The 288,358-nt window shown below is 38.8% G+C and overlaps 8 protein-coding genes, 1 long non-coding RNA gene and 1 pseudogene across 31 annotated transcripts; 5 read left to right on the forward strand and 5 right to left on the reverse strand.

Annotated features, from left to right (window-relative positions):
• Positions 1 to 612: 612 nt before the first annotated feature.
• Positions 613 to 9,188, forward strand: Ccdc110 (coiled-coil domain containing 110). 7 transcript variants are annotated; one of them, XM_090354101.1, is made up of 9 exons: positions 678 to 702; positions 857 to 892; positions 1,185 to 1,289; positions 2,451 to 2,506; positions 3,172 to 3,237; positions 5,550 to 5,660; positions 5,754 to 5,813; positions 6,560 to 8,666; positions 9,094 to 9,188. In XM_090354101.1, the coding sequence occupies exons 1-9, from the start codon at positions 693 to 695 to the stop codon at positions 9,141 to 9,143; spliced, it is 2,601 nt and encodes an 866-aa protein (XP_090210227.1). In that variant the 5' UTR covers positions 678 to 692; the 3' UTR covers positions 9,144 to 9,188. The 7 variants fall into 7 exon arrangements, with proteins under 7 accessions (XP_090210231.1, XP_090210229.1, XP_090210232.1 ...); XM_090354105.1 differs by lacking the exon at positions 857 to 892 and having other exon boundaries at positions 613 to 702; positions 1,233 to 1,289; XM_090354103.1 differs by lacking the exon at positions 857 to 892 and having other exon boundaries at positions 619 to 702.
• Positions 9,189 to 12,504: 3,316 nt separating this feature from the next.
• Cfap96 (cilia and flagella associated protein 96) lies at positions 12,505 to 27,687 on the reverse strand. 3 transcript variants are annotated; one of them, XM_090354110.1, is made up of 8 exons: positions 27,440 to 27,680; positions 24,151 to 24,326; positions 22,016 to 22,235; positions 17,398 to 17,535; positions 17,224 to 17,299; positions 15,693 to 15,872; positions 14,892 to 15,061; positions 12,508 to 12,690 (listed from the first exon to the last, which is right to left on the reverse strand). In XM_090354110.1, exons 2-8 carry the CDS (start codon positions 24,248 to 24,250, stop codon positions 12,642 to 12,644), a joined length of 933 nt encoding a protein of 310 aa, XP_090210236.1. In that variant the 5' UTR covers positions 24,251 to 24,326; positions 27,440 to 27,680; the 3' UTR covers positions 12,508 to 12,641. The 3 variants fall into 3 exon arrangements, with proteins under 3 accessions (XP_090210238.1, XP_090210236.1, XP_090210237.1); XM_090354111.1 differs by lacking the exon at positions 27,440 to 27,680 and adding an exon at positions 27,393 to 27,412; XM_090354112.1 differs by lacking the exon at positions 15,693 to 15,872 and having other exon boundaries at positions 12,505 to 12,690; positions 27,440 to 27,687.
• A 693-nt stretch (positions 27,688 to 28,380) lies between these two features.
• Ufsp2 (UFM1 specific peptidase 2) lies at positions 28,381 to 43,373 on the forward strand. Its single transcript, XM_090353698.1, has 13 exons — positions 28,381 to 28,431; positions 29,038 to 29,116; positions 30,610 to 30,793; positions 30,869 to 30,935; positions 31,856 to 32,013; positions 32,391 to 32,583; positions 33,854 to 34,000; positions 36,037 to 36,201; positions 36,536 to 36,660; positions 38,864 to 38,940; positions 39,966 to 40,090; positions 42,267 to 42,376; positions 43,169 to 43,373. The coding sequence occupies exons 1-12, from the start codon at positions 28,381 to 28,383 to the stop codon at positions 42,351 to 42,353; spliced, it is 1,458 nt and encodes a 485-aa protein (XP_090209824.1). The 3' UTR covers positions 42,354 to 42,376; positions 43,169 to 43,373.
• On the reverse strand, positions 38,907 to 46,926 carry Ankrd37 (ankyrin repeat domain 37). 6 transcript variants are annotated; one of them, XM_090354122.1, is made up of 4 exons: positions 46,223 to 46,926; positions 45,946 to 46,098; positions 44,159 to 44,250; positions 38,907 to 38,996 (listed from the first exon to the last, which is right to left on the reverse strand). In XM_090354122.1, the coding sequence occupies exons 1-3, from the start codon at positions 46,633 to 46,635 to the stop codon at positions 44,190 to 44,192; spliced, it is 627 nt and encodes a 208-aa protein (XP_090210248.1). In that variant the 5' UTR covers positions 46,636 to 46,926; the 3' UTR covers positions 38,907 to 38,996; positions 44,159 to 44,189. The 6 variants fall into 6 exon arrangements, with proteins under 6 accessions (XP_090210248.1, XP_090210246.1, XP_090210249.1 ...); XM_090354120.1 differs by lacking the exons at positions 38,907 to 38,996; positions 44,159 to 44,250 and adding exons at positions 42,365 to 42,699; positions 43,137 to 43,340 and having other exon boundaries at positions 46,223 to 46,917; XM_090354124.1 differs by lacking the exon at positions 38,907 to 38,996 and adding an exon at positions 43,133 to 43,340 and having other exon boundaries at positions 46,223 to 46,336.
• On the forward strand, positions 46,045 to 63,417 carry Lrp2bp (LRP2 binding protein). 6 transcript variants are annotated; one of them, XM_090354114.1, is made up of 11 exons: positions 46,045 to 46,311; positions 49,204 to 49,320; positions 52,755 to 52,825; positions 54,570 to 54,696; positions 55,443 to 55,555; positions 56,874 to 56,987; positions 59,442 to 59,584; positions 59,664 to 59,769; positions 60,260 to 60,483; positions 61,405 to 61,579; positions 63,091 to 63,417. In XM_090354114.1, the coding sequence occupies exons 3-11, from the start codon at positions 52,796 to 52,798 to the stop codon at positions 63,154 to 63,156; spliced, it is 1,098 nt and encodes a 365-aa protein (XP_090210240.1). In that variant the 5' UTR covers positions 46,045 to 46,311; positions 49,204 to 49,320; positions 52,755 to 52,795; the 3' UTR covers positions 63,157 to 63,417. The 6 variants fall into 6 exon arrangements, with proteins under 6 accessions (XP_090210240.1, XP_090210243.1, XP_090210239.1 ...); XM_090354113.1 differs by lacking the exon at positions 46,045 to 46,311 and adding an exon at positions 47,216 to 47,387; XM_090354115.1 differs by lacking the exon at positions 46,045 to 46,311 and adding an exon at positions 53,284 to 53,418 and having other exon boundaries at positions 49,304 to 49,320.
• Positions 63,418 to 66,873: 3,456 nt separating this feature from the next.
• On the reverse strand, positions 66,874 to 178,781 carry Snx25 (sorting nexin 25). Of its 2 annotated transcripts, XM_090354126.1 has the most exons (19): positions 178,519 to 178,779; positions 144,921 to 145,005; positions 142,058 to 142,274; positions 134,555 to 134,727; positions 134,251 to 134,437; positions 108,874 to 108,944; positions 99,160 to 99,341; positions 95,821 to 95,952; positions 93,773 to 94,045; positions 90,630 to 90,794; positions 86,229 to 86,360; positions 83,440 to 83,580; positions 79,724 to 79,837; positions 78,674 to 78,838; positions 76,740 to 76,857; positions 72,170 to 72,236; positions 68,961 to 69,142; positions 68,366 to 68,466; positions 66,874 to 67,461 (listed from the first exon to the last, which is right to left on the reverse strand). In XM_090354126.1, exons 2-19 carry the CDS (start codon positions 144,940 to 144,942, stop codon positions 67,381 to 67,383), a joined length of 2,523 nt encoding a protein of 840 aa, XP_090210252.1. In that variant the 5' UTR covers positions 144,943 to 145,005; positions 178,519 to 178,779; the 3' UTR covers positions 66,874 to 67,380. The 2 variants fall into 2 exon arrangements, with proteins under 2 accessions (XP_090210252.1, XP_090210253.1); XM_090354127.1 differs by lacking the exon at positions 79,724 to 79,837 and having other exon boundaries at positions 178,519 to 178,781.
• On the forward strand, positions 151,360 to 156,614 carry LOC150049260 (uncharacterized; annotated as a pseudogene).
• A 14,786-nt stretch (positions 178,782 to 193,567) lies between the features above and the next one.
• Cfap97 (cilia and flagella associated protein 97) lies at positions 193,568 to 222,775 on the forward strand. Of its 4 annotated transcripts, none has more exons than XM_090354128.1 (5): positions 193,568 to 193,641; positions 202,700 to 203,733; positions 211,057 to 211,322; positions 219,535 to 219,685; positions 221,428 to 222,775. In XM_090354128.1, the coding sequence occupies exons 2-5, from the start codon at positions 202,716 to 202,718 to the stop codon at positions 221,553 to 221,555; spliced, it is 1,563 nt and encodes a 520-aa protein (XP_090210254.1). In that variant the 5' UTR covers positions 193,568 to 193,641; positions 202,700 to 202,715; the 3' UTR covers positions 221,556 to 222,775. The 4 variants fall into 4 exon arrangements, with proteins under 4 accessions (XP_090210254.1, XP_090210257.1, XP_090210255.1 ...); XM_090354131.1 differs by lacking the exon at positions 193,568 to 193,641 and adding an exon at positions 193,657 to 193,758; XM_090354129.1 differs by lacking the exons at positions 193,568 to 193,641; positions 221,428 to 222,775 and adding exons at positions 193,680 to 193,758; positions 217,160 to 217,287 and having other exon boundaries at positions 219,535 to 219,622.
• Positions 204,671 to 208,733, reverse strand: LOC150049262 (uncharacterized). Its single transcript, XR_016539039.1, has 3 exons — positions 208,590 to 208,733; positions 208,219 to 208,272; positions 204,671 to 204,754 (listed from the first exon to the last, which is right to left on the reverse strand). It is a non-coding gene; the product is annotated as an uncharacterized LOC150049262 (long non-coding RNA).
• An 8,647-nt stretch (positions 222,776 to 231,422) lies between the features above and the next one.
• Slc25a4 (solute carrier family 25 member 4) lies at positions 231,423 to 236,252 on the reverse strand. The gene is made up of 4 exons (XM_090354133.1): positions 236,002 to 236,252; positions 234,031 to 234,517; positions 233,385 to 233,525; positions 231,423 to 231,953 (listed from the first exon to the last, which is right to left on the reverse strand). The coding sequence occupies exons 1-4, from the start codon at positions 236,110 to 236,112 to the stop codon at positions 231,796 to 231,798; spliced, it is 897 nt and encodes a 298-aa protein (XP_090210259.1). The 5' UTR covers positions 236,113 to 236,252; the 3' UTR covers positions 231,423 to 231,795.
• Between the last annotated feature and the right edge of the window lie 52,106 nt (positions 236,253 to 288,358).

The raw sequence follows: 288,358 nt of genomic DNA on the forward strand, positions 1-288,358 counted from the left end.
AAATGGTTTGTGAGAAATGTTAGAGATTACCATAGAAATAATATCTGCTCTTCAAACTCTTCTGACTGGGACAAAAATTAAAAGGAAGCAGGCCACCTGGTCAGTAAGCAAGTCCTCATCTCCACAATGCTATCTTTTGCAATGTGTTTGCTCAAGTACATCAAAAATTAGCAGGTTTCACAAATGGAGTCCAGGACCTCTCCCACATGTGTAATGTGTGTATTTTATAACACCTCCAGTACATAAAAAGAACACACACTTTCTCTCTCTCTCTCCAAGTGTTTGTTCTCAAACCTCTCCAGATCTCAGCCCACCTTGGGTCCAACAGGTGTTGACTGAAATTAGAGCATGATGAGAGCGAATTCTGATGGGCAGGGAGGATGCGGATGTGGTCCCTGGAGTTGTTGTGTTTTTGGGGGGGGGGCGGGGGCGGGTACCTCGAAGGGTAGGCTCACCTTGCAGTCTGGCCTGGTCTTGCAGAACTTGAAGCCTGCCCCAGGACCCCCGGACAAGCACAACCCGGTCTCCCTCTTCCCCCCCCCCACCCCCTCCCCGGCTTTCAGGTACAGGGGAGGGGGCGGGGCACAGCTGCCCAGCCGCCCGGTTGCTAGGCAACGGGATGCCCCTGGGGAGGGAGGGGGCGCGGAGTGCGTGCGGCCGGGCGGTTGGCAGGAAGACCTTGAGCAGCAGAAATGAGCCCTGGTAGGAAGCGGTCGAGGGGGTGGGGGGGGCTGTCCTTGGAGGGGGAAGCCGTGTGGAGGTTGGAGGCGCGAAGCGCGGAGCCTTTCGCTCCCGGCACACTCCGGGAGTTTCTAAGGTCGGCCTGGAATGAGGACGTCTTATCTTTCTGAGACAGAGCCTGGCTACGTTGTCCGGGCTGGCCTCGAACTCGGTACGTAGCCCAGATTGGCCTTGAGCTCCCCAGTCCTGTGCCGGGATTCGGTGCGCCACCGCGCGGGCCCCGCCGGCCGCACCTTCCCCAGCAGGGCACCGGCGGGGCTCAGTCCCCGGAGGAACGCGCCGCCCCCCGGCCCTCCGCCCACCGCCACCGCAGCGCGGCCCCAGCGCGCCCCCCGGCGGCCACGAAGAGCACGGACGGTCGGAATCACCGCCTCTGGCCTCTGTGGCTCCCTGACTGCTCCCCCCCTGGACAGAACTGAAAGCCCTGCTGGGTTCTGTTACAGAAAGGCATCCCGAAGAAGAGGATGACGTCGATTCCTTTCTCCTTTCAGCGTCCAGGGTCCTAAATTGCTCCGAGGGAGTACAGGAACGTGGGGGCGGCGAACCAGGTAAACATCTCCCAGGCCAAAGCTCCAATGAGAGTGATGTCTCTGCCTTGTCCTGACTGCAGGGAATGGATCCCAGGCCTACATCCCTGGCTGAGCTGGCGCAATGAATTAACAACAGCTAACGACACACTTTGTGCCAGAATACTAAGGACATAAATGTTTGGACTCAGGCCTCACATAAGTCCTATGAACTAGATACTGTCATTACCACCACTTGACAAATGAAGAAACAGTCCCAGAGAGGCTCACCAACACCCCCAAAAAACACAGGTATCAAAGAACAGAACCAGCATTCAACAGAGTATAGGAATCTCCCACCACCCTAGAAACTGCTGTTTTGCCAGGTGCCAAATAAGAATTGCTGAGTGGCTCACTCCTATAATCCTGAGCTGCTCAGGATGCTGAGACCCGAGGATCATAGAACCCAAACTGAGTAATAAAGTACATGAGACTCTTGTCTCCCATTAACCAAGGGCAAATAAGCCAGAAGTGGAGTTGTAGACCAGCGGGTACAATTCTATCCTTAAGCACAGTGATAGCACCCAGGCCCTGAGTTCAAGCCCCAGAATCTATACCAAAAAAGTAAAATAAAAGGGAAAGATGAAAATTGCAGGAATAATATCTTAGTATTTAAAGAGCTTTGTGGGTATCATGGTCACAAAACAATGTAAACATGAGAAAACATTGTGGAAGTAAGCAAACAGCAAGTAGCATGAAAAACTTTGAGCTTATGTAGAAGGAAATATAATCCTAGATTTCTCCTCCTTTCTTCACAATGACTAAAACACTGAGTACAAATGAAACGTGTGTGTTAAATCCATTCGAGCCACTTAAACCTTTTTAGGATATGCTCTGTTTTTACAAAAAGCCATGTCATTAGCATCTCAGAAACAGAGCTACTTGTCTTCTTATTTTTAAGTATTTTTCTGTTGCCACCTAGTGGTTTATTGTAAGAATGAGAACACTGTTGTAATCTCAAGTAGATATTTTCTTAAAGTGAGAATTATTTCTTAAATTTATTTTGAGAGTAGCCCAGTGCAAATATTAAATGTGCTGATTGCTCCTTCTACCCAACAAAGTTTGGAGCCTGTTTTTTTTAAGTAGCTGTTAAATATAAACTTTTAAGAATTAAATGACCTAATTTTTCTATTTACTTTTTAGACTATGGCTGTATATCAGAATCAGAAAGTCAAATCCAACCACAATCAGCCCTGAAAGTGAGTGTACATAATTTTATTATCTTCAAAATCCTATGTAAAGGCTGATCTTGTTCAGAACAAATACTTCTTTAATGCATATAGTTTCTTCCACTTTAAGCTTCAGAAAAAATCATGCAAGTGCATTGAAGAGCCAGGGACTAAGCAACTGGGTGATGTGACTTCCACGTGACCTTCCTGGTATCTAGCAACTTTTAGGAATAGAGAAAAAAAAATATATATATATATATTCAGCTACCTTTTTGCCAGAGCCAGCCGGCAGCGAATTGGGATTCCTGACTTTGGGGGTGAAGACTGGGAAAAGAAATAGATAAGAAAAAGATGGGGTTGGGAGGACTACAGCCCAAGTCAGCAGCCCAAAACTCCAGCTTAAGGCAAGCTTAAGACTATAGCCTAAGGCCGTGAGCTTAAGAGTATAGCACCGTTTATTTCAAGTTCCAACCTTAAGTACTTTGCTTAAAACAGGGAAACTGCCAGGGGTCACATTCGTACAAAACAGCAATCAAGTCTCAAATAGGTTAAATGAGAAGCAATTAACACAGCCCAAAATCATGATAACAGCTTGCTTCCTTGTGTACTCAATTGTGCAGGTCCAAGGTCACTGACCCCATACCCAGTCCCCAACAGCTTTTAAAATCTAATACATTTCTGTAATGTCATTTTAGGTTCTTCAGCATCAGCTGGAATCATTCCAGGCTTTGCGAATGCAGACTTTGCAAAACGTTACCATGGTACAACTTTTATAATATATCTATCTAGCTATCTGACTTATCTGTTTATCTATATGTGAAATAGCCTAAGAGCATTCCATTTTCTAAACTTAAGGGATCACTTTTCAGGTAGAATTTTAAAAGGTGACAATTTATTTCAGGCTCAGATATTTTTCTTGGGTAAAGTATATTCTTCTCTCTGTTATACTTATTTCAATATGAGACCGAAAGGAAAAGCATTTACTGAATTTTAAGTGCAATTTTGAAGTGCTGCCTGCATACCATTTACATATAGAAGCTTTCATAAGATTTAAAATATAACTCAACAGAGGTAGACAAACTGCCATTCAATTCCAGTTGGGGAAAAAAATCACAAGACTCATCTAAAAACAAGTAAGGCCTGGAAGTTTATGACTAGTCCCTGCAACTCAATACTGGAGGTAGAGGACTGGGAGCATGGCCTAGTGGTGGGGTTCTTGTCTAGCACTCAGGAAGCCCTGGGTTTGATTCCTCAGTACTACAGAAAAAGCTGGAAATGGTGCTGTGGCTCAAGTGGTAGAGCTCTAGCCTTGAGAAAGCCCAAGGACAGGACTCAGGCCCTGACTTCAAGCCCCATGACTGGCAAAAGAAAAAAGAATTAGAGGTAAAAGGATCTTAGGAAAGAAGGCAAGGAAAGACAAGCAGTCTGGGAAAGACGTTCGATTACTTAAAGTCACTGAAAATCCTTGAAATCACCTACTTGGTATAACCAAGAATCCTGTTACCAGAAAAAAAAAGGCTCATTCCTTATTTCAATTATGCTTTCTTAGGATGGCATATCCTCAGAATCTATTTGTTGTTGAGAGGACTGAGAGGAGCTCTAGGCATTACTTCTAGGGTCAATTGAAATACAGAGGAGAGAATACGATTTTCTTTTCAGAGTTTATACTAAGATTCTTGGTCTGATTTTGATTGATCCAGATTGGATCACACTCATTACTTGAATGGTCACTCTCCCAGGAGGTGATTCTTTGATAAATCAAGTCACATGTCCATCGTGTAATCTTGATGCTAGAAGAAAAATATCCCATATCATCCATGACAATAGATTTCATAAGAAAGAAGCACTGTAAATAGAACAGGGTACTGATATTTGGGTCATAATGCAATATATGCTAACAATGCAATGTCAGTGTGGGCTCAATATGCTTTAGAAGGAACATGGAACAAGAGAAAGCTTTTGAGCAAGTGATAGAAATGATTCTATTCTGCTAACATAAAACAATATTTCAGACCTAAAAATAATTGAAATATAGTTCATAAATTCTACTGTTTTACAAGGTTGCCCTGATGATTTTACAGCCATAAAATCATAATTTTCTGAAAGATACCGTCAATAAGTAAATAATTGGCCTTCCCTATTATGGAAATTGATTTTTTGACATTTTTCAATTGGTTATTCTTTTTTTCATATATTCTTATTGTAATTATTAGAAGGATTACATTATATTCACCAGATAGAAGGTGCATTACTTCACAAACATTGATATTGTTTCTCATGCCTTGGTCCCCATTTCCCTCCCTCACTCTGCCCCTCATCTTGTTTTCCCCCCTTCCCATCCTATGTCAAATAACAAAATAAGCATATATATAATATATCAGATAACAAGGTGAAATACTGTAACAATATGAGATAACAATGAGAGATAACAGTACAATTAAGGACAACCATCACTCATATATGGCTTTTATTTCTATATCCTGGAGGTCCTTTCATTTAGCATCATCCTATATGGCCTTATGTTTTTGCTCTATTGTAAATCTCTGCTAGGAGAGGCCAAGGTTTCTACTGGTTATGACAAATGAGGGAAACCACTGAGCCTATGTTCCTTTGAGTCTGGCTTTCTTCACTTAATATGATTTTTTTCTAAGTCTTTCCATTTCCTTACAAATGGGGCAATGTCATTCTTTCTGACAGCAGCATAAAATTCCATTGTGTATAAATACCATATCTTGTTGATCAACTGAGGGGCATCTGGGTTGGTTCCATATGGTAAATAGTGCTGCAAAGAACATCATTGTGCTAGTGGATTTAGTATGTCCTTGTTTCTGGATGGTTGGGTAAATGCCAAATCGTGGAATTGCTGGGTCATAGGGAGTTCTATGTTTAATCTTTTGAGGAACTGCCATACTGCTTTCCATAGTGGTTGAATGAGTTTGTACTCCCACCAACAGTTTAGTAGTGATGGGAATTGATTTTATGTGCAGGAAATATGGCATTATACTGTTTATCATTCCTATCCATTTATAAGGTATACAATCAAGTTTCAACATTCTCACCTTATCTTTTAAAGGTACAGTCTGAAATCAGTGAAATATTGAACAAAAGCATTATTGAAGTAGAAAACCCACAGTTCAGCTCAGAAAAAGCTCTAGAAGTGAGCACATTTACTGAAAAGGATTTGGTATGTTGTTTTCTGCAAGTCACCCCCTATATTTGGGTACTTCAAAAGTATTACTACCAGTCTATCTTCACCCTTATCTCTCTCCCCTTACAGGACAAATGGGCTGTCAAAGAGGAAAACAAGAAAATTCCTGTACTGAAAACCTCAAAAGATGTGCGTTTACTCTGTAGTTTGACAGTTTTCTCTTTCTTTTAAGAGAGTCTCTGAGTGGCATCTATCTTAGTCCAGATACATGAAATGTTTCCAAGTACATTCTATGGAAATATGCATACCTAACTGTCCACTTAGATTGATGTAGACGTAGAAGGAATTCCCCAGAGTAGCTCCAAATCACAGTGGCCACCACTGCCCACACTGATTTGAAATCACAGTTGCAGAGCCATCACAGTCCCAGAACCAGAAATGCCAGCAACCATTGACAAATAACCCAGAAGTGAAGGTATTTTCTTCCTTTCAATTTCACGTAGATACCACCCCATGTGATCCTCTCCATCATCTATGCCAGTCTGTTGAAAGATGCTAATCTTTTCTCGTTCTGAAACGAAGGGATTGGCCCCTGTTTCTTCACCCATAAAGAAATAAGTATGGTTTTAATGAGCAAATTGTGAACATCAGAATTACAAATCTTGAAACAATGGTTGTTCTTTCCCATTTAAGGATAACACCTGGGAACCAAGAAAGACAGAAACAGAGATAGAAACAGAGACAGAAACAGAGACAAAGAGACAGAGGGACAGAGCCAGAGCCAGAGAGGGACTTAAACCACATTAGTTAGTTTTCTTTGCAATAAAAATGGATAAAATGCTTAATTCCATTTATAAATAAAACAAAATCTTGTCTTAATTTTTTGATCATGTGACCAATGACAGGACATTTCTATATGTCTTTTATAATGCTAGCCTCTAGAGAAGCAAGAAAAAAACCTTTCTTTGGAGAAAATTCATCATTTTGAGAATTCCAAACCTCTTCATTCAATGGAAGGAAAATTTATTGGCAATAATGTTAATGGTTTCTCTGAAAGTGTAACGATGCCATTCCAGACACATTTCAAGGACATATTAACGCCTGAGAACTTGAGAACATCAACAGATAATTCAGCTTCAAGTATAGCTATGAGCTCTTCAGAAAATTCCAATACATTGAGAAATTATAAGGTATATAGTTTTCTACCAACTGTACCTCAAAATATGATGTCACAGTCTGTCACAGACCTTCAAAAATCCACAGTTGCTAAACAATTTCTGAAGCATGGATTCTGTGAGAATTTAGATGATATTTGCTTCTCCATTAAACATATGAAGGAAGAGCTTCAGAAGTCACAGGAGAGGGAACTAGCACTGACAAAAGAACTTAAAAACTTAAAAACAGACGCAAATTTGTACAATAATGGAAAATTCAACCTATCCCCCATTCAGAAGGAACAAATGAACTTTGTTAAGGAAGGAAACATAGATGCTAACTTAAATGAAGATCTCAAATCAAAAAGAATTTCAGAATTAGAGGCATTAGTCAATAAATTACTCCCACTCAGAGACACAGTGTCAAAATTCCACGTGAGCTTTTGCAGGAAATGTAGAAAGCTATCTAAGTGTGAAATGCATTGGGGAAGAAGGAATGATAAAAATAATAAAGACATTCCTCTCACCAGCAAGAATATCACAGACTTAAAATTCCGTACGAGAGTTCCAAAACATACAATGTCATTCCTTGACCAAAGGAAACATGAAGTAAAAGACATAGACAGACAGCCATTTGTAGTAAACCCAGGACCCATAACATTTGAAGATGAGAAGACCTACAGTGTCAATTCTGTTGCCGAGTGTGTTGCCAAAATTCAATACTTACAGAATTACCTAAAAGACTCCATGTATACACAGAGAAAAATCACAGAACTGGAGAATGAAAATAGAACCCTTAAGACCAAAATGAAACCTCTTATCTATACCACACAATCACTGATACAGAAAATTGAAAAGTATGAAAAGCAACTCACCAGTCTGATTGAGGAAAAGAATATTATTCACTCCCAGTTACTTAAAGAAGAAGAAGAAAGCAAAGAATGTCTGAAAGAATTTAAGACACTAATTAGTAACTATAATGTTCTCCAAAACCAAAATAAAATTCTTGAGGAAAAAAATTGCCAACTGTCTTTGGAGAAGCAGCAAATGTTAGAAGCATTGGAACAACTCAAAAGTAAAGATCACAAAACTCAGAATGACATAGCCCTCATCCATAATGAGAACAATCGAATGAGCATCGAAATAGAAGCAATGAAAACCAGCATTCTACTGGTTCAAGATGAAAAAAATGTGCTGGAGAAAAATGCTTACCATCTGCTGAAGGACAAAACCTCACTTGAGAACGAACTGAAAGAAAACCAGCTTGAGATGATTCAGCTAAAGGAGAAAGAAAAACTTGCCAAAACAGAGCAAGAGACACTTCTTCAAATGCTAGAATCACTGAAGCATGAAAGGCTGAGTCTCGAGACAGCCCTAGAGGATTCCACCACAGCGAGGCAAAAGATGGAACAAGAAATTGAGAATATTCAAGTCTATCAGTCCACAGCAGAAGAAAATTTCCTGAAAGAAATAAAAAATGCAAAAGCAGAAGCAAGTATTTACAAAAACAACTTGTCTGAAATGAGCCAAGAGTGTGAAATGCTATCCAAAATGGTAAGGGAAATTAAGACAGACAATCAAATTCTGAAAGAAGAACTAAAGAAACATACTCATGAAAACACAAAATTTGAACACAGCATCAGCCGACTGACTGAAGATAAACTGTTTTTAGAAAACTATGTAAGAAGCATAGAAAACGAAAGGGACACCTTGGAATTTGAGATGCGGAACCTTCAGCGAGAATATTTGTGTTTAAGTGATAAAGTGTGTAGTCAGAATAGTGACCAATCAAAACCAACTTATGCTTTGAGAAGAGAGAAATTCCAGTTAGACTACCATGAAGATACTGCGAGAAGCAGGAGCAGACCTTTAGCTCCAGATTTCAAAGGTACGTATGCTGTGATCCACTACTAGAAATGCAATCAGGATTGCTCAAGCTTATTAGTCACTGACTAGAGTACAGAAATGAGAACACTTGAAGATGACTATAATTTACTTTCTTAAGTTTTGCATTTATTTATTGTGTTTTTGAGAATGAGAATTTTTTGAGAATTCAGTTTTGAGAGGATGTCTCACTATGTATGTCAAACTGTCTTCAAACTCAGAGTTCTGCCTCCAGAGTAGCAATTGCTCAAATTTACTTGATAATAGAATTTAAGGCTTTTGGTTCTTTGGGTGACATCTCTACTGTACTTTAGCATTTACGTATTTTGAATGCGAATGATGCTTTTTTGGCAGAAAACAAGTAATTTTACATTTATTCTGTAATATATTGAGCATTCCCACCTTAAACATATTTCTTTTCTCTTTTTCAGGAATTCCAAGTAAGCTATATCAATTGTTTCCATCCAAGATATGTAAATAAAAATTTTAATTAAAAAAATCCTTGTTTCAGAAATTTCCAAGTACTTTCCCTCTCCACACAAAATAATCTTAATTTTATATATGTTTATAATAACCTTGTAACTGACATGTATATATATGTGTGTGTATGTTTATATTATTAGACTATCAAGAAGTATGGAGAATCTGATCATTTGTCCATCTAATAAGCTTAGAATGGTATCATCATAACACAGTTTCATGGTGTCTAGTAAAAAAAAATGGAAGTCTTGGGTCAGCAACAAAAGAGAATTTGCTACTCACAATGGTACAGTAGCTACAGCATTGGTATTTCTGCAGAAGTTCTCAAGCCTAATTTCCTGTAGCAACTTAATGAGGACCACACAGTGGGATGTGTAGAATACCCTTAAGTTTACAGAAGCCAAGTCTTCTATAGGGTGCAGTAAACATTCCTATTATTATCTCTGGATGGAAACATTATTGCTGACTGTAAGATGTCTGCCCTGCCTCTTCCCTCTAGCTTCCAAGACTGTAAGCAAAGTTACTGTTTGCTTCAGGTGGCAATAATATTATCTAGAACTGTTGGTCACATAATTCCTCATTAAATCTTGCCAAATGCCTTTTCTACACTTAAGATTATCATGATTTGGGGGTCGGGGGCTTGGCTCAGCGGAAAAGCCCTTGCCTGGCAAGCGCAAGGCCCTGGGTTTGGTCCCAGGCTCTGGACAAAAAAAAAAAAGCTATAAAAGTTATCATTTGTTTTTCTTTTTTGATCCTTTAGTATGGTAAATAGCACTAATTTTGAAGCATCATACCAATCTTGCATTCCTGGAATTAACCCCAACAAATCATATTGTATTGTCTTTTATTTCTTTATTTTTTTGTCAGTCCTGGACCTTGAACTCAGGGCCTGGGTGCTGTCCTTGGGTTTTCTCATGGATAGAGATTTATCACTTGAGCCACAGCACCATTTCTGGCTTTTTTTCTACATATGCAGTACCAAGGAATAGAACCTAGGTCTTCTTGCATGCTAGGCAAGCACTCAACCACTAAGCTAAACTCCCAGCCCCAATGTATTATCTTTTAGTATATTTTGCCCAATTCAGCTTAAGTTTAAAGCTTTAAAATTCTCTTTATCTATATTTACTAAGATAGGTAGATAGATAGATAGATAGATAGATAGATAGATAGATAGTAACATTAATTTGGAAGCATCGTAGCAACCTTGCATTCCTGGAATTAACCCCACCAAATCATATTGTATTATTCTTTCAATATATTCTGCCCAATTCAGCTTAAGTTTAAAGCTTTAAAGTTTTCTGCATCTATATTTACTAAGATAGGCAGATAGATAGATAGATAGATAGATAGATAGATAGATAGATAGATAGATAGGAATTTATTTTTTAAAGTTTACATCTGGTCTGGTTTTAGTATTAGGAAAATCCTGGCCTTACAAAAATGTGTTAGGAAGTATTCCCACTTCTATTTTCTGAAAAAGTAGTATAAGGTCAATATTGACATTATTCCTACAAAATCTATAATAGACACCACCAGAAAGACTGGTGTTTCAAACCTTCTGAGATTTTAAATTTGCAAAATATCCTTCATTAATAGATGTAGAACTATTCAAATATTTCTTTAGTCAGTTTTGGTCAATTGTATGTTCTGAGGGATATGAACTTTTCACACAAATTTACAAATTTATTGTCATAAACGTGTAATATTATATTTTAATGTTCATCGGTCCTGTGAAAATGTACTATATTGCTGATGCTGGTTTCGGGTCTTCTGTTGTGTCTTTATCAACCTAGCTAGAGTTTATTAATTTCATTGTTCTTGTGTAAAAACAGCTTCTTGTTTCAGGTTTTCTCTATTGATTTGCTTTAGTTCATTGATTTTTTTTCTATTTTAATCATTAATCATTTCTTAGCTTTGTTTAGGGCTTAATTTGTCACTTTTCCACTTTTTTGAATAAGGATCCTTATTTTTCTCTACTACCTATGTTTAAAGCTGTAATTTTCCTTTCAAGTACTATATAAATATATCATCTAGTTTAATATGTTTTCATATTCATTTAGTTCAAAATACCCCACATTTCTCTTGTTATTCTTCATTAGATGGAAAATTGAACTGAATTGCTTGATTTCCCAGTATTGGAGATTTTCAGATACATTTCTATCTTTAATTTTTCTAACTTAAAATTCTGTTATGATCAGAGAACGTATCTGTATAATTTGCCTTTCAGTGAGACTTGTTTAATTGCCCAGGATATGTTCTATCTTCATTAGTACTTAATGTGAACATGGAAATAATATTCTGCTATTGTTGCATGGAATGGTTTATAAATATCAACTCAGCAATTTGAGTGCTGAAAAATATCTGTATTTTTTTTTTGTCAGTCCTAGGCTTGAGCTCAGAGCCTGAGTACTGTCCTTGGGTTTTCTCAAGGCTAGAGTTCTACTACTTGAGCCACAGCACCATTTCTGGGTTTTTACTATGCATATCGTACTGAGGAATCGAACCCGGGTCTTCGTACATGCTAAGCAAGCACTCTACCACTAGGCCAAACTCCCAGTCCAATCTATATTTTTATTCATCTTTCTTTCTACCAGTTCTGAAAATTACTGAGAGAGAAAAAGATTTCTTCATTCTACCTGTGTTAGTTTGGGGTGTTTAAAGCTCATTAATGCAGATTTCAGCACATGTATGTCCTATTGGCAAGCTGAGCCCTTTATTATTATGAAGTGACTGTCCCTAGTGATGTCTCATATTCTGAAGTAACATTCTGATATAGAAACCATAGTTGTTTTTAGATCTGCATAGCAAATTTGCATCCTTTTGTTTTGTATTGATGCCTTAGTAGGGCTGAGGAGGGATAGAAGCTCCAGGAGAGGCAGCTCTAGGGAGCTAGAGACAGATACAAAAGGATGCCAAACACAAAGTCATTTATCTTCTCATGCCAGATGCCATGCCAATAAGTTCATTCTCACTCCCCTCAACTCATAATATGTTGCTTTGTATAACTTACAAATATAAGACCTAGTACCTTGTAATTTGGAACCATGTATACCCATGTATGATACAACATAAATAGGTATAATATTTGTATTGCTGCTGAGTGTTTTGATAGGTTATGTCATTTGACTATCACTACAGTTTATTTTAAATGTTTCCCAAAAAAAAGCAAGTTAAGATTTTGCTGTGCACTTTTCACCCTCCAATCCTTACCACTGCCCCTCCCCTCCCTCCTCCCACTTCTTAACACTAAAAGTAAACTCTTTCGAGTGGTAGACTACATTTTAATGCTTAGTAACTAGATAGTATATTACACTTAAAAATACAGATCTAACGTAGGTCAGACATCCCACCTTAAATTATTAGTATATATTATTTATTAAGTGAGAGTGTTGAAATCAAGGACAATATTAGAGTTGCAGGTTGAAATTCCTTCAAAATACTTGAGCTATCTATTCCACATATAAGGGAATATATCTATTCCACTCATAAGGAGTCACGGTTAATAGGACTGTAGCGAAGCAGTCTTGTAGTTACTTGTATTCAGTGTCCTAGAATTAGAAAATAACATATATTTAATTTTATAGTTGCACTTTATAGGCAAAAATTCTGTGTCCTGTCATAATTTGTAAACATTCGCATAATTTTCTAATGGTGATTATCCATAAAATGATTCATTCCTCTCATAGTTTTTGGTATCTTATCTAGCACCTTGACACTTTATACACTCTAGGCATATATAGTCTACCACTGAGCTACACACATCTTCGGCCCACAAGCAATGTTCCCGTCAACTTAAACCTTGATTACAGTCAGATATCATTGAGCATTAATGGCTCGTGCCTGAAGTGGTGCTGTAGCTCATGTGATAGAGCACTAGCCTTGAGCAAAAAGAGCTCAGTGAGAATGTCGAAGCCCAGAACCAGCAAAAATAAATAAGTAAAGAAAGTCAGATATATTTAGAAATAGATAAAATTTAAAAGGACAATTGTTACAGGAAATTCTTTTGTGCATATGTCTATCCTGGAGCTTGAACTCAGGGCCTGGGCACTGTCACTGAGTTTTTAGCTCAAGGCTAGTGCTCTACCACTTGAGCCACAGCTCCACTTCTGGATTTTTTGGTACTTAATTGGAGATAAGACTTTCATGGACTTTTTTGCCTGGGCTGGCTTCAAACCACATTCCTCCGATCTCAGCCTCCTGTGAAAATGTTTAACTATTGCCCCAAAAGTTAGTAGTTTGTAAAATTAAAGTCAAATAATCTAAAAATTGATCCCAGCTATACAGTTCTAAGCCAGCCCAGACAGAAAAGTCTGAAAAGATTCCATTTCCAAAATAATTAAACTAATAATCTAAACTGGTGGTATGGCTGAAGTGGTAAGGACAAGCTAAGCAAGCAAGCCAGGCAAGTTTGAAAGTCTGATTTCAGGCTCTGGCACTAGGAAAAAAGGAAATAAAGGCAAGAGAGTAAAATGTAAATGAACAAATGTTAGCAACGTAGCAGATTGGATAAAAAAATCAATATATTTTATATATCTCATGTGCTGAAGCAAAGTATATTCAAATAAGACAGGGACTGTCTGCACATGGTAGTCTATGCCTGTAATCCCAGATACTTGGGAGGTGGAGATAGGCAGGTCATGGTCCAAGACCAGGCTAGGACTAGGGCTCAGGTCTAAAAACAAAATAAAGGAAAAAGGGGATAATTTAAGTGATAGAGAATTTGTTTAACAAGTACAAGATTCAGAGTTCAAACCCCAGTAAAACTAAAAGGGAAAAAGAAAAAGATAAGTGAACAAATAAGAGATGAATGGACTGGGAATGTGGCTTAGTGCTTGCCTAGCATGCACGAAGCCCTGGGTTTGCTTCCTTAGTACCATATAAACTGAAAAACCCAAAAGTAGTGCTATGGCTCAAGTGGGAGATTGCTAGCCTTGAGCAGAGAGGTCAAGAGATAGAGCCTAGGTCCTGAGTTCAAGCCCCAGAACTGGAAAGAGAGAGGGAGTGATGTGGGGGGAAGGAAATGGAGTAATAGGTTACAAAACTATACAAGGGACTTCAATTTTATATATCACATATTAAAACTAAATATATTTAAAACCTAGTACCACCAGTGGCTCACACCTGTAGTCGTAGCTACTCAGGAGGCTGAGATCTGAGGATTACAGTTCATTCAGGGCAGCAAAGTTCATGAGATCCTTGTCTCCAATTAATCATAGAAAAAGCCAGAAGTGGAGCTGTGGCTCAAGTGTTAGAGAGCAAAAGGAGCTAAGGGATATTGCCCAAGCCCAGAGTTTAAGCCTCAGTGACTAGCAAAAAATATGTGTGTGTGTGTGTGTATGTATATATGTATGTGCATATGTATGAGTGGATGTGTGTAGATTTGTATACATTATTTGTAAATACATGTATATATTATAGATATCTATGAGTTTCATTTTTTAAAAGCTGATGTTTGCACTGAAAGTTATTTCAAAGTAAGGATAGAACTCTCCGATGCCAGAGGCTTCCTAACAAGTGCTAAGAAATTTCCTTTGAGAAATAGCTGATGTTCTAATATCTATAGCTGATGGAATTCAAATCATGCTTCATAACATAGTGCCTTCCACAGGGAAGACAGGTAGATAGAAGGTGTTGATATATCTAATCATGGTCAAATGTACAATCTTTTAAAAGTATGCATTGATAAAAGATTATTTTGAAGAAGTACAAAAGATAGACATTGTAAAAGCCAAGTAAAAGCTCTTCCTACCTTTTGACATTCAAAGCCACTATACTTTCAACTGGTCTGCTTTTTGGTCCATTTGGTGGATGGAAAACCTTGTCACTTTTTCCAGTAATCTCCTTTTTGAATTTAACCACTGTTGGCTCAACAGAATGTGCTGGATATGCATCAAATGTTCCAGCCTTCATTCCACCAGGCTACAAAGAAAAATGAAACAATTTCACTAGATTTCATGAAATGCTTCTACAAATTTAGGCCCTGAAGAACTTCATACTTTGGGAGTCTAAAGAGTTGGTTTCACATTCTTTAAAAAGCTATCTACACTAGGGCTGTGAAAGGTGGAAAGAATGCTGAAGGGGTGACATTTATCAAGATGCATTGCAGTCATAAACTGACATGTTGAATTGAAACTCCTCTACTGGTGATACTGATCAAGATGTACTGCATTTATAAACTGATTTGTTGAAGGTGCCCCTTTGCACAACTACTTGAAGGCAAGGGTGGCTCATGCCTGTAATCCTAGTGACTCAGAAGGCTAATATCTGAGGATCGCAGCTCATAGCCAGCCAGGGAAGGAAAAGCCTATGAAACTTTTACCTCCAATACACTACCAAAAAAGCCAGAAGTGGACCTGTGGCTTAAGTGGCAGAGTACTAAGTCCAGAGCCAAAAAGAAAAAAGCTCAGAGACAGTGGCCAGGTCTTGAAATCCAACCCCAGGAAACCCAAAAAGTAAACATAATAATAATACAAAAAGAGAAACTTTTGTACAACTACTGAAAAGGAATTTTTTTAATGAATTGGCTTACTTAAAGTGAATTTAGACTTACTTTTTTTCCAGGAGAAGAGGGTTTAAAAGCTCCTGAAAGTAATTCTTTTTTCACTTCTTTTTTAATTGGAGGCAAAGTTTTCTCAAAGAAGTAAGGATTAACATCAAAATAGTCCCTTGGGTAAAGATTTAACCTGAATGGAGTCCCTTTCATTAAACGGTGGTGTTCTTCTCTGTATTTCTATAAATTAAGTGGTTTGACATTACATAGCATAAGTTATATAAACTGGAAACAATTTAGAAGAAACTTCTTTTACATTTCAATATAAACATGTAGATTTTATAATACATACTGCTGAACACATTTTTAAAAACATTCCTGTCCTAAACTTTGCTTTATAAATGAAAAATATGCTGACCTCTGAATAAGTATATGTCTATTTGTTTGGCATATACATTTATTTGATAGAATGTATTGCCTGAACAAAGTTTTAATGTCTAGGCAATATTAGTTCTATTTAAGCAAGGATTGGTCTCTCGTGTCCTGTTCAAATCTAGTTCCTTCTTGCCTTTTAAGGATTTCTCAGAGAATGTTAGAAAGTTAGTTATCCTTTATAGTGTCACATCTTCTATAATTGTAAATGAGACTATTACTCTCCTTAATGTGTTGTGAAGAATAAAATTATGGATATAAAGCACCTGGTACATAGTAGATTGTGTCATTTTATTACAAGAACTTAATTTTTACCTTGTAACAAGAAGATAGATAGAATATCTATCTACCTAGTACTCAAGCTAAACAGACTTCTTTGCCCTTATGTTACACTTGTTTTGCAGGACAGTACTAAGTATAAAAACTGCTGGTTGTTCATAAATTAGCAAAATAATGTATGTGAAAACAAATTATTTTCAAAATTCATTATAAAATATATTTCTTTTTTGCTGGAATTTCATTATTCAACAGTGAATTTAAATGAAATCTCAAATAGTTACCGGAGAGATGATTTTTGCTAGTAGAAACATGGCCAAAGGTCTTGCAGAAATTTTATTCTTTAATCCTTTTAAATTTCTGATGCCAAGAGTGTGCCCTAGTGGTAGAGTGCTTGCCTAATATGCATGAAGTCTTTGGTGTGATTCCTCGGTACCATATTCACAGAAAAATCCAGAAATGGTTCTGTGGCTCAAATGGTAGAGTGCTAGCCTCGGAAAAACCCAAGGACAGAGCCCAGGCCCTGAGTCCAAGCCCCAGGACTAGCAAAAAAAAAAACAAAAATCCTTGTTCTTCTGTGTCCCCTTCCTTTCTCCATTCTGTAAGATCTTCACCAAGTTAACAGAAGACTCACAGTCACAGCTAGTTTAGAGAGATGCAAGACAGATATGAATAACTACAGTAGGAGCTACAGAATCATCCTGGAAAGGATGAGGATTTAGAGCAAAACCAGAAATTTCATATCAGGAAGGTTAAACTTATCACCAATTTATAAGCATCCATCTATAATTGCCTCAGTGATACAAAGAGAGGGAAAAAATATTCTGATCACAAGTGAACCTGCAAAGTCAACGAAGGGTTGAAAAGTCAGAGGTCATTTTACCTTATAACTTGCTTTCCACTCATCATAGAAATCGGCAGAGTGTGATAATTGCTTGCCTATGGTCACATTTGCATAGCTAAAGAAGGAAAAATAAATAATGGTGAGTTACAGAGGGTTCAGAAATCAATATTTTCTTTCAGAACAAATGATATAAAGCTATGCAGAGTATCTTACCCATATCCAGTTCCTTTCTTCCCCGGGCTTGTGTATAAATTCTTTCCAGGAGGTTCATACTTATCCTTAGGCTTTACCTGAGCACTGAAGAATGGGACAGGACCTCCTATTGTTCCATAGTAACTTCCCAATCCACTCCTTCGGGACAGTTGGGTTTGGTTTGTAAAAAGAAAGAGGTTAAAATGTCAAATTTCACTTGAGACACTTCACCGCAAATATTCCAAATACAGAAAGAAGGGGGGAAAGATATAAAGGAATTGCCTGCTTGACTCTACTAAGAAAAATATCTTTTTCTGTGCATTTTAATCTATTCTAATTTTTCAAAAGCACATTTTTTGTATGCCAGTTCTGGGGCTTGAACTCAGGGCTTGGGCACTGCCCCTCAGAGTCTTTGTGCTCCAGATTTCCTGCTTTGTCTGGGTGGTTTACTGGAAGTAAGAGTTTCACAAGTTGGACTAGCTTCCAAGCACAGTCCTCAGATCTCAGCATCCTGAGTCGCCAGTGCCCAGCTAAACTCATACATTTTGAGATATGCTTTTAATTTTTTAATGTCTGTTTCAAATTTTCCACATAAAACTTCATAATGTGGGAAATCAGGGTGACTCCAGTTTGTATAGTGGCCTGTAAACAATAAACAGAATTTGTATGCTTTTGGATGACTCAAGCATTTTAAGGCAAGCTGGTTAATAAATGATTTATTCTGAACATCCATTCAATGAAAACTATAAAAACTATTATTTCAAACTATTACTTTTGGAAAGAAAAATACTTAATTCCATCAACAATCATGCTAATTTCCAAGTTGCCACTTAAGTTTTTACATTAATGCAATAGTCTACACAAACAGAACACCAGATATTTATGTTAAAAATTTTTTAAACTTAGGCTGGGAGTTTGGCCTAGTGGTAGAGTGCTTGACTAGGATGCACAAAGACACAGGTTCAATTCTTCGTACCACATACATAGAAGGGGAAAAAAGGCCAGAGTGGTGCTGTAGTTCAAGTGGTAGAGCTCTAGCCTTGAGAAAGCACAAGAACAGTGCTCAGGCCCTGGGTTCAAAGCCCAGGACTGGCAAAAAAAAATTTTAGACTGAACCTTGTTCCAGTAGTTCACACCTATAATCCTTGCTGAGATCAGGAGGATCATGGTTCAAGGCCAGCCTGGGTACAAAGTTCACAAGACCCCATTCTCAATAAGTAATGGAGTACAGTGGGTGTATTTATCATCTGGCCATAAAGGAGAATGAAATCAGATTGTAGCTCAGGTCAACACGGTGAAAAATGTTTGGGAGACTCCATCTCAGTTGAAGCTATGCAGGGTCACGTGTACCTGTCAACCCAGCTCCTATAGGAAGTCTGAAATAGGAGGATCACTGTCCAATTAATTATGTACTTTGACAAAAAGCCAAACAGCAAGTACAAAAAAGAGCTGGAGGCATCCTCAGTAGTAGAGGTCCCGGGTTCAAACCCCAGTAACAAAAATACCAAATTTGGTAAAATATTAACATTAACTGCCTATTTTATTAACTCCTACTTATGATCATCTGTCATAACATGTTAAAATGCATTGAAGAATAATATTAAGTAATGATATCGCAGTGAATTCTGGATTAGCATTAGTTAACTAAAATGTGATTAAAGCACTCGCTGAACCGTCATAGCATTGAGAATTCATTCAATGCCTGTGATTGGAGCCAGGTAGATAATGGGATCAGTACACACTGTATGAAGGTGTTGAAATACCACACTAAAACCCATTAATATATACAATGAATATATCATAATTAAAATATTTTAGGGAGATTTTTGGTCTGTACTGAGGCTTGAACTCAGGGCTTCATGGACTTGCTCAGCTTTTCTACTCAAAGCTGGTGCTTTACCACTTGGGTCACACCTCCACTTCAGCTTAACTGATTCATTGGAGATAATAGGCTAAAGGACTTTTCTGCTGCAGTTGACTTTGAATCATAATTCCAAGATCTCAGCCATCTAAGTAGCTAGGATGGTAAGTGTGAACCACTGGGATCTGGAAAAAGGCAATATTGATACTTGATTTAAAAATATATAATCTGTCAGTAAGAAGTATATATTAATAAAATAATTATGAAGAAGAAAATATCCTAGGATCCAGAATTTGATGTTGAATAAGTGTCTATATCAGGACTGCTTATTTAAATCACCAATCTCTCTTTTGGGGAATACTTTCTATATCCCACCAAATTACAAGGTTTTTTTTATTTATATCTATGAACTATTCAAAGAAAGGAAAGCTAATCTAGTTATAAAATTGTTATTGCCTGATGAATAATATAGGCACATTATAAGCTAGTGTATCAATGTGTCAATTCACAGTTACTATGATGAAAGTTTATCACAGGTTAGGAGAAGACTAAAAAACAAGAAAATATAATTTAAAAAGGTAATTTAAAAGGTAAAACATAGTACATGAAAAAGTAATGACAAAAAATACAGTTCAACATTAATACCTGGAAAAATAAAGAAGTTCAAGAAATAATAATAATATTTAAAATATTAACATTTAGTGAGTATTTAGTGTTGAAAAATAAAATATAAAGTCCCCAGGAGGACTAAAATGGAGAATAAAAATCCTAATAAAGATCATAAATTTTGCTGAGAAGACAATATTGCCTGTTACAAGTAAATCTGTACCATAGAAATGTCGCCAGTGGCTTTCTTTTGCATTGCTAACTCAGAATGCTGAGAGGTCTAGAGAATCACAGTTTGAGGCCAACCTAGACAGAAAAGTTTTCTAGATTCCAAAATAAACAGCAAAAATAGAGCTGGAGGAAGTTTCAAGTGGTTGAATGCCAGCCTATCAAGAGCAATGCCTTGACTTCAAGCCCCAGTATATGAAAAAGAAAAAAAAATGTATTTGCATTGAAGAAAATATAGCAAATAAGTATCAAATAAGACTTCGATCTATCCTATCATAAATTCTAAATCGAGAGAGTCAATAGTAAGAATGAATGATATTCTAAATCTTAACTCTATAACATAAATAATATAGGCTACCTGGTCTTATTCAGTAAGCCACTTATTTAAATGGTAACTGTCAAACTATTATTAAATCTCTCGTGTGTATCTTTCACAGTGATTTTATTTTTTATCAGCACACATTAAATTATATAAGAGCATTTCTTTTAGGATATTTCCACAAATGTAAAACAATGTATCATAATTGATCTCCCCCTCGCCCTTCTTTAAACAATTTCAATAGATTTTATCATTCCATTTTCATACATACAAATAGAACCTCCATTAACTATAGTCATCCTCACTCACTCTACTCACTGATTTTAAAATACTGTATTTTTTTTCTTTCAGAAGTTCCTCATTTTTATTATTTTTTCATATATTTTTATTGTAATTAATAGAAGGGTTACATGATATTTGCCAGATAGATGGTGCATTAATTCCCATACATTGATACCCTTTCACATGTCTTGGTACCCATTTCCCTCCCCCCACCGTCACCCCTCATCTTGTTTTCCCCCCTTCCCTATAAAATTTCAAATAACCAAATACAAATATATCCGATATATCAGGTAACAAAGTGAGATACTGTAACAATATGAGATAACCAAGGGACAGCAAAAGAGATGAGAGATAACATAGTACCTTAAGAACAATAATCATTCATTATATGGCTTATGTTTCTATATACTAGAGATTCTTTCATTTAGCGTCCTACTATATGGCCTTTTGTATCAAGGTTTTGCTCTATTGCATATCTCTGCTAGAAGAGCCCAAGGTTTCTACTGATTATGACAAATGAGGGAAACCATTGAGCCTAAGTTCCTTTGAGTCTGGCTTACTTCACTTAATATGATCTTTTCTAAGTCTTTCCATTTCTTAACAAATGGGGCGATGTCATTCTTTCTGACAGCAGCATAGAATTCCATTGTGTACAAATACCACATCTTGTTGATCCACTCAACTGAGGGACATCTAGGTTGGTTCCATATCTTTGCTATGGTAAATAGTGCTGCAATGAACATTCTTGTGCTGGTGGATTTAGTATGTCCTTGTTTCTGGATAATTGGGTAAATGCCAAGTAGTGGAATTGCTGGGTCATAGGGGAGTTCTATGTTTAGTCTTTTGAGGAGCTGCCATACTGCTTTCCATAGTGGTTGAACGAGTTTGCACTCTCACCAACAGTGTAAAATACTGTATTTTTTTATAAACTAGTCTTTTTTATCAAAAAAAGGTTTCTCCTAATTTTTCCTAATTTCATTTTTAAAATGTCTATCTATAAAATAATTGAGTACAAAAGTAATGTAGAGTGTAGATCTGATAAACCAAGATAATTTTCCCCTAACTTGTCTCTTGCAAAGTTCCTGAACAAATTTATTTTCATCATTTAGTTGGTTTTATCGTACACTCTTGTAGTTATAAAGATAATTAAAAATCATTATCATATTGAGAATATATTTCCAGTTACCTACCAACTTCAATTGCCCAATACATAAACTAGCCTAAGAATCACAGTAAATATAGACTATCATTTGTAAGTCCTACAGAAAATTATATGTATTTCCAGCTAGATAAAGAAAGGTCCAGAAAGTACATTGAAGATACTTCCCCCCCAAAACACTTACGGCTTCTTCCCTCCACTACTGGGGATGAAAGCTTTGGTTATATTCTTTTTGGCTTGTTCCATCATATTCTGTCTCCTCACTTGATTCATATTTATATAGCCTTCGCCTTCAAAAATCCTTGTAAACTGAGGATCAAAATAACCTGCCTGAAGACCTGACATTAATTTTGATCCCCCGGGCAGCATCTGTCTATTTTTGGTTGCATCCTCATTAAATGCTCCTTTAAAAATAAAGAAAAATATTATAATGTTGAGATCAGTAGTAATTAATGGCATGAAAATCTTTTATAACAGGAAAATTTCCAAATGTGACTGAAGACAGTTATGAGTTTGAGCTCTAAAACACTGTGTCAACATGACCACTGAAATTTGTGTTAAATGAAATATTGCCAACCCAGGTGCTGGTGGCTCATGCCTGTAATCTTAGCTTCTCAGCTGAGATGTGAGAATGGTGGCTCAGCCATACAGGAAAATCCATAAGACTCTCATCTCCAATTAGCTACTAAAAAGTTGGATATGGAGCTGTGACTCAAGTGGTAGAGTGCTAGTCTTGAGTAAAAAAAGCTTAGGGACAATGCCCAGGTACTGAGTTCAAGCCATAGCACCAGGAAAGAAGGAAGACAGAAAGGAAAAGGAAGGAAGGGAGGGAAGGTAGAAGGAAGGGAGGCAAGCAGGCAGGTAGCCAGGCAGGCATTAAGACCTGAGAGATTTTATCTGAACATGAAGGGTGAAGTCTGAATTCTAGAGTTAAAAGAAAACTTAAGGATCACCTAACCCAATGTTTCTCCAGCAAACCAACTGGGAAACAGTGATCAGTAAGAATACATGGACAGGCTGAAGAGAATAGTGTTGCCTCCAAATTGGAGCAATTCCACTCCTAAGGATATGCTCAGAACACACAAGTGGCTGTCCACCAAAGACATGAACAAGAATGGGTCATAGATTTGTATTTATTTATTTTTATTTTTTGTTGATCATGGGGCTTGAACTTGGGGCCCCAAGTTGCTGAGCTCTTTTACTCAAGACTAGCACTCTACCACTTTGAGCCACAGCACCACTTCTGGTTTTTCTGGTGGTTAACTGGAGAAAAGAGTCTCATAGACTTTCCTGCTCAGGCTGGCTTTGAACCACTGTCCTCAGATGTCAGCCTGTATTACAGGCATGAGTCACCAGGACTTCACTTGGTTTATAAATTTTTAATAACATTTATTAGTTGTACAAGTCAAGAGGGCACTTGTGTGCTTAATTATCAAAAACAAGACAGACACAGCCCAATGCCCATCAACAGAATAAACTTTTAAATTGTTGTTTGTATAAAAAAACTACTAGTATCCCAGTAATTTGGCTTAAAAGCAATCTGTAAATATTTAGAACATTTATGGTTTGAATCTAGGACAGCTTAATTTGGGAAATTTTAAAATATGAAAACAGTTTTGAAGTGTATACAACCCATAATTCAAGTGGTTCATACAATGTGAATCTGAATAGCTGATTAACTATTAATTTTTTGAAAAAGTGATATATTTAATATTCAACTCAAATTCAATAGTACAAATATATTAACAATGCCTTCTTTTAGCACTTGGTCATCCCATTCCTTTCTGTAGGCAAAGTAAATACTGTATAGGCTTTTTTTCATTTTTTAATACTTACCTTAAGTTGTTTGCATAACAGGGCATTTTTTTTCTGCCACACAACAGTCTCTAGATGTCAAAACATTTCACTGATACACACCAACTATTTTTTAAGCGTTTTAATTCTGACTTTTCTAAGAATTCCCTCAACTATTCATTTAGCATTTCACTTTTCAGGAAAGCGGTGGTAGACTGCCATTCAGGGTACAAGTAGAAATATTGTTTGCATAGTAAGGTGTCCCATCCCATGTAAAAGCAAAATATTCTGGGAGACACTTACCAGAAACCTTTGGGGAAAGAAGTGAAGCTAACTTTGAGGATAATAAAGAAAAGGAATTGATACAGCCGGAGCTTCCTACTCTTAGAAGCTCTTAACTGTATTGCCATGTTCAGATCTCACTACTTTAATACACTGACCACAACATTTACCCTACATGTAAAGTTCAATTGTTCTACAGAAAAAATTCACTATGTTTAGCCACAGGCTACTAATTATACTTACGATTATATGGTGATATATACTTATCACCCACAGAGATGTATTCCATCTCGCTGAAGAGGCCAACCCGCTCCATGTCTGTCTTCCCTCCTTCTACAGGCATGATTGCTTTTTATAGTGGCAACTTCTAAAACTTCCTTAAAGCTACTGGTTCTCATAAAGCCAACTCTTGCTTTACACTAAAAAATAAAAGAAGAGACTTTAGCCAAAGAGTCATTACTGTATATATATTTCAACGCAATTTATTTTCAGCCTAAGACTGCTAACATTCACAGTAAAACAATAGGAGTGGTATTGAACAAGATGCAATGTACTCATAAACTGACATTTTGAATTAAAATCCCCATGTACAACTATGTAATAATAATAACAATGATCCCAGGCTACTGAGGAATCTACTTGGTGGTGTGGCGAATAACACTCATAATCAAAATTATCCCCAGGAAGAATCCCTTTGCCTCTATGTGAAATGCACACAAATCACCAAGGAATATGTATGAGAGCATCCGCTGTATATTTGTTGGAAATGAAATTACTAGATGAGCACAGGTGGCTCATGCCTGTAATCCTAGCTACTCAGGATGTTGAGACCTAAGGACAGTGGTTCAAAGCCAGCCCAGACACAAAAAGCCATGAGACTCATCTCCAATTAACCACCAGAAAACTGGAAGTGGCACTGTGGCTCAAAGTGGTAGAGCAATAGCCATGAGCTGAAGAGGTTAGGGACAGTAGCCATACCCAGAATTCAAGCCCTACAACCAACAAAAAAAGGAAGGGAGGAAGGAGGAGAGGAAGGAGAGAAGGAAGGAAACGAGGAAGGAGGGAAGGAAGGAAGGAAGGAAGGAAGGAAGGAAGGAAGGAAGGAAGGAAGGAAGGAAGGAAGGAAGGAAGGAAGGGTGAAAGAAAATTATAGCCAGTTGGTATAGGAGAAACATGGATAAATGATATCCTTCATGTGAGAAGTTCAATATAGATTTAAAAACCAAAATTATAGGTATAGCCTGAATGAATTGTAGGCATAGTCTGAATGAATTTGACATTCTGAATTGTCTATAATATTGAAACTTGTAACAGCTTTTCAAAATGCAAAGCACAAATACTGCTTTGCAGTATGTGGAAGATTTTTTTTCAAATTTAAATGAATATAAGAAATGAGTCACTGGAGAAATTAGTTCATTAATGGGATGGGGGAGGGAGAAGATAATGGTTTGGGCAAAATAAAAACACAAACAACTAAACAGGCAACACTCTATAATGAATGAATTTGGAATATTTGTAATGATCAGACCACAGCGAGATTTCTTTTTAAATGATTTCACAAACAAAAGGTAAAATATCATATTAAACATGCAAGTATTACTTTCAAAATTAGTGTTTTTAGGGCCAGGATCATGGCCTAGTGGTAGGGTGCTTGCATAGTATACACAAAGCCCAGCTTTGATTCATCAGTACTACATACACAGAAAAGGCCAAAAGTGGTGCTGTGGCTCTGGTGGTAGATCACTAGCCTTGAGAAAGCACAGTGACAGGCCCTGAGTTTAAGACCAAGAACTGGCAAATAAATAAAAAGGAAGGAAGGATGGAAATGTTTTAATTATATACATTCCTTAAAGGAGGCTCAGTGAGCTACTAATATCTTTGTATCAATGCTTCATTTTTTAAAGCACAACCTACACTGTGGACCCAGCATGCATTAGTGCATATGGAGTCCATGCTAGGACTAATGCTAAACACGACCCACTAGATACCTAGTTTGCTACTAATACCCTGGTGCTATTATCCTCATTTTTCAGAATAAGAGGCTGAAGCACAAAGAGGCCAGTAATTACCAGTGATAGTTTAAGTTTACAGGGAGACATGAGCACAGATGACAGTACAGTTCATTCTCAGAAAGTGGCCCTGGGACACAGATCAAATCACCAGGCCAGACTCCTGCTCTACCTCTTTCCTGATTATAGTCCAAAATAAGAACCTGAGTTCAGAACAAGCTGTTCCAATATCCCGTGGCATGCTCACTCACGTCTTTGCAACTAGGGTTCATCTGTGTGAATCATTGCTAATGTGTTACATCAAAAGGGCAAATGTAGCTTCAGTTTAAATGTAAAGGTTAAGGAAAAGAAATATTCTACCCATCTGACTTCTTCCTCTGATCAAGTACACTTGGAAACTAAACATCAGTGGTATTTGGTGAGAGATGGTTTCATTTCTCCACCCACAGCCCATGAAAAGCTTTTCTGTGCTGCTACAAGTGTTCAAGCACACAAGGCCCACCGTCAACATCATATATCACCAAATAGAATTCATCATACACTTCCCCCTTCCAGGGTTATTTTTTAAGATAGGGTCTAGCTTTCAAATAAAAATCATCCTATCATGGGCTACAAAATGCCTGGGATGCAGCAATCTGACTGGGCTTCTAGTTCTAATTCTCAGGTTGGGCTCTCAGCCACAGTACTATTGCACTTTTTCTGTTATCCAGATCCTTCTTTGTGCCCTCTCTGTCCCTCCTTCCCAGTTAACAGCGATGTTTCATTCAGACTGTTTAACTTGTTCACCACCTTTTTTATGCCATCACAGCATCATGATCTTCTGCTCTCAAGCTTTCATCATGTCTTTTCTAATGGGCCATCATTTTACAATCCTAATGTAAAAACTTTGTTTTGGTCTATTACACTAGTAGTAGATTAGAAGGCAGGAAAATAAGTATAATACAAATGGAGTTCTTTCCTTACTAAAATGTGGGTTCCGCAAAAGCAGAAACAATGGTAGGAATTTGGTTCTTCTTCACTACTTTTCCAGGAACTTTCTTATGCTGCCTGGTTTGGACTTGAACTACCGGTTCCAGCTGAGACTACATGTGCTGGATACTCCACAATCACACAATTAAGTCAGCCACGGAGGAAGACAGGCAGAAAAGTTCTTGCCTTGGACATGTCCTCCTATTTAATAATTCTAAAATTTTTATTGAGCAGATTCAAGCATTCATTCATGCACTCATTTGACAGATACTTTGCAAACCTTCCTTTGAGTCGGGTACACAAGTAGAAGTCAGAAAATTCAGATTTTAAGACATATATATAGAGAGAGAGCTCCCCCCCCCACTACAATCTAGTAGACAAGTATCACATGAATGGGGAATGACAGATTTCCTACAAAGAGGTATGGATAAAGTGTCTAGGGGGGGATGGTGAAGAAGACTCAGCTGGGGCTGAGGTGGTGAGGAAATTATGTCCCCTTAGGATCACCTCTTGCAAGAGCACTAGATCCGACAACCCAGATCAGATGATCCCACCTTTAGATCGGGTTAACTCCGCGGTAGGAGCCGCGAGGGCCCGTAGGTGCTCAAACTTAAGCACGAGCACCCAGGGGAATGACTACCCAGTCCTTTCCAGGCGTTCTGCCTTGCACTAGCGTTTGTTGTGCGGCGTTGCTATGGATACGGGAGACTCCATTCCAAGTTCTCTGCGGGGGGCGGACGAGAAAAAGCCAGAACGCGCATCAAAAAGGCAGAGTGATTTGCCATAAACAGTCCTTAGGATATAAAAACTCAATTTGGCGGAAGGATGTCTCCCCGCTCCCGCTCCTCCAGCCATCGGCGAGGAGACACATAATGGTATGCTCCATGACGTACTGCTGCTCAGCATGCTGGGAGTTGTAGTCTAGAGGTCCAAGCCCGGCCCCGTAGTCGGCGATGACGTAACTTCCTGTCCAGCTCACTGACCCTGTAGACTGACGTTTCCGGGCTCTAGTCACAACCACGTCGCAGACATGGTAAGTTCCTCGACTCGTCCGCGACCCCTTCGGACTAGTAACGGATTCGGGCCTTTGGAAGGAGACGGCCTGGCCCAGGCTTGCGATGGCAGCTCGCGCGCCGTGTGGTCTGGGCAGCCCTCTTCTCGGCCTCCCCGCCGCAATCGCAGCTGCGGGGCAAACAGCTCCTCCTCCCAGAGGCCGGTGTTGGAGGCTGCGTCCCACCAGCTTCCTAACTCCTGCTTGGACCCTTTCTTCTGAGCCCCCGAGACACACAAGCGCCGACCGTGCGTCCACTGGGACAGAGTCATCAAGTCCGTAAGGGACTCGTCCGTCCCCGGCCCCTCGCCCCGCACCCGCCCTTCCTCCACGAATGCCCATCTCGGCAAATGGCAGCACAGCCCCCTCCCGCTGGGCCTGCCGGCTGCACAGCTGGGAATCACCCAGGACACCTCCCTTTTCTGAGCTCCCGAATTTCGTCTCATGACTTCTAAATGTCTGTCTGTTGACCTTCCGGGTCCTTGTCACGATCAGGTCTAACCACCTGGAATTCTCCTGAGTGGATTGAAGCAGGCCCTCGCCGCTCTGTCCTTGTCTGGAATGGGCCTCCCCATCTCCAGTCCCCTCCCTTCCTTCCTTTGGCAGTGTTAAGGCAAGGTCATCCCGAAGTAGTTGTGCGAAGATATTTCGCCATTCGTCTTATCAGTGTCTAAATACATTCGATCACTGTTATCCCTTCCATCTTGGTCCAGTTTCACACAGAGAAATAGATGAGCGATTAAATTACACAAAAATCTTACAGTAGCACAATTAAAATATATTAAAATTAATATATATATAACCATTTTTAATCTTTGAAAGTTTTTCTTAAAGGAAATCTCAACCCACACAAGATATCCTTTCCCTCTTTTCTGTCCTCCTCCCTACCCACAATAGAACATATCATTTATCATTATAGCATCCATGCTGGAACTCAGTATATGGACCCAAGTGAAGAATTGCTGATCATTTTTATTTTGCAACTCATTAAATAATTTGAAGATTCAAGTGTAATGCCTTACGTTAAATTCTAGTAGATTCTAACATATTATGATGCATTTGTTTTACTCTACAAGGAAGTTTTGGGTTTTTCTGTTGTAGGTGATTTTAGAAACAACTGATATACTCTTCAGAATAAGAGGAGGACTTGATCTGGCTTTTCAGCTGGCAACTGCTGATGGTAGGTCTTCCAAGAAATTCCCCCCCTTTATTACAGAACTAATGATGAGATACCCTGACCACCTTTCCATTTTGCGAATGAAATGAGTGACATTCCTATCACTCATAAGACCATATATTTGGAAAGTAGATTAAATGAAATTTAAACTTAGTAGATTAAACAAAATTTAATCTCATTTGCCAATGAAATGAGTGCTGTTCTTATCACTCATAAGCTTATGTATTTGGAAAGTAGATCAAATAAAATTCAAATTTACCTTTACCAGCCTAAGGAAATACCTCAGTGCAAATCAGAAAAAGATGTCCCCAACCTAAGGAAACTTTAAAACCTTCTCAAATAAATTGTTACGGTAAACATAAAACAATGTAACTGATACATGTAGGCTTGTACATTGCAGACTTGCAACTGAACACAATAACCTATGTTTCTATAGCCCATTCCTTTTTTTTGTGTGTGCCAGTCCTGGGCTTGAGCTCAGGGCCTGAGCATTGTCCTTGGACTTTCTCAAGGCTAGAGCTCTACCACTTGAGCTTTAGCACCACTTCTGGCTTTTTTCTATGTACGTGGTACGGAGGAATCAAACCCGGGCCTCCGTGCATGCTAGGCAAGCACTCTACCACTAGACACCTCCCGGCCACTAGCCCATTCTTTTATATACGGTATTAGATTGAGAAAATACAAGAAATTTGTGAGGGAAACAACAACAGGATTTTTATAAAGCAAATACAAAGATGTCTTCCTGCTTCTAACTTGGGCTGCTTCTACAGACTGAATATCAGAGGAGGAATATGATGAGCTGTGTTTGGGATTTGTTTTTTTGGAGATGCCAATTGAACCACCAATGAAAGTTTCCAACAAGCATTTGGTGGAGTCTAAAGCTTGGTGGAGAGCGGTCAGAGTGGGAACTAGATAATTTGACATCTCTGAATGATAATAGCTCACACATGAAATCATTCATGAAAAGTATGATCCTCTCCGTGTCAACGTTGCAGGGAGGCTCTGTGAGATGAGTTCAAAGTGAAAAGGGAATGAGGAGTGACTACTGATAGAGCAGGGTTTCTTTGATGGAAGTGTTCTGGAATTACACAGTGATGCTTGTAAAACATGAGGAGCATATCAAAAGCCACTGAATGGTATAGCTGAAAAGAATGGATCATATGGTCTCCATTTTTTTTTTTTTTGCCAGTCCTGGGGCTTGACCTCAGGGCCTGAGCACTGTCCTTGGACTTTCTCAAGGCTAGAGTTCTATCACTTGAGCCATAGCACCATTTCTATCTTTTTCTATGTATGTAGTACTAAGGAATGGAACCGGGTCTTTCTGCATGGTAGGCAAGCACTCTGCCACTAACTAGGCCAAATACCCAGCCCTTGTCTCCATTTTTTAAGTTGTTTTAATTATTGAAAATGCAAATAAGTGTTAGAGAATCACCCTTACTACTTCTGTGTGTATTTGGATTTATTTTTTAATGTCTCTTTTTATCCTTTTGATGTAGAAATTTTTATCAGAAAGGTACTCAAACATGCACTGAGTGAGCTGTCAGCGAAGCTTTCATCAAATGCCCTTGTATTTAGAATTTGCCACAGTCCAGTGTACATATGGCCTAACAGTGACGCAAACACCATTCCGGGAGAGTTGGTGGATAGCTCTGCTTGTAAGAACATAATGCACTTTATCCAGTGAGTATACTCATGACTTCTAGAAATGATTTCCAAACATTATTTCATAATTATAAACGTCTGTTAAAACTTTAGACTTGAGCAGGAAGAAGATACAAAACGAAAATTCATGAGAAAGAAAGACAAAAAGCTACCAAACACGGTAAGCAATTCACCTGCCTTCCCTAGTGGTTACAATATTAAATCCTCCCATTTGGAGCTGAGTGAGAGCTTAGCAATGATTTCATCTAATCCTTATATTTGTACAAATCAGATTATTGAAGTCAAAGTGGTTATATATCTGTTTCACATATCTAAACTTTTATCTTAGAAGAAAAACCTTTGAATGTTTTATTTACTCACATAAAACAGACTTGAGCACATTTACAAATTATTTTAAAGTAAATATGAAAGACCCATTTTTTTTTTTTTTTGGCCAGTCCTGGGCTTGAGCTCAGGGCCTGAGCACTGTCCTTGGACTTTCTCAAGGCTAGAGCTCTACCACTTGAGCCTCAGCACCACTTCCGGCTTTTTTCTACATATGTGGTACCAAGGAATTGAACCCAGGTCTTTGTGCATGTTTAGGCAAGCACTTTACCACTAGGCTAAACTCCCGGCCACCACAGACTATTTTTAAGGAGAGAGGAACTTCTTTTAGGAGCTGGAGTTCAGTGGTGGTAGGGCACTTCCCTAGCATGCTGAAGGCCCTGGGTTGTAATTGCTTTTAAACAATTTCACATAACTTTATGTCCTTTAAAAAGTCCTTTCACTCTTAGTTGGGCGCAGTGGCTCACGCCTGTAATCCTAGCTACTCAGGAAGCTGGATCTGAGGATCAAGGTTCAAAGCCAGCCTGGGCACAAAATGACCTGAGACTCTTATCTCCAATTAACCTCTAGAAAATGGGAAGTGGGGCCTGGCTCAAGGGTAGGTCAATAGCCTTGAGCTGAAGAGCTCAGGGACAGCGCCCAGGCCTAGTTCAAGCCCCATGACCCACAAAAAAAAAAGGAAAAAAAAAATTCCTTTCACTCTTAACTTTAGTGTTTCATGCTCCTCAAGCTGATTGTTACTGTTTATCTGTATAGCAACAAATAGTAAATATAGATCTTATGCTGGAAATGTCAACCTCTCTGGCAGCTGTAACCCCCATTATCGAAAGGGAAAGCAGAGGACACCACTATGTGAATATGACCTTACCAGTTGATGCAGTTGTTTCTGTTGCTCCAGAAGAAACATGGGGAAAGTAAGTATCTTTATCATTTACCATCATATTAAAATATAGATTTGTCCCCAAAGTAATCAGAACCCATTTCTGCAATGCTACTTAAGCATATCCAGGGTGGTGGTTGTTTTTACTTGTATTTGCTCCTCAATTGATATCAACCAGAGCCATTTAGCCAGGAAATGCTTATTTGGAGGAAGTAGTAGAATATTCAAAGACCTGGGTTTCCCTTTATCCACTCATACGAAATATGCATAATTTAGACTTAACTTTATGTGGTCCAATCAAATGTAACTTTCATTCTGTTTTGTTTTCCACTATATTAAGGATATACTAACTGTGCAGTTAGTTACACAGCCTGTATGATGTGTTGATGTGTGTTAATGTTTCCCCCACAGAGTTCGTAAGCTTCTAGTGGATGCAATTCATAATCAGCTAACTGATATAGAAAAGTGCATTTTGAGATATATGAAAGGAACGTCCATCGTGATCCCCGAACCACTGCACTTTTCATTACCAGGGGAGAAAGGCCTTGTAACAATCTCATACCCATCAGGAATTCCAGATGGTCAGCTGCAGGCCTATAGAAAGGTAAAAACCAGTTCATTTATGCTTAGAATACAGTAATGAACATCGTGTATTTTGTAAGTAATTTCATGTGTTCAGTAAATAGAAATTATATTGTGATTTATATGTGATTTGTGAAGAAGATAAGATTAAGAAAGGAATATATGCTAATTGTTATGATTTTTGTAATATTCTCTATAAATAAGGTTATTTGATGGTTATGAAAAGAATTCTGGAGGAAACAAGTCACCATCTAATGAAAGTTATTGGCAAAAAGACTGGTGATAGTGTGTGTGTGTGTGTGTGTGTGTGTGTGTGTGTGTGTGTGTGTTTGTGTGTCTTTGTAGGATACCTCTTTGATCTGAGGCCTGATACTTATTACCATGTAGTATCTTCCTCACCTTTGTCCCAAAGAAGAGGTTTGATACTGTAACATTCTAAATCTCTGGTGAACTGATTCTCCAAGGCAGCATCATGTAAACTGATCTATTCAAATCACTAGTATATAGGAGATTGCTAAACTTTTCAAACTATTACACATGTTATGTAGAGGAGAAAATACCATTTTTGTGTGTGTGCCAGAACCAGGACTTGAACTAAGGGCTTGAGTGTTTCCTTTAGCTTTATCTCTCAAGGTTGCTTCCCTACCACTTGAGCCACAGCTCCACTTCTAGATTTTTGCCTTTTAATTGGAGTTAAGGGTCTCTTAGGCTTTCCTGCTGGCATTGAACAGAGATCCTCAGATCTCAGCCTCCTGAGTAACTAGGATTGCAAGTGTTAGCCTGGTAAACTTCTACTGGTGTTATAGTTTTTTTGTATATGTTGAAATCTTCAAAAAAGTCTTGAAAGGAGAAAATAAAATGCTGATCTTTTTGTTTGCCTCCTATGCCTTTCCTTCAATGATAATAAACCAACAGTGTGGCCAATTAGTATATTTTATCCTTTCCACAATTCTGATATTAAAATATGAGAAAATTTTTCATTATAATTTCACATTTATTTTTAAAGCCAGTCTTTAGCCTATATTTATTTTAATAGAGGTTATAATGAATAAAACATCCCAGTTTTCTTGCCCTAGCAAGTTATTTTTGTGTTCTCTTGTTTATAAAAATAAACAAAAAGAAATTTTATTAGATTCTAATTAATACTTACCTTAATGAATTTAATCATGTGTTTAAAAACTTATAATCAGTATCTTTCATTTTTCTGTTTTATAACTTGTTCAGTTTGAATTTATTCATTAACTAGGAATCTAGATAATTAACTTTTTATCTACTGCTTTCATTTCATTTAGGAGTTACATGATCTCTTCAGTCTGCCTCATGACAGACCTTATTTCAAAAGGTCTAATGCTTATCATTTTCCAGATGAACCATACAAAGATGGTTACATTAGAAATCCACATACTTATCTTAATCCACCTAACATAGACACTGGTATGGTAAGTTAACCAATTGTTTATGAAAATCAATTGATCATTAAAAGTATTCATTTTTGTGTTGTTATTGTTATTAGAGAATTTTCATATATCTCTAAAAAATAACTCATCCCCTATCTCTCGTAACAGCCATAGTTTCAGGTAGCAGTAATTCACAATGATCTAAGAAGTTTAGGAGTAGAGTATACCAGATTTCTTTTCCTGCTATTTCATTCTGTAATTTAATGAGTCTTTCTCATTTTTTTCATTAAGCCTGAGAAATCATCCTAATTAAGGATGAATGTACTCAAACCACACTTTAGGACAAGTCTAAATAAGGTGCTAGACTTAAGTTTCTGTATACCGCATACATGGTTGCAAGGGACTGAGATGCTCATTAGAGTTAACTCAGATACTAGTGGATTGGATTTAATCAAAGAACAAAACTTCCTTACCAATCAGCAGGAAAATTCTTTATGGTTTTGAGTAGATTGTGACATAAGTGTTTTCTCTATCAAATAATATTTAGAATTCATTCATGGTATTATATCATATGTTCCTTTCTGTTCTGAATAGTTCCTTACTAACCAAGATGCCCATAAGTTTCTAAGTAAACGCAGAATGGTTTGTTGGGTTTTTTTTTTGTGTGTGTGTGTGGCAGGGGGAGGGGGGCAGGGGGTGCTGGTCTTAGGGCTTGAACTCAGGGCCTGAGTGCTCTCTGTGAGCTTTTTTTGTGCTTCAGGCTAGTGTTCTACCACTTGAGCCATAAGTCTATATCCAGCTTTTTGTGGTTAATTGGGGATAAGCATCTCCGGGACATTTCTGCCCTGGCTGGCTTCTAACTACCATCCTCAGACCTGAGACTCCTCCCTAGCTAGTATTACAGGCATGAGCCACAGGCACCCAGCTAGTTTTAGGCAGTGAGATGCATTCCTTAAATGTGTTACAAAAATGCAAAAGCCTTTATATACTTTTAGCAGTTATTGGCTGAAGCATATAGCATATATAAACATGCATCACATAGCATAGCAAAAAAAACAAGTACCAAGGAGCTTCTACCTATTTCAGAACTAAAACATTACCATGTGTGGGCTCCTGTCTTAACCTACCCCACTGGCATTTTTTAAGAACTCATTCCCTAACTCTTCTGTATTACTTTTTAAAAATACAAATCAAAATTTTTGAAAAAGACTTGTGAATATTAGCATTATACTACAAGTAAGAATTACATGGTTATGTGCTTTCAGTATTTTGATCATTAAGTAATATCCCTGATCTCTAATCCATGGCAGGTTTATACAAGTATTCTTCCTGGGTCTCATTATATGGATTTTTATTTGTTTATACATTCCTTTATTGCCTCCTTTGCTCATTAAGTCATCACTTATTCAATGACATTTATATCAACCATGTGCCCAGCCCAGAAAATGCAATATGTCATGTTCTCAGTAGCTCACATATTGGTATAGGCAGATATTTTAATAAGTTAGGCACAAAATAGTGACAAATGCTTTGAATATATTATATATCAACGTAAATATATGTGTCTATTTATAGATGTATATAGTAAAAGGTGAAAGATTTATATGATCTGAAGAGAAACCAGAGTATTATAGATGGATATAGTATTACATACAGGAATTTATTTCTTTATTTACTTGTTTATGTACTAAGTTGGTCAGGAAAAGACTTCTTCCATGTGAGATGATACTTTTGTGAAGGAAGACTACAAACTAAAATTATTTGGGAAAAATATGCTTAAACTAGGACAACTATAAGGCTTTGATGCCTGATTTTCCATGGCATATTTGAAAAAAAAGCAATTTAAGAGATGAAGAAAACTATAGAAGTTGGAAACAAAGTGAGGAGGCAGGCTTTCAAGATCTGTTGATGACTATGGAGCTTTAGGAAAAACCCCAAGAAGACACAAAGTTAAACCATAGTTCTGTGAAGTCCTTTATGAGGATCTAAAGCTCTCAGAACAGTGCACGGGACTCAGGCATATATGCAGGCATTGCACTTTTAGGCTAGGGCTTGACCATATTTCCTCTTTCATATAGATTTATGTGGTCCAGGGCATATATGGTTACCATCATTATATGCAAGATCGGCTGGATGACAATGGCTGGGGCTGTGCCTACCGATCGCTGCAGACAATCTGCTCTTGGTTCAAACATCAAGGATACACGGAGAGGGCCATCCCAACACACAGAGAGATTCAGCAGGTATTAAGCACGCCATTTGAAATTACAGCAATTGTACCTTAGCTCTTACTAGACCATTAAAAATCATTACCTACTGGTTGAGATGTATTTTTGTTTTGGGAAAAAGATTCTTGTACTTATTTTATAGTCTGAATAAGGAATAGAGAGGGTTACAGTTAGATTTGTCAGGTAATGGGTACATTACTTCTCGAACCTTGATACTCCTCATGTTTTTGTCTCCCTTTCCCTCCCTCCACTCCCTCTTAATTAGATTCTTGTACTAGAAATATACCCTCAAGATATTTTTATTTGTTGTCTTATGGGATTTTTTTAAAATTATTTTTAATACAAAAAGGCTCTAGTTGACGCTGGTGACAAACCAGCAACCTTTGTGGGATCACGGCAGTGGATTGGATCCATTGAGGTACAGCTGGTACTGAACCAACTGATTGGTGTAACGTCAAAAATACTGTTTGTCAGGTAAGGAAGCTTTATCAAATTAGATAAATCCTCTCAAGGTGACAGGCTGCCATTTTATTAAACTAATAGAAAAAAATGGTAACTTTTCCTCTTATTTTCTTTCTTTCTCTTCCTCTTTATTATCCCATTGCTTTTTCATTTTAATTCCAAATTTATTTATTTACTTACTTAATTTATTTTGCCAGTCCTAGGCTTGTACTCAGGGCCTGAGCACTGTCCTTGGACTCTCTCAAGGCCAGAGTTCTACCACTTGAGCCTCAGCACAGCTTCCGGCTTTTTTCTATATATGTGGTACTGAGAAATCAAACCTGGGTCTTCCTGCATGCTAGGCAAGCACTCTATCACTAGGCCAAACTCCCGTCCCCTATATTTTTTTTTATTTATTTTTTTTTTTTTTGCCAGTCCTAGCCTTGAGCTCAGGGCCTAAGCATTGTCCTTGGACTTTCTCAAGGCTAGAGTTCTAGCACTTGAGCATCAGCACCACTTCTGGCTTTTTTTTCTATGTATGTGGTGCGGAGGAATCCAACTCAGGTCTTCATGCATGCACTCTACCACTAGGCCAAACTTCCGGCCCCAGCAGCCCCTGTTTTTTATCATTTATATATTACTAGTTAAGAAGAGTTTTGAGTTTATGAATCAACTGTGATATGTCTACTTGACATACATAGAAGCCGGAAATGGTGCTGTGGCTCAAGTGGTTGAGCTCTAGCATTGAGAAAGCCCCAGGACAGCATTCAGGCCCTGAGTTCAAGCACCGGGACTGGGAGAAAAAAAAGTGCAAGTTTAGATACATTAAAACTTTATTTGCATTGTTACCTGCTAAGCCAAGAGCTGAAATTCAGTACCACCTAGCACCTCCAAAAAGAAAAAAAAAAAAAGAAAAAAACATGGAGCTAATCCCCAGATTAAGATTGTTCAGTTTGCTCTTTTTTTAATTTCATAATGGTGTGTAAATGATCCAGGTTCAGTAGCAAACACACTTGTAATTTTGAGTTTGAACCCTTCCTGGCTAGTGCTATGGAGTATCACACTTTACGATGCCGAGCGTGGCCGCAGACCCAGCTCCCAGATCGCCATCCAGTCACAGATGAAGCACCTTGAGCTGCGTTGCTAGGCTATGATGCTCATTAGCTAGATATACTAACAGATCCATCCACCTCTGTCTCTGATCCATCTTTGTCTTAGAAAAAAAAAATTAAATAGTATATCAAAATACTTCCTAAAATAGTGTGTTGTAATTGAAAACATTTTTCTGTTTTCATATTGGCCTCATAGGCATGTATATTGCCCTAGAATATATTCTATCATGTATATAGGGCAGGTATTGCTGAGCATAATTTATTTTTGATTTGTTTTGTGTGTTTTTTGCTCAAAGCTACTGTTCTACCACTAGTTCCATAGCTCTTACTTCTAGCTTTTTTTGGTTACTTGGAGGTAAGAATCTCATGACTTTTCAGTTGGGGCTAGCTTTGAACTATGATACTTAGATCTCATCCTCCTGAATAGCTAGGATTATAGACATGAGCAACCAATGTCCAGCTTATTGGTTCTAAGTGAAAGATGAAGAAAATACAAACTCTGAAGTCTCACAGCAAGATGACCAAAACTCACACTTGGATCTGGTGAATAGCTCAGTATAGCTCAAGTTGGTAGAATGTTGTCCAAGAAGCTAAGGCTTAAAACTCGTTTTGCTGATAGTTAAATCTACCCATAAGAGCCCCTACACATCAAGGTTTGACCAGCTTCAGTTTATGTTAAAATTCCAGAACTTTCATCCAGTTACATAAGCAGAACATCAAGGTCTTTCAGCTGACAGTTAATGGTCTCCACCGATGGTTCATGTCTGGAACCCAGGAAGCTGAAAGTCGAGCATTACAGTTCAAAGAAGCCTTCTTGGGGCAGGAAAGCCCAGAAAAACTCTCCTATTTCCAGTAAACTACTAAAGAGCCTGAAGTGGAGCTGTGGTTCAAATGGTACAGTGAGGGAAAAAAACACCCAGACACTGAATTCACGCCCCAGGACCATCTATTAATTAATTAATTGATTGATTGATTGATTAATTCATGCATGCTAAGTGAATTCCTATCATTTAGGTTTTATTTAAACAGTTATTTTTCAGTAACCCTAAAGAAAAAAGGGGGAAGTCATTACTTGATCTTAGTGTAGGCAGTAGTTGAACTGACGGAAGATGGTCTCTTTGTAGCCAAGGTTCAGAAATGGCTTCTCAAGGACGGGAACTGGCCAGTCACTTCAAGAGTGAAGGCACTCCAGTGATGATTGGTGAGCTCTCTGGGGGACTTGGGTTCTTTTGGCAGTAGAGCAAAGAATAAAACATACTGAAATAAAGTGTTAATGTTATATAAAATAAATCATTTTCAACATTTAAAATTTTTAACTTTTATACCATACATATTGATCTTTGGAAATTTTTGTTGAAATGTTATAAAAATTAATAATAATGAAGCCTAGAATAGCCATAAATAAAGGCTGAGAAGAGAAATAATGACTGTTTAAACATATGAATAATCAAGAGCAATGAAAATGAAACTGACAGTCATCTGACACCACATTATAAGTCATGGCTCTGTTACAATTTGGCTGGCTGTATGATTGTGTGACTTATCTATAAAATAACATTGGATTTGCTGATCTAGAGATAGATGATTCTATAAAGAATAAGATTTGTTCCGTGATGACAAATGGCAAACTAAGACTAACGTGGGAAAGTAGACCAGTGTCAGCCACACATCACAAAGAATTTGAGTTAATGATAGATGACTGGCGAGACTCAGCAGATGCAGCATCACCATCTACTGTGAGGGGTTCCACAGCCAGTGACAGCCACTATGTTTGGAGGAGGTTGGACCCCCCAAGACCCATTCTAGGTATACCTGAAGTAATCTGATGGGATAAATCATTATTATTTTTTTTTTTTGCCAGTCCTGGGTTTACACGCAGGGCCTGTGCTCAGTCCTTCTCAAGGCTAGAACTCCACCACTTGAGCTCACTGCACCATTCCTGGCATTTTTCTATGTATGTGGTTCCAAGGAATAGAACCCTGGTCTTTGTGCATGCTAGGCAAGCACTCTACCACTAGGCAAACTCGGCCCCAGGATTGCCTTTTTATATGTTAAAGATTCTTACCTGTTCACAGTATTTGTCATGGTGGTCTTTTATAGCATAGGGCAGTCAACGTTATTTCTGTTTCAAGTCAGTTAATTGGACAAATGATCAGGTTTTCAAAGTAGAATTGAATAGACAGTTGGGACTCATTTATGCCTCTTATATCTCCTGTTTCTTCTTAGGAGGTGGAGTGTTGGCTCACACTATACTAGGTGTTGCATGGAATGAAATTACAGGGCAGATAAAATTCCTGATTCTAGATCCCCATTATACAGGTGCTGAAGATCTGCAGGTTATTTTGGAAAAGGTATGTATCCATTAAACACAAATTTAGACATAGGTTAAGAACCTAGAAGTGAAGGGTAGCACCTTGGCTGTTAACTCAAAAGCATTAAACCATGGGCAGATCACACTCTAGAAAGGTATTCTAAGGCCAAGAACCTCAAGTAGGGAGGACAAGAACATCTAAGCTGCAAAAGACAAAATTCAAGTTAAATGCAAACTTTCTGAGTTATTAACCTTGATGAAACACAAAGTCCATGATATATCCCTTTGAAGTATTCTGTATAACTTTGCATCGACAGATGTACTGAAGTTTACAATGTCTTCCAATACAATAAACTTCATTAAAAAAAAAAAGTGAGCAGCCATGCACCAGTGGCTCACACCTATATTCCTAGCTACTCAGGAAACTGAGATCTAAGAATTACTGTTCAAAGCCAGCCTGGGCAGGAAACATGCATGAGACTCTTATTTCCAATTAACCACAAAAAGCTGGAAATAGAGCTATGACTCAAGTGGTAAGAGTGTTAGCCTTGAGCAAAAGAGATCGGGGCAGTGCCCAGGCCCTAAGTGCAAGCCCCAGGATTGGCAAATTAATTAAGCCAAAGAATACTTGACCTAGTGTGTATAATGCCCTGGGTTCTATATCACAGGCAGAAAAGGAAAAGGGGAGGGAAGAAGAGAAGGAAGAGGAGGAAGGGAAGAGAAAGGAGAAAAAGAGAGAAAAATCTTGTTACCACATAGCCTCAAAAGTACTATGGAACAAGGGATTGTTGTCCTTAATGTACTATGTTATCTCTTTTGCTGTCCCCTGGTTATCTCATATTGTTATAGTATTTCACCTGGTTATCTATTATATATATATGCATATTTGGTTATTTGAAGTTGGATAGGGAAGGGAGGAAAACAAAATGAGGGGCGGGGGTGGGGGGAGGGAAATGGGGATCAAGACATGAGAAAGGGTATCAATGTATGTGAAGTAACGCACGTTCTATCTGGTAAATGTAAGGTAACCCTTATATTAATTACAATAAAGAAATATATGGAAAAAAAAGTACTATGGATGTAAAGGTAGAATAAAAAGGCTAAACCAAAGTTGGCACTGATGGCTCACGCCTATAATTCTATCTACTTAGAGGCTGAGAGCTGGGGATCATGGATCAAAGCCACTCCAGGGCAGAAAAGTAGTCTTATCTTCAGTTAACCACCAGAAAACCAGAAGTGGCACTATGGCTCCAGGTGCTAGAATGCTAGCTTTGAGCAGAATCACTCAGGGAACAGCACCTAGGCTTAGAGTCCAGGCCCCACACTGACAAAAGAAAAGACTAAACAAAAGATATTGTAAGCCTTTTTCATACTTATTCTAGGTAGATAGATTTAAAGAGCCCAGATTAATATTTTGATAAAAATGTAATAGGTTTGTAGTGTATAGAAACAATTCAACAATTATTTATACTTTATGGTGCTTACCTGGACAAAGGGCTAATAGCCTTTGTTTGCTTTGATCTTTCCATGTTATCTTTACAATCAAAAAGAAAAGAGCATCTCCAGTGAGCCAGCCGTCCTCATGCTGCTAGTCCAGTCATCCTGAGGCACTCAAGCCCTACTGCAATGCCCAGCAGTTTCCGAGTCAGCTAAGATTCACAGTACTTGTCACAGCATGGTAACAGCAAGCCTCCCAAGTGTGTCTCAGAGCAGCTTCTTTGAATATTACATAGCATGATATAGAACAGTCCTCTGCTTTTTCTTAATCAGAAGTATAATAAGCTTCCATATTCATAACAAGACTGTGCTATAAAACAATCTTCAATCTTCTCTACTGGAGATGTATAATGGGAAGAATTGTTTGTAGCATGAGGAAAATGATAAAACACTAACTCATGGAGCAAGCTAGGCTTTCTCACTAACACAGTTCCTTAAGTCTAAGATGCACTCAAGAATTCATGTTTGTACTCTTGGGTACCACTAAGATAACAGTCTAAATCAGGGCATTACATTGCATCAGTCATCTAAGCTGTGAAACTACATGGTAGAGGAATGATGAGTGGTATCTGGATTTGGTTATTACAAAGACTACTGTAGAAATGAAAGTTTATAAATCCAGGAGTTCTATAATGTTACTGATATGGCTTCATTTTACAATTTCCATCCTGTAGTCTTCTAATGTTGTAAACATTTCCCTTCTCTTCTCCCAAATCCAGGGCTGGTGTGGATGGAAAGGCCCAGACTTTTGGAACAAGGATGCTTACTACAATTTATGTCTACCTCAGCGGCCAAAAGTTATATAAGTATTCCCAGATTCAAAAATTAAGTAAGTTGCTGTGATAAATTTGTTAATAAAAATGTTTAATTTCAAATTAAATCCTGGGTGTAGTTTGATGGTGCCCCCCAAAAAGTAGTAAATAACTGCATGGACACTTTTATCCCTTACACATTTTAATAACTTGAAAGTCAGAGTATATACAACCAAAACATTATAGGCATGTAAACACATGTATTTCTTAAATGTTTTCTTCACTTGGAAGCAAGTTTTCTTCCTTCTCAGAAGGAGTTAGACACATACGATAAGCCAAAGGCCATTGCTTGCAGAGCAATGAATCACTTCTTCTAACTTCTTCAGAATCCACAGAATATCTGTTTTCAAAATATGTTACCATTAAAAACTTCAAAATAGAAAGTTTTTTATCCTAAACTTCTACCATGAAGGACAAATTTTGGTCTTAGAATCTAGCAGTAGTAACCATAACCAATAATAAGATGTTAATGAGAACAAAAAGATATATCCTAATGACAGACATAGAGTATCATGGTCTGAGGCTAGCCCCAAGTAAAGAAGGGAAAATGGAAGGAAAAGGAAAGGGAAGATAAGGTACAGAAAAGGAAAGACCAGACCCTAAAGTAGGGGTGTAGAGCAACTGCCTAGCAAGTGTGAAGTCTTAAGTTCATGCCCAGTACCAGTACTGCCAAAAGAAATACTAGAAATGACAGTGTTGGCATTTACATTAAATACTAATTCTATGCTAGAAGAGACATTCTTCAGGGGGAAAGAAGCAGACAGCTATCTTACTTACCAACACTTCTGTTTCGCATTTGTGTTTTCTAGACTTCCTAAACATCGTTTCTGTAGGAGTGCTGGAGCACAGTAATCTCCATTGGACTGTTCATTTGATTTTACTGTCTGTATACATTTAATCATTGTAAGAAACTTGGCACATTCTGGAAATCCACATGACCAAGCAAGATCTTCTGCTGTTTGCCCATTCTTATTACATAAACTGAAATTAGACAAATAATGAGTTTAATACAAATTGACAATTGTCCGGCCTTTAAAAATAGGTTACTCTAAAAAGCTAACAATTCTGGCTCATCTCAGTTTGGGTGCAGGTTAGCAGCACATATACAAACAAACAAATAAATAAAGGCCAGAAGGGAGAAGAGAGAAAAGGGGAACTGAAGAGAGGAAGGAGGATAAGGTACAAGAAGAGCATGAAAGAGGTAAAGGGAATTTTTTTTTTTTTTTTTTTTTTGCCAGTCCTGGGGCTTCAACTCAGGGCCTGAGCACTGTCCTTGGGCTTTCCTCAAGGTTAGCACTCTATCACTTGAGCCATAGCACCACTTCAGGTTTTTTCTATGTATGTGGTACCAAGGAATTGAACCTGGATCTTGGTGCATGCTAAGCAAGTACTCTACCACTAGGCCAAAGTCCTAGCCCCAGGGGAAATATTTCTGCACACATTATTATCATTGATGTAGAGTAAGCATTCCATACTTTTACTGTTTAATGAGTACCAAGTATTTAGTGTTTGGTGTGAATGAGTCACCACCAAACATCATTGATGAAAACTATACAGTCTTCCAAACTGAAGTAGAATACCGCCATGCTGAACAGAATTGCAGCTCTGATTGCTCAGGATCCATTGTCCACTTACTCAAATTGAGACTAAGAAATCACTTGACAGCTTAAATAAACATCTCAGTGCTAACGTAAGTTTCCAATTAGACAATCATAATTTTGTAAACAATCTACATATTGATTCCACAAGTTTGATTAATCCAGCAAAACAAAATTTGAAAGCATTGATCTGATACTCACTCAATTTGGGCATGACTGGCAACAAGCAGGCTTAGACACTCCATGCTTCCAGCTTTTGCTGCCTTGTGAAGAGGTGCTTCTCCCCAAACATCCTTTAAAATAAGACAGCATATTTTGGAGTCTCTTGCTTAACATGTCCTTGTGGAAGCTGGTGGGGGAACATCTAATAGCTATTTGAGGAAAGCAGTTCAAAACATTGTATGGCCTAAAATTTTCAATTCAATCTTATTTTTGATCACGCTCCCTTCCAATAGCACAGTTTTCCGGATGTAGCTATATCCCTATATATTCGTATTTTAAGTAAAGGCAAGCACAAATAGCATTTTTTTTTTTTTTTTGCCAGTCCTGGGCTTGAGCTCAGGGCCTGAGCACTGTCCTTGGACTTTCTCAAGGCTAAAGCTCTACTACTTGAGCCTCAGTACCACTTCTGGCTTTTTTTCTATGTATGTAGTACTGAGGAATTGAACCCGGGTCTTCGTGCATGCTAGGCAAGCACTCTACCACTAGGCCAAACTCCCAGCCAAAAGCCCTGAGAGTTGTTTTGTTTTGTTTTGCCAGTCCTGGGCTTGAGCTCAGGGCCTGAGCACTGTCCTTGGACTTTCTCAAGGCTAGAGCTCTACCTCTTGAGCCTCAGCACCACTTCTAGCTTTTTTCTATGTATGTGGTACCGAGGAATTGAACCCTGGTCTTCATGCATGCTAGGCAAGCACTTAACCACTAGGCCAAACTTCCGGCCCAGCATTTTTAAATTAAAAGTTTCACCGTACTTCTAATATTCAGTGAAAAATGCAAATCACCATAAGGAAATTCTGTAACAAACTGCATGACTGGCAGTATTATTTCAACTATTATGCTGAGACATAGTAATGTAACTACTATTTCTTTTTAAATAACTCAGTCAACTAGGGTAGCCTATTCCTGAAATCCCAGCCATCAGGAGTTTAAGGCCAGCCTGTGCTACCAAGAAGACCTATCAAAAATTTAAGAGGAAAAAAAAAAGGAGGGTAATGGGTACCAAGACATGTGAAAGGGTATCAATGTATGTGAATTAATGCACCTTCTATCTGGCAAATATCATGTAACCCTCTTATTAATTAACAATAAATATATATATATATATATATATAGAGAGAGAGAGAGAGAGAGAGAGAGAGAGAGAGAGAGAGAGAGAGAGAGAGAGAGAGAGAGAGAGAGAGAGAGAGAGAGAAGAAAACCACCAAAAACCTGCTGACCCATGCTGGTCCAGTAGCCACTTACAACTAAGGAGCATGTGTAGAGTGGCTGAGTAAAATACAGGGGGCTGAGAATGTGCGTTATAATAATAGAGTGCTTGCCTAGTATGCATGAAGAACTGGGTTGGATCCTCCATACCACATAAACAGAGAAGGCCGGAAGTGGTACTGTGGCTTAAGTGGTACAGGGCTAGCCTTGAGCAAAAGCAGCTCAGGGATAGTGCCCAAGCTCTGAACTCAAGCCCCAGAATTGCAAGGGGGGGAAATAAATAAATAAAATACATACTGGATTGTGAAAATGCAGTATGAAATGAAAAGGTAAAATACGTGTCAGTAAGTATACTGATTAAATCCTGGATAAATCAGTGTCATGTCGTGTCTTAAGGATATGGATACTAAACACGTCCCGGTTACTTCTGTTACTTCTGTGATTTGCGCGAGGTTCCTATTGGTGGTCACCCCCGCGGTTGCCCCGGTGAATATTCTGGCAACTTAGAAAATGGTCTCTGTGGAGGGGAGGGTTTTGCACACAGCAACAATCAGTTACCTAGTTACCTGTTGGTTGAGGTCAGCACCCGACTGCAGCTGCCGGAGAAGGAAGTAAGCCAGCCCGCCTCCTGCGGCCCAGTGGACTGGCGACTGCCCGTAGGGGTCCGGGGGTGCGTTGACGGAAGCCCCGGACTCCAGCAAATGCTGAAGGCCCTCCACCTGCGGAGACGAGAACAGACTCGGCGCCTCGCTCCACCGCCCGCGTGGTCGAGAACCTCCCCGCTGCTAAAGCCCCTTCCCGCTAACCAGGCGGCCTGCCAGGCGAGCCGGAGCCGGGGCTCACCTCCGGCTTGCAGTCCAGCAACGGCATCTCCCGCCTGGAGCCAAAGACGCGACTGTAGTGCGGCGGGAGCGCTCGCCGCCGCCCGGCAGGTAAGAGCCAGCGAGCCGGCCTGGGGTCCGCTCGGGCCGCGCCCTGGCGGCCGAACCCATCTCCAGCCGCCGGAACTCCCCTGCACACACGCAAACACTCCTGCGTGCACAAGCGAACGCCTCTCCCCCCACCCCACGCCCACCCGTGACTGGCAGGGAGGGAGGCGGGGCTGGTAGGACGAACCCGCCAGCCGGTTGGGCCGTGCTTGCAGCCACCGGGAACGCCCACTCCGGGGCGGGTCGTAGGGGAGGGCTAGGGAGCTCCGGCACGCGTGCGCGTTGGAGGCGGCCGTCGCCGTGGATTAAGAGTTCGGCGCCCGCCATGAGACGCGTTGTGTTAGACACGTAGGGCTCTCAGCTGCCGAGCCCTTGAATCCCCTAGAGAAGCCGGAGTCCCGGCCGAAGGTTTTGGGTTCTGCGAATATGCACGTATCCAGGAAAAGCGGGAACCACAAGTAGCTCCAGGCCAGGCCAGGCCAGGCCAGACACCGCCTCCGGAAGCAGTGCTCCAGCTCCGCGGGAATGACACTTCTGCCTCTCGTTCAAAGTCCCTCTGACTCCTGTTCGGGCGCTCTAGATTGTGCATCACAATCGGGGGATTGCAAGAACTGTTCCCCGCCGCCCCCCCCCGAGGTGAGCTGGGTTACCCAGCCAGCCCCGAACGTTTAAGGGGCCCACTGTGAACCCTGAGCGCTGTGGCCTGCGGAAACGCTGATCCTGCAAGGCCTTGCTAGAGCCATAACAAACGAAGAGGACCCCAAGCCTGCCCTTGTCCCGTCTGGGGGCAGTTCATGAGGCAATGAGCAGACAGGAACTTGGGGAATGCAGGTCAGGAATATAGCCATCTCCTGATTCATTCCCTTTTGCAGTCTTGAGAAACAGACTGGCTTCCGAATGTAGCATCTGGCGTCATAGTCCATGACTCACCCTAAATCCACTTCCAGATCGACCTAGCTAAAAGCCAAAGGCTCCAGCCACTGCTTTTCCTCTAAAATCTTAGTAACTTCCTTCTATCTAGATCGGAAAAGCAGTGTGTTATCATACTTGGGGAAGACAAGCGCAGATGTCTTTTAAATGTAAGTGGTCATTTTGGATTCAGATCATTTTCAATAAAAAAAAATATTCCTTATACATATGCAGTGACCCAAAGGAATAAGGTTTATAAACATTTGTACATAGAACTTATGTTCTGAGTGTTTAATATTTAAGCTGTTCGCAATTCCTTTTGATGATAAAGGATGGTACTGTAGAAGAGATGTCAGATGCAGCAGACCTACAGGTCCGTGGTTACCAGTTTATTTAGTTTCTAAAGGCACATGAAATTAAGCTTAGGTTTGCATAGATACCCAGTTTTAGAATTTCCTGATAAAAGATTCAAGAATTTCTTCGAATTTTTAAGACATGTTTGTTTAGTTCATATAGTAGGATGTGAGGTGTGGTTGAAAATCCTTTCCCCATAAAACAGGTGCATGGAGTCTGGTTGTTTCCCAGGAAAAGGGACATTCTGAAAAATCATTCCAGTTTCATTTCTTTTGATTGCTCAATACTTTCTTTACCTTGCGCATTGCTCACTTTTATTCAGAAAAAAAAAATAGTTTCTGTCTCAGTGGGGTTTACCCTTAGGAATGCTCTACATAAGCCTTTAGCAAACTGAATGAAGCAATCTGGCACAGAAACACACAGAGCAAATGCATCATGAGACACTATCAAGACACTGGGATTTTTACTGGATATGTAATAGGTATGGTGGGTTTTCAATGAGGAAGAAGGCAGTCTAAGACATATAATTTAACAGATACTTTTCTGAGCATTGCTATCTCTATGTATTTTATTTGTTGGCAGAGATGTGTTTAGAAGAATGCCATTTAGAATTGTTTTTCAAATATGTGTGATGACCACTAACTGACCTATTGAATGAGACATGTGTGGGCATATGAGTTGGCTAATTGATCCAAAGAGGGCATGGCATTTCTAAGAAGTGTAAAGTATCTTCCAACGTAAGGAAAAGTATATACAACTCAGTCTAGCGATGATCATGACATATACACAGTGAAATAAGGAGAAGATGTCTAAGTGACAAATTATTCAACAACCGCTAATATATATTCTAGGTTATATTGTAATAAGTCAGCATCAATTGGGTACTTACTATGTTGTAAAATTAACACCAGTAACTATAATTATCTTGTCTATTTTATAGAAAAAAATGAGGCTCAGAGAGGGTCAGTAACTTGTCTAGAATCATGTAATTCCTAGGAAGTACAACTGAAAATTTAACTCAAGCTGTTTGACTTTAGAGAATGCATTCTTTTTGTTCCTACACATTTTAAAGAATTTTTGGAAGATAAAAGGGGGAATTGTCTAGGAAAGGATTGGTGAGAGAAGGGTGAAGGGAAACGAAGAGTATACTAAAGAGTAACAAAGTTGAACAGACACACATACACACACACGCACACATGCGCACATGCAATTATGTATAATTAAGACCATTAAATACTGTTTGAAAAACAGGGGAGGAAGGATGAGAGGAATAAGAATAATGAATTTATTCAAAGTACACTGTGTCCTTGCATGAAAATATATGAAATCCCCCTCCTATTATAAATGTATATTGACTTAAAAAATAAAAACAAAAAATTTTGGTCTTTGGTAATTTCAAATTACCATTGTTTTCTTGAAAAAAGGATAATCTATAAGAAATAGTATAATCTACAGGAAAACAACTTTTGCATTTAATAAAATAGTGATTAATATTAATTTGTTCCAAGAATTGAATATTCCACTGTTCTGAGCCTACTGCCTGTATTCAAAGAACACCCTTGAACATATGATTATGCAGTAGAACTAAAGAGTATCAAAATGGAATCAATGGCTAATTTTCTTTGTTTCTAGTGTGTTTCTTCATGCCAGAAAGCATACTGAAAAATGTTTCTTAAATGTACAAAATTGAAAAGAGAAGAAATTGGAAACAATCTCACTTTTCATTGCTATATCACGTCTAATTAAATGGTATGTATAAAATCCTAAAACATTTTAGTTCTAAATCAAGTAAAAGAATATAGAGTAGCCTTAAAAATCTTAATTGTTGGCTTGATTTCACCCGTAAAACAATCTCAGCTCTCTTGAGAAACATGCAAAAGAGCAAATACATTCACATAATATTCATCAAACATTTAGAAGGATAACTTTCTTTGTACCACCCATGTGCCAGAACAGGTCAAGGCAGACCAGAGTTGTACTGAAACCTCAAAGCAACCCAGTTAATGATATTGTGATGATAATTCTCTACCTCAAACACCTAAGGTGACCTATCACTCAAGAAAACTTTACAAAGATAGAAAGATGAGTATAGACACATCTGGAAGTTCAACAGATAACCTTTGATTCTATTTTTTTTTTTTTTTTGCCGGTCCTGGGCTTGAGCTCAGGGTCTGAGCCCTTCCTTGGACTTTCTCAAGGCTAGAGCTCTACCACTTGAGCCACTTCCAGCTTTTTTCTATACATGTGGTACCGAGGAATTGAACCCGGGTCTTTGTGCATGCTAGGCAAGCACTCTACCACTAGGCCAAACTCCTGGCCTCAATTCTAACTAGTTTTTAAACATTCAGAAACTAAAATAACTTGAACTAATTAATTGAATTATGACCATCATAGATCATCATTATAATATTGATTAGAAACACTCAATGATTATACACAAGAATTTTCCACAAAGAAATGCTTCTTCGGTCTTAATACACAATTTCTTCCAGCATTGGTTACTCAAATTTCTTGGGAAAGTTGACAAATTGCATAATTTTCTTCTCCTCCTCCTCCTCTTCCTCCTCCTCCTCCTCCTTCTCCTCCTCCTCCTTCTCTGAGCTCTTCATCTCAAGACTACCACCCTACCCCTGAGCCATAGCCCCAATTCTCTTTCTCTCGTGATTAATTGGAGATAAGTCCAGGCTGGCTTTGAACGATTGCAGTTTGAAGCTAGTCCAGACCAGAAAGTCTGTGAGACTCCTATGTCCAATAAACTACTCAGAAAAAGCTGGATGTGGCCTGTGAATCAAGTGGTAGAGTGCTAACCTTGATCACAGACAGGCTCAAGGACAATGCCCAGGCCCTGAGTTCAAGCCACATGACCAACAAAAATAATAATAATAATAACTTAAAAGAATTTTCATTTAGGGCCAGGAGTTTGGCCTAGTGATAGAGTGCTTGCCTAGCATGCACGAAGGCCCGGGTTCAATTCCTCGGTACCACATACACAGAAAAAAAAAAAAAAAGCCAGAAGTTGTGCTGTGGCTCAAGTGGTAGAGCTCTAGCCTTGAGAAAGTCCAAGGATAGTGCTCAGGCCCTGAGCTCAAGCCCAGGACTGGCAAAAAAAAAAAAAAAATTCATTTATTTTACTACCTGATCTTTGGAAATAAGCTGTCACAATGTGTATAACTACAATAGAACCAGCTCTTCTGTACAACCAACTTTAAAAGTGATAATCACTAAATAATAGATTCCTTTACCTTGAGTGTTGAGTGAAATCCCCATAGGAATGGACCCAGTAACCTAAACGGGCCAACAGAGATTTCCATACGTTAAGACCAGGACCAACAAGAATATGAATCCTGTGCAATAGGCATGAAGACTTTGAACATTATCAATGCCTCCCCCTTTCACTTTGGCTTGTTTTATTTGCTCACAAAATTCAACATAAATTGAAAACAAATTTAGTAGGCTCTTTCATTGAGTGCTTACCACACACAGCTTATTTTGTTATGAAAAACATGTAGCCAGGTGCCAGTGGCTCATGCCCATAATCCTAGCTACTCAGGGGGCTGAGAATTGAAGTTCAAAGCCAGCCTGAGCAGGAAAATCTGTGAGACTCGTATCTCTAATAAACTACTCAGAAAAATCCAGAAGTGGAGCTGTGGCTCAAGCCTTGAGCTAAAGCAGCTCAGAAATAGTGCCTAGGCCCAGAGTTCAAGCAAATAAATAAAAATTAAATTAAAAAAAAAGCCAAAATAATGCACCTTCTATCTGGTGAATATAATGTAACCTTTCTATTACAATAAAAAATACATGAAAAAAAAGCAAAAGTCAGTGTATCTTCCCATATACTCTCCTTTTCTCATTGGAGAGAGTAAATGTGAATTTGTCCCACCCCAAAGAAACAGCATGGGAACAACTATATTTGTTTTAATAAACAAATGGAACTAATTGGAAAGGGGGAACAATCAAAACTCACTTCCTGTTTTAATATATTTTGAGACATCAGTAGTAATTTTTTTCTATTTTTCATATGTAAACAGTATGTTCCCATTGACTTATGAACACTACTTGCTCATTTCATGGATACTGGCACAAGTCCCTTGAATCACTGCCAGAAACAAATGACTTTCTCATAGAAAAAGCAGCAGCCAAAGTGTCAGCATGATATTTGAGCCAATTGTGCCCCAGGTCCCACACAAGTGATTCAGAGTCTATGATGGAGGCAGTGGTCTCCATTGTGAGAGAGGAGCGGTGAGCCTGGAGATTCACTGCTTTCTTAGAAAAGCAAGGCTGCTCTTTGTGTGGATGTATTTGTTACCTTATCCTTCAAGGCTACTTGCTGCAGACAGAATTGAGAATGGCCCATGGGAAGAGCAACCAACCAGCGCCTTGCATTCTCCATATCCAGCAAGCATATTTAGGGATACTGAGGACAGGTCACCTCTTCAAAAGACTCCCTGTGTGTGTGTGTGTGTGTGTGTGTGTGTGTGTGTGTGTGTGTGTGTGTGTGTCTGTGTCTGTGTGTCTGTGTGTGTAAGTAGTCCTTCTGCAAGAGAATGGGGAAAGGAACTCGTTTGATTGGTACAAAGCTAAAGAAATTAATCAAGCTATGACTTGGTCTTAATTAGTAGTCCCAAAATGTGAAGATAGGGCACTAACTAATAAAGACAAGAAGAAAAGAAAAAACATAAACAGGACATCTGTATCTGCCCCCATCTACCCTGTATTTCAAAATCACATTACGATTTCAGGCCTGTAGTTTCTATTATTCATTGTTCTAAACTCATAGAATATGCAAAAATACGTGCCAAACACCAGATGAAGGTTATCTGTCTAATCCCAAGATTTGGCAGAAATAAAGGCAGAAACTTGCTCATCAATTTTTTTTAAATTCTCATTTCCTCACCCTAAAAAGTATGATTTCAGGTTCTTCACACTGGAGTCCTCCATGTTTAGAAATGCATGTTAGCTTTGCCTCCTATGGGGAAATAAGTACAAAAGTGGGAGGCCTTCCACTTGACGCATTTGCTAGCCCTGATGTCAAGTGAGGTTTGTGTAACTTCCTCACAGTGGATGCCTCAGTTTCCTCCTATGTTAAGTGGGCTCATCATAATAGTCCCTATCTCATGAAGTTTTATAGGAATGCTTGTAAAGCAGACATCTCATGGAAGCTCAATAAATCTTTTATTTTGCAGAGTCTCACCAATACTGCTTTTAAGCTGTAGCAGCAAACACCATGGACAGTCTTCCCATCACAGAAAACATTGTGAGCTCAACACATTATTATGATTTATTTCATTATTGGTTCCCTTCTTTATATGTCAAGGTTTATTTTCTTCAGCTTGTTGAACACAGATTAATGCAACGGTTGTTTGCTGTGAAAAATAAACACGGAGTAATATCTGAGTAATATCTAACACTGAAATACCTGCATCATTGCATTTGAATTGTTTTTCTCCTAAATACCTTATGTAGATTTCTTCATTCTAAAGCTCCTTAGGAATTTCATATTTATTGATGGTTATTATGATTTGGGAAATCATATAATCAAATAACTATATATCTAGGAAGGTATATATGTTTTTTAATCCTTTAGTTCAAACTACCTATAAAATTCCAAATTATAGACAAAAAAAAATTGAGATTATGTTTCAACAGTACTGGGACAGGCACCCTATTGCTGAACCATACTTCCAGCCCTCTTTTTCACTGGTTATTTTTTAGGTAGGGTCTCCCATCCTGACCAGCCACAGCTCTACTTCTGGCTTTTTGGTGCTTAATTGGAGATAAGAATCTCAAGGAGTTTCCTGCTCTGGCAGGCTTCAGTCTGGATCCTTAGATCTCAGCCTCCTGAGATAGGTAAGATTAGGACTCAGCTCCTGGGGAGCTAAGATTACAAGTCTGAGCTACTGGCACCTGTCTCTTCCAGACTTGGGAAGATAGTTTAGGAAATTTCCATTTTGCTAACATTTTGAATGATCTCTCCTTTCTACATTTCATCTCATTTAATAGAGCAGTTAAAATCGTACCCACTAGTTATCTAAATGCAGCTTTCCAATCACATGAAGGAAGGGGCTCTTGAACTATTCCCTTGACCACCAATCAGGAACCTTGATTGGAATGTGGCTCTTTATTGGTGAAAATAAGTTATAACAATAGAATGTCAAGGAGTAAACAACAACAAAACGCATAGCAACAACAGAGTTTGCTCTCTCACTACTCTCAGCCTAGGCCAACCTAGACTCCTCATCCCAAATGAGGCGGCCTCTACATTGTTATTACGGCTCTGATTTACCATTCAGCTGTGACCTGTCTTATAACATGGCAATCCATTGCACACGGAAAGATAAAACTGAGCAACACAAATAAAAAAGTATTTTCCCAGGTAAAAAAAGACATAGGGTTTCATTTGAAGTGGATTCCTTGATGTGCTTTAGTTACAAAGCAATAGGAAGACACCAGTGCCCCAGAACTATGTAAATGAAGTGAGTCACCAAGTCTCATGGAAAGGTAGCAATTGTTATAAGTAACCTGACTCTCCAGTGTGTGACAGAGCCAACTAGGACTTGCTAATGTGTGTCTTCATTATCCCCCATGCAAAAAGGCAGGAGGCTGATGATGAGATATGGCCTACCTAGGAATGTTTATATCTCTGAGCTGGAGCTTTGGTGTCCTGCTGAGAGGTGATGAGGGGGAGGGTGCTTTTTCCAATGGGTACCAACTAGGAATGGAATCTTTCTTTGCAACTTTTTAAATTGTTTTGTTAGTCCTGGGTCTTGAACTCTGAGCCTGGGCACTGTCGGTGGGCTTTCTCAAGGCTAGCTCGCTATCTGTTGAGCCTCCACACCACTTCCAGCTTTTTCTGTGTATGTGGTACCGAGGAATCGAACCTAGGGCTTTGTGCATGCTAGGCAAGCACTCTACCACTAGGCCATGCTCCCGGCCCTCTCTTTGTGACTTCTAAGGAGAAACAAATGTCTACCATTTTACTTTTTTATTTTTGTTTACAGAATACACCTTGTGAAAACAAGATGGACTTGACCAGTGAAAAGTTACCTACGCATCCCTTTTACACCTCTATAGCTCAGTATGCTGCTAAGCACCAAAAATTCTTCCAATGGAAAAGCGATAAGCCCGGTACTTAATCTTCTCTTGGACAATATTTTTAATCTTCTGTTGGATATTTAATCTTCCCTTAGGCACTGTTTATATGGAAGTTTCATCATTTATGCTAGAAAAGAAAAACAAGAAATATGGATCTTTTTGATTTTAAGGAGATAGTTGCTTTTATAGTTCTTTCTAGCTTTCCTGCAAGAATCTGTGAAATTGCTACTTTAAGACCAAATTGTCAGTGGAGAAGTTTCTCAATTTGGTCTTGGTCTAATATTACTCTCGGGATGTTAAGGGCATGCTTCTAGAAAAGAGAGGCCACTTCTTACTTTTTGTCCAAGAGAGAATATCATGTTTTACTTTACTGTACTTGAAATGAAGGTATTATTAAACAGACATAAAGAAATCAGAATGATCAGCTTATTTGATTAGAGTACTTCTAATTAAGCCGTGGGTTAAGAATTTAACTCACCCACAGATCAGCTTCACCAAAAGAAAAACTAATGCCAGCACATTGTTAGCTCTCCTATCTGGCAATGAATAGAGTTTTCAAGTCAACCAATGAATATTTGACTGTAAATTTAGTTTTAGGTTCTGTGATAACGCTTTAAAGCTTTTATTTAGGTCATCTTTTCCCTTGAGCTAAAGAGGCCAGTTTTAGGAATAAAAATTAGGGAATAAACTAATATTAGAGATGGGAGATGAATTCTAATTACTTCAAGGAAGACTATTCACATGGAATCGTTAATGGAATTTTTACCTTTTCAAATCAGATCATTATACCCATGCTATTTTGGTGGATAAGGCATTGCAGCTCTTGAAAGAAAGAATTAAAAGAGGGGATAGCCTGGCATCTTTCCTAAGAGGTCAACTATATTTTGAAGAGGTATCTTTTTTAATTCTCTATAATTCTATTGTTAGTGCTACATTATTGGGACATAGCTCAGGGATAGAGCCCTTGCCTAACATTAGCAAGGTCCTGGGTTCAAAATCCAAAAACATACCTCAGTAATATCAGATAATCACATCAAAATTTCAAATAGAGTTCCTTACATCATTACACCATGGAAATTCTTTGAAATCAATTACATTATAGCTATAGCTTTAAGTATGATACATTGTTAACCATCTAATGGAGATATCTGAATTTTCTTCATTAAGAGCATTCTCATTTAAGGGAGTCATTTTTGTATTAAAATCAGATTCAAAGAACAAATTAAAAATGTAGTTTTTATAATTTCTCATCATAATATTACCTATAAAATATTTTCATATAATAACATTTCAAGGCCCTACCTTTTATCTAGTGCTAAAAAGTAGTTTTATGTGTTCCTATAAAGTGTGAAGAGCAATTTCCCTTTTTTTACCTCCTTGCCCCCCAGTACTAGGGCTTGAATGCAGGGCCTAGGCACTGACCCTTAGTTTTCTTTGTTCAAGTATACCACTCTGTCACTTGAAGCACAGATCCACTTCTGCCATTTTGGTGCTTAGAGAGAAGAGTCACACAGATTTTTCTGCCCAGGCTGGCTTTAAACCAGCCCTAGGACTCAGCCCTAGGACTATGAGTGTGAGCCACCTGTACTTGGCTAAGGTTATTTCCTTTTTTATCCACTTCATATTGAAATATCCTAGGAAGTAGACCTCAGAAAAGCTATGCAAGATATCAGCTGGACTTCAGTAATATAGCTCAGATTATCCACTAAATTTGAGAGAAGGTTTGAGAGGAGACTGTGACAAACTCTCATGATTAATAGTTAGGCAATTGTTCATTCCTATCCCATTTTCTCACTAATCTTTGATGATGGCACCTTCAGTTATTCTGGAAACAGATATTTAGTCATGCTTTAGCATGAACTTATCCCTCTAAGATGGCAGAACACAATATAAGAGCATGATTTCTCACCTTTGGCTGTTGGGTCCAGAATGGTTAACTTTTTTTTTTTTTGCCATCCTTAGGGCTTGAACCCAGGGCCTGACCACCGCCTTTGGGTTTTCTCAAGGCTAGAGTTCTACCACTTGAGCCACAGCACCACTTTGGGCCATGTGGTACCAGGGAATCAAACCTGGGTCTTCTTGCATGCTAGGCAAGCACTCTACCACTAAGCCAAATTCCCGGCCCCTGTTAACTTGTTAACTATACTTGGTGCTTCAGTTTGGAATAACTTTTGGATGCTTATCAATGACATGCTTCTTGGGGCTTGCAGGGATGGTATCAAGAAGCATTAGAACAGTTTGAAGAAATTGCGGATAAAGATCATCAAGCAACTTACCAACTAGGAGTGATGCATTATGATGGGCTGGGGACCCCCACAAATGCTGTAAGTTACTGTTTGACTCACAGTGCCTGAGATTTCATTGTCAATGGGTTATTTGGTACGATAAAATTATGTTTTAAACCAGAAGCCTGTGGCTCACTCCTGTAATCCTAGCTACTCAGAAGACTGAGATCTAAGGATTGCCGTCAGAAGCCAGCTCTGGCAGAAAAGTCCATGATATTGTCATCTGCCAGGAAGCACCAAAAAAAGAAAACAGAAGAGCCAGAAGTGAAGCTGTGGCTCAAGTGGTAGAAGGCTAACCTTGAGCACAAACGCTCAGTGATGGCATCTAGGCTCTGAGTTCAAGCCCCTGGACTGGCACCAAACACAACAAAATTATGTTTTAATAATATATCTTATTTTATATTTTAGTATCTAAATATATAACATCATAAAGTATGTTAGTATCATCAATTTAGACATGAAACAAAATTGATTCCTTCTAGCCCCTTACTTTTTCTTCCTTTTCCATCACCAACTCTATCCCTAACCTTGTAGCTTATTTCCAAAATCCTTCCAGATGCTGACACGACTGAATTCAACAATAAAAGATAATGAGCCTGTTTGTACTTGAATTTTTGTGCTTACTTTGAATGACTCATCCCCAATGCAAAAAAAATATTTTTCCATCAATTCTTTTATACTAACAATAAAGTATGATTGTTCTAAGAAATTCTAGTTACATTTCTGTTTACATGTTGAAATGATATATTGAAAAAAATATCCATTACAGTCTCTTGTTAATAGGATATCATTTGGGGCAGTTGGCCTCTTCTGGAAAATGTTAACTCTCCCACTGAGTTCACTTTATTAAGGGACAGGACAGGAAAGAGCTCATCCTTTACTGAACATAGTTCTCATAATTAACAATAGAATCTTTGACATGTTAAAATATTTCACTAAAGTATTTTATTTCTTCTAAATTTAATGATCTCAAAAGTTGAATTTTTTAAGGTTTATTATGAAAAATTTTATTCTCTCAGCAAATAATAAATTTATGATAAAATATGGATAGAATAGATATAACAACATATTTTGGGTATTTAATATTCAATTAAATTTTTCTTAAGACTAATTTTTTGAACATCTATATCATTGCTCATTCTTATTTTGAAAGATTTTATTAACACTGATTTTTACATCATATTTCAAATATCATGCTTAACTAACAAGAATTCAAGAAGAGAATCTCTATATGCAATCATTGGCACATAGATTTTATAACATAATTAAAATTAAGCTGAGAGTTTGTATGTCATAGATATATCAATGTAATATATGATATAACATTATGTCTATAAAGTATATATCCCATCAAAGATTATTTTTGTGGGTCAGCCTGGGCACTGTCCCTCAGCTCTTTAGCTCAAGGCTACCACCCTACCCTTGATCCAGTACCCACTTCCCATTTTCTAGAGGTTAATTGGAGATAAGAGTCTCAGGTGTTTTTGTGCCCGGGCTGGCTTTGAACCTTGATCCTCAGATCTCGGCATCCTGAGTAGTTGGGATTACAGGCTTGAGCCACCATGCCTGGACCATCATAGATTTTTTTTATTAAAGAATTTATTAACATTGATTTTTACGTCATATTTCAAATGACAAGTTTAACAAACAAGTGTTCAAATTTTTATACACCATATAAGTATAAAGATATCAGTAGCTTTAGATTTTTTTGAGATACCAGGTTAGAAATAAATGCTGAAGAAAAATCAGATAATCTTGGCTGACAAATTGTCAATTTGCTATGAATTATTATGAGTCTGAGTCACTTTTAATTTTAATCATCTCTAATTCCCCATGGAAATTGTTCCTTTCTTTGTCAACATGTCTTGGATGCTTTATTTTTAAAGAACTAGTTACAAAGCTATATAAACATGGATATAGAGTAGAAAATCTCTCCAAATTCTATTACCATATACAAATATTAACATATCAATGATTAAATCAGATATTAGTCAGTAAGAACATTCAACATCAGTAGGCTAAAAGTTTACTTACCAATCATTTCTGTCTAATAAGAGGATTTTCCTCCATGAAAGATTATTTCTGGCTTTACAATCTTCTATGACTCTTCCCAAATTTTCTGAGTACTACTTCTACCCCAATTTGGATGTTAATACACTAACTTATGCTTCCCTATATATAGCTGCAATGATATTATTCAACTCAGCTTTGTTGCTTGAGATGGATTCTCAATAACATTTCTACTTGGGCTAGCCTAGAACCACAATCTTCCTAATAGCTATCTACCTTCCAAGTAGCTGGGACTACGGGCATTTGCCGCCATGTCTAGCCTCAAGATGCATTCTTATTCGTTCTGTCTTTAACTCCAGCCCCTGAAAATATAGAACAATTATCTCTTCAGCATAGATTTATATTACATATCATGTCAAACTTCAGTTAAAGTAAATCTAAAAACTAGGGGATTATTTTGTTTGTTCTTTTCCTTTGTGGAAGGAAAAAGGAGTGGAGTATATGAAGAAAATTCTTGATTCTCCATGTCCCAAAACAGGACACTTAAAATTTGCTGCTGCTTACAACCTTGGAAGAGCTTACTATGAAGGAAGAGGTGTTAAAAGATCAGAGGAAGAGGCCGAAAGGTAATCTTTCCTGAAAACAAAATTTTTGTTGTCATGAAATGTTAAAGCAAAGAATAAGTTGCCTTGCTTTCTCTTTTAGAATGTGGCTTTTTGCTGCAGACAATGGAAATCCAAAAGCTAGTGTAAAGGCTCAAAGTACCCTAGGACTATATTATTCAACAAAAGAACCTAAAGAATTAGAGAAGGTAACATTTCCCTTTCTTCTTGTCCTGATTTAGTCCTTACCTTCACTGAAGAAAAGTATGGATGTGAGAATAGAGAGTGCTATAAAAAGGTACTATGAAAGCTAAAAGAAGAGGGAAGTCCTCTTAGACTTGAGGAATGATGCTAATAAGTGAGGCATACCAAGAGTTCAAATTAAAGGGGGGTTGATCCGGAAAGGAAAGAGAAACAGGCATTTGGGGGGGATGGGTATTAGTGAGAGGTAATCAGGCTAAGGAGGGTAGAAGAGGATGAATGTAGTTGAAATAGTTTGTTGGCATGTATGAAAACAGAACTATGAAACCAGCATAGATTGTGTTAGGAATGAAGGGAGTAAGGGAGAATGGTGTGTGTGGGGGGCGGGGAGGGTGTGTTTAGTTGAAATGCATTATGTACATGTGTGAAAATGTTAGTGACCTCATATAACATATGCATGCTAATAAAATCATTTAAAATAACTGATTTTTCTCTTAGGCATTTTATTGGCATTCAGAAGCATGTGGCAATGGAAATCTGGAATCCCAGGGTGCACTTGGTCTCATGTACTTTTATGGGCAAGGCATCTGCCAGAACACGGAAGCAGCCCTGCACTGCTTACGAGAAGCAGCAGAGCGCGGGAATGTCTATGCCCAAGGGATTTTGGTGGAGTATTATTATAAGATGAAGTTTTTCACAAAGTGTGTTACATTTTCCAAAAGGTGACTGCCGTAGCCCATCTTATAGTGTTAAAATAGTAATATATATAGCTAGTAGCTGTCATATTAGATAGCATAGTTCTATACCATTAATGAAGGATTTCAGTGCCTTCGCTGAAACAAATATCTGAATTGTTTTTAAACATCAACTGCTTCATTTGTAAGAAAATACTTCACAGAAGGAATATAACAATGATGTGTATAAAGTGCTTAACAGAAAATGTGTGTGTGTGGTACTGAAGTTTGATCTCAGGGCTTAGCAGGTGCTCTGCTGCTTGAGCCATATCTACAGCCCTTTTTGCTCTGATTACTTTTGAAGTAAGTTCTCATTTTTGCCAGGGCTGGCATGCAGTCTTTCTAGTCATGATTTCTACTGTAGTGGGGATGACAGTTGCCTGCCACCACGCCCAGCCTTCTCTGTTGAGATGGGGGCTTGAGAAAATTTTACCCAGCAGTCTGGAACCATGATCCTTCTGAACTATGCCTCCTGAAATGACAGACTAGTTAGTGAGAGTCAGGTCATTTCTGATTTGTCTGTCTGGGTATGCTTCAAACCAAGATCTTCAAATGTCAGCCTCTTGCTCTAATTGCTTATTTCTAGAGCACTTGTGCTCATTTCTTAGGGTTTTCTGGTCTCTATGGCTAGCATCCAGATTTAAAACTACAATACGCTATTCAAAAATATGAAAAAAATTTCCCCATTCAACTTATTCACAGCATGATATGTAAGCTTAAAATAAGAAGGTTTAAAGAGGAAAAGTCTGTTTTCTAGTGGTTGTTAGGACTGTGAGTATACTCATAGGAAAGCTGTATTTCCTGCACAGCAGACAGCTTAGTTCTCAGAAGGGCAGAGGACACATTTTGAGTACATGTGGACAGGTGAATACATAAAGCATAACTGCCATGCTTATCTTGTCCTGTCAGGATTGCCGACTACGATGAGGTTCTTGACGTCCCCATGATAGTCAAGGTCACGGACTGTCTCCCTGAGTTTATCCACAGAGGCATGGCCCTCGCATCCTTCTATTACGCTCGGTGTCTTCAGCTTGGCTTGGGCATCTTGAAAGATGAAGCGACCGCGAAACACTACTATTCCAAAGTAAGATCTAGAACCACATACGAATTCCTCAATAGGAAGGCTGGGTTTTTCATTGAGATTTAATTTCATGGATTATTGTCTAAGGGAATCATTATGCAGATACCCTTGTTTATAAAGATGTTTTAAGACTTATACATGGTTTTCATAAAGCCTGATAGTAAAGGGACAAAAATGAAAACAAAACCCCAAACACATCAAACCAAAAATCCTGTGTCTGATTTAGATCCAGGATATTTAGGAGTGCAACTTAGCATTATGCCATTCACTTTTGTAAGATGGGCTGGGACTGTGGCTTAGTAGAACAGTGCTTGCCTACCATGCTGGAAGCCCTGGATTCGATTCCTCAATACCACAGAAAGAGAAAAACCCAGAAGTGGCTCTGTGACTCAAGTGGTAGAGCACTAGCCTTGAGCAAAAGAAACTCAGGGACAGTGCCCAAGCCCTGAGTTCAAGCCCCAGGACTGGCAAAAAAAAAAAAAGAGTAATTTTCATAAGGCACTTTGTGTAGAGCACATATTGTTGAGCTTGAGCAGAGGAAGTCTTAGTCTGAAATCCAACATCATTGTGGTGGTTCCTGCACTTGTCTGTGCTGAAGGCTTTATTCCAGGAGTTGTGAAGAGCTGGGGACCAGCAGAAAGTGGGGAGCAAGCTTTCTGATAACGTGCAGGCAAGTTTGGGAATTAAAAGTATCAAAATATATTACCAAAGAAATATAAAAACACAGTACACAAACAAGACTGACTTGTGGAATATTTACCATTACCCTATTCTTCTAAGAACAAACCATAAATGCTTAAAAAGTTATCTTTGTAAATGTGTAGAAAGTCTAAATGGGAGGCTGGGAGTGTAGCCTAGTGGTAGAGTGCCTGCCTAGCATGCATGAAGCTCTGGTTTTGATTCCTCAGTACCACATAAGCAGAAAAAGCCAGAAGTGGTGCTGTGGCTCAACTGGTAGAGTGCTAGTCTTGAGAAAGCTCAAGGACAGTGCCCAGGTCCTAGGTTTCAAGCCCCAGGACTGTCAAAAGAGAGAGGGGGGAGGGAGGGAGGGAGGAAAGGAGAGTGAGAGTCTAATTGGTAACATGGTAAAAGTTTTCAAACCAAGTCAAGTTCAACCAGCCCAACCTTGAGGCAAGATGTAAACACTATTTTATTTTAGTACTCTTCAAAATAAAATGCACTTATCAAGCTTGAATTTCCATTCTTGTCCTTGATCAAGTTTTATCTTTTCAAATGATATTTTGACTATAACCTGCTTCACATAGGTAATTTGAAATTTCATATATTGAGTAGGGAACAGAATAGAAAATAAGCAATGACTTGTGGGGAGGGATATAGCTCAGAGGTGTTTGCCAAGCATGAAGGTACTAGTGTCAATTCTTGGCATCATACCACCCGCCACTATTTTACTGTACTGTTCTTAAAACAACTTAAAAAAAGCAAAATTAAAAAGAAATAAGAAGACACAAGTTAGAATACACCTAAATAATTCTCTTCTCTCTTTGCTTTTAAAGGCTTGTCATCTGAATCCTGCATTGGCAGATAAACTTCATGCTTTACTTATTTGTCAAAGAATTTAGACTACAATGAATTTCAACTCAGATCACCATTCTAACACATATAGTGTGTGCATTTTTATAGCAGCTATGTTTTTTTCTGCATCCCAAGTTATACTGTTTTGGATATTTGACAGATGGTATGTTAACTTCATTCTTGAATTTGTACACTATCATTTTTGCAACCTGAAACAGCCACAGAATCATGTTTCTGGACGAGTCCTGAGTGGCCTAGATAATACTGAATTTGAAACCATTCCATAAAGTATCTTTTTGCTTTCTTAAGTACAGAGTATCTAGACTGACTCAGCGTGGTTTCAATTTAATAAGTTCTAAAACGGAAACACTGAAAACTTGAAGTTTATCATTTAAAAGTTGAATTATTTACATTTTCTCTGGTACTTATTTGAATGTCCATTGTTTTTTTTTAGTCACTTTTTATTAAACAAAATAAGGGCTAAAGAAATGTACAGAATTAGGCTTTCAAACAATATGATAAATGTACATATTATTTCTATAACTTGTTATTGTTAGAAGCTAATTGATGATTAACTTTAATAACTGTTTAAGAGCCAGGGGCCAGTGGCTCACATCTGTAACCCTAGATACTGAGGATGCTGAGATCTACGATCACATTTTGAAGCCAGTAGGGGCAGAAAAGTCCTTGAGACTCTTATATCCAATAAACTACTCAGAAAAAGTCAGATGTGGGCAGTGTTGCATAGTGGTAGAGAGCTTGGACTTTCTCAAGGCTAGTGCTCTACCACTTGAACCACAGCACTATTTCCAGCTTTTTCTATGAATGTGGTCCTGAGGAATTGAACCTGGATCTTCTGCCTGCTAGGCAAGCACTCTACCACTACACCAAACTCCTGGCCCTAATGGTCGTTTTTTAAACTGCCATTAAAATACATGTTTCAGGGCTGACAATGTAGAAAAAACGAACACAAGGTATACATCAGAGACAATCCTAAATATTAGGGATCTGACATGTCTCATATATGGTACTATGCCACCCCTAATTGTAAACCCAATGTGGAACTTGAGATTTCAGTTCACTGTACTTACCAAAGGTGATGATCTGGGGAACTATATCTTACCCAGTAAGGGCCATCTGTTTTTAACTCATGTGACCTGAGGCATCCAGATTATTTTTAAAACTTCTCTAATATTCATTATTGTTACTAACACATAAAAATGAGAACTTATCATTAAGAAATAGTGAGGAGTCAGAATATTTTCTCTCCTGTATAGTATAAATTTAACAGCAAGAATTTAAGTGATAGCACAGTATTATGTAGAAGACAGACATTTCCAGTAACTGTTATGTAAGTACTTTAGGCTTGGCACCTTGACATTTCTTAGCTACTATATCTGTCTGTCTGTCTGTCTGTCTGTCTGTCTGTCTATCTATCTATCTATCTATCTCTATAGATATAGGATTAAAAAGTTATAACTAGAAGAATCTCAAAAATAAAATTTGGTGTTCTAGTTTTTAATACTAATTCAGAATTTATCAAAAACTTATCAGGTACGAGCTACAATAAGGTACCCTATATCACCTGAATAACTAGTAATCTCTTTTATATAATCAAACAATTTTTACGTGAGTTCTTTGGTTTTCACTACTTTTGGGGGCTAGAGAAGTTAAGTATATCACTGCTCAGGAAATGGCAAAGCCCCAACAAATTGCTCATGACCCCATTGTCAGAAACAAAACATCTGTATTCCAGGCTTCACCAATGAATGCCCTTCAAGGTAAGACTTAATGACATAAACAAGTCCACGAAGTCTCTGAAGTAACATCTCTCCTCTTTCTGATCTTCCTCAAGGTTCAGGTCACATCTTACTTCCCCTAACACTTCATTCATTTTAGCACTAATTTGGCTCTCTTCATGAATGAAAAAGCGTGTATTCCACTTATGTATATGTATGTGTCTGTGGACTGTGTTTTTTACCAAGAACCCAATATTTTGATGAAATGAGTTCTGTGAATCTACCATATTTCAATTAATACATTTGTATATACTTTGCATACTACCCAATGTATTTACTTAGGAGTCTATAAGCTAATTCTAGCTTCCACATATAAGGAAAAACATGCATCCTTTGTGTCTTTGAGCCTGACTTAACACTTTTTTTTGGGGGGGGGACAGTCGTGGGCTTTAGCTCAGGGCCTGAGCACTGTCCTTGGACTTTCTCAAGGCTAGAACTCTACCACGACTTGAGCCTCAGCACCATTTCTGGCTTTTTTCTATGTATGTGGTACCAAGGAATTGAACCCGGGTCTTCATGCATGCTAGGCAAGCACTCTTAACACTAGGCCAAACTCCCAGCCCCTTCTCTTAACATTTTTCCAGCTCTTTCCATTTCTTTCCATATAGTACATTATTCTTATTAAAATGCTATTGTGTTTGTATCCGCGTTTTCTTGATCTACTTGTCCATTGAGAAGCATCTGGGCTCAACCCATATCTTAATGTTATGGTAAGTAGTGCTGTAATGAACATGGTTGTGCTGGTGCCTTTACTGTTATCCTGTATCCTGCTTTGTAAATTTTTTTTTTTTTTTGCCAGTCTTGGGGTTTGAACTCCAAGCCTGGGTGCTGTCTTTGGGCTTTCTCAAGGTTAGCACTCTACTACTTGAGCCACAGCACTATTTCTGGCCTTATCTGTGTATGTGGTATCAAGGAATAGAACCCAGGGCTTCATATATGCTAGGCAAGTACTCTATCCCTAGGACATACTCCTAGCCACTGGTTTGTAATTTTTAAGATAAATTCCTAGGAGTGGAACTGGTGGAGCATAAAGTAGTTCTACATTTAATTTTTTTTTTTTTTGTCAGTCCTAGGGCTTGAACTCTGGATCTAGGCAATGTCCCTGACCTCTTCCACTCAAGGCTACCACTCTCCCACATTGAGCCACTGTGCCACTTCTGGTTTTCTGGTGGCTAACTGTAAATAAGTCTTACAGGCTTTCCTATGCCTGGGCTGGCTTTGAACTGCAATCCTCAGATCTCAGTCTCCTGAATAGCTAGGATTATCGGCATGAGCCACCAGTGGCTGGCTATATTTGAGGAACCTCCATATTGCTCTCCAGAATGGTTGAATAGATTTCCATCCCCATCAGCAGCGTAATAGGGTTCCATTTTGGCTGCATCCTCACCAGAATCTGTTATTTTCTTGTGGAATTTCAATGTTGTTTTGATTTGCTTTGTATTTATGGTTAGAGCAGAAAATCAAATCAAGTACTTGAAAGGGATGGGGTGGGAAATGGATGGATGAATTATAAAGAAGAGAATGCAGTAAAAAAAAAAAAAAAAAAACCATTGTGGCCAGGAGTTTGGCCTAGTGGTTAAAGTGCTTGCCTAGCATGCATGAAGACCCGGTTCGATTCCTCGGTACCACACACATAGAAAAAAGCCGGAAGTGGTGCTGAGGCTCAAGTGGTAGAGCTCTATCTAGCCTTGAGAAAGTCCAAGGACAGTACTCAGACCCTGAGCTCAAGCCCAGGACTGGCAAAAAAAAAACAAACAAAAAACATTGTTAAGATGAGTGAGGTGAGGGATCTAGGGGAGGGATGAGTATGAATGTTGAAAAAGTGACACTGATCAAGATGCATTCATAAACTGCTTGGTTAAATGGCAATACCTCTATACAATTACCTACAGATACATTTTGAATTGCTTCAACTTTCTTTTTTGAGATATAAATGTCTTTAACATCATTGAGCACCATAATTCATTTTTATATTTTATTGCTTCAAATGCTTCAAACTATGGGAAATCTTTGGTAAAAATAAAGACAATAAAATTTTCACAGTAACTTTACACAAAGCATTGCACAACAGTGTTTCTCATACACGTGAAATAACACAGGAATGTTTAGAATCCTCAGTGAGGAAATCAACTGTACAATATTCATTTTAAAACAAAACTGATTTCCATAAATATTTAAAATATGTCCTAGGTTCTTATTACCTATTAACATTTGTATTTTAACCAGCATGTTGAACTGTATTTTTAGTATTTACGTAAAATCAATAAACAGAATTTTGTTGTTGTGGCCTACTACAGTATCTAGTCTCCATCTCCCTCAATTCTGCTTGTTGTACATAAAACTAGAGGGAGGAACTAAAATAAAAATAAAAAAAATGCTATGGTTCTCAGTCAGGCCCTCTGTGGAAAAGAGGAAAATGTTTCATGTCTATTATTACACAGACATTTCTCTGGGTGGCAGATTTGTGCAGTCTCAGACTTGACTAGCCTTGAATTGATCTAAGTGAGTTCTTAGCTCAGGACACAGTTCAGTTAGCAGCAGCTCCATCAGCACCTGCATCAAGAAAGAAGAAGAGAGAGAAGGATGAGGGTTCTTCCCAAGAGTTTACTCAAAGGTCCCCTATGTCTAAGATCAAAGTCCAATTTTAGTCATGAAGCTTTTCTTGGTACATAGGGACTTTTAGATAAAAGTGATGCTATGTAAACTCTATTTCATGGCCTATTAATCATTATCATGTTGTCCATACTATTAATACTGGTAATTCTAATCAGAAAAATGACTGAGAGGAAGTAAAGGTGTAGCTCAAGTGAGTATGAGATGCTGAGTTTAAACCCCAGTACCAGCACAGCAAACAGTGCACGTTGCTAAGCAAACCAAGCAATCATTGGAAATCTGTATCAGAATAGAGAGGCAGGGAAAATGTGAGGATGACCAGGCCATGAGCGGTGTGGTACTTTGGTTCTTTCTAAATAAAACTGAGGCGAGGAAAATACATAAGAATATAGTGGGGACAAAAACATGAAAAAGGGGTATCAATGTGCCAGAAGCAATGCACTCATTACCTGACAAAAGTAACTGTAACCCCTCTATATAAACCCTGACAATAAAAATAAAAAGAATATAGGGCTAGGGACCTGGTGGCTCACGACTGTAATCCTAGCTACTGAGGAGGCTGAGACCTGAGGATCATCATGGTTCAAAGCCAGCCAGGGCAGAAAAGTCCATGTGACTCCAACAAAAACTTTTCACAAAAAACTGGAAGTGATCCTGTGGCTCAAGTGATAGAGTGCTAGCCTTGAGCACAAAGAAGTTCAGGGACAATGCTCAGGCCATGATTTCAAGCCCCAGAACCAGCAAAAAAAAAAAAAAACGAATATAAAGGATTAATCTTTACCTATATTTGGACAGAAACATAAAATCCAAGAAACAATTATCTGAGAGGGTTTAATTTACTCACATATAATAGATGCTTGTTGGCTCTTCTTTCTTGAAGTGCCTTGAATATTTTTATTATACCATGGCGGGCATTCTGCTGTCCAACAAGGCTCTGAAGTGTATCTGCAAAATGAACACTTTTGTTTTATGATGTGTTGCTGGAGAGCAAATTGTATCACTAAGCCACATACCCATTTCTGGTAACCAAGGTTGCGTCTGAAGTGGATACTGAAAAAGTATGCAATGTGTATTGAGTGGGGGATGTCTTGGAATACATACATAGTTCATAAATGCACTAGTGAGTGCTAAGGTAGTAAAGTGAGTGGTCAGTTCTTTCAAATGTTTAAAATGTCCATTTAGAAATTTTCAACATAAGGTCTTATAAAAAAAATCTAGTACATTGCTATTACTAGTTAACAAAACGTATACATTTTTATTTCTAAAATTTTGCATTACATATCTTAAGCACATTTATTAGCACATTTCTGTAGTTAAACATTCTTAGTAAAAGATAGCTTTTTAAAATTGTAATGTTTGAAAGACAGAAATGAAAATATGTTCAAAGGACTGCAATTTCCTTCGTATCGTTGTGCCCTCTGGTAGAAAGCCAGCCTCACCTGGGATGTTTTCAAGTAGCTTTTGCTGCGCCTTCTGCTTTGTTTCCTGACTACCGGTGTCACTTCTACTTGCAGATGGTGGTGCCAATTTCCCATCTGGCCAAAAAGCATCCCGGAAAACACCGATATAGTAAACCAACATTTGCTCACTGAAAATCCAGTTCACTGTGTCCCGGATTTGTCTTGTAAGAAAGAGGAAAAAGTTTACTTAGATGAGGTTTTTCAAAAAATGTGTACTCTGGGCCGGGAGTTTGGCCTAGTGGTAGAGTGCTTTCCTAGCATGCACAAAGACCCAGGTTCGATTCCTCGGTACCACATACATAGAAAAAAAAGCTGGAAGTGGTGCTGAGGCTCAGTGGTAGAGATCTAACCTTGAGAAAGTCCAAGGATAGCGCTAAGGCCTTGAGCTCAAGCCCAGGACTGGCAAAAAAAAAAAAAAAAATGCGTACTCTGTTCTGAAAAGGTATTCAGGGTTAGATGAAAATGCAACCTTATCTAAATGTTTGAGAAATAAAACTCAAAATGAAAATTTCAAACTCTCGATATGAAAGTTTTTCTCATTTTGGTCATATGAGATGATTGTTCATTTGGGGGACTCATGGTTTTTTGGCACCAACCTCTCCAAATGTTTGCCCTGAACTCCCAATCTCTATGATGAGAAGCAAGAGACTTATTTAAGCTTGTAACTGCCCTAATTTATTCATGAAGCACTATAACTTGAAATATAAATCCATTTCTTCCTTTTGGGAGTTTGAACTCAGGTGTTTTCCAGGCAAGCAATCTATCCTTTGGGTCACACTTCCAGCCATTTTTTACACTGATTATTTTTGAACAGGGTCTTACCACTTCGTGTGTGAGTGCATATCTTGACCATAATCTACCTATTTTAGGGTTCCTATCATAGCTGGAATGACAGGAGTGTGTGACTACATCTAGCTTCTCCTGTTAAGATGGAGTCTTGCAAACTTTTTTGTGCCTTGACTGGCTCGGAATCACCATTCTCTGATCTGAGCCTCCCATGTAGCTAAGACAAGAGAATGTGTACTCCTATGCCTAGTTATGGCTTGAGAAGGAGTCTTGTGAATTTTTATAGTGGAGTACCAGCTAGACAATTTGAAATATTTATGGGAATGAAAAGGACAAATATTTGATTTGCAGTTATGCACGAATGGTTATCTAGCTACTGAAGTCTTTCATGCAATCCGATTAGTTGGTCAAATATTAACCAATTCCACAACCAAGAGACAGTAAACACAAATCAAAAAGCTTAGGAGGAAGCCTCTCTGCTCAAAGGGGGAAAAGAAACATTTTGGACTGCTAGTGCCAGAAAGACATAAAGCTTCAAATTTGATTTATGATATTAAATCAAACACTTTTAAGAATCTGACTTCCCAACCAAACTTTTGAAAAGCATAACATAAGAGTTTCAGCAATGGTTCTCTGAAACTGGTATTTCAAGCCCAGTATTTTCCAGTCACTTTTGAATGAGTAAACTCTGCCGAGTCAAGCTATAATGTTAATTCTGTTCTAATACTAAGTTTCCAATGATACTTCTTTATTTGCTTAGAATTGTACCATTAAATTCAAATTTAGACCAAATAAAGCCATTCTATTTAATGGAATTTTTTTTTTTTTTTTTTTTTTTTTTTTTTTTTGGCGGGGCAGGGGGTGAACTTGGCCTGGGCACTGTTCTTGAGCTCTTCAGCTCAAGGTTACCACCCTATCTCTGAGCCACAGCCTCACTTCTGTTCTCGAGAGATTAATTAGAGATAAAGAGTCCCAGGTCCTTTTATGCCCGGACTGGCATTGAACCTTGATCTTCAGATCTCAGCTTCCCGAGTAGCTAAGATTACAGATGTGAGCCGCCATGCCCAGCCTTCTGTGCTTTTTTTTTTTTGTGCCAGTCCTGTGGCTTGAACTCAGAATCTGGGCACACTGTCTTTGGGCACATTTTTCTCAAGGCTAGTGCTCTGCCAACTGAGCCACAGCACTACTTCTGGCTTTTTCTGTGTATGTGGTACCAAGGAATTTAATTCAGGGCTTCATGCATGCTAGGTGAGCACTCTACCAGAAGGCTATGCTCCCAGCCTCTGTGCTTTTTTATATAAATTTTATTGATTCTACCTGGGGTATTTTACTGTCTCTGGCTGTTTTGCCTACATAGCGTTGATTGATAGCTGACAACTATCAAGCTGTGCTGTCAAAAGGATTTTTGAATTTAAGAGAACACTTGCTTATTTTTAAAGAAAAATCTGTATCATGCCAACATCATGGTTCTCTTTATAGTCTTTGCTTTGGTGAATCTGGCATTCTAAAAAGAAGTGAAGGAACAAAATTTCACTATGATTGAAGATTAGGTAACTATGACCAAAAGTTATTATCTAAATAGATTCTATTAGCCATGCTTTGAAGCAAATCTGGTACGTGAGACTTTTGTTTAGACCAAAGGCCTAGAACATATTGTTGTATGTCATCATCTGCTAAAGGCAAAAATAGCAAAATATCGGGTGCTCCAAAACTCTCCACCTGATAATGATCCCACTGAAATAAAAAGACTAACAATTCTCTAAAAGCTGCCTTATCTCCATTTCCATGAAGATAACTGCAAAGTGTATTGATTACTCATAAACAAGATCTGATTATTTTACAATTAGGAGCCAATATTATAAAAAGGAGTAAGAAATGTATACATGATTTTCTGAAATTGACAAGAAAAACCAATAAGTAATACTGACAAAAATAAGGCCCTTTTGGAAATTTTCTTACTAAGGCCCATCGTTACTGAAAAAGTTTTCCTAAGATGGAAATAAATTAAACACTATTTTTATGGCTAAAACAAAATACCAAATCAACTGAACAAGCCTCTGATAGACTATTTTTATTATAATTTTATTATTATTAAGGCATTGTACAGAGGGGTTACTATTTCACAATTCAGATAGAGTATACATTTTCCTTTTGGACAATGTCATTCCTGTCTTCACTTTCCCCCACTCTCCTTTTCCCGTTCTTGTCCATAAGTTCTATACAGAACTTTTTCTTTTCAGTCTTAGAAATTTGGTTATGACCACCAAGAAAATTTATTTGTAAATCCATATAAAAGTAATATTTCATATATAATTTATTATTTTTATATGGTAAATAATAGAATCATTGCAAATTATTCCTAAAGTATTTTAGTTATCATACATTAATTTTGTATAACTCACTTGTTGATGGTTCTCCCAAAAGTGACCTGAACAAGAGCAATTAATGTTCTTCTCACCCACTTAAACACTGAAATGTAAATCAGAGGAAAAAGTTTATCACAGAATAGCACAATTATGAAAATTTTATAGCTGTACAAAACATAAATCTTACATAAACCTTAACTGAGTGAGTCTTAACATCAAAGTTTGTTTTTTGCAGAATCCAAGTTTTAGCAGACAGACTTCTGCTCAGAAAAATTTCTCAGACCAAGTTTTCATTTTATTACTAAGCGACTGAGGTGATGAAATCTAAGAGGGCACTCCCCCCCCCTCAACTTTTGGCACCTACAAAGAAGCTGAGCTAGCATATGGAAATAACACTTCACTGCCTACCTCCCCAGGCTACTGACAACATGCCTGTTCCCCACTAGCAGACAGTAGATTCTAAATTTAGATTTCTGTCTGGCTTGCTGAACCCAATTTTCCAAAACACAGTTCTGAATGAGGAACATCTGTAGTCAAATGCTGACAAATATTGTCAAATATTATAAAAATGACAAGTCTAACTGTTCTTATTTGAATAAACTCTTGTAGAACATTATGTACTTTTATGTTTTATGTATTTGGAGCAAGAAAAAGAAAATTGCAAAGAGCTAGAATCATGAATAGAATCTGAATTCCACAATCTCCAGCACCACTTTTTGTAACAGGCAGTCAGGCATTTGTCAGAACCTCAGTTTTTTCATCTGGAAAAGGATGAGATTAACATAGGCTTTATGTTTTCTCCCTGAGGGTTTTCTGTATGAGAAGGGCTCTACAGATCCCAACTTTTATTTTTACAAGGAGATATACTTTGTAGGTACATAATATGAACATAAATAAACCACAACAGGAAAAAAAGCTGTGATTACATAAAATTTCATCTCTAGCTCCTGAAATGCTCAGGTAGTAACATATGAGGAAAAAAAATTTAGACTTCGTTATTTTATAATAGAGACAAGAATTCAAGCCTCAAGCACCTAGAAAGAAAACCTAAAAGCAGCAAATTCACAAAGATCTTTTCATTAGACCACTCATAGAAGTAAAGGTCAACAACCTGACTGTACCTCTCTGTATTTCATCCTTATAACAATTTTAAAAAAGAAAAAAGATCAACAACAAACACACCTAGTACTAGACAAAAATATTCCAAATCCAATTCTAATTAAAATAATTATTAAGTGGTTGTACAAGAGTTGCTTTTAAACAAAGCAGTTTATAAATACAATATACCTTGATCAGTGGATCTCAATGCCCAATTAAGCTACTATTACTCCTTCAAGTTAACAATCAAGCCTTACAATCAGATCCATGACTCAAGACTGTCTTGAATTCTTAGATGGAATTTGCTGCATGTTATCAAGTATGTAGATGTGTTTATTTTAGGTCCTCTTTTAGGCTAGATGAGCATATCTCTTAGGATAACTTTTCTGCCTTTTCTGGGACAAGAAAGGTAGTTCCTACACAGAGGGCCAAGGACAAAAGCAACTTCTAGGAGATATGCCTGACAGCTTGGTGGGCGCAAAGCAAAGCAAAATAAAACATTGCTTCTGGGTTTTTTGTTTTTGTTTTGCCAGAACTGGGGCTTGAACTCAGTGTCTGGGCATTCAAGGAAACCTGGGCTTTCTCAAGGCTAACACTCTACCACTTGAGCCATAGCACCACTTTTCTGTGTATATGGTACTGAGGAATCAAATCTGGGTCTTTGTCCAGGGCAGGCAGGCACTCTACCACTAGGTCACACTCCCGGACCCTCCTGAGTCATTTTTATACACTGAACTTGAGCAGGGACCTCGACTCATTTTGTTATAAATACTCACTTATCACTGACATCCACATGCTCTAATTTTTCCAGCCCTTCAGGACCCTTCCCCCACAAAATAGACCCATTCCTCCTTTCTCATTTGTGTGGAGCAACAGAGGCAGCTGTAGCAGCACAAGGATTTTGCTGATGGCAAATATATCACATCTTATTATAAAGGATGTTCTATTTATTCCCTTTTGAAATGTCACTGGAGAACCAAACATGCTTCTGAGCAGGCATGGAAGACATGCGCACTGTGAGGACATCATTTTGAGCTCTATTCTGGTTGCTGTCTGGCTTTGGCATGTCTATAAGGTCTCTTAATGTCCTTGTATTTATGGAAAAGGGCACACCAGCCAAAGCTAGAATAGTGCATCATTTTAAATAGCACACAGGACATTGGGAGAAGTATGATGTCAGGGACCAGTTTTCTTTGAAGAAGAGATAAACCTTGGATGGAAATGTTCTCTCTCATGTTAAATTAAGTTAATCATCAGTATATAGCTTTCAAATATGGAAATGCCACAGATTTTTCAAATGAAAAAGCTTTTATATTTGTATGATATTTAATCTCATGGATATTTCTTGTTTTTGTTTTTTGTCGGTCGTGGGGCTTGAACTCTGGACCTAGGCCCTGTCTCTGAGCTTTTAAGCACTCTTCCCCTTGAGCCACAATGCCACTTCCCACATGGATTTCTAAAATAACTATTTCCCACTCCTAAAGCTTATCTTAGTTCTAACTTTCATTATTGAAGTTATGCTAAAATGAACTTATACACACACACACACACACAGACACACACACATACATATCTGGGGGGAGGGGGCTGTCTTCGGTGTAGGATGTAATACCATTGATGGTTTAATGTGAATACATTTTTGGATTCTTTCAATACTAATCAATATACATGTTTATCTCCCTACAGAGTATTATTTAAGACATACGTATCTGCAATGATGATGACTGAAATTTTCTTAGCTTTGGCCTAGAAGAAAAGGTTCAATGAACCAAGTTCACTAATTCCTGCACTTAAAATTCTCTTGTCTGTTAAGTCATCAGTGTAGCTATCTCAGCATTTTACTGAGCACCTTCTCAGGATTAGGTACACTGTAAAAGACTGCTGAGGATTAAAATATATAGAAGAGGGCCGGGAGTTTGGCCTAGTGGTTAAAGTGCTTGCCTAGCATGCATGAAGACCCGGGTTCGATTCCTCAGTACCACAAACATAGAAAAAAAAGCCGGAAGTGGTGCTGAGGCTCAAGTGGTAGAGCTCTAGCTTTGAGAAAAGTCCAAGGACAGTGCTCAGGCCCTGAGCTCAAGCCCAGGACTGGCAAAAACAACAGCAACAAAAAAAATAAAATATATAGAAGATATGTTTAAGAATATAATAGCACTTTTTCTTCTTTTAGTAATTTTTCATATGTCTAAGTGACATGTTAGGGAATATAAATGTGAAGGATAGTCACACTTATCTAAGTGTGATAATATAAGACCACTCTTTGCCTATCACATTTCCCCTCAAGATAAGAGAATAACTGACTGAATGGAGGAAGCCCAGAATAATCATGAGTTAACATTTTATTATTGGGTGACACTAGTATGTCTCATACACTCTATCTCTTTGCTTACTCTTCTAAGTGGCTCGAAGGCATTAGGCACCTGCCATGTCTCCAGCTAGTACTGAATCTCTAGGTATGAGCAGAAGGCAGGTATCCTAAGTGTGAGTGTGGCAGAGCTGTGAACAGGTAAGCAGAGAGTAGTGAGTTCCATTCAGGACTCAAGACTAAGGCATGTAGCTTATCTTTTACCAAAACACTATTCTGGGGTCAGGCACTCACATAGCTCTTAAGAAAACAGATCCCCAGATTGCAAATGTTCTTTTAGTATCTTTAGGGCAGGATTTCTTAGTCCTGGCATTGTGACTGTGGCTAGTAACTTGTAGATGCTACAGTGAGCACTGTAGGAGGTTTCTCAGTATTATCTTCTCCCAAGATGTCAGCTGTGATCCCAGCCCTAGACCGTGACAATCAAATATCTCCAGGAATCACCAAGTGTCACACACTTCCCTCTACCGAGAATCACAGCACTGGAGGAAGGAGACTGGAGGAGGAAGGGACCAGAGGCTTTCCTGCCATTCCTGGCCATCACGCTATCCTAACACCAAAACTATACCTTTAAACAAGAAGAGGAAGACTCTTCATCTGCTAGAAAATATTTCTGTATGCCTTCTGATGATAAAGCAAGCAACAATGTTGGATGACATGAAAGAAGTAAACTGTAGGGGCCGGGAGTTTGGCCTGGTGGTTAAAGTGTTTGCCTAGCATGCATGAAGACCCGGGTTCAATTCCTCGGTACCACATACATAGAAAAAAGCCGGAAGTGGTGCTGAGGCTCAAGTGGTAGAGCTCTAGCCTTGAGAAAGTCCAAGGACAGTGCTCAGGCCCTGAGCTCAAGCCCAGGACTGGCAAAAAAAAAAAAAAAAAAAAGTAAACTGTATTTTATCCTTTTGTATTGAGAGGACCTACAGGGACAAAGCAGGGAGTATGGAATTGTTATCTATCTTAAGGCAGTGTCTTCAACACTAACAAAGAATACCTTCATCATCTGGTTTTTCTTCAAACTATTTATTAGATGAATGAATGTATGAACATAAATACATATATGATTCATTATAGGAATAAAGCAACATTAACTGAGCCTAACTTAATCAGGCAATATTATTAAACAGTAACAAAAATAAAGCTTACTTCCTCTAAGTTCAAAAATCTCCCCAATCAACATGAAACATGGTTCAGCCAAGGAATCTTTCTTCCCATCCACATCATCACCATAGTCTGAGAGGTCACTGTCTTCTTCTATCTCTTCCTGGGGATACAGCAAGTAACAGGATGCAGGTCACTTATGCATGGAAATCGTAGTTGTTTTCTGTCTTCAAATACAAATTCTGAACTATCTGCTCTTATTTTAGCCTTACACAGTTCCTCAAACTTTATGCAGAGATCCATCCTTTTTCAAAATGTGGAAGACAAAATGTTTTTTCTGAAGAACATGTTTGATTCTTAAAGTCTTATTCAAGGTTTAAGAAAACAAACTAATTTGGAAGTGGTGCTGTGGCTCAAGGGTAGGGTGGTAGCCTTGAGCTAAAGAGCTCAGGGACAGAGCTCATGCTCAGAGTTAAGCCACATGACCGACCAAAAAGAAAAAGAAAGTAAACAAGCTAATTAAACAACAACAATTTTCTATCCCTGGAATAAAATCGAATTAACAGATAGTAGATAGTAGGATAGTAGGATAATTTTCTAAAAATTATAGCAAAGTATTAAGTTTCAAAAAGGCTATTAACATAAATGGTTTTGAATTAATTACTTTTTTCTAAATATGTATATTCTAAAGTAGTAGTTATTTTTAAAGCTTTCCTCAAGAGTTTATTATGTTAGTCTCATTTCCTGATCTACACATCAGCAAGTTTCAGTTCTAAAATTATTACAGGCCACATACCAAGTTAGTTACAAACTTTTAGCACCCACCAATGACATACAGATAGACAGACGGACAGACAGACAGACAGACCGACAGACAGACAGGCAGAGATATACACACACACCCACACACAGCTATTTCTACAGAACAAGATGAAGTGTGGTCATGAAGACCTAAACATCATGCCATAGAAGACCTTAGGATGTTCAGTCATATCTGCATAGAGGTAAAAGTGGAAGTCATGGGATCAGACAGTGAGCTATGACAGGCCTCTCGGGTTGACATAGGGTTATAAGAATAAAGGACTGAGAATTCTCAACCTCATGGAAGTCTAATAATATCAAATACTTCTAAGAATCACTTCAGGGTGACTGAGTCTCATGAATGTCACAAGTGGTTTAAGCACATAAGGGAGGCAATGGGGGGAAGCTACAGAGCCTCGATGGATGGAGAGGAGCTGGGTGGAAGAAGTTGAGTTATGTACAGAGATGATCAGAGGTGTGGGCATGTTCTAGGGTGCACATATTTCTCCTGGCAAACAACATAGTAAAGCAATATTTTCCTTTCAGTGTTCAGTCCCTCTCTGCAAGCTCCTTATGCCAACCCTGGTAAAGAAGTAGAGCCAACTGGCAAAAGACTAAGGAAAAGGCAAATTTTGGACAGGTTTGTGTAAATTTCTAAAGAATCAAACAGGAACTTCAGTAGTTTACATATGGATCAAGACCCCAGGTCAGAAAATGAGACTGAAAATGAATGCAGCCATATTCCTTTACTCATGTATAATGTTATTAGATCATCTTGCTTTAAAATAACCCATGTTCTCCATTTCTAAAAATGAAATTGAAACTTCCAAGCCTGGCATAAAGCCTTGCCTTATGTTCTGGGAAAACAATACGGAAACCTGCTAGTTGTCTATAGTCCAATGACCACTATACTATCTCACAAACAGAACCTTCTCTCCTGAAATTTCAACTCCTCCACAATGATGGTTCTGTATCTACTCTTTCCAGCTAACTTACAGGGGGTAACAAGCCAATATTACAAACTATGACAGCAAAACATGAAAGAAAACGGATATATTTGCTTTCCATTAGTAGCCAGATTTCAAATATGTTACTTAAAACAGACTTTAAAAAGAGATCTGCATGAACAGGATATAAAAGTATTTAAAAAAAAAACACAAAACCTTTTGGCCACTCACCTCCTGATGGGAGAAGAAGTCACGAGGAAGTTTTTCAAAAAATGAGGATAATGAGAAGGAGTTTTTTTTCCCCTGCACATCAATAACCTTGAGGTAGTCAGGAGAAGGGCTCAAAAAGGCATAAAGTGCTTCACTCTGACAGAGTCTTTCATCTGAAAGTAGATTCTGTAGAAAAAGAGGATTGATGGATTGATTACGTCTACATAGGAAATTCTGTGGTCCTGGGAGCCAATACAAGCATGGCCAACGAAAGTGGTCGTGTTATGGGCTTACTCTCATCATCCATTCTGAACCTTTTCCTTTTCTCTCTGCAATAAGCTATATATGATCTATTTTCAGTAATCTTAGTGGTGCATATGCTCCTGTCTGGGGTAAGGTAAGTCACTCTTTGCTAGTCAGTCTGTTTGTGGGAGATCCCATGCAGAGAACAGAGCTCCCTCCATTCTATTCTGCTTGGAGCCACAAACAGTTCTTACCTTGCTTCTCACTCACAGATATAAGGAGCTATTACCTTTGAAAGGCAACTTTTCTCATTTGTGTTAGAACAACTTAGGACTTTGGAAAATAATCCATAGATATCACTCAAGATTCTTATACTTGTGTTCAGATTTTGTATGCCTGATGAGAAAAGAACCTAGAGTTATTACATGCTATAGCTGCCTACTAGGCAATTGTTTCATTCCACTGTATCCCACCACTTCCCAAACAGCGTTCATATAGGTCTTCATTGACCTATGAACTAGAAATTTCCTTGAGATTTGTACATCTATCTATCTGGCCCAGGAAAAAAGAAACCAGAAAATAAATCATGTTTATGCATAACTGTAAAATGCTGTGTGTACTTTGATAAGACAAAGAATTCATGAGTGAACAGACCAGTGGAAACTATCACCCACTGGTGGGTGTTCAGTAAGATGCACAGCAGTTAGTTACCTTTGGTGGTGGTGCAGGAAATGATGAGGAGAAAACTAGTCAGCTCTTAGGATGGGTTTGTATAATCCCAAATAGCAAACTATTTCCTCTTATAGCCAAAACATTTCAATTGCTTACCTGTAAAAACTTATTTAATTGATTCTTTGACTTTTCCAGAAACTTGTGATCTACAGATTTGAAAGGCAGCTTGCTAAGAGAAGGCAACTGGACTTTTTTTAAAGAAGGGACACACTGAGAGGGAAAAAATTAAAATTAAATGTTAGAGCTTTAAAATTACATTTCAGTTTTAAAAACACTTTACAGTAATAATCAGAACTAATATCTTCCTTTTGAATTTGTTCCTCTGCTATTTAAGACTTTTGATTTTTTTTCTGCCTTTTTTGAGACAGTTTAGCTATGTAGTACAAGCTGGAATCAAACTTATGATCCTCCTGTCTCAGCCTTCTGAGCACAGGGAATACAGAAGTGGATCTCCAGATCCATCTAAAATCTATCCATCTGAATCAAGAAGATATGGTACTTATACACAATGGAATTCTATAATACCATCAGAACGAATGACATTACCCATTTGTAAGGAAATGGAAAGACTGGGAAAAAATCATATTAAGTGAAGTAAGCCAGACCCAAAGGAACATAGGCTCAATGGTTTCCCTCATTTGTAATAATTAGTACACATCTAGGACTCTCCTAGCAGAGGATTACAATAGCTCAAAACCTAGGTGCATAAGGTCATATAGGATGAAACTAAATGAAATGAGCTCTAGGATATGGAAACAAAAGGTTTATCTTATGTGATTGTTGTTCTTAATGTACTGTTATTTCTCTTCGCTCTTTTTGCCATTATGGTTAATCTCATATTGTTACTGTATCTGATTTTGTTACCTGGTATATTGTATATACGTTTATTTATTTGAAATAGGGAAGGGAAGGGGGAAAACAAGATGATTGGGAGGGAATTAGGGGAGGGGAATGGGGACAAAAACATGAGAAAGGGTATCAATGTATGAGAAGCAATGCACCTACTACCTGATGAATATAACTGTAACCTCTATACATTTATCCCGACAATAAAAAAAAATCTATCCACTTGAATCAAGCTAAATTAAAGCTCCTCTACAGACCTACAAATTCCTGGAAATTGAGAAATCATGAAGCCAGGATGACAATGCTATCTGCATAAGTCCCGCTCACAAAAGTTTTCTTTTAGAAGTATATTTTGCTGGATATTAGTGGCTCACACCTGTAATCATACCTATTCAAGAAGCTGAAATCTGAGGATCATAGGTCAAATCCATCCCCAGTAGTAGTGTCTATGAAACTATCCCCAACTAACCTGAAAAATATTAAACTGGAGGCATGGTTGAAGTAGCAGAGTACCAGCCATGCACAGAAAATCAAACAAGAGGTTGAGACTCCTACTTCCAGCCCCAGTACCATCAAAATAAATAAATACAAGTTGCATTTCTAATGTTATAAATAGCTATCAGCACTAAAAGAAACAAATGAAAGAAAACCTGGTCTTCAGCTTTATTACTGTTTTAAATTTAAAAATTAACATAAATAATGTATAAGTGATAGAAAGTAATTATTACCAATATTATTCTTTGTAGACAAAAATCTATCAGACTCTGTGCTAGAAATGTGGTATGTGCTATTTTATCCTTGGGACAATCATATGAAATTTTAGAGAAATGAAATAGGCAGTGACATTTAGAAGGCAAGATTAAAATCTCTAGTGATCCAAAAGCTGCTTCCTATTACAATTGTCAACAGGAGATGTTCTCACAACAGGAAGACAGATGTAATCAAAAATAGCAAAGGTTGGAAGAGCCCAGCTAGTAGGCCACAGAGAGGACAAATGCTAAGGCAAAAGAATAGACACAAAATAACAAAAGGTTTATTTCTTCTAATGTTTCAGGGTAATTATTTATATTCTAAGCATATTTCATTTTTCAATTTTTTTATTTCCAAATCATGCCCAAATTATTTTCTCCTGCCATATTTATTAGAAACAACACTAAACTTTAGTGGTTTGTCAAGCAATAAACAGTTTTCTGTTTTGTCAATTTTACTTTACAACTTGGGGAATACTTTATATTCTTTTTCTTTCTTTCTTTCTTTCTTTCTTTTTATTTTTTTTGGTTATGGGGCTTGAACTCTGGGCCTGGGTACTGTCCCTGAGCTCTTCAGCTCAAGGCTACCACCCTAACCCTAGAGTCACAATGTCACTTCTGGTTTTTTAGTGATTAATTGGAAATAAGAGTCTCAAGGTCTTTAGTGCCTGGGCTGGCTCTGAATCACAATCCTCAGATCTCAGCCTCCTAAGTGGTTGGGATTACAGGCGTGAGCCACTGTGCCCGGCAGGAATACTTTATTTATTTATTTTTGGAGAAAAGGAGGGAATTCTTTATTCTTACATTGAGATAAATATTTTGTTTTCTATGGAATGACCATAGGGTGAGAAACACTAGTATGTATGGCATTCACTTTTGGCTACCATGCTTTTAAATGTAGTTATAGTGTTTAGAACTCAGTAAAAAAAATATATGTATATAGAGGAATATAAGGTGAACCAAAGTAGCACTGGTACTTAGTAGAACTAAGCTGAAAACTATATATCTTGGGGTGAACATGGGAAAGAAAAGCTGGGAGAGAACAAGGGAAGGGGTAACATTGTTCAAAAAGGATTCTGAGGGTTGACCATAGGACTCTGGGTTATTTTGAGCATGAAGAAAATGGACATAATGAAGGTAGAAGTGATTGAAAGGCTTTTTATTACAGGACTAAAGGGTAATTATGTTCAACAGAAGGAGAGTTAGGTAAGATGTAGTTTCTTCAGGAAATGTGAAAGTAGGATAACTCAGACTATACTCCTGATTAGGCCACTGTATACATATCCTATGAGTCAATTAAGTTCTGGAATTAGTTTCCTTCGCCTACCAAATTAAAAAAAAGTAACCTAGATTAGTGGCTTTCAAACATAGCAGGGGATTCAAGCTGTATTACAACCTATGGGAGTATGTATTATGTGTGTGAGTATGTATATGTGTTTGTAGGTTATTTTGTACTGGTTAGTTTCAAGATAGCATTGTGCTCTTGCTCTATACTCAGACATGTCTGGACTTCAATCCTCCCTCCTATTTGTGCTTTCCCATGTTGCTAGGGATGACAAGCTTGTACCTCTGCACCCAACCATTGTTTGAGGTAAGAGTCTGAAGAAGGTTTTTTTGTCATTATTGTTTTGAGGGATTTTTTTGAGGGGGGGTGGGTGATGGGCCTGAGGCGGGCCTTGAACTATCATTTCTAACTCCCAAGTGGCTAGGTAATAAGCTTGAGCTGCTCCATCTGGCTGTGTGCCAATCATTTTTCTAAATTCCTTGCATACATTTATTCTCTTAATAAGAATTGGTCTCTCATCTCTAGGCTTCTGTGGTAATTTATAATGAAAATCAGACAACAGACCTGAAGACTTTATTTCAGGCTGAAATGTCACCATATCAGTATCAGCAACAAGGAAAAAGATTAATCAGTACCCCTATACATAAAGCCTGCAACAGACCAGGAAACCATAGCTCACTCCTGTAATCCCAGCCACCCAGAAGGCTGAGATTTCATGATACTGGCTCAGCCTAGGCAGAAAAAGTCTATGAGACTCTTAATTTCCAACTAACCACCAAAAAGCCAGAAATAAAGCAAAAAGCTATAGTCAGATCATGAGTTCTGGCTCTAATACCTGCATACAAAAATGAGAATAAATCCTGCTACAGTCTCTGGAATCTCTTGGTGCTCAGCAATTGTAGGCTCTTGTGTTCACAAGCATTCGTACGTACCTCACTAAGTTTACGGTGTAAATTCTGAAACTCACTGAGCCTTCTTGGGACAGTCCAATTCTTAGTTTCAACTCCTCCAACTTCTTGAAGACTCACTGTGACAAAGTAACAAGGCATCTGCTCACCATTCTCTTCTGTAACCTTGAGAAAAAAAAAAACAACAAAAGATAAGGTGAATGGATATGGAAGGAAGATTTGAAAGTCCCCAAGGTTTCCCTTTTCTTGGTGTGACAATGAATACATGAGACTTAACCTTCTATCTGAAGGCTTCCTGAGCTTTACTTCAGAATTCAAAAACCATGAGTTCTCTTTTTTGAAACAGGATCTTGCTACATAGCTTATGGTATCCTAACTTGTAAATCTCCTAAATGCAGGAAGTACTGGCATGTTACCACCACACCCAGCCTCCAAGATTCCTTATGAAATTTTATACTGAGAAACATAATTTGTTTACCTCTCAACTTAGACATTACACACACATACACACACACACACACACAGAACTATACTATTATTCTAAATTTCAATAGGTAACAAAAATAAAACAAAAAAATGCACTAAGTCTGAGCCTAAATTTATATCATAAAACTAGAGAGCAGTCCACAAGAAAGACAAAGCAAAGCTATGTAAGAAGGAGCTGAACTCTGTGAGGGAAGAATACTCTCCCTCTGCATGGATAGAGAAATAGAATCATAGATAGGGTAACAGACTTTTCTGGAACCACATATGCAATATGAGGTTCAGCGAGCATGAGATGTCAGGAGTCCAGCTCAAAATAAACAAAAACTTCCACATATTTCCTATTTGGAGTACTTTGTAAGTACGGGAGGTCAGCTGACCTCTCTCACCCCTCCCTATTTCCTTTAGATTTTTAGAAAACTTTTGAGTAAAAAACTGATTCTCAGGGCAAAGTTCTTTGTAGGGGATTCTCCTGCTTCCCTCCTATCTTCCATGTGTGCCTTTGGAAGATGATTTCAACACACTGTGAAATGTCACAGGAAGCTTTAAGTAAAACTGAGAGGCTCCTCCCACAGTTTTCCTCTATGACCTTCTGACATTATATATCTCTGAGCTTATCATATACCTAGATTTCTACCCAAATAGTAGTTACACCCACAGTCATCAATGATTATATTTTCTATATATTCTATATTCTATATGATACGAAAAGAGCTTTTTCTAGTCCATTATTCCCTATTTTTCCTCAAAAAAATGTGTACAATACTGCAGCATAGCTTAATGGGAGTGCTAACATGTGTCAATAAGCACTTTTTAAGTGTTCACATACTATGAGTCTGTCCATGGTAATTCCTGGAGGGTATATTCTGTTTTGCAATCTATCTAGCCATGAAATTAAGATTATATTTTTTTTTTTGCCAGTCCTAGGGCTTGAACTTTGGGCCTGAGCACTGTTCTTGGACTTTCTCAAGGGCAGAGTTCTACTACTTGAGAGACAGCACCACTTCTGGCTTTTTCTATGTATGTGGTACCAAGGAATTGAACCTGGGTCTTAGTGCATGCTAGGCAAGCACTCTACCACTAGGCCAAACTCCCAGCCCTAGATGATAAATTTTAAAAAGAGTGTCAAGCCACTGAGAAAATGGCAGAGACACATAACAATAAGCCTTTTCAAATGGTGATGAAACAAATTACTAACACCATCTTTCTCAGGGTACTGTTATGTGAGCATAAAGTAACAGACATGACTTTCATCTCTTGCATGGCACTTCACTGATGGTAGGTGGGAAGGGAGGAGTTAGAAGCAGCAACAGTGTAAAATCAATGCTTAGAAGCATCTTTACTCCAAACTGAAATATTGTATAGACAAAAAGGGATGAAGCACAGTCTGCACAGTGTTATCCCACAGTCCTTGAAGAACATCCAGACAATTGAAAGGAAAAATATTCATTATTAAAGATGGTAAAGCCTCTGAGATTTAAGCAACTGAAGTCACATCAGTGGAATAGAACAGATGAACTTAAACTTTTAATTTTCTGTTTTCACATTTTAAAAATATTTCCATCGGGGGGGAGGGAAATGGGTACCAAGACATGTGAAAGGGTATCAATGTATGTGAATTAATGCACCTTCTATCTGGCAAATATCATGTAACCCTTTTACTAATTACAATAAAAAAAATGCAAAAAAACCCAAAAAACAAAAAAAATATTTCCATCATCAATAGAAAAATAAATACATAGGTATCTCAAGGACTTAAAATGTCCCCCTGGCAATGTTGTTGACAATTTTCCAGCAAAGAGGACAATTTTCTGTCTGATGTGGATGAGATCAATCCAAGCCAAGCAGCCTGCGATATGTCGCAATCATGGACAAACCAGAGATGAACACAGAGGGAGGAAGGCAATGGGCAGATGTGGTCTATAAGAATGTGGACAAAATCTTGTCCTATGAAGTTAAACTTCCAAGTACAGGAGGCTCATGACTATAATCCTACCTACTCATAACGCTGAGATCTGAGGATCACAGTTCAAAACCTGCCTAAGTTAGGAAAGTCAAAGAAACTCTTACGTCCAGTTAACTAAGAAAAGCCAGAAGTGGTACAGAGTTATCCTTGGAGTACAAAAGCTCAGGGATAACACTCAGGCTCTGAGTTCAAGTCCCAGGACCAGCACAAATGAAAAGAAGGGAAAGAGAAGAAGAACGAACGAGAAAGAAGCAAAAAGAAAGCATGAGAGAGAGAAAGAAAAAGTGTGAGGGAACAAAAGAAAGAGAGAGAAAGAGAGCAAAAGAACACTGGTAGAGTAAGTGGGAAAAGCAACAAAGCCTACCTCTCCACTGGTAACGGAGGCTTTCCACATGCCGAGGTTCTCACACCACCAGTCTGTTCTTGCCATGTGCAGCTGAAGGTCTGTGCGTTCCTTCTCTATTAAAAGTATTTCATCCTTCAACTTGGAAACAATCTGCCACAAGAAAAACATCTTGGTATTTATGGAAACATTTTAAAAGCTAGAAACTTGGCATATACAAGCCAGTTGTTTCTATAAGCTGACAATGAACAATAAAAAATGATATTTTAAAAAATTCCATTTATAGTAGCACCAAAAAGAATAAAACATGTAACTAAGGAAGTGAAAGTTTCCTACAAAGGAAACTACAAAACATTGATAAAAGAAATTAAAAAGAACAAATCTTTACATGTCTTACATGAAGACATGAAAGGTTGAATGAGCATTCTACTGTACGTGGTGAGGGAAGAATACTATCATCCGTCTGCGTAGATGGAGAAATATTTTTAAGGTATCAGTACTAACCGCAGCAACCGACTTATCCAATGTAAATACTACCATAATTTTAATGCCATATTTAATAGAAATAAAAACATCCATTCTAAACTTTATATAGAATCTAAGGGATGGGTCCTGGAGTTTGGCCTAGTGGTAACAGTGCTTGCCTAATATGCATGGTACCACATACATAGAAAAAAAGCTAGAAGTGGTATTGTGGCTCAAGTGGTAGAGCTCTAACCTTGAGAAAGCCCAAGGACAGTGTTCAAACTTGAATTCAAGCCCCTGGACTGGAAAAAAAAATCTCAAGGGACACAAAATGGTCCCTCCAAAATTTGGAGGACTCAAACTTCCTGATTGTAAAAATTAACAGAAAGCTTCATTCTTCATGAGACTAAATGAAATGAACTCTAGGATATGGAAACAAGAGGTTTATCTTGTGTGATTTCTGTTCTTTATGTACTGTGTTATTTCTCTTCTCTTTTTGCCCTTATGATTAATCTCATGTTGTTACTGTATCTGACTTGTTTCATGGTATATTGTATATACATTTATTTGAAATAGGGAAGGGAAGGGGGGGACAGAATGATTGGAAGAGGGAGGGTGAGGCAAACGGGGACAAAAACATGAGAAGGATATATCAATGTGTGAGAAGTAATGCACCCACTACCTGATGAATGTAATTGTAACCCCCCTAAACATTATCCCTACAATAAAATAAAAAAATAAATAAAAAGAAAGCTTCCTTCCTCAAAGCAGTGGAATGCTTGCATAAAGCCCAAGGATGGGCTGAGGAGGATGGCACATGCCTGCAATCCCAACTACTAGAGACATGATTAATGAGCACCCAAAATCATGCCAATCCTCACTATTATGCGAGAAATTAGTGGGAAAAATAGAGCCACAATGAGTTATTGCTTTATAGTTTTTAGAAGAGGAAGAAGAAGAGGAAAATGAGAAGGAAGGAAGAAGCAAGTGAGGAAGGGACATGACTTAAACGTTGTGGAAAATAGTAAAGTAGTTCCTCAAAAATTGAAAGCAGATTACTATATGACCCAGCAATTCTACCTCTAAGCATACTCACAAAAGAATCGAAAACAGGACCTCTAAAAGTCACCTACACTTACACCTTCACAACACTATTATTCACTACAGCCAACTGGTGAAAGCAGACTGAATATCTATTGATGGAAGAATGGTTAACACAATAAAATGTAATTAAATTTGAACATGTACTATCATGAAGAAAAACACAGTAGACACTGTGCAAAGTAAAACAAGCCAGCATAAAGAACAAATACTGTATGATTCCACCCAAATGAAGTACTTAGTATAGTTAAATTCATGGAGATAGAAAGCAGAATGGTAGTTGCCAGGGGCTGTAGGGAGACATGAGGAGTCATTGTTTAATGAGTAAGTTTAGTTTGGCATAATGAAAAATGCTTCAAGATGGTTGATAATTGATGCAAAACAATTTTGATGAACTCTATACATAAAATAAATTTAGAATGTAAAATTTAAAAACAAATATGTATGTTTTAAAATGCTATGCCTGTCATCTTTTTGTATTTCACATCTCTTTTTATGAGCCCCAAAGGGCTTTGTCCCTAAACTCTTCAGAACACACAGCCTACCTGTCTCCTTCCTCAGAAGACACACAGGAAGTATCTCTTGACTATACGGTCATCCTGCATTTGATCACCAATGCCTATTTTATTTTCATGCATGTTTTAAGTCCATAGCCATGTCTGCTCCTTCAAAGCAGGTGTCAGATTGTTTCACTAATTTTCCACAGCATCGTGTATTTACTCTTGTTTTCTTTTATTAGATCCTTTGACTAATGATTTACTTCCAATAATACTGTAGAATGGATAGTCTGCTTCAGATCTCTCCAAAGAAATAAGATAAATCCTGACAGATTTCAAGCAAGCAAACTACAAGACTATCTACATACCCAGTAGCTGGTGCCAAGCTCTAAGCATATTCCTGGCTTGCTTCACTGGGGAAAACAATTCCCCCCACCAAAAAAAAAAAAACTTGCACCAGTACTGGATATATGCAAAACTGTTCTGACTCACAACTACATATTTAATACAAAAAAAGCCATTCTAATAAAAGTTTCTTTGAGGTATGTAATTAACTGCTAGGTCATCAAAACCTTTACAAACACCTTAATTTTCTATTTACATCTCATATTTGTCAACATGAATGAAAAAAGCACAATTTCTCCTTCTGGAGCCCCATGAACCCTACACAACAGAAGACAATTTGATTTATCAGGAAATGTAGACTGCTTTTGGTGGGATCAGAGATTAGTGTTCAAATTGAGCCATCATATTAATGATTCTTTCCAAGTCTCCTGAAAATTCTTTCATGTAATTATAGCTCAGAATGTTTATTGCATGTTTTAAAATTTCTTTTAAGATTGAAGAGTGTCTTTCAACCAAATATATAATAATGAGCCAAACACGCTAATTCAATGAACATTCTCTAGCTCATCTTTCATGCTAATTTTGATTTACAATGAGTCCATAACAAACAAGACAACTGTTCTTGAGGACCCTGCCACATTGAAGATACTGATTATTTACCAGTCCAGTTAATTCTGTTATCTCATTGATGTTATTTTTACCAGGAATGCTGAAGGCCTCTCAAAGTTATATGTGCACAAAACCTATTTCTTATGACAAGCCAAGAAACCTAGCATTTCTCTTCAGAGTACTATTAGGATTATGAAGGTAACTTGCACATTGAACTTTCTTTTTCCTCACAATTTTGTCAACAGATGACTATTGACAAATATTCCTGTACAAGACTTCCCTTTTTTTTTCATAAAGAAAACCCACTGTTTAAAGCAATGTGGTAGATGGCCTACTCATCATGCAAGGACACTAGAGTCTACCCCGTGTAATAAAAAAAAAATAAGAAAAACAGAAAAACAACACAATGGTTTAGCTAGATAGTAACTGGCTTACATATGAAAGGCTCTGCTGACTAGATATCATTAATAGATTCAGATACTACACCTGTTCCCCTACATTTTATCTCAGGAATATTCTTTTATTATAAAAACATTCAAATGTTCAGGGGAGTAGTACTTAAGTACTAAAAAGTACTAAGGAAAAAACCCAAAGTGGTTCACTAAAATTTTTTAATTCAAAGTTGCCTGTCAGCTAAGTGGAAGTGTCAGAGGAGACCATCCAGCAGAGCACAGAGCTTTACTATCAACTACATTAGAGAGACTTCCTCATCAGACTTCAGCGGTATAAAGACAATACAAGAAGCTTAGTTTTCAAAAGGTTAATTATGGCTGGACTCATGGCTCAGGTGGCAGACCTTGCAATCATGAGTTCCTAAGTTGAAACCCTAGTACAGAAAAGGAATAGGAAGAAAAAAAGAAAACTGCCACTTAGTAAGTACTGTTAGTTTTTTTTAGCAAAACAACTATTTGAGTAGTTCTATACAGTTCTTTAACTTGTATTTGTGACAGGTGAAATTTAAAAAAAACAAAAAAGCGCCATCATCTCCCATGAAAAAGAAAAAACTTAGGGGAGCTGTGCTTCAAGTAGCAGAGAGCTATAAAGCCTTAGCCCTGAGTTGTAAATCCAGGACTTGCACTAAAATAAACAAACACCTAACCCCATTTCCTAAAAGCACTGTAGTCAGGCTACTTTGAAAGAATAATCAGTCAAAGCTGATGGTGAGAAAGAATTCCAAAACACGAAAGATTAAAAGAAAATACTTTCCTAATTTCATCTCAGAAGCAAAGAACAAAACAATAACAACAGCCATCACCACCACCACAACAAAAAAAACATAGAACTTGCTCTTTGTTAAAATTATTTTTAAAGAAACCAGAACCTTTCAATATAAAGTGAAAAGCACTATCTATGAAAGCAGACAAGTGAAAATATTCAGAGATAGCCTTGAAAGCACGATAGTTACCTTCTTGTCAGGTTTTGGTGCATTCTGAATAGAACTGAGAGCTTGCCTTTTGTATTCGAGTTTCTCATTTAGCTCTCTGAGTTTGCTTACAGTAAAGCTGACTTGTTCATTAATTCCACTGGTGCCTTCATCCACAGCATCCTCCCCAACCTCACCTCCTGGGACCTGGGGGAAAATAGTATACCATCATATGATGAGAGAAAATTCAGTGATCATTGTTTATTTTAGAGATCTTGTATCATTACAAAACACTGTTCCAGAGTGCTAGAATGGTTAGAGTGCTTTTTTGTTTTGTTATGTTTTTGTCAAAGAAAAAAAAAAGGTCAAAGTGTTTGGAAACAAAGTAACAGATATGGAGAGCTGTAGTAAAGGAAATACAGTCAGGTGCTGGTGGCTCAAGTCTATAATCCTAGATACTCAGGAGGCTGAGATCTGAGGATCATGGTCCAAAGCCAACCCTGGCACAAAAAAAAAAGTCAGTTGGACTTTTTGAGTTTAAAAAAAAAAAGGTTGGGCATAGTTGCTCATGCCTGTAATCCTAGTGAGATCTGAGGATCGCAGTTCAAAGCCATCCCAGGCACTAAAGTTTGTGAGACTCTTATCTCCAATTAAACACTAGAAAACTGGAAGCAGTGTTGTGGCTCCAGGGGTAGGGTGCTAGCCTTGAGCTGAAGAGCTCAGGGACAGCACCCAGAGTTCAAGCCTCACGACTTAAGGAGAGTGGGGAGAGAGGACAAAAGAAAGGAAAAAAAAAAAAAGAAAAGGAATATATAATAATCTAAAGAAACTGGGAGAATTATATTCCTTTATTTCCCAAGCAGTATATCCAAGGGAATCCACACCAAATAAGAGAAGGCCCCTAAATTAACTGTGCAATTCAATCTGAATATTGTGTGCTTTTTGACAAAGATCTAATTTACCTGGTCTCTTATCGATACTGTAAGAAAGTACTATAAAGTAAAAGTTTCAAATTTCCACTAGTATTTTCAGGATGTACTTGGTTCAGTTCTTTTCTTGGAGATGTATATTACAAGTCAAAATTATTTTACAAGTAAAGATTATTTTACAAGTAAAAGCACTTGTATTTAAAAGTGGCTTAGAAAGAACTATGAAATCTGGGACACTCTGAATAGCATATTGATTAGTGTCAGAAATAGCCAACAGCATCCAGGGCACTGAAACAAACTAAGAACTATTATTTCTGGTTTGCTCACTACCAGCTTCTAGATTTTTTTTCCTAATTTTTATTAATTACAACAAACTAAAGTCATTTTAAAGGAAAAGTACACACACACACACACAAAAGAAAAAGTACAGATAGTTCTAGAAAAACAACTGACTTAAATTGTTTTTATTCTTGCTATCCATAAATGTATACATTTATTATAATCATATAACTTGTAGTTATTTGAATATTCTTTAAAAAATATGCTGTTGCAGGCTTAAAAACTTGTTATAGTTATTTGGCCTTCTACTGCATTGTTGAGGTTTTTCCTGCTGTTGTACCTCCTATGGGTTGATTTGTTTTTTTGCTCAGCTATACTAAAATAAACTACAACAAAAATGCATTTTCTACATTTTAATTATTTTCTTATGATACATATCTAGGATGTTCCCATTTCTAGGGATTACTGGAATACAGAATGCTAATAGCTTCCAAAAGTTCAGATGTACATATTGGCCTTCTCTGAATCTTAGGAATATGGACATTTTTTTCCATTTGTTTACTATTACCCTGCTATATGAACTGTCAGTTCAAATGCTTATGTAATTGACTTATCAGATATTGGCAATTTCATTGATTTAAATAACCTTATTTAGATATTTGCTATATTATAATCATTTTAATTCTTTTTTTTTTTTTTTTTTTTTTGCCAGTCCTGGGCTTGAGCTCAGGGCCTGAGCACTGTCCTTGGACTTTCTCAAGGCTAGAGCTCTACCACTTGAGCTTCAGCACCACTTCCGGCTTTTTTCCATGTATGTGGTACCGAGGAATCGAACCTGGGTCTTCATGCATGCTAGGCAAGCACTTTAACCACTAGGCCAAACTCCCGGCCCCTCATTTTAATTCTTGAAGTAGAAACACAACACAGTTAAACTGGTGAGCTACCAGAAATAAAGTGTAGAAAGCAGTGAGTTTGGGAGCCAGGAGTTTGGCCTAGTGGTAGAGTGCTCGCCTAGCATGCATGAAGACCTGGGTTGGATCCCTTGGTACCACATACATAGAAAAAGCTGGAAGTGGTGCTGTGGCACAAGTGGTAGAGCTCTAGCCTTGGGAAAAGCTCAAGGACAGTGCCCAGGCCCTGAGTTCAAGCCCCATAACGAACAAAATAAAAAAGCAGTGAATTTTGACCTATCAGTTCAGTGCTTTTATATGAAAAACAAAACAAAATAGACAACAAAACCAAAAGAAAATGAAGTCTATGTGAACATTCTGGAATTTAACCAAAGTTCAAAGACCTCAAACAACTTGTGACACTATCAAAAAACATTCGATTACTAAGGACTGGGGATACATTTAACTGGGCAGGAAAAGAAAATTCAAGTACACTACAATTGTTCTATGTATCAGTGTTAAAGCTTATATAAGTCATTATACAAACAAATGAAAAAATATCACCTGGAGCTATCCAAAATGATGAAGTATATGATAATAAAGTTAGACTAAAGGTATGGCTTTGCAAGTTTATTTTAAAGGATTATACTTTCATCTGGTTTTTCTTAAACTCCAAAATATTTCCCATATTTCTTATCATATTATTATCCTTTCTTCACCTTTTTCTCATCCTTTCTCTATTCAATGGCAGGACACTACCCTTCTGATTCTCTAAATACCTCACACACATATTTTTCTGCCCCCATGTAGGAGTCAAACTGGGGGTGTGCTCAAGGCACTTAGAGATCTCTGACTCAACAGAGCAGGAACAGCAAGTGAGAAAGCACAGAAGGAGGAGAAAGAACTATTCAAGACCACAAATACTATTCAAAACCACAAGCAACATCATGATTTAAGTCAATGTTTATTCTGCCTAAAGTCTTCTATATTAAAAGATTACGATAACCACCAAATTTGGCTCATCTAATTGTAAAGTCCATCTGATTTAAAAAAAAAAAAAAGGAGCAGAAAATCCTGTGTGACTTACCATTTCATCCTTGTTGGAAATCAACTGGGAGGCATGTTTCTCTTCCTCTTTCATCATCAGTTTCTCATACAGGTCACTGACAATAAAGGAAGGGTAGTACCTGTCCTTTAGGATTTCGTATACATCTCCCTGGATTTTGTAGAATACCTCAATCCCCTTATTTCCTATAAGACATTGCTGGATTTCTTTGTAAAGGGATTTTTCCACTGAAATTTCTTTGCTTTCCACAAAGAAATTCTGATAAATTTCACCAACTAATTGTGGTATTTCATTCTGAAAAGACAGAAAGACAAAAAAAGACAAAGAATATCATTTCCCAGAAAAATTCTTTTCCACTAAATTGTATGCATGTTAAAGATGAAAGAAAGGTGTTTGGGATATACCCTGATCTTGTAGGGCTTAGGCTTCTGAAAAAACAAGGTCCTTAAAATGAATGCTTTAATTAATGAATCAATTTATTTATTTATTTTTTTGTGGATCATGGTGCTGGAACTCCACCTGGCGCTGTCCTTGAGCTCTTTAGCTCAAGGCTACCACCCTACCGTTGAGCCAAGCCCCACTTCCTGCTTTTTAGAGGTTAATGGGAGATAAAAGGTCCTTTTTGTGCCCAGGCTGGCTTTGAACCTTGATCCTCAGATCTCAGCCTCCTGAGTTGCTAGGATTGCAGGCATGAACCACCACACCCTGCTAAAATGAACACTTTATAGCTAAAATGAACACTTTATATCGAACAATTTCTTTTAAATGCCAAAGGGGAAAAAAGCACAAATAATTATGAGAATAATTCTCTTTTAATTTCAATGACTTTTTCCTCCATAATGTCCCTCCCAGAGAGATACATTTTCTCAAATAAATTCTATGTGATTTTTATCTAATATAAATCATTGAAGTACTCATTCCACAAATATAATTTTCCATCTCAGAAGTTGTACAATTTAAGAAGATAAATATTCTTCAAAATCATTATTTCACGATAATTGTATTGTCATCACTAATATTGGGCAGCTTAGTCTTAAGCAGTATACCTGGGCTATCACCAGCCTACTTCATAAACACACATAATTTAACAAAATCATTGCAGTTTCTCTATGAGTGGTATATAAAATTCCCGACAGTAGCAATAAACAGAGAAAACATGAATGACTAGTCAAGGTACTAATGTGCTTATGTCATTTAAAGTGTCTACTGTATTCAGTTATTTAGAAAAATCCCAGATCATTCTTCATAATATTCTTTTGAGAGCACTCCGAAGTCACCTGGAGTCCAGCCTGGTGATTAATAGCTTTGGCAAATACCATACAAAGTCTGCATAAATTGAGATAATTTGAGGCTAGTAATTGAGCAATGAAAGGCATTCTTATGAAGATTTAAAAATGCTACAAGACTGGATATAGTCCCTTAACCAATGCAGTCTATGATTTATATTGTTTTAAATTTACATTGTCATAATAGCACTCATTTGAGCAACATGATGTACAAAACATCCCTTTTACTTTGTGTATAAATACCACATCTTGTTGATAAACTCATCAACTGAGGGGCATCTGGGTTGGTTCCATATCTTTGCTATGGTAAATAGTGCTGCAATGAACATCGTTGTGCTAGTGGCTTTAGTATATCCTTGTTTCTGGATGTTTGGGTAAATGCCAAGTAGTGGAATTTCTGGGTCATAGGGGAGCTCTATGTTTAGTCTTTTGAGGAACTGCCATACTGCTTTCCATAGTGGTTGAAAGAGTTTACACTCCCACCAATAGTGTAGCAGTGATCCTTTCTGGCCACATCCCCTCCAGTATTTGTTGTTATTGGATTTCTTGATAATGGCCATTCTAACTGGAGTGAGGTGAAATCTCAAAGTTATTTTGATTTACATTTCTTTTATGGCCAGAGATGTCAAGCATTTCTTAATATGCTTATAGGACATTAAATGAATATTTAAAATGTATGCTTTTAATGTATGCTTACCTCATGCCGATCTTACATGCAGGTTTTCATCACCTAGGCTTAATATTAAGCTAATGGTTAATAGCCCTTAAGCCTATTTACCTTACCTTGTTAGCACTCTTTAAATGTTCCACAGACTCCCAAAAACCAATCAGAGCTCTCTTGTCCATTCTTTCCATGTATATTCGAAAGTGCTCTCTGTAGAAAGGACTTGCCAAAATATCTTCAAATTGAACAATCTATAAGGGAAATTAAAGAGCACATTTTTTGTTTTTAAATCAAAATTTAAATAGCATTTTGCTTTTACTTCCAATTAATTAACTTCTCTATTCAGGGAAAAACACAAGTTTACAGTCTTAGCCAATGTAATAGAGTATCCTAGTAAATTGAAAGATTTCTTTTATCACCTTCTTAAATCTTAAATGGAATAAAGCTTACTGAATATTAAAATGCACATATTCAAAATATACCAATTTTATATTAATCAGCCACTCATTTAACAAATTTGCCATCTATGTGATATTAAATGCAATAATTGGTAATGACAGATAAAAATCTTTTCCCGCATAGGCTCAATGGTTTCCCTCATCTGTAATAATTAGTACACATCTATAACTCTCTGAGCAGAGGATTACAATAGTTCAAACCCTAGATATATAAGGCTTTATAAGATGAGGCCAAATTAATGGACCTCCAGGTCATGGAAATAAGAGCTTAATTATAAGTGACTGTTATTCTTTATGTATTATGTTTTTCTCTTTTCTCTTTTGTTGCCCTTTGGTTAATCTCATATTGTTACAGTATCTTACTTTGTTACCTAGTATATTATATAGATGTTTACTTGTTTATTTGAAATAGGAGGGGAAAAATGAAGGGAGGGGGTAAGGGGAGGGTAATGGGGACAAAAACATAAGAAGGGATATCAATGTGTGAGAAGTAATGCACCCTCTATCTGGTGAACATAATTGAAACCCGTCTATACATTGAAATAAAAAATAATTTAAAAAATTAAAAAAAATCTTTTCCCTATAGCATGGACATGGTATAGGAAAAGAAGTACTTATCAATATTTTTTAATTGAAGAGAAATAGTTCTACATCTTCCTTACTTTTTATAATGCCATAGTCATTAAAAAGTTTTTAAGCCAGGTGTAGTGTGGCTCATGCCTATAATCCTAGCTACTCAGGAGGCTAAGATCTGAGGATCTCGGTTCAAAGCCAGCCTGAACAGGAAAGTTCATGAAACTCTTATGTCCAATTGCTGACAGAAAAAGCCAGAAGTGTCACTGTGGGTCAAGTGGTAGAGTGCTAAAGGAACCTGCAAATAGCACCTAGGCCCAGAGTTCAAGCTCTAGTATGGGCAAAAAAACAAACAAACAAACACGAAGTCTTTCACAAGCATTTTAATTGTCCCTAATACTCCATTGTATGAATATACAAAATCAATTCTAATATACTTTTGTTTATTATTTAATGTTCGTAGCAAAAAAGCCACCTTTCTGAAGACATAGTAGAAACTTAAAGTCATCTGTTTTCTTAGAGTGCAACAGTCCATGTTCAAGATTGTTTCTACTATGTCTTCAGAAAGGTGGCTTTTTTGTTGTTGTTCTTAATGTACTATATTATCTTTCATCTCTTTTGCCATCCCTTGGTTATCTCATATTGTTACAATATTTCACCTTGTTATCTGATATATTTTATATGTGCTTATTTGGTTATTTGAAATTGGATAGGGTAGGGGGGAAATCAAGATAAGCGGGGGCAGGGTGGGAGGGAAATGGGGACCATGTCATGAGAAAGAGTACCAATGTTTGTGAAGTTATGCACCTTTTATCTGGTGAATATAATGTAACCCTTCTATTAATCACAATAAAAAGAAAACAGATGACTCTCGTAATGATTTATGACTCAACTAGAAGAAACACCTCGAATTAATTTAAAAGGAACTTAAGATCTAACTGCTTTTCTGAATTAGTAATAAATGGTAGCTAATAAAGGGGACTCCAATTAAATAAAATTTAATTTTGATATTCTTAAAATTAAATATTATGGCAGTATTTCTAAAATCACATCATGTGATCAATGTACATTCAACTTTTCTATTACTGATAATGATCCATTTTATGTAATGAAAGGAAAAGGCATTCTCTTGCAAGCTCCTTCAAGGAAATAGCTATCCATTGCTACAGATCACCAATAATTAGTTTCCAGAAATATTCAGACTACTAGTATCTAGTTGTTTACTTTGAAATTGCAGTATCTGTCTTTATAGAAAACTAGTCAATGAAGCATTTTGAAGCCTAGATCTGCCATGTTCTAAGAAGTTCAACTGAACTTGGACTAGGAAATATGAGCCAGAAATATGTCCAACAAAAAAAAAAGCCAGGAACTCTTTCTTCACTCAGGTAAAGAATCCTGGGCTACAGTCCAATGTTCCTGAAGAGGCTTTCTTGGAGACTGAGCCAGGAATAAGTAGAAAGACAAAAGCTCATCCATCAGTGGAGCACAAAGGCAGGGTAAAGTCACAGAATTCAAACCTGAACTCAAACCAAGAGAGAAAAAGGAAAACACTGTGAGACTAAAACTCAGAATAGGTAAATATTAGAGTTTTATATCCAGGGTAAAATTATCCTGATATTGGCTTCTTTATGGTCAACTGACACCTCACAAAAGTGGATTTTGGCATTTGCATTGAAGTCCTGGGTGGCACAGGCAAGTTTATTAGAAATACTGTGATTGTTTCTTTTAATCCTAGCATGCTCTGGGTGTTGGAAAACAAACTTGGCCCTTTAGAGTTAGGAGAAGTGCCAAAGTAGGAGTAGACCCCCCTACACCATTCTCAGGCTCTTGTGATTTCAGTCCAAAAATCACCATCGTTACCTGAGTGAGAAAAGTCTCAGATTTGTGAAGCAACCTATTTCCAGGATTTTATGTAGTTCAGCTTCATCCTCTTTATGTAGTTTTACACTACATAAAGTTATTTAAAGTCACTACTTTATTATGGACATAATTAGGATATCAAATAAGAAAAATAACTTTAAGATGTCTTCTATTTCATGAATAATTATTTCTACCCAAATGATAATGTAATTTCATTGGGGACTTTCAAATATAAACATGGTCATCTCTGACCAGAGGAGGGCAAATGGGAGTTGGAAAAACATTCGAGTATTTAGACATACAGACACAGACACATAGATAGACACACACACACCCACATACGTGTGCGCGCACCCACACATCTCCCACCTATCTTATCTATTACAATTCACAGATGTCAAGGACACAGAGTAACATAGCTCTTTGACTTATAAAACTAAATATGTAATTCCGTAGATATAAATTATGTATTGTAAGTTAAATATAAACAGATTAAATGACTTAAATATGTGCTTAAATTGTATTTCTGTAGAATTGCTATAGTCAAAAGAAATTACAAAGCTGTACCTTCTGGCTTTGAGGCCCTTCCCCATCGTCAAAGGCCCCATCATCCTGCTGGTCATAGGAGGGACCTCCCAGGAGTCTTATTCTCTTCTCACACTGCTTCTTGGCCACAGTCAGCTGGTTGATGTATCTTTTCATATTCCTGGCCCTCAGGAGATCAGCTTTCATTGCAGCAGATTCCTTACCTTGAATAGGAGTAATGTAAGTACCCAGTCAGAGGACAAAGTATAAAAGAGGGAACACAGTAGCTCTCAACTAGATTAGTATCTGATGTAGTATATTTTGAATGACTGGATTCTGAACAAATTATAGAATTCATAATAAATACATGTATAGCTTCAAAAATAATATCAATAACTTCTAAGTATAATTTCTAAGTATATCACTGATAAAGTTTATTGAAATATAAAATATTTTTATTAAAACTCATATAATAATCATATAAATATAAATAATATAGGTATAGATTCCTTTTAAAACTTAGCTCTCACAGGCAAAAGATTCCTGAACAGAATCTCAGGGTCACAACAGATTGGAGAGAGACTCCATAAATGGGATTACCTAAAAATAAAAAGTTTCTGTACAGATAAAAACATAGTCGCAAAAGTAGAGAGACAGCCAACCAACTGGGAAAAGATATTCACCAATAACACATCTGACAAATGCTTAATATCTAGTATCTACAGGGAACTCAAGAAACTAATCCACCCAAACCCAACAAACCATTCACTAAATGGGCAAGGGAACTAAAGACAGACTTATCAGAAGAAGAGATTAAAATGGCAGAAAAGCATATGAGAAAATGTTCATCATCCATGGGCATAAAGGAAATTCAAATAAAAACAACCCTAAGATACCACCTTACCCCAACAAGAATGGCCAAGATTTTGAACTCAGACAATGACAGTTGCTGGCAGGGTTGTGGAGAAAAAGGAACCCTACTACACTACTGGTGGGAATGTAAACGAGTTCAGCCACTCTGGAAAGCAGTGTGGAGGTTTCTTAAAGAACTGAAAATAGACCTTCCCTATGATCCTGCCATACCACCTCTGGGCATCTACCCTGAACATCATAACCCAAGATATGATAAGGACACCTGCTCAGCTATGTTCATCTCTGCACTACTCACAATAGCCAGGTAATGGAAATAATCCAGATGCCCTATTGCAGATGAATGGATACAGAAAATGTGGTATATATACAATGGAATTCTATATAGCCAACAGACAAGATAAAATAATGGCATTCGCAGGAAAGTGGATGAATCTAGAGCAAATCATGTTGAGTGGGACAAGTCAAGACCAGAGGAACAAAAGGCGCATGGTATCTTTAATACGTAGCTATTAAATCCAGCGAGGACTCAATATTTGCATACCCAATGCTATGGACATGGTAATGGAAACATAAACATAACTATATAGACATAAAAACCTATGACTCTATAAACATGTTTTATTTCATAAGTTAATATGTTTTTATGATATACACCCATAGCCTAATTTGGATTAAGTTCTAAAAACTAAGTCCCGCAGATCGGGAGTTTGGCCTAGTGGTAGAGTGCTTGCCTAGCATGCACAAAGACCCGGGTTCGATTCCTCGGTACCACATACATAGAAAAAAGCTGGAAATGGTTTTGAGGCTCAAGTGGTAGAGCTCTAGCCTTGAGAAAACCCAAGGACAGTGATCAGGCCCCTGAGCTCAAGCCCAGGACTGGCAAAAAAAAAAAAAAAACCACAAAAAACAAAAAACAAAGTCCCAGTGATTGTATATAGAGATTCCCTTCTTGAACGCTTGTTTGTTAAACTTGTCATTTGAAATATGATGTAAAAATCAATGCTAATAAATTCTTTAATTAAAAAAAAGGAACTCCAGGGTATAGAAAAAAAAAAGCTCTCCACACCAACATTCAGATTCATCCAACTAGCAAATACAGGTATAGTTGGCCTATTCTGAACTCTACATAGGATTTTACAGCATGAATACACATAAATTCATTATGCATTTAGTGGGGGAAAAACCTATTCACATGACTTTCACGTACATACACATTTTTCTTTAAAAATTTGTATTATTATAAAGGCGATATACAGAGGGGTTACATTAGTTAAAGAGTACATTTCTTTTTGTTTGTTTGTTTGTTTTTGCCAGTCGTGGGCTTGTGCTCAGGGCCTGAGCACTGTCCTTGGACTTTCTCAAGGCCAGAGCTCTACCACTTGAGCCTTAGCACTACTTCCGGCTTTTTTCCATGTATGTGGTACCGGGGAATCGAACCTGGGTCTTTGTGCATATGCCAGGCAAGCACTTTACCACTAGGCCAAACTCCCAGCCAAGAGTACATTTCTTTTTTTTTTTTTTTTTTGCCAGTCCTGGGCTTAAGCTCAGGGCCTGAGCACTGTCTTTGGATTTTTCTCAAGGCTAGAGCTCTACCACCTGAGCCTCAGCACCACTTCCGGCTTTTTTTTTCTATGTATGTGGTACCAAGGAATCGAACCTGGGTCTTCGTGCATGCTAGGCAAGCACTCTACCACTAGGCCAAACTCCTGGCCCCCAAGAGTACATTTCTTTTTGGACAATGTCACACCTTTCTTCACTCCCAGTTCTTCCTTCCTGTCCCCACCCACAAGTTGTATAGTTTACTTTCAACATAGTTCTAGTATCACTGCTGTATTTTCTCACCCTTTGTCTCTCTATTTGATGTCTTTGTATGGATGTGCAGATATGAAATTTTTTTTCCAGTCATGGGGCTTGAACTTAGGGTCTGAGCACTGTCCTTAACTTTTCTCAAGGCCAGAGCTCTACCACTTGAGCCACAGCACCACTTCCAGTTTTTTTTATGTAGATGGTATTGAGGAATCAAACCTGGGTCTTCATGCATGCTAGGCAAGCACTGTACCACTAGGCCACAGTCCCGGCCCCAGGTAGGAAAATGTTTTATAACCACGTATTTATTGAGCACTCATTTTCTGTCAAGCACAAAGTATTTTATTTGGAGAAAATTTTCCAAACACATGACCATGTGAACATTTTTATACTCCTAGGAGAGTCAAGAGACCTGAGCTCAAGCTTTGATTATTTACAGGTAAATCTACTATGGCACTAGCCCACCAGAACAGATGCTAGGAATGAACACTCACCACCATCATCGGGTACATACTATATGAAGAAATATCACTAAATATTGACTTCTAATGTTCATAAATATCTGTAGATGACATAGCTCACAAAGATCAGAATCCCACTCCAACTTGTTAGTAGTTGTTTTAGTATGCTTTTATTTATTTTTTTTTAATTGGTTGTGAGGCTTGAACTCCGAGCCTGGGTGCTGTCACTGAGCTCTTTGTTCAAGGCTAGTAGTCTACCATTTTGAGTCACAGTGCCACTTCCAGTTTTTGAGTGGTTGATTGGAAATAAGAGTCTCACAAGGACTTTTCTGTCCAGGCTGGCTTTGAACCACGATCCTCAGATCTCAGGCTCCTGAGTAGGTAGGATTACAGGCATGAGCCACTAGCACTTGGCTACTATACTTTTCTTAAATAGTTCGTTCATACTTGCCACTGAATTCTCTTTCATTTTCATGATCTGAATGTAGTATTTTATTTTTATATTTTATTAATATACACGAGGATTTCATGTATCATTTCTGTATGTTTACAAGTTGTTCAATCTGTTTCTTGTCACTTTCCCTTTCTTCCTAAAACAATTTCAACACATTTCATTGTCCTATTTTCATAAATGCAAGCAATCTAAGGTATTTGAATTGCATCCTCTTTCATTCTCCTTGTTAGCCAACCCACTCCCACTAGTGAGTACACCTAACAGTGTCTGTTTTTCTTCCATTACTTTCTCCAACTCCTTAGTGGCTACTGAGAAGCTAGGATTTCAGGTGTGAGCCACAGGCGCCTGGTTAACATCTTCTTGATTTTTAAGTCTTGTCAAGCCTTGCTCATTCTGATGAAGGTTTTTCTTAATGAAAACCTAAGTTAGAATCTTATATCAGTTTAATGGAAACCACACATTTCCTTAATAACCCACATTGTGTGTGTGTGCGCGCACATGCTGGTATTGGGACTTGAACCTAATATGTTAAGCTCTGACTCAGCCTCTTCTCTCACAGCTGGAACTCTATCACTTGAGCTATACTCTCATTTCCAGCTTTGTTGTTGTTTCTGTTGTTGTTAACTAGAAATAAGATATCTGCCTAGGCTGGCTTTGAACTAAGATCCTTAGATCTCAGACTCTTGAGTAGCTAGGATTACAGGCATGAGTCACAGGCATCCAGCTTCACATTAGACTTTTAATTGTTCATTCTGTCTTTGATTTTATTTCTTGCTAGAATCTAAAAAATTCTTGAGATTAAAACAAGTGGTCTTTGAGTCTCAAAGGTCAAGTTAAAAACTTGCACACAGCATCATGTTTACCTGTCAGAAAAGCATTTATCACACAGGGATCACAGGTTAATACAAAATACTGTTCAATGTGGTATGCCAAATATAATGGGATGTTTTCCAATATTCACTGAAATGGTTTTTTTTTTATCTAACTTCGTTAATAGTTTCTGAACTTACCCTATGCTTGACTGGCCAAGAACTCACTAAATATTTATCTCAACAGGAAAAAAATATTATGTTGGAGTCCCTTTGTGAAAGGATAAAGGTAACTAGTTTGCCCCCAAATGAGTTCATTGCAAAGAAAGCTATTTTGTATGTAAGAAACGCATGCTTAGAATGGCCAATTTTTCAGAAAAATGTTCACTTTCAAAATGTGTATCTTTAAACTCTAAAACAAAAATTTTTTGGCCAGTTCTGGGACTTGGACTTAGGGCCTGGGCATTGTCCCAGAGCTTCATTTTACTCAAGGTGAGCACTCTAGGCCACAGTGCCACTTCTTGCCTTTTCTGTTTATGTGGTACTGAGGAATTAAACCTAGGGCTTCATGCATGCTAGGCAAGCACTGTACTACTAAGCCACATTCCCAGCCCTAAACTCTGAAATTCTAGTGTAACATTAAAATACACTAAACTTCAGAACCAAAAAAATGAGTTTTAGAAGTGAACTTAATGTTAGTTTGGAGTTAAAACATGCTAATGATAAGAAAGAGACACAGGAGGAAACTGACATTCATTACCAACTACCACATTCATTTTCCTCTGAAGAAAGCTTAAAAGCTTTTCTATAGAACAAAAACAAGAAGCAAGTTCCAAAGAGATGGAAGAATGAGAGAATAAAGCTTCCCCTAAAACACAGCTGCAAGTCTGAGACCATTTTTCTACTTTGCTTGAATGTAGCCTTCTCACGTGAATGCAGTTCCGTGTGTTAAAGGGCAATACAATATCACAAGCTTGATGCTAACAAATGCAATAGCTGCTTGTTACAGACAATTCTGTTTATTTTTGCCTTGGAAAATGAAAACCATGTTCAGAATTAAATGAGGAACACAGAACTAACTCTTGCATCTATGCTTCTGGCATGCAAAAATCCCTGTAAATCCATCAATGCAGATGAATACATTTCTTTTGGCCTTAAATCCCATTCACTGAAGAAATATTTATGTCAAGAAAAGTATAAGCAAGTGAGTGTGCAACAGCATGCTGTGACCAAACTCAAGCAAGACTCATTGTTATTTTTCTGCAGTCTTAAGGAGTAAACGCTGCCATTGTTAAAAGTGGGTTAATCACACAACACTTAATCGAGTTTAAAGCAAAAGCCAAGACAACCAGCAGTGGCCAGCAAAACACAGGACTACAGTGGCTCCTTTAAGATGTGCCAGGATGAATGTCCAAATGATACAATATTCTTTCTCTTAGTCTAGATTCTGCTGAGATTGCAACAAAAGAGAATGCTGAAAACATTTCAATTAAGACATTCAGGTGAACCTTTCTGGCTATAATGACATTACAATAAATTTCTAAGGACACGTCATAGAATGGATTTTCCTATAAATTTCCTTCCCAATGTAAATTCTTCCTTAAGGCAGTGAGGAGCCTTGAATAAAACACCTGAGATCAACTGTTAGGTGCTTTATTTCATGAGGTACCAGAGTGCGATGTAGCTTACAGTGCAGACTGGTGACTCCAGAAAGAGCACAAGAGTATCCGCCACTGTGGATCTGAGGTATAAAAATCATGGACAGCAGACTTTTCTCTGGTAGCATGATACCATATTCCAAGGCATTTACCAACAACAGCATTTTCAGCAGATGGCTTGAGGAGTTGTAGGGGGCTGTGCTGTGTATAATAAGTAGCATCCCTGGCTCTACCACTAGATGCCAGTAGCATCCCTGCTCCCAGAGATGACAACCAAAAATGTCTGCAGACACTGTCAAGTGAGGAGCAAATCTGGCCATATCCCACTTCTAGTGAGAAGTAAGATGAAGAGGCAACTCTGTGACTATGGAGAGGGCAAGGCTGTATAACTTCCCTTTCCCTGACTCTTCCTCAGAGGTCCTCATTCTCTCCCCAGGATCCACAGGTCTTCTCATGGTGCAGATCACCAAGGTAGGGAAGGGGGACTTCTTCACTACTAAAACATGCTTTATGGCCTCCATTTCTCAACCAACATGCATAGTTACACAATATGTAACTGTTCTTACACACTGAAATAGACATTTCACCAAATCCTCTTGATGGGAGGGTTCCAGAAAGAGCTTATCTATTTACTTAAAAATTAGTTAAGGTTTAAAATGAGTTAAGGGTGCTTTAGTAGGTAAGATGAAGCTGGAAACTTCAGCTACTTACCTGAAAACCACCTCAAAACGGACCAGAAATTCAAAACTATTTACCTTGCTTTTCAACTTGAGTCTGGCTCCCCCTTTTTCTTTTCTTTTTGAAAGAACAAATGGAACCACCACATCACATTTCATAATCTAAAGTGTCACTCCACTTCAGTGGAAAGCATACTTAAAAAATAAGCAGAAACCATCACAGGAGTAGCCAATGGGCCACACACTTGCTAATGAGAAGACAGACTTTACTTAGCTTTGTCGGTGCGCCTACGCAGCCTGCCTTTTACTAAGACATATACTACTAAAGGAAAACAATGGTGGCAGGAGGAAATCCAGTATTCTCCTTAAAGTATCTATCAAATTGTTGGAATTGAAGCATATGTCTTGCAGTAAAAATGAGAATAAAGAGAGAAACACCACTTGCCATCCTATAGGATTCTATCAGGTCAGATGTCTTAGCTCAAACATCTACAAAGCCTTCCTTTCTCATTAAGAGTAGAAAGCCAAGTCCCTACAATACAGTCAGGCTGGGTGTCCTGGGACCTCTCTGAACCACTTGAGCTTTCTCACACAGCCTGCAAGTTAAAGCTCAGGCGTTTATACTTGCCCTTCCTTCCCCAGTCTGCTCAAGACCAAGCTCAATGCTGGGCAAGAGTCATCTTTGGATTCTGAGTCATATCTAAAATCTTTCCTATCATACCATTTGAATGCAAAATCAGTCTGGGCTCTAACTGAACTGGCATTCCTACAACCACATTCATCTCCCAAATACACATTTTATTTCTCTCTGAGGCACATATCATCATCCAAAGTAACAGTTTTGTTTACTTCTATATCATTATCAACTAATAAACAGGTATTGAATGAAAGTTTCAATCCTAGGCAAAAAAGAAGAATGAATGTTAATTCATAGCCTGTACCTTTAGTTCCTTTTTAGAATTCTTTTAAATTATATTTTTATTATCAGTAAGTAGTTGTATAGAGAGGTTTCATTTCAAGATGTAAGTTTATGAGTATATTATATCCTGACCTATGTTCTGATCAAAGGGATGCTTTTCATAATTCTTCTCTGTCTCTCCAATCCAACCATCATCTCAAATTTCCTAGTTCCATTTTCTTATATATGCATTGAATATTATGACTGCATTCACCCAGCTTTTCTTTCTCCATTTGTCCACCTTCTTCTCCTTGACACCCTTCCCAACACCACAAACTCTATCTTTTAGTATTCATTTCTTTTTTTTTTTTTTTTTGCCAGTCCTGGGCTTGAGCTCAGGGCCTGAGCACTGTCCTTGGACTTTCTCAAGGCTAGAGCTCTACCACTTGAGCCTCAGCACCACTTCCGGCTTTTTTCTATGTATGTGGTACCAAGGAATCGAACCCGGGTCTTCATGCATGCTAGGCAAGCACTTTAACCACTAGGCCAAACTCCCGGCCCATTAGTATTCATTTCTTAAGGTATAGTTAGTTGTTCAAAAGAGTTATACACTGAACTCTTCAATGTATACCATACCTTAGTTAATATATATGAGCATATGTGCTTATGACCCTTAAGTTCCACAAGACAAAACATGTGTCCTTTGTCTCTCTGAATCTGACTTACTTAACATTTTCTCAAAGTCTATCCATTTCCCTACAAATGGAATAATATAATTTTTCCTGGCAGAGAAATAAAATTTGTGTGTGTGTATGTGACATTTTCTGTATCCATCTGTTCAGTGAATGGCATCTGGTCACTTCCTTTTTAATAGTTTCTACCTTATTTAGTGCCTCAGGGTGACAAATCCTGAAAAATTTCTTTCATCTTTTGTGCTAACTAGAAACTTGGGGAAGAGAATAGATCTTAGAAGTTTTTGGATCACCTACTCTTAATTTAGCACTCTGCTCCCTGATAAGGATATGAATGGATGTGTAGATTTTTGTGAAAGTATCATGTACAGGGTTAAACAGCAAAACAAGATTTGCTCTGTATGTTCTCCAAGTCCAACTAAAAGGACTGAAAGCCATCATCACACCTATAAATTCCTCAGAATCCTGCCTCAGTAAAGTCTCACTTCATTTGAAAAGAAACAAACAAGGAAAAAGTAAATCCACAACCCAAGAGTAGGAAAGAAAGAAAAAGCTATTAACAATATTTCATGGGAAAGATAAAATGAATATCAAACAACACCTTACTGGAGTTGCTTAATTATCAATGTAACACTTTAAGATTTTAAAATTAATAAATATCAAGTTACAATTTCAGTATGAGGAAAATTCTGCAGCTGTTTCATTTAAAATCAGATGAGAAATACTTCACAGCCAAGAACTCCAACCTTTTAAAATCAATGACTTACACATAAAAATGTCTGTAAGAAAATTTAAAAATACAAGTCAGCTCATGCCTGTAAACCTAGCTACTCAGGAGGCTGATATCTGAGGATCAAGGTTCAAAGCCAGCCCGGGCACAAAAGGACCTGAGACTCTTAGCTCCAATTAAACCTTTAGAAAACAGAAAGTGGGACTGAAGAGCTCAGGGATAGCACCCAGGCTGAGTTCAAGCCCCAGGATCCACAAAAAAAAAAAATTAAAAAATATAAACTGAGATTTTCGTTAGAATAAAATATCATTTTTTAATTGTGTGTGTGTGTGGGGGGGGGTCTGTGTGTCTGTGCATGCATACACACTAATTGTGCAGTTCCTGGGGCTTGAACTCAAGAGTCTCAATGCCCTCCCTCAACTTTTTCCCCCAAGGCTAGCATGCTATCACTGAGCTGAAGCTTGGGTTAAATGGAGATAAGAGAGTCTCATGAATTTTTCCTGTGCTGGCTGGCTTCAAAATGCAATCCTTAGTTCTCAGTCTCCTGAGTAGCTAGGATTACCAGGCGTGAGGTGCTCAAGTCCAGCTCATACCATTTTAATCTTGAAATAGAAATCAGAAGAAGATTCATTATTTGCCAAAGATCTGATAGGAGAAAGAAGACTGAACAGACCCAAGACCTTTCAATTGATACTTACCCTTGTGTCTTTTCAGTTGGGGAAAGCTGCTAATTGTAGTTGCTTGAATTATTTCTACTACAATTTGATACCTGGTATTAAAGAAAGTGAGAGAGATTAGTAAAAAAAAAAATAATATCATTTTCAGAGACATCTCTACACTGTATTTATCCTAAGCAAATATAATACAGGAGCTTGAATGCGGCCTCATCTCATCAAAATTATGCACACGGCCAGGTGTAGTGGTGCATACCTGTAATCCCAAGATTTTTAAGGCGGAGGCAGAAGGATTGTGAATTTGAGACCTGCCTGAAGTACAAAGATAATAAGATCCTATCTCAAAAAAATTCCAAATCTGTAGTTCCTTAGTCACACTACCTACATGAGATTTTTGGACCATACCAGACAGTAAGATAAGAACATTTCTGTGTGCGGACAGTTCAACCAGTTCCTAAATATTTTTCAAAACTATACCCTCTCCTCTTGCCCCACTACCCCTGCCTCAATATATTCCCTTAGTATTTCTCACTTATAAGACCAAGCCAAACCAAAAGAGAATGTCTGCATAGACGCTCTGACATCAATTTTTTTCTAAAGCTCTCTCAATAATTCTAATGTGCCATGAGAGCTGAGCTATTAGATTAGATCACCAAGTATATGTGTGAGTGACTGAAAGACTTGTGTCAGGAAAAATAAACAAAATTTTAAGTACTCAATTAAAAAAATACTACATCCTGGAATTGTAGCTCGGTTAAGTCTATGCAACGGGGCTTTATAAAGCCAGTTCCTAAGGGCTAGACAATGGTTATTAGGTATTTCCTTAACCAAAGTGATCTGCCCTGAGTGTTTCTTAATCCTTAATTTTAGTGACTAAAATCTGCCAGCAATGAAGTCATTTACCATTAACTCTTACTATGACTGTAATATTCTAAGGTTCAATGCTATATTTTCTGGCTTTTAAAACACAAAATAACATATGCTCTTTTTGCTTTTCAACTAAAATCCACAGGAGAAAGACAGACTTCTCAAAGTCAGAGCTCTTTGTAGACTCCTCCCAGATTCAGATCTTTTGTTCTTCATAGGTATGTGTAATATAAATATCAATGTCTGCCTCACACCAAGGAGCGTGGCTGGGCTGCCACCAGAAGATTATGGCAGACACCATTTGCCTGTCCAACATCCATCCATGTTTCCTCCCTCTTATACCTTAAAGGAATTAGAGTTTTATCAGGGAAAACAATACATCCAGTCCCAAATGCTAACCTTCTTCCTAGTGTTAAGGGATGGCTATCTGATACACATCTAGCAGAGGAAATAAAATCAGAAATGCCAGGGCAGCAGATGACATTTAAAAAAAGCACTTGTAACCTCCCTTCCTTACCCTTTGCTTTATGTCTTATGTGAAACAAAGATACACAGGACAAAGTTACAGTGGCTACTTTCATTCTTCAAGAGCTATGAGAGAGACTAAGAGGAGGTATTAAGGTACCTTCATTCTTCCATATAATGGGAAAGCACATAAACAATTTACATATGAATTTTCCTGCAAGTTACTAAGAGGACAAGGAAATAGCTTATAAGAAGCAGGGTGCAGTGGCTCATGCCTGTAATCCTAACTACTCAGGAGGCTGAGATCTGAGGATCACAGTTCAAAGCCAGTCGGAGCACTAAAAAGTCCCTAATACTCTTATCTCCAATTAATCACCAGACAACAGGAAGTGGTGCTGTGGCTCAAGGAATAGGTGGTAGCCTTGAGCTGAAGAGCTCTGGGACAATGCCTAGGTCCAGAGTTCAAGTCCCAGGACTGACCCCTCCCCCCCAAAAAAAGCAGCATATACAAACCTTAATTTAACCTTGGGGACTGATTTTTTTCAACCAACTACAAAGCATGTCTTATAATAGCACCTTATACTACCATCTAGATGTTCTGCAAGTAGATTCCATGACTACCAATAGCAATTCCAACCTTGAAATTTTCAACTTTGAAAATTTAGCATAAGTAAGCAATGTTACTGATGCAAAACAACCAAAATATCATATATGTATCAGTGGCAGAAATTTTTATAAAGCAAAGTATGAAAATAATGTAAAAGTCAGAAATATTTCCACTGGACATATGTTAGTATTTCCCTATGCTCTGGACATACAGGCATAAACAACAACCAATACGGTCCTGCTTTTAGGAAGCTCTGGGGAAAGAGCTTAAAGGTACTCAGCCTTGTAATTACTTGAAAACCCAAGTTTATAAAACATGGGTTTTTTTTTAAATGCAAAATGGCATTTGTAAGCATATAAACCAGGACTATAAGGCAAAATGGTGATGAAATGAAAGAGAGTCAGTTGTGTTAAAATGACAGAATTGTGAATCAGAGAGTCAGTTGTGCTAAAATGACAGAATTATGAATCATTATTTTAACTTTCCCCAAACAACTCTCCCTCTGCCTTCTTCTCTCCTTCTCTCTGTCATCTTCCCTTGATATCCATATCTTAGCTACCCAAACTACTTTCTTTCCTGCATGGAAAGCTTTCCCGATCTCTCCATTTCTACACAGGTATCATCCACCTTCTCAAAATCTTATTATCTTAGCCATGTACTCTTCTAGTAAGTATCAGTCTCAAAATCCTATTCGTTCATCAATTTTTTTCATTTTTAAACAAGTTCCTTTCTTAGTCTCCCCTCTAGCACCCATCTATTTTGTGTCTTGTGAGTCACTGAAATGACTGAAGTCTAGCAGTCTCCCAGGTGTCATCTTACTGTTTTTCATAGAAACTAGCTTGAACACCTATCACAGCACCTTCCTTCAAGACCATTTTCACCCTATCTTCAAAGGAGTAACTTCCAATTCCAGTAGGCCAATTCTTTCCACATGCAAATTGACTTTGCCTTACGATCCAACTTAATTTTCCCTTAGAGGTTCTGCATGGACTTAACCACATCAGTTTCTCTATAGTGCTCTCAAAATTGGTCTCTAGGCTGTTGCTCATGTTCTGCTTCTTTAGGAAAGGTAAAGATCCTCTACATACTATTTCTCTCCAGTCTTCCCCAGTATGAGTAATTCATATTAAATCTGTTTTCCCTGAAATGATAAATTATTTGTTCTGATTCATTTGCTATTTTATCTTTGTTTAAAAGAGCCACATTTCCACAAAAATTATTAAAATATCTGTCCAGATTGTAGGCTGCCATCAGAAAGAATGACTTTGTAAGGAAATAGAAAGACTTGGAAAAAATCATATTAAGTGAAGAAGGCCAGACCCAAAGGAACATAGGCTCAATGGTTTCCCTCACATGTAATAATCAGTACACATCCAGGACTACCCTAACAGAGGATTACAATAGTGTAAAGCTTAAATACATGGGTCATATAGGATGAGGCTAAATGAAAGGGTCTCCAAGATACGGAAACAAGAACTTTATCTTGTGTGATAGTTGTTCTTAATGTACTGTTATTCCTCTTCTTTTCTGTTGCCCTTTGGTTAATCTCATATTGTTATTATATCTGACTTTGTTATCTGACATATTGTATATACATTTATTTATTTGACATAGGAAAGGGAAGGAGGGAAAACGAGATGATTGGGAGGGGGTTGGGGAGGGAAATGGGGACAAAAACATGAGAAGTGGAGCGGAAGATAGCGCCAAGACAATAGGGACACTGCCTAGCTCTCTCTCACAAAAAGAGAGAACCAGGGAGTCCCACAAGTCAAATACCTTAAAAAATCCACAACAACAAACTCAAGAAGCAATGGAGAAGAACTCAAACCGGAAAAGAAATCTGGATAAAGCTCATATCCAACTTTTTCAAAGAATTCGGAAGGCGAGGACCCCTCCCCCACCCCTCACCGCAGGCTCCAAGCCGCAAAAGGCAGCAGCTGAGGGCGGCAGGCCGGGCAGCCCAGCCCGCAGAAACCAGCATTGGACGGGGCCAGTGAGTGGCAGAAGGAGCAGAATCCGGACACGGAACCAGAACAGCAAGCAGCGGAACCCAGACGCGGACCACAGGTGGCAGCAGAGATCCGAGGGGAGTGAAGGATTCTCCAACACCCTGCAGCACCCACAGACAAACGCAGAGGCGTGAGTAGCGCAGCGGGTCCCCAAACCCATCAGGAAAGCAGAGGTGGTGCTAAGAAATAGAACTTAACTCAGACTCCTACACCCCGCCCGAGAAAGACCAGCAGGAGCAGGGGGGCAAGGAATTTAGAATCCTGTCCCTTCCCTCAACAGCCCCCTCCCCCAGGCCAATGACTGGCAACTGACAGGCAGGCAGCATTAAGACCCAGCACCCCACCAAGGGAGGTGGAGGTGTCCCAGCCCCCACCTGCCCACCAGGTTCCTCTCCCAGGCCTCTGACTGGAGACTGACAGGCAGGCGGACACGAAGACCCAGCACCTCACCAGGGGAGGTGGAGGTGTCCCAGCTCCCACCTTCCCACCAGGTTCCTTTCCCAGGCCACTGGGTCTGGAGAGTGGGGGGCGCTGAGACCCTGCCTTACAGCAGCGGGTGGGGTGTGCAGGAAAATAGGAGCCAGCATCTGTCCCCCTCAAATCTTGAGCCGGGCATCCTCCAGCTGGGAATCCTGAGCAAGACAGTCACAGACTCTCTGACAAAGCAGCAGGGAACTGAAGGGCCTACCAGCAACCATGCTCACCTTCTGAGAATCAGAAAGGTGCAGCTCCTCTCTTGGAGCCCATGTCCTCAGCTGGGCCTCGCCCCTGGAACAGAGCGGACACCTGCTGATCCTGCTGAGAGCCCCTGAAAACTCCCAAACCCCAGACCCTTGGCCAGGGCCCGCCCCTGGAAGCACCACAGGAAAACCAACCATCAGCCCAGCACGTTGAGACTGAAGCTCACAGATCCATCCCACGGCCCACTGTGAGGCCACTGATTGGGCTGAGAGCTAGTCATACAGCAGCACACAGCCTCTGGGAACAGGCTGAACACCTGCAAAAACTGCAAACTCTGACCTAGTCAGCAGAGGAATCAATTTGGCCGAGAACCACAGGTATTCGCATATTACCAGAACCACCAGTCCCAATCCAAGTAAAGACCGCTACCTACTGACCACAGAGCAACCTACAACAACAGTTCTCGATGCCGAGGAGAGCTCAAAGACGAATTACGACATACATAAATAATCAAAGTCCCACACAAAGCCCAAAAGGTAACAAGAGCGAAGGGGCGAGAAGATGTCACCATCCCAAGAAATGACACCTGAAGAGACACGAAACATGACCCTATTCAAGGAGATGATTGTGAACATGACTAAAGAGATTAAAACAGAATTCCAAAAACAATTCCAGGAACATAAGCAGGAAATCACTAAAGAGCTTCTCGATTCAAAAGAGAAATGGAAGAAAAGATTAATACCGTCAGAGCAGACATGAGCAGCTCAGTGTCCACACTTGAAGCAAAAATGGAGGCATTAAGCAGCAGATTGACAGAGATGGAGAATAGAACATCAGAAACAGAAGATAAAACACAAGAGCTGGAACAGAGAATCACCACCTTGGAAAAATCAGTTAGAATCTACCAGAGAGAGCTCCAGGAACTGGCAGATGCAGCAAGGAAGTCTAATCTTGGTATAATAGGGATTGAGGAGGGGGCCGAATTTCAGGACAAAGGTATGCAACCCTTATTCACCAAAATCATAGCAGAGAACTTCCCCAACTTCAAAAGGGAAAATACTCACATTATTGAAGGTTTCAGGACCCCAAACAGGCAAGATCCTAGAAGGAACTCATCTAGACATATCATAGTAAAGACACTAGACCCGAATACGAAGGAATTGATCTTAAATGCTACAAAAACAAAGAAGGAGCTACGTTATAATAGGAAGAAAATTCGAATTACAGCAGATCTCTCCATGCAAACCCTAAATGCAATAAAAGCTTGGAAAAAATCATTGATGTCCTGAAGACCAACAACTGCCAACCCAGACTGATATATCCAGCAAAACTAGCATTTACATTTGAGGGAGAAACAAGAATATTTCACTCCAAAGAGAGGCTTTATGAATACGTGCACACTAAACCAGCGTTACAAAGAATACTAATTAATCGAGAACAAATTGTGGAACATCAAGAACCCCCATCAAGAAGCAAACATCTATAATTCACTAAACACAAAAGGGGAAAAAAGAGAAAGAAACTTAGAAGTAAAAACAAATAACAACAATGGACACTGACCACTTCTCCATAATCTCCCCAAATGTGAACGGGCTGAACAATCCAATCAAAAGACACAGAGCAGCAGACTGGATTAAGAAACACCACCCATCCATATGTTGCCTCCAAGAGACCCACCTCACTGCCAAAGACAGAAACAAATTCCAAGTGAAAGGCTGGAAACGAATTTTCCACTCCAATGCACTATGCAAAAAAGCAGGAGTAGCAATCTTAATCTCCGATAAAATTAACTTCTCAGTAAAATCAGTACACAAAGATAGAGACGGCCATTATATATTAGTAAAGGGTACAATCCATGCCCATAATATTATAGTTATAAACATCTACTCCCCCAACATGGGAGCACCCAAATTCGTCAAACAGACTCTTTTAGAACTACAGAACAAGATAGACTCAAACACAATCATTGTCGGTGACCTCAATACTCCACTCTCAACAAATGACAGGTCAACTCAACAAAAGTTAAGCAAAGACACCATCGACTTAAATGACACCATAGCCCAGCTGGGCTTAACAGATATACACAGAGTCTTCCACCCAACGGCGAAACTTTTTACATTTTTCTGAGCAGCACATGGAACACACTCCAAAATACAAGAAGTCTGATATAATCCCATGCATCCTATCAGACCACAGTGGAGTCAGACTAATTCTGAACAATGCAGTCAAAGTAAAAAAACATTCAATCACATGGAAACTGAACAACGCACTTCTGAATAACCCCTGGGTAACAGATCAGATCAGAAATGAAATTAAAAACTTCCTTGAATGTAATGACAATCAAGAAACATCACAAAGAAACTTATGGGACACAGCAAAGGCAGTTCTAAGAGGCAAGTTTATTGCACTACGAGCGCATATTAAAAAGACAGAAGAAGAGCACGTAAATAACCTTAAAAAAAACTGAAACACCTAGAGGAGCAAGAAAAAGTTAATTCTAAAACAGCTGGAAGGAAAGAAATAACAAAAATAAAATCAGAAATTTCAGAGATTGAAATAAGATCTACTGTACACAAAATTGATAAATCAAAAAGCTGGTTCTTTGAAAGAGTCAACAAAATTGACAGACCCTTGGCAAGATTAATCAAAAAAAGGAAAGGGGAGACTCAAATAAACAAGATTAGAGACCCCACGGGAACAATCACAACTGATTCCCAAGAAATCCAGTCCATAATGAATAGGTACTACCAGGGCCTATATTCAAAGAAACAAGAAAATCTAGTAGAAATGGATGATTTCTTAAATAAATATAGGCTACCCACACTGAACAACGATGAGGTAAACAAATTGAACAGACCAATTTCTTACAACGAAATTGTGGAAGCAATCAGGGAAATGCCAACCAGAAAAGCCCAGGTCCAGATGGGTTCACTGTGGAATTCTACAAGATGTTGAAAGATGAAATAACACCTATACTCTTGAAACTCTTCCGAGAAATAGAAACAGAAGGAGCAATACCAAACTCATTTTATGAAACTAATATTACTCTCATCCCCAAACCAGGGAAAGACCTATCTCTCTAATGAACACAGATGCAAAACTCCTCAATAAAATATTAGCCAACAGAATCCAGAAACAAATTAAAAAATCATACACTATGATCAAGTGGGCTTCATCCCACAAATGCAAGGCTGGTTTAACATTCGCAAATCAATCAATGTAATACATCATATCAATAGAGCTAAAGATAAGAATCATATGGTAATTTCTCTGGACACGGAGAAGGCATTTGACAAAATACAACATCCATTCATGTTGAAAGCACTAGAAAAAATAGGAATAAGAGGTACACTCCTCAAAATAGTGAAAGCCATATATGAAAAACCTACCGCCAGTATTATACTAAATGGTGAAAGATTGGAACCATTCACCTTAAAATCAGGAACTAGACAGGGATGCCCACTCTCTCCACTTCTCTTCAATATAGTGCTGGAACCCTTAGCCAGAGCAATAAGACAAGAAAAGGACATCAAAGGGATCCACATAGGGAAAGAAGAAATTAAACTATCCTTATTCACAGACGACATGATCCTCTACTTGAGTGACCCAACAAACTCCCATGCTCATGGCTAGGGAGAATCAACATAGTGAAAATGGCAATACTGCCAAAACTGATATACAAATTCAATGCAATCCCCATCAAAATCCCAAAGACATTCTTTATGGAAATTGAAGATATAATCCAAAGATTGATATGGAACAAGAAAAGACCTAGAATAGCCAAAACAATTCTAGGCAAAAAGAGCAATGCCGGTGGTATTACAATACCAGACTTCAAACTCTACTATAGAGCCATAGTAACAAAAACTGCTTGGTACTGGCACAAAAACAGACCAGAAAATCAGTGGAACAGAATAGAAGACCCAGAAATAGAACCACATACCTATAGGCAACTTGTATTTGACAAATGATCCAAAGATATACAATGGAACAAACACAGTCTATTCAATTATTGGTGCTGGCAAAACTGGGCAGCCACATGCAGAAAACTAAAAATTGACCCTAGCCTTTCGCCATGCACAAGCATTAATTCAAAGTGGATCAAAGACCTCAACATCAGACCGGAAACCGTGAAATTGCTACATGATAATGTAGGAGAGACAGTGGAACTCATAGGCACAGACAACAGATTCCTGAACAGAATCCCAGCGTCACAACAGATTGGAGAGAGACTCGATAAATGGGACTACCTAAAAATAAAAATTTCTGTACAGATAAAAACATAGTTGCAAAAGTAGAGAGACAGTCAACCAACTGGGAAAAGATATTCACCAACAATACATCTGACAAATGCTTAATATCCAGTATCTACAGGGAACTCAAGAAACTAATCCCCCGAAAACCCAATAAACCATTCACTAAATGGGCAAGGGAACTAAAGAGAGACCTATCAGAAGAAGAGATTAAAATGGCAGAAAAACATATGAGAAAATGTTCATCATCCATGGGCATAAAGGAAATGCAAATAAAAACAACCATAAGATACCACCTTACCCCAACAAGAATGGCCAAGATTTTGAACTCAGACAATGACAGTTGCTGGAGGGGTTGTAGAGAAAAAGGAACCCTACTGCAGTGCTGGTGGGATTGTAAACTAGTTCAGCTACCCTGGAAATCAGTGTGGAGGTTCCTTAAAGAACTGAAAATAGACCTTCCCTATGATCCCGCCATACCACTTCTGGGCATCTATCCTGAACAGCATGACCAGGATATTATAAAGACACCTGCTCAGCTATGTTCATCTCTGCACTATTCACAATAGCCAGGCGATGGAAACAATCCAGATGCCCTACTGCAGATGAATGGATACAGAAAATGTGGTATATATACACAATGGAATTCTACATAGCCAACAGACAAGATAAAATAATGGCATTCGCAGGGAAGTGGATGAATCTATGCTGAGTGAGACAAGTCAAGACCAGAGGAACCAAAGGCACATGGTATCCTTAATATGTGTCTATTAAATCCAAAGAGTACAAGAGCGAGGACTCAATAACTGCATACCCAAAGCTATGGACACGGTAATGGAAATACAAACATAACTATATAGACATAAAAACCTATGACTCTATAGACATAATGTTTATTTCATAAATTGACATGTTTCTATGACATACAAACCGTTAGCCTAATTTTGATTAAGTTCTAAATAGTAAGTCCCAGAGATTGTAATTAGAGATTCCCTCATTGAACACTTGTTTGTTAAACTTGTCATTTAAAATATGATGTAAACATAAGCCATATAATGAATGATTGTTGCTCTTAAGGTACTATGTTATCTCTCATCACTTTTGCTGTCCCTTGGTTATCTCATATTGTTACACTATCTCACTTTGTAACCTGATATATCGGATATATTTGTATTTGGTTATCTGAAACTGGATAGGGAATGGGGGAAAACAAGATGAGGGGTGGGGGTGGGGGGGAGGGAAATGGGGACCAAGACATGTGAAAGGGTATCAATGTATGGGAATTAATGCACCATCTATCTGGCAAATATCATGTAACCCTTCTATTAATTACAATAAAAATATATGAAAAAAAACATGAGAAGTATGAATGTGTGAGAAGTAATGTACCTACTATCTGGTAAATATAACTGTAATATAATTGTATAACTGTAAATATAATTGTAATACATTATAATAATAGATACATAAAAAAATACATGTCCAGTTATTTCAGAGCCTAGTATGGTCTAAAATAGTACCAGAAAAAATGGTGGCTTAGTCTATAATAAAAACATAGGTTTTTTTTTCCTGTCCATCTAGAAGATGAACCTCTTACCAACATCTTGTGAGTCTTGTTTTCTGTTCCAGTACCAGTGGGAAACTAAACATATGGTAGGCAAAATATTAATGAACTAAATAAACAATACTTAATATCTCTAATACCTAATAGGTACACATAATGTTCTGAACAATTTGCTCTTTTGATGTTCTTAGTGATTCATGTTTTAGAACAAATGAGTCACCAACAGAATTGAAAAAATATACACTGCCTGAATAAAGAGTTAACTTTTACCTTTTTTTCCTTAGCAAATCCATAAAATTATGTAATTCCAGTTAACATTTGTACATTTTACTAAGTGTCATGTTGCTTTTGGATGTTTTAATTTACCTGATCTCATTTAATCCTCATAATTGGTGCTACAATTATCTCCCTATCACAGAGGAGGAAATTAGAATTCAGGAGGATTAAGAAATGCATGTGGGGGCCAGGAGTTTGGCCTAGTGGTTAAAGTGCTTGCCTAGCATGCACGAAGACCCGGGTTCGATTCCTTGGTACCACATACATAGACAAAAGCCGGAAATGGTGCTGAGGCTCAAGTGGTAGAGTGCTAGCCTTGAGAAAGTCCAAGGACAGGGCTCAGGCCCTGAGCTCAAGCCCAGGACTGGCAAAAAAAAAAAAAGAAATACATGTGATATTCTATTGTTTTGAAGTACTAAAGCCAGAATTGCAACTGAAGTTGCTTGCCTACAGCTTATGCTATTAACTAATTTTCTACTCTAAAATTTAATATAGGTCAATACTTTATCCTGCCAAAAGCTTTTCAAGGTATATACTCATGGTTAAATACAGATAATGTTTCCAAACCCACTGCCCTGTATCACTTTCAGCAACTCTGCTTCTAGAGCTTGTGGTACATGTCCATATTTCTAGCTAATGAGAAGGCTATAAAGATTGAGATTGAGGTTCTGATTAACGTAAAGAGACAAGTCCTCAAGACTCTTCAGTTAATCAGTTAGTCTTTTCAATTAATCAATTAATCTTCAATTAACCTGTAAAAATCTAGAACGGGAAGTTTGGTTCAAATGGCAGAGATCCTGAATGCTACAGGAAAGCTCAAAGCTTCAAGCTCAAGCCCAATATCAGCATTGAACAAACAAAAAAAACCCCAAACCTCCAACACATTCTAGGACTTGGCTGACTCCCCAACTCTGGTCTCTTTTTTTTCATATATTTTATTGTAATTAATAGAAGGGTTACATTATATTCACCAGATAGAAGGTGCATTACTTCACAAACATTGATACCTTTCTCATGTTTTGATCTCCATTTCGCCGGTCTCTTGTTTTTTACTCTCTTGCACACAATCATTATCACTGCCTTATCTGTTAAAATCCCATTTGTCCCTTTTTTAGATATATCATTACTTTTTGTTGTTTCAGAGGTGATATACACATTTCTTTCCTTTTGCTTAGTTATCATCTGCTCCCTCATTCTCTCTCATTCCCTCCCTCCCATCTCTGCCCACGAGTTGCTTGGTTCACTTTCATCAAAGTCCAATGTGGCCAACCGGCCCTGCTGCTGCACAATTCACCCCCTTTCTATTAATTCTGTGCCCTCCCCCACCTTTCCTCACATGTGTACGTGTATACACCACATATGATGTAAATACAGAGCCATCTAAAAACAATAGGACAAATTAAGAAAAAGTCCTTTGTTTCTCTGGATTTCATTCAGTATGTATATTATTTTATATGTATATTATTTTATATATACACGAAGAGGTGCTTGGGTATTACTATTTGGTGCTTTTCTCTGTCTATCCTCTTATGGTCTCACTGCATAAAATCCTGTCATACTTTGTCATATCCCATTGCATCTTAAATCTAACATCCGCTGATCAAGGAGAACATGTGCCATTTGTCTCTTTGATCTTGGCTGGCCTCATTCAACATGATTTGTTCTGGTTTCATCCATTTTCCTGTGAATGCCATTATTTTATTGTTTCAATTGGCTGTATAAGATTCTATTGTATATAGGTACCATTTTTTTTATCCATTCATTAACTGTGAGACATCTGGGTTGTTTCCACATCTTGGCTATTGTGAACAGTGCAGCAATGAACATGGATATACAGGTGTTCTTGTCGTATGGTGATTCATGATGCTCAGGGTTGATGCCTAGGAATGATATGACTGGGTTGTAGGGAATGTCTATGTTTAGTTTTCTGAAAACCTGGAGTGATTGTATTAGTTTACCCATTATTGGTGTCATTCATTTTTTTTTCTTTTTTCATATATTTTTATTGTAATTGATAGAAGGGTTACATTATATTCTCCAGATAGAAGGTGCATTACTTCACATGCATTGATACCCTTTCTCATGTCTTGGTCCCCATTTCCCTCCCCCCCACCTCCACCCTCATCTTGTTTTCCCCCTTTCCTATCCAATTTCAAATAACCAAATACGCACATATCCAACATATCAGATAACAAAGTGGGATACTGTAACAATATGAGATAACCAAGAGACAGCAAAAGAGATGAGAGATAACATAGTACATTAAGGACAACAATTGCTCGTTATATGGCTTTTGTTTCTATATCCTGGAGGTCCTTTCATTTAGCGTCATACTGTATGGCCTTATGTATCTAGGTTTTGCTCTATTGCAAATCTCTGCTATGAGAGCCCAAGGTTTCTACTGATTATGACAAATGAGGGAAACCATTGAGCCTATGTTCCTTTGAGTCTGGCTTACTTGGTGTCATTCATTTTTTAAACCCTCAACTTATGGCCATTCCTTTCTGAAGCTTTCTTAGGATCTTCTCTCCCATAACAAAATATTTGCTCTACCTGCTTCTGAGTTCTTCACACTCCACTTTGGTCTTAATGCCTTGCTTAAAGCTTAGCTATTTATATCCACATGAATCTCCTATGCTGGATTATATACAGCATAATCTGAAGAGGATAGAATCTAAGGACCCAGAACCAACATCTTTTACTTACACTATTGTACCGCACTTAAAGATGATTATCAAATTTTTTTAAAAAGGAAAAGAAGTTTATTAAGGTGACAGTTCTAGAGGTTCAAAAACCGTGGCAATAGCACCTGCTTGGCTCTGATAAGGGGGTCATTGCAAATGGCATCAAAATGGCTATAGCTCCTATAATATTGACAGGTGGCACCTGTGGAAGGATTAAGGAAAGGTATCAGTTTCCTGTAGAACCATCCTTTCTTTTGGGGGGGGAGAGGGAGGAGGACATGGGGCTTGAACTCTGCCTGGGCACTGTCCTTGAGCTCTTTAGCTCAAGGCTACCACCCTACTCTTGAGCTAAGCTCCACTTCCCGATGATTATCAAATTTTGTTGAAATGACTTTCACTTGATATGTGTGGAAAAGTTGCTTAACAAAATCATACATAATGGGGCCGGGAGTTTGGCCTAGTGGTAGAGTGCTTGCCTAGCATGCACAAAGACATGGGTTCAATTCCTCGGTACCATATACATAGAAAAAAAAAAAGCTGGAAGTGGTGCTGAGGCTCGAGTGGTAGAGCTCTAGCCTTGAGAAAGTCCAAGGACAGTGCTCAGGCCCTGAGCCCAAGCCCAGGACTGGCAAAAAAAATAAAATATAATAATTAAAAAACAAAACAAAACAAAACAAAATCATACATAACTTGCATCCAAAAGCTGGATAATGCTCTCAGCATTCTTAAGGCTTTCTTTCTTCCAGAGAAGAATATGGCCTTACCAACAATAAATATGGTTGAAGAATTATGAAAACATACTTGTAATATCCCCTCGATCAAAGTACATACACTGTTACTGTGTGTTTTCCAAAATGACAATGTAAAGGCAAGTATTAGGAAATTGCCATAACCCACATGTAACACCAGTTACTTAAGAGGCAAAGGCAGGATCACAGTCCAAGTTGGAAATAGTTGAGATTACAAGTACAATCGTCATGCCCTGCTTATTTATTGAAACAGGGTATTACCAACTTTTCGCCTAGGCTGGCTCCAAGCCATAATCCTCCCAAATCTCAGCCTCTCGGTGGCTGGGATTGCTAGTGTGAACCACCATACTTGGATTAAACCCTAAAAAAGATTTAAAGCATGTCTTAAGAGTTGTCATAAGCTAGGGAAAATGTTTTAATTAAAGTGACTTCATTTTGGATATTTGAAATTTGATAGGGAAGGGGGGAAAACCAAGATGGGTGGGGGGTGTGGGGGGGGAGGGAAACGGGTACCAAGACATGTGAAAGGGTATCAATGTATGTGAATTAATGCACCTTCTACCTGGCAAATATCATGTAACCCTTTTACTAATTACAATAAAAAAAAATCCTAATAAAAAAATAAAAAAAAATAAAGTGACTTCATTAAGGATGTTTACAGCCAGCTGAGCCAATGATATTTCTCATATCCATGGTACTCAAAGGGTCTGCTATGTAACGAAAAACCCACACCACAGTACTTCACTCTCATCCAGATGAGCCTATGTTCAAAACCTATCCCTAACATAGAGTGTGCCAACCTAAGAAAATGACTAAAGTTTTCTAAATGTCAACAGTTCTTATATGCAAACACAGTAATGATAGCAGTATTTTCCCTCACAGAGTTGACATGCAGATTTACATAATACTTTAAAAATATTTAGCCCAAAGATTTACAGAGTCTTCTCTGAAGAAGAAATAAGAATAACCTATAGATACATGATGAAATGCTCAACATCTCTGGCCATAAAAGAAATGCAAATCAAAACAACTCTAAAATTCCACCTCACTCCAGTTAGAATGGCCAGGATCAAGAAATCTAATAACAACAGATGCTGGAGGGGATGAGACCAGGAGGGATCACTACTACACTGTTGGTGGAAGGGCAAACTCGTTCAATTACTATGGGAAGTAGTATAGCAGTTCCTCAAAAGACTAAACATAGAACTCCCCTATGACCCAGAAATTCCACTATTTGGCATTTACTCAATCGTCCAGGACATACTAAATCCACTAGCACAATGTGTTCATTGCAGCACTATTTACCATAGCAAAGATGCCCTTCAGTTGATGAGTGGATCAACAAGATGTAGTATTTATACACAATGGAATTCTATGCTGCTGTCAGAAAGAATGACATCGCCCCATTTGTAAGGAAATGGAAAGACTTAGAAAAGATCATATTAAGTGAAGTAAGCCAGACTCAAAGAAACATAGGCTCAATGATTTCCCTCAGTTGTCATAACCAGTAGAAACCTTGGGCTCTCCTAGCAGAGATTTACAATAGAACAAAACATAGACTCATAAGGCCATATAGAATGAAGCTAAATGCAAGGACATCCAGGATATAGAAACAAAAGCCATACAATGAGTGACTGTTGTCCTTAATGTACTATGTTATCTCTCATCTCTTTTGCTGTCCCTTGGTTATCTCATATTGTTACAGTATTTCACCTTGTTATTTGATATATTGTATATATGCATATTTGATTATTTGAAGTCAGATAGGGAAGGGAGGAAAACAAGATGAGAGGCTGGGGTGGGGGGAGGGAAATGAGGACCAAGACACGAGCAAGGGTATCAATGTATGTGAAGTAATAAACCATCTATCTGGCAAATATAATGTAACCTTTCTATTAATTACAATAAAAAATATGAAAAAGATATTTGGCCCAGTACTTATACCCACTGTGAAAGCTTAATAAACACTAGTATTATTCTTCTTTACCACGATTGTTGATTTTTTAGATATTATTTCAAGAAATGGTCCATTTGTGTTTGTAAAACAATTACAAATATTGTTAGACCAGTCATACTTTGTCCTGATACCTAAGCCTGCCAGGCTTCTGTAGTTTGACAAGCCAGGTTTACCAGGTTTACAACCCTTGCAATGGACCAGAGGATGCACTCAGAACTACAGGATCCCTCACACAAAGGAAAATATAAAGTAACTTTGGGATGTACAGAATAGTGAAATTTGTATAGAATGCAAATAGATCAGTGATTTTGGTGGGGACAGTATTGAATTTTGAACTCAGGACCTTGCCATAAGCCATGCCTTCAGGACCTCCTCTTTTTGTGTTTCAGCAGTTTTTCAGATAAAGTGTTGAGTTTTCACCTGAAGCTGGCCTCAAATGTTAATCCTCTTAACTATGCCTCCTACATAATGGGGGCTATGGGGATGAACCTTATGTGTTGAGATGGGAGTCTCACTTTTTTTTTGAAATCCTTCAACTATGACATTCCTGCTTTCCAGCTCCTGAGAAGCTGGAGTTATATGAGTGCACCAATACATCAGCTACAAAGCAGCATTTTGATAGGCTCAGGGCAGAGCTGTGCAAAAGCTCTGCAAAAGGCTGTGCAACTTGGGTTAGAGGATTATGAGCCACAACCCCCAAACTGCTCATCTGTAGCTTTGCACTGGGTTTATAAATTAAAACTGCTTCTTGATGTGTCAAAGTGATTCAGCTTCCCCAAGAAAAACTAGAATATGTCACTGACCGATATAATTCCAAAGAGCTAATGTTGGATAGCCTAACATTTTAAAGAACTAAGTGTCCTGGTGATCAAGGAAACTCAAATGGAATTCTATGACATTTTATAGCCACAGTGTACATGTGGGAGGAGACAGTGTTTCCTGAAAACTTTATAGCTGGTGTTAGCGTCTGTTATTCCAGCCTGATAAATAGATGAGCAGACTTTATTTTCCCAGGCTGAGCCAATCTTTATTTCTTCAATCCTTCCTTTAAAGTAGCATATGTTCACTGAAGAAAATGAAAAATATACAAAGTACACTGTTCCAAGGTGAACTACGGTTATTAACATTGGGTACAATATCATCTTTCCCTTTTTTCTTTGTGACCATCTTCTACTTTATAATTTACAGTTAATATCACTAGAAGATTCTAATGCTGAGTGAATAACAATATTTATAAATTCACCTTATAAATTTACCAGTCCTTTTAGGCAAACTTTATTGCTCAAAGAAGCATTTTGGTTATTTTTAGTTTGTCTGCATTTATAGTAAAACTGTGAGAAATATTCCTGGAGGAAAAAAAATTTCTCCCTAAATTAGGATTTCCTTAGTAATAATGCATAAACAAGAATGTACATTTCACAGTAGAAATAAGAGTTATAGAAAGGTAGAAATTTATACACCTATGATTAGAACCTGCTATTATCTAGTTCCCATATCCTTGTCCACATTAGGTGTCATTAAATGTTTAATTTCCTCACTGTTATAAATATAATGCATGTTTTGCTTCCTATTTTTGTGTGCTATTGAGAATAATAAAAAGGTTCCAAACTATCTTTTTATGAGGTATGTTCAATGGTGTTACTTAGGGAGGGTCAGGAGCACAAATGATAAGTATTTGAAGTTAGGATTGGAGAAATGAGAGGCTCTATTTTCTGTCTGTGGTGTGTAAAAGGCAGTGGATTTCACGGAAATGCAGAACTGCCTTTCCTTCTAAATGGACTCGTGTGTGTCATCTGATATGTTCATCTTCCACTCCTGTGCCCTCTGCTGCCTCTCACCAACCAACAGAGGGAAGTGCCTGCTGAAGTCCATATCCTTCCATTTCTTGGAAAATACCAACAACAAAAAAACCTTTTAGTATTTTTTCATGAGTAGACTCACATTTTACTGCAGTTTTCTAAAAGTAAATGTGTATTATTCATTCCTTTCACGAAATTTGCCAGGATTCTTTTATACATCTCCTTGTCCCCCACACTGATTTTTCCTGGGCAGTTTATGTGTGCTCAGAGTTCTGACATGATGCATTAGTTTATCTTGAAGTATACTCAATTTCTTCTTTTGCAACTTGATTTTATTATTCATGACTCATACTATTTTCAGAGTATATTCAAAACACTCAATAATCAAATAATTTAAGTTCTCCACCAAAACTGTATAATTATGAGATTTAAAAATACATTAAAATATTGCTTAAAATATTATCTTCATGTACACATGCACCTAAACCAATTTGGAGGTTTAAAATTCCCTTTGTAGGGAGTTTGGCATAGTGGTAGAGTGCTTGCCTAGCATGCATGAAGACCTGGGTTCGATTCCTCAGTACCACATATACAGAAAAGCTGGAAGTGGTGCTGTGGCTCAAGTGGTAGAGCTCTAGCCTTGTTAAAGCCCAAGGACAGTGCCCAAGCCCTGAGTTCAAGCCCCAGGATTGGCAAAAAAAAAATATTCCTTTTATAAAGAGAAGTATCTAGCAAATTCCTTCAGTAACCTGCTCCATCCTATGATCTGGATATAAAATGATTCCCAAGGTTCCTGTGTTAAAAGTCTTAGACACCAGCTGGTAGGACTCTTAACAGATGTTAGATCATTTTTAATGGGTTTACTCATTGATGAGTTCATGTTGAGTGGATATTCAAAAGGTTGGCTACTTGGTAGGATTATGCCTTTGAAGTATGCATCATTTCCCTGCCTCTTTCTTGTTTCTTTCTGCTTCCAGTCTGCTATTAGGTGAGGAGCTTTACTGCACCACAAATACAAAGATATTCTTTCCCATGCACAGGCCCAGAAGCAATGGTGCCAACTAATCATAGGCCAAACCTCTGAAATTGTGAGCCAAATAAATTCTTCCTCCTTCCCATTTGTGTTGTGTCTTCACAAATTTTTTTACAATGATCAAAAACTGACTAAATCAACTAATTAAAAATTCCCCAATGACATGACTTTTGGCATAACACCTTTGTACAACTACTTGATAATTTTTCAAATTTCCTCACTGTGAAGGTCAGAGAGGCATTTTTTTTAAAGTAAATAATTTTCATTAGATATGTCTTACAAATAAGCTGAAGAACTGTACAATAATAGGCATAACAATATTTTCTGGGTCATGATAGGTTCTGCTCATTTACAAAAGGTTCTGTAAGGGCAGAATCTTTCATTTTCTCCTTTACTCTATACTTTGACTCCACTTTATCTTCAAAATAAAGGAATACTCAGTCCTTCATCTAGAATGATTATGTTCAGTTTCACTGATAACTGTTCATTCTGAACTCTAGTTTGCCTTCCTGGACTGTGGTGTCTTCTTCTACCACATGAGCAGTGGATGACAGTAGATCTGTCTAGCTGCACTTTAAAGTCTGCACCAGGCTGGCATTCACATGCTTGGCTCCTGTGCTGTCAGCAACATTGATCACTGTTCCTACCAGAAACCACACAAGAGTCAAACTACTATATCAGTCTAACCACTAGATCTTGACTTCCACATCTTGAATGCTAGAAAAGAAAAGAAAGTACCTGTAAAATATAGTGAGATTGTCAATTGTAATTTTATTAAAGCTTAGAAGGCTCCAATATAAAGCTATAGTTAAAAACAACATGGGCTGGGAATGTGACTTAGTGGTAGAGTGCTTGCCTAGCATACATGAAGCCCTGTGTTCAATTCCTCAATACAACATAAACAGAAAAAGCCAGAAGTGGTGGGCTCAGGGACAGAGGCCAGGCCCTCTGAAAAAAAAAAAAAAAAACCTAACATAGAATACGACAGAAGCATTTCCAGCTCTATGATTCCCTACTGTGAGAGTACTTCATGCTGACACAGAAAATAATCAAACCTTCCTAGAGCTATAAATAATATCTTCAAGGTATTTAAAAAACAGACACACAGGGCAAGTAGTCAGAGTCAAATGACTTATTCCCTTTTAAAATATGCAGCTATCTCCCAAATATGTAGGGGAAAAAAGTAGAAGATTTCATCAGCTGATGAGTCAAACTAAAAGACATTCCCTACCTAAGGCATATTTTCACAAATTTTACTGAGAGCAATTTGAAGATAGCTATTTAAACTAATAAAGTCAGACAGCAGAGTACTCTAATTATACTGTAAAAAGCAAGAGAATAGTTCAGACTATGATTGAAGAAAGTAGCTCCATTAGTGCTGGGAGGATGATAAACCTCAGAAACTTCAGACAAGTATCTAATAAAAAGCAGCTACGACTGTCCCTAACAGTAAACAGACTTGACCCTTGAGTAGAGAACAATTTTTGTCAAATTGTAAGTAACAAGATAATTTACAGATTATCATCTACATTTTGGAACAAAAGAATTAATTTGTTATGATCATTCCTAATAGCCTTTCTAGTTACAACTGTACAAGAAACAGAGAATAAAGGTTCAACCTGAGGTCTGTTTACGTCTAGGATGCTGTAGATAAAGGGGAATAACCCATTAAAAAAGATATCCCAGTGCCATGTCCAAGAGAACTGCCTGAAATTCTACCATACAACAAAGCCCAAAGAATGAACTCAGTCAGTTATGGGAAGATGGCTCAGGATATGTAATATTTATAGAAATATTCAGAAGATGACTCTGGATGTGCAGCTATCACTGAGAAAAATGATTTCCATAGTATTTATTCCCAGGGTTGTTTGCCAGTGTTGTTGAGGGAAATATCATGATTTCATAGTTAATGTCAGTTGCATAGATTCTTTCAAAGCAAAGACTTGGTCAACATCTTGGTACATGAGATTTTTTTAGCCCTTCTAGGGGAAGACATCAGTATATTTTCCAAGACTTAAACAAGGAACTTAGAGTTTACTAAGGGACAGCTGTCAGCAGAACTGTCATTGTAATTGGACTCAGTTCCTTTCCAAACTTAATTAAACCTGAAAATGTATTTTCCTTCTATCAGAAATTGATTATTACTCATCAAAGTACCTCCAAGTCTTTCCCCATTGAATGTAAATTCTACTGGAAATGCAAAACCTAACAGTAAGATGGAAGATACAAATAGGAACATGATATATGGATAAAAAATAATGCAGAAAAGGATTATCCCTTGTCTTCCATCGCTCCTTATTGATGTCAGGTATACTGTGGGAGCATATGGTGGTAGTAGAAAAAAGTTAAGAACTTACTACATTTAATATTACTCCCATTTATTATCGGTCACTGATAATGCTGCTAAAATGCCATAGAAATAATTTATTCAAAAGAAATATCATGTAACCCTTTTATTAATTACAAGAAAAAATATTTAAAAAAAAGACATTCAACTCAAATTGCCCATTAACTGACAACTGGATAAACAATTGTTGTATCTTTATCCAATGACAAATTATTTAGCCAAAAGAAGGACTAAAGGTGCAGATACATACTGTAAAATGAATAGATCATGAAAATATGCTCAGTAAAAGAAATTAGACACAAAGCCTCACACTGCATGAATTCATTTATATGAAATAAATAGAATAGGCAAAGTCAGAGAGATAGAAAGTAAATTAGTGGTTGCTAAGTATAGGGGGAGGGGAAGAATGAGAAGTGACTGCTAATGAATGGATACAGAATTACTTTTGACAGTGATGGAATTATATATAGGTACTGGTTGTACAATGTTTTTTTTGGTTGTACAATCTTTGGATACACTAAAAACCACGAAGTTCTATACTTTTTTTTTTTTTTTTGCAATAATGGATTTTGAACTCAGGGCCTCATACTTGCTAGACAGGAACTCTACCAAATGAACCACATACTTAGTCTGAATTGCTTATGTTTTTGAATCAAGTTTCATATTTATGTCCAAACTAGCAAGGATCTTGATCCTTCTATTTATGCTATTGGTATAGCTAGAATAACAGCTACATGCCACAACACTGAGCTTTTTATTAACTGACATGGAGTTCTGCCAACTTTTGCTTGGGCTAATTTTGAGCCCCCATTCTCCAATTCTCTACTTCCCAAGTAGTTTAGGACTACAGATATAAGTCACCATATCCATGCTTTTATTTTTTTTTTTATTTTTTTTTTGCCAGTCCTGGGCTTGAGCTCAGGGCCTGAGCATTGTCCTTGGACTTTCTCAAGGTTAGAGCTCTACCACTTGAGCCTCAGCACCACTTCTGGCTTATTTTCTATGTATGTGGTACCAAGGAATCGAACCCGGGCCTTCGTGCATGCTAGGCAAGCACTTTAACCACTAGGCCAAACTCCCAGCCCCCATATCCATGCTTTTAAACAGTAAGTTGTATATGGCCTGAGGATTACATCTTCATTTCTAAAAAAGGTCCAGTAATGGGGCTTAAACTCAGGAAAAAAAAAAAAGAACCCTTCTGGGCACTGTCCTTGACCTTTCTCAAGGCTAGTGCTCTACCACTTGAGCCACAGAACTACTTCTGGCTTTTTCTGTGTATATGGTAATGAAGGTATTGAACTCAGGACTTCCTGCATGCTAGGCAAGTACTCTACTACTAGGCCAAACTCCCAGCCCAAAAGGGTATTCTTTTAAGTTCTCCAAGTTTATTGTCCCTTAAATTTCTCAGTGCTCAACAGAGAACCTGCATCCTAGAACTCCCTTCCAGTGGGCTATCTTTCAATATGGCCCTATACATGGGGGTAGGAAGAAGTCATCTTTGAGAAGGACTTAAAAGGACTTAAGTGCCCACACCATTTCTATTCCATCACATATTGAGGGAGGAAAGGGAAAATAAATTCTGAATTTCAAGTGCAATCTCTGGTCACTTATGTCATGTTAAAAGAATCTACAATGTTCTTACTTTTACCAAAAAGCTATTCACTCATCGCAGAGCAAGACATCATGAACTTATCCTTTCAAGGACAGCATTCTCTACTAGAACTAGAAGAGAACTGCAACATGCAAACAAGTCTAAGCATCTGAGTAGCACATTTTTAAGAAAATGAACTAATTATTAATTCTTATCAAGATTCATTCATCTTATAAACACAGGAATAGTGTTCAAATAGAAGATGACAGCTGGTGTTACAAAAACAATAGTTGGCCATTACAATTACTAACAGTTGGCCATTCTGATTTAAAATGAAATCTCTAACAGCTTTTTGTTAACACCATTAACTATGTTACCAGCAAGCAGTGCTGGAATTCTTTTGGCATACAAAATGATACCCACCCACAAATCTGAGCAGAGTAATGAATACTGATTTACTATAATTGACTATGGTTAGCTAGCATAGACTCTTAAGAGTTACAAATACAAGGGCCTGGAGTTTGGCCTAGTGGTTAAAGTGCTTGCCTAGCATGCATGAAGACCCGGATTCGATTCCTTGGTACCACATATATAGAAAAAAAAAAGCCGGAAGTGGTGCTGAGGCTCAAGTGGTAGAGCTCTAGCCTTGAGAAAGTCCAAGGACAGTGCTCAGGCCCTGAGCTCAAGCCCAGGACTGGCAAAAAAAAAAAAAAAAAAAAAAAAGAGTTACAAATACAAGCAGACTCTTTATTAAACCAGAAAAAAAAAATGCTTAGAAAATGAGTGCACTTTCTGGGCACAGTGGCTTACACCTGTAATCCTAGCTACTCAGGAGGCTGTGATCTGAGGATTGCGGTTCACAACCAGCCCAGAAACTAAAGACCTTGAGATTCTGATTTCCAATTAACCACTAGAAAATTGGAAGTGGCACTGTGGCTCGAGGAGTAAGGCAATATATAGCCTTAAGCTGAAGAGCTCAGGGACAATGCCCAGGCCCAGAGTCCAAGCCCCATGACTGACAAAAGAAAACAAACAAAATAAATGCACTGAGAGTTTATGAACACAAATGCTTTCACATCTGTTCCTAAACAAGGTCTTAAGAAGACATTGTAATTCTAGAGTGGTCAGCATATGTTAACTTTGGACACACTACACATAAAATCATCTAGAAAATAGGCAGAAAAGTACCAGATAGATGAGTAATGGAATATAGGCTTGAATAGCATCCAACCTTAGAAGAAAAGCTTGGTATATATTTTAAGGAAAACAGGAAGCATAAGTATGTCCTTGTAAGAAACATGTTTTGTTTTTGTTTTGAGGACAGGGTCTCACTATGCTGCGGCCCATCTTATAATTCACTATATAGCTTAGGCTGACCTCAACTTCCCATCTTGCTGCCTTTCTCTTCAAAGTGATGGAAATGTAGTCATACACCACTATGCATTGCTCCATGAAGTTATCATTTTTTTAAGTCATGATAAGTAATGATCTACCTGCAAGCCTCAGATGACAAATATGGAATATTGGCTGTTGGGTTCCCTATAAGACACTTCTCAAAATGTAATTTCTAGATCCACATATAATCACAAATCTATAATATATGACTAACATTTATTCCACTTAAGATTATGCAAAGAAGGAGAATAAAATCATATCTAGGTACTATACCCCACATAAATTATTCATAAGTAAAGGCATACAATTGAAATGAACATTATACACTTGTGGAACCTAGATTAACAAATAAAACAGTCTATATCAAACAGGAGATGCCGCTTAGTGAACTTTATTATTTATGTTGGAAAATTACACAGCATAAGACACTTTAATGTTAATCCTATTTCAAAGGCAAATATCTTAAGTAATTCAAAGACCCAATTTTAGTTAATATTTTTCCTTTATATCAATGATTTACCAAGTTACTAATAAAAATCAAAACTAACATTTCAGAGTTTTCTTTCTTCCTCAAGTATTTTCATTGGGAAATATTAAAGGTGAAGGGTAAGAAGAAAAATAAGCTTATTAAAAAAAACAAGCTTATTAAATCCACAAACTAAGTAACACTACATAATCATAATGTATATAAAAGGAAAAATACATACTCACTGCTAAAATATCTCCCCTAGATGAGACTCTTATGATATTTTCAAGTGTGATTTCTCATAATAATCAGTCAGAAATCTACCATACTTAACTTTTGCATTTTCTAAGAAAAGTAAAAGCCAATATAGTGTTCTAAATTGTAATTAAAAACCATGTCTCCAAGTACTTTTCTAAAGTAAGTATCTGAGCAACTAACAACCAAGGAACTTTCAGTTTCTAATTATTAGAAAAATTAATACTTTGAAAAAAACATCCTAATTCAGTAGTTAAAAAGAAATTGCATAAATTTAGTTAACGAATAGTAAAATTTATGATTGTGTTTTATCTCTGCTTCTCTGAAAACCATATAGATATTAGCCTACCTGTCCAGGGGGTAATAATTAGTAGGTACTGTGTTGTAATCATAGATCAAGTACCTTAGTTGTTTCAAGAACTCCACATCAGAGTTGCTGTTGATAAGCTTGATGAACTCTTCGTAAGAAGGAGCATAGGTGTAGGCTCTCTTGTGGTGCTCATTCATCTGTTCTCTATATTCCAACTGGGCAAGCAGCATTTGGTTAATATAATTTGGATTACTCAGCAACTCTATCACTGGCTTTAAGACTGTGGGAAAGAAGAAAAAAGCTCCACTGGAAAAAATATTTCACTTTAAAGGACCCGTTCTCATATAACTAAAACTGTATACTTATCAAATTAGTAGTATTAATTTTATAAGGCTACCTTTTGCAGTGAGTATTTCTGCAAGCATGATACGTAAGCTGAGAGACTGGGTATCTTTTGATGGAAGGAGACAAAACACCAGAACTCGAGAACACATTTGCAGGAATCTTACTTCATCATTTGGGTTCCTCAAGCATGTATGCAACACAAAAGGCCTTGGCTGTTCCTCATGTCTAAATAAGAAAGGCAAAAGAAGGAAAATTTCTAGAAGCAATTCAGTATTTCAAATGGGAACCCACTAATTTTAACTCTATCACCTTCCCAACAATATCAATAATCAACATATTCTTAGAAAAATCTGGAAAACCTATGCTGGAATACATGCAAATATTTAGCCTTTTAGAACTTGGTAACTATCTTACATAGCATCAAGAACCAGAGGTAACTCCAAATTCTAAAAACAATCCCCCAAAATTCAGCTGGGCCACTTTAAAATTTTCTAGGTGTCTTCTTAGGTATGTATAATCTTCAACTTTTCCAAAGGAAACATACACACACACACACACACACACACACACACACACACACACACACACACACCATAAACCAGTATCATTAAGTACCTCTCTTGACTAGGGTGTAATAGGCTAAATAAATCTACGTGTTATTTTTAGTGAGGAGAAAAAACATAATTTGATGCTATAAATTGCCTTTTGTGAGGCTCCCAGGTCGTTTTCCAACATTAGCCATGGACTTCTCTGTAAATACTGACTCCCTCCTAGGACCAATTAATTTGAGAGATCTGTGTGGAAGGAGAACAAAGAATTGTCTAGATTTTTCTTTTCCATAGTATCTTGATAGCAATCAAGAAAACAGTGGGAATCTGGGTATAATGTCTAATGCCTGTAATCCTAGCTACTCAGGAGGCTGAGATCTGAGAATCACAGTTCGAAGCTAGTCCAAGCAGGAAAGACCATGAGACTCTTATTTCCAAATAACCACCAGAAAACTGGAAATGGTGCTGTGACTCAAGGGGTAGTGTGGTAAACTTGAGCTGAAGAGCTTAGGGATAATGCCCAGGACCAGAGTTCAAGTCCCACAACCAATCAAAAGAGAAAAAAAGAAGGCCGGGAATTTGGCCTAGTGGTAGAGTGCTTGCCTAGCATGCACGAAGACCCAGGTTCATTCCTAGGTACCACATACGTAGAAAAAAGCCAGAAATGGTGCTGAGGCTCAAGTGGTAGAGCTTTAGCCTTGAGAAAAGTCTAAGGACTGGCAACAAAGAAAAAAAAGAAAAGAAAAGAAAAAGAAACAGTGGGAAACTAATTTTTATAAGAACTCGTGGTCAATAGTGACATAATATAAGCAGAGAAGAAGAAACATACTAGATATCACATAGGAAATGAAACTAATAAGAAAATGCATGTTGGTGTCCTTATGACAAATGTCTCTCAGAAGATAAATGTGATTTTTTTGCTCTATAGATGGAAGACTTCAGAATATGCACCTTAACAAAAGAAAAATTTCCTCTTTGTCTTTTATAGCATTGTAGAGAAAATATACTCCAGTATGCCAAAAAGCACACAAAGAACTTTTAAGAGTAGACATTTATTCATACACTGACATTTGTTGATTTTTAAAAATGTTATCTTAAAAGATAATGTTATTTTAAAGGATAGCTGCCAATTAGAGTTGGTATTTGAATACAGTAACAATAAGCTACAATTCCTTAGTCATGACAAGCACCCTTGAAGGTCATTCCTTACTGTAAAATATCTATTTAGCTATTAATTATTGGAGGCCGTTAGCTAAAGGAAAATCCACTTTCTCAAAGGGCACACTGCATTGTTTCTATACCAATGGGAGAGATATTTTAAAAAGTGGAGCAACCACAGAATTCCATAATTCCTCTCTCTCATGGAACTGACATACAAAAAAAATCTGAATGAGTCAGAGGCCCTGAGAGTTGGTCAAACTTCCTAGAAAGGTTTCCCTTATATCTCTTTATGAACTCTGAGCAGAACATTCTTATGTTGACCTCTTGTAAGTAGACATAAGTATAGCTTCAGATGACAAGAAAAAACATGAAGATCATGAATCTTGCTAACTTTCTAGCAGACTACAGCTTTCATTTTTGCAGCATCCTTCTTCAGCATGGAACAATCATCTGTTTACTATAATTCCTACTATTTACCTTTGGGTTCTATTCCTTAAGTGAAAAAATGGATACTAACCTTTTATAAATTTCATCTGTACTATATTACTTACTCCAAACTACAAAAAGTAGTTTTCATCATCATTGTGTTATAGGGAAAATTAAATTCTTTTCTTTAATTGTCAGGATAATGCATAAAAAGGGAAAACTGAGTTCTTAATGGTCAAGTGAATAAAATCACAATTCAGTTTCTCAAGTTGATTCTATGTAATGCCCTCATCAGATTACAAAAGAAAAAAATGTCAAAGAAAAAGGACAATATACAAATAAAAACATTTTTATCTCAGACAGCATGTCAGTACTTGACTGACAAAACAGAGATTGTAAAGAGATTATGAATTTAAACGTATACTGAATTAAGCTGAGTGATGGTGGCTCACACCTGTAATCCTAGTTACTCAGGAGGCTGAGATCATGGTTCAAAGCCGGCCCAGGCAGGAAAGTTCAGGAGATTCTAATCTCCAATTAAGCACCAGAAAATTGGAAATGGTAGTGTGGCTCAAAGAGGTAGAATGCTAGCCCTGGAAAAAGCAAAAAAACTCAGCAATACTGCCTAAGCCAAGTTCAAGCCCCTTGACCAATCCCCCCGCGGCCCAAAAAGAATTAATAGTATAAAAGCAATTGTTTTTAGATTTTCCACCATGCTGAAACAGACAGATGTGTCAAAGGAATGGGAAGCAGAGGTAAGACTTTAATGTGATCTAGATTGGCTTGAACAGAATGATAGGCTAGAAATAACACACAGGCTGACTGGAAAGCTGCCTAACTGTCGGCCAAAGGATATGTTGCTTTTATTAAAGCAATTCATTACTTTTTGTCTGATAGTGGCCAATTCAATTGGACTTTCTCAAGCTACCAGAGTCATTTGTAAGCCAGTGGAGATCTGTCTACCAGTGGAAATATCTAGGACAAAACAAAACAAAAAAAAAAAAAAACCTGTTAAATAAAACAAAACCTTGTTTACCTGGAGCAAGCAGATACGAAAACAACAACCAAACCTAGATTCATTTTCTGCCAGTCTTGATATTTGATTTGTACATTATGATACACAGATAATATTAGTTATCCATAGCAATCATCTATATACAAAATACCAGTAACCTAGTGCACGTTTCCAAATATCTATAACCCCAGAGAATAGTAATATGCTTTTACCCCTATATTTTGTTCTTTATTCTTTATTTTTTAAATCATCAAACATTATCTAGGAATAGCCTAGATAACAGTAAAGTCTACCCTTGATGTAAAAAACAACAACAACAAAAAAAAACCCTAAAAGCCCCCAAAAATTGATCTTCTAACATGGAATCCGTTCTACTATTATTCTGCTGCTTTAATTACAACTTATCTTTGTATTACCTTCAAAAGCAACTAACTTCAGAAGCTGATTAATGTCCTAATGATAATTTCTCATGTTGAAATTCATTAATTCATTGCACTTGCATAAGTGCAATGTACTAGGTTCAATCTCCACTACCAAAAAAAAAAAAAGATTAAAAAAAATAGGAGGAGGGAAAGTGAGAGAAAAACATGAGAAGGGTATCAAGGTTCAAGATGTAATGTATCCTAACTGAAGAATGTAACTGTAAACCCTCTATACATTACCTAACGATGAAATACAATTTTTTAAAAAGAAAAAAATGGGTAATGATAAGGACCCTAAATGTCTCTATGCACTTCTCCTCACTTAAACCCATCATTCTTTTAACTAGAATAAATAGTGATTTAAAATAAAAACAATGTCTTCTATTGGATTACTGGAAAGTACGTTAAAATGACTTTCAATCAGTAATAATCAGGCAAAACTAAGGAAGTTATATATTGAGTACCACAGCAAATTAGTAGGTGCACCAAGTGACTGACCAATATGTCACTTCTATTGCTTTTCTCACTTCCCTCTTATTTTCATTACATACCAGTTTTCAAAAGGTAGCCCAGAGATTTTTATCTCCAGGATCCTTCTGGGAATCTGTGAAGTTAGAAATGTAATTCTTAGTAACATAAAAGGTCATTTGTCTTTCACTGTCTTTCTCACAAGTGTAATGGAAGTATTCACTATCTGTGTTATGTGTGAAGACATCATTGCTTGAATAGCAAATGAAAGTATACAGTATACTCTTAAACTTTACAAATGCCTTGGTTTTACGATGTTTAGCAACTTCCCCATAGGAGAAAAATACTGATTTGAAGTATTTGCCCTTTTTACAATGTAAACAGCAGATTTCATTAGAGCTGGAAAGAGATATGTATATTTAGTTCTCAAGTGCCAGTAAAAGCAGTATAACATGACACACAAACAAAATGCTTTTAAGACTGTAAGGGATCCAGGGATCAAAAAAGTACTCAACTCAATAGTTTTTAAGATTGTAGAGGGATCCAGAGATCAAAAAATCTGAGAACCACTGCTCTGTAGTAAAGTCTTCCAAACCAGAAGTCATTATGACCAGGAAGTAATAATATAAAACTAAGTCTCAGACTGAATTTTTTTTTTCCAGTGGGGCTTCAGCTCAGGGCCTAAATAATGTCCTTGGACTTTTTCAAGGCTAGATAGAACTCTATCACTTGAGCCACAGCACCATTTCCATCTTTTTTTCTATGTATGTAGTACCTAGGAATCGAACCCAGGTCTTTGTGCATGCTAGGCAAGCACTCTACCACTAGGCAAAACACCTGGCCCCTCAGACTCCTTTTTTTCTTTTTTTGGCCAGTCCTGGGGCTTGAACTCAGAGCTTGAGCATTGTCCTTGGGCTTTCTCAAGGCTAGCTCTCTACCACTTGAGGCATAGCACCACTTCCAGCCTTTTTCTGTGTATGTGGCATTAAGGAATCAAACCCAGGTGTTGGTGCATTAGCTAGGCAAGCATTCTATCACTAGGCCATGCTCCTAGCCCCCATCAGATCACCTTTTTTTTTTTTTTTTTTTTTTGCCAGTCCTGGGCTTGAGCTCAGGGCCTGAGCACAGTCCTTGGATTTTCTCAAAGCTAGAGCTCTGCCACTTGAGCCTCAGCACCACTTCCGGCTTTTTTCTATGTATGTGGTACCGAGGAATCAAACCCGGGTCTTCATGCATGTTAGGCAAGCACTCTACCACTAGGCCAAACTACCGGCCATCAGACGGCATCTTTAAAAAATATTTCTTAAGAAGTCAAAGCTATGGGGCCAGGAGCATAGCCTAGTGGTAGAGTATTTGCTTCACATGCACAAAGTCCTGGGTTCGATTCCTCAGTACTACATACATAGAAAAAGCTGCAAGTATCCATAGACAGTGCCCAAGCACTGAGTTCAAGCCCCAGGACTGGCCAAAAAAAAAGAAAAAAAAGTCAAAGCTAGAGCTGGAAATTTGGCCTAGTGGTAGAGTGCTTGCCTAGCATGTACGAAGACCCAAGTTTGATTCCTCAGTATCACATACATAGAAAAAGCCGGAGGTGGTGCTGTGGCTCAAGTGGTAGAGTTTTAGCCCTAAGAAAGTCCAAGGATAATGCTCAGGACCTGAGTTTAAGCCCCAGGCTGGGAAAAATAAAAAATTTTTAAAAATCAAAGCTATCACAATAAACATTATCTTATGTAGTTGGGTCACTTTGTTTTATCTATTGCCTTATTTTCTGGTGCTAGAAATTGAGCCTAGGACCTTACACATGGTACAAGCACTCTACCACTTGGCTTCATCCTTAGCAACTTAAAATGTATACCTCACTATGTGTCAGTTAAAGTTTGTAAAACCCTGGGGCTGGAACTTTGGCCTAGTGGTAGAGTGCTTGCCTAGCATGCACAAAGACCCAGGTTCAATTCCTCAGTACCACATACAAAGAAAATGCCAGAAGTGGTGCTATGGCTCAAGTGATAGAGCTCTAGCCTTGAGAAAGTCTAAGGACAGTGCTCAGGCCCTGAGCTCAAGCCCAGGACTGGAAAAAAAAAAGTTTGTAAAACACTGAAATAGCAAGCTAGAAAACAACTGGTACAATAAGAACACACTGCAAGGATAATGTCACAGGACAGGATAGAGACTATTTTGATAAATTTCTATAAGAGATTCTAGGAAGAGGAGTTACCAACTTCCTTATAAAGCTGTTAATGCTGACTTACCTGGCTGTAGTTTAAATGCTTCAACTTTTCTCTAAAAGTGACAATAGATCGTATTTACTACGGGTATTCCCATTCTACTCAACCAAGTCCATATTCATTAGGAAGAAAGCTATTCATTTTAATAAGACTCCATTCTGTGCACAAGTTGTAAGTGCTACAATGCATTTTCCTTGCATTTATTCCAGATAAGAGATACATTTAAGACGTTATCAACACATTTAGGAAAATAAGAATTGGTTTATTAACACAAAAATAGTTTTAAATCTTCCAAAGGCAAGTCTTCATCTAATTGAGACAGACCTTCCCAACTTAATCATGTTAGTGTCTATAAAGCCTATATATATATATATATATATATATATATATATATATTATTTTCACAATGAAACACAATGCAGCAAATTCTCTAATTGGAGCCCACAAACTCTAATATTAAGTATCTTTAAAAATGCAGTTCCAGGACCAGGAGTTTGGCCTAGTGCTAAGAGTGCTTGCCTACCATGCACAAAGACCAGGGTTTGATTCCTTGGTACCACATACATAGAAAAAAAAGCTGAAAATGGTGCTGAGGCTCAAGTGGTAGAGCTCTAGCCTTGACGAAGTCCAAGGAGAGTACTCAGGCCCTGAATTGAAGCCCCAGGACTGGCAAAAAAAAAAAAAATTCAGTTCCAGAGCCAGGTGCGGTATAGCACGCCTGTAAACCTAGCTACTCAGGAGGCTGAGATCTGAGGATTAAGGTTCAAAGGCAGCCCAGGCACTAAAGGACCTGAGACACTTATCTCTAATTAATCTCTAAAAAAAAGAATAGTGAGGCTTGGCCCAAGAGTAGGGCAGTAGCCTTGAGCTAAAGAGCTCAGGGACAGTGCCCAGGCCCAGAGTTCAAGCCCCATGACCCACCAAAAAAAAAAAAAAATGCAGCTCCAAGGCAGGCATCAATGGCTCACACTTGTAGTCCTAGCTACTCAGGAGGCTGAGATCTGAGGATCGTGGTTCAAAGCCAGCTTGGCCAGGAAGACCATAAGACTCTAATTAACCACCAGAAAACAGGAAGTAGTATTGTGGCTCAAAGTGATAGAGCACTAGCCATGATCTGAAGAGCTCAGGGCTACTCTATCAGAGTATCATAATTACTTTCCCTCCAAATGTTTATATTGTCTAGTCTAGAGCTAGAAAGAGACAGATTACTCTAGAGGATTACTTTGATCATGATCCTTCACTCAAAGAGAGAACTGAAAAGGGATGGGGGCTACTGATGTGATTAGTTACCTGGCATTAGCTGCTTTCAGGTCACAGAAATGAGTGAGCAGAGTCCTCACAACATCATTGCAGACAACTTTAACCACATCCACATGACTCAGCCTTTGACGTAGCTGTCTGGCAATTTCCCAAAAGTCTTCCAAGAGCAGATGGTAAAGCTGTCCCTCATCTCTGCTAAGGTTCCCATACCAGGAGAGGATATAATCTCTGTAACTGTAGTCAAACACTATCAGGAATAAACAATGCAATGAGTAAATCACAGATGACAGAATCAAATGCCAAGGCAGCATTTTTACTAGAAACTAGCTGCCTACTGTTTAATATAGTTTAAAATATAAAGAATATAGAAAATTTAAGACAAGACAGGTGATTATTCTTAAATCTTTAAAAAAAATCCTCATCTAACTAAAACTACATGTTCTAGATTTTTATATAATTAAATTTTAAAACAAATATGTGTATATGTACATATGTCACATATTTACATGCAATACATACACATACATATATGACCACATAAAGTAGTAATGTATTTTCCTACCCTGTGGTGATGTCCCAAGCCTCTCAACCATCACGTAGACAAATGTTATGCCTTCTCTGAGAGTCCTAGATCACAGTACTGAACATTTCTTCCAAATTTATTCTATCCTCAAATGTTTGGCTTCAGCACCTACAGCGAGTGGTTGCTCCTATTATCTATTCTTCCTATAGTCTTTATTCTCTTTACTCCCTTACTGGTTAATCCCTTGTTATGTGGTAATGGTTTTTCATATTTACTTTGTCCTGTTTGTTATTTGTTTTCTGTTTTAAAATAAAATCTCAACTAATTTAGGAAGAATGCCACATACCAGCCCCAGATAATCATCTGAGGTATCTCCACCATATACTATAAATGTCTAGGGCCTGGGTCTCCTGGAACAAAACATATCCCTTGATCTACTGATAACAATAAAACATCTATTATTCCATTACTCATTTCCATGATCCTTTATGGAAGATTTTTTCTTTTTTATGTGGACTATTGAACCCAGAGCCAATGAATGTTAAGTATGTGCCACTCTATTTCTAAACTATATTCCCAACCTGGGATTATCAGGTTTTGGTGTGCGTGTGTGTGTGCACCCACACACTTGGTGTGCATGCATGCTCATGTGCTGGAACTTCAACTTGGGTGGCATACTTTTGCTTCATTTTCTTACTGGCACTCTATCCTGAAGTATGCCTTCAGTTTAGCTTTTTGTTTGCTGAAGATGGAGACCAGGTTAGTTCTGAACCTTGATCCTCCACATCTCAGCTTCCTGAGAAGGAAGAGTTACAGATATGAGCAACAAGCCCCTCAACATGGAATGATCAGTCTATTCATTGAACAACAAAAGTCTAAATATTGCATGCCAATTGGCAAAAAGTAATGAACTAAATGAGATGAATCTAAAAGGGTGAACGAAGACAAGGTCTTTCAGATATAAACTTTGCTTCCTTACTGTCACCATGTAATTCCTGAACAATCTGGCCTCCTCTGGAATAGCCATAAGGAGACCCTAGTAAAAACTACAAAGGCTAAGTGACAGAGCATCTTTCTTGTAAGTATGGACCCTGAGTTTAATCTCTAGTACCCATCCCTCAAAATTATTACACATTAGGTTCTGCTTATCTAAGGCTTATTCCAAAGAACAGGTATCTTCTGTTACCTTATTGTTTTGACCCTTTACATAAGGTAGGATAATTTACTTAAAGGAACAGGTGTCACTGAAATTTAGAACTTTTACTCAAAGGTTAGTTATCCACCTATCATGCCTAAAGTCCTAGGTTTGATCTGCAGCGCAGCAATAACAAACAGCTTTAAAAGCCAATCAGAACTAACAGAAATATACTTACTTTGAAATACACATTGAACAATGCATTTGTTGTTTTGTGATGGTTCAAAACCATCATAAAAAAATAGTAAAGGTAATAGTATTCTTAAAACATTCAGATAGAAACTTACAAGACAAAGTGTAAGGCAACATCTACAATACTATGAAAAATACAAAATCAGATAAAGCATTATATTTTCAAGTAAGCACATGCTTAACATTCACTAGGCCTGGGTTCAGTGTTCCATAGAAATACTAAAGGACCATCAAAATGAGCAGATGAACCCAGCATTCAGGAAATGACTGGGCAAAAGGGTAGTATCTTGTAATTACGAAATTAAATTATCTGGTCCATATCTGTGAGATAATTCAGGGTAATCTAGTAAAAATTAGACAATAGAACTAATCAGACTTAATATTAAACAAAATGGAGTCTTAGAAGTCTTTTATCTATCTACATTTCAAGGAAATGTAGCATTAGGAGATATTTAAGGGTCTTTGTTCTACTTAAACAGATAATTCATTTATACTATATCTGAAGTTCTTAAATACAGTTTTTACAGTTTAAACTGGTTAACAAATACAGTAATAATAATATGTTTTCATACTTTTCTTAAATGTGCATTAACTTGCAGCATTTGCAGAAAAGTTCTATTTTACAATGAATGATAACACACTTTGGTGGCAAAACCTACATATAAACATGCAAAATTCGTATAGAACTTCATAGACACATGTACCTTAAATTTTATTTAGCTTTTTGAAAAAAACTTTTATCTACTCCAAAAGTAATACATAATCTATGAAAATAGTAAATAATTTTATCTATTTTAAATTTCCTTTAGAAGGTAATTGTGTGTGTATACATGCATGCGTGTGCATGCACATGCACCAGTTTTTAGGCTTGAACAAAGGGCCTGGGCACTGTCCCTGAGCTTTTGTACTCAAGGCTAGTGCTAGATTATTTTCCTTTCAGAACATAAATGAATTGTTTTACACTGCAGTTATATAATCCTTACCTTCTTTCAAAGCTTTATCCATATTATGAGAAATTACTATCCTTCTAGGCTGAACTGACTCTTGTGAGTTTCCACACTCTAGATTCTGAAATGGAAAGAGGGAAAAGGCAGAGTAAATACCAGCAAAAAAATAAAATCCAAAGTACAAGTCTAAAAAAAGCATTAAGATAAGGACTAATGTTTTTTGTTTTTCTTTTTGTTTTCTGCCAGTCCAAGGGCTTGGACTCGGGGCCTGGGCACTGTCCTTGGGCATTCCCAAGGCTAGCATTCTACCACTTGAGCCACAGCACCAATTCCAGCTTTTTCTGTGTATCTGTTAACAAGGAATCAAACTTTGGGCATGCTAGGCAAGCACTTTACTACTAGGCCACACTCCCAGCCTGAGGACTAATGTTCTTTTGAAAAATAAATTGCTGATTTTAGTTACAATTTTTAGAAAACAGAATTAACAGGTTTTTTTTCCTCCAAGATATCAATGCAACATAATGACAAGCATACTAAGTATAGAAACACAAACAAATAGAAAAGTAGGAAAGTATGAAACAGTATCTGTATATATCATGGGAACTCAAGACAAAGAAAAACTTGAACTCAATGAGTAGCCATACACACTATTCAATAAATGATACTGAGAGATAATTTTAGATTAATGTGAGAAAAACATCACAAGCTTACTTATCCTTTATAAATAATTTCAAATTGATTGAAGATGGAAACGTTTTCTTGAACTAAAAAAAAAAAAAGGACTAAAATAAAATATGTGAAAAGCTCCAGCCTGGACAGTGGTTCACACCTATAATCTTAGCTACTAAGGAAGCTAAGATCTGAGGATCAAGGTTCAAAGCCAGTCGAGGCACAAAAGGACCTGAGACTCTTATCTCCAATTTAACCTCCAGAAAATGTGAAGTGGGACTTGGCTCAAGGATAGGGAAGTAGCCTGAAGCTGAAGAGATCAGGGACAGCAGCACCCAGGTCTAGTTCAAGCCCAGTGACCCTCCAAAAAGATAAAAGAAAAAAGAAAAGCTGTTAAATCTTGGAATACAGATCTGTTAAGTCTTATAAAGCAAAATAAAGGTACAAAATCCATAGACACACAAAACTATTTAAAATAAAAAAATTCTTACTTGATAAAAGATTCTATAAACAAAATATAAAATATGTGACAGGCTTGGAATTAATTATCAGCAACCTGTAGCAACTAACATTAGAAAAATAACCCAAGAGAAAACCAAGCAAAAAAATTGAAAGGGCAATCATAAAAGATAATGAATATTCAATAAATACATGAAAAAATGCAAGCTTTTTATTAGAGAAATATAAACCCAAGCAATGACATGTTACTAGAGTAACAAATCATTTTCCAACAAAAATACAAGAAATAAAAAGGATACTAACAAAGGAGAAGTTAAATTATTCCTATTTATAGATATGTTCCTATTCTTTTTTTTTGGGGGGGGGGGGTGTCATAAGGCTTCAACTCTGGCCTCAGCACTGCTGTCCCTGAGCTCTTCATCTTCAGCTCAAGGCTACCGCCCTACCCTTGAGCCATGGTCCCACTTCCTGTTTTCTAGTGATTAATTGGAGATAAGAATATCATGGCTTTGTATTGCCCAAGCTCATTTGAACCACTATCCTCATATCTCAGCCTCCTAAGTACCTAGGATTACTGGCAAGAGCCATTGTAACAGCTATATGTTCCTACTCTTTTTTTTTTTTTTGCCAGTCCTGGCCTTGGGCTCAGGGCCTGAGCACTGTCCCTGGATTTTCTCAAGGCTAGGGCTCTACCACTTGAGCCACAGCACTACTTCTGGCTTTTTGCTACATATGTGGTACTGAGGAATCGAACCCGAGTCTTCGTGCATGCTAGGCAAGCACTCTACCACTAGGCCAAACTCCTGGCCCCATATATGTTCCTATTCTTGAAAGACCCTAAAAACTCCTTCAGAAAACTTTTAGACTTGATAAACACTTTCATCTAAATAGTAGGATAAGAAAAAAATAATAGAAGAGCCAGTAACATTTCTATACACCAACAATAAACCAGCCAAGAAAGGAAGCAAGGAAATACCATTCACAATAGTCCCATAAAACAAAATACCAAGCCAGGTGCCAGTGGCTCATGCCAGTCATCCTTCCTACTCAGAGCCTGAGATCTGATGCTCATGGTTTGAAGCCAGCTTGGGCAGGGAAATTTGTGAGACTTCTCTCCAAAGTGGTTCAAAGTGGTACAATGGTTCAATCTTCAGTGCCATTAAAAAAAAAAAAGTGACAAGCTATTGAACATTAATTCTTCTCAAAAACTATTCTTGTTGGGTGCCAGTGGTTCATAGTTTTGATCCTAGCTAGTAAGGAGGCTGAGATCTGAGGATTGTGGTTCAAAGATAGTCCAGGCAGGAAACTCTGTGAGACACTTAACTCCAATAAAACAACTCAAAAAGGCTAGAAATGGTGCTGTGGTTCAAATGGTAGAGCCCTCACTTTGAGTAAAAGAAGCCTAGAGACAGCACCCAGGCCCAAGATTCATGCCCCCAGGACTGGAAAAAAAAAAAGTATGCTTTAGCTGTACACACACACACACATACACACACACACAATATATGTGTATATACACATATAATGATTATATAAACATTATATGTGTATATACACACAAAGCTAAATGAAAAGGTTTTAGCACAAACACCAAAGTATAAAAAGTTGATTCTTAGGTTGGCATAAATTTTTAACTTTTTATTCTCAAAATCAGTAGAATGGTAAATAATGTTTAAAATGAATATTACAGCCATACTGTTTGAATTTTTTTAAATAGCAAAAGGAGAGATTATGTACAGAATTCAAATACCATTATCTAGCAGGTAAGACATTATTGAAAATAATCACTGATTATACACAAAGTGACCAAAAGCATATACAATGTAATATATAATGTAATTGGGTCTACTCATTGGCCTGGAAGAACGTAAAGTTTTATAAAAAAAAAAATCATAAAGCCGAGCCAGGTGCAGTGGCTCACACCTGTAATCCTAGCTACTCAGGAGGCTGAGATCTGAAGACCAAGGTTCAAAGCTAGCAGAACACTAAAGGACCTGAGACTCCAATTAACCTCTACAAAATGGGAAGTGTGAGGCTCCACTCAAGGGTAGAGTGGTTGCCTTGAGCTGAAGAGCTCAAGGACACAGCCCAGGCTGAGTTCAAGCCCTATGACCCCCGCCCCCCCCCCAAAAAAAATCACAAAGCCCTTTTCAGTGCCTAAGAAATACTGCCAGTGATTGATCAGCTTTACTATCTCACTCAGAAGATCTGAATGACTATCTCTACTGCTGCTCCCATCCAGCAAACAAGCATGGGGAAATCATTTTGCGCTCAAGCATTACTACACAGCTGCAGTTAATTCCTAGGTCACCCAACTGGCAGTAGAGAATTTCTTGTCCTTGGCTTAGCTTCATGCTGTTCTTGGGACAAGCGCTAAGAGTGTCATTGCTGTTCATTATCATTGTTATTAAAAACAAAAAGCCATAGGTTTAAGATCCCTTAGTAGAAATACTTTTAAAATGAATGAACAAACCTTAAGATGTATGTATTATAGTTACAAAAGAAAAGACATATCCTTACATTATAACTCAACATATAACATTTAGTACTTTCCCATGGAATTAAAAAAAATGTGATCATCTGGCCGGGAGTTTGGCCTAGCGGTAAGAGTGCTTGCTTGGCATGCATGAAGACCCCGGGTTCTATTCCTCAGTACCATATATATATATACAAAAAGCCGGAAATGGTGTTATGGCTTAAGTGGTAGAGCTCTATCCTTGAGAAAGTCCAAGGACAGTGCTCAGACCCTGAGTTCAAGCCTCAGGACTGTCAAAAAAAAAAAAAAGTTTAAAAAAAATGTGATCATAAACTAACAAATTCAGTTTGTGAACTAAAACATCAAAGACCCTTTCAAGCAATAAAACTATATGGTCAGTAGATTTTATTCTAATTTTTTCTTAGTTCATCAAAAATTGAGGAAATGATAAGGACTGTAAAATTTTGGTTTTTTAAAAACTCAGATATTTTAAAAATCACACATTTTCTGAGTAATATTTAATTGAATTAAATATTTAAGAAGGCTATAATACCAATAATTACAATTACTTCTTGTCAAGGCTTTAGTAAGTAGTCTAGTTATAGTTTTCTAAGTATAGCTATGGCAATTTTAGTATGCAATACTTGACAAAAACCAAAACCTGACACTTTGTTGAGAAAGTCTTGGATAGAAATTCTTAAATAGAAAGTCTTTAAGGGCTGGGAGAGAAAGAAGTATAAATGTGACTGACATGCAGTTTAGGTATTGCACACATACACACACACCAGGGCTTGAATTCAGGGCCTGGCTGAGTACTCTGGCATGGCTTTTTCTATTACAGCTGGCATTCCACCATATATGCCATGCCTCAAGTCCAGCCTTCTATTTGGCTGCTAATGGAGTCTCATAGATTTTCCTCCTCAGGCTGATCTTGGACCACTCAGATCTTAGCTACCCAAGTAGCTAGGATTACAAATGTGAGCCACCAGTGACCAGCTACAATTTGCATCCTGAATGTTACCCAAAGACTATGGGCTTAAAGGCTTGGTTCCCATCCTGTGGGAAGTGGTAGAATTTTTAGGAGGTAGAGTGGGAGGTGAAAAACCATCAGGCTATTGGGAGCATGACCTCCCCACTCCTCTCCTCTCTCTCTGCTTCCTGACCACAAGCTACCCATCATGATTGCTCACAGGCCCAAAGGCAACAGAACAACTGACAAAGACTGTGAGACAAAACCTTTTCTCCTTTGCTTGATTTATCTCAAGGATCTGTTACAGCAGCAGAATACTTTCTTAAAACAGCATGCCTGGGGCCAGAAGTTTGGCTTAGTGGTAAGAGTGCTTGCCTAGCATGCACAAAGATCCAGGTTCGATTCCTCGGTACCACATACATAGAAAAAAGCCAGAAGTGGTGCTGAGGCTCAAGTGGTAGAGCTCTAGCCTTGAGAAAAACCCAAGGAGAGTGCTCAGGCCCTGAGTCTAAGCCCAAGTATGGCAGAAAACAAAACATAGCTGCCTATTTAAAACACATTACAACTTCCTCCAAAACATTTAATTTGAAAATTAGTTCTACATTTTTTCTCTCTTTCTACCTCTTGCCATATGTCTGCAGATTTCTTTCAGCTCTTTATTTGAAAAACTTAAAAACTAATATGTAAACATATGGTTGTCACTACTGAGTGAATCTAAATAAGGACTGTAGTATCTTTAATTTTAAAAGGGTAATAAGGAAATTAGAATGGTGGTTGCCAGGAGACAGAAAGTAATTCTTTAATGAGTACAGAGTTTCAGTTTTATAAGATTAAGACTTATTGAGATGGATAGAGGTGACAGTAACACAGCTTTATGGATGCATTTTATACCAGTGAGCTGTACAATTAATATTTAAGATGGTAAATTCTATCAGTATTTTGTCACAATAAAGAGGCTAGTCACAAGTAACATTTTTTATTTTAACTCATTTAAGGTCCTGTTATTCTGCCAATTTGATTTTCCAATCTGGTTCTAAATTTCCCATACATACATATACCCTTTAGAAGTCACTATCAGAAACAAAAGAAGTTCAGATCCTTATCACAACACCAAAGCCTGACAGATAATCAATAATTGAAAAGAAGAGCGAAGATTAGGACATAATGGAACAAGCAGGGATTGAGGTCTAATGAGGTTACTGGAGCCACAAATTTGAAATCCATTTAGGCAAGATAGTTACACTAGACATTAAAAAAAAAAAAAGCAGGGGGGGGGGTCAGGAGCATAGCCTAAGGGCAGAGTGATGAGTGCTCACCTAGCATGCAGGAAGCCCTAGGTTTGATTCCTCAGTACCACATACTCAGAAGAAGCCAGAAGTGGTGCTACAGCTCAAGTGGCAGAGCACTAGCCTTGAGCAAAAGTGTCCAAGGACAGTGCCCAGGCCCTGAGTTCAAGCCCCAGGATTGGCAAAAAAAAAAAATCAAAACAAAAACAAAAGCCAGGAACTGTGTGTGGTACAAGACTAATCCTAGCAATTGGGAGGCTCAGACAGAAAGATCTTAATCATGAGGTCAAGTTTAACTTGACTACACAGTGAGACCCTGTCTCTACATAGATAAATAAAATTCTTTAACACAGTGGAAATTTAAAAAAAAATAAAAAACAAAAATCCTAGACTAAAAAATGCAGAGTTCCTTTTTTTTTATGTCTTTCTGTTTTTTTTTTATAATTGTGTCTTTCTAAACTTTTATTGTTTTCTAAAATATACAAATAGAGCTTCTAAACAGTAGGTTTGTCCATAATTATAGATAATGAGCAGAATTTAACAACTACCATCCAGAGATAATGGCAGGGACACCTTGACAAAGCTCTTCCACAGACCTAGCTGCTGGTGATAACAATGGTTGCCCGGACAACTAGTCTACTCCTTGTTGAGGGCTGGGACCAGGCCCTCCTCCTTCCCACTGTACCTGGGTCGGAGGTAGCAAGAGGTGGATGGTGAGATCTCAGACCAGAACAAAAGCCACAGATCTCTTCATGGTGGGGGGGGGGGGGGGACATGTGTCTTTCTGGTTTTTAGAGTTATGGTTTCAGTATATATTCCAGTTTGGGCTGGAATACACAATGTAGCCTAGGCTAGCCTCAAACTCAAAATCCTTCTACCTTGGATTCTCAAGTGGTAAGACTGCAGGAATGTATCACCAAAACTGACTATAAATTCTTAAGAATTTAATATTTAAGTGAGCATGGTGGTTCACATCTGTAATCAAGTTTATAAGAGAAGATAAATTCTATAAAACATTGTAGATGTAAATAATTAAGCTCAATTATAAAATCATCATCCAGTCTAGATAGCTATTGGCCTTCTCTCCCTCTCCCTTCTCTCCCTCTCCCTCCCAGTCCCTCTCTCTCCCTCTTTCTCTCTCTCTACTTGTGCCAAGACTGTCCCATGTTCTGGGAATGACCCCCTCCCCCTCCTTGCTCAGGGCCCATGTACTAACTAGTCCGGACTTGAACTCCAGGTGGCAACAGCTCAATGCTCAGTGGACACCTGAGCTCTGATCAATCTTGAAGCGACCAGTGGTTCAAAGTTACCAAACAGCCAATCAGATGATTTAAACTAATCCCCTTAAAACTTGTTTGTATAAAAGCTGTGTAAAAGCTTTGTTTGGGACCTCTTAGCATTGCCAGCTATGGGTACGCTGAGGTCCGAGTTCGAACTCGTATCCAAGTTGGAACTCATAATAAATGACCCTTGCTTTTAGCTTTGACTATGGCTTCTGGTAGTTCTTTCAGGGCCCTAGGAATTCAGGTACAACGTTTGGTGCATGGGCCGGGAACCCCCAAGCCCACCTAGACACCTAGTCAACCAGTCATGGAAAAACCTCGATAAATATGCCAGCTTCGTTTGTCTCTGTGTATTATGTATTGTCTGTTAATCTGTTCATCTGGGTTGCCTATAGGTTTTGTATCTGGGTCAATGAAGAGTCCTGGAGGACGCGCTATAGAGTCATTGACAGGGCCAATGGGAGACGTCCCCGGACGTCTGTAAGGAATAATAGCCCATCTGGTCAGGCAGGATTTAGCCTGAAGCACACTTGTGGTCTGTGTTTTTATTTCTGTTTATTTGGGTATTTCCCTCCTAGATGGGTCAGACACAGACTACTACTCCACTTACTCTCCTAACCATGAATTTTAAGGATGTTAGAAGCAGGGGTTTTGATTTGAGTAAAGATAAACTAATTACTCTTCGTAATTCGGAGTGGCCAACCTTTGATGTTGGATGGCCCCCAGAGGGCACTTTCAGCCTCTCCATAATATGGGAGGTAAGGGAAAAGATCTTTTTGGTCTGGCCACCCTGACCAGATTCCTTATATTCTTGTTTGGCAGGATCTGGTAGAGAACCCCCCTGCCTGGTTATCACCCTTCTCTCAACAAGCGATGTCTTGGCCCTGTGCCAGGCTGATGGCCCCCAACTCAAGCCCTCAGCTCCCCTTTACCTGGTCCTGGCTGACAGTACAGACTCCCTACTCTTTGAACCTCCTCCATACTTTCCTCCTCCTTTCAATCCACAAATGCCAGCAGGAGCAGAGGCGCCTTCCCTGGATGAGGTGGAGGTGAAAATGGCCATCCCCAATGCCGCGAGTAATGCCGAAGGCCCAGCGGACAGGACCCAGGGATGTGCCCAACAAGCATTGAGCCCACGCTTTCCCGATTCCACGGTGGCCCTCCTGCTGCGTGAAATTGGTTTTCAAGATGACACTGGGAATCCTAGGTTCCAGTATTGGCCTTCCTACACCAGTGGCCTCTATAATTGGAAAACCCAGAGTGCTCGTTTTTCTGATAACCCCAAAGATCTGATCTCTCTTAGTCAGTGTTATGTTCACTCACCAGCCCACCTGGGATGATTGTCAGCAGCTCCTCCGAATCCTGTTCACCACGGAGGAGAGGGAAAGGATCCAAGTGGAGGCCAGGAAACCGGTCCCTGCTGACGATGGGCAGCCCACTGTTAATAATAATACTTTTCCCTTAACTAGACCTCCCTAGGATAAATAGGACTACAACACGGCAGAAGGTAGGGGAAGGCTACAGGTGTATCGCCAGACTCTAATGGCAGGTCTCCAGGCTGCTGCCCGCAAGCCCACTAATATGGCTAAGGTGTATTCAGTTTTTCAAGGTAAAGTAGAAACTCCCTCTGAGTATTTAGAGAGACTAATGGAAGCCTTTAGATAGCTCACCCCAATGGACCCCAAGGCCCCTGAGAATCAGGCAGCTGTGGTCATGTCCTTTGTTAACCAGGCGGCTTCGGATATTAAGGGGAAGCTTCAGAAATTAGAGGACCTAGAAGGAAAAAGTATCCAAGACTTACTCAGGATTGCTCAGAGAGTTTTTAATAGGGATGCCCAAAAGGAGAAACAGCTGAGAGCAACACAGAGAATTATTAAAGTATTGGCTGATTAAAGTAGTTCAACAGGGAAGACCACCACAAAGAGGTTCACGTGGCCCACAATCTTCGAGGCCTCCAGGTCGAGATTTGAGCAAAGATCAATGTACTTACTGCAAAGAGTTTGGTCACTGGGCTAGGGAATGCCCGGAAAGAAAAAAGAGCGGATCGGACCAGTGGCAACAAAAAACTTCCGTGTTAATCACTCATGACGCGGAGAACTAGGGGAGACGGGGTTCGGATCCCCTCCCCGAACCTAGGGTAACTTTGCAGGTGGAGGGTACTCCTGTCCAGTTTTTAGTGGACACAGGTGCTCAGCATTTGGTTCTTACTAAGCCTCAAGGAAAACTCTCCACAGCTACATCGTGGGTGCAGGGGGCTACAGGAATAAATAAATACCCCTGGACAACTCAAAGGACAGTGGACCTTGGAGCCGGTAAGGTGTTACATTCCTTCCTAGTCATCCCTGAAAGCCCCTACCCCTTATTGGGGAGAGACTTATTAACCAAGTTGGGGGCTCAGATTTACTTCTTGCCAGGCAGACCCAAGGTGACAAACTCCCAGGGTGGACCACTGTCAATAGTGACCTTAGCACTAGAAGATGAGTATCGCCTTTATCAGCAACAGAACCCCCCTGATTCGGGAATTGATGTTTGGCTCAAACAGTTTCCAGAAGCATGGGCGGAAACTGGAGGAATGGGATTAGCTAAGCACCAGCCAGCACTCTATATAGAAATAAAACCTGGGGCTGACCCTGTTCGAGTCCGGCAGTACCCTATGTCTTTAGAGGCTCGGGTAGGAATAACTTCTCACATTCGCCGCCTCCTAGACCAGGGAGTGCTATGACCCTGCCAGTCAGCCTGGAACACTCCATTACTGCCGGTACACAAACCCCACACCGGAGAATACCGGCCGGTGCTGGATTTAAGAGAGGTTAACAAGCAGGTTATGGACATACACCCAACGGTGCCTAATCCTTATACCCTCCTGAGTACTCTTGACCCTGAAAAACAGTGGTATACGGTCCTGGATTTAAAAGATGCCTTCTTCAGTTTGCCTTTGGCCCCTAAAAGCCAAGCACTTTTCGCATTTCAGTGGACTGGTCCAGAGAAAGGTATCAATGGGTAACTGACCTGGACCTGACTGCCACAAGGATTTAAAAACTCACCCACACTATTTGATGAGGCCCTCCATGAGGATCTAAGTGAGTACAAACAAAAACACCCCAATTTGGCCCTTCTACAGTATGTCGATGATCTTCTAATAGCGGCACAGACTCTTGAGGGGTGCATCCAGGGGACGGAGGACCTCCTACAGACCTTAGGAAAGCTGGGCTATCGAGCCTCAGCTAAAAAGCACAGATCTGCAGGACTGAAGTAACCCTATAACCTATTTAGGGTACCTACTGAGAGGAGGGAAAAGGTGGCTAACTGCTGCCTTCAAAGAAACAGTGCTCCGCATCCCCAGACCACAATCACAACGACAGGTATGGGAATTTTAGGGGACAGCCGGATTCTGCTGGCTGTGGATTCCTGGGTTTGCAGAACTGGCCAAGCCCCTGCACTTGGCTACTAAAGATCAGCAACCTTTTTGCTGGACAGAAGAAGCTAAACAGGCTTTCCAACAAATAGACAGCTCTACTGTCTGTCCCAGCCCTGGGACTCCCGGATGTTTCCAAACCCTTCCAGTTATTTGTGGATGAGAGTAAAGGGGTAGCTAAAGGCGTTCTGACTCAACATCTGGGTCCCTGGAGATGACCCATTGCTTATCTATCTAAAAAGCTTGACTCCGTGGCTGCCAGATGGCCTCCCTGCCTCTATGTAGACAGGCTACGGCACTGATGGTAAAGGATGCAAATAAGTTGACCCTAGGGCAGGAGTTACAGGTCACAACACCTCATGCTATCGAGGGCATTCTCAAACAGCCCCCAGACCGATGGCTCAGTAACGGCTGGCTTATTCATTATCAAGGACTATTGTTAAACCCTCTTAAGATTCTCTTCCAGCCTCCAACTGCCCTTAACCTGGCCTCACTACTGCCCGATCCAGACCTGGAAGCCCCTCTTCATGACTGTGCTGAGGTTTGGGCCCAAGTGCCTGGAGTAAGAGAGGATTTGCAAGATAAGTCTCAGCCAGATGTGGAGATTGTCTGGTTCACCGATGGAAGCAGCTTTATGCACAAGGCCAGAGGTATGCGGGGGCTGCAGTAGTCTCAGAGACTGAAGGAATATGGGCTGAGTCCCTGCCTACAGGAACGTCAGCACAAAGAGTGGAACTGGTGGCTTTAACCCAAGCTCTAAGACTGGGTAAGGGTATATAGACAGTTGGTATGCCTTTGCCACCGCCCACATACATGGGGCAATATACAGAGAGAGGGGCCTCCTCACAGCAGAAGGAAAAACTATCAAAAATAAGGAGGAAATATTGGCACTCCTGGCTGCTCTTTGGGAACCAAAGAAACTGGCAATAGTCCATTGTCCAGGACACCAGAAACATGTAGATCCTGTGTCCAGGAACAATCACCTGGCTGACAAGACTGCCCGGAGGTGGCCTTATCTCCAACCCCAGCTCTTGCCCTCCAGCTCCCAGACCCAGGACCCACAGTCTTACCACCAATCCCAGGGTATACAGAGGAAGACTTGGAGTGGACTGAGAAACTACCTATGGCACAACTCCTCGGTGGATGGTGGAGAGATTCCAGGAGTCACATAGTACGCCTGGAAAAATTAAGGACAAAAAATTCATCATAGTACTCATCTAGGAGCCAGAAAAATGCAAGACTTAATAAGACAAACTGGACTACGAATTAAGGAGGCAGCCGTCAAAACTGATTGGATTATCTCAGGTTGCAGAGTATGTCAGCTAAACAATGTAAATCCAGGGGCAAGGCAGCAAGGGGACAAGCCAGGAACCTATTGGGAGGTTGACTTTATGGATATAAGTATTAGCTAGTTTTTGTAGATACCTTCCCAGGATGGGTCGAGGCCTTCCCCACAAAAGAGGAAACTGCACAGATAGTGGCCAAGAAGATACTTGAGGATATCTTACCCAGGTATGGCTTTCCAGTAATAATAGGTTCGGACAATGGACCTGCATTTGTTTCGAAGGTAAGACAGGGATTCGCTTCCATACTTGGGGCAGATTGGAAATTACATTGTGCCTACAGACCCCAAAGTTCAGGACAGGTAGAGAGAATGAATAGAACATTAAAAGAGACCCTAACTAAATTGACCATGGAGACTGGCTCAAACTGGGTAGCTCTTCTCCACTATGCTCTGTTTAGGGTTCGAAACTCCCCTTTTAAACTAGGACTTACCCCCTATGAAATAATGTTTGGTAAACCTCCCCCTATAATACCCAATATTAAAGAAAATCTTGTTAAAAAAGAAGAGGATGGTGATTTTGAACTTTTGTTTTCACTCCAAGCCCTGCAAAGGGTTCAGCAAGAAGTCTGGCCCAGGCTGAGGGACCTGTACAAGACGGAACCACCTCTGGTGCCTCATCGCTATAGACCGGGTGATTGGGTACTCGTGAAACGCCACTGGCAAGAAAATCTGAAGCCATGGTAGAAAGGACCCTTTCAGGTCATCCTGACAACACCCATCGCCCTCAAGGTAGATGGAGTAGCTTCTTGGATCCATTACACCCACGCCAAGCCAATGGACCCATTTCCAGACCTCACAGAACCCTTGGCCGAAACAACTTGGAAGACTGATCGTACCAAAAGTAGCCCGTTAAAAATTAAGTTGTGCCGCCAAAACCAATAATAGTTCCTAGTGTAGGTGGGAACAACAGGTATGGGCAGTGTCTGGACTCTGTGTGGGCAAATACAGTTGTGCATTTAATTTTTCCCCTTGGTTGACAACCCTGTTTTCTGCCTTGGCTGGACCCTTAGGCACCTTGTGTGATTATGCAGAGATAGATCCAAGATTGGCTCTACAAGTATCACGGGAAAGAGGGGAATGTTGTGCCAAGATTGTCCCATGTTCTGGGAATGACTCCCCTCCCCCTCCTTGCTCAGGGCCCATGTACTAACTAGTCCGGACTTGAACCCCACGTGGCAACAGCTCAATGCTCGGTGGACACCTGAGCTTTTCAATCTTGAAGCGACCAGTGGTTCAAAGTTACCAAACAGCCAATCAGGTGATTTTAAATAATCCCCTTAAAACTTGTTTGTATAAAAGCTGTGTAAAAGCTTTGTTCAGGACCTCTTAGCATTGCCGGCTATGGGTACACAGAGGTCCGAGTTTGAACTCGTATCCAAGTTCGAACTCGTAATAAACGACCCTTGTTTTTAGCTTTGACTATGGCTTCTGGTAGTTCTTTCAGGGTCCTAGGAATTGGGTACAACACACTCTCTCTCCGGTACTGGGGTTTGAACTCAGGGCCTAAGCACTGTCTTTGGGCTTTTTCCTCAAAAGGGCTCTACCACTTGAGACACAGCACCACTTCCAGCTTTTCTATGTATGTGGTACCCAGGAATCAAACCTGGGTCTTCATACATGCTAGGCAAGCATTCTACTACCCAGCCAAACTCTCAGTCCTCTGCTGTATTTAGTTCTTGTTAATGAGTTCAACTCATACTACTTAACTTTGGGCAAGTTATTCTGTCCTTCAATCATCTTAGTAAAATAGAGAAAAGGAACATCTACTGTTTAATGTCAGTGTGAGCACTAGGTGAACTGATACAAAGTACAGAAATGTCTGCGAACATGTTTATAACTATAAATTATTATCAGTACTTTTTCCATCCATATGCTTTTTAAAAGAAGTTTAGAATTAGTTCTTTTTTTAAAGGCTCACAAAAGCTCGTGTGATCATATAAAATGATATTTATCAAAATGAACTCCAAGAAGTGGAAACAAGAGCTATTTTTCTCCCCGCTGTGTTTTCCAGACCTTCGTCTTATTTGTAAGTTTATCGGTTTGGAGGAGCGAAAGGGGGAGCACACATATGGAGGGACAAAGTGTGAACAAATGCAGCCATGATAATCACTAGACACTGTGTTGAAAATGAACTATACAACAGGTATGGCTGAAATGATACTGAGAGAAGCAAGGGAAGGGGTGACACTGTTATGAAGAAATGTATTCATTTATGAATGTAATTGTAACACCTCTATACATTACTCAGACAATAAAATACAATTACAAATGTATTTATAACCTAACTTATGTAACTGTAACCCCACTATACATCATCTTTACAATAACAAAACAAAAACATTAAAAACAGTATTGCATTATGAGCATCATTCTTTAACAAGAGTTGGAATATATTTTGAATGTCTTGTTCCATAATTCAACTATTCTCTCATTCTACATTTAGTTTTTCTCCATATTTCTTTTCTATTCTAAATAAAAAATAGTTTCATTTCTATATTACATGTCTACATGTAATACCAAATATTTTAAGACACCTTAAAGTGTCTATGAAATATACAGGTTGTATTTGGATTCTCACGTGATTTAAAGGATGTAATGTCTCAAGAACTTACTTTTTTTGGGGGGGTGGGGCAATCTTGGGGCTTGAACTCTGGGCCTGTTGCTGAGCTCTTCAACTCAAGGCTACCGACCTACCCCCGGGCCTAGGCATTGTCCCTGAGTTCTTCAGCTCAAGGCTACTACCCTACTCTTGAGCCACAGCCCCACTTACCATTTTCTAGTGATTAATTGGAGATAAGAGACTCAGGCTTTGTAGTGCCTGGACTGGCACTGAACCTCAGTTCTCAAATCTCAGTCTCCTGAGTAGCAAGGATTACAGGCTTGAACCACCATGCCCATCTTCAAGAACTTTCTTGGGCTTTAGGAAAGCCCACCAAGTGATAAAAAGCTAATGGAACAAGGGGCTGAGAGTTGGGCCTAGTGGTAGAGTGCTTGCCTAGCATACATGACAACCTGGATTCGATTCCTCAGTACCACATACTTAGAAAAAAAGCCGGAAGTGGTACTGAGGCTCAAGTAGTAGATAGAGCTCTAGCCTTGAGAAAGTCCAAGGACAGTGCTCAGGCTCTGACTGAGCTCAAACCCAGGACTGGCAAAAATAAATAAATAAATAAAAAATAATAATAATTAAAAAAAAGCTAATGGAACAAATGATTGAAGATGTGGGGAGAGGAAGACTGAGTTTTTCTAGCTTTTGAGCATAAACTATGCATAGGTATCTGAAAACATCTCTTTCTAGCCTCTTCTCCCAAAAGTATACTCTAGACAGAAAATGAATAAAAGACACAGGCACCCCTAAAGGGCAGGTGAGGGCCTTCTCTGTAGTGTAATAAAGCCAACTCAGCCTCCTGACATAACTCAGCCCTAAAATAATTTTATCTGGCAAGAAATGGTGACCTGGATTACTGGCAACTTCTGTAGCTTATTACACCATTTATCAAAGTCCAGGTTGTATTCAGGCTAAAGGGAAAGCCTGCCTACATGTATCATGTAAGAATCAAGATTCTGTGTATATTCATAATGAAAGATAGTCATCTATTAAGAAAAAGACTGAGGGCCAGGAGTGTGGCCTAGTGGCAAGTACCTGCCTAGCATGCACAAAGACCAGGGTTCAATTCCTTGATACCACATACATAGAAAAAGCCAGAAATGATGCTGTGACTCAAGGGTAGAGTGCTAGTCTTGTGAAAGCCCAAGGACAGTGCTAAGGCCCTAAGTTCAAGCCAGATCAAGTTTCTCCCAGGACTGGGAGAAAACAAAACAAAACAACAACAAAAACAAAAACAAAAACACTGAGACCAGGTCCTAGGAAGGAATATGAAATTAGATCTTTTTTTCTGAACAATCATGAAATTCAAATGAATTCACACTAGAACAAAGTCCCCTTATAATTACCATGGCAAAAACATATGACATCACATTATAGTGGGACTCAAAGCAAGAAAGGGCAAGGCTGACATTGATTCTTTGCAATTAACTTGCTAAATTATACTGAACATGTCCATTTCTTCAGTTCTGTTTGAAATAATGCCAGCACTATTTAAAGTATTACTATGGATTTCAAGGAAGTTAGTTCATGTAGAACTACTTAACATTACATGGCCAGGAGTTTGGCCTTGTGGTTAAAGTGCTTGCCTAGCATGCACGAAGACCCGGGTTCGATTCCTTGGTACCACATACATAGAAAAGGCCGGAAGTGGTGCTGAGATTCAAGTGGTAGAGCTTGAGAAAGTCCAAGGACAGTGCTCAGGCCCTGAGCTCAAGCCCAGGACTGGCAAAAAAAAAAAAAAAGAACTACTTAACATTACAAAGCATTAGACTGATAGTGTTTTCTCTTACGCTTCCAAGTAAGTAACAGTCTAAATTTTTTTTTTGCCAGTCCTGGGGCTTGAACTCAGGGCCTGAGCACTGTCCTTGGGCTTTCTCAAGGCCAGACCTCTACCACTTAAACCACAGCACCACTTCCAGCTTTTTTCTATGTATATAGTACCAAGGAATTGAACCTGGGTCTTCATGGATGCTAGGCAAGCACTCTACCACTAGGCCAAACTCCCGGCCCCAGTCTAAATTTTTTATACAATTCCTTTCCAAAGAATGGTTGTAGCATCATTACAGAGGATTGATGTTATGTCTTTTCAAACAAGTCTTTTACACTTTTGTCTCAAGAATCTCCAATAGAAAAGTTTCTTGATGTGATTAATCTGCTTTCTAAAAGAAAAATGAATATTAACACAAAGGAAAAATCTCTACAAACTTATCAGTAAAGACCAATTTTAAGGTAAGTTAATAGTATGTAGGTATGAATTTCCCATTTAGTTGGAAGAATTACACTTTTGAGGAAAACATGTTTTAATTTTTAGATACAAATATGAAGAGCCCTAAAAAAACATGTTCCACTTGATTAAGAAACACTTGAGTATATTTAAACCAGACCCAGATTTGGAAACAGAAATCATAAAAAGCATTTGAAAATATATAGGTAGGTAGTTGTATAAGTTGATATGGATGGGCAAATATTGAATGCCTACCGCTGAAGCAAAAAAAAAAAAAGAAAAATGCAAACTGGCTTAGGAAAAGGTCTGTGAAAACACTGACATTAGCTTTTTTCATTCCTAAAAATAGTTCGCATGATAAAAAATTTTGTAACCATTTTACTATTGGCTTCTATCGAACTTTGAGGGCATGTAGTTTTTACAATGAGTTGCATTTCCACCAATTCATTCTATTGTCTGATATTTACTGAGAAGTGAGCTCTGTGTGCCTGGCACTTTGCTGGGTACTAAAGAGACCAGAGTAAATAAATTATATATTCTGTGTTCAAGAAGCATTGTTTGCTCTTAAAGGAAACTCATAATCAAGTAACTAATGAGCCATAGTATGAGAGGTTGTGCTTAAGAATTCTAATAACCTTACTATTCTGAAATCCTCTTTACATTTTATTCACCAATCTATATTATGGAATAAAGCCACTCAAAAGTAAAATCAATCCATGAAACCATTTCACAAGAATTTTAAGATTTACACATTTTTTCATAAGGTGATACTATTGAATATAAATGATGAAGGACCTATACTATAACTATATCCCTGCTTGGAAGCTTTTTATGCAATTCAACAACCAGAGTCACAGAGAATTCTTGATTTTTTTCCTCACTGTTTCATAACCTATTACTGTCCTGAAATGCCACAATACTCTTGGATTGCCTTTGAATAAAATCTGGTGAGCCAGGCAGTGGTGGCTTGCACCTGTAATCATAGCTATTCAGGAGGCTGAGATCTGAGGATCAAGGTTCAAAGCCAGCCCAGGCACAAAAGGACCTGATACTCTCCAATTAACCTCTAGAAAACAGGAAGTGGGGCTTGGCTCAAAGGGTAGGGTGGTAGCCTTGAGCTGAAGAGCTCAGGGACAACACACCCAGGCTCCAGGGTAGGGTGGTAAATAACCTTGAGCTGAAGAGCTCAGGGACAGTGTCCAGGCTGAGTTTAAGCCTTACAACCCCTCCCCCCCAAAAAAACAACAACAACAACAAAAAAAAAACTGGTGATACCTTATAAAACAAAACAACAACTAAAAAATAACTGGTGATACCTGGCATATTGTATATACATTAATCTGTTTACTTGAAATAGGGAAGGGAGGGGGAAAAAACAAGATGATTAGGAGGGGGCGGAGGGAGGGAAAGTGGGAGAAAAACATGGGAAGGGATATCAGTGTTCACGAAGTAATGTACCCACTACCTGATGAATATAACTATAACCCCTCTATATATCACCCTGACAATAAAAAAAATTTAGGGTTTACTTTTTAAAAGTAACAGTTATTTTATTTACTGGGACCTTGTTTTCTACTTCTCTTGAAATAAGAAACTTAAGTGTCATGAAAAGTAAATTAGATAGAATATATATGTATATTTATATGTATATGTACATATCATACTAAGATTATGACATGAATTACTACAAAACAAAGGTTTATTATAGAAAAACAATTCAACTGAATCTATTCAAAAAGAGTTTTACATTTATTCTACCTAGTGAGTAAAATATTTATCCAGTACTAGATATAGAGCATAAAAATAATTTCCTGTGGGCTGGGAATGGGGCTTAGTGGTAGAGTGCTTGCCTAGCATGCATGAAGCCTTGGATTCAATTCCTCAGTATCACATAAACAAAAAAATCTAGAAGTGGTGTTGTGGCTCAAACAGTATAGTGCCAGAACTGGCAAATGATAATAATAATAATAATAATAATAATAGTTATTATTATTTCTTCTATTTTATCTAAAATAAATGTGCTGAATTTCAAAGACTAAGATCTCCCAAGAAATAAAAATTTAAATAAATAATATCATGTTAAGGCAGACCTTTGTACAATAGCCATTCCACCTCTGCACAGAGAGAACTAATGTGTGTGCATAAACATGCATGAGTATTCCAAGTGAGTGTAGGTTTCTTTTGTTCTTGTTTATACCAGGAAACCACTATCTACAGCTTGAAAAAACTCTCACTTAAGAAAGTTGTTTAAAGGTAGATTTCTAGGTCCTTCTAAGATATTTAATTTCAAGAAGTTTGGGAACTATCTTTAGAATAAGTATTTTTTAACCAGGAATGCTAAAACACTTCTGTAATTTTAAGAGACAGAGACAGGGAGAGACTGTGGTGGTGGTGGTGGTAGTGGTGGTAAGTGATGGAGGAGGAGGAAGAGGAGGAAAGAACTGGAGTAGAGGAGGAAGGAGAACAAGAGATTTTTTAAATCAAAAAAATGTAAAAGGAAAGGGGGGAAAACTAGATGAAGGGAAGGGGTTGGGGAAGGGAGGTAGGGACAAAGGCATGAGAAGGGATATCAATGTATGTGAAGTAATGCACCTCTATCTGGAGAATATAACTGTAACCCTTCTATTAATTACATAGCAAAAGAAAAAAAACTTACTCTAATGAAAAGCAGAGCATTCATTCTAAGTAAATTGGGACAAGATCACGAGTTACTTGTAAGAGACTTCATTTAGATAACTGAAATGATAATTATAAATATTTCATTAGCAGGGCTCAGTGGCTCAATCCTAGCTACTCAGGAGGCTGAGATCTGAGGATCAAAGCCAGCCAGGGCACAAAAGGACTTGAGATTCTTATCACCAATTAACCTCTAGAAAACAGGAAGTGGGGCTTGGCTCAGGGGTAGGGTGGTAGCCTTCAGCAGAAGAGCTCAGGGACAGCGCCCTTGCTGAGTTCAAGCCCCATGACCCACAAAAAACAAAACAAGACAAAAACAACTTCATTATCCCCTGGTACTCTGAATAGTTTTCTACAAAATCCCTTCTACAATGACATTAACAAACCACTAATCACCTTTTTTAAAAAGCAAAAAAAAAAATCAGTTCAATTAATAACTAGATTTAAATACAGTGCTTGAAATAAAAAATGTACAATTTCTGTAAAGATCCATACTGTATATACTTGGGTGGATAAAGCTTACAGAAGTCAACATGGAGGCTGTCAAAAACTAAAAAAAGAACTACTTTAAGGAATCAAAGTCAGAATACAGTAAGAGATATTTGCACATTTCATGGCACTATTTACAACAGTCAACAGATAGCACACCTCCACCCTACCTATCCCCTAGTCTCTCCTGTTCTCTGTGATTTCATAATATAAACAAGCTAACCTTCCCTCTGGAGTGAATTCCTTCAATCCAAAGTGGATTAAGTAGAACAATACAAAATAGAGCAGATCACAGCAACACAAGGCCTTGACTTCTTCAGTAGCTCTCATCCCATCTCCATTACACTTCAGTCACCCATCCCCATAGGAGAGCACCAGACAGGAAACCTCCAATCTATCTGACCCTTTTCTCTAGACTCTCAACTCCTTCCTGGCCTTTTGCTCTGACCTCTGTCCATCAGGCAATGCCCAAAGCTATCTGCTATTCACAGGCCTGTCACCTTTAGTAAATCACTTAACATTTTTAAACCAGCTTCCTAATTCATAAAGTGGGAATAATAGTGACTATTTCATGAAACAATGGCTAGGATTAAATAAGTATATAAAGTACATAGTATGTACTACAGACTAATTATATTTTTCTGTTATTCCATCCAAAGACTTGTTTCCAAACCTTTTTCTTTAAAATCATACTCTGGGCTATGTCATCCTCCGCACTGTAACCATTAATTTTGCCTTGCATTTTCAAAGATACCCAGCTTGCAGTATCCAGAAGTTTTTTTGTTGGTGATGGTAGTGACTGTGAACTCAAGGCTAGGAAGCTGTCCCTGAGCTCTTCTGCTCAAAGCTAATACTCTACTACTTTTAGTCACAGCACCACTTCCCCATTTTCTGGTGGTTAACTTCACATAAGAGTCTCATAAGACTTTCCTGCCCAAGCTGGCTTTGAATCTCAATCCTTAGATCTCAGGTTCCTGAGTAGGTAAGATTAGAGGTGTGATCCACGGGTGTCCAGCTTTGTCTTAGAGGTTTTGGGGCTCTTCTTCTCTCTCTCCCATCAAATGACAACATAAGAACTGCTGTAATACACATACCACTCTAAAAGCTGCCTCTCTCCTCTCCTTTGCGGCCAAGCCTCCACACGTTGTCTCTGCTTCCTCACCTCTCTCCTCTCCTTTGCGGCCAAGCCTCCACACGTTGTCTCTGCTTCCTCACCTTCTACTCACTATTCAATGTAAGAGCATGTTATTTCAGCCTCCAACTCCATACTCACCTCTCCACCCTCAGCCCCAAACAATGCTGGCATGGGTCTACAAAGGCTCTAAGTTGCCAATTCCAGGGGCTGCCATTCAAGCCTCCTTCTCGTCCGGATCTAGGCTCTGACACTGCTGACCATTTACTCCATTTCTATTGTGCTTCTCCAAGCTTTCTTTACTACAAAGTTTCTAAATGTTCATTCTGTCACTCTTCCAAGGGCTGTTCTTTCCTTTCCTACCCTTTGACTCATTACTATTTCATTGTAAGACTACTGGGCATACTGACTACCAAAAGCAAATCTATTTCTGCAGATTTGCTTACCAAATGAGCTGAAAGCTAGTCATATTCATAATATCTCCAAATCTACATGGTCAAATTTACCTGTCCTCCTCTTCTGCCATGCCAAACTTATGCACGTGGCACTTGTATCTATTTGATTAAATTAGAATTTTCCTTCTTTTCCCCTCAATAAATGTTTATTGGCAGAAATGAATATGGTAAAGCTGACTATATGGAAGGTCAACTGGGTCACATAGCTAACAATTTAAAATAAGTGCATACCAAGTCACACAGCTATGCCACACAAAGGTAAACTGAGGAACAGCAAGCAGTTTAATTCAAAAATGAGGAACTAGAAGTGCTAAAGGCTAACAAGGAAGCTTAGCATTTGCTTGGGTAAAGTGTTCATTTGTTTTGACTCCACAGTCTCCTCCTCAGATGCAGTCATCTGAGAGCCCAAAAGTTTACCTGACTTACAGGGGAGAACGGCCTATTCAGAGGGCAGTTTGGAGAAATGGTATTGATACTAGATTGATAAATGGCATTGATACATGTTCCCCATTTGAATCCTTCCTTACTCAGAGCCTATTCTACCTCTGCATTATGTGTTATTTCTTAATAATAATAAATCTTATTATTTTAAGAAAAAATATGATGTGCTGGGTTAAACCAGTATCTTTGATGTGGGATTTCTCAGTATCTTAATACAATACTGCACTCTTTAAAGCTCCGGAATTTTTTTTTCAAACTTGTGACAGGCCTCCAAACTTATCCCTTTTTTTCTTTGTTTTGCAGTGGACTTAAAATCATTTCAATTAAGCATTAATTCCAGGAAATGGAAACAAAAGTATTTTATTTTCTTTTTGTCTATTTCTATATCTTTGGGAGATAAAGGGAAGTACAGAAGTAGAGGGACAAAGGGTGAACAAATACAGCAATGGTACTCATTGGACACTCTACTGAAATGAACCTATATAACTTGTGAGTGGGGTAAAAGGAAGAGAGCAAAAAGAAGGGGTGATGTTTTTCAAAAAGACTATAAGTGTTATAATAACACTTTTTTTTTTCAGTTATAGGGTTTGAACTCTAGGCCTAGGTACTGTTCCTGAACTCTTCAAACTCAAGGTTAGTGCTCTACCACTTGAGCCACAGTACCACTTTCTGGTTTTCTGGTGGTTAACTGGAGATAAGAGTCTCATGGACGTTTGTGCCCAGGCTGGTTTTGAACCACAATCCTCAGATTCAGCCTCCCTGAGTAGCTAAGATTACAGGTGTGAGTCACTGCTGCCCAGCAATTAATTTTTTTTAATAACTCAATCCTCAGTGTGATTATATATGACAGTTAAACTTAACAGTAGTTCCACAACAAAAATTGGCTTGCCTTGAGAAAGAAAGAAAGAAAGAAAGAAAGAAAGAAAGAAAGAAAGAAAGAAAGAAAGAGAGAGAGAGAGGGAGGAAGAAGGAGGGAGGGAGGGAGGGAGGGAGAGAGGGAGGGAAGGAAGGAAGAAGGTAGAGAGGAAGGAAAAAGGTAGAGAGGAAGGGAGGAAAGGGCAGAAGGAAAAAACAATTAAGCATTAATGGATGATAGTCCAGAAACTCTGAGAAGAGATCAAATAGTGTGACCTGTGAGAGACTTGTGATATAGGACAGTGATGACAGACAAATATAGGCATACAGGGAACCATTGACATTCTAGGGGGTTCTCACAATGCTAGGTCGACTTTCACATCTTAAGTCAACACAAGTGATATTTTAACAGATTTCCTAGAATTCTGTATTAAAAGATATTCTCTAGTCCTTACCCAGATACAGCAGGAAAATAAAAACAAAACATCCTTCCTTGACTAATTCAGGATTGACAATGAGCACAGAAGAAGCAAATATATTATTTAAGTTCATACTGAGATCTGCATATTAATTCCTACACAAGCCTAAGAACCATCCTAAAGATTTCCTAAAAATAAATCTGAATCATGTTAGACTAACTTTTGCTAGTCAAAAAGGTACTAAAGTAGGTAGGTGTGTAGGCTCCAGAGAGGAGGGACTGAAGTTTAACTCATAGTTCTTCTCTACTTGTTTCATAGCTGAGGCACATTTGGCCTTTTGAAACCTTAGTTTTTCCATCTGTGAAATGAGAAATTCAGTCTCCATATTACATAACAAGATAAAAATTAAATTGGACAATGTGTATGTGCACTTACCAACTGCAAGCACAATGAATATAATGTTTAGCTATACTAATTACTAAGGCATTTGCTTTAAGGCGCTCACATTGCAACTCCTATAGTACATGCATCTGTCTGCTATATTCACAATGATGGACTACAACAGGAGTGAAGAACACGTAGACACCAGCCATGTACAATCCTTGAGATCAATGGCAGGACAGGCAGGTATACTTCTCACCTGCTTCTCGTCAGTGGCTCATGACTATGTGCTTATATTGATCATTTGAACAGCTGGAAAATTGTGTTAAAAATATCCAAATGTCCCTTGTCAGAAAAAAAGGCTCCCCACGCCTGGTTTAGAATGATATAAATTAAACTAAGACTATAGAAATATTTCCTGAATCTATCAACAGTGCTTAATATATACTACAAGCAAATGGAAAGTACCTCATAAGCCAATGTGACAAAGCTTCTATTGGCTGAAGATGGGATAACATAAGCTTCAAGAAAGATAACAAACATGCCATGATTATGCCTAACTGTAATCCTAGCTCTCGGAAGGCTGAGGAAGGATGATGTCATATTCAAGGGCAGCTACATATTTCAAAAGAAAAAAGATAACCCACCATTTTAAAATTTTTATTTATTTATTTTTTTGTCTGTCAAAGGGCTTGAACTCTGGGCCTGGGCATACGCTAGCACTCCACCACTTTGAGCCACAGCACCATGTCTGGTTTTGTAGTGGTTAATTGGAGATAAAAGTCCCACACACTTTTGTGCCTTGACTGGCTTTGAGCCCCAACATTCAGATCTCAGCCTCCCAAGCAGCTAGGATTAGTGGCATGAGCCACTGACACCCAGCTAACCATCATATTTTTAAGTCTAGGAATTTTTAATAATATTTAACATACACACTAAATCAGATCATCAGAGGATGATAGGGTACTAACACATTATCTTGGAAACATTTTTTTCACTTTTCTACCTGAACTGACCGCTATGAAATTAAATAATAGGTGGTGGAAAGAGCTTTTCTTTTAAAATTATTTATACCAGTAATTGAAAAATAGGCTAGGTGCCTAGTGGCTCACAACTGTAATCTTACCTGATTAGGAGTCTGAGATCTTAGGATTGTGGTTCAAAGCTAGCCTGGACAGAAAAGTCCCTGAGACTTTAAACTCCAATTAACCACTAAAAACAAAGAAAATAAAAAAGAAGAAACCAGAAGTGGCCCTGTGGTTCAAGTGGTAGAGCACCATAGCTTTGAGTAAGAAAGCTAAAAGGCAGCACAGCCCTTCAGTTCAAACCCTCCTCCCATTCATAAAAAAGAACATAGTATGAGGGTTTGACTCAAAAAGACAAAAGATAAGCAGTTATGGGAAGACAGTAGTACTTTGGGAGGAAATGAACTTTTTGTTGTTGTTTTTATCTTCTTGATCAAGGAAATGAACTTTTAAAAAGACTGGCTGTGGTGGCATAGTACAGAAACCTCCCTTCCATATGCCTCAGGAAATAAGAATGAACACAACTGAGCTTATTATAGAATTGTGGAGGAGGTGACAAGGGGAAGCAGTAGGGTGTGCAAGGGTATGAGTTCCTGTAGGAACAGACAGGAGTAAATATCTGCACAATTTTAGTTACTATTACTTTGTGCAAGCTCACTAAGGCATGCAGACATGAAGAAACTCATTTCTTTTATTTAAATTTACAAATTAAAATGTGTAAACTAATTTCTCAAAAATGCATATAATCAATGTTAAAGTATGAAGTTTTAAAAATAGATCCTAGCAGCCTAAACAAGCTTATACACAATGTATTTTTTCACACTTTGGACCCAGAGACATTTTACTTTAAGTTTTACTTATTTTTCTTTATATCACCTTGTGACTATTCGTGCATGGAAACTTCAGGATGACAAGTTCACTAGGACCAGCAGCCGATAAACGCAAGTTCCCCTCAGGAACAGACGCATGCCAAGTTCATAGCTACCTTCTCCCAAAGCCACATATGGGCTAAGAAGCCTAACAAAATATGCTCTAATTCATGAGTTTTATAGGAGCATACCCCAGGACTAAAGCTGGATGTGGCTTGGACCTAACCCTGGCTCTAAGGGTATCCAGGAGATACCCCTGGAAAAAGGTAACAACTTATCCTTGCCTTCCTCATTCAACCAATCAACACTAGATAAAAAGATGACCTAATAGTAAAGGGCAAGTGCTAAGTTTGCTTTTTTCCTCTTGCATAAGAAAGTTGTGACTTTAAAACAAAAATCAAGTTTTGTGCAATCACTTGAGTATTAATAGCCTTTCCCAGAAACTACCATGTCTGAGCCCTCAGCAGCAAACTTGCTGAGTTGCCATTTTAGTACAATTGTCTGTACTATTTTGACTATAAAGCATACATTTAAAAAAAAAATTCTAGGATATTTCTTATCCCCAAAATAATACCATTTGGAAATGAAACCAGATATTTTTAAGCTGGCAACATCAATTACCAATGTGACATCTTGATATACTCCTTTAACAAAACTAGCTTACGATTCAAGAGAAGTAGAAATAAAACTTGCCAGAATTAAGGCTCAAAGTATAATGTTCACATCTTAAGACTTCAGTCTTTCTATTAATGAATAGGGCTTTGGGTTTGGGACTGAATGTATTGGTTAGAAGGAATAGGACACTGCACAATTCTGTTGAACCTGTTTGTAATGACAACCCGTGATATCTAACATCAAAAAAAAAAAAAAAGTCAATTACTCTTGGATGTACTGCTTCTTGTTTCCAGCCAAGCAACTCCAGACTCACTTTTTATTTCATCATAGCAGCTATATAGTAATTCTCCCTTTAAGTACATTTCCATTTCACTAAAACTAGTTCTGAAGTTACTGCTCTCATACCATTCTCATGCACAGAAAATATCAACAGCTGCCATGCATGGAATAGTTCTTATGTCATTTGAGGACTGCCACAATCTGGCCAAAGGGCAACTCAAATCTCAAATGGTCCATTTACTCTCTCTAAACCAGTTCTCCAGATTCTTTTAACAAAGTATAAGTGTGTATGTGTGTGTGTGTGTGTGTGTGTGTATTGCTTTCTTTACTCAATTTTGCTAACTTCAAGCACACATTCTTTATTTCCTAGAATACATTTCTGATTGGCATTTTTTTAATATTCCATGTAGTATTTCTTCCTACTTTGAAGTTATTACTATTCATATATAACTTAATCTTATGTTTATCAATGCTCCCAACAAGAATCAAGAGAAAATAATTTCCCTTATGTGTAATCGCTTTTCACAAGTCAAGATATATTAAAAATATGTCCTCTTGAATACATATTTGCATTTGTTTGTGCATGTGTAAATATTCTACAGTGGCTATTATTTTGACTGCATATAGGAAGAGTTTCCATTATATTTTGATTTTTACCACTTAGGTAATTACATTAAATACAAATTTAGTTAATAATTAAAAATAGTATGAGTTTAAAGCTCTTGTGCCACAAAAGAACTAGGTAAGAGTCTATAACATTAAGGTTTTTTGAAAATCCATCTTCCTCAAAAATAGGTGCCAGAAGCTCATGCCTGGGATCCTAGCTTCTCAGGAGGCTGCCAGCCCAGGAACTAAAGACAGTGAGACTTATTGCCAATTAACCACTAGAAAAGCAGAAGTGGCTTGGTGGCTCAGGGGGTAGGATAGTAGCCTTGAGCTGAAGAGCTCAGGGACAACTCCCAAGCCCAGGGTAGGGTGGTAGTCTTGAGCTGAAGAGCTCAGAGACCCAGGCCCAGAGTCCAACCTTCATGACAAACCAAAAAAAAAAAAAAGGCTCAGTTCTGAGGATTCAGGTTAGAAGCCAGCCTGGACAGAAAAGTAAATGAAACTTTTATCTCTAGTTAATCAGCAAAAACTGAAAGTAGCCCTATGGCTCAAATGGTAAAGGGCTAGCCTTGAGGAAAATAGCTAAATGACAGAGTCCAGGCTTATGTTCAAGTCCCAGTAAAAAGTATCCCAAATTTTCCCCATTGTCCATTTTGACTAAATCCCCAAGCTAAAATGCAAACAAATATTCTAAAGACAGCAAATGTACAAAGCCATTATTCATTAGTAATCATCCAGGATTAGTCTATCACATTAGCATAACAAAACCACAAAGAGGTTTTGGTCTCCCTAATTCCTGTGTCTTTTCCTTTCCCTCTCAAGTAACTACATTAAATTTATTTTACTCAAAGAACATTTGTATTGGTCAATGAACCCATTTAGGAATTCTAGATGTTCAACCCAAGCCAACTAGAATGGTGGATAGCTGCATGAATGTTTTTACTGTCTCTATAAACATCTGCCTTCTAATTCAGCCTTCTCAATTACACTAATCGACTCTGCCTGAGAGGAAGGACAGGGAATATTCGTGTTCACCTTGGAACCTCCCCAACACCACACACTGTGCCAGGCACTTATTAAAAATAATTAATCAAGCTCTTAATATTACCCATGACAAGGCACTGACTCTTCCCTAGGAAACTAGTGAAATGGCAAATCTGAACAAGTCTCATTAAAATCAGCTTACTCAGGATGGCGGTGTGGTTCAAGAGGTAGGACATCTGCCTAGCAACATAAAGCCCAAAATTCGAAGCCTAGTAGTATCACTACCAAAAATAAAATAAAATCTACCTATTGATCACATACTATCTACCTGTTATGTAGTGAGAAATTAAGGAGATCAGGATGGATGGATGGATGGATGGATGGATGGATGGATAGATGGATAGACAGCATATATGATGTATCAGAATACATATCAGATATGTATATATATATATATCACAGGTATTTGGCAGATACTCATTAAATGCTTATTAATCAGAGTTGATGAACTTCTTGAACTCTTCTATTTGGCTGAACTTTGAAGTCTTTCATTAATGTTTTCTTCATATGGTCATTACCTTTAGTTTTCTATATACTATTAACTACCTAACTCTTGTAGACTTTGTTGTTTGACCTGCCCAGTTCCCATAAATGGCTTGTTTATTTATGAAGAGCAAATCAAGAAGTACTTAAAGTAAAAAAGTTACATATTTGAGGTAATGGATATTAATCCACTTTCTAATTATTCTACTTGTGTTCATAACTTGTACATGATACAGCCTATATTTATACACAATTATAAATTAATTTACAAAAAAAAAGTATCTGGTGAGGCATAGACTTTTCCAGAGAAAAAGTTGAAAAAGAAGTTATTCTCTCTTTTCCTTCTTATCTTCAAGATGTGAACAGTGTTTCTTCATATTCCAATATGAGATGGACTTGCCATTCTCATAATGATTAAGGAAAAAAACAAGATTTCCTCACAGAAATGGAAGGACAAAGGGTGAACAACTGCACATACACCAGTGGTACTCACTAGACTCCATGCTGAAAATGATCTACATAATTTGTGGTTGAGGACAGGAAAAACTGAGAGAAAGTGAGGGACGGGATGACACTACCTCAAAATAAAATTATACTCATTACCTAACTTATGTAACTGCAACCCTTCTGTATATCACCCTTATAATAACAATTTAAAAATAAAAAATAAAACATTTGAGTTAGGAGTTTGGTCTAGTGGTAGAGTGCTTGCCTAACACACATGAAACCCTGGGTTCGATTCCTCGGTACCACACACACAGAAAAAGCCAGAAGTAGTGCTGTGGCTCAAATGGTAAAGTACTAGCCTTAAGAAAGCCCAGGGACAGTGCTCAGGCCCTACGTTCAAGCCCTGGGTCTGGCCAAAAAAAAAAAAAATCAGATTAATAAATAAAACTGTTCCTTCCCATAGTTTTTCTCTATTCCCAGTTGGATCAAGTGCTAGAGTCAAGCACCTGTGACCAATGAGTCTAAGGTTCAGATCCAATAAGTGGCCTACCAGAATACTAAACTATCAAATAACCTGGGACTAGAAACACTATGACAAGCTAAGTTAAACCAACTACCACATTACACTAGGAACAAGCTCTGCGTGACTTGACACAAAATCCACATTTTTCTAAAGAGGGACTCAGATATCAATTATGAAGAGTTTGGCATCAACTTTCCTCATCTTATTCAAAAGCTCTCTAGACTGAAAATATCATATATAGCATATGTTTAAGATGAAACTTCTATCTGGGATAACTTTTTTTATTATTTTTTATTGTAATTAATAAAAGGGTTACATGATATTTGCGAGATAGAAGGTGCATTAATTCACATACACTGATACCCTTTCACATGTCTTGGTACCCATTACCCTCTCCCCCACCCCCCACCCGTCTTGGTTTTCCCCCCTTCCCTATCAATTTTCAAATAACCAAATACAAATAAATTCAATATATCAGATAACAAAGTGAGATACTGTAACAATATGAGATACCCAAGGGACAGCAAAGGAGATGAGAGATAACATAGTACATTAAGGACAACAATCATTCGTTATATGGCTTTTGTTTCAATATCCTGGAGGTCCTTCCAATTAGCTTCATACTATATGGCCTTATGTATCAAGGTTTTGCTCTATTGCAGATCTCTGCTAGTAGAGCCCAAGGTTTCTACTGATTATGACAAATGAGGGAAACCATTGATCCTAAGTTCCTTTGAGTCTGGCTTACTTCACTTAATATGATTTTTTCTAAGTCTTTTATCTGGGATAACTTTTAACTACTTAATCAGTATTGGTTCTCAAGTAAAATCAAAGCCTTGATATACAGGAGAAGTCCAAGAGATACTAGGATTCTTTTGGAAGAAAAAAGTACTAGTTTAGTGATAACAAAAACAAAATGACAACAACAAAAAACATCTCTCCCCCTAGTATCATCAGCACTTGAGCTTTCAGCTCCCATTAGATACAAAGGATAATAGTCTATTATAGGTCTTAACTACATGAAATGTACCACTGATAACTATACTTTGATGCATTCATATAGATATATACACATATACATATTCATATATATACATATATATATATATATATATTGCCAGTCCTGGACTTGAGCTCAAGGCCTGAACACTGTCCCTGGGGTGTCTCAAGGCTAGGACACTACCACTTGAGCCACAGCATCACTTCTTTTGCTATCTATGTGGTACTGAGGAATCAAACCTGATCTTTGTTCATCCCAGGCAAGGACTCTACCACTAGGCCAAGCTACCAACTCGGAAAATATTTTTTTGTCCCTCTAAATTTAGACTTCTCTAATTGCCCACTTTTAACAGTATATGCATTGTTCTTTCCACATAAGAATTTAAAAAAAAAACTGTGAAAAAAAGAATAGAAAGATACCAGTGTCTACCATATTGAACTCAGACAAGAATTTAAAATGCACTGTTTATAAGAGTAGAACAGTTTTCCAGTCATGAAGTCTTTCTTCTAGCTTGCATAGATGGTGCACACCTGTAATCCCAGCTATTTAGAAAGCAAAGACAGGATGATTGCAGTTTGAGGCCACCCTCAGGGGGGGAAAAAAAAGCCCAGCCAGGCGCCGGGACTAATGCCTGTAATTCTAGCTACTCAGGAGGATGAGATCTGAGGATTGCAGTTCAAAGCTAGCCCAGGCATTAAAGATTATGAGACTCTTATCGCCAATTAATCACTAGAAAATGGCAAGTGGGGCTGTGGCTCCAGGGTAAGGGTGGTATCCTTCAGCTGCAGAGCTCAGGGACAGTGCCCAGGCCCAGAGTTCAAGCCCCATGACCCACAATAAAAGGAAAAACAAAACAAAAGCCATCTCAAGCAAAACAAGCCCATGGTGCTAGACTGTAATCAAAGCTAAGAAGGAGATACATGTAGGAAGAGCTCCATCTGAGGTCAACTGGTACAAAAACACAAAGACCCTATTTTAAAAATAAATAAGCCCTCATTCCCAAAAAAAGGGCTGGACACATGGCTCCATGTACTCTAGTACTTTCCTAGCAAGCATCAATCCAGTGTGAAAAACCCAGCACCAAAAAAAAAAAAAAAGAAAGAAAGAAAGAAAGGAAGAGGATTCTTTCCTTCCCCTTAAATTAAAATTTCTAGTGAAAGAGTCAGGTATCCCAAGAAGTTCCATTTGGCTCACTGTTTAACAGACTCCTCCACATATGTTAGATGACCCATTTGGTCCAGTTCCTACCCCCCACAGAACAGATACTTTATACTACACCACATGTTTATGCTTCTCCTCCTTCCATTCATAAAGAATATTTCTAAAACAAATTATTACAAATACAGAAAGCTATTAGCTTGCATAAATAGCACTAATGCCAAAAGGAAAACCGAATTTTATGTGAATAATATGCATTTCAATGCTAAGTAATGCACAGCTTTGAAAGTAATTTCCTAATTACTTATTTTCTTATTTAAAGATATTAGAGAAATTCAAGTTTAAAAGGCACAATCAATTGTCATTTGCCTTAGGGCATATTTAACCCCTTCTATTATTTGACATCTTCAGGTAGTACACCTGATTGTATCTGCTGCTTGTTTTCTGTCACTTTATAAGTATTTTTTCTAATTGCTTTAGAGAGCCATATCTCTAGATGGCAATCCATATTGTACCCGCAGAGTTAAATCTAGCAAATGAACCAGTAGATTTGGAGGAGTATGTTTTGCAGAAAACAGTGGTAACCCAAAACATGAGGCTTCCAGGCCCTCAGAAGTGGACCTAAATACTGTGCCTTTCACACTTACCTCACCATTTAAACTTCTGTCCTTGCCTACAAATCATTCTTGATCACTATTTCTGAAGTATTTATCACTATAATAAGGCCATTTACTTATTTAATGATTTATTTATTTAGTCTGGTGTCACACAGGAATATATTCTCCAGAAAATAGTAAAACTGAATTTTGATTCAATCTCAGCTTCCACAACACTGAGGAATATGGTTCATACAAGATGCTGAATAAATATGTACTGAATGAATAATGACTTCTTGCGATATTTATAAATCGGTACATCTTTTGTACGTCTTTTGTAGATCTATTTGCTCACCAACTCTTGCTGAATTAGAAAAGAAAACCGTTACCAGTAAGGTTTTCAGAGAAATGAACATGACTTATGCTTGAGATTACTAAAGTGTTCCTTTTTTCCTTAATACCACAAATCGATAGATTTACCAACTGTGGTGCCTGCCTACCTACAATCCTTCAGTCTTGATCTCAACACCATTCTGAACTGACACACTGGGATGCTTTTTTATTTTTTTTAAACAAACGAGTAAACAGCTAAAATCGTAAGTACAAACCCTCGGAGGAATTTCAGGTCATCTCACAAACATTCTTAGCAAGGTAAGCCACTGCCGTATACCTGTCTCCAAAGTACTTGGTCTTTTTTAGTTTCATGACAGGGTCACTGGGTTAAGCCACAATAGAGCGCTATGAGAAAGGAAGCAGGAAGGTAGAGAAAGTTTGATACTGAAGAAGGTAAAAAAAAAAAAAAAAAAAAAAGGCTCACTTAAAATAGTTATTTTCTACATTCTCTAACCACCTCCCTGATGTCCCAGACCTGGCTGAGGCCAGCTTTTCTTTCTTTGCAAACTACAGTGTTTTCTGGGGTTCAATTTTTTTAAATCAGACATCATGGAGGGCTGCATGACTACTACTACTTACCAACATGGAGGAAGACGACCCGGTGTGGCAGGTAACCTAAGTTTCCCGGTCTGTAAACGATCAGAAAGTTCTCTCTCACCGAGAACCGCTGGCAGAACCCAATCCGACCGCGGGTGCAGGGCGCGGTGCCTGGGTGCGGGGAGTGTGGTGTCCCCCAGTTCCCAGGCACCGCGCCCTCCGCGCGGCGACACCGCACGTTGGGCTTCGGCCATCCAGGCTGAGGCTGTGGAGCCCAGTGCCTGTCGGCAAAGCCCGGGGAGCCCAGAGCCCGGCCGCGTGGGGCGTCGCTCTCACCCCGTCCCCAGCCCGGCCGGCGGTTCTCCGGCTCCGGGGGCGAAGAAGGCCACGCCGCGGGCGACAGGGGTCTCCGAGCACGGGCGGCTCGCGCCGGAGGCGGGAAGGGAGGCCGCGGGGCAGCCAAGACCGGTACTCACCCCCAGCGGGCGGCGGGCGGCAGGGGCCACTCGGCTCCAAGCGGCGACGAAGTTGGGCTGCGGGGCGCGCAGGCTCCAGCAGACCAGGGCGCAGAGGGTCCCCAGCAGGAGGGCGGCCACGGCGCAGCTCAGGTACAGGCAGAGGCGGAGCAGGACCGTGCACGGCCCCGCGCCTCCCGCCGCCTGCCAACAGCCGGGTTCCAGGAAGGAGAAGACCACGGCGGCGAGAACGGGCAGGACCACCGGCACCCACCGGCTCCAGCTCCGCGGGCCCCGAGGCGCCGGCGCCGCCGCCGCCGCCGCCCGCTCGCTCCCCTCAGACTCCCTCCGCAGCCGGCCCTCGGAGCCTGGGGCGGGACGGCCTCGCACGCCTGCGGCCGGCGCGGGGTCGAGGCCGGCGCCGCTGCTGTCGGTGGCATCGGGGTGCATGCTGCTGCCTGGGCCGCTAAGGACAGGCACATCTCCCGCCCCGCTGCTCCCCGGCGCTGCCCTGGACGGTGGCCTCTGCGCGGCGCCTCCTGGCCTCGCCGCTCCCGCCGCCGCGCCGGAGGCACAGGGAGCCCGCGCTCATGCCCTGGCCGGCGGCCCTCCGAGGAAACCGCTCTACCACAGACGCCGCCGAAGCCCTTCCCGGCGCCCGCTCAGCCCCGCCCGCCGGGGCCGGGCCCGCAGCTGCCGGACCGGGCGCGCCCAGGTAGCGGGACGGTGTTGTGACTGAAGCCCGCGAGGCCTGACGCGGGCGGGGCGGGGGCGGGGGCGGGCCCGAGCGGCGGGAGGGGGAGGGGGTCTCGCGGGCCGCTGAGTGACAGCGGGGTGGGGCCGCCGGGCCTCCCACCCACGGCGCGGGGGCGGGCCTCGGAGGAGGGGGCGCGACCAATCGCAGCGCGCCCTGCTCTTTCCCGCGCTCCCCCTCCTGGCCACTCGGCCCGGACCGCGTCAGTTGGTGGAAATTTTTGCTGCAGGTGTCAGGGTTGTCATTCTCTGACTCGCCACCGGCTCCCTACCCACCTACCGGCCTCACTTCTCTTAGCCTTGGGTCCAGATCGTCCCGCAACCCCGCGTACAACCTACTTCCTATTGTTTGCTCCGTTTGGATCACACTGGTGCCAGTCCTGAGCCTCACGTTAAATAACAGTTTGTCACTAATACGCTCTCTCCTTTCCCACTCAACCGCCTTCGGAGAGGAATCAGACAAATATGAAGATTTGTTTGATCTAGTTAGGAAAAAGGCCGGAAGAATTCCGCCTGGTGCCGGAGCGGGTACACAGCTGCCATAATCACTTCGGCTCTAATTCTGTGTTTTTTTCTTGCCAACTGTTCGATATACATGCTGTTACCACGCAAACGAGAGTGGTCCAAATGATGTTTAGAGTACATATTTGTCTCTTATTACAGTCCCAGCTGGTAGGACACAGATGATGCCTGCCAAGATAGATGTCAATATGCTGCATCAACACTGGCAATTCACTACACTGCTAGGGCTAGTAAAGCAGCAAATGTCTTTGATGGATAATGGAATAGAAGCCTGAAGAGGAGTGAAAGAGTCGCGTAAACTCATTAGGAATGGAAACAGGAGGAAAGGTAAGTTAGAAATAATGAGGAACTGTCTTCATGCTTCCTTAATGAAGAATTTCAACATCGGTTTCCAGTAAGTGTATTTATGGTCTGATTTGGGGGGAGCACATGAGAAAAAATAAGTATTAAAATTGCATTTTCAGATACTGTGACTACACTGTGTTTTTCAATAAGGAATAATTCCAGTTGTGAATTACTGTCACTTCAGCAAGCAAAACATTCAAAGTTCATATGAAGTATTTATTGTTTAAAAACAAAAGTATTACCCAGGAGGTTGTTATGCAAAAGAAAAGACTATGGCACCATTATATCCTGCTGACCTACATATTCATTCCAGGCCTTCATAATAAATTTTTCTGAAATGGATTGCAAGTGGGAAAAAAGATCTAAAAATGATCTCTAACATGTAATACTAACAATATGGCATACAAGTAGTTATTCTATGTATTTGTATACTAAATATATTTACATTTTCCATTTTTATAAAGCTTTTTGTACATTTACCACCATAATATAATACTTATGAAAAACCATGATTGTCATCTTATAGTTCAGAGAAAAAAATGTTTAAATCCATGAGCTACATGGATGCTTTAGAATGTTTAGCATTTTTAACAAGTGCCAAGTGGTTGTAAGTTGAACCAGTAAGGGGAAAATTGATCTGATGCTTACTGCCATCCCAGGTCTATAACTTATAAGAGCCTAATTGTAAGACACTGTTACATTGTCCCCAACAGTAATATAGAACTGGAGAAATGTAAACCTATAGTGGGAATACTGTCTCAAAGCACCCTGTTTTTCAAGTCAGCAGGCATCTCTTACACACAACAAAGTGGTTTATGGAAAATACATAAAGAGATAAAAGAGATTAATGTCTAAGGAGACAGAAAGGGATGAGGGAGAGAACTATTACTAAACTTCTAAAAGGAAGCAGGTGGCAGTGGGGCACACCTGTAATTCCAGCTACACAGGAGGCTGAAATCAAGGGGATAGAGGTTTGAAGTCATCCATGGTAGAAAAGTCCATGAGACTCTGTCTCTAAAATAACCAGCTAAAAGTAAGGTTAGAGACATGGCTCAAGTGCCAGTCATGATCAAGAAACCAAAGTAAGCATGTGAGGCTCTCACTTCAATCCCTGACACTGAGGAAAAAAGGTAACAAACTATAAAATACCATAAAAACAAGTCATAGACTTCAGAGCTTAACAGAAACATACTAATGCTTGGAAAACAACGAACCTATGCATAAAATACTTACTAGGGTCCCACATTGATAAGATACTGGGGAATTTAGGCAGAACTACCCTTGTTATTAATCTTTAAAGGAATTCAGTAAGAAGATATTGAAAACTATAACTCCTCTATACATTACTTTTGAAATAACAAAATTAAAATAAAAATTGCAAAAGGATATTGGAAACTAAATTAGTTGGTCTTAAGACAAATGGCAGGCAGATCATAAAAAGGACAATTCAACTTATCTAAGTGTTGATGTTAAATTCAGGAAAATCCTGTGCTGACTATCTGCTTTCACATAACAAACCTCTACTCCTAGTAACAGTAAGATTATTATTTGGGGGTCAGTAGCTCATGGCTGAGATCAGTAATGGAGCTGCAGCCTATTGATACTCAGCCTAAGAGATGTTTGGTCTGTAGACTTTGTTGAGATGGTCTGTATGTCTTGTGTTTTTATCCTGCAAGAGGTTAGCTTGGGTGATACTTCACCAAAGTCTCAGCGATGTAAATGTGTGAATTCTTTTAAGCTATTGCTTTTGTTGTTTCCTAATATACCCTTAATCAAAGCAAATTTATGATTCATCTAGGAATAAAGGAGCAGCTTGCATGTGGATTTTTTTTTAAATCAGGCATGTTTATTTGTTCCATTACTTTAACAACTTAGCATCACTTAGCAAATTAGTTTCTAGTGGATTATCTGAGTGCTCAAACCAGTAGCATCTAGTGACATTGAAAATCTGTTTAAATTCACATTTCTGGTCCCAGGAGTTGATAATTTTGTTAATCTGCTTAAGTGAGGACAGGGTCAAAGGAGATAACCGCTATTTAGGACAACCATTGACAGAATGGAATTTGTTAATAAATCCCAGACATACCTATTTTCAAGCTATTGAACATAAAACAAGGAGTTACGAACTTACCTAGATTTGATATCCAGTACTAGTGATTGGAAAATTATAAAGAAAATGAACTGAGTTCTTAATAACTAATGTCTCCAAAAGAGAAATTGGCCAATATATCTTTGAATTCATACAAGTAATTATTTTACATATTTGTATATTAACTGTATTTAGTTCCCATTTTTAGAGAGGTCTTTATACATTTACCACCATAACATTTATGAAAAATGGTTTAGTCGTCTCATAGTTCAGAGAAGAAGAGTTTAAATCTATGATCTACAGACTTTTTTTTAAGGAAGTTTAAATTCATGATCTACAGACTTCTATGCCATGCTTTAAAATGTTTATGGCATTTCACTGTACTTCTTCCATTATTGAGTGAATGCTTGTCTGAATAATTCAGATAATTATTAGAGTCTGAATAATTTACTATGATCTGAATCTTTACATCTTCCACAAAATTCCTGCAATGACATCCATTTATCAATGTATTAGGAGGAGAGCTATTGGAGGTTATTAGGTCACAAGGGCAGAGTGCATGACTGCATCAAAGCCCTTAAAAAAGGCTCGTACACATGAAGACACATGGAGAAGAAACTGTCTCTGAATCAGGAACCAAGCCCTGACCAGACATGTTATCTACTGGAATCTTGGTCTTGAACTTCTCAGTCTCCAGAAATATGAGAATAAAGGTTTGTTGTTCATACGCCAACAAGATTCTCTTGTAACAGCCTGAGTAGCTTAACATACCTGGAATAAGATGATCCTTACAAACTGACAACCCAACAAAACAGACAAGATATATACTTTCAAATATATATACTTGCAAAGATATACACTTAAGTATTATGACAAAATATACACATCATAAGTTATTTAACATGCAGTATACAAAAGTTTTCATTTCCATATACTCATTTGATATACCTTGACTATTACGTTCTTATTCTCCTTTTTTTCTTCTTTTTTTGCCAGTACTGGGCTTGGACTCAGGGTCTAAGCACTATCTTTGGGTTCTTTTTCTCAAGGCTAGAGCTCTATCACTTGAGCCTCATCACCAGTTCTGGCTTTTTTCTATGTATGTGGTACCAAGGAATTGAACCCTGGTCTTCGTACATGATAGGCAAGCACTCTACCACTAGGCCAAACTCCCTCCCCCTTACTCTCCCGTTTTTAAACAATTTTTGTTTCATTATTCTATTTTTATACATGCATATATATATACTTTGATTATATATGTACAGCTTAATAATGTTAAGTAATTTTACATTGTTTTGTAATTATTATCACTCTCATCTCCATAACATTATCAAGACATACTTAAACTCAAACAATGCCCCTTTCCCAGGAGTGAGCATTCTGCTTTCTACTTTTTCAATGTGATAATTCTGGGTAACCTCATACAAATTATACAATATTTGTCCTCTTGTATCTCATTTCCCTACACTTCAGTACAGTATCCTTAAAACTCAACCATGTTATTAGCATGTATCAGAATTCATTATGGCTAAATAATACCTTTGTATGTATATAACCAATATGTAATATTTTATCTGTCTATTGACAGATGCTTAGGTTGTTTCTACCTTTACGCTATTAGGGATAATGTTATGAAAGCATACAAATATGCTTTGACATCCTGCTTTTGATTCTGTTTGATATATACACCCTGAAGTAGAATTCTCAACTCATATAATTTTCAGTGTTTAATTTTTCAAAGAGATGCTACACGGTTTTCTGCTCTATTTTATATTCACACAAGCAGTACACAAGGAACCAAATACCGAAACAGCTTAAACCATCTTTTTTTTTTTTAACTTATTTTTATCTTTTCAGGAAGCATTTTTAAAATATGGCCATCCTAGTAGGGGTGAAGAGGTAGTACACTGTGATTTTCACTTCCATCACCTTAATGATTAGTGGATGTTGGATACTTTTCCACGAGCAATTGGCCATTTGTGTATCTTTTTTGGAGAAATGTCTATTTAAGTCCTTTGTGTAATAAACTTCTGAGCACAATTAGATACCTATCCCTGGGGAACTAGTGGAAATAGTTTCATAAAGCAAAAATTAAATCATTTTTGGCCAACAAAAAATAACAGATAAATGATTATTTGTATTAACTGGTACAGAAATAAAATTTGTTTAGAAGGTACATTGTTCCTTAAATCTGTATTTCCTTAAGTTTGTTTTCTCACAAATTTTTTCTCAGCACTTAATGTATTAGTGTTCTACTGTTGCTTAACAATACAATTTGAAGGTTCATAATGGCACAGATGTATTGGATTATTATAACTCTGGAATTCAGGAATTTAAACTCAGTGTATTAGCAGGGCTACAATTCCTTCAGAAGAGAATCCCATTTCCTCACTCTTTTCATCTTCCAGGGGTGGCCTACATTCCTTGGGTCATTACCTCTTCCCCAGATGACTCCAATCTCATTTTTATAGCTTTGAACGTTTTGCCTCTCCTCTTATAAAGGACTCCATTGATGCAGACGAGTCACATTATTATTTTTTTCATTTTTGTATCTCCAATCACATCGCCTAAATCCCATTTGGCTTGTGAAACAACATATTCCTGTGTCCTGAGGCTCTGAAGGTGGACATTGTAATGCCTATACTGCAGAACCACCATCAAGACCACCGAGGGCCAGACGTTCTGAAATGTAAAAGCAAAGCTTTATTCAGGTGGGCTGCAGCTCTGGCCTCGTATTTTATAGGGCTTATAAAGGCAAAGACCAGGGAATTAGAGCAACCAGGTGTTTGAGCAAGATAAGGTGGGGGGTAGGGATATTCCAGAACGGTTAGAGTTAATGGGAAGTTTCCAAGCCGGTTGGGTCCTGACTAGCTATCTGCAAAGTGGGGGTAGTTTGTGACTTAGTAAACAATTCTGTCCCTGGAATTTATGTGAGCTCTGGTTAATTTCAACACAGGCAGGTCTGTTCCTGACATTCATGTGTGCAGCAATTCTGTTCCTGGAATTTATGAGCTCTCTGTGTCACTCATAGTTTAATATAAACAACAAGATGGCTCCTGAACGAAGTGGGGGTACTTTAGCTCTTCATTCCCCCCTTTGACTTATGGACATGAAGCACAATCCTGTGGTTTAGGCCCAAAACTAAACTCTAACAGCTCTCTGTCTGGAAGGGGTGTGTACCTACTTCACTGTACCATTAGCTGTATAGTGTTCAATCTGTCTTTCATGAATCATACCCATCTATTTAGAATGCAAGGTCCAAATGTTGGCAACAGAATAACAATTACCAATTTCACATTGTTATCTGATATATTTTATATGTGCTTAATTGGTTATTTGAAATTGGATAGGGAAGGGGGGAAATCAAGATAAGCAGGGGGAGGATGGGAGGGAAATGCGGACCATGTCATGAGAAAGGGTATCAATGCTTGTGAAGTAATGCACCTTCCATCTGGTGAATATAATGTAACCCTTCTAGTAATCACAATAAAAAAAAATTTCTCTCTCTCAAAAAAAACCCCAAACAAACAAAAAATAACAATTACCAAGGGTCCCAATAGAGTAGATATTAGGGTAGTAAGCCATGGAACCATCTTTCAAACCAGCCTTGTAGCAGTAGGCTTGGCAGTGGGTGGTTTTGGCTTTAATGATGAGTTGGGGTCCAGAGCCACATCTGCTGCAGGTTTAACAATAAGCTTGAGCTGGAAAATGAGTCCATGATCCCGCCCGGACATATAGAGTCTCAATCCCCACGTTCTTCCTCTGGTCCACCCACGGAAGGTCTTGGCCTTTTGAGTAAATTTAATCACAAGGGGATTACATCGGAAATTTCCACACTGACCTTTGGCTTGGAACCAGTTCGCCCCTCTTGAATTCTTGAATCTAACACATCCATCTGATGGGTTTAAACCAGGCCCAGTGTGGTTCCTAGCAATGGTGATCAAGTCCCAGCTCGAACTGGGACCCCATGAGGCTTGGCCTGTTGTTTCACACCCCCATTCCTTACAAAAATAGTCTGCCTCACCTCCACATCTTTTTTCTTCACTTTTTGTTCTGCCATCCCGGGGACATATATAAAAGGGGGTTTCCCTGAGACTATTCCTTTTGGCTGGGTGACCACACCCCTGTTTATAGCCACCAATCCCTGGTTCCCAATGGCAAGTAACTCTACAGTCAGATGGGTTCTCACACCTACTTAGCTCTGGTAATCTACGAGGGTCATAGTGGTCTGGTATATCCCACGTCCCAACTGCCAAGTCACATAGATCTACTACTAGGTCTGGCCACCAGGTTCCTAAGGGGGCTTCCTTGGTTGCTAGAATAAGCGGGTCACCCCACTTTGGAGTGAGCTGCCAAGATAACTGGAAAGGCTGGAGAAGGTTGGCACTAACATTAGTCAGGGTAGCAGAAGAAAGAGGTAAAAAGAAAATAATCGTAGCAATAATAACATTCAGTCTAACTTTCTTTTCACGAGATGAATACAAAGCGGCTTGGTTGTATGCTTGGAGACCTCCCATGTTTCACCACAGTCGTCTTTGTCCAGGGCAAAGGGGTCAGCTGGTCTGGCGTAATGGACCCAAGCGGTGATGCCGTCTACCTTGAGGTCGGGGGGCGTTGTCAGTAGCACCACGCAGGGTCCCTTCCACCACGGTTCCAAGGATTTTGGGTTATGCCTCCGGACGAACACCCAGTCCCCTGGTCTGAACAAATGGGGGGTAGGGACAGAAGCGGAATCATATAATGCTTTAAGTTGGGGCCACACATCTTTATGCACGAGCTGCAAATCAGTCAAGTTTACACAAAAATTCAGTATCATCCAAATCAGCAAGCAATTCAGGCTAGGGATAATGGGCAAGGGGTGCCCATACATTATTTCAAAAGGAGTAAAGCCAAGCTGGTAGAGAGAATGTCTTACTCTAAACAGACCAAAAGGAAGGAGTGACACCCAGTCTGCGCCAGTTTCCAAGGCCAATTTAGTTAAGATCTCTTTTAGAGTTCAATTCATTCTTTCTACCTGTCCTGAACTCTGGGGTATATAAGCACAATGCAATTTCTAATCCGTCGCCAGTGCAGAGGCTATTCCCTGATTTACTTTTGAGATGAAGGCTAATCCATTGTCCGACCCAATGGTGGATGGGAACCCATACCGGGTAAGATTTCTTCCAGGATCATCTTAGCCACGACATTCGTGGTCTCATGCTTTGTTGGATAGGCTTCAACCTAGCCTGAAAAGGTGTCTAACAAAAACTAGCAAATATTTGTATCCAAATTTTCCAGGTTTAATTTCTGTGAAATCTACTTCCCAATACGTACCTGGACTATCCCCGCAGGGGCGAGCTCCTTTTGTAACCGGTTGACTGGGGGCGTTGGTGAGCTGACAGGCCTTATAATTTTTAACAATGTCCTCAATAAGTTGACTTCCTTGCCTAATTTTCACTTTGGAGTGTCAGAGCAAGTCCTGCATTCTTCAGGTTACCATGTGAGAAACTCGGTGGATCCCTTAAGAATCCCCTTACTCAGCCCTTACGGCAAGATGAGTTTCCCGTCACAAGTTTTCCACGTCTTTGTTCCCTTCTCTGTCCGGGGGTTTGTGGGCTATGGGAATCTTCGTTATCCATTCCAAGTCTTCTTGGGAATACTGAGGCACAGGAGGCAACACGTGGCCTTGGGTCTACTAGAGTCAATACTTCTGTTCTGGGCTGGAGGTCCGCTTCCTTGGCTGCCTGGTTGGCCAGATTATTCCCTCTAGTCACCGCATCAACTCCCTTTTGATGACCGGGACAGTGCATGACAGCAATTTTTGCTGGTTCCTATAGGGCCCAGATGAGACTTAATCTCTCTTATTTTTAATGGCCTTTCCTTATGCTGTCAGTAGCCCCCTTTCTTGGTAGATGGCTCCATGGACACGCACGGTGGCAAAAGCATACCGGCTGTCCGTGTGATATTTAGTCTCTTTCCTTTTCCCATCTATAAGGCTTTCCTTAGTGTCACTAGTTCTGCTCTTTGTGTAGATGTTCCCTGGGGGAGTGCTTCCACCCACACTATCTCAGTGTCCATGGTGACCGCCGGCCATCTTGAATGAAGCTGCTGCCATAGGTGAACCAGGTATGCTTGACATGTGATAGTGGCGAATCCACCAAGTCTGGCCTGAGGCTATGTGCTTGGGCCAGGATCTGCTCAGTCTTGCAGGGGCACTTCCAGATCCGGATCCAGCAGCAGAGTAGCTGGGTGTAAGGCTGTGGGTATGCAAAAGCTGATCCATGCAGGGTTAAGTAACAAGGTCTGGTAATGGGCCATGCGGGCATTGCTCATCCACCAGTTGGGCAGTTGTTTTAGCACTCCCTCTAGCGTGTGGAGTGGCCATGGTCAGGTTTTGTCCCAAAGTCAATTTATCAGCATCTTTTACTTAGAGAGCTATCGCAGCTATGATTCTTAGACACAGGGGCCACCCAGCGGCGACAGGGTCTAATTTCTTTGACAAGTAGGCCACCGGCCATTTCCAAGGTCCAATTGGCTGGGTGAGCACTCCCTTTGCTATTCCTTTATTTTCTGCCACAAATAGTATGACTGGTTTGTTCACATCAGATAGGCCCAAGGTGGGGGCCTCCAAAGGCTTTTCTTGATTGCCTCAAAGGCATTTTGCATCTGCTCAGTGCAATGAAATTTGGGAAGATTTTGGTGGCATCATATAGAGGTTTGGCCATCTCAGCAAACCCAGGTATCCACAGCCAGCAAAAGCCCACTGTTCCCAGGAACACTCTGACTTGTCTGGCTGACTTAGGCACAGGGATTTTTGGCACAGTTTCTTTATGCGCATTCGACAGCCAACGTTTGCCCTCTTTGAGTATGAAGCCCACATAGGTGACTTCAGGTTAATAGATTTGTGCTTTTTTAGCAGAGACCCTATAGCCCAGGTTGCCAAGAGTCTTTAAGAGCCAAGCCATTCCCTTTAGACAGCTTTTTTTTTTTGGTCTGGAGCAGCTATTAACAAGTCATCCACATATTGCAATAGACTTATTTTGGGATTTTTGGAGCGGTACTCACTCAGGTCTTCATGTAACACCTCGTCATCGATGGTAGGCGAGTTCTTGAATCCTTGAGGAGGCCTGATCCAGATTAATTGACTGATTATCCCGATTTCAGGATTGTGCCAAGTGAATGCAAAGTAGGTTTGGCTCTGTGGGGCTAAGGGCAGGCTAACGAAGGCATCCTTTAGGTCCAACACAGTATACCATACATGGCTCAGTAACAGGGAGCTCAGAAGGGTATACAGGTTTGGGACTGTTGGGTGAATGTCCATTACCCTTTTGTTAACTTCTCTCAAATCTTGCACTGGTCTGAAATCATTAGAATTTGGCTTTTTGACAGGCAACTGCGGGGTATTCCAGGCACTGGATGGGCTTCAGGACCCCTAATTTTAACAATTTTCTGATGTGGGGAGTGATCCCCTTCTTTGCTTCTAGGGTACTACAAACTTTTACTGGGCCAGCCCCAGCTTTGAGTTCCACAAAGATCGGAGGACGATGTTTTGCCAGTCCCATTCCCCCAGTTTCTGCCCATGTTTGGGGAAACGCCTATAGCCAGTCATTTTCCAGAGACTCAGGCTTGGGATGATGGTATAGCCTATACTCCTCTTCTAACTTACTAGTTATGAGTATACTAACAGGCTTTCCTCTTGAGTCCATCACAGAAGCACAACTGCCTGTGAACTGTATCTGAGCTTTCATCTTTGTTAGGAGATCACATCCAAGCAATGGATAGGGCCAGTCAGGGATGACTAAAAATGAGTGTGTTACCCAGCCGACTCCCAAGTCCACTGTTCTTCGGGTAGTATATTTATAGGGTTTAGTGTCAGTCGCACCTTGTACCTATGTTGTTTTAGTGGACATTGGCCCTCTCGGGGCTAATAACACTGAATTTTCTGCTCTGGTATCTACCATGAACCTGACCGGGTTCCCCTCCACTTTCAATGTTACCCTAGGCTCAGGGAGGGGGTCTGAGCCCCAACTCCCTCAGTCACTGTCCTCAGCCAACTCTAAGGCTGGCAACACTCTTGACCCTATTTTCTGCTGTTTTTCCTTTTTCTTGGCTAGCTCTGGGCAATTCTTGATCCAATGCCCCTCCTCCTTGCAATAGGCACACTGATTCTTCCCCACTCTCGATTGGGGTTTGGGCTTCTGCTCCTTATTTGGAGAAGAGGGATGTCTAAAGTTTCCTGCTTGCATGGAGGTCAGGATTTCTCTGAGATCCTTGTGTTGTGCCTGTTGTTGCTCCAGAATTCTAGCCAACTCTTTTCCTTAGCTTTGTCTCTCTCTTCACACTCAATTTCATATTCTCTGTCCTTCCTTTCCTGTCTTTGTTCTTCTCTCTCTCTTATTGTAAACTTTCTCACTATTTCCAGTAAATCCCTAACAGATTTTTCACCAAGTCTGTCTAGAGCCTGCAACTTTCGTTTTATGTCCGGCGCAGCCTGATTTATGTAGGCAAACATAATCATTTGAGCGGACTCCTGGGTCTCAAGATCATATGGGATGTACTGACTAAAGGCTTCCATGAGCTGCTCAAGATATGCTGCCGGACTTTCACTGTCTCCCTGTCTAACATCATAAACTTTGGCCATATTTGTAGGTCAGCGAGCCGCTATCTTGAGACCTGCCAACAGAGCCTGGCAACAGACAAGGAGCCGCTCCCTACCTTTAGCCATATTGTAGTCTCGTGCTGGTCAGGTCTTGGGAAAATAGGCATGGATCAGGGCAGGATCTGTGATGGGTGCTCCGGTGGGGCCAGGGACAAGTCTCCAGGCTGCTTCCTGGATACGATCTCTCTCCTCAGTGGTGAAAAGGACCTGTAAAAGCTGGCTACAATCATCCCAAGTGGGCTGGTATGTGAAAAGAATAGTTTCAAGCAAGCAAATTAAATCCTGGGGTTTCTCAGAAAAGGGGGCATTTTGAGTACACCAATTGTAGAGATCACTAGTAGCAAACAGCCAGTATTGGAACTGTTGTCGACCATCTGCATCCTTAGAACCTATAGGGCGAAGGGGAAGGGCAACAGAATTATGAGGAGGTGTAACTCCTTGGTGCCTGTGAGTTGACTGGGCAGGACCCTCTGGAGCAGAGGGCACAGCTGGAACCTTTTCATTTTCCTCAAAGTCCTTCTCCTGTGTATTAGAGTTAACTGGGGTGGGGAGTATGGAGGGGGAAACATATCCTCCTCCGTGCTTCCTCTTCTCTTTTTTCTTGGTTTCTCTCTTCTTTTTCTTCACCCTGTGTCTTTTGAACGAATATTGGGGTAGGGGAAGGAGCTGGGGAGGGAGTTGGTGGTAAAGGCCTAACCCAAGCAAGGGCGTCTCTATGAGTTCCCTCCAGGTGACTATGTAGGGAACCTGGTCTGGATGGCCCAAACGAGGGATGTAGATCTGGTGTTATAAAATTCTGATCTTACCTATGTCAAAGCTTCCCTCGGGTGGCCAATTAGCTCCCTCAAAGGTGGGCCATTCTGACTTGCACAAGGTGATCCACTTTTCCTTCTTAATGGCCACACTCTGGTTCTGAGCTAGCTCCTTAACCTCCTTCCAGTGAGCTAGGGACAAGTCTAGGGGGCTGGATGGGACATTGCCCATGGCTATCAGTCTGGTGAGTCATTCAGTCCACAAAATAACAAGGGATAAGAAAATTCCAACAAAACAGAAAAAATACACACAGGCCTGACATTTAAAAGACTTAAAACATGGAGATCTCCCAAGTTGATCTTCTGACTCCTGTGAAGAAACAGAAGGAGCAGACCCAAGATCAAGGTGGGCAGGTTGAGCCTCAGGAGGCCCTCCCAGTCAGTTCCAGGCCAAAACCAAACCCACTTGAGCCCTACGAGTATCAAGGCAGGGTTCCAGGGGTCCTCCTTCAAGGGTGGAGGGTCTGGGATGTCTCCCAGTTCCTCCAGGATTGTCGTGCAAGCAGGTCCTCTTCAATAACCCCTTCAAGAAATACGAGTTGGAACGGCTGCCCTCAAAATGAAAGCGAAACAAATGACAGGACAAGGCAAATCAACAGCGCTGTTTTCTTACCTTCGGGGTCTGGGGTCTCGGGGGTCTCTGGGGGTATCCCGGATGAGCTCCCAATTGTAATGCCTAAGCCACAGGACTACCACCAAGAAGACCACTGAGAGCCAGACGTTCCGAAATGCAAAAGCAAGGCTTTATTCAGGCAGGCTGCAGCTTGGGCCTCGTCCTATACACGGACACAGCGGAGCTTAGGATGCGGAGGGCCCCAAGCTGAAATTTTACAGGGCTTATAAAGGCAAAGACCACAGAATTACAGCAACCAGGTGTTTGAACAAGGTAAGGTGGGGGGTATGGACATTCCAGGGCAGTTAGAGCTAACCGGAAGTTCCCAAGCTGGTTGGGTCCTGATTAACTATCTGCAAAGTGGGGGTAGTTTATGACTTAGTAAACAATTCTGTTCCTGGAATTTATGTGCACTTCGGATCACTCATAGTTTAAACAACAAGATGGCTACTGTGTGAAATGGGAGGTACTTCAGCTGTTCAGACATTACACGAGTGCAGTCCTTCCAAGATGTCAAGGATACGCCCAAGCGTTCAAAAGCAATAAAGGAGAGCATTCAATATACGGTGAAGAATGTGTACACCGGTCCTGGAGCTTGAACCCAGGTCCTGGGCACCTGGAAGGGGTGGAGTGCCAGTCCCAGGGGGCTTCAACTGAAGCTGCTGCTCCAGGCCCAGCACCCTAGGCCTGAACTTGCTGTGGTTAACTGGAGAGACAAGTCTTAGATTTTCCTGCTGGCTTTGAGCCCTCAGCCTGGTGAGCCACCAGCTAGCATCATTTCTACCTTGGATCCGTCTTAGCCATATCTCCTCTGCTTTCACTGGTGCAAGGAACTAGTGTGGACGCAAACCTGCCGCTCTAAAATACCAGGAAGACAACCGTCGTCCACGTTGTGTCATTTTGACTAAGAGCAGTGTGATAATGTAATGATAACATGATCCAAACAGCTTTCCCCCTTTCATTGACCCTCGCTGGTAACCTACCGCTCGAGGTCGGAGATCCGAGAGAGACTGTAACTCAAGGCAGACAAGCCACAGCTGACCTTGCCCTCCCGCGGACCGCTCTGTGACGCCGCAGGCCGTGGCGACTCGCGCCGCCGCACACTTCCGCACCCTCCCGCTAAGTCCGCCACTCTCAGGCTTTCCCTCCTTTCCCCTTCGGCATCCTTCCGTTTCCGGAAGCCGCAGCCTGGCTTAGGGAAGCTCGGGGGCGCGCGCGCCGCTGGGAGCAGCGTGCCGGGTCTGGGGAGCGCGCAGGCGCGTGCGTGCGTACGTGCCTGCGTGCTTGCGTGAGAGGGTACGCGCGAAAGCGCGAGCGCAGCCACGAACGCCCCGCGTGGCGCTCGAGGAGGCGTAGTCGCCACGGCTCCCAGGTGAGCGTTGCGCGAGCCTCTCCTTCCTCCCTGCCCGCGGTGCGCCCGCCAGCCTTCTTCTCCGTTCGGGATCCGTTTCCCGGGTCCGGAGCTCAGTAGCGGCTGCGAGCCGTCAGGGTGGGTATGCGGTGCGGGGTGGGGGGGAGAAGCCCGGAGCGGAAGCTCGGGAGGCGGACACGCCGTGGATCCCCGCTGTTTGCCCGGCCTGGCCCCCCAGCTCGGAGGTGGGGGTAACCAAAACAAAGCCGGCCGCACCCCTACCCGCCGGAGGAGCGAGGAGCGGGGTGGGGGCTGGAGAACGGCCATCCAGGCTCATCACACGTCTGCCTGTGTGCCTGCCTGCAGGTACTCGAACCCGGAGACCTGAGGGGTTGCTAGTTGTCCTATCCTACCTTCCGGGATTGGAGGAGGTGACTACTTAACACCAGTTTTCCAATTGGGCGGAGGGGAAGGGCTCTTCTTTTTCCCAAAAAGAAAGTGATGTCAGCTGGACAAGAATGTTATTTTTTAAATTCCAGTCATATATATATATATATATATATATATATATATATATATATATATTTCCCCCCCCTCCAGTCCTGGAGCATAAACTCAGGGAGCACTATCAGCGCTCTGCCATTTGAGCCACAGAACCACTTCTGGCTTTTTCTGTGTCTGTGGCACCAAGGAGACGATCCCAGGGCTTCATGCATGGTAGGCAAGCACTAGACTAGTAGAGGCCACACTCCCGGCCTTTTTTCTTGATGTGTCATGAAAGCACTAATCTTTTCTTTTGATTTCTCTACATGAGTTCCAGAGGGTGGTCCAAAGTGAGTCCCAGGCAGCTTTGTCAAAAACCTCCTGCGATCCAGCCTCTGAGAGGGGTTATTATAGGTTGATGAACTATGCGTTTGATTTTTTACCCTTTTTCTATGTGTTCTATGGAGAATCACCGGTGTTGTTTTGAAAAGCTGATGATACGTGGGCTGGGATGTAGCTCAGTGGCAAAGCACTTGCCTAGCAAGTGCAACGTCCTGGGTTCAATCCCCAGTGCCAAAAAAGAAAAGACAAAAACATATATACAGTTAAAAAGAAAAGACAAAAAAATATATATATATACAGTTTAAAAAAAGAAAAGCTGATACTGTTACCCTGAAGTGAGTCAAGCCTAACTTTGAAGTTAGTATGCGTCAAGGAGTTGCTTAATGGATAGTATTGTCTGATATATTTTCCTGGGAATAAGGTGAAATCAACTGAGTCTTAAAGTCCTTACAATAAGCCTTGTCTTCTTAGATATTGTGAATGTTAATTTATACCTGAAAAGTTTCCTGGACACCAAACAGCATGCCACCTCTCATGAACTATGGCCACTTTGGGCTGCAAATGGCTTTTGTACATGAAATGTGCAAGGTAGTTCTGGGATGTGTTTGTGTGGAGGGGTTGTAGGGAAAGTGTAGAAAACAATAAAGGATATTAAGTTGGAAACTTATTTTTCTGTCTAAGTAATAGCTGTCAAAGACCTGAATGAAAGCTTATCTGTCTTAAGCCTCCAAACTCCTGTGTAGGACAAACATTCTTTAAATGACTATTTGTTGAATCCTAATTAAATGGCCTAAGGAATGTGAAATGAGCTAGGCATCAGCAGCTCTCAATCCAATAAGGGAAAGGTTGTTGTGAGAGGTGTGTGTGTGTGTGTTCATGTTCGGTTTGTTTTTTTTTTTTCAATCCAATAAGGGAAAGGTTGTTGTGAGAGGTGTGTGTGTGTGTGTTCATGTTCGGTTTGTTTTTTTTTTTTCAATCCAATAAGGGAAAGGTTGTTGTGAGAGGTGTGTGTGTGTGTTCGTGTGTTCATGTTCGGTTTGTTTCTTTTTTCTTTTCAATCCAATAAGGGAAAAGTTGTTGTGAGAGGGGTGTGTGTGTTTGTGTGTGTGTGTGTAAATGTTCAGTTTGTTTCTTTTTTCTTTTTTTTTTTTTGAGCCAGGCCTTGCTAGGTTTATAGAGGCTGATCTCCAGCTCTAGATTCAAATAATCCTCTTTAGCTCTCAACCTTCCTGATAGATAAGACTCATTAAAAGACAGTGGGAAAAAAGACTACACACTTCTATTTCATGTTAATTTTTATAGTGGCATGGGGTCTTCCCGGAAAAGGAATCAGTCCCAAGAGTTCATGTAAACGAAGACTGACAAAGTTAGGAAAGCAAGACGAAGGAAAGAGGGGTTTAGTCCTCTAGGGACTTTCAACTGTCAGAAGTTAAATAAGAGAAACAAATAATAAAGTTCATTTTAGCAAGCCTTATTCCTACAGCTCCATCTCAGGGTCACCTTTGTTATTCATGGCCTAAAGACTAGGAAAGTCTTCATTTTTCACACCTGCTATGAGAGGCCTTCCTTTTACATCTATTCCCAATTTAGCTAAAAATGATCTTTATGTTAAATAACATATTTGAGGGTGGTGTATTCTGATACACCCCCCACACACACACACACAGCAAGATGGGAGACATATGAAAATGAGGTATTTCAGAAATGATTCTGTAGTTATTTAGTTTGTGGATAAAATTTAGAATTTAGACCTAGAAATAGGTCTCACAAAGTAGCCCATTCTATTTTGAGGAGTTCCTTTGTTAAAATAGTTTTCATGTGTACACCATCTTTTGATTCAAGTTTTTACCCCTGGTAACCCATCTAGAATCCTTTGATATTACAGTCCTATAATGAAAACCTTTGCCCATTTCCTTTCCCTTTTTTATGATCCCCTTGTGATTTGTAAGCCATTGTGATTTGTAGCCTGTTAATTCATGATGTAGATTCTAGACATGTTACCATATGATTCTGAAATGGATCATTAAGTTGTTTGACCAAACAAAATATAGTGCAACCAGTTGGGGCTGTATACTACTATCTCAGTATGATTTAAGAACATAATTTCATAATTTTTTGGTTTCTAACTTAGTTTGCCCTTTAGTGAGCTCCAGCTCATTGTTCAAAAGAACTCTTCCCCCCCCCCCCCAGTCCTGGAGCTTGAACTCAGGGTCTGTGGACATTTTTTGCTCAAGGCAAGTGGTCTGCAACTTCAGCCACAGTGCTACTTCCTGCTTTTTCTGAGTATGTGATGCCAAGGAATTGAACTCAGGGCTTCATGCATGCTAAGGCAAGCACCCGACCACTAGGCTACGCTCCCAGCTCCCTTTTCTTTTAAGAGAAGGTCTTACTACATATCCGTGGTTGCCCTGGCTCTCACCATCATCGTCAGATTCCCAAGTGATGGAACTACAGCAGTATAATACAGCTCATTGCTCCAACGCATTATTCTTGAGTTTTACTATTCTTCTAAGCCTGCATTAGTCCAGTCAAGTTGTAGAAACTAGCCATCACAGAGTTTAAACAGTAAAACTTTTTCAGGTCTATTGGGGAACTGTGAGGGTAGGGACTAGGAAAAGTGTCAGAACTAATACTATGTGCCATATATCATTATAGACAGTTTTATGTCAATCTTGTGTAAAATTATCAAGGATTGCTAACAGAAATTCTTGTTATATCATATTCACACAAAAAAAATAGGCATGCTGGAAACATTTCAAGGTCAATGATTTCCAAAATTACCACTGTCTCGACAAAAAGGTCTTAATGTAACACTTACTGTCTTTGGAAAAGGGTTTTAATCACAAGCTCAGACAGTGCTTAGTTTGGAATTCAAAAGTCTTACCTATTGGTTTATTTAATTTGTGGCTAAAGTATTATTTGTTTAGTAAAGGAGAACTGCTATGTGGCAATCTGTCCAGTCATATTTATGACAAACTGCATATGTGTCTAATCATAACTATGATTTTTTTAGCAGTATGACTAAATAGGTTCCATCTGTGTGTGCATGTGTGTGTGTGTGGGTGTGCGCGTGCGTGCATGCACGTGTGCACACAAGCATGTGAGTGTTGTTCTGAGGCTTGAACTTATGGCCTTACTGATCCTGAACTTTTGTACTCAGAGCTAATGCTCTACCACTTAAGCCACAGCTCCATTTCCAGCTTTTTGGTGATTAATTAGAGATAAGAGTCTCACCAGTCTCACTGCCTGGGCTAACTTCAAACTATGATCCTCAGATATCAGCCTCCTGAGTACAATTATAGGCCTGAGCCACCAGTGCCCATCAACAAGGTCTCATTTTCCTTGTAAAAATACTACTCAGCCACCAAATAAATCATTGTTTTATATACAGTAACGTGCTCTGATTTTTACATGATATTCTATTTTTCTTTTAACAATTAGTGTGGTGTACTGAAATGATTTTGCTTTTGCCCTGTCTACCAATGAAAATACATTAAAAATATAATTGCAGAAATATTCATAACCATGAAGCAAAGTTAAAAGGGGTATAATCATAACTCTTATTCTAATCCTTTCAATTTTTGTTTCCAGAGATAAATTATTTTGCAAAAAAGTAACTTTTGGCATTTTGAAAGACAAAAACTGTCCAAAACCTTCATTTAGTGGCTATTGTTTGTGAACTCTGATGGACAGAGTAGTAATAATTCTCTTTTCATTTGTGATAATTGATAATCACAAAGTCCTGCTTAGCTATTTTTCCTGAATCATTCTTTTGCTCATAAATTTATATTCTTAGGGTTTTTTATTAAAAAAAAAAGTTTTTATAGCAATACTAGATTTTGAACTCTGGGCCTTGTGCTTACTAAGCAAGCATTCTATCCTAGTTTGAAACTATTGTTTTAGATCTTTAATATGTATCCTTTCCATCTGTAACTATAACTTATGTGTGTTCATGTTTTGTGTCTGTTTTAAGGTTTACACAATTATTCATAATTCTATGTTTTTGGTGTGGAGCCTGGGTATTATCCCAAAGCTATGTGGTCAAGGCTAGCACTCTGCTACTTGAGGCACAGCTCCATTTCTAGCTTTTTGATGATTAATTGAAGATAAGAATCTCATGGACTATCCTGCCTAAACTTTCTTCCAACCACAATCCTCAGATCTCAGCTTCCTAAGTAGCTTTCCTCAAGGCTAGCACCCTACCACTGGAGCTACCGTACCACTTCCAGCTTTTCCGTATATGTGGTACTGAGAAATCAAACCCGGGTCTTCGTGCATGCTAGGCAAGCACTCTACCACTTAGCCAAACTCCCAGCCCTGGATTATTCTTTTTAACCAATGACATGTATATATACATTTGATTTATCCATATTATAGAAACTGAAGTTGTTTCTAACTCATTGCTCTTACAAACATTGCTCTATGATACTTTCTTATATAATATCTAGTCACATAGCCAGAAAGTAGCAGAATCCAATTTTAAATATGTGTAGCAATCTTTTCAGACACCAGATAGACTCCCGTCATTTGTTACTCAAACATGCACACACACACACACACACACACACATACATATACACACACATACATATCCCTTGAGCCACAGCGCCACTTCCTGTTTTCTCACGGGCTTTAGTGCCCCGGCTGACTTAGAACCGCAATCCTCAGATATCAGCTTCCTGAGTAGCTAAGATTACAGGCATGAGCTGCCCCACCTGGCTCTATTGTTAAGTTTTCCAATAGGTTAATTCTTGGTATCTAGTCCCTTCATCCAAATTTTTGCTTAAATATACACTGTATTATAGAAAAGCAACTTTATTTTCTGTTTTTTTTTTCCATGCTAGTTTATTATCTAGTCAAATTTAGGAATTTTTTTAGTTAAAGATCATATGAACATTTTGGTCTTCCTGGACAGAAGATCTCTTTCCCTGCTCAACTCCGATTATAGTGTTCTGTCAGTTTTGTTGGTTATGGGGCTTGAACTTAGGGCCTCGGCACTGTCCCTGAGCTCTTTAGCTCAAGACTAGTGCTCTATCACTTGGAACCATAGTGCCACTTCCGGTTTCCTGGGGTTAATTGAAGATAAGAGTTGAAGAATTTTGTGCCCTGGCTGGTTTTGTACTGCACACCTCAGATCTCAGCCTCCTGAATAACTAGGATTGTAGGAGTGAGCCACCAGCACCTGGCTTTAAAAGCTGATTTTTATGTTTTTCTTTTTTATGGTGTTGCCGATGACTAGCTAGACAGACTTATTACTAAGCTACATTCCCAGGTTCCTTCTTATGGTTTAATTTTGTAATGTAAAGAGAGCATTTATCTGTGCTAAACATCTTGGATCTTAGTACTAGACATTAATTTTATAAGCTAAAATTTCTTAAATGTTAAGGCCTACTGGTACACATTATTTTTCTTTTTAAATTTTATGATAAAATTTAAAAACCCAAGTTGTATTTTGCTTAGCTTATAAAATATATTAAATTTTCTGTAGGGCTCTAGTGGCTCTCACTTGCAATCCTAGCTACTCAGGAGGTGAGATCTGAGAATCGTGGTTCAAAGCCAACCCAGGCAAAAGTCCATGAGACACTTTATTTCCGATTAACCACCAGAAAACCAGAAATGACACTGTGGCTCAAAGAGTAGAGTGTTAGACTTAACCAGAAAGAGCTCAGAGGCAGCACCCAGACCCCGACTTCAAGCCCCACAACTGACCCCTCCAATTATACATATGTGTGTGTATTATATATAAGAAGTTGTTCATAGACTATATTTGTATATATATATATAAACATTTCCCTGAACATTGTACAACATTTGCAAACCTTTTTTTATCATGAAAGTCTTTGTTATAGGAATCTCAAATTCCTAACAAGATTTACTTATACATCTAACAAAGGAAATGTTCCTAAGCATTTAGACATTGCTTATAAACCTAAAGTCCATACTTATTTAATTCTTCAAAATCCCTTAAGCATTTAAAAGTTAGATTATACTTTGATTTTTATAAATCTAAGGTCCAAGTTAACTTTAAGTAATAGAGTGTCTAGCATGCTTTAAAGGCTTTGGTTTGATCTGTAGCACTACAAAAATAAATAAAATCTATAAAATCTATAAAGCAGTATATAAGAATCTTTTAAAGCCTTGAAGGCCTACAGAATTACTTTTAAATGGTGATAAAATGTAATAAAATTTAACTGTTACATGGTTAATACAAGTTGATCTTCACTTAGATTAAGGTGCCACTCTGCTTTGTTACTGTCTGCCCAATTTGCTTTGCTAAAAAGTTGATCCTAATTTGGATACAATTAATACAAAGTTGTATTGTTGGCTATATTATTCTTGGAGGTATTTATGTGTCTTTTCTTCACATAGGGCTTATTATTCCCTTTGAAAGACATTCTACATATGTATGTGGGGTATTGTTAAATTGCCTACCTGTGTAGTGATATCACTTTAAATGACATGATGCTTAATCTTGACTGTCAAACACCTAGAAGATTACTAAGACACATTTTGGGTATATCTGTGAGAACATTTTCAGAGAAATAAGGGAGTGAGACCTATCTTTAATGTGGGCAGAACTATCCTATAGGCCATCTTTCTTATCAACCATGAGATGAGTGGCCTCTACCACATTGCTTCATTTGCTTTGTGTGAACTACTCTGCTCTAAAATCATGAGCCAAAATAACTCCTCCCTTTAAATTGCTTTTATCAGGTATTTTTGTCACAATGATAAAAAGCTAACAATTGAATCCTTTATATCATTACCACTACTCCAAGCATATGTGAATATTTGCTTTCTGGCAATAGTAAGATGCTTGTGTTTCTTTCCTGGTTTCCAGAGAACCCTGAGCTTTTATAGTGAAGAATAGCTTTAGGAATAAATCTCTGAACTCAAGATTAGTAATAGATAATTGGACACTGCTTCTTAGGCCATTCTAGTAATTTAAAAAACTTTTTAAAATCTCTGTAGTTTAAATTGTATCAGGCATTGAGGTATTTTTATTTAAATAATTATAGTACCATAAAAATTTATAGGTCAACAAGTAAGGTTTATGACCAAAACAGTGGTACCTGCCCCTTGCTGGAGGTGGGTACTTTAAACATATAATCTATTTATTATACTGTTTAACTTAATGTTTAAATAACATACCTTAGTTTTTCTATTTTTGATGGTTATTGGCTGTCTGCTAGAAAATATCTCATAACAGTCTCCCTTTAAGGCAGTGAGAAATATATATTCTTCCCCTATAATCTTCTCCAAGTATTTATATGAAAGATTATGATTAAATAATCAAAAATTTGACTCTTAAGCTATGTATACAGTCTGTATGTAAGCATTAGTTTTTGTTCATCAGTGAGAAAGGATGGGGGACCTTTTACTAGAACAAAGCAAGTACTAAAACATGAAATGTTATCAGTCTCCTTTATACTTCTGTCATTAGAATAGCATCTTGTGAAATTGTCATAGGAGCTATAATTATTAATCTTGACTGTCAAGAGTGTAGAAATTTGTAGAAGACACCTCTACATGTGCCTATGAGAGATGTTTCTAGATATCTGAAATTGTCATTCATGAATTAAAATTGAATTAAAATTCATGGATTAAAATTTTGAATAGAGCCAGTGGGGTGGCTCACGCCTGTAATCCTAGCTACTCAGGAGGCTGAGATCTGAGGATTGAGGTTCAAAGCCAGCCCAGGAACAAAAGGACCTGAGACTCCTATCTCCAGTTAACCTCTAGAAAACGGCAAATGGGGCTTGGCTCAAGGGTAATGTGGTAGCCTTGAGCTGAAGAGCTCAAGGACAGCGCCCAGGCTGAGTTCAAGCTTGGGTCACTTTCCATGATCCATACACACAAAAAAATAATTTTAATAAGTCCTTTCTCAAGTTCTTTTGATGAGATTTTTGACACCACAATGAAAAACTGGCTAACATGTAATCCATACTTCTAAACTGTAAAATGAATTTAAACTATAAAAGATTTTTCTTAGGGTTCATATAAATATGCAAGTTTGTAATGTGCCTATCTTGATTTTTTATGTAAATTTAACAGACTTATTTGTCTCCAGTAATCAGTACAATTTTATATTACCACTAAAGCTGCATCATCACTTCACTGTGTTTTTGTAATGTTTCTCTTTAGGTACTAACCAAATTTCTCAATTTAGTAAAATTTTGTACTTACAATATAAAAATGAGAAATATTTGGAAATCGCTTTCTAGTCTAATAGTTAGACTTTACTCCTTTTCAGATATATTTTTGCCATCATGGATCGGTTTGGCGATATATCAGAAGGGGAAGTGGACCATTCTTTCTTTGACAGTGACTTTGAAGAAGCAAATAAATGTGAAAATAACTTAGTTTTTGACAGACAGAATGATGGTCTTAAAGAGAGGATAGATAAAGATACAGAACATGTACATTTGACATTTGGAATACAAACAAAGGAAAATTACCTTACTGAAAAAGGAAATGAAAGAAAAGCAAAACTTATTTCAAATGAACGCCCTGTAGCAAATGATATACAGATCAGAAGCTCATCATTGACCACTTCTTCAAGAACAAAAAAATTACGTGATACTACCACAGGACATAAAATACACTTGCCCATGCCAAATAGAATTCCTAAAATTGTAAAAGAAGGTGAGGATGATTACTATACAGATGGAGAAGAAAGCAGTGATGATGGAAAAAAACATCATGTGAGATTAAAGTCAGCAAAACCATCTAATAACTTTAAAAAAAATGTAAGTAAAAAGTATTCTAAAGTCAGTTCCTCTTCATCGTTGTCTTCCTCATCTTCAGGTTCAGGTTTAGACTGTTCAGATACTGAAGCTAATATTCATAAATCTTCATCAAAAAAACAAATGCCTAGGGCAACTGTCTTATCTCCAAAACAAAAAAGTAAGCCAAGAATAAAATTAACAGGAACGCAACCTTCAAGTAGTAAGCCAAAAATGGGAGACACTGAAGAATCTGAAGATACTGTGACAGATGTAACTCCTCTGTCAACTCCAGACATCAGCCCTGTTCAGTCTTTTGAACTAGGCATATCAAATCACCAAAAAGTAAAAGTTAAAAAACAAGAAAATGTGAACCAAGAAGTTCATGAAGATGCTGAGATTTTAAAAAAGGATTCCAAATATTTGAAAGCAATCAAAAAAGGAAAAGAAAAACATGTGCCCCATCTTTCCCCAAAGTCACCAGTGTTAGATTCTAACTTAGACCAAAGACACAAACAAAAAGTCTTACATGACACAATGGACCTGAATCATCTTTTGAAAGGTAATTTTTCAAAATTTCTATATTAAAAACTATTGAGTTTAAGTCTTTTAAAAATCACTGATTTTACTAATAAGATTTTTATTTTAGATGATTGATGATTTAGCAGTTTTATCCAATATATCAGTTTTATCCTTTTATAAAATATCTGGAATGTCATTTCCATTACCATATAAGATATATCACAAAGTCAATTAACTAGGAATATAAAATTCAAACTAATTTTATTTTATGGCCTTGTAGACTCAAAATGCTTACCACTGTCTTTTTCCTGCCTGGTACTATTCTGTCTTTATTTTTAGACTATCTCTGCATCTGACCAGTGTTCATCTTAAGACACTACAATGTCCAGTGAAATACTGTCTGTTCCTCTGACTCTTAAACCTTTGTAAGGAAGCACTTCTAGCTCACTTCCACTTAGTCTCATGCCAACTGCCATTTCTAATCCAGTCATTGGCAAAAGAAATGAGATTATCTAAGCCAATCAGAATCACCCCATATTGAATAGTAGGAATTGGGAAAAAGATTTGTTTAAAAGTAGAATGGAAAGCCAGGTTTGGGTAGCTCATAGCTACTCAAGAGGCTGATATTTGAAAACTTATGGCTCAAGGCCATCTCCAAAACTGCAAGAAGCAGGGCTGAATTTATGGCCCAAGTTGGTAAGCTGGACCAACCTAGCAAGTGTGAGGCTCTGAGTTCAAACTCCATACCACTGAAACAGACACACATACAAAACCCACAAGTAAGAATACATACTAATTGGACAGTTGACTTTTTCCACCGTAGCTCCCCTAGTTGGCCTTTTCCACCGTAGCTCCTCAAACTTTAATATGCACACAGGTCACTCTTGTTAAAGTTTACATGCTGGTTCAAGTAGAACTCATGCTGATCCAAGGACCATAATCTAGTTATCAAAATACTAATACAGGCCAGTGGCTCCTGAGACCCTGATTCTTCATTTGTAGGACCAGGTAGTAGTTTTAGGTTGTTAGAATCCATTCAAAATTCAAAATTCTAGGTGCTTCTGTAAGAAATATTAGGATCAGGGAAGATCAATGTAGACTGGCTGTTAGATATGTGGTTTTAAAATAAACTTTGAAAGAGTAGTAGAAATTTTCAATGTCCAGCATCTTAAAGACTTAGTAAGGAGGTTGACTTGGAGATTTTTCCACCCCCATCCCTAAAGTGCCTTTGCTGTATAAATGTTGAAAAAATGTAATTGGAATTAGGTCTTTGAGTCATAAAATCATTGAATGAGCTTTGAAGGCTTTATAAAATGGAGTAGTAACAGAATTTTAATGTCAGGTTATGACATGAGTCTCATATGGGTAAAGCTCTGAAGAAGTTGATAAGAGTAAAGTTGAAGTATGTTTCTTTTCTTTTCTTTTCTTTCTTTTTTTTTTTTTTTGCCAGTCCTGGGCTTGAGCTTAGGGCCTGAGCACTGTCCTTGGACTTTCTCAAAGCTAGAGCTCTACCACTTGAGCCTCAGCACCACTTCTGGCTTTTTTTTTTCTGTGTATGTGGTACTGAGGAATTAAACCCGGGTCTTCGTGCATGCTAGGCAAGCACTCTACCACTAGGCCAAACTCCCAGTCCCAAGGTGTGTTTCATTTTTTATGTATGTAAAACAAAGTCAGTTTAGGAAGAATCTGAAAGGGCAAACTAATTTTAGGAATGTACAGTCTCAAATTTTATCACTTTGACTAAGAATGAAATAACTGGGATGTATTCTGATAAGGCAAATGAATGTAAGAGAAATGAGAAAAAGCTAGCATGGATGAGGAAAGAAACTGATTAACTAACTGGCTACCTTAATGATTCTTTTTTTTTTTTTTTTTTTTTAAATATATCACCTTCCTGCATGGGAGGAATGAAGTGAAGTACTTTGTGTAAGGGAAAAGACACAGACCTTGTTATCCTCAGTGAGGAAGAGGTGCCTGTGAGGAGATCAGCATACCCTAACTGGCAGCACATTTGATCCATTCCTGATAAACTCCAGAAAAATTAATATCCTGAACACACGGCCAAGTGTTAGCAAACATGTTTGAAATGTTTGCTACAAGCAACAGAGAAGACCCAGTTCTAATTCTTACGAGTACATAATACTTGAAATCGTTGAAAATATTTCAAAGAGATCAAAGATTTCAAAGAGAGCTGGGAATTCGTCTTAGTGGTAGAGTGCTTATCTAGCATGCATGAAGACCTGGGTTCGATTCCTTAATGCCACATATATAGAAAAAGCCGGAAGTGGTGCTGTAATTCAAGTAGAGCTTTAGCCTTGAGAAAGCCTAAGGACAGTACGCAGGCCCCTGAGTTCAAGCCCCAGGACTGGCATACATAAATAATCTGGGCTCAGTGGCTCATGCCTGTAATACTAGCTACTCAGGAGGCTGAGGTCTGAGCATCGTAGTTCAAAGCCAGCCCGGGCACTAAAATCTGTGGGCTCTTATCTCCAATTAACCACTAGAAAACTGGAAGTGGTGCTGTGGCTTAAGGGGTAGGGTGGTAGCCTTAAGCTGAAGAGCTCAGAACAACACCCAGGCCCAGAGTTCAAGCCCCATGACTGACAAAAAAAATTTTTTTTTTCTAAGAGGCTCTGCAGGAACAAAACGTTTCACCAATAAAACTATGCTTAACTTGCCTTTTACATTCTGCTTTTCTGTGTATCGTGAAGTCTAATGTGCTGCACCACCAGCACAACATACAGAGCAGCTATGAGAATCAAGCTTTCATTACACCAAATACATTTAAAACTTGCAGAATAATTAGACACTTTTATTGTTTTTCTATAAAAGTGTTACTATAGTAATGCATAATTGGTTTAGTTACTTTCAGGAGCAAATAAACATCTCTATATAGTTTTTCTCTTTTCATTTTTTTTTCTTTTTTAGTGCTGGGGTTTGAACTCAGGACCTTGCACTTCTCAAGCAAGTCCTTCACGCTTAGAGCCCCTTTACTTATGTGATAGTGATAGGTATAACTCATATAAACATTTAGATACCAGCTTTTAGTAGTATGGAGTCCTGAGATCAAAGTTTAAGAACCTCTAGAAGGGGCCGGGAGTTTGGCCTAGTGGTAGAGTGCTTGCCTGGCATGCACAGAGGCCTGGGTTCGATTCCTTGGTACCACATACTTAGAAAAAGCCAGAAGTGGGGCTGAGGCTCAAGTGGTAGAGTTCTAGCCTTGAGAAAAATCCTCAGGCCCTGAGCTTAAGCCCAACACTGGCAAAAAAAAACCTCTAGAAGAACAGAACTTTAATATATGGTTGCCGTGTTTATAGTGTTCTAAATATAGAGAAAATTTAGAGTTTTTTTTTAACAGCAATAACTGTTCAGCCTTAAAAGGGAAGGAAATTCTGACATCTGCTACAGTAGGGATGAACTTATAGTACATTATGTGAAATTAGCAAGTCTGAAGAAGAAAAATACTGTGGAATTCCACTTACATAAAGGTAGTTGAGGTAATAAAAATCATGGAGATAGAAAGTAGAACTGTGATTGCCATGAGCTGGGGAGAGGAGAATGAAGGGTAGCTAGTGTAGTTTTCAGTTTTCCAAGATAAAGAGTTATGGATCATGTTGATGGCTAACACAACACAATGTATGTAATATATGAAAAATAGTTAAGATGGTAAAACTTGTCATGTATTTTTTATTACAATAAAAAGATGAGAAATCAGCTTTTTGGTACATTCCTGTCGTGTTCATTAAGTACAAGTTTAATTGAAGGTGGGATGATAACCTAAAAAATGTTTGAAATAGCACAGGAAGGATGATAAAGACTTAAAAAAGAGACAAGTTATATTTCTTTTTAAAAAGGAAATCATCCTATTAACATACAAGATAAAAATCGAAATGTAAGGGGCCGGGAGTTTGGCCTACTGGTAGAGTGCTTGCCTAGCATGCACGAAGACCTGGGTTCGATTCGATTCCTCAGTACTACAAAAGCCGGAACTGGTGCTGTGGCTCAAGTGGTCGAGCGTAACCTTGAAGAAAGCCCAAGGACAATGCTCAGGTCCTGAGTTCAGTCCCCAGGACTGGCAAAAAAAAAAAAAAAAAAAAAAAAACGAAATGTAAAAAGTAGCAAAAGAAACTGAGAAGGTTTAAACCAAGTTTAGGTTAGTAAATGAGCCACATATACCCAAAAGACTTTTAGAATGTATACTTAAAGCAAGACAAGAAAGTGGATGCTGGTAGATCACATCTGTGTTCTTAGCCACTGAAGATTTGAAGATCTGAATTCAAAGCCAGTTTAGGCAGAAAGTCTATGAGAATCTTCAGTGAGCCAGCAAAAAGCTGGGAATGAAACTGTGGCTCAAGTGGTAGAGTGCTAGCCTTAAATCTAAATTGCTCAGACCCAGCACTCATGCTCTGAGTTCAAGCCCAGGACTCAGTACAAACAAAAAAAAATCAAAACAAAACAAAAAACCAGAACTAGGTGGCAAAATTAAGGAAAGGCACAATTATGAGGGAAGATTACAGTAACTTACCCGGAAAAAAAATAGGCATTTGTTTGTAGACTGCACTGTCATTCGAAGTTTTGGCTTTAAAAAACAAAAAGATAAATGAGTTACTATTACTGCATAAGCAGTTCCCCAGTCACTTAAGAAACAGAGACTCGGGGCCGAGAGTTTGGCCTAGTGCTTGCCTAGCATGTACGAAGACCCGGGTTCAATTCCTCCATACCACATACATAGAAAAAAGCCGGAAATAGTGCTGAGGCTCAAATGGCAGAGCTCTAGCCTTGAGAAAGTCCAAGGACAGTGCTCAAGCCCTGAGCTCAAGCCCAGGACTGGCAAAAAAAGAAACAGAGACTCCAAAGTAGGGATGACCCAGTGGCTGAGGATGAGTACCCACTTACATGTCAGGTACTTGCCCTTGGGCAGCTACAAACTTGGGCTGCTCCCCAGAAGGCCAAACACAGGGTCTCCTTATGGCTTCTTCACAGATGGCCTGACTTTTTCATATGGGAGCCTCCGGATAATTGGCTGAGGGTAGCAGAATTGTTCTAGGAAACAGTACAGACATCTCCTTGCCTTCTGTGACCTAGCACTTGAGGTCACATAGCATTTTTTCTTCTATTAGTGCAAATCATCATAAACCCTCTCAGATTTAAAGTGGAGAGGCAAAGACCTTACCGTTTAGTAGGAGGAATGTCAAATAGCTCATAGGCATAGCTTGAAATCTCTTCAATCATATTTTTGGCCACACATTTATTTTTGTTCCTCCCACATGCAAACATATATTATTTCCCCTTTCCAAAGACGCCCAAAACCTCAAGATCCAGGACCTAGATCATGTCCAGGTACAGCTGAGATTTTTGGGGTATTGTTCTTCAGGTACAGCAAAAAGTAGAATTTTTTTTTAAGTACTGTGAGAATTTTCTGTTGGGAAAAATGAGGGATGAATGGTAGTTTTATTCTGAATCCTGTAACTGCTGCATGTTTTTATTTCCTCAGTTTTACTTGAAAACTGACCATATCTCTTTCAGTTGTTTGCTTTTTCTTCCTAGCTCATTTCTAGTCTCTTTTTATAGACAGAATAAGCCATTGTACTTCCAATACTTCACTTGGAAATCTTAGCCAAATCCATCAGTGCATGGGATATTTTCCCTCATGTTACCATAGGCAACAGCTGTAGTGCTAAGCCTGTTTCTCCTCAGATTTCATCAGCAGTCTTCATTAGGCTTCTCCAGCCTTATTTGCCATCAGGTCTTAAAGCTAGTGCCATGTATTTTAGGACTTTTTATTTTACATTTTCTAATAGTACTTGAGTGAGTCATCATGCCTGTACATGCCACTTTATGTGATTTGGTTTCCTCACTGCATGAAGCCTCAAGATAATCAGACATGTATAGTAACATAGGATTCTCAGCACATGTATTCCAGCAAACAAAAAGAGTGTGGGGTACTTTTATTACCTAACCTTGGAAGTTGTTTCATCATTTTGATTATACCATATTGGGTCAAGGCAGTTACAAGCCCGCCTACCTTCAAAGAAAGGGAATAGAAAGAATGTCACAAAATTTATCTAGTAACTTATTAATAAAGATATGATTTGTTTAGTGAATGTGGTTATTCCTTAGGACTTCTGTTATAAGGATTGAAGTTTTTTTTAAATCACTATTAATAATACTGGGATTTAGACTTGGCATTTGGTAGGAAGTACTCAACCATCTCACTATGTCTTCAGCCCTCGTGCACTTTATGACCAGCCTACCTGATCCTCCTGCTTACATCCCCCATGTCTGGGATTAGTTATCTGAGCCACATGCATATCCCTTTTAAAATCTTAAAGAGTAAATGCCAGCTGGATGCTAGTGGCTTAACACCTCTAATCCTGGCTATTCAGGAGGGTGCCATCTGAGAAAAGAGATAAGAAGCCAGCCTGGACAGACAATTCTGAGACTCCTACCTCCATTTAACTAACAGAAAGCCAGGACTGGAGGCATGACTCAAGTGGTAGAATGCCAGACAGCACTTGAAAAGTATGAGTAAGAGTGTAAAGTCCCGAGTTAAAGCCCTAGCTGGAAGTATGGCCTAGTGGTAGAGTGCTTGCCTGGCATACATGAAGCCCTGGGATCAATTCCTTGGTGCCACATACACAGAAAAAGCTGGAAGTTGTGTTGTGGCTCAAGCCTTGAGAAAGCACAAGGACAGTGCCCAGGACCTGAGCTCAAGGCCCAGTACTGCACACGCACACACACAGACACACACACACACACACACACACACTATAAATGCCATCAGTAGCATATGTGTGTGTGTGTGTGTGTATGGATCATGAACAGGCCTATATTTTTAATACTTTTAAAGTGCTAATATGAGGGGAGAGCACCTAGGGATAAATTTTTCAGTAACCCATATATGTCCATCACACATAAATTTATAAATGCTAACTCAAATAGCTTAAGTGAAATAAATCTGGAATTAGATGACTTCAGAAGCATCTGTAGAGAAGCTAGATCAAAATATATTTGAAGCGTTTGAATAGAATGTTTCACTCAGAAAAATAGAAAGCAGTATTTCTGAGTATGTAGGTTTAAATCAATTTATTTATATAAATATATATCTGAAAGTTTATTCAAGTTAAGACATTTTTAGGGGTAGAGGCATGGCTAAAGTGATAGAGCACCTAACAAGTACAAGGCCTTGAATATCTTCCCCCCCAAAAAAATTATTTTTCAGACATTTTCATCGGCTTTTTTGCCTAACGATCTCTTGCCTTCTAAATAAAACCAGATTCATTTATTTTATTTTGAGGGTTAAAGTATGTACCATCAGAGCTACTTCGTTTAGCCATCCTCACTTTCTCATTCACTTCTGTAGCTTTTCTACAATTAGATAAAAAGGGATCACAAAAGCAGCACTTTGAACAACCTTCAATACTACCTAGGAAAAACTACTCCTTTACAAGAGAGGAGGTGAGACAAATTGACCGGGAAAATCAGAGGCTTTTGAGAGAACTCTCAAGACAGGCGGAAAAACCAGGAAGCAAAAGTATTCCCGGAAGATCACTTGGTCATCCCCCTAAGTTGTATCACAGTGCTCTCAACAGGCAGAGGGAACAACAAAGGATTGAAAGAGAAAATTTGGTAAGTAACTGAAATCTTCTAATTTCTAAAAAAAAAAAAAATGACTTGTACCGATTGAAAGTACAACTTACAGGAAACTCAAGCAGCCACATTTTCAATCATAGATATGTGTAGCATGAATTGTGTGATGAGCTGTGAGTTAGAAGATCTGTGTGATAAAGTGTATATTAAAGGGACAATTAAAGGAAAATACTAAAAACTTGTCTAGTTCAATCACTGCAGTAATACAAGAAATGATAGTCAGGGTCAGATGCATCTCTTTTTGTTAAGTATTGTTCAGTCACTGGTTTAGTCTGTTCTAGTTCATAATATCCTAAGAAGATAATACATTATATATCATTTATTTTAACAAATAAATATATCCAGAATAAATTTGATAATGTACTAATTAAACATTGTTTAAAAAAAAAGCAACACAAAACACATTTAAGCATTTAAGAGAATTCTCAAATCAGGCTGAAAAGCCAGGAAGAAAAGTATTCCCGGAAGATCACTTGGCCATCTCCCTAGGTTATATCACTCTCAGCAGGCCCAGGGAACAGCATGGTTCTAGGTTAAGATGTTTGTGTGTATGTACATACATATAAAAACTAGTTGATATGAGGCTGACATGAGTTGGTTGATAACTTTCTGTATATCACATAAATATATATATATATATGATGTATATACACACATGCTGAAAACCTTTATTATAGCATATCATCTTTATGAAATTCAGTTCATAGTAATTGCTGATATTAATGAGCTTTTATTGAAAACTAGGCAGTATTCTAAATATCTTTCAAATATTATCTTACTGAATTTTGAAAAATCTTTGAGGTAGGCACTTTTAAATATATATCTTACAGATGAAAAAATTGAGGCCTCGAGTGTTAAAATAATTCAAGGCATGGTTGAGCCAAGATCTTAAACCTAGTTAGTGTCTTTAAGCAATTTAAAGTTAGACCTTTAATAGCACAAAAAAAACTGGTACCTAAAAATTGTTTTTGAAGCTTTTAAAATTTCTAAGACACTCTCCAATATTAATCCTCATTAGATTTCATCATCATTAAGGTCCTGTTGAGCCATGTCAGTCCCTCAACTTGTTAACAACTCTAGCTAAAGTAGTATATTAACCCCTTCTAGAAGTTTACCGTGCACTTAGCAGAGAGTAGATAACATTAAACCAACTTAATTTAGGTTGGCAGGTGATAAGATACTATTTGATAGTTTTCTGTACTTACTGTTAGCAATATTTGATTTGTTCATATTTTGTGAAATTAAATGCAAGTCTTTTTGTTTTTAGTCTCCCACTTGACTTTGAAGTTTTTTTTAAAAAGCAGATAATGCCTATTTTACAAATGTGAGGTCATTTAATTCTTTTAAAAATGTTTTTTATTATTAAGGTGATGTACACAGGAGTTAGTTACATAAATCAAGTAATGGGTACATTCCCTTTTGAATAATGTCACATACTCCCTCATTTTCTCTCCCAGTTTTCCCCCTCCTGTCATTGTTTCTCATAGCTACCTTATGACACAGTATTATCAGAGAGTATTATATATTATCAGAGACCAGACAGTGCTGTGGCATTTTTTTCCATTTATATAAACTCTAATCAGCCTTACTAGATCTTTGTAGTTTTCTTCATAACTTTTTTATGCTATGATACATGAAACTTTCATTATATTTCCTAATAATGTTACTTTGGTAAATTTATTTTGGCATATTTGTTATATAACCAATCACCTACCAAATTCTATTTGATAGAGCCATATTGGCTTTACTAGTTCTTCCATGTGATCTGATATGCCTTTCAATCTGTTTTCTAGGCTATTTATATTCTAAATGCATGTACATGTGTGCACACACACTTCTGTAGTTGTTTCTGTGTTGGATAAGTGTATAAGCATCCATTATTTTGTAGACTTTACTATTTGTTTCTCCTTTTTTTAGCCAGTCACCAATGCCACAGAAAATTGTCAGTAACTAAAAGTTGTGACATTTTTAGTACTTACATTTTAGGACTTTTACATTAGCCTTTGAGAGGTTTAAGTGGATAGAATCATGAGGATAAAGTAGCACTGTACACAGAGCAGAGAGGAGGGCAAATGAATAAAATGGTCTTTCCTAAGTTCAGAACATACTGTTTGGAGGCCAGGAGTGAGACCTAGTGGTAGAGCGCTTGCCTACCATACACAAAGACCTGGACTCCATTCCTCAGTGCCACATACATAGAAAAGCGAAACTGGTTCTGTGGCTCAAGTGGTTGAGCACTAGCCTTGAGGAAAGCCCAAGGACAGTGCTCAGACCCAGACTTCCATCCCCAGGACTAGCAAAACAAAAGCAAGCAAACAAACAAAAACCCCATACTGTTAATCTGTCCTAGTAAATTTAAAGATCCCTCATTTGTTTCAGTAAGCAAGGCACTACATTCCTCTTGTTAGACATTGCATCCAAACAAATACTAAGGGAATATAGAGCATATGCTTAACTTGCAGAAGGACCTGGCTTCAATTCCCCAGCACCGAAAAAGAAAAGAAAAAGTGGCTGGTAATTTGGCTTAGTGGTAGAGTGCTTGCCTAGCATGCATGAAGACCTGGGTTCAATTCCTCAGTGCCATACACATAGAAAAAAGCTGAAACTGATGCTGTGGCTCAAGTGGTAGAGCTCTAGCCTTGAGAAAGCCAAAAAAGAAAAAAAGTAACAAAAAGTAATTTTGTCCAGTAGAGGGAGTACTTGATCCATATAGTCAATTACTGTAAAATTTCCATTGGAATTATAGTAGAACTGTATTAAAATTTACATTAGAATTTGTTTTTAATGTGTTAACGTAAAGCTTACTTAGCTTATTTCCTTTCTTGTCTAGTTTTCAAATAATATTAGATCTTTCTGTAACAGAAAAAAAAAAAAAACAGAAAACAAAACCTGATATGTAAGTTAGACTCTAGCTGTGGAAAGAATGTAAAGAGCAATTATCTTGATTTTCTGTGAGGTTGGGATGCTTGTTTTTTGGATTTTTTGTTTGTTTCTTTTTTGATCTGTTGTGGGAATTGAACTAAGGGCCTGGGTGTTGTCCCTGAGTCCTTCAGCTCAAGGCTACCGCCCTACCCCTTGAGCCACAGCGCTACTTCAGATTTTCTGGTGGTTAATTGAAAATAGGAGTCTCTAGGACTTTAGTGCCTGGGCTAGCTTTGAACTGCAATCCTCAGATCTTAGCCTTCTGAGTAGCTAGGATTATAGGCGTGAGCCACTGATCCTGGCTTCTATGTTTTTTGTTTTGTTTTGTTTTATATGGTACCAAGGAATCAAACCCAGGACTTTGTGCATGCTGGGCAAGCTACCACTAAGCTACATTCTAGCCTTTAGAAACAATAGAAAAAATATAGAAAAAATCATTTCTGATAATAGGTACAGAAATTACAAACACATTATTCATTGAGTTGTTTTGATATTTTTCCCTCAGAAGATGGACCAGATGCAGGATAGGTTAATTTTCTTTCAAAAAATATTATTTCCTGGATATAAATGAAATAACTTTAATCATTATGCTGGACATCAGATCTCTGGATGGGTTCACAGTGTATATATTTATCAAAACATAGTTGTTTGCTTTAAGTATATCCATATATATATAATTTCAGGAAAAATACCATTTTCTGAAAATATTTTGGACAAACTTTTGAAATTCATTAGTAGAACTTGATTTGAATAGTACTCCTAAGATTCTGCAAGCCACAATTGGATTATAAGATATCATTCTTACCATTTTTCATTCCATTAAACAAGTATTTAATGTGTCGTGAGCTAAAAAACACAGTTGGAAAAAGATAAACAATACTTATCACACAACTTTATAACTTAGCCAGAAAGATAATATTGTTGCATGTCAGATAACTAGAAGGTAATGTAAAGCAATATTAATGATGTCAAAATCCTACTAGGTAGCTGGGCAACAGTGGCTTATGCCTGTAATGTTAGCTCAGGTTGCTGACATGTAAGGATAATGATTCAGAGCCAACCTGAGAAGGAACATTCATGAGATTCTTATCTCCAGTTAACCAGCACAAAAGTTGGAGCTATGTCTCAAGTTGTAGAGTGCTTCCCTTAAGCACAGAAGCTCAGGGACAATGCCCCGGCCTAAGTTCAAGCCTCTGGGCCAGCATGCATACGTGTGCTCATACACATATACAAATTGTTACTAGACGTCAGGCACTCTTGTGAGTATTCTATGTGTTCTCTTATTATAAAAAATGTGGTTATTTTGTTACTGGTATCCTTATCCTTATCAGGTTCTGTGTGTGTATATGTGTGTACAAGTATGTACATATGTACTGGGGCTTGAATGTAGGGTCTCTTGCTCTCTTTTGGCTTTTACTCTCAGGCTAGTACCCTACCACTTGAGTCCATATTTCTGCTTCTGCCCTTCATCTTATCAAGTAGTATGACTAAGGAATGCAGTCAGTGGCACTGCTAGTCTTTTTAAAAACTTAATATGGCATGATTGTAGATATTTATGGAGCTTGATGTAAGGTAATTCAGTATATACAATGTACAGTGTACTTAACATTTCTACCTCCTTAAATGTAATTTATATCTCCTTGTTCCTTATGAAATATGTAATAAAGTTTTATAAATGATAAATCACTATATTGCTACTAAAACTGTACTCCTGCTTATTTTAGTACATAGTAACAAGCCTCTCTTTACCCCCACTGCCAGCTTTACAAGTCTTTCTGACTAGATGGCTTATGGATTTTTTTTAATGAATCTAATGTACTTGTTATTACAGTATTTTGGACTAATTGTAAGTCTTGCTAAATTGAAACATGTAACTTGTGTGATTTTACAGTGTAACCAGCATTTCATATTTTAATATTCCTATAATCAAGAACTATTTCTACCTATTTCTCATGTTCTTTCAGATTTGGGCAGTTTCTTGTTCCTTTCCTAACTTTCTGCATAATTAAACATACCAGACTACACAGTTAGTTTACTTTTTTTGCCTATTGGAAAATTATTTCAAATTTGATTTTTATTATATTACTTTATAGTATTTCTTTCCTAGTGAATAAGCATTACAGTTTTCTTGAAATTAAAAAATATACACTCAACCAAATTAATAAATTTAGTAAATTAAGAGTTTAATAAACATGGGGCCGGGAGTTTGGCCTAGTGGTTAAAGTGCTTGCCTAGCATGCACAAAGACCCGGGTTCGATTCCTTGGTACCACATACATAGAAAAAAGCTGGAAGTGGTGCTGAGGCTCAAGTGGTAGAGCTCTAGCCTTGCGAAAGTCCAAGGACAGTGCTCAGGCCCTGAGCTCAAGCCCAGGACTGGCAAAAAAAAAAAAAAAAAAAAAAAAATTTAATAAACAGTATACCAGAAAAAAAGTAGATAACTGACAATAGTAAAATTTCTATTCTACACAGCTCAGTGAATAGTTAATAATTCTGTAAAACAGTAAATGTAGCTCCTCTCAGTAAAGTAAAGTACGGGGTAAATTTGTACAATTTAAATTACAGGTGGGGAAGATCATTGTTTAGGACTTTTGGCACCTACATTAGACAACCTCTCTTTTACAAAGAAGGTGCCATATTATGATGAAAGACATATACTTTATAATCAGGTAGATCTATGTTCAAATCATAACTTAGCTCAATACAATCACTAAAGTTGGAAAAGGCTTCACTAAGAATGACCTTGTTTGGGGAAAGCTGAGAAATGACATGGCAGACAGACAACAGTGAAGCTACCTTACTTGGTCTAGCTGCTTCATTTGTTTTGCATCTCTGCTATTTGTCTCAAAGTCTGGGGATGGTTCTACAATTTCTTTCTCTCTCTTTTCTAAACAGCTCTTAGTCTACCACTATCTGTCCCTTCTGTGGAATTGCTCAGAAATACCCACAGTGCTGACCAAAGAACCTCAGAATTGAAGGGCAATTGAAGAGCAAAGCACTAAGCTGAGAAAGTTTTGGAAATGGTACAGATAGTTCACAACAATGCCAATGTACTAAATGCTGATGAATTATACATTTTTATTTCCTTTCTTTTCTTTTCTTTTCTTTTTTTTTTGTTGTTGTTATTGTTGTTGGTCATGTAGCCTAAACTCAGGGCCTGGGCACTGTCCTTGAGTGTTTTTGCTCAAGGCCAGCACTCTACCACCTTATCCACAGAACTACTTCCAGTTTTCTGGTGGTTAATTGGAGATAATGGTGTTGTGGGCTTTTCTCTCTGGCTGGCTTTGAACTGCAGTCTCACATCTCAGCCTCTTAAATAGCTAGGATTATAAGCATGGGCTTCCAGCACCCAATAAATTATACATTTTTTAAATGTTCAAATTGGTAAGTGTTCCAAGTGTTTTATCACAGAAAAAGAAAATTATTATATGGAGAAAAGTTGGTTTCATGAGTTTATGAGGCTGATTGTTTAAAATGTGAATCTTAGTACTTACCAATACATTCTTGCAGTAAAGATCAGCTTGCTTCAGAGAAATTTTAAGGCAGTAGAGAAAGTAATAGAACCATGGATCAATCTTCTAAGCCATTTGGTCTTCATATTCCTTTCCCAAAAGTACGTGTAAAATTAAACTAAAAAAACACTTTCACTTTTTGATTTAAGGAAGAATTAGAATTTGGAATGTTATGTTAGACTTTTTTAGTAAAAGAAAACACCATGCTGTTGGGTACTAAATTGCATTGACCTGTTAGTTCATACACTCTTTTGAAGCATTCTGTTCTTTATTAATTGGTTTTCTTGTTAACCGAATTCTTTCTTTAGCGTGCTAGTGCTTAAACAAGGCCTCACGCTCTCGTCTTTTTTTCTTCACAGTTGGTGCTCTACTTCTTAGTTCTCATATCCACTTCTTTTTTTTGTATTTTAACCAGAAAGAAAAGAAGCACCTTTTTTTTTTGCCAGTCCTGGGCTTGAGCTCAGGGCCTGAGCACTGTCTTTGGACTTTCTCAAGGCTAGAGCTCTGCCACTTGAGCCTCAGCACCACTTCTGGCTTTTTTCTATGTATGTGTGGTACTGAGGAATCGAACCCGGGTCTTCATGCATGCTAGGCAAGCACTTTAACCACTAGGCCAAACTCCCAGCCCGCACCTTTCTTTTCAAAAGTAAATTTTATTTAAAATCTTACATGTAAACATCAGAATATATAAAGATCCTATTCATTTAAAGATCCTAGGAGCCCTGAGATATTATTGCAGGAAGCAGATTAAAAGCCATTGCTCTCCATTGTATACAGATAGAATTAATAGTATTAGCTTAGATATATTTGTGATAATTTTGAAGGTTTTAAACACTTGAGTTCTTAGTATTATAAAGCTTACTATACTATTTCTGTGTTTACTATATTTCAACATACACCTTTGTTAAGGTTATAATCTGACATGAGAGATTCCCTTGAGAACTGTTAGTTCGTTTTATGTTGCTATGACAAAATACCTGAGATAAACTAGGAGAGAAAGATTTTTTCTGGCTTCATGGCCTTTGGCAAAACAGAAACATCATGTCCTAAGGCCATGGAAGCCTGCTCCCCTCACAGAAGCCATGGAGCAGAGATAGAGGGAGGAGTTAGAGACAGCATATGCCCTTCAGAGACATGCAGCCAGCACCTACTTCCTCCCATTTTTCCACCAATCCTAATAATGCAATTATAACCCACCAGTGCGTTTGGATACAGTCACTCTCCAAAAGTGCTGCAGCTGAGTAACAAGCCTTCAACACATACATTCTGGAGGGATACTTCATATCCAAAACTATCATGTTATTTAAACATAATGGTTTTCTTACCTATAAATTAGGCAAAACAAAAAATAAATAAAAACAAAAAATAACAACCCTTAGGTTTTTCTGATGCATATTGTATGAAATGTTTCTCTGAAATGGCATACCAGGAATGATTTAATATTTTCTGTTTTAATAAAATTCAGGTTCTAGAAAATATTTACTTTTTTTTCAAATGATATGTTTAACAAACAAATATTCAAAAAGGGAGTCTCTATATACAGTCACTGGTACTTAATTTTTAGAACACAATCAAAATTAGGGTAAGGGTTTGTATATCATAGACACATATTAGACTATGTAATAAAACATGTCTATAGAGTCATAAGTTATTATGTCTATGTAGTTGTGTTTATCTCCAATACCATGAAAGTATTTATTTTTTTAAAAAAACTTTATATTTTACCTAATACTGACTTTCATATCACTTTTAATGAAGGCTTTATTAAAAAGGCTTGAAGCTGTGAAACCAACAGTTGGTATGAAGCGCTCAGATCAGCTAATGGACTACCATCGCAATATGGCTTATCTCAACCCAGTTACATCCTCAAGACGAGTGAGATCTACTCTTAGCCAATACAGCTCATTAAGTAAGAATATGCGAGACTCTTTTGATCTTTATCTTTTATCCTTTTGGTAAAAAAAATGTTCATCATGATAGAGTTTTAAAATGCTAACGTTTGGAGTGTGTTTTATTCCTTTTTACTGGCCGTTCTTATGTTGTATTCACTTAATTTTAGGTTTGTAAAGAGATAAAACAACTGAAAATATCAGTCTTTCCTTTCTTTCTTTCTTTTTTTTTTTGGCCAGTCCTGGGCTTTATCTCAGGGCCTAAACACTGTCCTTGGGCTTTCCTCAAGGCTAGCATTCTACCACTTGAGCCATAGCACCATTTCTGGCTTTTCTATGTATGTGGTACTGAGGAATCGAACCTGGGTCCTTGTTCATGCTAGGCAATCACTCTACTACTAGGCCACACTCCCGGCCCTCAGTCTTTTTTTTTTTTTTTTTTTTTTTTTTGCCAGTCCTGGGCTTGAGCTCAGGGCTTGAACACTGTCCTTGGACTTTCTCAAGGCTAGAGCTCTACCACTTGAGCCTCAGCACCACTTCTGGCTTTTTTCTATGTATATGGTACCAAGGAATCGAACCCGGGTCTTCGTGCATGCTGGGCAAGCACTCAACCACTAGGCCAAACTCCCAGCCCAACCTCAGTCTTTTTATAAAGTAGAGGAGAATCTTTTAATTTCAGTATCTTTGTTAAAGGGAGAAATTAATACTGTCTGTAAGTTGCTGAAACATTACCCCCAGCTTATGAATTATTTCTAATATCTTCTGGTCTTTGTGTGTGCTCTTTTACAAAATTGGAAAACTAAATATTAGGGAACACTAGTGTCATCAGATATAATGCTTTTTAATGTTTGATATGTGATCAGTTTTGTACCTCAGAAAATATAGGAAGGGAGTAACTATATAGAAAGGGCTAGACATATTCCTTTATAAATGTTGATGCTGTTACTGCATATATGCATTCTAAACTATATAAAAATAGAAGCCAACTGGATGCCAGTGGGTCACGCCTGTAATGATCCTAGCTACTTCAGGAGACTGAGATCTGAGGATCGCAGTTCAAAGCTAGCCCAGGCACAAAAGTCCCTGAGACCAGAAACTGAAAGTGTTGATGTGGCTCAAGTGGTAGAGTGCTAGCCCCTTGAGTGAAGAGCTCAGGGATGGCTCCCTGGTCCAGAGTTCAAGCCCCAAGAACAAAAAAAAAACAAGAAAGAAAGAAAGAAGAAAGAGAAGAAGCCAGTACTAAACAAAGTGGAGCCACTTAAAGAGAGTCACACTTCCTGGTATTTGTGTGAATCTTAAACTTAACTCATTGACTGACAATTCCTTTTATTCATTTCACAAATATTGCTTCCTTACTATAGTGATTAGATAGTTACTACTCTAGTAACACATACTTGGCACTGTGTCTTAAAGGAGTATACTGATATTAGAAACCATTATTATAAAATGGCTACCAAAAGTATTTTTGTTTCACTTGAATCACTTTAGCAAATCATTTAAAGTTTTACAGGTAATCCTGATGTGAAAATGTATAAACATATTTGAGTGTTACACATATACAGGATTCAGAAATAAAACTAATCTGGACTTAAAATTAGGAGAAGTAGCCCAAAAAGAAATGTACCCATTTTCTGACCTACGAAAGTGTAACACCTCTGTTTATCACCTTAATAATAACAATTTTTTTAAAGTTAGGAGAGGAAGTTTATCAGATGATTTATGTGTTTAAATAGCTGAAATAATTTCTTCTTTGTGTTTTTAGGAGGTGCTTCCAGGACATCCAGTGCTACCAGTGGTCTCAGCTGTAAGACTGAACGATCACTTTTTGACACACCCAGTAGCCTGTTGCTAAGACCTAAACCCCATAATATTCGTACTGCGTGGTTATAAAACCTTTTTTTAGTTTATACATTGTGCATCCACATTTTACTGATGAGCTCATGTATATTACTGTCTCTGTAAAAACATTCATAATGTTTTTCAGGAACTTGTATAACAGTAGTAAGTTATTAAGTACACAATTGTCATCTAAAAATTTAATGTGAAATCAGTATTTCTTATGATGATGTATTTATATGAGATACATATTTGGTAATATGCATGTGTGTTTCCTTAGTACAGAAATTGATCAGGTGTCATGCTGACAAAACAGTAGCAGTAGTGTCACTGCATGCTGAACCCAAGATGTTCACCATATAATTCTCACTTTGTATTAGTTTGGTTTTTCTGTTACCTTTAAACTGTGAGCCTACCTCCTTAATTTGACTTACTTACTCCTGTTTGCTTTAGAGCTTGGTGAGGGACACAGCTTGAATGTATGAGCATTATATTTATTATGAAACAAATCTTAAAATGTGTTTGCATGAATGGAGCTGACTTAGATTTGATAAGCAGGTTGAGGGCAGTTTGTACTGGGGAATCCTTACTATTCCACCAGAGATGTCTAGTACTATATAAAAGTTAGGTCTTAAAATTTTGATTAGCCATTCTAGGCTATTTCACACTTTGAATAATAAAAAGGTTAACTTCCAAGCTCCTCTTTTATGTTTGCATACACTCAAGTGAAGTGCTCTTAATGATTCAGAGAAAGGAGGATGGCTTTAGAGCTACAGGGTACTACCCATGATGAGTTTATCCACAGAACTTAGCCGTTGCATCATACGTGAAAGCAAATATTTGTTGAATCAGTGACTAGCACCACAAACCAGTCCAAAGAGACAAGCAGATCCTGAGATATGTCAGAACAGTGTTTTAAATGATACCATTATCATGTTGTGCTGTAATTTAGTGTTTACTGTGTTGGGAGAAAGTTAGAACAAGAAAGAAATGCTGGTGTTTATAAGGGTCTAGAAAGGAAAACCATGACCAGTAGAAGAAATAAACTACACATTGATTGAGACTGCTGCTTTAAATACCAATGAATTTTATATTTTAGTTTGATTTGGTTGAATCCCGAGAATCTAGTTTTTACCAGTTTTACCATTTAAAGGCTCCGTGATCTGGATGGGTTTCTTAATGATAGATAAGGTGGAGAAGAGTTGACTTTTGAAATCAGAATTTTTCCATCAGTCAATAATCTGCTTCATAGAATAAAATCTGATTGTTATCACTGCTATTTCCTACTGGCCTTCTTATTAGTCACAGTAAGATTTTGTTTTTCCAGTACTCAAGCTCTGTAGATGTGTGCTACACTTGCTTTTCTTAGCACCTTTAGCTTTGAGGCAAACTGCACTTTAAAAGCATCAATTCAAAACTTCTTGCTCTTAGTTTGTGTTCATAGTTTGCTTATGGCAGTGGAGTTAAAAATTGGTGAGAATAGTTCTTTCTGTGAGAATTTTCTGCTGCTTTATTTGAGCTACCGCAGTCTTCAACACTGTTTGATACATTGTTCTACAATTTTTTATACCTGCTTTACATATAAACTTGAACTATAATAAAAGCCAAGGTTTTATTTTCTTTTGTTTTTTAACTTATTGCATTTTTTACTGTTTGTATGGCAACTTCTCTTTAAGGAACGATAAGGTAATGCTGAATTGAGAACTCAGCCTTTACACATTTGCACAATAGTGCTTTTAAGTGGTCTTGGTTGAGGCAAAAAAAATTCACACATAAAATCCGTGTGTTCATAATGGCATTAGTCTTTGAGTACATGTTCTGTACTGCCAAGTGCCAGGATACAAAATATATAATTTCATAAATAAAACTGTACTTTGATTTTACATGCTAATTTAGTGTTTACTATCTTGAAAGGAGAAGTTTGCCTTTAGGTATTAACAGGCATTCAGCTAGAAGTAAAAATTGGGAAGAACAATGATCTCTTAAGCAGAATTTACAATATTGCTCTCATAGTAGATTATATATGTATATAAATATAAATAGAATAGATGGACAGGAGTTGAAAATGGGTTCTTTTCTGATGTAACTCAAGGTACTTTGAAGTAGTAGTTATGGCTTATAAAGTACTCTCAATAAAAGAATTCTAAGTAGGTTACTCTCAAGAACAGAAAAAAAGAAAAGATATAGCACTGTTTTGTATTTGTTTAATATGTGTATCCTTTGAAGATTCACGTGTGTAACTAGACAGTGTACCAGTCTGAGGTCTAGTTATTTGGCTTGATCCCTACTCTGTCAGATGTTAAACTAATGTTGTCTCTCTTATAATAGTTTCTGTGGAAGATTTTAAACTATTAAAATTAAGGGATAGCTAATATCTCATACTTGCTCTATTCCTTTTTCAGTGTCCATATTTTTAACAAAAAAATAAACTGCTTTCTTAGCTACTGTTCCAAATAAAGTTTTCTGGTTCAGTTATAAATGTAGTGTTATACAGTTGTTTCAAATCTATTATTCAGTGCCCAGAGTAGCTAGACATCTTTTAAAATGTGATTGTGATAGGTATGACTGTGTGCTTTTCAAATATTACAGCTCTACAAAGTATTAAGACCAACATAAAGATGTGATTTTATTTTAATAATTAAACTCATAAAAAGTTTAATACCTTAAATGCTGAAGTCTTAACCTGCAATTGATTTTATACCATCTTAGAAAATGTAATTAAGGCTAGTAGCTAATTTATTTATTTTCATGAGTAAAGATTAGGAAGAAACTTGAAAAACATCTTTGTAAACTTTTGTAGTCTGTTGTCATGGATTTTAGACTAGCTTGGCATAGTGGAAAAAGAAATAAAAGAATTAAAGATAATTGAACCTTGATCCCATGTCTTATTTATATTTTTTAAATTAGACTAATCTTCTATTGCCTTATAAGACTAAAAATTGGGGGGAAAGTTGGGAAGAGGATATTAGTTATTAACAGTTTTGAAAAGATGACATTTGAAAGAGTTAAAATGACATTGTGGTCAGCACAATTTAATCGTCATCCATTCGTTCTGTAAAATTGATTGGTGCCACAATGCAGTGGATATTCTTGTAGAGCCCGAAGGAGTGGGTTTGCTTTTCCATTACAGGGATGGAATCCAGGGCCTTGTATATGCAAGACAGATTTTCTGCCCTAGTGTATTTCCCCAGCTTGATGGATAAATGTTTAGGAAAACTATGCAGAAAATACTTTAAAATATTAAACATTTATATTTCTGTCTTCAATTGTTGACTTATTTTTGCAGAGAAAAACATCAACTCGTTTTAAATGATTATTTCTATGGTAATGGGCAAACGAATATAATATATAATAAATTTCTCAACAAATGGGCAAAAACATAAAAACTATGCACACGAGCATTTCACTTTACATGCCATAAATGATACTCTTTTTACAAGTTGGTGCTAAAGCATCAATTTTTAAGAAGTGATGATGGGGTTTTTTTGTTTTCTTGTTTTTTGTTTGTTTGTTTGTTTGTGGATCCTGGGGCTGTAACTCTGGACCTGAGCATTGTCCCTTAGCTCTTCAGCTCAAAGTATCCCCCTATCCTTGAGCCAAGCCCCAGTCCCATTTTCTGTAGGTTAATTGGATATAAGCGGCTCAGGTCCTTTTGTTCCTCAGCTAGCTTTGAACCTTGATCCTAAGATCTCAGCCTCCTGAGTAGCTAGGTTTACAAGCGTGAGCCACTGTCCCAGCGCTAGATGTGTTTTTTTTTTAATTAAGATTTAATTTTTTAAAAATCATTGGACTAAATCACGTAGTAACCTTATCTAAACTCTCAACTACAAAATTAAAGTATACTTAGTGTTAACAATATTATGTTATGGCAGAAACTTAAGGTTAGGCTTAACTGTTTCAAGCAAGAATTTGGTTTTTGTTTTTATTTTTTGCTTTGTATATTGGCCCTTCAGTTTATTGAATGGAGTTACACTACTTCAAGTTAAAAATGGATCCCAAAAAAGTGGATTACTTTTACACAAGCTGTGAGATTTTTACACTGGTAACAGAAGAGAAGCTCTCTTCATTGCAATGAAATTCTTACTTAAGCTTTAGTTGCTCCACAAGCACTTAAACCCATGAAGCTTCATTCTCTACCAGGAACTGGCATGTGTTCTTGTGCTGGTTATCTTGTAGCATAATTATTTCTCTATATTCAGATGCTCAAAAACAAGCACCATTGCAGGTAAATTTCTTCTTAAACAACTTCACTCATTTTTTTTCTTTTTTTGGTCAGTCTTAAACTCTGGTCCTGAGTGCTATCCCTGAGGTCTTCAGCTCAAGGCTAGCACTACACCACTTGAACCGCTGCACCACTTCCTGTTTTATGACGGTTAATTGGAGATAAGACTTTCGTGCCCAGGTTGGCTTTAAAGCATGATCCTCAGATCTCAGCCTCCCGAGTAGCTAGGATTACAGGCGTGAGCTACCAGCACCCAGCTACTAATTTCTTTTTATTATTTACCATCAGTAGTCCCTTGGACAGTAATAAGGGTCTTTCTGATATTTCCTTGTTGAATTCTTACATGGGTATCATCTTCAGTGCCAGCAGGAAGCAGGTCAGCACCCTAACTTGCATCAACAAAGGAGGGGGAGTCAGAGGAGTGGAGGATCTGGATAGCAGACATGACAGGATTCCTTTTCTGTGGTGGAGGCAGCTGTGGAGAAGGAATGGGGGGCACACAGAGCGTGGGCAAGCAAGATGGCACAGTGAGGAGGCCGTGGAGTCCTTGGGGCAGCTCAGTGACTAGAGTGCAGCAAATGTTAATGTGGCTTTTAATTTTCATTAAAAGTATTTCCAAATTTCTATGTGATTTCTTTGTTTAACCCTATTTCTTTGTTAAACTATTTAGAGTTTTAAAAAAGTCATCAACTTAGGAGCTGTATATCAGAGGCCACCAAACTATATAATTCATGAGAGATAAACCCAGCAGCTCACTGTTCTATATGGCTTGGATAGAATGTTTGCTCCTCCCCTCTTCCCCCTACTCAACCAAAGCCCATGAAGTCCCCCCAAGTGGAACTATAGGAAGTGGTAGGGCCTAAAGAGGTGTGCCCTGAAGGAGGTGTGACACCTGGCCTTTCTTTTGCTTCCTAGCACCCTGAGGTAAGCATCTTTGCTTCATCATGCACCCCTGCAGCATGGCACAGGACCTCTCAACTGTACTGAAACCTTCAAAATTATAGACCAAAATAAACCTTCTCTCTTTTGATGTTATCCTGAGGTATTTTGTTAGGGTGCTAGAAAGCTAACACAAGACTGAGCTCTTAGGACCTCACTCTTGATAGGCCTGCTCTGCTGCTTGAGCCATCCCCCCACAATACACCCCCCCCAAAGACTTTTTTGCTATATAGTTTTCAGAGTGGGTTTGATGCTTTGCTTAGGCCTGCTTCAGTGTGATTCTCCTACCTCTGCCTCACATATAGCTGAGATAATGTGCACCTGTTGTATTTTATTGAGATGATTTTTTTTTTTGACAGTCCTGGGTTTGAGCTCAGGGCCTGAGCACTGTCCTTGGACTTTCTCAAGGATAGAGCTCTACCACTTGAGCCTTAGCACCACTCCCAGCTTTTTTTTTCTACATATGTGGTACCAAGGAATCAAACCCAGGTCTTCATGCTTACTAGGCAAGCACTGTACCACCAGGCCAAACTCCCAGCCCTGAGATGATTTTTTTAATCAAAGAATAATGTGATTATTGACATTCCTCTCAAATTTAAAACAGGTAGAATTGTATATGCTAATGGATTCCTGTGGAATTTTTTCCTATGCTGTTTTGGTTCCATGTGGATAGTTTATGATACTACTTTCCCAGATGACAAGATTTCATCCTTTTTTCTTTACAGCTGAAATAGTATTCTGTGGTATACAAGTGCCATGTTTTCTTCAGCAAGTTGGTGGAGACTTAGGTTGCTTCTAGTTATTGGCTCATATGTTTCTTTGTTGTGCAGAAGCATTCTAGTTTAATATAATTCTGTAATAATGTTTTATGACATGTGAAGACTATTGCTTTTGATCAAAGGTCAGTATCTACAATAAGATTTTATGGCACACAGCCACATTCACTCCTTTCATGCCTTGTCTAGGATTGTTTGTGCAATGTGACACTGCAGTGTGGTCAAAGACCATCTGGCCAGCAAATTGTAAGGTATTTACTATCTTTTACAGGAAGAAAAATAAACGATGTTGCTTTGTGCTTTGGATTTTTCTCTGCTTCTAGCAGGCATCAGGGGTATGAAAAAAATCTCAGGTTACTTAATGAAGGATTTGAGATGATGTGAAGTTTGGCAGCAACTGCAAGGTCCACACAATTCCCTACTGAAAATGGCCTACCAGGTTTTCTCTTCCTTGATGAGCCTAGACTGGGCTGGTTCCTCTCTCTCTCTCTCTCTCTCTCTCTCTCTCTCTCTCTCTCTCTCTCTCTCTCTCTCTCTCTCCCTCCCTCCCTCCCTCTCTCTCTCTCTCTCTCTCTCTCTCTCTCTCTCTCTCTCTCTCTCTCTCTCTCTCTCTCTCTCTCTCTCCTCCCCCTTCTCTCCCCTCCCTTCCTCCCCCCTCTCTCCCCCTCTTCTCCTTCTCTCTCCTCCTTCTCTCTCCTCTCCCTCTCTTTCTCTCTCTTCTCCTTCTCCTCCTCTCTCCTCCTTCTCTCTCTCTCTCCTCTCCCTCTCTCTCTCCCCCCCTCTCTCCCCCCCCTTGAGTAGTTTCAGAATCTTTCAACTCTTCCCCAGCCTTTTCTATAGCAGGTAGAGACCCCATGTGGAAATAGGCTCACAGTGCCAGACTCAACCTCAGGGTTTTGTCTTCTGAAACTTTGGCCCCATAATGTTCTATGCTTCCTTAGCTTTTTAGTGCCCTTCGCATTTTGTTTATTTTAAATAATTTGAGCACCATTTCTAAACATTTTCTGAGAAAGCATTAGTTCACACTACTTAATCCACCAATATGGAAGTCCCAAGGACGATTGGTATACTTAATTTCTAAAGATAACTTCTAGCTCTTACAGCAAAACACTGCTGAGTGAGTTGTGTTCATTTTGAATCTTAAAACTACCTGGGCAGCTGTCAAATGAATGAGCACGTCATCCCCCACTCTCCCCACCTCACCCCTAGGCCCTCACTAGAGCTGCTCGTGAGCCCACAGAGGCAGACGCCTGCAAGTAATTCTTGTCTCCTTCCTCTGTTTACTCTTCTGTTAAACTCCCTCTAAACCCTGTATGGTAGTCCTCAAATTACCCTGTTACAGCTTTGGAGCCATAATCATTGCTCACCTGTGATATGATCTCATTGACCCATCTCAATCCAGTCTCCCTACTACTGAGAAAGTATTAAAATGGAAAGTTTGCCATTCTACTTTCTAAACCATTACAGATTGTGCTGTGGGATGATATGGAGCATTCTCAGAAGAGCACACCGAGGACTTCATTAGGTAGCCTCACCTGCAGTTTCCCACAAATGCCTTTGAGCACATTTGGGGCCGTTTGTCATGCTGTGCCAGTAACTGACCACTTGCCACTTATGTCTTCCTGATATTACCAAGTAATCAGTGCCTATTCATTATTAAACAGAGCTCCACCATTAGTCCATGAGGTCCCTAAGGATAGATTTCAGTTGTATTTCATGATATCCTCAAGGGATAACAAGTATTCTAATAATGGAATGAAAAAGATGTCACATATGACCATTTCCTTTACTCTTCCATTTTTTTCTTGGTCAGTTGTGGGGCCTACATGCAGTCCCTGAGCATCTTTTGCTCAAGACTAGCACTTTACCTGTTAAGCCACAGTGACAGTTCTGGTTTTGGAATGGTTAGAGTCTCATGGACTTTTCTGCTCCAGCTGTCTTTGAACCGAGATCCTCAGATCTCAGAGACTCCTGAGTAGCTAGGATTATAGGCTGGGTCTCCAGCACCCAGCCACACTCAGTTCTAATTGTTACTTTAAACATGAATCCTTTTGCACACTAATGGTGTGTCGATAGGACAGTAGAAGGGAGCCTTGCCTGTGCCCCTTTCCAGATCACAGCATCCTATGAGAGGCTGAGTTCCAGGGATTCCCGGTGAATGAAGCAGTTAGAGTGGAACTAATTCAGGACTGCTGAGACAAAGAGGTAACCTTAGCAGGAAAGGGAAGCCAGCATCTGGGTCACAAGCACAAAGTAGATAATGAGAAGTGTTTAATACATGTCACTCATCTCCCCTCCCTGATGCACGTCAGATAGGACAGTTAAAGGTTGGGGGGAAAATGACTCTTGATTGGGCTGGGATGGCTAGTTTGAAAATACTACAAGTGCCAGCCCTACATTTACATTACAAGCATTTGTCTTACTAGCCTGCACTGCTGTTATTGTGTCTATTAGCGTTGTCATTCCCATTCTAGAATGACACCATGGACAGATGTTTTCTCTTAGCTCTTCTAGCTCTTCTAGCTTTGTCCATGCACCTAGGTCTCTACTAGATGAGGTTGGATATAACATCAAATATAGTAAAGTCCTCAGGCCTTATTATTGTGGCAAAACCAAAGCAGCTTATGTTTTCATAGGAGGCAAGAGCTGCTAAGACCTGGATGCAACACATCCAAACTCTTGCAAGAAAAACAAAGACTTATGTCTGCCTTCCAAGCTTTGCCAAAGTTAGAGGCTAGTTTCCTTCAGAAAAAGTCACAAATTAGGACTATATTAACTAGTTTTTTCCTGGCTTAAAGGTACTTGAATTGTTTTTCTCTTGCTTACACATTTATGCAAAATCAAATGTAAACTGGTTTTTTTCTTCCAGGCCTCAAAATACTTACTGCAAGGTGCCTCTCCTATTATTCCCCTCCCCATTTTTTTTTTTTTTTTTTTTTTGGCCAGTCCTGGGCTTGAGCTTAGGGCCTGAGCACTGTCCTTGGACTTTCTCAAGGCTAGAGCTCTACCAGTTGAGCCTCAGCACTTCTGGCTTTTTTCTATGTATGTGGTACCGAGGAATCGAACCCCGGTCTTCATGCATGCTAGGCAAGCACTTTAACCACTAGGCCAAACTCCCGGCCCCTCCCCTCCCCTCCCCATTTTATCACACACCCACTTCTCTTTTATCCCAACCAAGAGTTATTGTGTCAAAATGTTATAGTATTTAACAATGCCATTTCACTCTCAACTCTGCCTTAAGCTGCTTTCAAAACAATGATCAATTGGCTTTTTTTTTTAATCTTCCATAGAAACTAGTAGGTATTAAGGAGATCGGTAACGTGTTATAGACTGTTTATATCACCATACCCCAAATCTGTACTTTGATATCCCAACCCCCAAGTTTATGGTATTTGGAGATGGTGCCTTTGGGTGGTGATGAGGATGAGAGAGGGGCTTCATCAAGCACTTTAATAAACCTCAACAGAACTCTCTGGGTCTCCCTGTATAATGTGAAGATACCAGAAAAGATGCTCTCCCAGAGTCCTACCACAACCCTACTATGCTGGCACTCTGATCTTCATTTTCCCATCTTCCTGGTTTCAGAATTATGAGAAACAAATTTCTATTGCTTCATAAATCAGCTAGTACTTTGTTTTATCAGCCCAAACCAGGATAACTGATTTTCAACGACTACATACTTTGTCTACATGTCTTAAAATTCTAGGTATGAAAAATCTACAAATGGATTGCTTTAGTACTTCCTACCCATGCAAAATTATTTGCACTTGTGGTTTAAAGTTTTTAGCAGAATCTCAAAAATTCTATAGATTAGATATGTGTGAGAAATAAAGTAACTATGGAAACATGATCTACGCCAATAGCAGGCTGTGTGACATGATACCATGTGTCGTTGCTGAAGTTTGTACACCAAAACACACATAATTCAGTATATATATCTGATAGAAGCGTGGTCACTAATAAAATGAGTCATACTAGAAAATGTGCATTTAAGGTTTTGTTTTTTAATCCATTTAGCAGTTAATAAGAATTCAGTAGAGAACATGCATTAAGTGGTCTTTATTGATGATTCACATTCAGTTATTTCTTGATGATCAACTCTTGAGTTAATTGTACAAGTATGATAAGTTATTTTCTATTTGCTGTGGGAATTTAAGTGTAAAATGAATATAAAATACACTTGTGGTTTAATGAACGGTCAATGAAGTACTTTTTTTTTTCCTGAGGTATTCCTTATGGCCTGGTTTTATCCCAGATCTGTCTTCTTATTTCCCCAGGAATAGTTGATTAAACCACACAATGGATCTGTTTGTGAACCAAGTTCACTATGAACCAGTGAACTTGAGTTTTAATCACATTAGACATATTTCTTGATTTCATCATACAATACCAATACAAAAGCACCACCCATGCCTCTCAATACATTGGACCAGGCACCTTTGAAGAAAGCTTTCCCTCCTTCATCTTTTGCAATCTTCCTCCAGCAGTCAAGTGTCCCCGTGTACATGATATCAGCTGTGGAAACAAATGTACATTAGGGCTCCATCACTGGAGAAAAGAGACTTTTCCTCAGATACCTGTATACAGTTAGGCAGTTTTAGGAAATTTAGCTCCAGCTTTTTCAATACTCAGTTGGACAATTTCCTTATGTAAATATTGGTCATTCCTACTTGGTATCGGTTAAGATTTGGGGCAATCAACTCATTTACAAACTGTCAAACTGCAAAGCAGGATAAGGGCAAGGCGGTATGGATCTATTTCGCTATAAGGTTGCTATTTTTGCTTGGACTTAGTGTCTGGGCCCTGTACCTGAGCTTCTTTTTTTGAGTAGTTTATTGGAGGTAAGAGTCTCACAGATTCTCCTGCCCAGGCTGGTTTCAAACAGATCTCAGCTGGTTTCCACAGATCTCAGCTTCCTAGTAGCTAAGAATACAAGTATGACCCACTCAATGTGGTTTTTCTATGAATGAGAAAACTAGACCTATTCTATTTATACTACCCCAGTTAATATAACTAAAAAGGCTGTAACTATTGAGCTATATGAAACTGCCTAACATTCAATGTTTTCTTTAATAACTGTAATTTCATCTGTTTCAACCTATGAAAGGTCAACTTTTCTTTCAAAACAAATTAACAGACTGTTTCAGGCCATCTTTCACCTAAGCTAAAAACACCCTCTCTTGCAACTAAAGTAGAAACTACATAAAAGAAAAAATTCTTTTTAAATGAACTTGCAATTATTTCACTTCCTCTTGTTTCTGCATGAAGATTCTAAGAGCCGAGTGCAGTGGGCTCACGCCTGTAATCCTAGCTACTCAGGAGGCTGCGATCTGAGGATCTTGATTCAAAGCCAGCAAAGGCACTAAAGAACCTGAAACTCTTATCTCTAATTAATCAATAGAAAAATAGGAAGTGGGGCTGAGGCTCAAGGAGTAGGGTGGTATCCTGGAGCTGAAGAGCTCAGGGACAGTGCTCAGGCCCAGAGTTCAAGCCTCCCCACTCTCCCACACACACACAAAAAATTTAAGAGTTAAGGTCTAAATACTAATACTTAGTTTCACTTTCAAATAGCTCATTTTTGATGTTGTAGCATCACTTTAATAAAAATTCTATTCTGCAGAGAATCAAAAATTGGCAGGGTAGATATTAGTCTTTCAAGTTTTTTCTGTGTGTACATGCTGGAACTGGAGCTTGAACTTGGGGCCTCACACTCTCCCTTAGCTTTTTCACTCCAGACTTCGACTTCCTGTTCTTTGGTAGTTAACTGGAGATAAGAGATTCTTGGGATTGGCTGCTAAGCTGGCTTCAAACTGTGGAACCCCAGATCTCAGCCTCACGAGTAGCTGGGATTACTACAAATGTGAGCCACCAGGGCCTGGCCTCTCTAAATCTTAACCAAATATTTTTGCTAGTTAATTGGGGGAAAATAGAGGATTCATGGCTTACCTCCTTTCCGGCCAGACTGCATCATCATCCTACGACGAACAGTGTCAAAGGGGTAGGACACCAGCCCTGCAACCGCAGTCACACTCTGGGCAATCATCCAGCTCACGATAATGTGCACATTCTTGGGGTCAGGCAACATACCTGTGAATAGAGCCAAGAAGACAAGCACTTATCAGGTGACTGCTCACGAGCAGTTTAGCAAAAAAGTCAGGTGGCAAAAATCAATTTAGCAAAAAATCAGTTATATAATGCTACCCTTAAGCAAAAGATGCCAAGGGACAGTGTGCCCAGACCTTGAGTTCAGGCCCTGTACCAGCACACAAAAAAAACCACCTTTCTACTCTCTAGATCTAGCCAGAGTTCTGCTTGTTGAAGTTATTTCCCATTAAAGTAGGTAACTGATACAGCTATGTCAAGGAGAAGTTCAGATCCCAGTCTTCCCCTCTGACTAACTCAAAGTCAGAGTAGATCTCAGTAGAGGACACAAAACATTGGTTAGTCATTCACATGTCCATGCCACATCCCCCACACATGCAGAATACTAGGTTCCACCCAGAGATGAGAAAGAACAGGACGAATCTACTCTTTGTGATGTGTTATACCCTGCCCCCATCCTCCCCACTCCCATCCCGGGCCCCTCTCTTACCCTTGGCAGTGTCATACACTCCGAAGTAGGCAGCTCTGTAGATAATGATGCCCTGCACAGAAACACTAAAGCCCTGGTAGAGCCCCTTCAGGCCATCAGACTTGAAGATCTTGGTAAGACAATCGCCCAGCCCACTGAACTCGCGCTGGGTGGCGCCCTTTCCCACATCAGCAGCCAACCTGGTCCTAGCGAAATCCAGAGGATAGACAAAGCAGAGGGAGGTGGCCCCAGCTGCCCCACCGGAAGCCAGGTTACCGGCAAAGTAGCGCCAGAACTGCTTATGCCGATCTACACCCCCCAGGAAGATCTGCTTGTACTTGTCCTTGAACGCGAAGTTGAGAGCTTGGGTGGGGAAGTAACGAATCACATTGGCCAGATTACCCCTCCAGAAGGAGAGAAAGCCCTGCTCCTTGGGGATTCTCACGACACAATCCATGATTCCTTTGTACTGTTTCTCAGCACTGATTTGTTTGCTAGCATGCTGGACCTGGAGAAAGAGAAGGGAGGGGGGTAGGTGGCAGAGGACAGACAAGGTCGAGAGAAGGGTAGAGGAGAAAAAAGGTGTGTACTTCCTTTTTTTTTTTTTTTAAAAGACAAGGTCTAGCTACCCAACCCAGCCCGGCCTCTTATTTCATCCTCAGGGCTGCTGGAATTACAGGCATTATTACAACACAGTGCCCCCTCCCCTCTTAGCTCCACCACTGCTTCCCTCAAGAGGCATAAAAAAAAAATCCTCAATTTCCTTTAAAAAAAAAAAAGCATCCATGAATACTTATGTATATATTAAATATTGGTCTACTGTGTCTCAAAAAGTATCCAAAAATCAGGCATTGAGGATATAAGCACATTAGTTACTTGGATAACAAGCCACAAGGTCGTCCGTTATCGGGGCACTGGAGAGAAAATTTATTCCGCAAATAGATGAAAAGCTGTTTTAATCGGGTAAGGGTAGTCATTCATTTACTGCATTTTTCCTAGGGGTTCACTGGGAGTTAGAAAGGGCTCCCGAGAAGGAGGGCCTTGCAGTAGTAGATGCTCTAATATGGAGAATAAACCCCAGGAGGCATTAGCGCCTAAAATCTTTCAAGCAGCTTATCCAAGTCATCAATTGCAAGAATTCGTCGCTGTTGTAGGCGGTTTATTGTTTTTTTTCTCCACCCCCTCCCCGGTTATTTTAATGCTCAAATTGAGCTGCTGTTCACTGAGCAGCACCTGCCTTTGGGGTAATTTGTGGGGGGGGGACGACGGAGGAGGGGGGGCCCGCGACGGACATGACAGGATGATGACAAGAAACCTTTCACCATTCAGTGACCACGCCGAGGAGAAAAAGATTTGGAGACAGGATGAGTTCGGGTGATCTGAAAACTGTGTCTCCATCTCCCCAGTGCTCTAAGATGTCCTTCATCCACAAAATGGAGGCTAATTCTTATTTTACCGAGGTGACATAAAATGGCCTGCGCCCACCAATATATAGCATAGTGCACGGGCACAAGCGAGTTCTCCAGTCATGATGGTTTTCATTAGGAAAGGGGATTGCAAAGACAGATGTTGGGGAGGGGTAAAAAAAAAAAAGAGAGAGAAAGAGAGGGAGAAATCTAAAGGCCTGCCGTGAGAGGCCTTGCTGGCGTGGACTCGCCGGGCGGTCGCGGGCGCACGATCTGGCTCCTTGTAAACCGACTCCGGGTGGGTTTCCAAATATAGCCACCCGAACGCGGCGCGCCACCCGACACCAGGAATCTGTCACTGACGCTAGACCTGAGTCTACGCAGAGGGCACCTTCCCCTCGGTGTAGGCCAGAAGCCTGAGCCTGAGGCCTAGCACAGATTTTGCTGCAGCAGCCCGCACCCCACGTCACAGCGGCTCGTGCCGCATTCCGCCCCTCCCCCTCCCCGGCTCCCGGCCCGGGCCTGCATCCGGCTCGCCCCGCGCGCCCCGCGCGCCCCGGCCCCATGCGCCCGCCTGTGTCCTTACCTGCAGCAGCAATTTGACCCTCTCGATGGGGGCGACTGCAGTCTTGGAGACGGCGGCGGCGATGCCACCTGCCAGGAAATCCTTTACGAAGCTCAGAGCTTGATCACTCATGATGACAGCCGGGCACACACGAATCTGCAAGGAACTGCGCTCTGGTTCCGGTTCTGGCTTGCAGCTACGCCCTGGCCAGGCACCGCCACCCCGTCTCCGGCTCCTAAGTCCCTGCGCGGTGCAAAGGGGCCGCTGGGCCAGCCCGCAGTCAGTCTTTTATAGTCCCCGCCCAATCTCTCGCGAGAGGAGGAGGGCCCGGGGCTGTGCGCGCCGTGCGCATTGGCTGGGCAGGTGTGTGGACATCCCCTCTACGTCCCCAGCTCTGCAGAGGACACTGGGGGCGAAGGCGCTTCCGGAAGGAGGTAGGGGTGGCTAGGAGGCTGTGCTTTCTGCTGGGGACATTTAAAGGGCAAATTCATTTTATCAGTCCCAGCGAGCCCAAGGAACACCATGTCACCAAAGCCTGTGGCCGCTAATATTTATAGCACCAGAAGGCTTAGCCTGGGACCGACCTGGGGACAGACTCCCGACCCGCTGCCCCCAGCAAGGCCTTTTTCACCCTGGGGCCTGCACGGGAAGCCATCCTGACAAAGGCATTGCAGGCCTTTTTTTTTTTTTTTTTTTTGTAAAGGCGTTCTTTACCACAGTGCATTGCCTGGATTTGGGGAATCTTCAAAGCTGTGCGCCCTCGCAAATGAATTACGATCCTCCTTCATAAATGCTAATGTCACTTGATGGTGTGGTTACCTCTTGTAATCGGGCAACCCACTGTCTTCCACTTCTCTTCATTCATTCTGTTACCCGATATCTATGTGGCCAAATGCCCACGCGTTTGCCACTAGGTGGTTTTAGCAAATAGGTGCAGGTGTTAACACACACTGTGACACACAACCTGATGACCTTGAGGACAGGACACTCCTTCTGTGAGTCTGTCATACATCTTGTAGTTCACGAGACTACTATTTTAAGTTTCCAAAGGAGGGCTTAAAGGGAAAAGTCAGCACCTACCTCGGGAGAACGTGGTCAGGAGCTGGCACCTTCTTAAAGATCAAGAGCTGTACAGCCTTCAGAGAAGGTCGAATTCTTGGAAAAATTTGCCTCTTTTCTGGGGGTCCCAGAGACATGAACAAAACCCAAGAAATTGATTGCAGTTATTATTATTGTTATTATTACTTTGTGCTGGTACTGGGGCTAGGGGTTGTCCTTTGTCTTTTTCTTCCCAAAGCTGATCCCTTCCCCCCTTGACCCACAGCTCCACTTCCAGCTTTTTGCTGATTAATTGGAAGTAAGAGTCTCAGGGACTTCTATCTTCCAGCTGTCTTTGCTGGCTATGATTCTTGATCCTTGGATCTCAGCCTCCTGAGTAGCTATGATTACAGGTGTGAGCCATCCATACTCAGCTTCCAGTTATTTTTTTTTAATATATTCATATGAGCTTCATTTTTCCTCATTCCCTTTTTTAAGGGGATTGGAATAACCATACAGATTTTCAAATCTGCTTTTCCTTTTCCTAGAATGAGTGCAATTCATTTTTAATCTCTTCATTTGTTTTCCTGCCATGTTTCCTAATGTTTATCCATACATCTGCAATATGTGTTCATTTTTTTTGCCAGTCCTGGGTTTGAACTCAGAGCCTGAGTACTGTCCTTGTACTTTCTCAAGGCTAGAGCTCTATCACTTGAGCCACAACACCATTTCCAGCTTTTTTTCTATGTATGTGGTACTGAGGAATCAAACCCTGGTCTTTGTGGGTGCTATGCAAGCACTCTACCACTAGGCCAAACTCCCAGCCTGCATGTGTTCTTTTTTTTTTAAATATATTTTTATTGTAATTATTAGAAAGGTTACATTATATTCACCAGGTAGAAGGTGCATTACTTCACAAACATTGAAACCCTTTCTCATGTCTTGGTCCCCATTTCCCTCCCCCCACCCCTGCCCCTCATCTTGTATTCCCTCCTTCCCTACCCTGTTTCAAATAACCAAATAAGCATATATATAATATATCAGACAACAATGTAAAATATTGTAACAATATGAGATAACCTAGGGACAGCAAAAGAGATGAGAAATAACATAGTACATTAAGGACAACAATCACTCGCCTGTGTTCATTTATTTGCACAATTTTTTATACTTTTTATAATTTTGACTTGCACCCTGGCAATGTCATTCTGGCAAGCATCATGGTAGATATTTATTGAGGTACAGCTGTGTGTCACTCTAGTCCTAAAGACTTTAGTAGAGCAGAGATCATGAGCTGGATGGCAGGGCCAGAGAGGAGATGCATTTACACAAGGTTGAGGCAGGCTAGAGTGTGGAAATTCAGGTGAGCAGTATGAAAGCTTGCAAAATTGCCAGAGGTCAGAGGAGACAGAGGCACAGGCAAACAAAAGAGGCATGTATGTATTCATTCAACAAAAATTGGTAGAACATTTATTGTGTAATAGGGATAAAAGTTGGTATTGTTGATTCAACATAAGTAAAATATGAATCATCTTTTTCTTTTTTCTTTTTTTCTTTTTTTGACTAGTTCTGGGGTTTGAACTCAAGGCCTGAGCAGCATCCTTGGTCTTTCTTAAGGCTAGTGCTCTACCACTTGAACTACAGCGCATTTCCAGATTTTTTCTATGTATACAGTATCAGGGAATTGAACCCAGGTCTTTGTGCATGCGAGGCAAGCACTCTACCTCTAGGCCAAACTCTCAGCCCACGAATCTTCTTTATGGATAAAAACCTTGTCATTCAGTATGCCTGTCAGTAATTTTGATGCATTTCTTATGGAGAATCCCAAAACTCATCTATCTACCTATTAGTCCATTTCAGTTATAAAGGCATATTATGTTCCCCCTTCTTAATACTGGACAGCAGCTTGAGCTGCTTTCCTTTTAATTGTACATTCGAGTTCTTGTTTTATTGTAAAAATTTAACACCTTTGAAAAAGGTTTACTTTTCTCCTTTCATTTTTGAATCCCATATATTCCCCAGGTGGAATAGAAAGATGAAATATTTTTAAAGTTTTACAACTCTTTGTATATAATAGGACATTGCTTTGTGCCAATGTAGTCAGTCAGTTCTACTCATGTGCTTGTTTCTAATAGGCCATCTCTAATGCTGGCTTTCAAAAATATGTCTGTTACAAAAACAAAACAAAACTGTTATCACTCAACTATGATCACTTTCTTGCCCTTCAAACAAGTGTATCTTTTAAATTACCTTTGCCATTTTTTGTTTTAATGCACACTCTTAATTTGCTATGAAGTTACATGTATTTTATTCAATTTAAGTTGGTGGGATTTTCCTTTTATACAAAATTTTAATCCTCTTCTAAGAGAGTGAAAACATTTATATTAACAATTATTTATTATAGTTAGGCAGTAAATATATGTTTAGCGTTTTTTGTTATTTTCCTTTTGATATTTCTCATTACATTGTTCAATCAGTGTTACTCACTCAGAAATGAACAGATCTGTATTATGAAGCTATGCTACATGTTCTGGTGTAAATATCCTTCTCATATAGACATATTAACCTATTTTCTTTAATTTTGAGAAGAAAAATACTTTTGGTTCACTTTTTCTTGTACTTTTCTTCAGGAATCTCAGCACTAATTCTTTTTTCTTCTTAGTAATGTGTTGATTGATTTTCTTTTGTTGTTATTTTATTTGTTTAGCATATATTCTTGTATATATGGGATTTCATTTCAACATTTCTGAGCCTATTTTACTTTCAGCACTAATTCTTAGGTAGATTTTTTTTGTTGCCAATTGTGGGGCTTAACTCAGGGCCTGAGCACTGTTCTTGGGCTTTTCTCAAGGCTAGAGCTCTACCAGTTGAGCCACAGCACCACTTCCAGCTTCTTCTATGTATGTGGTACCAAGGAATGGAATCTGGGTCTTTGTGCATGCTAGGCAAGCACTCTACCACTAGGCCAAACTTCCAGCCCCTAAGTAGATATTCTTGTATATTTATCCCAGCACTAATTCTTTTTTTTCCAGTCCTACTCCATCTCAAACCAGTAAAAATTAGTCATAGTGATATGTGCTTGTTTACTAAGCTATCTAGAAAAGGGGAAACGCTATCTGGATGATCTAAGCCAGCTAAGGCATAAACACAAGACCCTTCATTTGAAATAAAACTAAAGCAAAAAGAGATTGGTCATAGCTCAAGTGGTATAGCATCTGCACAGCAAGTACAAGGCCTAGAGTTCAAACCAGAGTAAAACCATGAAACAAGCCTTTAAAGAAGATTAAAAAAATGTCTATTTGTACATATGAATGTTTTTCTCCCCTCAAATTTTTCAAGTATTTAAATACCACCAGAAGATTTTTAACAGACATTTAAGATAACATTGACCCGGGTAGTATTATTATCTTCGTTACGCTTGTTGTATCAGTAGATGATATCATATTTCCCCTTGACTTTTCTCCAGTTGTCCTATTCTTGTGGGGAAGGGGAATCCTTGATCAAAGGTTTCCTGGAAGCCCAGGTCAGCATGGTCCTCTCCCTCCCTGGTCTTTCTCAGGAAGGAGAGGCCTCAGATGCCCTCGGGAACGTGGACTGCCTGTGGTCACAAGATCACAAGATGTGGGTATCACTTACACAGGCCAGGGAGAGAATAGTGCACACAGGACATGTGTCTCCTCACCAGTGTCCATCTCCAGTGGCCTTCTGTCAGCAGGAGAAAGAACAAGGTCTCTTGGAAAGAAGGGTAAAGTATGCTCATAAACTTAGCCTGGTGTCTGGGGGGCAGGCACTGGGTCTGTAGAAATGAGAATAGGATACTGAAGTAGATTTTGTCATTTCTCAGTGGAAGCTTATAACCATTACTCTCTTGTGCCAAACAAGAGACTAAAGCATAGGAGCTACCAAGAGTAAAACACCCAAGAAATAAGGAAAAAGAAAACACTTAAGGACTTGGTGGTGGTGGTGATAATACTATGCCTATGTGTAGGTGGACACCCACAACAAATTAGAACATGCCACACAGTACATTTCAGCATCAGAACAACAAAACATATTTTGATCCTCTAGGATGACATAGACCCACCCGTTCATAGGCTGTACTGCTTTGGAAAGATAAAACAAAATAGATGACTATTTTTCCATTATTCTTGCTCAGAGTAGCTTAGTGAGCTAGAACATTATATAATTATTATATAATAATATTAACAATATGTTAATATTATAAAGGACATTAGATCATATTTTATTTTTTTTTTTGCCAGTCCTGGGGCTTGACCTCAAGGCCTGACAATGTCCTTGAGCTTTTTCAAGGCTAGAGCTCTACTACTTGAGACATAGCACCATTTCCGACTTTTTCTATGTATATTGTACACCAAGGAATCAGACCTGAGTCTTCATGCATGCTAGGCAAGCTTCTACCACTAGGCCAAACTCCTGGCCTCAGAACATTATATTTTATAAAGTATTTTACAATGCTTACAATGTTATAAAATTATATTTATATATAAAATATAAGTACATATTAATAATATGTAAGATATTAATATTAATAATATGTACAAGTATGTTAAACAAATTCACTTATAATCAAATACCTTTATGTAAATTCTTTACTAAAAAACAGACTCGCAGCTGAGAACAGTGGCTTATGTCTCTAATCATAGTTACTTGGTAGATGAAACCAGAAAGATCCTAGTTAGAGGTCAGCTAGGGCAAAAATGAAAAAAAAATGTGACCCCCATATCAACTAATAAAAAGTTGGACATAATGACACACATTTGTCATCACAGCTATACCAGAAGCACAAACAGGAGAATAAAAGCAAATTAAGGGTTAGGAGTATGGATCAAGTAGTAGAGCATCTGCCAGCAAACAAAAGGCCCAGAGCCACCAAGAAAAGAGTAAATGAATGAACAACAAACAATAAAGGGCACACACAACACATGTTGTGTGCACATGCACATCTTCCAGAAAAAATGATTTTTCAGGTAGCCTTCTTCAACCAACAGTAAGCTAAGGCCAAACAAAAGTATAAAGCTGAGGGGTTAGGAGTTTGGCCTAGTGGTAGAGTGCTTGCCTAGCATACACGAAGGCCGGGGTTCGATTCTTCCGTACCACATACATAGATAAAAGCCTGAAATGGTGCTGTGGCTCAAGTGGTAGAGCTCTAGCGAGCCTTGAGAAAATCCAAGGACAGTGCCCAAGCCCCGAGTTCAAGTCCCAGGACTGGCAAAAAAAAAAAAGTGTAAAGGTGCAACGTGTGTCCTTTGTTAACCTCTACCACTTATTCCAGAATCTTCACTCTTCAGTGGACTCCCTTGGGTATTCATTTTTCTCTTAGTCTTCCAACAACTTGTACCTACCTCATTCACTCATTTTTGTCCTTTTCATCTTCCTACAAGCACTGTTGGATGCCTACTCCAAACCCCCAATACAGTGTAGGTTCTGGCATTTGAACCCGGTATCCTCCAGAGCTCAGGAAGGTAAGTGACAGCACTGAAGAAGTTCAGGTGACAGGAGCAGACAACCTGTGCGCCCTCAAAGCTACCCCAATGCAGTGAAAGAATGATTCAAGCAAAGGCCTTGGTGCTTCAGGCAAATGTGCTTCTCAAATGTGCTACCTCAGTCAGAAGTGGGTTTTTTTGTTTTGTTTTTTCATTTCAAATATGTGCATCGATATTTCTTTAGGCCATGGAATCAAAATTGCACACATTTGTTATTGCGCACATTTGTTATATAAAAGGGTTTTTGCCCAGACAGTTCCATATCTGGAACTGTACAAGGTATCCTGATCAATCTCACCTCGTCTACCACCCTCCCTATCCTACCTCCCCTTCTCCAACATCATTCATATGCACCAATATTCTTGGGCTGTATTCACCCTGTGTGTTAGCTCCCCTCCCTCCTGCTGGCATCCCCTCTTCCACCTCCAAACAGGGCCCATTTACTTTCATTCAGGATCTTGTGTTTTTAAAAAGCATGTTACAAATGGTGATGAACAGAAAAACTTGCAGGCAAAACTTGGAGCCCAGTTATTGAAAGGAAAAAAATAGGGTGATGGAATTACATGGTATATGCATTTGTCTGAATTAGGGAAGGGGAGCAATAAAATGGTGGGACAGAGCGGGGAAACCAATGTAACAGCGATACACACAAGACAGTATGTTGGAAATGACTTTACAGTGTGGAGGGGGTCGGGGAAGGGAAAGTGGGATAACAATGTTTGACCAGAAATGTATTCACTACCTTACATATATAATTGTTACCCCTGTGTACATCACCTTGGCAATAAAATTAAATTTAAAAAATAGGGTGGAAGGGTGGAGGGTAGGAAATTCATGGAAAACACAATCAAGATTTCCTGTCAGGCTAGCCATTGGTTGTGGGAGGCAAGGGAGCTTGTGGGGCTCGGCAGCCCCTCCCCCAACACAAGCAACCTCAGCTATTCTTCAAAACTCACTCACAACATCTTCCTTTCTTCAATTCCTAATCTGTGCATACATATCCCTTTACTCCATCCAATAGTGCAATCCAGCCAACGTTTTATTTTATGGCATAACTAATAATATGCTTTATATGTAATTTATATGTGATTTTATATATTACATATGCATATAAATTCATGCACACACAAATGAAACAATGCTTCTCACCATAATCATTACCTCCACTACTGACAGCTTTGAGAAGGAAGCCATCACTCCCGTGGAGCTCACTTGATTAATTTTTAATCGTGCCTATGTATCACTCCTATAAAACACTTGCTCTATTTCTGTAACTACTGTCACTACTAAAGCCAATAACAAGTGTTGGCAGAGAGACCATTTTTTCTGTTGCTTTTTTTTTTCCATCTGTACTGTTGGGGAACAGTATTTTGCTTTTCTAAAGTGTGAGTGCCTTGATTAGCCTCGTTTGCTTGCTTGCTTTTTTTTTTTTTTTGCCAAAGACACTTTCCTCATACTGTCTTCTAGACATTCAGTGACAATGCCACAGGATTAAAAAAAAAAGACTCAAAGTATTCTCCCAGAGTTTTACAAAGTCCGGAGAGAAAGGAAGATGGTAAAGAGAAAGAAAAACATGACACTGTAGTTTGGAACCCTGAGTAAGAAGGGCTCTGCATTCTGCCCCAACCCCAGGAGATGGCAAGATGCCAGGGAAGACATGGCTCTGTGGTGATCCAGTACACAGATCTAGGGCAGACTCATGGAGAAATCCAGGAGCAGGAGAGCAAGAGAGGGAAACTCAGGCACTTGCAGTTTAGCCTGCAGGCACAGAGGACTTCGGACACCCTGGCAACATATTGAGTTCCTCCAGCAGAGTGTGCCTGCTGGAGCAGCAGAATAACACTTGGTTTCCAAGGACACCAAGGTTGGCTGAAAACAAGCCAGACCTGAAGAGCCTGGTGGCTGGGAGTGGAGAACGTGTCTGAAATGACCTTGATGGAGCATTGGCTGAAGTGGAGAAAGGAAGAAGGATTTGGGCCTTCGAGGGTGCTTATGTAGACAGACCCATACCACACATCTGGGCCCCTCCTGTTCTGAGCACTGCTCATGTCTCTGGACTGCAGATGCTGTCGATTGGAAAAAAAAAAAAAAAAAAAAAAAAACAAGAGAAAAGGAGATGTAAATTGTTGTCACCTCTTGGCAGAACCAAGCCTGTTAAGAGAAATTAAATTGCTTTGCACAGCTGAGTGTGTGGACTGATATTTGTCTTGCTGTAGAGTATTCTTGCTTGTGAAAAATAGCACACTAAAGACATATTCAGATTTTTTAAAAACCTCTGTAGTATTTTTCTCTTTATCTAGAACATCTCATTAGGTGGTACTGAGATTTGAACGCAGGGCCTTGGGCTTACTAAGCAAATGCTCTACCACTTGAGCTACTCTACCAGCCCAAAACACTTTTCTTAAGATAACTCAGATGGGGGGGGGGTGTGAAGAGACAGAGACAGAGACAGAGAGAATTTGGAATGTTAAGTAATTTAAGGACAATTTATGTATCTCTATGAAACTGCAGACTATCCATTACTATTAAATAAACTAAATAAGTGAAACCACAAATGGCTCTTTTAGTGTATAAACTCTGTGATACCTTAAATGTGATCATTATTCAAGAATTATTTGATGACTACAGAAATGCCACACTTAACTTCCAGTGTAAAAGTTCTCAGATTTTTCCAATGAAGTGTTTGGAACTCACTATAATTTTTGTGTAACACTGTGAAGTGTGAATGTGTAAAATTTCACTATAAAACTATGAATAGTCATATTAGCAGAAATATGGTTTTTTGTATCTGCCATACAAAAATCACAAATATTTTATTGTTACATTAATTGATTTCTCTTTCATTATTGTAAGGCTTTGATAAGATTTAAAGGCAGGTTACATTTGGTGAATTTAATTGTTTATCATCAATTGGGTCTCATTTTACCTGTAGGTTTTCTTTTTTGTCTTAAAGATTTTTTTCCCCTTAAAGTAATAGAACAATAACTATTTTCCTTTGTTTAGTGATATTATTGTTTTCTATCACTTTCACTTTACTTCTTACCATTCTAGGTAACCCATTTTATCTTGTTTTTTATTTTTCTTTTTTTCTTTTTTCCTGCCAGTGCTAGGGCTGGAACTCAGGGCCTGAACACTGTCCTTGGACTTTCTCCAGGCTAGAGTTCTGCCACTTGAGTCACAGCACCACTTCCAGCTTTTTCTATGTATGTGGTACTGAGGAATTGAGCCCTGGTCTTTGTACATGCTAGGCAGGCACTCTACCACTAGGCCAAACTTTCAGCCTTTACTTTTTTTTTTTTTAAACTGTATTTTTTTTTTGTCTTTTCTTTTTTGGTACTGGGGATCAAACCCAGGATGTTGCACTTGTTAGGCAAGTGCTTTGCCACTGAGCTACATCCAGGCCTGTTTTTCTTTTCTTTTCTTTTTTAAAGATCTAAGTTGATATGTTTTTAAAATAAAGACTTTGGATCTATTTCCATTTGTTACAGACATGAACACTTTTAAGGTTTCATTTTGAAAAATTATGGAATCAAAGTGCTAATTTCCAGTACTTGCTATGGCCATTCTAGGTCAACCACTATGTTTCTGAATTATACATCAAAAAGCTAGTAAATCTGTAATTATTATTTAAAGGCTAGTAAATACAATAGCGTTACTTAAAGGCTACTACTTTGCTATTTTCCAAAGGTGACATGTTATTCCTCTTGGACACAGACTCCAATGCCATTTTATACATTGTAGCAGTAAACAATAGAGCTAATGGATAAGAAATTGACACAGTTGTCCAACACTGTCATAAAGTCTAGCTCTATACTGTAACTTTGAAATTAGTTACATTGTTTATTGTAACCACTAGAGGGCGATAATATACAACTCTCTTCAAACCATTGGGTTTGGGGTTTTGTTTTTAGGTTTCTAATGTTTATTTTGTTTATTTTTTATTCAATGTATAAAGGGGTTACAGTTATATTCACCAGATAGAGGGTGTATTACTTCTCACACATTGATATCCCTTCTTATGTTTTTGTCCCCATTTCCCTCCCCCCACCCTCTCCCCTCATTTTTCCCCTCCTATTTCAAATAAACATTTAAACATCTATATAATATAAAAAGGTAACAAAGTGGGATACTGTAACAATATAAAATTAATCAAAGGACGACACAAGAGAAAAGAGAAAAACATAATACATAAAGAATAGCAGTCACTCATAATTAAGCTCTTGTTTCTATGTCCTGGTAGTCCATTCATTTGTCCTCATCCTGTATGGCCTTATGTATCTAGTGTTTGAGCTATTGTGATCCTTTGCTAGGAGAGTTCTAGATGTGTACTAATTATTACTATGTTCCTTTGGGTCTGGCTTACTTCACTTAATATGATTTTTTCCAAGTCTTTCCATTTCCTTACAAATGGTGCGATGTCATTCTTTCTGATGGCGGCATAGAATTCCATTACCACATCTTTTGATCCACTCATCAACTGAAGTCTATTGTTTATTTTAAACCTACCAACAGCCAGGCGTGGTGGGGACAAATGCATTTAATCTCAGTTACTGTATAGGCAGAGACAGGAGGACAGTGAATTCAAGGTTAGCATAGGCAGTTAGTGAGACTATTTCTAATACAAACCAAAAATGAACTGAAAGCACGTTGTTTGGGTCTCATTTGCCAAACAAATAAAAACGTATCAGTACACTAAATAAAGTGAAAGCATCTCTCTATACACTTAAGATAAGTTCAGTCTCAAAAACCCTGGCTGAAAAAAGGATCTGAAGTAGCTGGAGCATACCTTCTTTGACTTACCCAGGTAGAATGCGACCATTTTCTAGGAATATAGAAAGAACTGGTCTACCATCAGATCAGCTCTTTCTTCATAATTACTTCTCTTATCAGGCCCTATTCTGGGTTCTGAGATGCACGTGGACCTCTGAAATAGGAGTTACCGCAGGCCCAGTCCCTTCCCTAGACACCAGTACTGGGACAACCAGGCTGGAACTGGCTCCTGGGCTCCTGGAGCCTATTGCAGGGAAGCTGGGTGCTGGCAGTGATGGCCCTGCCGGATGTGGTGGACATCGTTATTCTGCATTTTTTCCCTTCTCTGGGAAGAGAACCTTTTCTAGGCTCTTTCTCAGGGATGCAGGGATGCAGGGATGGATGCTGGGCTCTTGCCAGTTGCCAGGGGAAACCTCCATCCAGCTAAGCACGTGCTTTCCCAGAGCCCAGGGCTCTTAAAGGGGGATCCAGGCAGCTGATGTGGGGAGCCACTAGAATGGAACAGGTTCTAATCGGACCTGTGGGGCTTCTCACTGTAAATATCAGTGCTCCTTTCTAAATCTGCAGCCCAGATATGGCCTTTATAGGCCTTGAAGGCAGGATGCAGCCTCTGATGAGATGGGGTCAGCCAGCAGTTCAGAAATGATCCGCCTCGCTTCTGCTCTCCAGGTGCTCAGGTACATATGTTGTTTTCTGCGGATGGTGGCAATCGTCTGGAGCCCGAGAGACTCTGGGTGCCTGATGAATCCTGCGGAGAAGAAGGCAGGCTCCATCTTCTGGCCATTCTGGAGAGGAGTACCCAGAACCATCCCACAGCAGCCAGTGTCCCCTGCCAGTGAGTAAGGAAAGAAGCTAGGCTGTCCCTGCTAAAGCTCCCAGATTTCATTCAACAGCTACTGAGTGCTGAACACAGATCCACGCCCTTCACTTCTATCAAAATTCATTGTGTGTATGCTTTCATCGAAGCTAGGAGGTAAGCAGAATTACCTGCCTGTGCTTAGAAAGCAATTTGCTGAAGGTTAGTCAGAGGTCTTTGCCTGAACAGAGCCACAAATCACTTCCACATGTGTCTCCGTCTCCACGAAAGCACAACTTTTATTTTTTAAGTGACACTAAAGCAAACACACGTAAGGATTATGAAGTCTGGCTACCCACCTCATTCTCCATACATCGTGACCCCTTGGGCTGAAGGCATGTGATAATTATCAAGTCCAGTTCATTTCAAATGATCTTTCCGGCAGAAGAAAAAAAAATACATTTATCAGAGGAATTTACCCCGTGCCTTTCTCTCTAACCAATAAAGAGAAAGCTAATAAAATGATTTTATTGTTTAATTCCATGATACCGTCAAATAACAGCAAAGTCAACCAAGCATAAATGTTTCTCCGTTTCTCAGGATGCTACTTCATGGTAGCTGTGCTAGACTCTTCATCACCAGCAAAATACCTGGCACAAACAAAGTGGGGAAATTACTTACTTTAGCTCATGGTTTCAGTATAGGCCTGGGCTTTGTTGATCCTTGGCCTGCAGTGAAGGAGATTATCAAGGTAGAGGAATATATTTTTCATGGTGTGCAGGAAGAAAGGAGTGAGACAGGGGCTGGGACAATATGCAGCACTCAGAGGACCAGCTAGGCTCTATCAAAGTTTCCAGAACTCCCCAGATAACACCATCAGTTGCAGACCATGCAAGCTTTCCGTGGGCGAAAGGTGGCTCACACCTACAATTGTAACTTCTCAAGAGGCTGAGATCTGAGGGTCAAGGTTTGACTTTAGCCCCATGAAAAGGGGTGGCACTGTCCAAAAAGAAGTGTACTCTTTACCTGATTTATGTAACTTGCAAGCGTTACCTTTATGATAACTATCTTAAATTCAAAAGAAAAGAAAAAAGCTACACTTAGGATAATCTCTAGGATCTGTCTGGCAGGCTTTCAACCAAGAGTCTCCAACCTCAGCTTTCTGAGTAGCTAGGCTTACAAGCATGCCACTGGTACCCAGGTTAGTTAAAGTGCTTATTAGAAAATATTGTCCTAGTCATTATTAGAATCAATAGCAAAGTTCACAAGATCTACAGTTGCCATGCATGTAGATGAGCATCTTGATTATCCAGTTTACATTTTCTCAGAGCCTTCCCTTTGCTTTTTCTCTTCATTAGGAGTTCCTCAAAAGGACGTGACTGACCTAGGGAATATGTTTAGACAGTGGGAACATAGATAAAGGATAATATTAAATCAACCTAATTTGCTTTGACTGTAAATTTTGTTAAAGAAAGACAGAGTCCCTGAGGACTTACTTTCCTAGTCCGCCAGTAAATAGGCCATAATAACCAGAGAAATAGAGGTCTAGTTGTGAATCTTGGGCCTTCCCAGGAACTCCAGGGCAAGAGCAGTGAGAAAGAGGAGTCTTTAGCCCACAGTGCCATATCCAGGAACATCTAAGCATGCCACTAAGAATCCACTGGTTAACATAAAGACTCTTTAGGTTAAGTAATATTAACTACAAGTGATGCTTCATCTATATGTTGAATCATTTTGTTTTACATCATTTGATCATAACATGGTAGAACTTTATAACATTCTAGATTTACTTAGCCTTAAACATATAGGTTCTAATTATTAACAAAATCCCCATCCACCTTTTTTTCTGGATGTCCTAACAAGGTATGAGGCTGCCCTGTTTGGGCTAGTTCAAGCACCTGAGTGTACTCACTATTGTGTGTATGAAGTTATGGTATCTCCTGGCATGGAATTCTAGCTTTCCAGTTATAACATAAGCTCAGGAAATCAATCTCTTCTGATTTTTATAGTCTTTACTGTTTGGTTGCTTACTTTACATGCTGTAATTCTCATGCTTAAAAGGTAGAAGCAACAAAACCAAAAAAGATGCTGGCTTTTTTTCTTCCTTGAGATTCTTTTTTTTTTTTGCCAGTCCTGAACTTGAACTTAGGTCTATCCTTGGGTTTTTCTCAAGGCTAGTATTCTCCTTAAGCCACAGCACTTTTTCTGTGTATGTGTTACCGAGGAATCGAACCCTAGGCTTCGTGCATGCTAGGCAAGCACTCTACCACTAGGCCACACTCTCACCCTTACTTGAGATCATTAATAACAGTGATAATAATAATAAAACATTCTCATTTTTCATAGAGGTTGAAAGCAATATTTCCTGAGACAAGTTTCACATGCATCTGAGGGAATCTTTTTGATATGTTTGTGAGGATAGGAAACCTTCCAAGCAATTCAACTGGCATCAGGTTATTTGTATTTCCTGAGCAACTTCCAGATTGACAGCAATTAAGGGTGCATGTGCAAAATCCTCTCCAACCCCAAAACTCACTTTATACTGCTCCTTGGATCTGCAGTGTCCTTTTAATCAATGGAGCCAGCTTTCAGGAAGGCTTAGCTGCTTAGATTGGTAACCCTTGTGAGGCTCCCTCTCCCTGGGGACCTTATATTAATAGACAATAAGCAACCAGGCCACAGATGGCCCAGGAAAAGATGGCCTTTGGGTTCAAAGAACTATAGAAATGAAACTATCCCAAAGTGTCCAGTGTTAGTGTGGAGCTGCTTTCACGGAAGCAGCAGCTTCACTTCCTGGAGTCTCCCCACAGTGCATGGCAGGACAGAGGATGAATGTGGTCTGACTCACCTCCCCCTGAATAACTTCTTCATTTTTTCCCAGAGCCACACTTTATTTTTAGATTCAGCTTTCTGTAGCACTTGACCTTTTCCCTGGATACAGAAATGTATTGTAGCTCAAATTCATAGCCTTCCCTGTGGCATGCGACTTGGGATGTATGCTTAAGGTTGCCTTTTTTGTAAGACCTTCAATCCAGAGCTGTCTCATAGGACCAAGTAAGATTGCCTCAGGCACACAATACACATATGCACACACACACACACACACACACACACACACACACACACACACACACACACACACACCCTTTCGGTAACATTTCTGCGTCAATCTGAGCTAGGATTGTTTACATCAGTTATGCCCATTCCTTCAAAAGGTTACTACTGCGAATGTGGCCTAGTGGTAGAATACTTGTCTAGAGTTCATAAAGCCTTGGGTTTGATTCCTCAGGAACACATAAAAAGGAAAGTGCTGTGACTCAAGTGGCAGAGGGCTCTCCTTGAGCAAAAAAAAAAGCTTAAGGACAGTGCTTACGCCCTGAATTCAAGCCCCACAACTAGCAAAAAAAAGTATAATCTTACATTTATCAAATGTATTCTCAGTGTAGTATGTGTATGCGAAACTATTTAAAAATAACAAAAAGCTTTGGAAACAACCTTCAAAAACAAAAGTACTTAATGCATGGGATATTCACTAAATAAAATACTGTGCACCATTTAAAAATAGTAATAAAAATTTTAATCATGAAATGATGTTTATAAGTGTGTTTCTTCTTGCCATAACTAAATACCTGAATCTAGATAATCTATAAAGAGAAGACATTTATTTCTTATATTTCTACAGGCTAGGAAAGTCTAATGTCAAGGGCTCATGTCTGGTTGGATCTTCCTGCGGCAGAAAAGTTCTGTAAAGTCCTGAATGACATTGTATATCATGGCAGTGGGCTCATGCGAGATGGCCAAAGCAACTTGTATAACAGAAGCATTCTTTTTTTTTTTTTTTTTTGTTTGCCAGTCCTGGGCTTGAGCTCAGGGCCTGAGCACTGTCCTTGGACTTTCTCAAGGCTAGAGCTCTACCACTTGAGCCTTAGCACCACTTCCGGCTTTTTTCTATGTATGTGGTACCAAGGAATCGAACCTGGGTCTTCGTGCATGCTAGGCAAGCACTTTAACTACTAGGCCAAACTCCCGGCCACAGAAGCATTCTTATCATAAGTAACCCAGCCCACAACAGCACATTAACCCAGTAATGTGTGAAGTATTCTTAAGAAAGGGGCAAGGTTTTTTTTTTTTCAGCTTCCACATATGAAAAGAATCTCAAGCTGTCTCCCCAAAAGGAGAGGCTCAAAAGATTTGTTGATTTCCTCACCCCTGAGATTTTAGACTGGTCTGTCATGTACATTGTTTTGCTATCAGCAAACAGTATCATAGGCTAGGCCCCTTAATAACTGTGGGGAAAAAAATCAATGATAAATGTGTGGAAGATAGTTACCAGTCGGTTAATGGCAGTTCTATCAGAGATGTTCAATGTGGAGTGGTATAGAAATTTTTCTTTTTCATAGTAAGGTTATTTATTTTTGGTGATGCTGAGGGTTGAACTCAGGAACCCATCCTTGCTAGGCAGGCACTCTACCACCTGAGCAACACTTCCAATTCTTTTAGCTTTGGCTGGTGTTTCAGGAGTTGCTTTCTGCAGCTCCCAGATATAGCCTGAGAACCTCTGGTTCTTTCACTCTTGACTACTTTCAAATAAACATTTGATCAAGGTGAATGGTAAGGTGAATAGTACAATGTTGTTTCTGTGTTTGTTTTGTATTTTGTTTCTACAATGGCTGCTCTCTCCTCTTGGGGGAATTTGAAAAAGTAACCATTATTCACAATGTCTGTTAAATTGAAGCATTTCTGTACAGAGACATGGTACAAAGAAACATGTTAACTGGCACTTGTACTAGACAAGAGAACTCTATTTGTAGTTTGGTTTGAATGTCATCAATAATGTTATCATGCTCACATGATAAATTTTCTTCTCACTATGCCAAATTGTCTACAGAATATAGTAAAATACACATGCAAGTAGAAATTAATTTTAGAACTGGAATGATTTCTTTAAAATTTTACTATTTTGTAATTTGAATGATTTGTGGATGATTTTCAAGAAGTTAGAACGATGACAGGGTCCATGTTTCTTTCTTTGTGCTCATTTTCAACAGATAGATCAACAAAGTCAACATAGTATCACAAGTCAACAGGAATTTTTAAAAGCCATCAAAAGCAGACAATAAGTATTTATCTAGGTTGAGAGTAGTTGTGCATTCCTATAACCCCAGGTACTCAAGAAGCAGAGGGAGGACCATTTTTGTCTGAGGCCAGCAAAACACAACGTTAGCCCCAATCTGAAAATCAAACTAAAAACAAAAGGACTAGTGGTGTGGTTCCAGTGGTAGAACTCTTGTCCAGATACCACGATGCCTGAGTCCAATCCCCAATACCACGAAGAAAAAATATTTTATACATGATATTTTCAAAACAGTCTTATAAATAATGGCATCTTTGGTGATTTCACTTCTGCATAATGTGCATAGATGTTGCTAGAGAATAGTTTTATGTATATTTATTTAAAGGCATAAAAACTATCATTTTATACATTATTAGAAGTAGTTGATTTCAGGTGGAAGATTTTTAGACATTATTCTACTCAGTTAAAAAAAAGGCTACCAATAAGGGACTCTTCTTTAGGCTACTCTCCTGATAGAGTTTTACTAATTTTCTTTCCCAGGTTTTCTGTCACTTTCAAGCACAATCTGTTTGAAAAGAAGAAGACGAAGATGAAGAAGACAAAGAAGTTCCCAATGAACATTTCATGAATTTGAAATGATAAAATCAAGAACTAGCCATTTCAAGTTGCAAGTGTGGTGAAGCAGTGGAATGTTGGCCTAGTGAATATAAAGTCCAGAGTTCAGGGGCTGGGAGTTTGGTCTAGTGGTAGAGTGCTTGCCTAGCATGCACGAAGACCCAGGTTCAATTTCTTGGTACCACATACATAGAAAAAAAGCCAGAAGTGGTGCTGAGGCTCAAGTGGTAGAGCTCTAACCTTGAGAAAGTCCAAGGACAGTGCTCAGGCCCTGAGCTCAAGCCCACACGACTGGCAAAAAAAAAAAAAAAAAGTCCAGAGTTCAAACTCTTGTATTCCTCCCCACTCCCGCCCAAAAGAATTAGCTTTCCTTTTTTTCTTTTTACTTTCTCTGTACCTGTATGTCTTACTTTAGCTCTGGTTCTCTGCCATATGTTATTAACAAGTTATGCTGTGTTGAGATAAATTATTCTGTTTTGGGTTTTTTTTGCATTTTTTTATTGTAATTAGTAAAAGGGTTACATGATATTTGCCAGATAGAAGGTGCATTAATTCACATACATTGATATCCTTTCACATGTCTTGGTACCCATTTCCCTCCCCCCCCCACACCCCCCAAAATTATTCTGTTATAACAAGTTATTCTATGGAAAAATTATAACAAATTATTCTATATTGACCACCCATGCTTGGAGCAGGACTTAGTCTTGCCTAATGGGCCATGAAAATCTCTCTACTACCACAAGATGGCAGAGTCTCTTTAGTTTAGACGGAACTTAAATTTATCCATTGATTAGCATAGTTTCAGCTATTGTGAATGATTTTTAAACCTTTTGCTCACCCTTAAAATTATTTTGACAACATATACAACACATCCTAAAACTTAAAATTTATCTAGAAAATAAATGCATGTACATGTATATAGTTTATATAGAGTAAGATGCATATTCAAAATACTCAACAAATAGCATACAATAGTACCCTCATTTTTTTAAATAAATCGAATTGGATACAAAATATCCACAAGGGTTTGATGATTTCTATCAACTATTTTTAAAATTTTCCAAACAAGCTGATCTTTTCTTTTTCCTGTTTTTATTAGAGAATTTATTAACGTTGATTTTTACATCATATTTTAAATGACAAGTTTAACAAACAAGTGTTCAAGGAGGGAATCTCTATTTACTCTTTTTCCTTTTTATTTCATTTTCTTTTATTTTTTATTGTTGGGGTAATTTATAGAGGGGTTACAATTATATTCGCCAGGTGCATTACTTCTCACACATTGATCCCCTTCTCATGTTTTTGTCCCCATTTCCTTCCCCCCACCCCCTCCCAATCATCTTGTTTTCCCCTTTTCCTTTCCTACTTCAAATAAACAAATGTATATACAATATACAAGGTAACAAAGTCAGATACAGTAACAATATGAGACTAACTAAAGAGTAAAAATAAGAGAAGAGAAATAATATAGCACATTAAGAACAACAATCACACAAGATAAAGCTCTTCTTTCCACATACTTGAGTTCCTTCTTGGGCTCAGGGCCTGAACACTGTCCTTAGGTTTTCTCAAGGCTAGAGCTCTACCACTTGAGCCACAGCACTACTTCTGGCTTTTTTCTATGTATGTGGTACTGAGGAATCAAACCCTGGTCTTTGTGCTTGCTGGGCAAACACTTTACCACTAGGCCAAACTCCCTGGCCTCAAGCATATCTTTTATAGTTGGAAAATTTACATCTTTCCTTTCCCTCTACCCCCGAATCATAGTTTCCATCCTATTTCCTTCACAGGATTGTATCTAACATGATATTTTATGCTTACAAAGCTGTGCTTACTCTGGCTTAACAACAGGATGGACTTACATGTTGCTTATATCTTGTGCCTCTAAGATGCTGGGCCACTGTTTTATTAGGTCAGAGAATATTACATCACAATCACTTTGCTCCTCTTGGTAAATGATTGCCAATGTACTTTTATTTTTTAAGTTAATATTTAAAAATTAGTTGAAAATGTATCTGAAAGATTCTTGATGGGGTGAGGAGTTTTGATGATTCCTTTGGGGAGGGGCACAGGATATTTCTGCCCTGGCAAAACATGACCGTGGGATTCTTGGAAAGAAAGGAGTCATGAAAAAGAAGGGCCTTCCTCCTGTCCCAAAGAAGAACATAAAGAGGAGAGAAATGTGTTAAGGTTAACATACTATGTATTACTTTCAGAGAAAAAAAATGTGAGCTCGGGATCTGGACATTTGTCTCTTTACCCTCGTGGGTCTTAGCTGGGGTGATAGTGGGCCATATTAGAGAGATTTTGAGTACGATAGCTGGGAACAGGTGGTGGCATCTGGGAGGCAGAGAAAGAGCTACTACTGCTAAGCCAACACAGCCGGGAGCTGCTACCTACCATATGGCCAATAAATGTAGAGAGAAAAAGAAAGTGAAAGGGAGGGAAATGACTCATGTAATTGACTTAGAGAGCACTTCAGTATAGTTCTCAGAGTCGTGTGATTCAAGTTGCTGAGGGCTGGATGAGCAGTTTGAGCTAGAGCACTGGCCTTGCATGCACAAAGCCCCAGGTTCCATTCTCATCATTGAAACAGGAAAAATAAAGAAAAATAGTTGAAAGGCTGTGTATGGGTGGCTCACACCTGTAATCTTCACTAGCCAATAGGCTGAGGTTTGAGGATGAAAGTTTGAAGCTAGCCTAAGCAGGAAAAACTGTGACTTTCATTTCCAATGAACCTGAAAGTGGAGATGAGGCTCAGGTGGTAGAGTGCCAGTGTCGAGTAAAAGCTCAGCAAGATCGAGTTTGTACATAGAATGCTGCATGTTTTCGTGACTTTACTGGCTGCTGGACCTTTTCCTTTTCTTCTAGTATCAAGGTGTGAATTCAGGGCCTCATACTTGCTTGGTTTTGCTTGATCAGCCACAATTCTATTTGAATCATGCCATCAGCCTAGCATTTTGTTGTGGAATTTGGAGACAGAATCTCATAGACTTTTCTGCCCAGGCTGGCTTGGAACCACTATCCCTTGGAACTAAACTCTCTACATAGATAGGATTAGAGTTGTGACCCACGAGCACTTGCTCACAGCCATATATCTGCCATAAAACTGATGAAAAGGTTTGGTGGGTTTTAGTTAGTCATTGATGTTGTTATTGATTTGAAATAGGTTTTTTTTTAACATATTCTGGATGTCCCTTCAGTTATATGTTACTTATACAAAAGGAAGAGGGGGGAGGTATGCATTGTGACATTTCCATGTGTGTAATACAATATATCCCAGCCAATCTCACCCCTTCTAGGCCCCTCTCTCCCTCTTCCTCAAAAGGTTTCATTGCTTTCTTTTCATACATGCAAGCACTCAACTTAGACCCTATTCATTCTCATTCATTCTGCTTGTTAGCCAAATGCCTTTTCATTTCTGAATGGCATCTTTTTTTTTTTTTTTTTGGCCAGTCCTGGGCTTGAGCTCAGGGCCTGAGCACTGTCCTTGGACTTTCTCAAGGCTAGAGGTCTACCACTTGAGCCTCAGCACCACTTCCGACTTTTTTCTATGTATATGGTACCGAGGAATCGAACCCAGGTCTTCATGCATGCTAGGCAAGCACTTTAACCACTAGGCCAAACTCCCGGCCCCTGAATGGCATCTTTTTGAAAAGCAAAAGCTTTGACTTCAACAAAATTAAAAAAGGCTATATTTGAACACTACATTGTGAAGCCAGCAGCTGATGGCTCACGCCTGTAATCCTAGCTCCTCAGGGGGCTGAGATCTGAGGATCATGGCTCCAAGTCAGCTTGGGCAGGAAAGTCCGTAAGGCTCTTATGTCCATTAAACTACTCAGAAAAATGTGGAAGTGGCACTGTGGCTCAAGTGGTAGACAAAAGGCTCCAGACAGCACCCAAGCCCTGAGTTCAAGCCCCAGGACCAACCAGCAAAAGCAAAAGCAAAATAAAGATGTTGTGAACTCTAATAGCCATTTTGTGGTCAACCAACAATATTACAAGCATTAGCAATAGACAATAAATTAATTTCAGAGAAATGTCCTCTAACAATGCCTATCTTGTAAATGAAGTGGGATGTATTAGCACTCCATTGCAGCCTCCTGTACATTATTATCAAGAAAGACTTTCTGTGGTGGGAAAGGATATGTTTTCCAAGGATTAAGCATTAATTGCATCTCCTACTCTAATTTTTCCTGACCTACCGGACATATAAAAACTGACATATGAAGGGAATCTATTGTTAATAAGCTCACTACAACAGGGCTCATGCCTGTAATCCTAGCTATCTAGGAGGCTGAGGTCTGAGGATCATAGTTCAAAACCAGCTAGGGTACAAAAGTCCCTATCTCCTATAAGACCCGTATCTCCAATTAACCACCAGAAAGCTGGAAGTGGTGCTGTGGCTCAAAGTGGTAGAGCACTAGCCTTGAGCTGAAGAGCTCAGGGACAGTTCCCAGGCCCAGAGTTCGAGTACCATGATTGACTAAAAAAAAAAATGAATGAAGAAAGAAAGAAAAAAAAAAAACAAAGCAAGCAAGCTAGCTAGCTACAATTTAGGGGCGATATTTCAGATGCTGTGTTAAAATGAGCAATCATATCACCATAAACTACAAATACTTTTGTCCTTGTGATTCAGGAAAAGGGAAGGTCAGAGAAACTAAACACTGGGCCAGGATCACATAGCTGAGCGAGGATTCTAAACACTGAGAGTCTAGGGTAGTCTGTGCACAAGTGTGTTTTCCTTAGTATTCTGTACAGGGCCTGGATTCAGTTGCTTTTAGTTAGAGGGAATGGAGATCTGGGAAGGTGGTACCGGGAGAAGCATCTGAGAGCTGGGCACAAAGTACCCAGATTTGGGACTTATTTCAGCAGCTGTTCTTTAGGCCTGCCATTTCCTAACTCCTCTACAGACTGAGTAAATTTATGTAGACAACAGGAGAAACAAGCCAAACTGGACTGGTAAAATCAAAATTCTAAAGCAGATCTATGTCAGATGGACTAACCAGCTGGCAGAGCTCCGCAGCCTGTCGCATTCTCTGACAGAATTCCCGAGGTCTTCCTCTTATTAAAGAATGTGGGAGCATGGCATTGGCCAGCTTTGATTTGACCTGGGGTTTTATGTGTGATTTGTTTACTTGTTGGTACCATGTGTGTCAGATCTTGCTGTTAAGAACCAGACAGCTATTTGGAATCTGTTCTAGTGATTAACACTTAAACTCAGCTTAGCTTCTGAAGTAGATTTTTTTCATTTTAATTTTTTAATTTTTTGCCAGTGCTGGGGCTTGACCTCAGGGCCTGTGCACTGTCCTTGGACATTCTCAAGGTAAGATAAGAGCTCTACCACTTGAGCCACAGCACCACTTCTGGTGTTTACTATGGATGTGGTACTGAGGAATACAACCGGGATCTTCCTGCATACTTGGCAAGCACTCTGCCGCTAAGTCAAAGTCCCAGCACCCTCTTCTGAAGTTTTTAATACACTGTTATTTCCCACCTTGACAGATGAAAATTCCATTTGATTACCTAAATTGCCAACTGTGGCACATTGGCAGTTTCATATTACTAGTAATGGTCTGTTAAGACTTTCTTTCTTGCCTGAAGGCCAGAGTCTGACATTTGTATTACAGAGAACAATACTCAGTGGGATTATTAAGTTATTATCACTTTAACCAGAAGCAGTATTTACTGCTGTGTAATTCTTCTGAATTCAGTATGTTTAGGCTTTTGTTTATTGTTGTATTGTGTTTGGGATTCAGATAAAGCTGGCCCATCATGGTGAGTCCGGAGACTGTGGTAGTCTAGTAGAGGATACTATTGATGTAGAAGAAGGCGAATTTATGCTTCTCCTATTCAAAAGTGTAAGGCTAACATAATCCTTTAGTCTTGGAATGCACTGGCATGTTTCTAAACTGAACTTCAGAAGAAAAAACTGAATTAAGAAGTGATAGTAATGGGTGCTTAAGAAAAATAAAACAAGGCAAACAAAACAAAACCTCAAACCACTTACTATTTTTTCTGATGGTGATGGGCTGGGGGTGGGGGTGTAGCTCACTGATTTAACACTTGCCCGGCATGGGTCACACACCCTGAGTTCCATCCTCGTCCCTGGGAGGAAAAATGATCAAGACAGCTAAAAATAGAATTTTTTCTTTCTTTACTTTTCTTTTTTTGCCAGTCTGGGGGCTTGAACTCTGGGCTATGTCCTTCAGCTTTCTGAAGGCTAGCACTCTACTGCCTGAGGCACAGCACCACTTCTAGCTTTTTCTATGTATATGATACCAAGGAAACAAACCCAGGCCTTCTTGCATGCTAGGCAAGCACTCTACCACTAGATCACACTCCCAGTCCCAAACAGAATTTCTTAGTCTTTTTTTCTTTTCTTTTTTCTTTTTTTTTCCAATCCTGGGGTTGAACTCAGGGCCTGGCACTGTCCCTGAGCTTCTTTTGCTCAAGGCTATCACTCTATCACTCTAACCACACCACTTTTGGCTTTTTCTGTTTATGTGGTACCAAGGAATCGAACCCAGGACTTTGTGCATGCTAGGCAAGCACTCTACCACTAGGCCACGCTCCCAGCCCGCTTAGTCTTTTCTTTTCCCCACAAACTATGACAGAGGATAAGATCTTGTTAATTGTCTAATATTTTGCTCCCAACATGTTTCTTAATTTGAAACTGAAAAATACCAACATCTTTAAGCTGGGTGCTGAGGGCTCACACCTAAAATGCAAGTTACTCAGGTTGCTAAGATCTGAGAATCCTGGCTTGAAGTCAACAGGGGCAAAAAGTCTGTGAGACTCCATCTCCAATTAATCCTCAAAAGAGCTGGACTAGAGTTATGACCCAAGTGGTACAACACCAACTGTGAGTGTGAGGCTCTGAGTTCAAGCCTTACTACTGCAACAAAATAATAATAATAATAATAATAATAATAATAATAATAGTAATTTAAAGATTTAGTCTAAAGAGTCAGTGCTATGTTCTGATTTGTTCTAAAACTACCACAATCTGATATTTGATTACTAAAGGCATATGTAATGTATTGATTAAATACTGATATTGGAAAATTCAAATATAGATAGATAAAGATATTGACCTAGACTTAATCACCTGCTGAGTTATCTTGAGGGTCTGGTATCATGACCAATCTATATATGCCTTGAAAGAATTACTCTAGTTTTCTAAGATCCTGGCTTACTATCAGACAAGAGCTTGGTCCATAGAAAATTTTCATGCTTATTTGATTGTTACTACTTAGAATTAATGTCTTTATCATAAAATCATTCCAGAGACTATAAAAGAAATTTGAACAGTATTTTTAAAATTAAGATTTAAAAATGATGAATTCCATGCCTTTCTCTTTCTGTATCTCCCCCTTCACATCAAAGCTAAATAAAGTCCTTATTAGACATAAATATGAATATATGGCCTATTTCATAAATAGGAACTAAATTTATGGGGAGACTACTAAGTAAGTTAGGAAAAATGAGAAATAAATTACAGATACAAAAAGAACAAGAAAAGAAGAAAGAAAGAAAGAAAGAAAGAAAGAAAGAAAGAAAGAAAGAAAGAAAGAAAAGTTAAGGCTAGCACTGGTGACTCACACCTATAATCCAACTACTCAGGAAGCTGAGATCCGAGATCATTCTTTAATGCCAGCTGCAGCAGAAAATTCTTATGTCCAATTAACTAGAAGCCAGAAGTAGAGGAATGGCTCAAGTGCTAATAATATCAGCCTTGGGGGGGGGGGGGAAGCTAAGCTAGAGCACTAGGCTCTGAGTTCAAACACTGGTACTGGCACCAAAAAAACTATATTACCATATATTATAGCCTTTTGAAATCTTATTTTCAAAGCATTTTATTCATTTTCACTCTTACATGATGCCATGTTAGACAGCTAACGTTCTTAGTATTTCACAGCTAAGATCCGAAAGACATTACAGGAGCTTCCACTCTCTCCTTTGAGTCCACAGCTAAAGTAACAGGAGAATCTCCATCCTGGGACCACGCCTCTCGCCATGGTGCTCTGCCCAGGAGCTGTGGACAGCCATCCCACCCTTAAGGGGTTAGCTGGGCCAACCTAGAAGGGGCCGGGACAAAGAATGGCTTAGACATCGCTCACGTCAGGCACAGAAAGGGAACAACTAATGGGTAAGAAGAGTCAAGTGATATTGATCGGTGGCTCCCCGGGGTTGAATTCAGAACATGTTCTGCTGTCTCCTGGGTGCCAAGATTTGATGGAAAGGGCAAAGGACAAGGTCAACAATGCGGGGTGGGCGGGTGAAACGTCCATTCATTGTTGTTCCTGTGGGAATGAGTGCTCAGAATGAAGGGAGTCTTGACAAGGCTCCCTGCCGGCAGCAGCCTCTTGTGTCTTCTTGGTGCCTTTTCTCTCCATTGCTAGGATGGGGATGAGGGAGGCGAGAGCTTGGTATCAGAGGGGAGAGATTCCCTGTGAAGGGGGACTTTTGTCCTTAATGGGGAAAAGATGAGGGAATGACGGGACAAGATGCACGGGGGAAGGACACGGATTGAAGTCGGAAAATGCGATTCAGAAAACGTTCTCAATGAAAAAGAAATAAATAAGCTCTGGGTCACTAAAAAACCCTTGGGGTGGGAATGAGCTGGAGATGTAGCAACAATTCAAAGGAAAAAGTCACAATCCATGAAGAAGCTAAATGGTCAGGAGCAATTTGATCCTACCAATATATACATTAGTAGAGGGTTGGTTACATATATTAATTATGTTGAAGCTTCACAATGGGATATCATAGATGTTTTTCTAAAAAATCGTCTTGTAACCAGTTCATTATCTTGTTTCAATCCAACAAATCAGTTTATCAGTACCATGCATTCTGGTCAATATTATTCATACTATTCATATTATAGATTTTTTTTAAAGAATTAAGGATAGAATTATTGGCATAGGTTTCTAAGCTTCATTTAGAGAAAAATTAGGTGGCTGAATAATTTTTTGAATATGGTGTAATGTTTACAATGCATGAGTATGGGGGAAAATCTGGCAGGTAAAGTAGCAAGCATTCAATGTAGTATTCTCGGGGAAAGGGAGAGGAAAAAAAGGCATACTTACTATAAATGGGACTTCTGTAAATGTTTCACATCTTGGTGTTATTCAAAACACTTTTATTAGCATACATCAGTTATAGGAAGGAGCTCCCAGTGACAGGCCCACAAATGCATACAGCGTATCAGAATCACTCAACCCCCTCTATTGCTTTTCCTATCCCATTTCCCTGTTTGAAAACAATTTCAACAAGCTTTCATTCATACAAACTATTTGTATTATGTCTCATTGTGTCTTAGGAAAAATCAGTAATGAGTTTAGAAAGCTCAGTTGTAACGAAGAAATATCAATATAAAGGAGAAAAGAGAAGATTATGATTTGCAGTACAATTTAACATTTTATGTGGTTAAAATAGTTGATTTGCATGCATGAAAACAGAACAACAAAAACCTGTTGGAATTGTATTAAGAGTGGGGAATAGTTGCATTTGCTCACCTTTCCTCCTTACCTTTCTGTAGCCTACCTTTTCCCCACTCCCCATGAAGAAAAAAACAAAAACAAAGCAAAACCAGACACCAACACACCACCAACAACACAACAGCAACAATAAAAGAACAGGGAAATGGGAAATGGGAGTGATGGAGAGAGGGCTGGTGGGGTCCATTGTACATATGAGTTGAAATGTTACAATAAAGCCCTCTTACACATCTAATATTTGCTAATTTAAAAGAGACTAAAGAAACACAAAACAAAACTTTAAAATTGAAGTAATCTATATACTGGAGTGTCAAAACCTGTATGTATGAAATGATAGTTCCAAAGCGAAAGTCTCAATTTCATTTAAAGAATGTTCATATTTCTCACAACAGCACAAACTTTTTAAGAATTTTTAAATATATTTTATTGTAATTAATAGAAGGGTTACATTGTATTCACTAGATAGAAGGTGCATTACTTCACATACATTGATACCCTTTCACATGTCCCCATTTCCCTTCCCTAACCCCCAATGCTCATGTTCTTTTCCCTCCTTCCCTATCTAATTTCAAATAACTAATCAAGCATATATACAATATATCAGATAACAAAATGAGATACGGTAACAATATGAGATAACAAAGGGACAGCAAAAGAGATGAGAAATAACATAGTACATTAAGGACAGCAATCACTCATTATATGGCTTTTGTTTCTATATCCTTTCATTTAGTGTCATACTATATGGCTTTATGTATCTAGGTTTTTCTCTATTGTAAATCTCTGCTAGGAGAGCCCAAGGTTTCTACTGATTATGACAAATGAGGGAAACCATTGAGCCTAAGTTCCTTTGAGTCTGGCTTATTTCACTTAATATGATTTTTTTCTAAGTCTTTCCATTTCCTAACAATTGGGGCGATGTCGTTCTTTCTGACAGCATTTCCATTGTGTATAAATACCACATCTTGTTGATCCACTCATCAACTGACATCTGGGTTGGTTCCCTATCTTTGCTATGGTAAATAGAACAGCACAGCCTTTTAAGTACTTTCTGAATCTTTTTTTGTGCATGTGCCAGTGTAGGGGCTTGCACTCAGGTCTCATGATCTCCCTTGGCTTTTTCACTCAAGGTTGGTGTTCTACCATTTGAACCACAGTTCTCCTTCCAACTTTTTCCTAGCTAATTGGAAATAAGAATCTCACAGACTTTCCTGCCTGGGTTGACTTCAAACCCTGATCCTCAGATCTCATCCTTTTTTTTTTTAAGCATATAAATTTATTTAGTTTTTTTTCATATATTTTTATTGTAATTAATAGAAGGGTTACATGATATTTGCCAGATAGATGGTGCATTAATTCCCATACATTGATACCATTTCACATGTCTTGGTCCCCATTTCCCTCTTCCCATCCCCACCCCTCACCTTGTTTTCCCCCGTTCCCTATCCAATTTCAGATAACCAAATACAAATATATCTGATATATCAGGTAACAAAGTGAGATACTGTAACAATATGAGATAACCAAGGGACAGTAAAAGAGATGAGAGATAACATAGTACCTTAAGAACAACAATCATTCATTATATGGCTTATGTTTCTATATCCTAGAGATCCTTTCATTTAGCCTCATACTATATGGCCTTTTGTATCAAGGTTTTGCTCTATTGCAAATCTCTGCTAGGAGAGCCCAAGGTTTCTACTGATTATGACAAATGAGGGAAACCATTGAGCCTAAGTTCCTTTGAGTCTGGCTTACTTCACTTAATATGATTTTTTCTAAGTCTTTCCATTTTCTAACAAATGGGGCGATGTCTTTTTTTCTGACAGCAGCATAGAATTCCATTGTGTATAAATACCACATCTTGTTGATCCACTCATCAACTGAGGGACATCTAGGTTAGTTCCATATCTTTGCTATGGTAAATAGTGCTGCAATGAAACAAACTCATTCTATGAAGCCAGTATAACCCTCATCCCCAAACCAGACAGAGATTCATCAAAGAAAGAAAACTATAGACCTATTTCTTTGATGAACATCGATGTAAAACTTCTCAACAAAATACTGGCCAACTGTCTACAACAACTCATCAAAAAAATTTATTTAGGTTTTAAATGACAATGGAACCTTATAAGGAAATGAAGAACTCAAGGAACAGTTAAACCTTAGCATCTGATGAAGTTAAATTATTGGCACACACACACACACACACACACACACACACACACACACACACAAATGTATTGGTTGGGCATCTGTGGCTCACATCTATAATCCTAACTACTCAAGAGGCTGAGATCTACGGATCACAGTTCAAAGCCAGCCTGGGCAGGAAAGCCTGTGAGACTCTTATCTCCACTTATAAACCTCAGGAGTAGAGCAGTGTGGTTCAAATGGTAGAGGGCTAGCCTTGAGCAAAAAAGCTCTGGGACAGTGCCTAGGCCTTGAGTTCAAGACCTAGGACTGGCACATACATACACAAAAAGTAAGCTAGGTGTAATCAAGGGCTTTGCATTTGTGCTGATATCATTTCCTTTTCAGATAAACTAAGCAGTGGAAGGAGCTAATTCACAGAAAGCCATTGTATACTCACAGCACAGGTGATAGGGAGAAATGGTGCAGATGATGACGATGGTTTGCAAATGACTGAGTTTTGAGATGTGGTGCATCAGTGAGTTGGGCCTGATCGCTCCCTACTTCACTACATTTGAAAATGTCCTTTATCTGGCTTTTGTCTTGTAAGGGACCTCAAAATGATAGTAGGGCAACCCCTTTTACATGGAAGTGTCTGAGGTCTAGAGATGTGGCACCTGGATTAAATGCAGCACGCTGGGAAGAAGCTGTGATTTTACTGTATTACACAAAACAGTGCTTTCTGGTGGCCCTAGGTCCCAGAGGAAGGCTGAATGCCCATCGGAGGAGAGGCCATAGAAGAGCATTGCATTTCTTCTATTTGACTCCAAGGTGTGTGTGTGTGTGTGTGTGTGTGTGTGTGTGTGTGTGTGTGTGTGTGTGTACAGGGGACTGAAATTATGGAGGTAGGCCTTAGCTCAGTAAGAGAATTTGTTGTTTCACTACAGAGGCAGTGAGCTTGTCTTTGAAGATAGGTCGAGTTACCCATGACTAGAAGCATTGCGTGGAAGTACAGCGTGATGCCCTTGCGCCAGGGAGCCCGTTGTGGGTGGATGTGGAAGTGGCTTCTCATGAGTGTGGTTCATGAGTGTGGTCAGCCTTGGGCTACTTTCCAACAGAGCCCCATCATCTCCGTTACTGTCTGGGTTTGGGGGGGAAGGCATTTCCTTTGGGGATTTCGCCTCATCACATGACACTCTTTAATTCTGAATACATACAAAAAACCTTTCTGGTGCTGACTGAGACAGGGTGGACAGAAGCCTGCTAATTTAGCTACACACTGACTACCGCATATTTAAAAACTCAGGTTGTCGTGCACTTGATGGCTTGGGATATGTCCTTGAATCCCGGTTTTCTTGAGCAATGTGTGGTAAAAGGATTAGAGGCTAGGTCACGTGAACATGGGTGAGCATACTTACAAGCCTAAGCACCCACACTTAGATTTCTTATGTCATTCATCCTGGCCTCCAACTCGAGATCCTCTTTGCACATGAGTGCAGGGTTAGGGTCCATATGTCACATGTATCATCTATGACTTCTTTAGTCAATTCAGAGAAAAAGTTCTGATTGAAAAACAAAACTTCAGGGTCGAGTCCAGTGGTTCAGTTTATAATCTCAGCTAACTGGGAGACTTTGGAAGGATCATGGTTTGAGGCCCATCTAGCTTCAAGTTCAGATCTCATCCTTTTAAATGGCTAGTATTACACACATGAGCCATGAGCACCCAGCAAAAACTGTACAAAAATTAAAAAGTTGAAAATTATGGTTATAATTCTGTGTTGTATTATGCTTTGTTAGGTGTAAAACAAAATAATATAATTCACCAAAATATAATTTAACTGGCAAAGTACTTAATATTTTCCAGTAGTTGAACATTTTCTTCAGATTAGCTTGAATTATTTCCTCTAGTCACTATAGTGTATAAGTCTAATGAAACTCTAATTGCTTTTGTGATATATTCTTCTCACAAGGGAATCACAAAGCAGTAAAAAAAAGGAAAGAGATGTCACAATTATAGGAAGTGACACACATTTAGATACAATGTATTTATATTCTGTTTTGTTAAATAACAAGTACCCTTGTTAAATGTACAACTAATGATAATAAAAATAATTTTAGCGGCTGGGAGTTTGGCCTAGAATGCTTGCTTAGCATGCATGAAGACCTGAGTTCAATTCCTTGGTACCACATGAATAGAAAAAGCCAGAAGTGGTGCTGTAGCTCAAGTGGTAGAGCTCTAGCCTTGCGAAAGCGCAAGGACAGTGCTCAGGCCCTGAGTTCAAGGCCCAGGACACACAAAAAAATAAATAAAAATAATTTTAATTAAAAATAAAAAAAGAAATGTTACAAATGTTATCAAATATTTAAAATTATTTAGAAAAAGCAGCATTTAGAAGCTGAATGAATTATAGTATTCACTCTGTAGAGCTAGATTAATTTTCTACAGCTTTCAAAAAACCATATCAGGTTACAAATGACAAAACAATGATAGTAGGAGTTTGAATATTCTTTCACTCATAATTTAGGATAATCTCTTCCCACAATATCAACCAGTATAAACCAGCGTAACAGTGTAAAATCAACATGTAAACCAGTCTAACAGTGTAAAAATCTTAGGACTAGCCCCACACAAAAGTATAAGTGTTTTGTTGTGCACCAAAAGACACAAAAGTTTTGCTTGTGCAGATTCAAGTCAAATGGAGTTCCCTTTAATTAAACTTCATCAGCATTCTACTTGTATGGAGTTGAGGTTCTGTCTCAAATTAATGTCAGTAGAAAATTAATGGTCTTCAATAGAATAATGTGTAGTAGGCCTTAAAATAGGATTTTGGAAATGATTGAAGGCCTGTTTTATCCATTGTAGGTTGAAGAAGAGTAAAATTTGTGAGACATCTCTCCCCATAGAATTGTAAAAAATAAAAAAAGGAGAGGAAGAAAGGAAGGAGGGAATAGTTGAGATAAAAAGGAAAGGCTAGGGGGGCCTGGAGTTTGGCCTAGTGGTAGAGTGCTTGCCTAGCATGCACGAAGACCCGGGTTCGATTCCTTGGTACCACATGCATAGAAAAAAGCTGGAAATGGTACTGAGGCTCAGGTGGTAGAGCTCTAGCCTTGAGAAAGTCCAAGGACAGTGCTCAGGCCCTGAGCTCAAGCCCAGGACTGGCAAAAAAAAAATGTAAATATGGAGATGCTTAACACTTGGGACAGTGTGAAAAGGTCACTGGAAGCACTGCTTTAGGTCACCCAGACCAAAGTGAGGTAATAGGACAATTCAGCTGAGAAGTCAAATCTTGAAGAGGAGATGGTGGCTATAAACAATTCTAGCAATCTTGTTCTCTCTCAGGTATATTACTTGTCACACACTGATACCCCTTCTCATGTTGTTGTCCTCATTTCCCTCCCCCACCCCTCCCAATCATCTTGTTTTCCCACTTCCCTTTCCTATTTCAAATAAACATATATACAATATACCATGTAACAAAGTCAGATACAGTAACAATATGAGATTAACCATAATGGCAATAAAAGAGAAGAGAAATCACATAGACATTAAGAACAACAATCACACAAGATAAAGCTCTTGGTTCCATATCCCAGAGTTCCTTTCATTAGTCTCATCCTATATGACCTTATGTACGTAGGTTTTGAGCTAGCAATCTCATTTTCTTAAGAATAATTCTAAACTACACAACCACAGGAGAAACACACTTATCTTTGGTTCCTTGACTTCATCCTCTGTCCTTAGCTTTCCCAGCATGCTCCATGCCTTCCCAGCGTTCCTTTACTTGCCTACTGCCTTTCCAGAATACCCTGCTTCCACAGTGAGCTAACCCAGAGGTCTGTGGTGACTCTCCACCAGCTGCTGAGTGCAGACTGCACATGAATTCAGAGATTCTTGCCCTGGAGTTAAGGGGCCTTGTGTAATAACAAACCATTCAAAGTTGGATTTTTATGCGATCTCCTTTGAATATCTTTCTGGTCTTCTCATGCACTAAGCCAGAAGGTGGTAAACATTCTGAAAAAAAAAAAAAAACAAAACAACACACTTGCGCCTGCACACACACAAGTAGAAGCCCTAAGGCTGATCCACCTGGAAGCAAGCCACATTTTGAAAAGTCAGTGGCAAGTGAGGTAATGTAGGGAGAGAACCTGCTCAGGACCAAACATTTCCTCCTCATTCTTTTGCATAAATCTGCAGCTTTATTATTCATTGTGCAACTGGCTTTGTTAAGTGGACTCAAACTCTACACAAATAGAATTTTACTGTCTAGAGGGATAAGGAATATAAAGGGAGTAGGATGAAGGAAACAAGCCGCCCACTCTTCACTAACTCACTGCTGGGTGCAGCTGTATTGTTAAGACGGTCTGACATGAAGAATCTGGGATTTATGAAGTCTCCTACAAGCTGATGGTAGGTTTATTAACCAGCTTAACCCTAGCACTAGTCATGTTCCCTGATGTGCTCATCTTGTCCATTTTATAAATGAAGAAATGATCTGTGAGAGATCAAGATTTGCCAAGGTTTCACATCTAAACAGCAGAACCAAAGACTCAAGCCTGGGACTTCTCACTTTGGAGCGCATGCCAAGAAATTCCTTTTTGAAAGTCATCATTTCATTTTGAAGTCATCTTTAACCTGTGCTCCTTCTGGTTAAGGACTACTCAGTGATTTCAGTCACCCTTTATCTTTGGAAGCACTTTGATTAAAAAAAAAAAAACAGATCTATGTATGCATATATGTGCATCCATGCGCGCGCGCGCACACACACACACACGCACACACACACACACACACACACAACTTACGTAAGTAAGCACCAAAAAGATCAGCACAAATAGTTCCTCTGCCCTTCAAATAAAACCTATACTTCTGTGTAGTTGCTTAGTAATGCTCTTTGATCTCCCTCTTGAACTTCAGGCTTTAACGAGATTGATAGCCTTTTATTTCAGTATATGCCTGTTCTGTACCAAAAATGTCCTTTCTCTGTTTCCTTGCTTGTCTCCCTCTCCTCCTTCCTCTTCCTCTCTCTCTCTCCCATCTCTCCCTCTCTCTCTTTTCCCCTTCTCACTCTCTCTTCCCCCACTTATTCCCTCCCTCCCCCACTTCCCTTCCCTCCCCCACCCCCTATCTCTCTGAAGGTCCTGGGACTTGAACATTTTTGCTGGGGCCCTACCACTTGAGCCTCCAGTTCTGACATTTTGCTGGTTAGTTGGAGATGGAGTCTCACATATTTGTCCATCTAGGCTGGCTTTGAACTGCGATCCTCAGATGTTAGTTTCCCAAGTAGCTAGAATCATATATGTGAGGCACGGGTATCAGCATCTGTTCTTCACCTACCTAAATCACTGTTCATCCATCCTCAGGGAGCCCTTCTTCACCTGGCTTAAACTGAATTAGAACATGTGGCCAACAGCTCCTTAAATCCTGCATTTCTTCATCATATCTGATTATATATAGTTTTAATATGTTGTCTTCTCTGTTATAAAGTATGTTGTCATTGTATAGTGTGCAGTTGTGTGGGAGATCCCTATTTGTTGAATAAATAGGAGAATACGTGAATACAGATGTCTGATACATTTAGTGAATATTAATACTCACAGTTAGAAACAAGTACAAATGCACTCCAAACTAACCATATTTCGACTTAACTTTTCAACCAGTAAGAGTCATATAGACAGTTTCTACTAGAATTCTAATAGAATACAAGCTATCAAAACTTCCTCTTTGGGGGCTGTGAGTGTGGCTCCCAATGGTAGATGCTTGCGTAGCAAGCTTGAGGCCCTCAGTTCAAACCCCAGTATGCCCTTCAAGTTCCTATTCTTATGTTACTATTTTTATTCTACAAACATTTATAAAACTTATAAATATGTATCAATAAATATATACTAATACATGATAACATATATGAAATTGTTATATGATATAATATATAAATGCATTAATTTGTTAATATCTGTTATATACATTTTATTAATATATTTTATAAAAATTATATGTATGCATCATGTACAATATGAGGTTTTTAAATATGTATCTTACAGAATGTATGTGTTTATATAGGTAGATAGCTAGTACCTATAGGCAAAATGGCCTTTCCAATTGCACAAATTGAGACTCAGAATTTAAACAATTGATAAAGGCCAAACATAGCTACTACATGGCAGAGGAGCTAGAACTCACAGGACCTGAGGCCAGAGTACCATTTGCCACTTGCAAAGAAAGATCTTTTTTATACAGTTGTGGTGCTTGAACTCAGGGCCTGGGCACTGTCCCTGAGTTTCTTTGTGCTAAGTCTAGAACTCTATCACTTGAGCCATGGCATTATTTGTGGATTTTGAGTGGTTAATTGGAGATAAGACCTTTCTGCTTGGGCTAGCTTCAAATCTCGATTCTTAGAGCTCAGCCTCCTGAATATCTAGGATTACAAGTGTGAGTTACTGGTGTCCAGCTAGAAAAAGAGCTCTTAAGAGAAAAAGAAACACTTGCATCAATGGTAAATTTAAGCAATCTATTCTAGTATATTTTTTTGTCTTTTTTTATGATGTTCATGTCTATTTACAGTATTTAGAATTTACAGAACACCTTTATTTTATAGGTAAAGATGGGATGTCTTTATTTTATTTTTCATTTTTGCCAGTCCTAGGGCTTGATCTCAAGGCCTGAGCACTGTGCTTGGGCTTTCTCAAGGCTAGCGCTCTACCACTTGAGCCATAGCACCACTTCCAGCTTTTCCAGTGTATGTGGTATCAAGGAATCGAAGCCCAATTTCTGTGCAGGTTAGGTAAGCACTTTACCACTAGGCCAAACTGTTGGTCCCATATGTCTTTTTTTGTATTCATCACCTGGTTCTAGAGGAAGGAAATAAAATCAACAAGTCTGTTTTGCACATTTGTAGGGTATCTAGGAAAAGTGCAAAAAAAGGCAGGTTTGCTTTTTCCCCAAACTACTCTTCACTCCTGGTGTTTAAAAGCTGCCTTGGGATATAGAACTGCAACTCAAGTGGTAAAGGAGTAGCCTGGAGCCAAAGAAGCCCAGAGTAGTGTCCAGGACCCGAATTCAAGCTCCCTCCTCTAAAGTTGCCTTTGCTGGGCCCATTAACTAAAAGCAATATCTAGGCATCTCTGCCTCCATTTTATGTCCACTCTACCTATTCTCTCTGTAGTTATTCTAGTATATTTTGAGGAATTTAAAAACCTGTGCTAGGTCACTAATAATAATCAATGAAATTTGAAATTATAACTTTTATTTGACAGCACTTAACATTTCCAATGTTTTATTAGCTACCATTTAGCAAGACACAGGGAACTTGTTTGCCATTTGAGGACTGAGACAAAGTATGAAAATCAAAATGATTTCTTTGTTGTCATATAGCTATTCTGTGTGTGTATGTGTGTGTGTGTGTGTGTGTGTGTGTGTGTGTTGGTAAAGGCTTGAACTCAGGGCCCAATTACTGTCTTTTAGCTTTTCAATCAAGAACGGCAGTCTACTGTACAGTAGGCTCACACCTGTAATCCTAACTACTCAGGGGCTGAGATCTGAGGATCATGGTTCAAAGCCAGCCCAGGCATGAAAGTCCCTGAGACTCTTATCTCCAATTAAACTCTAGGAAATGGGAAGTGGCTCTGTGGCTCCAGGGGTAGGGTGATAGCTTTGAGTTGAAGAGCTCAGGGACAGTGCCCAGGCCCTGGGGTAGGGTGGTAACCTTGAGCAGAAGAGCTCAAGGACAATGCCCAGTACCAGAGTTCAAGCCCCCCCTGGCAAAAAAAAAATAATGGCAATCTACTATTTGAGCCACATCTCCACTTTGGCTTTTTGCTAGTTAGTTGGAGAAAAGAGTTCCATGAACTTTTCTGCGTAGGTTGACTTCAAACCTTCATCTTCAAAACTCAGCCTCCTGAGTAGCTAGCATTACAGATGTGAACCAATGGCACCTGGAAAAACATTACTTAAATATTGAGCTTAAGCATTTAAATCCAGATAAAATCCAAGAACTAGTTTTTATATTTCAGGCAAATATGTCTATAAGAGTTATCCATTCATGCTAGCAAGAAATAATAAAGGAGAATTAAAGAGAATAAAATGAATACTGTTTATGTGTTACATTAAATAATTGTAAAGTCCTTGAGAGGCTATTCAAATTCAAGCAGTTGGAATACATGAGACTTAATTGTTGGTGGTATACAGAAAAAGCCATTTTTTGTTCACTGAGTGGTGGTGTATGTGTTTTGTCTCTAATAATCAAGGAAATAATAATGAAAATGAAAAAAGTTCTTAATGTTATTCTTACATTGCATTGGCCAAAGAAAATATATTCCTCTCTTTTCCAAAAGTCAGCTGGGTTTTATCAGCTTTGCAAAATGATGAATGAATGCCTTGTTCATTATTACTGCTTAGGTCATTCTTATTTATGCCACTGATTCAAGGATTATGTTTTGATTGTTCTTGAGAAATGAAAACACTTTCTTGCTGATGAATAAACACTGCCACTTTTTAAGTATGTGTATGCAAAATGTCCTTAAAGCCATTATGAAATGCTTTGCAAGAGCTTTAGGGAGCTGTTTCTCAGTAGACACTTTTTCCCCCCTCTACCTTTTCTTTCCTGCTAAGCAGTCCAATTGAAAGGCCTTTCAGAAGTTAACTTGTTTAAGTAATACCACTGTTTTAGTGTAATGAATGACTTTTTATGGAAGACAATCACATGCAATTCAACATGCCGGCATTTCTATTTCTGTGCTCTGCCTATGCAGGGATTCTGTGGTAGAATCTCTTTGAGAAAGCTGGGGCGATCAAAACCCTGATTAACCTCTGATATTCACGTGGTGCTCTTGATCTTGAGCACTGCAGCAGTCACAAAGCATTAATGGCCAGCCATATGCTTAGGGTATTGTGGGTTGGGGTGACCCAAATGTGAACTTGGGGGGTGACTGCTGCTAAATGCTATTTGTTTCAGGGTTGGTGTGGAGATTACTGATGAAGAGTTGGAGTTGCTACTTGACAGAATCCCCCTTGATGAAGATGAAAATGTCAGATTCCCCCCCACACACACCCCAAATTCACAGCCATGTTTGTTTTTTGGTACTCCTTTCTCACATTCTCCAGTTTCTTTGTAACAGTTTGTCCTAATAGAACTAGAATCATTAAACATTTCTCTTTCTTGTCTTGTTTCTCATGTATTAATGTTACATAAATGGCAGAGAATTGTTGGAACAATGTTAATAAAAACATTAGTATCTAAATTAAAAATATATATGAAAACATTTACAGGGCCCTTATGCTTATATATATCAAGTGGTAGATTCAGGTGAGGATTCTCAAGGTGTAACACCTCTGAACAACTTATAGTCTGACAAAATGAATGCCATGGAATATGTGTCGTCAGAAGGAGTGGAGGAGGGGGACAGAATAGAAAGCGAATAGTCATTATATTCAATGTACATATGTAAAATGGAATTCAGTACCTTGAGATGAGTGAGGTTGGGACAGAATGATGGAAGGGGTGGTATCAATTGCAAGTGTATTATACTTATAAACTGATGCATTGAACTGAAGCCCCTTTGTACAACTACTTAAAAATAATTTATAAAAAGAAAAGAATAGGTTTTTGTTTTTTTTTGTCCTGGGGCTTGAACTCATGACCTGGGCACTGTTCCTGAGCTTCTTGATGCTCAAGGCTACCGCTCTACCACTTGAGCCACAGCATTACTTCCAGCCTTTTCTGAGTACTTTGTTGGAGATAAGAGTCTCATGGACTTTCCTACCCAGGCCAGCTTCTAACTATAGTCCTCAGATCTCAGTCTCCTAGGAAGCTAGGATCACAGGCGAGAGTCACAGGCACCTATCCAAGAATAGTATTTTTAAATGTTGAGTTCTGGTGGTGCATTTGAAAATATTTAATATAGACCAACCACTGGTTTATATTGACTAGTGCAAAATGTTTGCTAAATAGGTAAGAAATTTGCTCCAAGTGGCAAAATCATCTGGGGATGAGCTTTCCTCATCTGCACTGGACACAGCACCCCCCTCATACACCGACGCTTCCCTCTCTTATTTGGTGTCCACATACCATCCTTTTATAGCACTCTTCCTTCCTTCCACTTGGATAGTAGAGTATGTGATTTTTGCCAATGCTTGGATTAAAGACAAAGCAGGAATGCATTCTAAAAGGTCCATGATCTATATTTCTAGATCCAAGCCAAGGTTTATTCTTGTCCAAAATCTTTTTGTTTTGCAAGTTTCCCAAGATAGTTCAGGAGCTTAGTTTTAAAACTTCTGATCAGCATGGGTTACTTTATTCCTCAAATTCCTTCAGGTATCTTTGCTGTCCCAGATATCTGATGTTTTGAACTGAGGCATCTTCTTCCCTAGAGCTACTAGATACTTTTTTTTTTGGTCAGTCGTGGGGCTTGGACTCTGGGCCTGGGTGCTGTCTCTGAGCTCTTCAGCTCAAGGCTACCACCCTACCCCTTGAGCCACAGTGCCACTGTCAGTTTTCTAATGGTTAATTGGAGATAAGAGTCTCACGGTCTTTAGTGCCCGGGCTGGCTTTAAACCGTGATCCTCAGATCTCAGCCCCCTGAGTAGCTAGGATTACAGGCATGAGCCACTGCACCTGGCTTCAATACTATTTTTTCCAAAGCAATTATAGAAAATAACAACCTTCATGGTTTGTCCTCCATGTTGCATGAGACCTAAGGTTAGTTCTTGACAGTCCTTGACAAGCTAAATTTGATCTGAAAGGCAGAGCAAGACAAATCCCTCTAGAACCATTTCCTCCCATACTAACCATGGAGACTGGAGTTCCAGGCTCCAGAACTGGAAACTCAGTTCTTTCTGTCAAAAAGATTTCATTTTCTGCAGAAAAAGCTGGGAAGATGCTCAGTTTCCTGAAGATTATGAGAGCATTAACTCAGCTCAGCAATTCTCCAATTGTAGCTGAGGAAGACTAGATTCAATAAATGGCCAAAACTCATTCTTGAAAAGCTCCGTGTGGGGAAATAAGTTAGGGAAACATATTTATTTTAGCACTACTGGAGTATGAACTCAGGGCCTTGCTTTTTATAGGTAAGCACACTATTGGTCAAATCACACCTCCAATTGGAAAATGCACTAAGTAAAATTTATGCTTTAACAAAAGTTACACAGGACTGGAGGCATGGCTCAAGCACCAAGCACGAGGCCCCAAATTCAAATCCCAGTACTTTGCCAAAAGATAAATGTAAGTGTACTTCTTTATTTTCTGAAAGACTTCTTAAAGCATTTATTGCTTGTGTGTGTTGTGAATCTCCAAGAAAAGAGAAAAAAATAGATCCCAAGACAAATGTTTTATTCCAAAGATGATCCTAGCAAATAATGGTGAAGTAATCACAAGCTAACATCGATGTTCATTGCAGCACTGTTTACCATAGCAAAGATATGGAACCAATCCAGATGCCCCTCAGTAGATGATTGGAACAAGAAGATGTGGTATTCATACACAATGCAATTCTATGTTGCCATCAGAAAGAATGGCATTGCCCCATTTGGAAGGAAATTGAAAGACTTGGAAAAATCATATTAAGTGAAGTAATCCAGACCCAAACATAGGCTCAATGGTTTCCTTCATTAGTACATTAGTACACATCTAGGACTCTCCTAGCAGAGGATTACAATAGCTCAAGACCTAGGTACATAAGGTCATATAGGATGAGACTAAATCAAAGAATCCTAGAATATGGAAACAAGAGCTTTATCTTGTGTGATTGTTGTTCTTATTGTACTATGTTATTTCTCTTCTTTTTTTTGCCCTTTGGTTAATCTCATATTATTGCTGTATCTGACTTTGTTACCAGGTATATTGTAAATGCGTTTATTTGCTTATTTGAAATAGGGAAGGGAAGGGGGGAAAACAAGATGATTGGGAGGAGGTGGGGGAGGGAAAGGGGACAAAAACATGAGAAGGTATCAATGTGTAAGAAGTAATGCATCTACTACCTGGTGAATGTAACTGTAACCCCTTTATACATTACCCTGACAATAAAAAAAGAAGTACAGGGGCCAGGAGTTTGGCCTACTGGTAGAGTGCTTGCCTAGCATGCACGAAGACCTGGGTTCAATTCCTCGGTACCACATACATAGAAAAAAGCTGGAAGTGGTGATGAGGCTCAAGTGGTAGAGCTCTAGCCTTGAGAAAGTCCAAGGACACTGCTCAGGCCCTGAGCTCAAGCCTAGGACTGGCAAAAAGAAAAAAAAAAAGAAGTACAAAGACAAAAATATGCATGTGATATGTTACACAGTTGTTTCTGGATTGACAGTTTTATTTTAATAATGATAGTTTGCTTTTACTGAGTCTTTGAAGTAGAAAGAACAGTTACTATCATTTTACAGATAATATACTCATAGGGGCTCCTTTTGCTGGCTTGGTTAAGAGACCAGAATAGTAGTTCAAAAGCTAACATTGCTTTCCATTATACTTTCCAGGTAATAAAATCATGGTTAATGATTTTAGGTGTGGTGATAAAGCACTTTCTCTTAAAAGGAGAGAGAGAGAGGGAAAGAGAGAGAGAGAGAGAGAGAGAGAGAGAGACAGAGACAGAGACAGAGACAGAGAGACAGAGACAGAGAGACAGAGAGACAGAGAGACAGAGAGAGGGAGAGGAGATTAAAATTCCGTGCTTCACTTGCTGCTGTTTCATTTTTTTGGTGGTCTCTCACTTGCTAGGCAGAAAATCTTAAAGGAAATCCATGCCTCCTGTAAGGCCTCCAGCCTTTTTTGGGGGGGGGGGTTACAAAGATCAGAATGTTTGCAGCCCAGGCAGGTCTTGAATTTATGATCTTCCTGTGTCTGGTTCCTGAATGTGTTCCCAAGCTTTTATTTGACATATTAGTTTGTGCAACTTGTTTTGACACAAGCCAGAATTTTAGAACTATTACTCTGTCATAATGACACTTTCATAGGAATAACTTCATGAAGTATAACTATTGAAAAAGAGTAAGACGTTCAAGTATGCCAAGCAATTCCTATTTTCTGGCTCCCTATTGTTACTACCTCTTTTGTAAATTTAATGTATTTTATGACCTTTTAATGATAATCTTGATCGATGTTACCTTTTCCATCCCCTCGTTCCTCATGTCTGCAAACCACACCATCCCCTCAAGTTACCTGGTTCTAGTTTCACATGTGTTATTGAGTATTATGACTGTATTTGCCCACAATTTCTCTCTCAATTTGGCTGCCTTCCTTCCCCTTAGGCCCTACCCTACTGAGACAAAATATGTTTCCAGGCATTAATTTTTTTAAATTCTCTGTTATTCACAAGGTTACATCACTAGAATCCACCACAGTAAAAACCATACTTTACTTTGTGTACGTATGCATAGGGCCCTGTGTATAATTCATATAAACATATTTTAGAGCTCACTTCCACATATAATAGAAAACATGTGCCTTTTGTGTCACTGAGCTTGACTTACTTCACTCTACATAATCTTATTGTTGTTATTATCTTTTAATTGAGAAAAGTAACACAGCTCTATATGGAAGTACTGTAGAAGTGTACATGAAATCAAATGGGAAGGTTTTCTATTTGCATTTTTCCCATAAGTTCAGACTTCAAAAACAACCAATTGTTCTTCATTGTTTCCAAAAGGCTAAAAAAGTGACTCAAAAGTAACTAGTTAATTGATAGTGTTAACATAGAAATGATTAGTTTCAGTAGTTCTGAACTGTCTACACTGCCACAGTGATGTGAACTTTTAAACTATTTATGGTGTTATATTGAATAGGTATGCCCTGGAACAATGTTATATATGTATAATTTGTCCTTTATAGTCATATATTAGATAGAATGGACATATTTACTAAAGCTGGCAGTTTTATTAAAATACATACAAATAATAATTTTTCCAAACACCAAAAGGAAGATAGTGGAATGATGACATTTTCTAGAGCTACCTATTTTTGTTTATTTGTTTTCTTTCAAGTTTTTATTTATTATAAGGGTGATATTCAGAGAGGTTACTATCACGTATCAGGTAAAGGGCACATTTCTTCTCGGACAGTGGCATCCCTTCCCTCACTGTCTCCCAGTTTTTCCCTCCCATCCTGTCCCACAAATCGCATAGTTGATTTTCAACATAGTGTTTAGTGAGTACCACTGCTGCATTTGATCATCCTTTGTCCCTCCATTTCTGTGTACCCTTTACAAACAAGACAAAAAGGAAAGAAAAGAAAAATGGCAACAAAAACAGAAACTTCCTATTTCCATTTCCTGGAGTGCATTTCAAAATGTATTTTTTGTATGATCATCTGGGGATACTGATCTTTAAAAAATACACACAATCAAATTCTTATTTCATACCAGAGTTTCAGTGTTTGTTAAGCATGACTTATAATGGGGTTCAGAAAGATTGTCTGCCTGGTCTCATGAATATGGCAGATGACCCATAAAATTATATTCATTTTACATTTTGTTTAGGCTTGTTTTGGATAAATAAAGAAATGACATATTTTAAACTTCTAGTAAACCATGAAAAAATGGATATTTCTGGCTGGTGGTGAAGAGACAGTTTATTATTTGTCTTTATCACTACATCCATTATGCCATTTGAGATGTTAATGTGTTCATGTTGATGACACATAAATAACAGCATAAATTATAAATATATTTCTTCTTCATGAAGATTACTTTCCTTATATGAACAGGAATCCTCTGTGTTTAGCCCCTAGGGGAGACCCACAGCGTAAGGAGACATAAGATTTGCTCCTATTAAGTGTTTGAATCACATCAAACAGGAAACTACTAGTCTCTCCCTACTATGATTAAGGAGTTTTCGAAAATTTATTGACAAACTGTCTGATTCTGAACATGTTATCTGAGAGCAAAGGGGCAGGATTTGCAAGTCAAATGACAGAAGGATCTATTGTGAGACAATTAAAACATCTTCACTGAGACCCACCAAACTAACCTTTGTGTGGTCTTGCTCTCACATGGAAATAGTTCCTACAAGCCAGTGAACCACATGAATTTTGAGAAGACACCAAATGTGTGTGGGAACTTGAAAAAAGGAAAAAAATCTAAAACAAAAAAAAAGATTTAGGAGTAGGGTTCTCTTTGCCACTTTTTTTTTTTAATACCATGATGGGGTGGGAATGGGAGAGCCAGGAACTAGGAGTTGTGGGGAGGCGGGAGGCGGGAGAGACTCCAGAGGGAAAGGTGGCATTGGAGATGCTGTTAAAAGTTAGTCCTGGTCAAGCCTTGGGTGAACAATGACACAGTGTTGTTGAGGGCTGCCTCGCGACTTGGATATTCTTCCCATGTCAGTATAATCACTACCGGGAGGTAGCTCGATGAAGGATTACCATATCATTAATAGTATCCATGACTTTTGTTCAAAGGCTACTTGTGCAATGTTGCCTTGTGGTTGAAGCACGGTAATCCCTTCGGCAGCAGCTGTAGAGAGGGAGGCTCCTTAGAATCGCCCACAGTGACTTCCCTGTCCTCTCGGATCAGTTCTAAAACACAGACAGAAACAACAGTCAACCCAAAGCCAAAAAAAAAAAAACAAAAAAGAAAAAAAGAAAGAAAGAAAGAAAAAGAAAGAAAGAAAGAAACATCCATTCTACATTTCCACATTCATCCCCAAGCTTCAATCCCTGCCAGTGTCTCCCATTCATCTCTTTCTTACATCCAGATCACTACTCGGATGGTGGCCAGATTAGAAGGGAACAATACAGTTTTAAATGTAAAGTTTGCATCTAATTTTTTTCCTTTGCATGAGAAAAAGCACATTAATTCTATCTATGTGTCTGTCTAATGCCAAGCCTGTAGTTTGTCAGGTCTTTCTTATTTTCTTTGGCAACATGAGGCTGGCTGGTGTCTTCTAACTGTCTAAGGGTTTTTTTTTTTTCCTCAGTTCATCTGGTGAAGACACTTGACTTGGAAATTTGTACTTCGGTTGTAAAGTAGATACATACTTAATAAACAATAGAGTTTTGCTCTAAAAATATTACTGCTGTTTGCCAACTTCTGCTTCCAATGGGTCTGAGCACCAAAAGAAATTGAAAAATTCAACAGTAGCTTGAAACCTAAGTGAACTCATACAGGTACTGGGAATTTGGCAGAAGAATGTAACTGGGCGAGTCACATTTGGTAAAAGTCCAAGTGGTAGAACACAGAGAGGTAAGAATAGACATTGTAGAGAACATTTTTCATAAAGATCATCCCCACCCCAATACACACACACACACACACACACACACACACACGGAGAAAAGAAAAAAACTAAACCCACATTATTTGGGAAAATTGAAAAGAAAAATTAAATTAAAAGAAGCTTGGCATTCAAATTTGGATGTTATATCTTTGTAATCATACTTATTCCAAGTTGGAATTAAGTTTTTACTTTGATTTCCTCATAAGCCATTAGTTTAAAAAGTTTTAGTCTCTTAAAAATGATTTCACATTGTTATTATATGTATATTGTTATGTAAAAATGGAATTATATAGTGCTGGGAGTTTGGCCTAGTGGTAGAGTGCTTGTCTAGAATACACAAAGACCCAAGTTTGATTCCTCAGTATCATATACTTAGAAAAAGCTGGAGTGGTGCTGTGGCTCAAGGGTAGAGCACTACCCTTCAAAAAAGCCCTAGGACAGTGCTCAGGCCCTGAGTTTAAGCCCCAGAACAGGCAAAAAAAGTTGAATTATGTGAAGATATGAAGGGGATTGAGAAAGATGGAAAAGAATGATGTCAAACTGTATTGAACTCATAATTTGACTGGTAGAATTGAAACCCCTTTGTACAGCTATTTAAAATTAAACAGAAATAATTTCATTTTGTTTTATTTTAAAATCATTACAACTTTATGTTTGTAAAAAGAAAATACTGATTTGTTTTATCTATCCAAATGGTCTTTTGTGGGAAACCTTTGGACCATTGGTCTTTAGGTCTAAATGTTTTAAATTCTTTCCACTGTTGAAACTGTACATGAAAGCAAAGAAACAACTCAGTCTTTTGTTTCTTGCTCATTTATAAAACTCTTTCCTGTCTTCTAGCTTTTCTTGAGGCATTGATCGTGAACCAACTTCCAATCACCTTTTCTTGTAAGGAAATGCTTATTGAGACAGAGTTTAAATAGCTTTACTGCCTGAAAAGCCTTGGAAAAGATATGGAACGCTGATATCTTAGACCAATGGGAAAACATAGAAATCATTCAGCAATTCTGCCAAAGTAAAGGAACCTCAGCCCCTCTCACCATAATGAGGTCCATAAAATGATTTGATATATGATAGGAGAGACACATGCAATTTCTCCTCCTTGCACTGACAATTTTGTATAGTCCTTGAATGATAGTATAAATTTCCAAAAGGCTCTTGGCAGAAAATGTTTCTTACTACTATTAGGAAGCTAAGAGTATCTACTTAACAAAAGTGTTCATATTGGTCCTCAAGCGTGTGACATGACTCTTGAGAACATTTCACTTAGCTCTCATGTCATAAGTTTATGCTCACAGTGCATCATTTGTGCTTCCTTGGAGCACTGGAGGAACACAGGACAGAGGAATGCTAGCATGATGGAAAACACCTTGACCGCGCCCATCTTTGTCAAAGCATCTAGCCTCTTCCAGCAGATAAACTAGTATTTTTCTAAGACGCGAATCACAATTTCTGTGCTTATTTCAGAATTTATGTTGAATAGCATGAGTATAAATAGAAGGTCTTCAATTAAGAGTTATTGTTTTCAGTGTGTGTGTGCCAATCACCAGGGTCCTCATATTTCAGCCTCCTGAGCAGCCAGTATTACAGGTGTGAGCCACAGGTACCTGTCAAGAGTTCCTTTTCAAAGATGCATTATTTCTAACAGATAAATAAATACCTGTTGAGACTGTGGCCATTTCATTGGATGATATCATTTCATTGGATGATATTCATTTGGATATCATCTTTTCTTTTGAGTGTCATTTTCTTCTTCTTCCCCCTTCCTATCCTTCTTCTCGGCTATTTTTCCTCTTCCTCCCCCTCTCTTCCTACCCCTTCTCTTCCTCCTCCTCTGCTCTTCCACCTCCTCTTCTTTCTTCCTTCTTTTCAAGATTGGATTTTACTATGCATCTTAGACTATCCTTCAACTCTGCATGTCCAACAGATTGAGCCTATGCTCTTCCTGTCTCAGTCCCTCCAGTGCTGACAATACAGGAATGCAACATTGTGCCTGACTTTCAAGTGCCAGTTTCTTAATGGAGAATCTTCTTATTTTCTTCCTGGGAATATTATCCTACTTACTATTTGGGTCAACATATTCAAGTAGTTAACCACTGAGGGAGTAAACTTTCATTTACTCCTTGACTTTATTAAATCCATAATAAAACATCTGATGCTAGGCCCAGTTTCTCTGGTAGCATCAAATGCAGATTCTCATTCTATAACTTTTCCAAAGAATAATTTGTTGTTCTGTTCATAGAAAGGGGAAAACCTATCCCAAGGCTGCAGAAAGTCTAACAAGTCTTCAGTATTTCTCCTCTTCCCCATTTCTTCCTTTTCCAAATTCTTTCTTTCTTTCTTTCTTTCTTTCTTTCTTTCTTTCTTTCTTTCTTTCTTTTGTTCTTTCTTTCTTCTTTCTTTTTTTTCTGTTGTTGTTGGTCATGGGGCTTGAACTCTGGGTCTGGGCTCTGTCTCCGAGCTCTTCAGTTCAAGGCTAGCACTCTGCCATAGCACCACTTCTGGTTTTCTGGTGGTTAATCGGAGATAAGAGTCTCACAGACTTCCCTGCCTGGGTTGACTCCGAAGTGTATTCCTCAGATCTCAGCCTCCTGAGTAGCCAGGATTTCAGTATGAGCTACTAGCACCTGGCTCCAAATTCTTCTCCTTAAAAAAATGCTTTATTGTTATTATAAAGGGGCTGTACAGCAGTGTCACAGTTATGAAAGTCAGATAAAGAATGCATTTTTAAAATTAAATTTATTATTAAATTATTATTATTACTGGTCCTTGGGCTTGAACTCAGGCTTGGGCACTATCCCTGAGCCTCTTTGAGATCAACGCTAGCACTCTTCCACTTGAAACAGAGTGCCTCTTCTGGATTTTTCTGAGCAGTTTATTGGAGATGAGAGTCTCACAGACTTTCCTGCCCTGTTCACTACTGTTTTCTGGGTCCTTGTGGGTTTAAAACATTTTATCCTTAAACATCATTGTAGAAGGTGTATCAGGTATTTAGTTGTTTTTAGGAGAGGGGCAAGATAGTCATGTATTCATCTGTTATGTCTGAACAAAAGTCTTAGAATGGCTTCATAAAGAACTGTTTTACCAATAAATAAATAAATTACCAGTACCATTTTCTTCTTCATTTTCTCAGATTAACTACATTTGTTCAATTAACTTACCTAAGAATTTGTCATGTGCTTTATTTGATTTTAGCAATAAGATTTTTCTTTTCAGTATAAAGAATGAAATGATTCAGTCTGATGATAATTGTGTGTGTGTGTGTGTGTGTGTGTGTGTGTGTGTGTGTGTGTGTCTTGGTCAAGACCTGGGTACTAATCTTGAGCATTTTTGCTCAAGGCTGGTACCCTGTACTTCATCCACATTTCCACTTTCAGCTTCTTGGTAGTTAGTTGGAGATAAGTGTTTCCCAGACTTTCCAGTCTGAGCTATCCTTGAACAGTGATTTTCAGATCTCAGCCTCTTGAGTAACTAGGATTACAGACATGAACCACTGATGCCTAGCTCTGGGGATAATTCTTTAAAAACCATATTATATTATATGAACATTTTCATCTATTGACTAGTCAGTAAGTTCAGATTTGTATATTTATTGGTGGTCACATTGATTATTATTAAATAGTGAAATTTGATGAGAGATTTTCTGAGCGAACACCTATTGAGCCAGGCACCAGTGGCTCACACCTGTAATCCTAGCTATTCAAAAGCCTGCAATCTGAGGATCTCAGTTCAAAGCCAGCCCAGCACGAAAGTTTTTAATTTTTATTGCCAGGGTAATGTATAGAGGAATTATAATTACAATCACCAGGTAGTAGATGCATTACTTCTCACACATTGTCCCCATTTCCCTCTCCTACACCCTTCCAATCATCTTGTTTTCCCCTTCCCTTTCCTATTTCAAATAAACAAATAATCACATTTACAGTATACCAGGCAACAAAGTCAGATACAGTAACAATATGCGATTAACCAAAGGGCAAAAAAAGAGAGGAGAAATAACATAGTACATTAAGAACAACAATAACACAAGAAAAAGCTCATTTCCATATCCTAGAGATCCTTTCATTTAGTCTCATCCTATATGACCTTATGTACCTAGGTTTTGAGCTATTGTAATCCTCTGCTAGGAGAGTCCTAGATGTGTACTAATTATTACAAATGAGGGAAACCATTGAGCCTATGTTTGGGTGTGGCTTACTTTACTTAATATGATTTTTCCAAGTCTTTCAATTTCCTTCCAAATGGGGCAATGCCATTCTTTCTTGTGGCAACATAGAATTCCACTGTGGGAGTTTATACTCCCACCAATAGTGTAGCAGTGATCCCTTCTGGCCACATCCCCTCCAGTATCTTGTTGTTATTGGATTTCTTGATAATGGCCATTCTAACTGGAATGAGGTAGAATCTCAAAGTTGTTTTGATTTGCATTTCTTTTATGGCCAGAGGTGTTGAGCATTTCTTCATAAACCATTCTTATTCCCTCTTCAGAGAAGTCTCTCTTTAAGTCTTTAGCCCATCTTTTAATGGGATGGTTGTTTCTTTGAAGATTTGTTTTGGAGAGAGTCAATTTTTGAGCTGTAGATATATTTTAGATATGAGGCCTTTGTCTATTGTATGGCTAGTGAAGATTTTCTCCCTCTCTGTGGACTTGCTAGCTATGTCCTTTGCCATACAGAAGCTCTGCAGTTTAATGCAGTCTCATTTATCCAAACTTTCTTTACTTTTTTGTGTTCCTAGGTCTTTATTTAGCAAGTTTCACCCTGCCGGCAGGAAGGTTTGTGAGATTCTTATCTCCAGTCAACCACCACAAAACCAGAAGTGGCACTGTGACTGAAAGTGGTAGAGCCCTAGCCATGGTCTGAAGAGCTCAAGGACAGTGCCCAGGCCCAGAGTTCAAGCCCTGTGACAGACAAAAAGGAAAAGAAGAAAGAAAGAAGGAGAGAGAGAGAGAGAGAGAGAGAGAGAGAGAGAGAGAGAGAGAGAGAGAGAGAGGAAGAAAAGAAAGAGAAAGGAAGAAAGAAAGAAACAAAGAAAAGACAGAAAGGTTTGAAGCATTACACATGTAAAATTTATTATACTGATAATCCTAATAAAGTTAAGAAAATGTTACTTAAAAATTTACTGAAATGGGGCCAGGAGTTTGGCCTTGTGGTAGAGTGCTTGTCTAGCATGCACAAAGACCCGGGTTCAATTCCTCGGTACCCCATACATAGAAAAAAGCTAGAAGTGGTGCTGAGGTTCAAGTGGTAGAGCTCTAGCCTTGAGAAAGTCCAAGTACAGTGCTCAGGCCCTGAGCTCAAGCCCAGTACTGGCAAAAGAAAAACTTGAAAAACAAATTTACTGAAATGCCTGAAGAAATAAATAGGCATATAATCAATGCAACCTGATACATTTGAGGCAGAGTTTTAGGGTCACAAGTGTTAAAATTTTAGACATTAGTTTGCCTAATTCCATACATTGGAGATTCAGATAATTATAATCTAGCTCTGCATTAATAACTTACATTACCCATTTTTTACTATATCTCATATAGTGATAAAATATTGGTTTTTGTCTTAAATGAGACATTACAGTTGCAGTTTTTCCAAATATTATATACTGTCGCCTTATGCAAGTCTGCAGTAGAGCTCTTACCTAGCATATACAAGGCCCTGGGCTGAACCCCAGTACCACAAAACAATTGATTCTAACCAGGATTTATATATGTATATTTGTCACTCAAAGAAGGGTCCGGCATTTTACTTGACATCTATTATCCCAGATATTTAGGATGTGGAGACAAGAAATTCCTTGTCTGAAGTTGGCTTTGGCAAAGCTAATGTGAGACCCTATCTAAAAAACATTATTAAAGCAAAGGGACTTTGAGGATTTGTTTGTGGGGGATTAAATTTTTGAGCTCTGAATATATTTTAGATATGAGGTCATTGTCTGATACATAGCTAGTAGAGATCTTCCATTCTGTGGGTTTTCTATTTATCCTGGTACCTATGTCCTTTGCCGGGCAGAAACACTTCAATTAGATGCGATCTTATTTATACAGTTTTGCTTTACTTTGTTGTGTTTCTGGATCTTTACTTAGGAAGTTTCAACCCTAGTGTTTCCCCTATCACTTCCTATAATATTTTAAGAGCATCTGATAAGCATCGAGGTCTTTGAGCCATTTGGAATTGATTCTGGTACAGGGTGTTATATCAGGATATGTGTATAGCCAAGTCTGCAAGCACCATTTGTCATTCTTCCCCTCTGTGTTTTTGGCTCCCTTATCAAAGATTAGGTGGATCTATAGTTCTGAGGGTTCACATCTGGGTCTTCAATTTTATTCTATTGGTCCTCAGGTCTGTTTTTGTGCCAGTACCAAGCAGTTTTTAGTACTGTGGCTTTGTAATAGAGTTTTTTGTTGTTGTTGTTATTGTTGGTTTTTTTTTTTTGCCAGTCCTGGGCTTGAGCTCAGGGCCTGAGCACAGTCCTTGGACTTTCTCAAGGCTAGAGCTCTACCACTTGAGCCTCAGCACCACTTCCGGCTTTTTTCTATGTATGTGGTACTGAGGAATCGAACCTAGGTCTTCATGCATGCTAGGCAAGCACTTTAACCACTAAGCCAAACTCCCAGCCCTGTAATAGAGTTTTGTATTGCTATTCCTCCCGCACTGTTTTTCCTGATAAGGGTGGTTTTTCTATTTGGGGTTTTCTATTATTCCACTTGAATTTTCTGGATTGCTTCTTCTATATCATTGAAGAGTGTTGTTGGTATTT

Source organism: Megascapheus bottae, chromosome 20 (genome assembly GCF_031878675.1).
Source record: "Megascapheus bottae isolate mThoBot1 chromosome 20, mThoBot2.hap1, whole genome shotgun sequence".
Taxonomy (NCBI): Eukaryota; Metazoa; Chordata; class Mammalia; order Rodentia; family Geomyidae; genus Megascapheus; species Megascapheus bottae.

What these genes read in the sequence shown, in the direction of transcription:
- Ccdc110 (XM_090354100.1), top strand. Translation starts at nt 829, where the DNA reads ATGAGGACGTCTTATCTTTCTGAGACAGAGCCTGGCTACGTTGTCCGG. An exon ending in AACCACAATCAGCCCTGAAA is followed by an intron (nt 2,507 to 3,171) that starts GTGAGTGTACAT and finishes ATGTCATTTTAG; the next exon opens with GTTCTTCAGCATCAGCTGGA. An exon ending in CTTTGCAAAACGTTACCATG is followed by an intron (nt 3,238 to 5,549) that starts GTACAACTTTTA and finishes TATCTTTTAAAG; the next exon opens with GTACAGTCTGAAATCAGTGA.
- Cfap96 (XM_090354110.1), bottom strand. Translation starts at nt 24,250, where the DNA reads ATGCCTGTAGAAGGAGGGAAGACAGACATGGAGCGGGTTGGCCTCTTC. An exon ending in GTATATATCACCATATAATC is followed by an intron (nt 22,236 to 24,150) that starts GTAAGTATAATT and finishes TTATTTTTAAAG; the next exon opens with GAGCATTTAATGAGGATGCA. An exon ending in CCTCTTCTCCTGGAAAAAAA is followed by an intron (nt 15,062 to 15,692) that starts GTAAGTCTAAAT and finishes TTTTCTTTGTAG; the next exon opens with CCTGGTGGAATGAAGGCTGG.
- Ufsp2 (XM_090353698.1), top strand. Translation starts at nt 28,381, where the DNA reads ATGACTTCTAAATGTCTGTCTGTTGACCTTCCGGGTCCTTGTCACGAT. An exon ending in CGGGTCCTTGTCACGATCAG is followed by an intron (nt 28,432 to 29,037) that starts GTCTAACCACCT and finishes TTTCTGTTGTAG; the next exon opens with GTGATTTTAGAAACAACTGA. An exon ending in TGCAGGTTATTTTGGAAAAG is followed by an intron (nt 40,091 to 42,266) that starts GTATGTATCCAT and finishes TCCCAAATCCAG; the next exon opens with GGCTGGTGTGGATGGAAAGG.
- Ankrd37 (XM_090354120.1), bottom strand. Translation starts at nt 46,635, where the DNA reads ATGGCGGGCGCCGAACTCTTAATCCACGGCGACGGCCGCCTCCAACGC. An exon ending in TGCTGGACTGCAAGCCGGAG is followed by an intron (nt 46,099 to 46,222) that starts GTGAGCCCCGGC and finishes TCGTCTCCGCAG; the next exon opens with GTGGAGGGCCTTCAGCATTT. An exon ending in GTGCTGACCTCAACCAACAG is followed by an intron (nt 43,341 to 45,945) that starts GTAACTAGGTAA and finishes GTCTAATTTCAG; the next exon opens with TTTATGTAATAAGAATGGGC.
- Lrp2bp (XM_090354114.1), top strand. Translation starts at nt 52,796, where the DNA reads ATGGACAGTCTTCCCATCACAGAAAACATT. An exon ending in TGGGGACCCCCACAAATGCT is followed by an intron (nt 56,988 to 59,441) that starts GTAAGTTACTGT and finishes CCTTTGTGGAAG; the next exon opens with GAAAAAGGAGTGGAGTATAT. An exon ending in AACCTAAAGAATTAGAGAAG is followed by an intron (nt 59,770 to 60,259) that starts GTAACATTTCCC and finishes TTTTTCTCTTAG; the next exon opens with GCATTTTATTGGCATTCAGA.
- Snx25 (XM_090354126.1), bottom strand. Translation starts at nt 144,942, where the DNA reads ATGGATAAAGCTTTGAAAGAAG. An exon ending in AAGGGCCTCAAAGCCAGAAG is followed by an intron (nt 95,953 to 99,159) that starts GTACAGCTTTGT and finishes TTTCCCTTATAG; the next exon opens with ATTGTTCAATTTGAAGATAT. An exon ending in AATTAAATAAGTTTTTACAG is followed by an intron (nt 78,839 to 79,723) that starts GTAAGCAATTGA and finishes CTTTTTCTACAG; the next exon opens with AATCTACTTTCAGATGAAAG.
- Cfap97 (XM_090354128.1), top strand. Translation starts at nt 202,716, where the DNA reads ATGGATCGGTTTGGCGATATATCAGAAGGGGAAGTGGACCATTCTTTC. An exon ending in CCTGAATCATCTTTTGAAAG is followed by an intron (nt 203,734 to 211,056) that starts GTAATTTTTCAA and finishes TCACTTCTGTAG; the next exon opens with CTTTTCTACAATTAGATAAA. An exon ending in TAGCCAATACAGCTCATTAA is followed by an intron (nt 219,686 to 221,427) that starts GTAAGAATATGC and finishes TTGTGTTTTTAG; the next exon opens with GAGGTGCTTCCAGGACATCC.
- Slc25a4 (XM_090354133.1), bottom strand. Translation starts at nt 236,112, where the DNA reads ATGAGTGATCAAGCTCTGAGCTTCGTAAAGGATTTCCTGGCAGGTGGC. An exon ending in AGTGTATGACACTGCCAAGG is followed by an intron (nt 233,526 to 234,030) that starts GTAAGAGAGGGG and finishes CTCTATTCACAG; the next exon opens with GTATGTTGCCTGACCCCAAG. An exon ending in GCAGTCTGGCCGGAAAGGAG is followed by an intron (nt 231,954 to 233,384) that starts GTAAGCCATGAA and finishes TTGTTTCCACAG; the next exon opens with CTGATATCATGTACACGGGG.